The 288358-nt window shown below is 45.1% G+C and overlaps 1 protein-coding gene across 2 annotated transcripts; it reads left to right on the top strand.

Annotated features, from left to right (window-relative positions):
* Positions 1-60034: 60034 nt before the first annotated feature.
* Positions 60035-262601, top strand: LOC135041406 (myosin-binding protein H-like). Of its 2 annotated transcripts, XR_010235039.1 has the most exons (12): positions 60035-60380; positions 157494-157628; positions 168917-169084; positions 201741-201829; positions 220614-220809; positions 225233-225372; positions 251711-251870; positions 254449-254585; positions 256900-257086; positions 259744-259771; positions 261987-262020; positions 262425-262601. XR_010235039.1 is itself a non-coding variant. In XM_063954934.1 (11 exons), the coding sequence occupies exons 1-10, from the start codon at positions 60086-60088 to the stop codon at positions 259752-259754; spliced, it is 1518 nt and encodes a 505-aa protein (XP_063811004.1). In that variant the 5' UTR covers positions 60035-60085; the 3' UTR covers positions 259755-259771; positions 262425-262601. The 2 variants fall into 2 exon arrangements, 1 of the variants encoding a protein (XP_063811004.1); XM_063954934.1 differs by lacking the exon at positions 261987-262020.
* The last annotated feature ends 25757 nt before the right edge of the window (positions 262602-288358 follow it).

Below are 288358 nucleotides of genomic sequence, written 5' to 3'. Positions count from 1 at the left end.
ACTATACTACTATACTACTTGCTGAAGTGATATAGAATTATAGATTAGATAGTGTGACTGTAAGTGTATTGTATTATCTGACTTGTGGGGGAGACACTGACAGTGGGGAGCAGTTAGAGTCTGAGAGCAGGACTCAGGAGTACATATAACGTACAGTGCACACTTTTGCTGCCAGAGTCAGTGCCACACTGCCATTGTTGTGACCACACTGACCACCAGTATAATAATATATTTTGTGATTGTCTGCTTAGGACTCGGAGTACTAGTTGCAAGTTGCAACGTGAGTGACCTGACCACCAGTTTAATAATCAATCACCACCAGTTTAATATATATATATATATAATATTGTATACCACCTGCCCGTGGTTTTTTTTTTTTCATTCTTCTTTATACATACTACTATAGTAGCTTACTGTAGCAGTCTGCGGTGCTGCTGACCTGACAGTGTCCAGCAGGTCCGTCATCAGTCATTACATAATAAATATATATAGTACCTGTCCGGCTGCAGTACTAGTGATATTATATTGATTTCATCTCATTATCAATAATTTATCATCCAGTCTAGACTCTATATTAGCAGCAGACACAGTACGTTAGTCCACGGCTGTAGCTACCTCTGTGTCGGCACTCGGCAGTCCATCCATAATTGTATACCACCTACCCGTGGTTTTTTTTTTTTCTTTCTTCTTTGTACATACTACTATAGTATAGTAGCTTACTGTAGCAGTCTGCGGTGCTGCTGAGCTGACAGTGTCCAGCAGGTCCGTCATCAGTCATCATTACCTAATAAATATATTATCTACCTGTCCGGCTGCAGTACTAGTGATATTATATATACATACATATATATATATTGATTTCATATCATTATCATCCAGTCTATATTAGCAGCAGACACAGTACGTTAGTCCACGGCTGTAGCTACCTCTGTGTCGGCACTCGGCAGTCCATCCATAATTGTATACCACCTACCCGTGGTTTTTTTTTTTCTTTCTTCTTTGTACATACTACTATAGTATAGTAGCTTACTGTAGCAGTCTGCGGTGCTGCTGAGCTGACAGTGTCCAGCAGGTCCATCATCAGTCATCATTACCTAATAAATATATTATCTACCTGTCCGGCTGCAGTACTAGTGATATTATATATACATACATATATATATTGATTTCATATCATTATCATCCAGTCTATATTAGCAGCAGACACAGTACGTTAGTCCACGGCTGTAGCTACCTCTGTGTCGGCACTCGGCAGTCCATCCATAATTGTATACCACCTACCCGTGGTTTTTTTTTTCTTTCTTCTTTGTACATACTACTATAGTATAGTAGCTTACTGTAGCAGTCTGCGGTGCTGCTGAGCTGACAGTGTCCAGCAGGTCCGTCATCAGTCATCATTACCTAATAAATATATTATCTACCTTTCCTCCTGCAGTACTAGTGATATTATATATACATACATATATATATATTGATTTCATATCATTATCATCCAGTCTATATTAGCAGCAGACACAGTACGGTAGTCCACGGCTGTAGCTACCTCTGTGTCGGCACTCGGCAGTCCATCCATAATTGTATACCACCTACCCGTGGTTTTTTTTTTCTTTCTTCTTTGTACATACTACTATAGTATAGTAGCTTACTGTAGCAGTCTGCGGTGCTGCTGAGCTGACAGTGTCCAGCAGGTCCATCATCAGTCATCATTACCTAATAAATATATTATCTACCTGTCCGGCTGCAGTACTAGTGATATTATATATACATACATATATATATTGATTTCATATCATTATCATCCAGTCTATATTAGCAGCAGACACAGTACGTTAGTCCACGGCTGTAGCTACCTCTGTGTCGGCACTCGGCAGTCCATCCATAATTGTATACCACCTACCCGTGTTTTTTTTTTCTTTCTTCTTTGTACATACTACTATAGTATAGTAGCTTACTGTAGCAGTCTGCGGTGCTGCTGAGCTGACAGTGTCCAGCAGGTCTGTCATCAGTCATCATTACCTAATAAATATATTATCTACCTATCCGGCTGCAGTACTAGTGATATTATATATACATACATATATATATTGATTTCATATCATTATCATCCAGTCTATATTAGCAGCAGACACAGTACGTTAGTCCACGGCTGTAGCTACCTCTGTGTCGGCACTCGGCAGTCCATCCATAATTGTATACCACCTACCCGTGGTTTTTTTTTTTCTTTCTTCTTTGTACATACTACTATAGTATAGTAGCTTACTGTAGCAGTCTGCGGTGCTGCTGAGCTGACAGTGTCCAGCAGGTCTGTCATCAGTCATCATTACCTAATAAATATATTATCTACCTTTCCTCCTGCAGTACTAGTGATATTATATATACATACATATATATATTGATTTCATATCATTATCATCCAGTCTATATTAGCAGCAGACACAGTACGTTAGTCCACGGCTGTAGCTACCTCTGTGTCGGCACTCGGCAGTCCATCCATAATTGTATACCACCTACCCGTGGTTTTTTTTTTCTTTCTTCTTTGTACATACTACTATAGTATAGTAGCTTACTGTAGCAGTCTGCGGTGCTGCTGAGCTGACAGTGTCCAGCAGGTCCGTCATCAGTCATCATTACCTAATAAATATATTATCTACCTGTCCGGCTGCAGTACTAGTGATATTATATATACATACATATATATATTGATTTCATATCATTATCATCCAGTCTATATTAGCAGCAGACACAGTACGGTAGTCCACGGCTGTAGCTACCTCTGTGTCGGCACTCGGCAGTCCATCCATAAGTATACTAGTATCCATCCATCTCCATTGTTTACCTGAGGTGCCTTTTAGTTGTGCCTATTAAAATATGGAGAACAAAAATGTTGAGGTTCCAAAATTAGGGAAAGATCAAGATCCACTTCCACCTCGTGCTGAAGCTGCTGCCACTAGTCATGGCCGAGACGATGAAATGCCAGCAACATCGTCTGCCAAGGCCGATGCCCAATGTCATAGTACAGAGCATGTCAAATCCAAAACACCAAATATCAGTAAAAAAAGGACTCCAAAACCTAAAATAAAATTGTCGGAGGAGAAGCGTAACTTGCCAATATGCCATTTACCACACGGAGTGGCAAGGAACGGCTGAGGCCCTGGCCTATGTTCATGGCTAGTGGTTCAGCTTCACATGAGGATGAAAGCACTCAGCCTCTCGCTAGAAAAATGAAAAGACTCAAGCTGGCAAAAGCAGTAGCACCGCAAAGAACTGTGCGTTCTTCGAAATCCCAAATCCACAAGGAGAGTCTGACTCCAATTGTGTCGGTTGCGATGCCTGACCTTCCCAACACTGGACGTGAAGAGCATGCACCTTCCACCATTTGCACGCCCCCTGCAAGTGCTGGAAGGAGCACCCGCAGTCCAGTTCCTGATAGTCAGATTGAAGATGTCAGTGTTGAAGTACACCAGGATGAGGAGGATATGGGTGTTGCTGGCGCTGGGGAGGAAATTGACCAGGAGGATTCTGATGGTGAGGTGGTTTGTTTAAGTCAGGCACCCGGGGAGACACCTGTTGTCCGTGGGAGGAATATGGCCACTGACATGCCTGGTGAAAATACCAAAAAAAAATCAGCTCTTCGGTGTGGAAGTATTTCAACAGAAATGCGGACAACAGGTGTCAAGCCGTGTGTTGCCTTTGTCAAGCTGTAATAAGTAGGGGTAAGGACGTTAACCACCTCGGAACATCCTCCCTTATACGTCACCTGCAGCGCATTCATAATAAGTCAGTGACAAGTTCAAAAACTTTGGGTGACAGCGGAAGCAGTCCACTGACCAGTAAATCCCTTCCTCTTGTAACCAAGCTCACGCAAACCACCCCACCAACTCCCTCAGTGTCAATTTCCTCCTTCCCCAGGAATGCCAATAGTCCTGCAGGCCATGTCACTGGCAATTCTGACGATTCCTCTCCTGCCTGGGATTCCTCCGATGCATCCTTGCGTGTAACGCCTACTGCTGCTGGCGCTGCTGTTGTTGCTGCTGGGAGTCGATGGTCATCCCAGAGGGGAAGTCGTAAGACCACTTTTACTACTTCCACCAAGCAATTGACTGTCCAACAGTCCTTTGCGAGGAAGATGAAATATCACAGCAGTCATCCTACTGCAAAGCGGATAACTGAGGCCTTGGCATCCTGGGTGGTGAGAAACGTGGTTCCGGTATCCATCATTACTGCAGAGCCAACTAGAGACTTGTTGGAGGTACTGTGTCCCCGGTAGCAAATACCATCTAGGTTCCATTTCTCTAGGCAGGCGATACCGAAAATGTACACAGACCTCAGAAAAAGAGTCACCAGTGTCCTAAAAAATGCAGCTGTACCCAATGTCCACTTAACCACGGACATGTGGACAAGTGGAGCAGGGCAGGGTCAGGACTATATGACTGTGACAGCCCACTGGGTAGATGTATGGACTCCCGCCGCAAGAACAGCAGCGGCGGCACCAGTAGCAGCATCTCGCAAACGCCAACTCTTTCCTAGGCAGGCTACGCTTTGTATCACCGGTTTCCAGAATACGCACACAGCTGAAAACCTCTTACGGCAACTGAGGAAGATCATCGCGGAATGGCTTACCCCAATTGGACTCTCCTGTGGATTTGTGGCATCGGACAACGCCAGCAATATTGTGTGTGCATTAAATATGGGCAAATTCCAGCACGTCCCATGTTTTGCACATACCTTGAATTTGGTGGAGCAGAATTATTTAAAAAACGACAGGGGCGTGCAAGAGATGCTGTCGGTGGCCAGAAGAATTGCGGGACACTTTCGGCGTACAGGCACCACGTACAGAAGACTGGAGCACCACCAAAAACTACTGAACCTGCCCTGCCATCATCTGAAGCAAGAAGTGGTAACGAGGTGGAATTCAACCCTCTATATGCTTCAGAGGTTGGAGGAGCAGCAAAAGGCCATTCAAGCCTATACAATTGAGCACGATATAGGAGGTGGAATGCACCTGTCTCAAGCGCAGTGGAGAATGATTTCAACGTTGTGCAAGGTTCTGATGCCCTTTGAACTTGCCACACGTGAAGTCAGTTCAGACACTGCCAGCCTGAGTCAGGTCATTCCCCTCATCAGGCTTTTGCAGAAGAAGCTGGAGACATTGAAGGAGGAGCTAACACGGAGCGATTCCGCTAGGCATGTGGGACTTGTGGATGGAGCCCTTAATTCGCTTAACAAGGATTCACGGGTGGTCAATCTGTTGAAATCAGAGCACTACATTTTGGCCACCGTGCTCGATCCTAGATTTAAAGCCTACCTTGGATCTCTCTTTCCGGCAGACACAAGTTTGCTGGGGTTGAAAGACCTGCTGGTGAGAAAATTGTCAAGTAAAGCGGAACGCGACCTGTCAACATCTCCTCCTTCACATTCTCCCGCAACTGGGGGTGCGAGGAAAAGGCTCAGAATTCCGAGCCCACCCGCTGGCGGTGATGCAGGGCAGTCTGGAGCGACTGCTGATGCTGACATCTGGTCCGGACTGAAGGACCTGACAACGATTACGGACATGTCGTCTACTGTCACTGCATATGATTCTCTCAACATTGAAAGAATGGTGGAGGATTATATGAGTGACCGCATCCAAGTAGGCACGTCACACAGTCCGTACGTATACTGGCAGGAAAAAGAGGCAATTTGGAGGCCCTTGCACAAACTGGCTTTATTCTACCTAAGTTGCCCTCCCACAAGTGTGTACTCCGAAAGAGTGTTTAGTGCCGCCGCTCACCTTGTCAGCAATCGGCGTACGAGGTTACATCCAGAAAATGTGGAGAAGATGATGTTCATTAAAATGAATTATAATCAATTCCTCCGTGGAGACATTGACCAGCAGCAATTGCCTCCACAAAGTACACAGGGAGCTGAGATGGTGGATTCCAGTGGGGACGAATTGATAATCTGTGAGGAGGGGGATGTACACGGTGATATATCGGAGGATGATGATGAGGTGGACATCTTGCCTCTGTAGAGCCAGTTTGTGCAAGGAGAGATTAATTGCTTCTTTTTTGGTGGGGGTCCAAACCAACCCGTCATTTCAGTCACAGTCGTGTGGCAGACCCTGTCACTGAAATGATGGGTTGGTTAAAGTGTGCATGTCCTGTTTATACAACATAAGGGTGGGTGGGAGGGCCCAAGGACAATTCCATCTTGCACCTCTTTTTTTCTTTAATTTTTCTTTGCGTCATGTGCTGTTTGTGGAATGTTTTTTGGAAGGGCCATCCTGCGTGACACTGCAGTGCCACTCCTAGATGGGCCCGGTGTTTGTGTCGGCCACTAGGGTCGCTTATCTTACTCACACAGCTACCTCATTGCGCCTCTTTTTTTCTTTGCGTCATGTGCTGTTTGGGGAGGGTTTTTTGGAAGGGACATCCTGCGTGACACTGCAGTGCCACTCCTAGATGGGCCCGGTGTTTGTGTCGGCCACTAGGGTCGCTTATCTTACTCACACAGCTACCTCATTGCGCCTCTTTTTTTCTTTGCGTCATGTGCTGTTTTGGGAGGGTTTTTTGGAAGGGACATCCTGCGTGACACTGCAGTGCCACTCCTAGATGGGCCCGGTGTTTGTGTCGGCCACTAGGGTCGCTTATCTTACTCACACAGCTACCTCATTGCGCCTCTTTTTTTCTTTGCGTCATGTGCTGTTTGGGGAGGGTTTTTTGGAAGGGACATCCTGCGTGACACTGCAGTGCCACTCCTAGATGGGCCCGGTGTTTGTGTCGGCCACTAGGGTCGCTTATCTTACTCACACAGCTACCTCATTGCGCCTCTTTTTTTCTTTGCGTCATGTGCTGTTTGGGGAGGGTTTTTTGGAAGGGACATCCTGCGTGACACTGCAGTGCCACTCCTAGATGGGCCCGGTGTTTGTGTCGGCCACTAGGGTCGCTTATCTTACTCACACAGCTACCTCATTGCGCCTCTTTTTTTCTTTGCGTCATGTGCTGTTTGGGGAGGGTTTTTTGGAAGGGACATCCTGCGTGACACTGCAGTGCCACTCCTAGATGGGCCCGGTGTTTGTGTCGGCCACTAGGGTCGCTTATCTTACTCACACAGCTACCTCATTGCGCCTCTTTTTTTCTTTGCATCATGTGCTGTTTGGGGAGGGTTTTTTGGAAGGGACATCCTGCGTGACACTGCAGTGCCACTCCTAGATGGGCCCGGTGTTTGTGTCGGCCACTAGGGTCGCTTATCTTACTCACACAGCTACCTCATTGCGCCTCTTTTTTTCTTTGCGTCATGTGCTGTTTGGGGAGGGTTTTTTGGAAGGGACATCCTGCGTGACACTGCAGTGCCACTCCTAGATGGGCCTGGTGTTTGTGTCGGCCACTAGGGTCGCTTATCTTACTCACACAGCTACCTCATTGCGCCTCTTTTTTTCTTTGCGTCATGTGCTGTTTGGGGAGGGTTTTTTGGAAGGGACATCCTGCGTGACACTGCAGTGCCACTCCTAGATGGGCCCGGTGTTTGTGTCGGCCACTAGGGTCGCTTATCTTACTCACACAGCTACCTCATTGCGCCTCTTTTTTTCTTTGCGTCATGTGCTGTTTGGGGAGGGTTTTTTGGAAGGGACATCCTGCGTGACACTGCAGTGCCACTCCTAGATGGGCCCGGTGTTTGTGTCGGCCACTAGGGTCGCTTATCTTACTCACACAGCTACCTCATTGCGCCTCTTTTTTTCTTTGCGTCATGTGCTGTTTGGGGAGGGTTTTTTGGAAGGGACATCCTGCGTGACACTGCAGTGCCACTCCTAGATGGGCCCGGTGTTTGTGTCGGCCACTAGGGTCGCTTATCTTACTCACACAGCTACCTCATTGCGCCTCTTTTTTTCTTTGCGTCATGTGCTGTTTGGGGAGGGTTTTTTGGAAGGGACATCCTGCGTGACACTGCAGTGCCACTCCTAGATGGGCCCGGTGTTTGTGTCGGCCACTAGGGTCGCTTATCTTACTCACACAGCTACCTCATTGCGCCTCTTTTTTTCTTTGCGTCATGTGCTGTTTGGGGAGGGTTTTTTGGAAGGGACATCCTGCGTGACACTGCAGTGCCACTCCTAGATGGGCCCGGTGTTTGTGTCGGCCACTAGGGTCGCTTATCTTACTCACACAGCTACCTCATTGCGCCTCTTTTTTTCTTTGCGTCATGTGCTGTTTGGGGAGGGTTTTTTGGAAGGGACATCCTGCGTGACACTGCAGTGCCACTCCTAGATGGGCCCGGTGTTTGTGTCGGCCACTAGGGTCGCTTATCTTACTCACACAGCTACCTCATTGCGCCTCTTTTTTTCTTTGCGTCATGTGCTGTTTGGGGAGGGTTTTTTGGAAGGGCCATCCTGCGTGACACTGCAGTGCCACTCCTAGATGGGCCCGGTGTTTGTGTCGGCCACTAGGGTCGCTTAGCTTAGTCATCCAGCGACCTAGGTGCAAATTTTAGGACTAAAAATAATATTGTGAGGTGTGAGGTATTCAGAATAGACTGAAAATGAGTGTAAATTATGTTTTTTGAGGTTAATAATACTTTGGGATCAAAATGACCCCCAAATTCTATGATTTAAGCTGTTTTTTAGTGTTTTTAAAAAAAAATACCCGAATCCAAAACACACCCGAATCCGACAAAAAAAATTCGGTGAGGTTTTGCCAAAACGCGGTCGAACCCAAAACACGGCCGCGGAACCGAACCCAAAACCAAAACACAAAACCCGAAAAATTTCAAGTGCACATCTCTAGTACAAAGGCCATACGTCCGCAGTACTACAAATCCCACACTTCTATAAATGTAAGCGATATTTAACTATAATCGCTTACTTAATACTACACACAGTTTCTACTGTATAAACCTTTATTAGGCCAGGCTGCGTGTGCGTCTTACACTTACTCCCTTAAATATTAACTCTATATGTCAACTAAATAGCAACAAATTTTCCAGTACAGGTCAAAATAAATTTAGTAATCGCTAATTCAAATGGTATGATTCAGATTGGATAGCCATCTTGCAGAACATACATTGATATAAACACACACATAATTATAATATTATATATATGTACCATTCACTGGTCTCCTGAGACTCATATACCCATTAAGTGCTTCTAATTTGCATATGAATGCTATGTGCTATTGGCTGCCTGTAAAGGTGGTTTTTTCCACTGCTAGGAAAAAGCAGTTACACGGGTTAATTTGCATTTCAATGGCTATCTTATAGCCAGCAGAGTTAACTGAATCCTAGAGGTAAAGAAAAAAAAAACAAAACTTTGTTTATATCTGTGTGTCGTTCTTACATCAAGTATTCATCTTATTATTAACTTTCATTAAGCCCCATCTGAAACTATTTGTAATTGACTATGGCATGGGTTAAATAAATGCATTGGTAACTCATAAATGGTGATTTCTTTTTGACCAGGGAGGGCTGATTATTCTTGGCAGTGAAAATCAGCCATTTAGAAAAATGACCTTCCCAACATGGCCGCTGCTCCTCCCCCTTCCACATCCTTGAGGGTTACACAAAATGGTGGACAGGCCATGTGGTTAGTCCAAAATGGAGGACAAACCATGCGGCTTCCTTTGTCACAAAGAAATCACACACCATGCAAGCCCCTGAAGTTATTTTAGGCCTGAGTTAAAAAAAAACACTATTTCAAGGCTTTTGCAGCAACTTTTAAATGTACTTTTACCCTACTTAACAGATAAGCAATCCAATCTGAATCAAACACAACACGACTCATTTGAACCTTGTTTTGCAACAATATGATCAGAAATGCAGAGTACAGGTGTATGCTTGTATTGTGTGCGCATTGGCGCCAAACAGAAATTTACAGATTTTAAAATAGCTTTGCGTTCTTACCTTCCGGATCCCACCAGCATCCCAACAAACCTTGCAGAGCAGACACCATCTTATCAGCAATGAAATAGGGTTTACCAGTGTATTCTACAGCCCAAAAAATGCTTACGTAGGATACCTGTCCGCCCTTTTGCTGATAGATAGAGTCTGCTTTAACCTGCTAGGCTGTGGGTATGAGGAAAACCAGGACGTAGCCCCCAATTGATAATGTCGATATTATCTTAAACCATAAAGCTATACCTTTAAACACACCTTTACCATGGAGCTGCTGCGGTCGCTAGCTCACGCTACGTACTTCGTACGCTATTTGCGCACAGAGTCCCGTACCGTGTACGCACTCAGCGTACAAATGCCGCACTGTGGGTACAAAGCACACACAGCGTGCGCACACACAATTAATACACCTTAAAACCTTGTTAATGACACAATGTAACAATATGCTTATACTTAAAACCTTAGCAGCAAAGTACTGCAACGATGTAATACCTTTAAACCTTAAGTAGCGCTGGCGGTATAAAGTATCCGCAGTGCGTACACCTTAACAATGCTTATACACTTTAAACAGGTTAATCTACTTTAAAGCCCAGGCAGGAAAGTGAAAACACAACACCGTTTGTAGTTGAAACCACAGGGTTCTAAGGCCTCCGTGGATTGATTCCAAAATATAAAACAATACAATTTATACACTACAGACTAACAAGTAAATCTAAACAGAATAATGGCTACAGAGAATGTACGTACGTGAGAATATTCGCAAGCGCAACCCAGATCCGGTCCTCCGCCATCTGATAGATAGCGTTGTGAGCCTTCTGTCTGACTAAGCCTGCTGTAGGCTCTCTTTATTCACTTCATCAAAAACATAACACAATGGATACTGTAATCTCTTTGTCCATTGGACACAGGGATGGTCATTTACATTACAGGAGAGGTCATAGGTAGATTTGAATAGGTGGGCGATGTCCCTCCACAACTGCCCCTGTGGGTGGTCTCCTCTGGATTCCCCCCGCATACACAATACACAGTAAACACAGTCAATGTTCATATTCTACTGTTGCACATAACTATACGCAGGAACAAGCGATCTTTCTCAAACCAACACCAGAATGTTTCCCTTAAAATACCCTACAGCTGGACACCAAACACCACCTTGTAACCTTGTTCTGTCCCCTCCTATCCTGTAAAGGTGAATCCCTTTGTTCTGTTACTATTTTAAACAGCTATTTCTTTCTGATGTGGTGCAGGGGGCTATGTGTACAATGTGCACTATAAGGGTTAAATATGTAATGTTCTAATAACCCTCTATGCGTTCACAAACCCTACCGTAAATGCGCATACCACGCGCCAAGGCGCATGGCCGTGGAAAGCTCCGTTACGCAAGTTGCGGATATGCGCAAGCACGGCAGAGCGAGTGCACGCGCAGCGGGCATGTGCATGGGGTTAGAACATTAGGCATGTATTACAATATTTTTCGACTTTGACACTTGACATTTGGAAAGTATATACTATAGAGATATATATATACACACACACACACACACACACACACACACACACACACACACACACACACACACACACACACATAGTACTAATCAACGGCTCTGCCCAGGGGCGGATTGGGATCAAAAACCAGCCCTGCAGTCTGTTGAAGGGGTGGAGTCTGCAAATGGGTGGGATTACTGCTCATAAGGCCTGATTATATGGAGGTATGGAAAGTGCGCGCCTCAGGCGCACAGCAAAATTTTAGGGGCGTAGCTTCGAGGGGAATGGGCATGGCCACATAATAGTGCCAATTCACAACACCACACGGAAGTGCCGCTTATACACATTGCACCAAGTAGAACCTCCTATACACAATGTGCCAGGTAGAGCATGTTATACATATTGCGCCAGATAGAGTATGTCTACACTTTGTGCCAGGTAGGGCACGGTATACACTTTGCGCCAGGCAGAGCACATTATACACATTGCACCAGGTAAAGCACATTATACACTTTGTGCCAGGCAGAGCACATTATACACATTGCACCAGTCAGAGCACATTATACACATTGCACCAAGTAGAGCACGTTATACACTTTGCGCCAGGCAGAGCACATTATACACATTGGACCAGGTAAAGCACATTATACACATTGCACCAGGTAAAGCACATTATACATATTGCACCAGGCAGAGCACGTTATATACTTATACACACATATATATATATATATATATATATATATATATATATATATAAAAATATAACTGCAGCAGAGCCCGGCACTCCTGATAGACGTTATAACGGCCCTGGTGCCATCCTAAAGAAGTTAGACAGGCAATTTGTTAGAGGCAGCACTCACTGGACACATTGTTACCCCGAAACGTCACAAAATAAACGTCACGCCCTGCGGGGCTTTATGCACTAAACCAGCATTTTGTGAGTCTCTGAGTGCCCCCTATGTTTTGGAGAAGCTATCTATTCAGGCTAAATACCTGGGAGGAAGGCACCTGAGCCAGCTATACATAAGACCGGAGTGCCGGGGGTATTGTGTTATATATATATATATATATATATATATATTTACACACACACATCGGGCGACGTACACAAGGTGACAGGGGGACATACACAGGGCGACAAAGGAGCATACACATATGAGTGGGGTGATGGAGGGACATACACAGAGTGACAGAAGGTCATATATGTGGGGTGACAGGGACATACGCAGGGTGACACAGGTGCATATATGTGGGATGACAGAGGGACAAACAGTACACATGGAGATAATGCACCCCCCTCTTAATCCAGTATGGACAGCCCCCATATTATTTTCCCCTCACTCCATTAGCCACTGACCTGGCTGGCCACCACTGTAGTGTGTTTCCTGGCTGCACTGGGTCTTATGTTGTGTGTACCGGCTGGCGAGTTAACTGCCATTGAAAGAAGGCAGCACCTGTTGGGACTCCAGCAAGCCGCTGGGTCCTAGTGCCCGGTAGCTGTTTGACTTCCCTCCAGCAGGGCTGCGGCGAGGAGGGGGAGGGACTGTTGAGGAGAGCCGCATTTCCCAGTTGATGCTGCCGCCACAGGTGTCTCTCAGAGTTTGACAGACGCATCAGTGGCCGTAACACTGCATGTCACTGCAGAGTCGCAGACAGCAGCAGGGTATCAGAGCAGGGAGAGTGCCTCTCCAGGTTGGCGCCTCCCTGCTTTGTATACCCTTGCTGAGCGGGTAGCGCCAGGCCAGCATGGGGGATGACGGCGGCCATGGAGAAGATGTCCGGACCAGCCAAACAGAATCTGGTCTGCCGTCCCAGCGTGCCAATCCGCCGCTGCATATAACTCTAGAACAAGGTACTATTAATGTAGCAGGAGATAACCAATAAACATAATTACTTCTTGTTTACCATCATCTTATTTAAATAAAGGCACGGGATAAATTATTGTAATATTAACACAATATATTATAATAATTTATTCATCCAGTGTCTTCATTTAAATAAGATGATGGAAAACCAAAAAAACTTTGTTGTTCACCTTCTGTTGCATTAATAGTACCCCTTGTTATTATAAAGATAATTTCACTTTTATAATGACCCCCCACCCCCCAAGCACTCACCCAGCAGTTTCTTTAACCAATCCCCCCCACAAACACACGCCCGTTGTCCCACATCCCAAGTGCTCACCCGGAAGCTGCTGCCGCCCCCCAGCCACAGTAAACTCAGTCACCAGCCAAACTCCGTCCTCACTCGAAGGAAGCCCGGCACTCAGCAGCAGCACGGTGAGGAAAAGGACAGAGCGGGAGCTGGGGTGCGGGAGGCAGAGTTAAAAGGAGGACTGCTATGTTTGATGAACGCTTAGTGCGGCCAGCGCAGCTCCAGCTTTAATGAGGGTCTGCTCATGTGCAGAACAAGCTCCGATCGCAGCAGCCAGGAGTGGAGGGAGAACTGCCAATTGGGGCAGCCGGGTACAAATCCAGTGATCCTGCCGTATAATTGCAGTGATCCTGCCGTATAAATCCAGTGATCCTGCCGTATAATTCTAATGATCCTGCCGTATAATTACAGTGGTTCTGGCGTATAAATCCAGTGATCCTGCCGTATAAATCCAGTAATCCTGCCGTATAATAATTACAGTGGTACTGGCGTATAAATCCAGTGATGCTGCCATATATGTTCATTGATACTGCCGTATATATCCAGCTGTACTGCCGTATATGTCCAGTAGTACTGCCGTATAAATCCAGTGATCCTGCCGTATAATTCCAGTGGTACTAGCGTATAAGTCCAGTGATCCTGCCATATATGTCTATTGATACTGCCGTATATGTCCAGCGGTACTGCTGTATAAATCCAGTGATCCTGCTGTATAAATCTAGTGATCCTGCCGTATAATCCCAGTGATCGTGCCGTATAATTCCAGTGGTACTGGTGTGTAAATCCAGTGATCCTGCCGTATATGTCCATTGATACTGCCGTATAAGTCCAGTGATCCTGCCGTATAAATCCAGTGATCCTGCTGTATAAATCCAGTGATCCTGCCGTATAATTCCAGTGATCTTGCTGTATAATTCCAGTGATCCTGCCGTATAATTCCATATAAATCCATATAATTCCGTATAAATCCAGTCCAGTGGTGCTGCCATATAAATTCAGTGGTTCTGTCCTGTGCTGTATATTATTTACTCCAAATAAAGGGATTATTATTATTGAATCCAAATAATTTTCACAGGGTTTGCCCTATGTGGTGTAGAGGTACGCTCTCCTGTACAGCATATTGGGGGTCATTCTGACCCGATCGCACGCTGCAGTTTATCGCATCGGTGCGATCGGGTCAGAACTGCGCATGCGCCGGTGCCGCAGTGCGCTGGCACATGCCAGATGGCTGAAGGTGGTCACTGGGCGGGGTGCCGGACGCCGTTTTGTGGGCGCGGTCCGGCCAACGCAGGAGTGGCCAGATCGTGCGGGGGGTGGGGGGCCGCAGCAGCTGCGTGATGTCACATGCAGCTGCTGCGGGCCGGGGAGTGACTAGTAGCTCCCGGCCAGCACGCTAAAGTTGCGCTGGCTGGGAGCTACTCCTAAAGTGCAGAAGCATCGCCGCTGTGCGATGTTTTTGCACTTCTGCTGGAGGTGGGGGGGGGGGAGGACGGCACTGACATGCGGGGCGGGATAGCCCTGTGCTAATCTTCCCCCCCGCATATGTATGACATGATCGTAGCCCTGCAAAATTTTGCAGGGCTACGATCAACTCGGAATGACCCCCATTGTTATATAACTCCAGAAAAATAATGGGGAGCAAATATTTGGAGGACAAAATAGGGAAAGATCAAGAACCACTTCCTCCTAGTGCTGAAGCTGCTGCCACTAGTCATTACATAGACAATGAAATGCCATCAACGTCGTCTGCCAAGGCTGATGCCCAATGTGATAGATGGCATGTAAAATCCAAAAAGCCAAAGTTCAGTAAAAAGACCCAAAAAAGAAATTTAAATGGTCTGAGGAGAAACGTAAACTTGCCAATATGCCATTTACGACACGGAGTGGCAAGGAACGGCTAAGGCCCTTGCCTATATTCATGATTAGTGGTTCAGCTTCACATGACGATGGTAGCCCTCATCCTCCCACTAGAAAAATGATAAGAGTTAAGCTGGAAAAAGCACAGCAAAGAACTGTGCGTTCTAAGATGGTATCACAAATTCCCAAGGAGAGTCCAAGTTTGTCGGCGGTTGCGATGCCTGACCTTCCCAACACTGGATGGGAAGAGGTGGCTCCTACCACCATTTGCACGCCCCCTGCAAGTGCTGGACGGAGCACCCAGAGTCCAGTTTCTGATATTCAAATTGAAGATGTCACTGTTGAAGTATACCAGGATGAGGATATGGGTGTTGCTGGCGCCGAGGAGGAAGTTGACGATGAGTATTCTGATGGTGATGTGGTTTGTTTAAATCAAGCACCGGGGGAGACACCTGTTGTCTGTGGGATGAATAAGCCCATTGTGATGCCTGGGCAAAATACCAAAAAAGCCACCTCTTCGGTGTGGAATTATTTCTCCACAAATCCGGACAACAGGTGTCAAGCCGTGTGTTGCCTCTGTCAATCTGTAATAAGTAGGGGTAAGGACGTTAACCACCTAGGAACAGCCTCACTTATACGTCACCTGCAGCGCTTTTATCAGAAGTCATTGCCAAGTTGTGAAACTTTGGGTAAGAGCGTAAGCAGTCCACTGACACCTAAATACCTTCTTCCTCTTGTACCCAACCTCACTCAGGAACGTCAGTAGTCCTGCAGGCCATGTCACTGGCAAGACTGAGGAGTCCTCTCCTAACCGGGATTCCTCCAGAGGATCCTTGAGTGGTACGCCTGCTGTTGCTGCCACTGCTGTTGTTGCTGCTGGGAGTCGATCGTCATCCCAGAGGGGAAGTCAGAAGACCACTTGTACTACTTCAACTAAGCAATTGACTGTCCAACAGGCCTTTGTGAGGAAGATGAAATATGACAGCAGTCATCCTATTGCAAAGCGGATAACTGAGGCCTTGACAGCTATGTTGGTGGTAGATGTCCATCCGGTATCCGCCATTAGTTCAGTGGGACTTAGAGAATTGTTTGAGGTTCTGTATCCACGGTATGAAATCCAATCTAGGTTCCACTTCACTAGGCAGGTGATACTGAGAATGTACAGAGACTTCAGCAAAGTCATGTGGACAAGTGGAACAGGGCAGACTAAGGACTATATGACTGTGACAGCCCACTGGGTAGATGTTTGGCCTCCCGCAGAAACAACAGCAGCGGCACCAGTAGCAGCATCTCGCAAACGCAAACTCGTTCCTAGGGAGGCTACGCTATGTATCACCGCTTACCCCAATTGGACTCTTCTGGGGATTTGTGATATCGGACATCGCCACCAATATTGTGCATGCATTACATCTGGGCAAATTCCAGCACGTCCCATGCTTTGCACCTACTATTCATTTTTGGGGTCAGAATTTTTTAAAAAATGACAGGGGCGTGCAGGAAATGCTGTTTGTGGCCTGAAAAATTGCGGGCCACTCTCGGCATTCAGCCACCACGTGCCGAAGACTGGAGCGCCATCAAACACACCTGAACCTGCCCTGCCATCACCTGAAGCAAGAATTGGTAACGAGGTGGAATTCAACGCTCTATGGGGGTCATTCCGATCACTAGCTGCCGTTGTTCGCAGCGCAGCGATCAGGATAAAAATTGGCATTTCTGCCCATGCATATGCACCGCAATGCGCATGCGCGACGTACGGGTACAAAGTCCTTTGTGGTTTTGCACTGGTACTAACAAAGCTTTCAGTCGCACAGCACAACGCAGGAAGATTGACAGGAAGGAGGCATTTCTGGGTGTCAACTGACCGTTTTTTGGGAGTGTTTGGAAAAACGCAGGCATGCCAGGGAAAACGCAGGCGTGGCTGGGCAAACGCTGGGCGCGTGTTTGACGTCAAAAGCCAACCCTCCAACGTTAGAATCAACGCACACGAAGAGTAAGTCCAGGGCTGGTCTTGTTTTGCACAAAATGCTTTTGCATGCGCTCTGCTGCAAAGGAGTTCGCACTTCTGCAAAGCGAAAATACACTCCCCAGTGGGCGGCGACAATGCGTTTGCATGGCTGCAAAAAACTGCTAGCGAGCGATCAACTCGGAATGACCCCCTATGACGGAGGAGCAGTAAAAGGCCATTCAAGCTGGGCTGCGAGGAAAAGGATACGATTTCCTAGCCCACCTGCTGACGGTGATGCAGGGCAGTCAGGAGCGAGTGCTGACATCTGGTCCAGACTGAAGGACCTGCCAACGATTACTGACATGTCTACTGTCACTGCATATGATTCTGTCACCATTGAAAGAATGGTGGACGATTATATGAGTGAAAGCATCCAAGTAGGCATGTCAGACAGTCCGTATACTGGCAGGAAAAATAGACAATTTGGATGCCCTTGCACAAACTGGCTTTATTTTACCTAAGTTGCTTCCCCTCCAGTGTGTACTCCGAAATAGCGTTTAGTGCAGCCGGTAACCTTGTCAGCGATCGGCGTAGGAGGTTACTTCCACAAAATGCGGAGAAGATGATGTTCATCAAAATTAATGATAAATTCCTCTGGGAAGACCTTGACCAGCAATTGCCTCCAAAAAGTACACAGGGACCTGTGATGGTGGATTCCAGTGGGGACGAATTAATACTCTATGAGGAGGATGATGTACACACTGATAGGGGTGAGGAATCAGAGGATGAGGATGAGGTCGACATCTTGCCTCCGTAGAGCTAGTTTGTGCAAGGAGAGATTGATTGCTTCTTTTTTGGTGGGGGCCCAAACAAACCAGTCATTTCAGCCACAGTCGTGTGGCAGACCCTGTCGCTGAAATGATTGGTTTGTTAAAGTGTGCATGTCCTGTTTATACAACATAAGGGTGGGTGGGAGGGCCCAAGGACAATTCCATCTTGCACCTCTTTTTCTTCTTTGCATCATGTGCTGTTTGGGGCCTAGTTTTTTTAAGTGCCATCCTGTCTGCCACTGCATTGCCACTCCTAGATGGGCCAGGTGTTTGTGCCGCACACTTCTGTTGCTTAGCTTAGTCATACAGCCACCTCGGTGCAACCTTTTGGCCTTAAAAACAATGGGGGTAATTCCAAATTGATCGCAGCAGGAATTTTGTTAGCAGTTGGGCAAAACCATGTGCACTGCAGGGGAGGCAGATATGTGCAGAAAGAGTTAGATTTGGGTGGGATATTTTGTTTCTGTGCAGGGGAAATACTGGCTGCTTTATTTTTACACTGCAAATTAGATTGCAGATTGAACACACCACACCCAAATCTAACTCTCTCTGCACATGTTAAATCTGCCTCCCCTGCAGTGCACATGGTTTTGCCCAATTGCTAACAAACTTGCTGCTGCGATCAACTCATTACCCCCAATATTGTGAGATGTGAGGTGTTCAGAATAGACTGGAAATGAGTGGAAATTAATGTTATTGAGGTTAATAATACCGTAGGATCAAAAATACCCCCTAATTCTGTGATTTTAGCTGTTTTTATGTTGTTTATTACAAAAATCATCCAGATCCAAAACCAAAACACGAAAGGGTAGTTTTGGCAAAACCAACCCATAACCAGCGGGGAATTAGAACCAAAACCAAAACACGAATAGTGCCTGCCGCACATCTCTAATTTTTATAGTCAAATCTCTGGAGTAAAAAGTCTATGAGAGGTGAGGCAGTACCTCCCCTGCCTACCTTATCTGCACATCTCTGATCAAAACTAGTGATGAGCGAGGTTCGGTTTTACTCGGTTTTACTCGGTTCTCAAAACGGCATCTTATTGGCTATCCAAAACACGTGACATCCGTGAGCCAATAAGATGCCATTTTGAGAACCGAGTAAAACCGAGTAAAACCGAATCCGCTCATCACTAATCAAAACTCACCAAATTTCCAGCAGTATATACTGCTTCACCTGTGTATAATGCCCACTTGCATCCTTTGGCTCATATACAGTATTGTGTGTAAATCTGGCTCTGGTACTAGCCAGTGCCTCCTCAGCCATTTACCTCACCATACGTCACTGATAAATAGTAGGGTTTTAATTACCTATTGGTAAATCCTTTTCTCGTAGTGCGTAGAGGATGCTGGGGTCCAATTTAGTACCATGGGGTATAGACAGGTCCTTTGGGAGCCACTGGTACTTTAAGAGTTTAATAGTGTGTGCTGGCCCCTCCCTCTATGCCCCTCCTACCAGACTCAGTCTAGAACCTGTGCCCGAGGAGACGGACATACTTAGAGAGAAGGAAATACAGATAGTGGTGAGATTCACACCAGCTCACACAGAACAAAAAGGAAAGCCAAGCTAACCAACTTGGAACAATTCAGCAACGGCTGAAGAAACAACACTGAACCAAGTAACTATGCAGGAATATGAAGCACTGGGCGGGCACCCAGCATCCTCTATGGACTACGAGAAAAGGATTTACCGGTAAATAATTAAAATCCTATTTTCTCTTGTGTCCTAGAGGACGCTGGGGTCCAATTTAGTACCATGGGGATGTACCAAAGCTCCCAGTATGGGAGGGAGAGTGCTGAGGTTCCTGCAGAACAGATTGACCAAACTTTAGGTCCTCAGAGGCCAAAGTATCGAACTTGTAGAACTTAGCAAACGTGTTCACCCTGACCAAGTAGCTGCTCGGAAAAGCTGTAAAGGGTGGGCAGCCGTCCAGGAAGAACCCACTGTACGAGTAGAGTGGGCCTGAACAGATCTTGCACACGGCAAGCCTGCCGTAGAATGAATAAGCATGCTGGATAGTAAACCTGATCCAGCGAGAAATCGTCTGCTTAGAAGCAGGACACCCAACCATGTTGGGATCATAAAGCACAAACAGAGCGTCCGACTTTCTGTGACGAGAAGTTCTCTTCACATATATTTTCAAAGCCCTCACAACATCCAAGGACTTTGAGGTAATTGAGGAGCCAGTAGCCACTGGCACCACAATAGGTTAGTTGATATGAAAAGCCGACACAACTTTGGGAAGAAATTGCTGAGGCGTTCTGAGTTCAGCTCTATCTTCATGGAAAATCAAGTAGGGGCTCTTGCAGGACAACGCCCCCAATTCTGATACACGTCTAGCAGATGCCAATGCCAACAGTGTGGCCGCCTTCCAAGTAAGAAACTTGACGTCCACCTCCTGTAAAGGCTCAAACCAATCCGATTGCAGGAACTGCAGCACCACGTTAAGATCCCAAGGTGCCGTAGGATGCACAAAGGGTGGTTGGATGTGCACAACCCCTTTAAAGAATGCCTGCACCTCAGGGAGAGCAGCCAGTTGTTTCTGGAAGAAAATGGACAAGGCCGAAATCTGGACTTTTATGGAGCCCAGGCGTAGGCCCACATCCACACCTGCTTGCAGATAGAGGAGAAACCGTCCTAGTTGAAACTCCACCATAGGAAACTTCTTGGATTCACACCAAGACACATACCTTCTCAGATCCAATGGTAATGTTTAGTCGTTTCTCCCTTCCTAGCATGGATCAGAGTAGCAATGACCTTGTACGGAATGCCCTTCTGAGCTAAGATCTGGTGTTCAACCTCCATGCCATCAAATGTAGCCGAAGTAAGTCTTGATAGGCAAACGGCCCCTTGTCAGGCCCGGGTGTTTTTGTGAATCCGTTAACCCGGAACCAACCACAGGTGTAGGTGCTGGGGTATGAAGAAAGCAGGGAGGACGAAGAAAGTTCCGCTTCATATATTTATTAAATAACAATTCAGTAAGGAGTTAAATGACTAGTTGTTAATCATCATTATACTGAAATATTGCAAGAATGGCAGAAATAATATGCAAGAGAAAACTCAAAAATAAATAAAAGAAATGTTCATGGAAACATATGCAAAAACAAGCTGAAGAATAAATGTTGAATTGTCCAAATATAAACAAGCTTTGATGCTGAACTGCAGATTGTGTTTAACTGGTTAATGCAGACATGGTGAATTAACTGTAAGAATTTGCAATGGAGTTTTGAGGGTTAACTGAGAAACTGTGATGAATTATCCTTGTAATGACAACATAGTAAATGAAAAGTATTGAATTGGGTTACTTGCGGGTTCCGGAGATCACTGTGAAACTGTAGTAGAAGACAAGGTGATGAATGGGTTAAATGCAGAGTTGAACAAACGAACAGCTGAGAGAAACAGAATCCTCCAGACTTTGAATGATAGGCAGACTGACAAGGTAACCTCATGCAGGACACTGGGAATCCAACTATTTCCAATAGGAGTGCAATTAACTGACAGCACAGCGGAGAGCCGGTGGATCTTTCAGCAGTGAAGGCTGCAGACGGACCTCTGGGAACGGAGGCGATATCTGGACCACGGGAATCACACAGGAATGCACGGAGAGAGCTCAGAGCTAGAGCACAGCTTTGATACAACAAAGCACTGGCCCAGAGTAACATAATCCCAGCCTACTTAAAGGCAGCACAAGCACGGGATTGGCTTACACCTGCCCACAGGTGTTTTCACAAGTGCTCAGTATTAGCTATTTGGTCTCCAACATGGCCACCTCCTATACAGCAGACACACCGCAGTGCCTTAGGCCATTTGGTCCCCGCACTCACAGTTCCCAGACTCTGCATTACCTGTGCCATTGATCACGCCGTGTCCCCACACGGGCGCACAGCACCGCGAGCAACCGCACTGGCAACGGATGAACCCCAGAACCCGCAAAGGTGAGAGACCGGTTCGTGACAGTACCCCCTCTTCTACGGGTGGTCTCCGAACACCTTTGAACCTTGTCAGGATTTTTGGAGAAGTATTTCTGTACCAGTCTTGGAGCATGAACATCTTCAGAGAAAACCCAGGATCTCTCCTCCGGACCGTAACCCTTCCAGTCGACCAGAAACTGTAAACGTCCATATCGGGAACGTGAGTCCACAATCTCTTTAACTTCAAATTCCTCATTCTGCAAAGAGTGAACTTTAGGAGATTTGGACTGGGTAGTACGGAACTTATTGAGAATCAAAGGCTTCAGTAAAGATGTATGAAAGGTGTTAGGAATTCTCAAAGACAGTGGCAACTTGACTTTATATGACACAGGGTTGAGTACCTTTACAATGGGAAATGGACCAATAAACTTGGGAGCAAATTTCTTAGAAGGAACTTTGAACTTGAGATTGCGCGTAGAAATCCAAACTTGGTCTCCCACTTTGTAATTCGGTACAGCTTTACGTTTTCTATCTGCAAAAGATTTATAACGAGCGGAAGTTTTGACCAAGGACTTACGTACACAACTCCAGATGCTAGATAGACGTTGAAGCTCTTGATCTGCCGCTGGGACCTCTAGGGCTGGCAATGGATGAAACTCTGGCACACGAGGATGAAAGCCGAAGTTAATATAAAAGGGCGTAGATTCTGAAGATGAATGGAAGAGATTATTATGAGCAAATTCTGCCAATGGAAGGTAGTCAACCCAGTCATCCTGTGAGGACGATATATATAGCCGGAGAAATGTTTCAAGGTCTTGGTTGACTCTCTCAGTTTGTCCATCTGTCTGAGGATGATATGCAGAAGAAAAGTTCAACTTGACATTTAAAGATGAACAAAGCGACCTCCAAAACTTGGCCACAAACTGTGTTCCCCGATCAGAGATAATTTCTCGAGGAAGGCCATGCAACTTGAAGATTTCAGAGATGAACAATCTGGCTAGTAAAGGGGCTGATGGTAACCCAGTTAATGGAATGAAATGTGCCATTTTCGAAAATCGATCCACTATCACCCAAATGGTATTTCGCCCTTTTGATGGAGGTAGATCGGTCACGAAATCCATTGAAATATGAGTCCATGGTTGTTTGGGTATGGATAGTGGATGTAATAGACCTGGTGGAGAACTTCTTGGACTCTTATGTTGGGCACATTTAGGACATGCTGCTATAAACTCTTGGACATCGGCTTTGAGACGTGGCCACCAATAAGACTGTTGAATAAATTTGAGAGTCTTTAGAACCCCAGGATGACCCATGAAGGAAGAGGAGTGAGCCCAGGTAAGCAGCCGTTTTCGAAGACTTGTGGCGACAAAGGTCTTGCCAAGCGGAGGAACTGGAGAGGTTCGAGTCATTAAAAAGGACATAGGATTCACAATGGCTTGATTCGTGGTAGCATCATTTAATTCAGAAGAAGCAAAGGACCGGGAAAGGGCATCTGCCTTTTTGTTCTGAGACCCTGGACGATAGGTGAGTTTGAAATCAAATCGTGAGAAGAAAAGCGCCCATCGAGCTTGTCGTGGATTCAAACACTGAGCTGACTGCAGATACAGAAGATTCTTATGATCAGTATAAACTGTAATGCGATGTTGTGCTCCTTCTAGAAGGTATCTCCACTCCTCAAATGCCAACTTGATGGCAAGTAACTCTTGCTCACCGATTGCATAATTACGTTCTGCCGGGAGGAACTTACGGGAGAAATATCCACAGGGATGGACCTTTTTATCTTCAAAGACTTGTGACAACACGGCTCCTACTGCTTCTATAGATGCATCCACCTCTAGTAGAAAGGGACGATTCAAATCAGGCTGTCGAAGAATGGGGGCTGACACAAAGGCTTGCTTTAAATCAGAGAAGGCTTTGATTGCTTCAGGAGACCAGTTCATAGGATTTGCTCCCTTGCGAGTTAAGGCTGTGATGGGAGCAGCTAACGTAGAATAATTCTTGATGAATCTCCTATAGAAATTCGCAAAGCCAAGAAATCGCTGAATCCCCTTGAGAGTTGAAGGAGTGGACCAATCTCGGATAGCTTGTACCTTACCCGGATCCATACATAGCTCTGATCTCGAAATGATGTAACCAAGGAACGGTATGGAAGATACTTCAAAAGTGCACTTCTCTAACTTACAATAAAGTTGATTTTTCCTCAGACGTGTCAGTACCTCTTTAACTTGGTGGCGGTGAGACTTTAGATCCTTAGAGAATATTAGGATATCATCCAGGTACACTACTAGACACTTGTAGAGAAGATCACGAAAAAGTTCATTCACATAGCTTTGAAAAACTGCAGGTGCATTACAAAGACCAAAGGGCATTACGAGGTATTCGTAATGCCCATCCCGGGTATTAAAAGCAGTCTTCCACTCGTCCCCTGCACGGATGCGGATTAAATTGTAGGCCCCTCGGAGATCCAGTTTTGTAAACACAGTAGCTCCCTTTACCCGGTCAAATAATTCTGGAATTAAGGGTAATGGATACTTGTTTTTCACAGTGATCTCATTGAGTCCACGGTAATCTATGCATGGTCGTAACCCACCGTCCTTCTTAACGAAAAAGAATCCGGCTCCTGCAGGTGAAGAAGATGGTCTGATAAATCCTTTAATTAGATTTTCCTGTATATAGTCAGACATAGCTTGCGTCTCTGGGATGGATAGCGGATAAATTCGTCCCCTAGGAGGGGTTTTGCCTGGACCCAGGACGATTGGGCAGTCCCATTCGCGGTGAGGAGGTAGAGAGTCTGCTGCTTGTTTACTGAAAACATCTGCAAAAGATTGATACACCGGAGGTAGATCGGGAAGGCTAATTGACCGGAGAGGTACAATAGAGGCTAAACAGTCCTTGGTACAAGATTTACCCCACGAAAGGACTTCCATGGTTTGCCAATTGAGTTGAGGATTATGTTTCTGCAGCCAAGGTAAACCAAGTATCACATCTTGAGAGGCTTTGGGAATCACGTAGAAGGAGAGGTATTCGGAATGGAGCACACCAACTTTCATCTTGAGACATACGGTTCGATGAGTAATTATACCATCTGGAATTCGACTTCCATCCACTGCTGTAACGGCAACTGCTGCTTCTAGAGGCATGGTTTGAACTTTAGACCGCATGACAAAGGCTGAGGAGATGAAGTTCTCGGCTGCCCCGGAATCTAGGAGAGCTGAAACTTTCACTGTAGAACTTGGAACTTCTAATTGAATAGACAAGGTCGGCTCTTTCCCAGAACGTGATTCTAGAGTAACTCCTAGCTTAACCTCTCTTGAATAAGCTAGGAGCGAGAGTTTCCCGGTCGGAGTTTGCAGAATTTAACTAAGTGTTCGGAGGACCCACAGTACATGCAGAGGTTACCCTGTCGACGACGAAGTCGTTCCTCTTCTGTGAGGCGAGAGCGCCCAATCTGCATAGGTTCTTCTGTCGTTACCGGAGACTGTGAAGAAGAGTCTTGTCGAGGCCTAGGATGATAACGTGAACTGGATCGCTCTGCCCTGGATTTCTCTAAACATCGCTCCCTGTAGCGTAGGTCAAGTTTGTTACAGAGAGAAATCAATTCATCCAGTTTAGTTGGCACGTCCCGGATAGTTAAATCATCCTTGATTCTCTCTGAAAGTCCATTCCAAAACGCGGCGATCAGGGCCTCCTCATTCCAGTTTAACTCTGAAGACAACGTGCGAAACTGAATAATATATTGACTGACAGGACGTAAACCTTGACGTAGACGGAGAATCTCCAAGGATGCTGAGGTGGTCCTGCCTGGTTCGTCAAAGATTCTCCGGAAGGAAGATACAAACTCTTTGTAATTAGAGAGGATAGGATCACCTCTCTCCCATAATGGTGATGCCCACTCCAGAGCCTGACCAGAGAGGAGGGCAATAATATATGCGACCTTAGAACGAGCTGATGGGAAACTGGCGGACATCAGTTCGAACTGGATCTCGCATTGATTCAGGAATCCTCTGCAAAGTTTTGGAGTCCCGTCAAACTTACTTGGAGAGGGTAACTGCAAGCGGGACGTAGGCAGCATCACAGGAGAAGCTGTAGTGGTAACTGGGACAACCGGAGTTGGAATCTGAACTTGAGACGTTTTAATAGCTGTATGAAGAGTCTCTAAACGGTCTGCCATAGTTTGCATAAACTGCACTATTTGTGTCTGTATAGACTCCTGGTTTTCCAGACGGGAAAGGAAATCTGACGTAGCACCGCCTCCTGCAAATTGGTCACTTGACGGATCCATGTGGCCAGTGCTTACTGTCAGGCCCGGGTGTTTTTGTGAATCCGTTAACCCGGAACCAACCACAGGTGTAGGTGCTGGGGTATGAAGAAAGCAGGGAGGACGAAGAAAGTTCCGCTTCATATATTTATTAAATAACAATTCAGTAAGGAGTTAAATGACTAGTTGTTAATCATCATTATACTGAAATATTGCAAGAATGGCAGAAATAATATGCAAGAGAAAACTCAAAAATAAATAAAAGAAATGTTCATGGAAACATATGCAAAAACAAGCTGAAGAATAAATGTTGAATTGTCCAAATATAAACAAGCTTTGATGCTGAACTGCAGATTGTGTTTAACTGGTTAATGCAGACATGGTGAATTAACTGTAAGAATTTGCAATGGAGTTTTGAGGGTTAACTGAGAAACTGTGATGAATTATCCTTGTAATGACAACATAGTAAATAAAAAGTACTGAATTGGGTTACTTGCGGGTTCCGGAGATCACTGTGAAACTGTAGTAGAAGACAAGGTGATGAATGGGTTAAATGCAGAGTTGAACAAACGAACAGCTGAGAGAAACAGAATCCTCCAGACTTTGAATGATAGGCAGACTGACAAGGTAACCTCATGCAGGACACTGGGAATCCAACTATTTCCAATAGGAGTGCAATTAACTGACAGCACAGCGGAGAGCCGGTGGATCTTTCAGCAGTGAAGGCTGCAGACGGACCTCTGGGAACGGAGGCGATATCTGGACCACGGGAATCACACAGGAATGCACGGAGAGAGCTCAGAGCTAGAGCACAGCTTTGATACAACAAAGCACTGGCCCAGAGTAACATAATCCCAGCCTACTTAAAGGCAGCACAAGCACGGGATTGGCTTACACCTGCCCACAGGTGTTTTCACAAGTGCTCAGTATTAGCTATTTGGTCTCCAACATGGCCACCTCCTATACAGCAGACACACCGCAGTGCCTTAGGCCATTTGGTCCCCGCACTCACAGTTCCCAGACTCTGCATTACCTGTGCCATTGATCACGCCGTGTCCCCACACGGGCGCACAGCACCGCGAGCAACCGCACTGGCAACGGATGAACCCCAGAACCCGCAAAGGTGAGAGACCGGTTCGTGACACCCCTGTTGTAGAAAGTCCTCGCGAAGAGGAAGAGGCCTCGTATCCTCAAGCTGTAATGCCAGAAGATCTGTGTACCAAGCCCTCCTTGGCCAGTCCGGAGCAATGACGATCACCTGAACTCTTGTTCTTTTTATTAGTTTGAGAATCCTTGGGATGAGTGGAAATCGAGGGAACACATACACTGACTGGAACACCCATGGAGTTACAAGGGCGTCCACCGCCACTGCTTGTGGGTCTCTCGACCTGGAACAGTACCTCCGAAGATTCTTGTTGAGGCGGGAGGCCATCATGTCTATTTGAGGTACACCCTATCGACTTGTTACCTCTGCGAATACCTCCGGGTGGAGGCCCCATTCTCCTGGATGGAGATTGTGTCTGCTTAGGAAGTCTGCTTCCCAGTTGTCCACTCCTGGAATGAAGATTGCTGACAGCACCACTGCATGCTTTTCTGCCCAGAGGAGTATTTTTGTTACCTCTGACATCGCCGCTCTGCTCTTCATTCCGCCCTGTCGGTTTATGTAGGACACTGCCGTTACATTGTCCGACTGAACCTGAATGGCCTGATTTTGCAGAAGATGTGCTGCTTGTAGAAGGCCCTTGTATATTGCCCTTAGTTCCAGAATGTTTATCGGAAGGATGGATTCCAGACTTGACCACTTTCCTTGGAAGTTTTCCCCTTGGGTGACTGCTCCCCAACCTCTGAGACTTGCATCTGAATCCTGAACCTGCGGCCCTCGGGAAGGTGCGAAGCTTGCAGCCACCAGAGGAGTGAAATTCTGGCTTTCGGCGACAGGCGTATCCGCTGGTGCATGTGAAGATCAGATCCCGACCATTTGTCTGGAGATCCAGTTGGAAGGACCTTGCATGAAATTTTCCACTCAGAAGAAATACTGATATCGGAAGAAAACTGTATATCCCGCACAAAACATAAACAATAATAAATGGTAATAAATGGATACAATGTATTTAAACCAGCAATTGCAATAATATTCTTACATTCATTTAGTGTCACAGCTGGAGGTGCTCCACGGAACTGAATATCACATACTCTAATACCGGAAACCCAGAGACGATTTCCCACAGAAAAAAAGTTCCTTTGTGGAGCACTCTTTTATGTAAATAATTGGAAAATGATTATTAATAAAACATAACTTTTAATTGCTCATATTCATAAAAACCTTTCTGGACAAGATCATACAATATAATTATAATGAAAAAATATTGAAAATATATATACGCTCACCAAAATAATATTGGTAGTGGTGGTATTTTAAAACATCAAAAGGTAAAGTACCTATGACACATCTACACACCGGTAATTCCACTAGGATTTTGAAGCTTTAAATGCTATTACATAATCATCTCCAGCTAATGATACCCTTGAAAGTAATCCTCATAATTAGTCATATAATTCTTTCATATGATACCTATTAGTAATTTGGCATAAAATTCTGAATATTGGATAGCATGACAGATTATCCTCTCTCTATGTCCTCTCCCTTATCGACTGTCAGATACAAATTGTGATGGACACACTGGGGATAGAAAGGAACAGCGTAGAGGTATGCCACCCCTTCTACTGCCGCCGTCTTCCGTGAGCGGACGGGGGTGAGAGCGGGACCGGCAAACGCTGTTCACGCAGGGATGGAAACTGAGTACACTCAGAAGAAATACTGATATCAGAAGAAAACTGTATATCCCGCACAAAACATAAACAATAATAAATGGTAATAAATGGATACAATGTATTTAAACCAGCAATTGCAATAATATTCTTACATTCATTTAGTGTCACAGCTGGAGGTGCTCCACGGAACTGAATATCACATACTCTAATACCGGAAACCCAGAGACGATTTCCCACAGAAAAAAAGTTCCTTTGTGGAGCACTCTTTTATGTAAATAATTGGAAAATGATTATTAATAAAACATAACTTTTAATTGCTCATATTCATAAAAACCTTTCTGGACAAGATCATACAATATAATTATAATGAAAAAATATTGAAAATATATATACGCTCACCAAAATAATATTGGTAGTGGTGGTATTTTAAAACATCAAAAGGTAAAGTACCTATGACACATCTACACACCGGTAATTCCACTAGGATTTTGAAGCTTTAAATGCTATTACATAATCATCTCCAGCTAATGATACCCTTGAAAGTAATCCTCATAATTAGTCATATAATTCTTTCATATGATACCTATTAGTAATTTGGCATAAAATTCTGAATATTGGATAGCATGACAGATTATCCTCTCTCTATGTCCTCTCCCTTATCGACTGTCAGATACAAATTGTGATGGACACACTGGGGATAGAAAGGAACAGCGTAGAGGTATGCCACCCCTTCTACTGCCGCCGTCTTCCGTGAGCGGACGGGGGTGAGAGCGGGACCGGCAAACGCTGTTCACGAAATAGAGATACAGTGATGAGCCCTAGATCCTCCGTTTGCGGTGTTAGATGGTCCTGGTTACACTGGGCATAGCAGGAGCCAAATTCGCCACCGGGAGGAGGGCAGACACCGAAAATGGATAGGATAGATACATAAATCACATGTTTGTAACTAGGCTCCTGGATGGATATATTATGGGTTAAGTCAAATAGTTACATTCCTAATCAGCCAAACTATGAGTTTCTGAAATGTATCCCAGAAGTGATGATAAATTAATAGATATCAATATGAGTCGATGGTATATTGTGCCTTTGGATACTTTAGAAAAGTGTGTGACACTGTATCCCTAACGTGTTTATATTCGGTTGTTTAACACATGTTTGAAAATTAGGGACAGCGTGAGAGTCTGCAGCCCTTTCTACTGCCTCCGTCTTCAATGAGCGGACGGAGGTGAGAGCGGAGCTTGCAGGCACGCTGACCGGAGACAGAGATACAGTATACAGCCCTACTCCCGTATGCGGTGTTAGGTGGCCCTGGTTACTAGGAGCATTGCAGGGACCAAAATGCGCCGCCGGGAGAGGAGAAGACACCTGAAAGGACAGGGTACCTGACTCTTTTGGCTGGAGGGTGTGGATGTGTGCAGGCTGTTCCCCCTGCAGCGGGGAATCAGCAGACGGCCAGAACGCGTTTCACCACGAAGGGCTTAATCACCTGTGAGCCTGACCGGAGTCAGGAGGTGTGTCAGTATTTAAAGAGGGTAGAACCAATCCTGAAACGGGGACTAATTGCCCCATCATTGATTGCCTAACTGGCTAGTAGTTTAAACCTGATGATACGAGCAGAGATATTCTTGTTAAGACAATGCCCAATTAGGCATAATCAGAAAAGGGGGCAATGAGTATTTTAATAAGACACATAGACAAAGATCAGTGGGTGTTGTGACAGATAATTTTTCATCAAATTAACACTTATTACAACAACAGCCTGCACACATCCACACCCTCCAGCCAAAAGAGTCAGGTACCCTGTCCTTTCAGGTGTCTTCTCCTCTCCCGGCGGCGCATTTTGGTCCCTGCAATGCTCCTAGTAACCAGGGCCACCTAACACCGCATACGGGAGTAGGGCTGTACACTGTATCTCTGTCTCCGGTCAGCGTGCCTGCAAGCTCCGCTCTCACCTCCGTCCGCTCATTGAAGACGGAGGCAGTAGAAAGGGCTGCAGACTCTCACGCTGTCCCTAATTTTCAAACATGTGTTAAACAACCGAATATAAACACGTTAGGGATACAGTGTCACACACTTTTCTAAAGTATCCAAAGGCACAATATACCATCGACTCATATTGATATCTAGTAATTTATCATCACTTCTGGGATACATTTCAGAAACTCATAGTTTGGCTGATTAGGAATGTAACTATTTGACTTAACCCATAATATATCCATCCAGGAGCCTAGTTACAAACATGTGATTTATGTATCTATCCTATCCATTTTCGGTGTCTGCCCTCCTCCCGGTGGCGAATTTGGCTCCTGCTATGCCCAGTGTAACCAGGACCATCTAACACCGCAAACGGAGGATCTAGGGCTCATCACTGTATCTCTATTTCGTGAACAGCGTTTGCCGGTCCCGCTCTCACCCCCGTCCGCTCACGGAAGACGGCGGCAGTAGAAGGGGTGGCATACCTCTACGCTGTTCCTTTCTATCCCCAGTGTGTCCATCACAATTTGTATCTGACAGTCGATAAGGGAGAGGACATAGAGAGAGGATAATCTGTCATGCTATCCAATATTCAGAATTTTATGCCAAATTACTAATAGGTATCATATGAAAGAATTATATGACTAATTATGAGGATTACTTTCAAGGGTATCATTAGCTGGAGATGATTATGTAATAGCATTTAAAGCTTCAAAATCCTAGTGGAATTACCGGTGTGTAGATGTGTCATAGGTACTTTACCTTTTGATGTTTTAAAATACCACCACTACCAATATTATTTTGGTGAGCGTATATATATTTTCAATATTTTTTCATTATAATTATATTGTATGATCTTGTCCAGAAAGGTTTTTATGAATATGAGCAATTAAAAGTTATGTTTTATTAATAATCATTTTCCAATTATTTACATAAAAGAGTGCTCCACAAAGGAACTTTTTTTCTGTGGGAAATCGTCTCTTGGTTTCCGGTATTAGAGTATGTGATATTCAGTTCCGTGGAGCACCTCCAGCTGTGACACTAAATGAATGTAAGAATATTATTGCAATTGCTGGTTTAAATACATTGTATCCATTTATTACCATTTATTATTGTTTATGTTTTGTGCGGGATATACAGTTTTCTTCTGATATCAGTATTTCTTCTGAGTGTACTCAGTTTCCATCCCTGCGTGAACAGCGTTTGCCGGTCCCGCTCTCACCCCCGTCCGCTCACGGAAGACGGCGGCAGTAGAAGGGGTGGCATACCTCTACGCTGTTCCTTTCTATCCCCAGTGTGTCCATCACAATTTGTATCTGACAGTCGATAAGGGAGAGGACATAGAGAGAGGATAATCTGTCATGCTATCCAATATTCAGAATTTTATGCCAAATTACTAATAGGTATCATATGAAAGAATTATATGACTAATTATGAGGATTACTTTCAAGGGTATCATTAGCTGGAGATGATTATGTAATAGCATTTAAAGCTTCAAAATCCTAGTGGAATTACCGGTGTGTAGATGTGTCATAGGTACTTTACCTTTTGATGTTTTAAAATACCACCACTACCAATATTATTTTGGTGAGCGTATATATATTTTCAATATTTTTTCATTATAATTATATTGTATGATCTTGTCCAGAAAGGTTTTTATGAATATGAGCAATTAAAAGTTATGTTTTATTAATAATCATTTTCCAATTATTTACATAAAAGAGTGCTCCACAAAGGAACTTTTTTTCTGTGGGAAATCGTCTCTGGGTTTCCGGTATTAGAGTATGAAATTTTCCATACTGTAGAGCCTTGTAGGAAGCTACCATCTTCCCCAGAAGGCAAATGCACTGATGAACCGATACCCGGGGTGGTTTCAGGACATCCCGGACCATTGATTGGATCACCAATGCTTTCTCCACCGGTAGAAAGATCCTCTGCACTTCCGTGTTAAGTATCATCCCCAGGAAGGGCAGGCTCCTTGTCGGCTCCAAATGTGACTTTGGAAGGTTCAGGATCCACCCATGATCCTGGAGTAGTCGAGTTGAGAGAGCAATATTCTGTAACAGTCTCTCCCTGGAAGATGCTTTTATCAGCAGATCGTCCAGATATGGGATTATGTTCACTCCCTGCTTGCGGAGGAGTAGCATCATCTCTGCCATGACCTTGGTGAACACCCTCGGTGCTGTGCAGAGGCCAAATAGCAGCGCCTGGAACTGATAGTGACAGTTGAGCAGCGCAAATCTTAGATAAGCGGCTAGAAGGGAGGATCGCGGTCCTCCATTATAGCCTATGATGGGAACTTTGCGGCCTGCGGTTAACCTCAAAGTTAATTGGGGTCACTCTGGTGGGTGACCCCAATTAACTTTGCAGTTAACCACAGAGTTCCCATCATAGGCTATAATGGAGGACCGCGATGATTGACAGGCAAGGAGCACAGAGCCAATCAGGAGAGCGCCATGACAAGGCACTCCCTGATTGGCTGGCGGGACCTTCAGTGACAGTAGTCATGGGGGTCCCGACAGTCAGAAAAAGGGGTTTCATGTGTACACATAGAACCCCTTTAGTGCATGGGTTCGTGTTTTAGCGTTTTTTTTTTTTAACCCCCTGGATGCTACATGGTCTGAAGAGGACCGAACTTCACCGGATAATAGGTGAGTATTTTGGGCATCTTTTCACAGGTCCACGGTGGATTCTACGGGACAAGGGGACCGAGGTGCTCCGTTGGATTAGAGGTATGTATGTGTAAGTGTGCATGTATGTAAAATAAAGCTTTACTGTCACGGTGTGTGTGTTGTGTTTTTTGGGGGAGTATTTTTTTGTAGTAGAACTATAGGTATCAGCGAGACTGTTATTTCCCCGCATGCTGGTACTTGTGGTTCTCCAAGTACCAGCTTGCGGGGGAGACTTGCTGGTAATTGTAGTTCTCCTACAAAAAACAATATTCTATTTTTTACATAAAGGCTATTGCCTCCCATCCACCACCCACGGATGGGGGGGACAGCCTCGGGCTTCACCCCTGGCCCTTGGGTGGCTGGAGGGGGGGACCCCTTGATTTAAGGGGTCCCCACTCTTCCAGGGTACCCCAGCCAGAGGTGACTAGTTGGGGGGGTATATAGGGACCTATATAAAAGTGTCCCCCGGCTGTGGCATTAACTCTCTGGCTAGTGGAGCCCGGTGCTGGATTTAAAAAATATGTGGGACCCATACATCTTTTGTCCCCAGTATTTTTTGAACCAAGACTGGACGCAGAGCTTGGTGCTGGTTGTTTAAATATGGGGGGACCCTACGCAATTTTTCCCCTGTATTTTTACAACCAGGACCGGCTCAAAGAGCCCGAGGATGGTTATGCTTTGGGGGGGGCACGCAATTTTTTTTTTACCTTTTTTACGGAAAAAAAGACCCTTTCCCACAGATAAGCATGACTATCAAAACACGGCTTGAAAAAGCAGGTCCATTTTTTTCCTGTTTTTTTTTACGATTTGTAAAAAATAACGACCGCAATTGACCAATCACTGACAAACACCAAAATACGAATGAATAGTAAATTCTCGTGTTGTATGAACAACCAGTCGCGTTTGACCGATGGTGTATTCATTTGTATTTCTGCCCTCAGCCATGAAAACCATTACGAATAGTCCCAACACTGCCGAGAGTTGTGCTTAGTAAATTCTCGTCTTCACACACAAAATCGGACAAAATCGTGACTATAGTAAATATACCCCATAGTATCTAAGTCTTCTAGTAATGTGCCTGACCACTTTACTATGGCTTTAGAAATCTACGCACAAGCAATAGTTGGTCTTAAAGCTACGCCAGTAGCTGTGTATATTGATTTGAGCGTAGTCTCAATCTTGCGGTCAGCCGAGCTCTTTTAAATCGGTTTGACACCTTCTTTGACAATCTAGAAGCGTCGACTACAGGGGGGGGTTTCACACTTTTTCCTGTCCTCTTCAGGGACAAGGAAAGCAAAGAGAACCCTTTTTGGGATCTGGAATTTTTTCTCTGAGTTTTCCCAGGATTTTTCAAACAAAGAGTTAAACTCCTTAGAAGCCGGGAAGGTAAGCGAGGAATTCTTACTTTCTGTAAAATATGATTCCTCCACCTGCTCAGGTACCTTCTCAGTAATATGTAAAATGTCCCTAATGGCTTCAATCATTAGTTGCACCCCCTTTGCAAGTGATGCATCCCCCCTTGCATATCCCCATCACCGTTCCCTGTATCAGAGTCGGTGTCAGTGTCAGCTTGCATTATCTGGGCAAGTGTATGTTTTTGTGGGTAAGTAGGAGGGTCTTAGACGAAGCAGTGGGGTCTGAGTATCTCAAACCCTCCACAGATTTTCTCAAAAACTGAGTTTCTTTCTCATTATGTGACGTCCTTGTTGAAATCTGGGATATCATTCCCCTTAAAGAATCCACCCATGGGGGTTCTGATTCAGAAGGCTGGGAAAGCACATTGCAGTCCTGAGTACATGGAATAGACTCTACAGGAGAATATAAACACTCTGCAGCACAGGACACAGTCCTTAGACATGGTAATGTGAGATATATACACTTACACACACACAGGACAATGTCAGACACAGTTTCTCCCGGAGTACCTTCAGAGAGTCAGAGTATAAGGAGCCAGCTTCACAGTGCCCCAGTAGGTAGTTATTATGATAAAAGCCCGGCGCTGACCAACTAACCTTAATAGGGTAGTTAGTACTGTTACCACACTCCCCCCCTGTCTATAACACCCTGGTACCGCAGAGGTATAGCTGGAGTTATCTGGAGGGCAGCGCTCCCTGTCAGCGTCTGTGTACTGTGATCTGCAGGGAGAAAATGGTGCTGGTGAGTGCTGGATTCACTCTGAGAGGAAGCCCTGCCCCTTGCAATGGCGCGTGGCTTCCCGCACTAAGTTGTTTATACTGGCCTGAGGTGTTTGTTGCTAACAGCAGGGATTAGCCCCTGTTAGCTAAGTGACCAGTTTAGGGTGAATTGCGCTGGCCCAGGACGCCCCTCGAGTGCCAATCCAGAGTGTTGCTGAGTCTGCCTGAGTGCAGCCTGTCAGAGCTGCGCTCCCACCTTTGTGCCGCCATTCCCACCGATGACCCGCTAACTGGGCCGCCGACCCTGTACTCACCACTCTTCTTTCTTCTGGCTCTGTTAGGGGGTGGCGGCCGTGCTGCGGGAGTGAGCAATCGCCTCATGGGCTTGCGATCAGCACCCCCAGGAGCTCAGTTTCCTGTCAGCAGAGATAGAGAACCTTAACTTCAAGTGTTGATTCCTACTCCCCCCCTAAGTCCCACGAAGCATTTGGGGTGGTGGGCTTGGCGTGGACCTGGTCCTCTATGGCAGATACAGTGAGGCAAAAAAGTATTTGGACAGCAACCGATTGTACAAGTTGACCCACTTAAAAAGATGAGAGAGGTCTGTAATTTCCATTATAGGTACAATTCAACTGCGAGAGACAGAATCTGGAAAAAAAAACTAGGAAATCACATTGTATGATTTTTAAACAATTTATTTGTATATTCTTGCAGAAAATAAATATTTGGACAATCAAAAAGTTTAACTCAATACTTTGTAATATAACCTCGGTTGGCAATTACAGAGGTCAAACGTTTCCTGTAGTTTTTGACCAGGTTTGCACACACTGTAGCAGGTATTTTGGCCCACTCTTCCATGCAGATCTTCTCTAGATTTGTCATGTTTTGTGGCTGTCGACGGGCAACACGGACTTTCAACTCCCTCCACAGATTTTCTATTGGGTTGAGGTCTGGAGACTGGCTAGGCCACTCCAGGACCTTAAAATGCTTCTTACGGAGCCACTCCGTAGTTGCCCGGGCGGTGTGTTTGGGGTCATTGTCATGCTGGAAGACCCAGCCACGTTCCATCTTCAATGCTCTTACTGAGGGAAGGAGTTTTTTGCCCAAAATCTCACCATACATGGCCCCATTCATCCTCTCCTTAATATGGATAAGTCGTCCTGTCCCCTTTGCAGAAAAGCAGCCCCAAAGCATGATGTTTCCACCTCCATGCTTCACAGTGGGTATGGTGTTCTTGGGATGCCATTCATCATTCTTCTTCCTCCAAACACGGCGGGTGGAGTTTATACCAAAAAGTTAGATTTTGCTCTCATCTGACCACATTACATTCTCCCAATCCTCCTCTGGATCATCCAGATGGTTACTGGCAAACTTTAGTTGGGCCTGGACATATGCTGGCTTAAGCAGGGGTACCTTTCGGGCGCTGCAGGATTTCAACCCATGACGACGTAGTGTGTTACTAATGGTAACCTTTGTGACTGTGGTCCCAGCTCTCTTGAGGTCACTGACCAGGTCCCCCCATGTAGTTCTGGGCTGATTCCTCACCGTTCTCAAGATCATTGATACCCCACGAGGTGAGATCTTTCATGGAGCCCCAGGTCGAGGGAGATTGTCAGTGATCTTGTATTTCTTCCATTTTTTTTTATAATTGCGCTAACAGTTGTTCTCTTCTCACCAAGCTGCTTACCTATTGTCGAGTAGCTCATCCCAGCCTTGTGCAGCTCTACAATTTTGTCCATGGTGTCCTTAGACAGCTCTCTGGTCTTGGCCATGGTGGGGAGGTAGCAGTCTGACTGTTTGAGGGTGTGGACAGGTGTCTTTTATACAGATAACCAGTTCAAACAGGTGCCATTAATACAGGTAACGAGTGGAGGATAGAAGAGCTTCTTAAAGAAGAACAGGGCTGTGAGAGCTAGAAATCTTGCTGCTTGGTAGGTGTCTAAATATTTATTTTCCACAAAAATATACAAATAAATTGTTTAAAAAATCATACAATGTGATTTCCTGTTTTTTTCTTCTTCCAGATTCTGTCTCTCACAGTTGAAGTGTACCTATGATGGAAATTACAGACCTCTCTCATCTTTTTAAGTGGGCCAACTTGCACAATCGGTGGCTGTCCAAATACTGGTTGATTCCCTTAATTCTAACACATATAATTTATCTTTTACACATTCTTTTCACCCTAAATGTATGAACTTTCTTGATCTCACCTTAGAGGCACAAAATGGAAAGATCTGGGGCACAAATGCCTATTTACACTATTCCAGTGCACACTATTCCCCTTGGAAAAAAAGTATTCCAAGGGGCCAACTAATAAGATTGAGGAGAAATTGCTCTGATCTGAAATCCTTTGAGGATCAAGCTAATAAGATGATTAATTGCTTTATACAGAGAGGCTACCCTATAGCCCTATTGAATAAGACACTAGATGAGGTTAAGATGATAGATAGGGACACATTATTTTGTAAAAAGAGGAAGAATACTAACAATAAAGAATTTTTTTTTGATAACAATGAACACCAGCTAGCCTTTATTATGGCATATAACGTCTATTGTCCAAAAATAAAAAGCATAATTAAGAAAAATTATATTATATTAAAACAAGATAATCTACTGGTAGACTTACTTCCAGTGGAACCAATATTTGTATACCGAAAAGGTTGATCCCTAAAGAATATACTGGCCCCTAGTTTTCTACCACCTCTAAAGAAACAAACGAATGTAAGAGATCTATGGCTATTACTAAAAATAAAAGGCTTCTATAAATGTGGGGGCAATAGATGTATTACTTGCAGCCACATACTGTAGATAACAAGACACAATATGTTAATACTGATAGAGGAGAAAAACAATATGAAATCCAAAATCCTATTAATTAATTGTAATTCAGTTTATGTAATTTATATTCTTTCCTGTGACTGTGGCCTCAAATATGTTGGTCGCACCTCAGGGAAACTCAAAACTAGATTCCTCGAACATCGGAGGAATATTTTTAAAGAGACTTCTCTTACACAGTGTCTCTCAACATTTTAACGACTTCCATAATGGTGATCCAAAAAGTCTCAAATTAATAGGGGTAGAACATATACCATTAACAACTAGAGGCGGGGATCGTTTTAAAAAGCTAGCCAGCAAGAAGTGTACTGGATGTTTAGGATGGGATCCATATACCCTGAAGGTTTAAATGAAGCTATAGAGTTGAATATAATTATTTGATAACCTCTGTATCCAAATGTAACAACTCTGTCTATATTGATATTAATATAATAATATACTTTTGATGTGATGATTATCACATCCATCATCTCTATATTCCATCTTTTATGGTCCCTTCTTCACTTTCATCTATTTAGGTATTTTACTCCCTTTGCATGATGCATCTGGAATACTAGCCTTGTTACAAAAGAATTATCCACTATTTGTATGTCTAGTTTGAGCAGACTATTTCTTTATATAGTTAGTTACCTATCTTTAATATTATCTACCTACCTATTTACTAGTAAATAAATAAATATATGAACGAAATGCCTTACTGGGCTTAGCTCGAAATGTTCCAACTGCTAATTGTGTAGTATTTATCCATTGTGCCCTTTACGGATTACTACACTGAGTACCTATCCACAGGGCGCATGCGTGGGTCATTGCCGTCTCCTTTACTCCGGGGACGTCCACCCCCTGCATCTCCTGTGACATCAGTCTTGCTGACCTGAGGTGGGCGGGAGTCGCCGGACTTGATGGGACAGCACCATCACGGACACAATATGTGGCCTCACGCTGGGTAACATCTCCGTGAGACACGCGGCGATGCTCATCCTCCTTCCAACTCGTCTGTTCTTCAGCTGCCCAGCGCCACACATACGGGCGCTGGACGCATACTTGCCTACCTAACCCTCTCCATGAGGGAGAAAATGCTCTGTTCCTGGACTCTCCTGGGTTGTGTCTATGTTGCCTTTGTGCAAAGGACCTGGACATGACAAAACGAGTGGGCAGGAGACAACTTCCGCCCTTACAGCTCCTAAATGTTTCCTTCGTTCTCCGTTCGTTTAGGGTATTTTTTTTTCTATGCAGCATTGGACCCCTCGTGGGCTCGCTTCGCTCTCCACGCATCGGGCTCGGTGTCTCGCTCCGCTCCGCTTCGCTCGCCACACTTTTCTATTCCAAATAGATTGTGACATGGACCCAGGGGGTTATGGGAAAGGTCCTTAGCGCGAAGAGAATCTAGACGCAACCCAGCTGTAATGTATGATTGCCATCACCTGTGGTGAGCTAGTTAATTGATAAGAAAGGTGTTTCACCACAGGTAATGACAATCATACATTACTAGGAAAGTCCAGGAACAGAGCATTTTCTCCCTCATGGAGAGGGTCAGGTAGGCAAGTATGGCTGGACGGCGCAGCTGATGAACCACTGCTGTTGGGACAATCACTTTTGTTTATTGTACTAGTGAACTGTGATTGTCTCTATATTATGATGTGCAGTTATGAGCACTATAGATAAACTGATTTGTAATATATAATATAGATTGAACTATTCTCAGTATAAACAACAGTCCGATCATGTGACTTGCCATCACATGACCTATTCATTGCCATGTGATGCCTATCCTGACCTATAGGAGCTTATCAGGAACTGTTTCCTAGGTAATATATGGATAACCAAAAATGCTGATTGGTTGAATACGTATTTCTCTCTCAAAAAAATTCTAAATAAACTATAGAAAACAAATGAAATGTTATTAGAAATATCTTAGGATTAAGGTTGGTCTGTCTCCTTGCTATGTACATGTTGTTGTTATGCATACTACATCTAATTATTGGTAGCAAGCACCCAAGTGCTAATTAAACCTCCATATTGCTTAGGGTATATAAATCCCTAAATGTGACATGAAACAGTATACTTTTGAAAAAGCTGCAGGCTATATGTAGCGAAACGCGTTAGTGGTTGCCAGATTGTCAGGACGTTTTACTGAATTGGAACCGAACCAGCCCCGGAATACCATATTTGAATTACAAGAGATCCAGAGAGTTTTCGGCCTATTACCATACTGCATGAGCAACCTATTCACCAAACAGGACATTGCTAAACCACCATCCCTCTAACGGTAAATTGCATGCACCTTTAAATGGATCCACTCTGCAAAGAGACTCTTGTTGCGTTGGACTAATATTTCTACAGGGGCATTATTGGAATGGACTCCATTACAAAGTTAATTTCAGTCCTGACCAGATATCAATGGTAATATCCACTTTTTAACCATTGTGTATGAATTCATAATTTTTTTTACCCTTTGCTGTATGTATGCATTAATGATGTTTTGTATTAAATTGTTTTGATATTTTATATCATGGTTATGTACTAATATATGAGTGCAGCCTTCACCCCCATTCCATTCCAGGCTGTTGCCAGCAGCCTTCCTGCAACCTAACAAACTCAGAGAACAATAAAACTAGAAAATCTCCTAAGAGCTCCCCTAGCTGTGACCAGCGAGTCTGGTGAGTAGTACTTAAAATTAGAATAGTATTTTACATGGCACATTGTGTAAAAGGGGCTCTACCTGCCATAATGTGTAAAAGAGGATTCTACCTGGAGTAATGTGTAAAAGGTAGAGATGAGCGGGTTCAGATTTACTCGGTTCTTTACACCAGAATTATCGCCCATTTCTTATTTTCTGGATTTTTCTTATTGGCTAATCAAAACACGTGACGTCCGATAGCCAATAAGGAGATTCGGATAAATCAGAATAAAACCGAACCTGCTCATCTCTAGTAAAAGGGGCTATACCTGGCGCATTGTGTAAAAGGGACTCTACCTGGCACATTGTGTAAAAGGGGCTTTACCTGGTGTAATATGGAAAAGGGGCTCTACCTGGTGTAATGTGTGTAAGTGGCGCAAAAAATGGAGACTACTGTGCAATATGATCTGGTATTATTTTGTAGTCACACCCCTTCCCCATGGAGCCCCGCCACAACATTTTGTTGCACACCTATGGTGCACACTTGCCATAATTTAAATATGGCTGTTTCTTGCACATGTCAGGACGTGTGGCCAATATAAAGTGCAATCAGTGACACTTATACTGGAGTTCATGTTTGCTGAGGAATGAGCAGTGTTAGGTTTGTGCCACAAAAAGCTCAATTTTTGACTCATGTAACCACAAACCCTTATCCTACATTTTAACTGAGTCACTCTGATATTTTCTGGCAAACTCCAGACAGCTTTAATGTGTTTTTTCTTCAGTAATGATTTCTTTCTAGCCACCCTCGCTTACAGGACAGTTTTGTACAGAGCTCCTAACACTGGCGTATTTATAATGGGTGCAGGGTGTGCAGTGGGCCTTCGTGGTCAAGGGGGCCCACATTGTACACCATGCACCTGCAATTCTTTTAATACTTACCCTCTGGAGTCCCACATCACAGCAGCAGTGCTGCAGAAATCGCTGGTGTCAAAGTAAAAAATATTACACACACACATGTGCAAACTCCAAACAGAGTGGCCTCTGTTCGTGCGCGTTGCTGCCGTGCGTACGCATACATACATGCTACGTACCCAGGCCTTGCGTATTAACGCATGGCAAGAGTATATACGGTAGCAAACGCATTTGCACAGAAAAGCCACAAAGACATGTTCAATACTTTGTTCACATAGTAGTAGAGAAAGACCACCTTTCTGTCAAAGTGACAGGTACCACGCCCCCTTTATCCTGGGGTACGCCCCCTTTAATATTAAATTATAGTGTTTGATATCGCTTTTATATAAAATGTAATATAACATTTATTGAGTTCGATATTAAACTGTATTAAAAGATAATGGCTTTGAAAAGAGTGTCACGTTACACCAGTCGCAGAATACAACATGAAGCTGTATCACAAAACAGTTTGTGATGAAAAAATTCACTATTTTGACTTTACCAGACTGTACCCTTTTGTTAACAAAACCAAAATTTTACAGCGTGTTATAGTTTTCACATTCCAGCAGATAAAACTTCATGCATGACACATATGGTACTATTTAAAAATTATACTATGTCACACATGGCACTGGTTTAAAAAGCATACTGATTTTAATGACTGTGTCCATTTTCTTAGATGCACGGAAGCATCACACCTGGTACTGATTTAAAAAGCGTATTGATTTTAATGGCCATGCATGATTAATGATGACAGCACAAATTTCAAAATGACATTCTCACACGTTATTTTTTGCAAACATATGTAGAAACAGCGTATTTGGTTTTAAATTGAAGAATATTTAAAAAGCTTAACTGTATATTACAACCTATATATCGTTGCATGCATGACATATGTTACTGTGTGTTAAATAGCACTAAAAAGTTTATCTTTATTGTGGCTGATCGCTGAACTTTGATTGCAAGCAGACATGACCAGACTTGTCGGTATTACAGCGTGACATGTCCAGACCTGTATATTAACGAAAAAAGATTTACACCAAATACCACATATTACTGTGTATTAAACCATTTATATCGATGCATACAGACCACATATTACAGTGTATTACAGAGTGTATAGCACTGTATACAAACCACATATTACAGTGTATTACAATGTGTATAACGCTACTAAGTAAAAGATGAGTCGCACAGACACTTATTTGCATTCAATATTTTTTATGTATATATGTAATGTATGTCCTTTCCCTTATGTTCAATAATCTAGGTATATACCTTTTATCTATTGGGAGGTGCTCCAAGGGATAGCGTAAGTATAGAAATTCAAAAGAAGAAGATTCCCTGTACTGGGCACACGCGGACAAGTATACTTTCTTAAAGTCAAATATCTATTACGATAGATGACCACAGATTCTAAAATATAACTTTTAATGTTATTACTAAAACATGAGCGAAATATAGTGCATGTGAATTGTGAATAATTGTGAATGAATTTAATAAAGTGAATTAAAAAGCCTAGCCACTGTAATGATGTATTTCTTCACTGTCTCCAATGTTTTAAACAGTGTTTCAGTATTAGTAACAACTAAAGTTGCCAAATGTCTTGCAATGATACATTTGTATCTGGGAGTAAACAACTCCTTCATGTATCTTAGTGATACCACCACTATTCTAATTTTGACTTCGTGTTTTCAGTGTGCGCATCACTGACTACAATTTACTGTATTTAAATGGTGGGCCATGATATAATGTTGCCTCCTCTGAATAATGTATTGATTACTTTGCTGCTTGGGGGATAATGTCCCTGTGCTCCTGTCCTAAATAATTATATGGTGCCTTATGTGTTAATTTTCTCCTTGAGCTGCCCTTATTACTGTCTAACAGAAAGTTCTCAGACAGATGGGGCTTGATATCATTCTCTACACATATGTATCGTTGATGATACTCTTTACTATATGGCTGTGAGTCATATTATTGATCCTATATCAACGTCACTTGCACATAATATGTTTTTCATGCATTTACCATACAGCCACTGCTTTTTATCAGGTTCTACTCAACATCTGTTATGCACGTGTGTAGTTTATTGAACAGTTTTTGCCAAATAGTTGATATTTATCCTTAATACTGAAGCAATTGTTTCTTTAATATCACAACCAAAGTGCTCATTAGGCAATCACCCATATATATTGTAATATTTCCTTGTATCACATTTACCAAACAGATTATTTCATAATAGGACAGTTGATTATTCAGTATTGTGTACAGCACATATATTTTCTTTATTTCTAATAGTAGATAGTGCCTGCAAGTTCATCCACACTGTAGCTGGGACCACTATGTATCCCCTCAATATTTTGCCGCTATTACATTAAACGTTACAGGGCCGGCACAATGGGATCTTATACTTTAAACCCCAGTGCAGCAATATCATCAGCTCCCTCCCGCAGCGTGTATCAGCGGGAACAAGCTACAATGTAGCTGGGACCACAACGTGTCCCCTCAATGTTTGGCCGCTATTGTATTAGGTGTTATAGGGTCGGCACACTGGGATCTTAATGGAAAGTCCCAGTGCAGCAGTGCCCTCGGTTCCTTCCCACAGCGTGTGTCAGCAGGAAGCCGCTGACCGCGGCTCTCCCGTATGAGACCACCCGCGTGGCTGGGTATACTATATAGCGGCCGTCTCCCGTGCGATAAGCACACAGGGGGACCCGCGGCAGCAGCAAATACTCTTGAGGCACAAATTATCTTAACAAGCTGGGCAACAAAAATTGTACAGTGGCTATGCTAAATATTTAAAAGGACACATAGTAAGTGCGTCCGATCCCTAACGATCGTTTCGCATTTGCTTAATCATAGGACTGTGTATAACGCTGCAAGCATACCACATATTACGGTGTATTAAACCGTTTATATCGCTGCATACATGCCATATGTTACTGTGTATTAAACAGTGTGTATATTGCTGCATACATGCCATATGTTACTGTGTATTACAAAGAGTATAACGCTGCAAGCATACCACATATTACTGTGTATTAAACCGTTTATATCGCTGCATACAAGTCATATGTTACTGTGTATTAAACAGTGTGTAAATCGCTGCATACAGACCATATATTACTGTGTATTACAGAGTGTATAGCACTGTATACAGACCACATATTACTGGCTATTACAACGTGTATAACGCTGCAAGCATACCACATATTACTGTGTATTAAACCATTTATATAGCTGAGCACCATATATTACTGTATATTACATCGTGACATGTCCAGACCTCATACAGCTCGAGGACTGAGGGCTCACCTCCCCATGTTTTAACAATGATCTAAGAACTAATGACCACAATGAGCCATGAGGTACTACATGCCTCTGTGGCATAACTAGTTAATAAATTGATGGGCGAATTGGAAATGATCTAGGAACTAATGACCACAATGAGCCATGAGGCACTACATGGCTCTGTGGCATAACTAGTTAACAAATTGATGGGCGAATTTTAGAATTCTGCCTTTCCATTATCTAGGAACTAATGACCTCAATGAGCCATGAGGCACTACATGCCTCTGTGGCATAACTAGTTAACAAATTGATGGGTGGCCGAATATTAGTTTCTGTTTATAACGATTAAAACATATCATTTAGAGGATTACTTACCTTTTGGTAAATTAGGCTGAACAGGGTTATCCCTGATTAGTGAATACATACCAAAATGCTTACACAACCAGTGAAGCAAAACTTTTTGGTCAACTGGGTTTGTATAGGGTCATCCCTGCTTAGTGAATACATACCAAGATGCTTACACAAACAATGATGCAAAACTTCTTCAGGGCATAAATAAATATATATACATATATATATATATATATACACATATACTTGACCCTGAGAATCGGGAAAAATAGCAAACTATATAGATATTTTGATTTTATTACGAATTAAACAGCATTTACAAAATTCTCATTTATATTATACAACAGCGGGGTAGCAAATATTTTAGTATACACTGTATCAGAACCCCACAGATTTTTAATTGTCCTTGAATTGACATACCTTGAGCTTTGTTGCTGTAAAATCACAAATGACATGTTTAAAATAAGGTCATTTTCAGGCCTGTTTCCTATATGTATACATATATATTTACAATTTCTTTATTATTAAAATGTACCTTTTGGCTGCGCATGGCAGCTGCCATTATCTCCGCTCTACCAATATAGATAAGAATTCAGCCTTTCCATTATCTAGGAACTAATGTCCTCAATAAGCCATGAGGCACTACTTTGATATAACAAAATGCTTACATCAACAATGAAGCAAAACAGTTGCAGGGCATGCAGGTATGTGTAGTTCAACAACAGCTCGAGGACTGAAGGTTCACCTCCCCATGTTTTAAAGATGATCTAGGAAATAATGACCACAATGAGCCATGAGGCACTACATGCCTCTGTCAGGGACGTGCAGTCAGGGGAGGCAGGGGAGGCAGTGCCTCCCCTGTCATTCATTAAAGATTAAAATAATACAAAAAGATACATATGACACATATTTTGTGTCATATGTATACTGTTTATATTATTCTAATAATTCTAGTCTATTAAACTAGTTTGGGAGGCACTGATAGCAAGTGCCTCCCGTAGACAGTGGGTACACAGTGGGAACGGGGATAAAGCTGGGGGCGGGGCCAATCACTGGGCTGAAAAAGCCCATTACAAATAACAGTGAAAGCGGCACTTATGTAAGTGCCTCGCTGGCAGGGAAAGCACGCCCCTGCTAGCGAGGCACATTTGATTGGACAGCGGATCCAGCACTGGATCCGCTGGCCCAATCACCAATACGTAGCGGCGGGACAAGGAAGGGACTCAGAGCTCCCCTCTCTTCATCTCCCGCTGACTTCTGTCCCACCGGAGGCCGGAGAGAGCCTGCCAGCACCCGCCATGCCATCAGCTGCGATCACCCGCCATCAGCTGAGCTGCCGTCACCCGCCCTCACCCGGTGATTTACAGGTAGAAGAACCGGGGAGGGGGTACAGCCAAGTGCCGCCGTGCAGCGGCGAGAAGCCCAGACCTACGGAAGAAATTGTGCGGCGGCTGGTGATCTCCTCCTCCGCACTACTGCACTCTCCCGACGGTGGCTTCTGCTCGGGACCCAGCGCTGCCAGCTCCAGCCAAGACTGCTCTTCCATGTGAGAGGGCCCGCCGCCACAGATCAGACAAGGTACATCCACTTGTCCCTATACGGATCCCCAGACTTCATCTTTGCTCTGCAGGGACCATGGAGAAGCAGCAGGTAGGGAGGGCTGGGGGCCCCAAATTGGTGGTGGGAGATTAGAGGTGATTGTGCAATATAGCATTTCGCTTTTTTTGTTTGGTCCACTTGTAGTGAGGGATATGGTATAAGAAGCCAGCGCTTGGGATCCCAGCAATCAGAAGACCGACGCCGGGATCCTGAAGTTTACACCCTTCCCACAGCCTAACCCTAATCTCCCCCCATAGTTCCTAACCTTCCCGTGGCGTTACCTAAACCTAACCCTCCCACCCAGCAGCCTAACCCTAACCACCCTGTGGCGGTACCTAACCCTCCCTCCCCCGCACCCTAACCTCCCTGTGGCGGTACCTAATCCTCCCTCCCCCGCACCCTAACCTCCCTGTGATGGTACCTAACCCACCCTCCCTCCCCCGCACCCTAACCTCCCCCGCACCCTAACCTCCCTGTGACGGTACCTAACCCTCCCTCCCCCGCACCCTGACCTCCCTGTGACGGTACCTACCCCTCCCTCCCCCGCACCCTAACCTCCCTGTGACGGTACCTAACCCCCCTGCGGCGGTACCTAACCCTCCCTCCCCCGCACCCTAACCTCTCTGTAACAGTAACTACTCAGTGCTCTCTACCTGGTGCAGCGTCTCAGTGCTCTCTACCTGGTGCAGCGTGTCTCAGTGCTCTCTACCTGGTGCAGCGTGTCTCAGTGCTCTACCTGGTGCAGCGTGTCTCAGTGCTCTCTACCTGGTGCAGCGTGTCTCAGTGCTCTCTACCTGGTGCAGCGTGTCTCAGTGCTCCCTACCTGGTGCAGCGTGTCTCAGTGCTCCCTACCTGGTGCAGCGTGTCTCAGTGCTCTCTATCTGGTGCAGCGTGTCTCAGTGCTCTCTACCTGGTGCAGCGTGTCTCAGTGCTCTCTACCTGGTGCAATGTGTCTCAGTGCTCTCTATCTGGTGCAGCGTGTCTCAGTGCTCTCTACCTGGTGCAATGTGTCTCAGTACTCTCTACCTGGTGCAATGTGTCTCAGTACTCTCTACCTGGTGCAGTGTGTCTCAGTGCTCTCTATCTGGTGCAGCGTGTCTCAGTGCTCTCTACCTGGTGCAGCGTGTCTCAGTGCTCTCTACCTGGTGCAGCGTGTCTCAGTGCTCTCTACCTGGTGCAGCGTGTCTCAGTGCTCTCTACCTGGTGCAGCGTGTCTAAGTGCTCTCTACCTGGTGCAGCGTGTCTCAGTGCTCTCTACCTGGTGCAGCGTGTCTCAGTGCTCTCTACCTGGTGCAATGTGCCTCAGTGCTCTCTACCTGGTGCAATGTGCCTCAGTGCTCTCCACCTGGTGCAATGTGCCTCAGTGCTCTCTACCTGGTGCAATGTGCCTCAGTGATCTCTAACTGGTGCAGTGTGCCTCAGTGCTCTTTACCTGGTGCAGTGTGCCTCAGTGCTCTCTACCTGGTGCAGTGTGCCTCAGTGCTCTCTACCTGGTGCAGTGTGCCTCAGTGCTCTCTACCTGGTGCAGTGTGTCTCAGTGCTCTCTACATGGTGCAGTGTGTCTCAGTGCTCTCTACATGGTGCAGTGTGTCTCAGTGCTCTCTATCTGGTGCAATGTGTATAACGTGCTCTGCCTGGCGCAAAGTGTAGAACGTGCTCTATGTGGCGCAATATGTATAACGTGCTCTGCCTGTCGCAGTGTGTATAGGAGGTTCTATCTGGTGCAATGTGTATTAGCTGCACTACTGTGTGGTGTAATGTGAATTGCCACGATTATGTTGCCACGCCCCTTCCCCATGAAACAACGCCCCTAAATTTTTGCTGCGCGCCTTCGGCGCGCACTGTCCATGCTTTCACGTGTATTAATGGGGGAACCAAGCATTGTAGTATGTACCTAATTTTGCACATCTACAGATGGGTCCATGTTTATCTTGACCTTTAATAGGATTAACTGAGCCAGGGCAGTCGGATTTAATCCCCTGCTGTATTGTTCTCTGTATTGTATTGCAGCTGAGAACAATAGATTAAGGGTTTATGTTAATAAACCATGTTGTGCCTAGGCGCAGCAAACTAGCCAAGATAACCGTGGACCCATCTGTAACTTAAAAATGTGTCCTCCCGAATGAAAAATGTGCCCTACCCGTGATCAGCACCCTGCCCTAAAAAAATCCTAGAGTGAACACTATGGGTACTTTGCGATCTGTCCTGTAATCACAGTATATACACAATTGCTGCAGTACCACACTACCCCCTGTGCACTCTAATGTATTTGCTTTCCCTAAAAAGTGAGCTGAGGTTTGTGTTCTTGTGCGACTGTGGATGTACATGAGAAGCCAGTGCCTCCCCAGCCATTGACTTCACCGCACGTCACTGGCCTCTGTGGCATAACTAGTTAACAAATTCATGGGCGAATTGGATATGATCTAGGAACTAATGACCACAATGAGCCATGAGGCACCACATGGCTCTGTGGCATAACTAGTTAACAAATTGATGGTCGAATATTAGAATTCTGCCTATCCATTATCTAGGAACTAATGACCTCAATAAGCCATGAGGCACTACACGCCTCTGTGGCATAACTAGTTAACACATTGATATAGTAAAATGCTTACATCAACAATGTAGCAAAACTGTTGCAGGGCATGCTGGTATGTGTAGTTCAACAACAGCTCGAGGACTGAAGGTTCACTTCCCCACGTTTTAAGGCTGATCTAGGAACTAATGACCACAATGAGCCATGAGGCACTACATGCCTCTGTGGCATAACTAGTTAACAAATTGATGGGTGAAATCATTCATTTTTGGTCGACGCGGGCTGCGTTTGTTCGGGTTGATACAGCCGTGATGTATTTACATAGCCAACGGACTAACATTCTTCTTTAGGCCGTTATGTCCGATCGAGGGCGTTGCAAATTGTTCGTTCGCCGTTTCAGTGATGGTTGTGCGAATTGTTGTTTTGCCCAATTATGCTAGGACAGTGCATTAGCGCATCTGTAACATTGCAACTTGGTAAGCTAATGGGATTGATATATATGAATGGTATTGAATGTGAATTAAAAAAACAAAACAAATCAACTCTAGGGTACAGACTATATAATAGGTAGCATGTATCACCATCCCAAGTTTGTGATAAACCACAGGGCAATTCCACTGGATATTTATCCTATAATTTTGGTATAATTTTTAAACAAATAATACTATGTGATCATGTGCAATCTGACTATCTGCACCAGTATTATGTGTTCCAGAATCATAATATATATGATAAATATATAGCGTTTAAATAAGATACCGTATTCTCACACTGACATACATATGAAAACCGATAATAAGCAGTTTCGGCTACTGTAATCCTTTACATGATGATTTTGGTATATACACATATACTACAGGTCACTACAAAGATATGAATCATGATATATAAGATCGCTAAACAAAACAAGAGATCTGTAATGATTTCTGACTAACTAGTTAACTCAGTATACAGTAATCATATAGGTCCCTGTGTCATATAGATATGTGCTTGGCATAAATATTTCCAAACGTTCCTAAATCTAAGATGTTTCATGCATGTTCTAACACTAAATATTGTAAATAGAATATCAACACGACAGATGATATAACTGAATTTATCATGATGAATCTTATATATTCCTATATTTTGCTAATGTAATACCCTTATGGGGGTAAAATTTTTAAACATATAATACTATGTGATCATGGGCAATCTTCCTATCTACACCAGTATTATGTGTTCCAGAATCATAATATATTTGATAAATATATATCTTTTAAATAAGACACAGATGCGTTAAATTGAATAGTAACAATACTCGTATGTTATGTTGGTAATAATGTAACAGGCTATTTTAACATAACAGATCCTATTTAGGAAAATGATGACATGATATGCCTAGTGACCCAATAGTTATTAAAACTTTTTACTGTAAATATAATGTTTGTGCATGCATACACCATGAGATATGTACTTCTATTAAGCACAAACAAGCATACTGGCATTCTACTCTAACATTTAGGGTAAAAGATTAGAATGGATCAAGGTAGCATAGCGTAAGGACAGATATAGGTTCAGCGGCCTCTTTGACAATCCATGTTATGGATATGAAGTAAACCCACCATTAATAAGCATTAAAAAGGATACCAAGAATAGGATTTTGACATATGGCCCCAGATTTTCAAATAATGGATGTGTAGCGTATCTCCTTATTTAATCCTAATGAAGTCATAGTATTCAACAGGCATATGTATCTAGATTTTTCTTTAGTGACTACTTAGTAATGTTACCACCACTTATACCTAACTCAAACTGTTCTAGATCATAAATTTTCACCTTTTTGTGATTACTAGTGTGGAATCGTAGAAAGTGTCACGCCAAAACTTGTAATTTTCTTCATGTTGCTTATATCTCTTTGTGTATTTTTAATGATATACACATGATCTAATATTCGTTTTTAAAAAGCATCTTAGTCATGCCGATATATTTATAAATGAATGGGCCTATTAAGCAGTAAATTACACCAAATGTGTGGAGCAGTTAATGAATCTTTTTTATTTCTGTTTTATTGTTATTTCTGTCACAGAACTTCTGAGTGATATGAATATATTGGCATGCTTGACATGGTCCACAGGGATAACAGACAGATAACGATGGATTTTTCCTCTGATGCTTGGAAAAGTGACTTTTAAATAAATTATCCCGTAAATTTGTTGATATCTTCCAGATGATCTGTATGGTCTTATCAAATTCTTTCTTAAGATCATAAACAGTGTTGAGTATATATCGATATTTGTGTAATGACGCATTGATGTGTATCCACTCTTTACAGTATGTAACGATGTATCTTATTTGGCACAAGGTGCGTTCTCTTGTCTTGGATATAAGTAAAGATATACTTGAAGTTTTATTGTTGGCATTATAAGATTTCTGCAGGTTCTGTTTTTCATAGACCATCATAGTGTATATCTTTAACTAATCTTGCTCTTTTTCTATAAATTTCAACATCCGATCAATTTCTTCTGGTTCGGATATATTCTCCTTTTGGAACTGATCTCAGAGTGACGGGATAATGGGAACTGATGTGGTGTAAAATGCTGTTGGCGGACGTGGTCTTACGGAAAACAGCGGCGATAATTTCTCCAACGGCTGTTTTGGAAATCTGCAAGTCATGAATAGTATTATTATTGTGACTTATATCCGATGTAAGTTTAAGTACTAAGTCGCTATTATTAAGAAGTTTAATAATTTTTCTAGACGGGTAGATATTAACACTCTACGGGAACGGGCAGAGGAAGGTGAGGAATCCACCTCAGATGTTATAGATGTTTGGGCAAACAAATTTTGAAACCAGCACATGTGTCGATTCATCAGTGCATCCGCCTGCTGGGGAAGATGGTAGCATCTTACGAGGCTCTACAGTATGGCCGATTCCAGTCGAGGGTGTTCCAGTGTGATCTACTGGACAAATGGTCCGGATCGCATCTACACATGCACCAGAGAATAATCCTGTCAACGAAAGCCAGAATTTCGCTCCTGTGGTGGCTACACAGTTCTCACCTCCTAGAGGGACGTAGGTTCGGGATTCAAGACTGGAGCCTAGTGACCACGGATGCAAGTCTCCGAGGTTGGGGAGCAGTCACGCAAGGGGAAAGCTTCCAAGGAAGATGGTCAAGTCAAGAAACACTTCTTCACATAAACATTCTGGAGTTGAGAGCCATTTACAACGGTCTTCTACAAGCGGCGCATCTTCTTCAAAATCGTCCCATACAGATCCAGTCAGACAATGTAACAGCATTGGCTTACATAAACTGTCAGGGTGGAACGAAAAGCAGAGCTGCAATGGCAGAGGTAACAAGAATACTCCTCTGGACAGAAAGACACGCACAAGCTCTGTCAGCAATCTTCATTCCGGGAGTGGACAACTGGGAAGCGGACTTCCTCAGCAGACACGATCTCCACCCAGGAGAATGGGTCCTCCACCAAGAGGTCTTTGCGAAGGTAGCAAATTGTTGGGGCATTCCTCAAGTAGACATGATGGCATATCATCTCAACAAGAAGCTTCAGAAATATTGTTCCAGGTCGAGAAACCCACAAGCAATAGCAGCGGATGCACTGGTAACCCAGTGGGTGTTCCAGTCGGTGTATGTGTTCCCTCCACTTCCGCTAATACCAAATATTCTCAAGATCATAAGAAGAACAAGGGTTCGGGTGATCCTCATTGCCCCAGACTGGCCAAGGAGAGCTTGGTATCCAGATCTTCAGGAGTTACTGATAAAAGATCCTCGGCCTCTTCCTCTTCGCGAGGACCTGCTTCTTCAGGGGCCGTTTGTTTATCAATACTTACCGTGGCTACGTTTGACGGCATGGCTGTTGAGCGCCAGATCCTAGCCCGAAAGGGCATTCCCAACAAGGTCATTCCCACACTTATTCAGGCCAGGAACCAACGGTGGAGTTTCAATTAGGACGTCTTCTCCTATTTCTACAGGCTGGTGTGGATGAAGGCTTAAGATTGGGGTCTATCAAGGTCCAAATTTCGGCCTTGTCCATTTTCTTTCAGAAACAATTGGCTTCCCTTCCTGAAGTTCAGATGTTCCTGAAGGGGGTTCTGCACATCTAACCACCATTTGTGCCTCCTACGGCACCATGGGACCTTAACGTGGTGTTACAGTTCCTTCAATCAGATTGGTTTGAGCCTCTGCAAGAGGTTGAGTTAAAGTTTCACTTGAAAAGTGGTCATGCTGTTGGCCTTGGCATCCGCGAGGCGGGTGTCTGAGTTGGGGGCCTTGTCTCACAAGAGCCCCTATTTGATCTTTCATGAAGATAGGGCTGAACTGAGAACTCGTCAGCACTTTCTTCCAAAGGTTGTGTCTTCATTCCATATGAACCAGCCTATTGTGGTGCCAGTGGCTACTGACACCTCTGCTCCTTCAGAGTTCTTAGACGTGGTCAGAGCTTTGAAGATTTACGTTACGAGGGCAGCTCGTATTAGGAAAACAGAAGCATTGTTTATCCTGTATGATCCCAACAAGATTGGGTGTCCTGCTTCTAAACAGACAATTGCACGATGGATCAGATGTACGATTCAGCATGCTTATTCCACGGCAGGATTGCCGGTACCGAATTCGGTTAAGGCCCACTCTACTAGTAAAGTGGGTTCTTCCTGTGCGGCTGCCCGGAGTGTCTCGGCTCAACAGTTTTGCCGAGCAGCTACTTGGTCAGGGGCAAACACGTTTGCTAAGTTCTACAAGTTTAACACCTTGGCCGCTGATGACCTTAAATTCGGTCAATCAGTTCTGCAGGAACATCCGCACTCTCCCGCCCGTACTGGGAGCTTTGGTACAACCCCATGGCACTAAATGGACCCCAGCATCCTCTAGGACATTAGAGAAAATAGGATTTTTTTTTTTTAAACACATTTTATTGGATGGATCATAAAATAATTACATTTAACAACATAGCACCCTGACATTTTGGGTGTTTAAATAACAAATGTAATTACAGTAAATTGTTACGATAACAGAATGGATCCTTTTTTTTTTTTTCCCCTCATATTTTAGGAATTAAAGTTAAGGCATATGTAGTGGGAGACTCTCGGCAACGGAGTGGCTTTCCGTCATAGAGAGTCAGCAGAAGAAATAAGAGAAGAAGGGTACTCAAAGAGCGAGTAGAAGGGTACAGAGAAGCGTAGGAAGCTAAGCGCTTCCAGTCGGAGATAGAGAGAGGGGGAATAGATAGGGGGTGGAGGGGTGGCCTTCGGGGGCCGGAGGTGGTTCGGACCGTGGCTTACCGTGTCAGGTTATAAATGGGGAGGAGGCCTGTTGTAGGTTTAGCCACGGGGACCATACTTTGTCAAATTGTTTTGAGGTGTTACGTATGACTGCGGTCATATATTCCATTTTGTGGACATACCATATCCGGGATATTATCACCGGCATTAGTGAGGGGGTCGGGTTCTTCCAGTCCAAGGCTATTTGGCATGTCATTGCTGAGACTACGTGTCGGAGCAGTTTGTTTTGTTGTCTATTGAGGGTTGGGAGGGTCATGGGGAGCAAAAAGTATTGGGGGTCAGGGAGAATGGGGGTGTCAAACAAGCGCGAGAGCAAAGTAATGAGTTCACTCCAGATTTTGGAAATTTTGGGGCATGTCCACCAGATATGTAAGAATGAACCGATGTCCGAACAGCCTCCCCAGCATCCATCTGAGGTGTCTGGGAACATAGTGTGTAGACGAGAGGGGACATAGTACCATCGATAAAGTAACTTGTAGATATTTTCTTTGATTCTCACACATATAGAGCTAGAGGTCGCGTGGCTCTACTCATACCTGGAGGGAAGGCTGGGAATATCACAGGGTTGCAAGCAATTGTAACTAAGTTATAACAGTAATAACAGAGAATAATTACGACTTTGGTGTTTAGACGGGAGTCGGTTCTTCCGTTGCCCTCGTTCATGTCAAGGCGTGGAGGCCTTGCATCAATAGTTCGTGTACTTTTCCACATCAGGAGGTTTCTCCAGATCAGGGAGGGTCTTTGTCCACGTTGCGCTGTCGGGTCACCCGTGTCCAGTCGGGAAGAGGAGATTGAGGGTGTGGCGGTTTGGATGCTGAGGCCGCCATGTCAACTACAGATGATGCTGGGAGGAGATCTAGCTTTGCCAGCAATTCCTGTCCTTGGGTTAAGGTCTTGACAGAGTGAACCGAGTTGTTGACCGAGACGTGTAGTTGGAAGGGGAATCCCCATCTATATCTGATCTGGTGTTGGCGCAGGACCCGGTGACTGGCTGGAGGTCTCGCCGCTTTTGGATTGTGGAGGGTGCCAAGTCCTGGAAGATCTGTATCTGCATGCCTTTGAACAGGATCTCCGATGAGTCTCGAACGGAGGACAAGATCTTCTCCTTTGTGCGGAAGTAGTGGAAGCGGACAATAATATCCCTGGGCGGTTGGGCGGAAGACGGTTTTGCACGGAGTGCTCTATGTGCCCTATCACAGTGACACTCTTTGTCCGTGAGGTCTGATATTAAATGTTTGAAGAATTCTCTCAAGAATGATGACAGCGATGGACCGAGGACCGATTCTGGGACGCCGCGTATGCGTAGGTTATTTCTACGCGAGCGATTTTCTTGGTCCTCTTGTCGCTCTTTGAGGGTCTCCATTTCCTCGTGCAGTCTAGTGAGCTCTCTGTCAAGGCGGTGTTGAGAGCGGCAGAGGTCGTCCGTCTTTGTTTCCAATTCGTCCGTTCGGTTGCCAAGAGCTGTAAGGTCCGATTTAAACTCAGCTATAGCATTCGAAAGTTCCTGTTTGAACGCGGACTGTACTCCCTCTAGTAGGCTCGACATGACCGCCTGTATCTGGGGGTCGATACCCGTTTTCGACGAACACGGGGAGGGGGGGAGCTTGTGGCCATGGTGGGGTTCTGCGGGCCCTTAGACTTTGAGCCAAAGAAGTTGGTCGGGGCTTGCGATGCTTTTTTGTTTTTGGACATAGTGGCATATATCAGAAAAAAAGGGGGAGGATAAAGGTGGGGGTGAAAAAAGGGGAAAGAAAAATTATTGATGCTAGGACACAGGTCAAGGTCCGTATAGTGAGCGGAAAGTCCAGACAGGTCAGATATTCCGACCGCGGAGTTGAGAATAATATGTCAGAGCGTTATATATAGGGTCCGACCGCTTAGCTATGGCACGTGTAGTATTTTATTATTTTGCGTTAAATCATCCTGAAAGCCATTTTGAGAGTGTGTCGGGGACATGTGGGTCCGAGTGTCATAACGCTGAGGCAGTGATTCTCCTAAGCGCCAACTCCGCAGCTGGGGTAGCTCATAGCTTGATCCCCCGTTCAGTGGCCCGGGCGCACATGGTTGGTATTAGAGCACTTTCATGGCCGTCGCCAATGTGGGCAGAAGTGCAAGCAAATTCTGTCTTCCTGCCGGGGTGAGGTATAAGTGATGTAGTGCAGCTTATGCTTATCCTGGCTGGGTGCCAGATAGCAAGATGGCGGTTCTGGGTTGTTGTCGCAGGTCTCTGTGGAACTGGGGTGCATATAGGGGAAGGCCGGTGTGGCAGCAGCAAGTATTCACAGTATTCCAGTTGGGCCGGGTACTGAAGGTAATGCTGCCCTTTTCTGATGTGTTGTAGAGACTTCTAGGGCTGCATGCAGGTGTGCACAGCCCTCACCAGCCTGTATCCCGGAAGACCAAAATGGCCTCCGCAGTTCCCCCAGGGCTGCTTTCCTCACCCCTTTTATCTCCTGTGGGGTTGTCAGTGATTTAGGGGCCCTCTATATGTATTGTGGGGCGTCCAGCTACACATGGGGGAGAGATCCGGGGTCCTGGGAGGCCCGTCACGGCCGCGCTCCGATCCCGGAGCTCACGGCCGGGCTGTCTTCAAACTCCGGTCCCCGGCTGCAGGGTGTGTGTTAGGCCGCGACGGCCGGAGGCTGCAGGGGGCCGCAGGACCGTGTATTTGGCCTCGTTTTTCCGCCGGAGGGGTCACGCGAGGGGGACGAGGTCACCGCCGGTTGCTGTGGGCGGTCCTGAGGGGGAGAGTTGAGGTCCACGGCTCCTGCGAGTAGCTCCCGAGTCCGGCCCCGCGAGGCGCTGAAGTCGAGGCCCCGGCTTCAGCTGGGGGGGAAAGGCCGCAACCCGCAAAGGCAGCCAAGGCTGCCCTCCGATTCCGCGGCTCGCTTCCCCGGTTCAGGCAGGTACAAGCAGAGGTGGTGGGGGAAGTGCAAGGGGCACCAGGGCACTGCAGAGGGGTTATTTAGGTTTTATTTGAGTCCAGATGGCAGGAGCTCAGAGGTAGTGCCGCTTCTCCCATTGCCTGCCAGGCCACCGAATCGAGAAAATAGGATTTTATATACCTACCGGTAAATACTTTTCTCGTAGTCCGTAGAGGATGCTGGGCGCCCTCCTAGGGCTCCTTTTTCCTGCATATTATCTTTTCTTCTTGCACAAGTTATCACGTGTTAAGTTGTTGTTCTGCAGTTGCTGTAAAGTTATTCATGCTTGTTGGCATGTGTTTGAGTTGTATACCATGTTGTGCGGCATGGTTGAGGGTGTGTGAGCTAGTGTGAATCTCGCCACTAGCTTAAAGTAAATCCTTTTCTCGAAGTTTGTCCATCTCCTCTGGCATAGTTCCTATACTGAGGTCTGGAGGAGGGGCATAGAGGGAGGAGCCAGTTCACACTGTAAAAAAGTCTTAAAGTGCCGAAGGCTCCTGCGAACCCATCTATACCCCATGGTTTTAAATGGACCCCAGCATCCTCTACGGACTACGAGAAAAGGATTTACCGGTAGGTATATAAAATCCTATTTTCATATCCATACAATTGATGGTCCAGCAGTGCTAAATGTGTTATGTAGCCTTTTTTTTCTTGGGCATGCCTTTATTTTTTCTTTTCTTAAAATGCTCTTTGGTCTTCATTATCACAGCTAATTTGGAATTCACAATATGACCAACAGTTTATGGAATTAGGGGGGCATTTACTGTAACTCTAAAAGCTGACCTTCTCTTAATGATTACCAGATTGAGGCTACTTGAAAGTCAATTGTTAGGGCAGTAGCTTTCATCTATGTAAACTTGGAACTTACACAGCACATGGTTGTAAAATGTATGCAATTATAGTTTTTACATTTATATTTATTTTTTAAATTATATATATATATATATATATATATATATATATATATATATATATCACAGAGTTACAGGCGGCACTCACGGACTCACTCAGAAAACGACTGGGAACCCCAAGTCTGCTTACAACGTTTCGGAATTTATTTCCTTCGTCAGGTAACAATTGTTACCTGACGAAGGAAATAAATTCCGAAACGTTGTAAGCAGACTTGGGGTTCCCAGTCGTTTTCTGAGTGAGTCCGTGAGTGCCGCCTGTAACTCTGTGATATTCTCCATTAACAAGAGGAGGGCACCCGGCATTGAGCTTTGTTGGTTGATTGGAGTGCCGGATATTGCTTGCTTTATATATATATATATATATATATATGGACAACATTAGCTTTGTGTGTGTGTAATCCTAAAAATCTTGCATGAACAAAGTCTTAAATCTTGAACCTTATATTTCTTGATAGAATGCCACAGGCATCTATCTATCTATCTATCTATCTATCTATCTATCTAGCTAGCTATATATAGACTACCTCTATGACTGTTTATTATTACCCAGTTTTGTCTTCTCATTGTGTCCAGTTGTAAAGCGCAACGGAATTTGCTGCGCTATATAAGAAACTGTTAATAAATAATATCTATCTATCTATCTATCTATCTATCTATCTATCTATCTATCTATCTATCTATCTATCAATCAATCAATCAATCACTCTTTACAAGGTAGACGGTGTTAGATATAAAAGCTGTACACTCTCTTTTAAAACCTGTCATGTTTGTAGTACAGTTATTTTTGTCCTAGGAAGCTGAGTGCCCCAATGCTTTAAATATACAGAGGCACTTCGTAAAAACAGGTGGTATAATGCCTGACAGGAGGCTATATAAATCGGAATGACCAAACGTTTTTACAGCTATAGTACAGGACAGCTTCAGGCTCAGTCATGCCAGCAAAAGTTCCCATTAAAAAATCCCCTGCTCCACCAAAAGCTGCACAAAGTAAGGCTCCAGAAGTAACAATGCCTGTTGCTCCAGCTGTGGAAACTAGTGGTGCAGTTCCAGAGGTTCCTGCACCAGTTGCTGAGACCCCTGTTTCAGTACCAGAGACCTCTGTTCCAGTTCCAGAGACCCCTGCTACTGATACCCCTGTTCCAGAAACCACTGTTCCAGATACTCCTGAAACAAAACCAACAGAAGAAAAAGCTCCTGAGCCGGTGATTCCTGAGGTTCCAAAGGATGGTAAGTAACTAATCATATTAGTAATTAATATTATAACACAAAATAAAAAATATTGTATGAAATCATTATTTTATGAATGTTGTAGATAAACAAATGTTGATTTGCAATATGTTGTGATTTACATGTACAGATTGTTGATACTGGCTATTGGTTTGATTTATGCTTACAGATATTTGATATTGGCTATGTTTACTACTGTGGCAGGAAAAGCAGAATTCATTTTAAGGGGTCCACCTACTGTATGTATTATATGTATCAAAGTCCCATAGACAAATGCGGGGAGTGGGGGGGTGGGGGGTTCAGTTGCCTGGAACCCCCTCCCCCTTTAGCCCACACCATAACCAATGTAGCAATTGTATATATAGCTGCTGTGTTAAAGATCTCCTCAGTATTACATATAAAATAATTAGCAACTTCGGTGGACCTTTTAAAATGTGTCAGCCAGCAATTAACACACATGTGTGCACAAACTGGGAGATCTGTAAAACATGCACTGTTAGGGGTGCTCTGCTACAGACCATAAGCTTAATTATTAATACTGTAATGTCTACATATATGTCCAGGGCAGTTTCTAGGTTCTTCTGCTGCTCTCCCAGACTTGATTCAATGCTATGGATGGAATATATACGATTTCCCCAAAGGATTGGTGCCCACATCTGATATAAAGCATTCAGCTCAGGCAGGATGTCCCTAATGCCACATCTAATGGCTTACTGTTATCGCTGGCCCTACATATGCCAGAATTATGACATATGCCAAATTTTGCGGGACAGTCCTGTTTTATATTTGAAACCCCCCCCCCCCCCCCGCTGTGCGCAGGTTTAAAATGTGCAGACAGTTTTAGATTGGGGAGCAGCAGCATGTCTAAACTCAAATCTAAATCTAAAAAGCAGTGTAAAAATAAAGTTGACCAGCATTTGTTGGCTACATGCAGAAGCAGCCAGTACTGTATTTCCCCAGCATAACATTTTTTTATTTGCATCCCTTGCATTGCAGCATTGCATCATCTTTTGTCCAGATGGAAAGTTACTTGCTTTCTTTCTTTGCTTTATAATCTGAATCTTGTCTTCTACGTTTAGGATAGCAAAAGGGGAAAATCAAACTAGCAAACAACAAACAAAAAATGTATCATTTTTAAGCATTTTTCTTGTTTTGGAAAGGTAAATTAATACAGAACCATAAAGTATCTATATTTTAATTTATCTATCTATCTATCTATCTATCTATCTATCTATCTATCTATCTATCTATCTATCTATCTATCTATCTATCTATCTATCTTATATGCTGTTCTGTCTGTTTTTTTGTGGGTACTACCTAAAAAAAACCATATGTTGTTGAATCACTGGTCACTAGTGCTACAATTGGCAAAACAGTATCAGCACATGGGTGAGAAAACCATCAGCATCAAAGGGTTTAAATATAATTTTTTTCTCCTAAAATAGTAATATTTTAAAAAATATTTTCCATATTTTCTTATCTTTCAATTTATTAGTCGTGAAAGTGAAACTGGAAGCCCAAAGCCAAACTTCCAGTTCCACTGTTCATGTGAAAAAGACCCCAAGACTGGCTGATCAAGCAATTAGTGTCCAGCATTGCTCAGCTACCACAGAAAATTACAGCATGAGAACATTTCTAGCATTGGAGTATGCAGATAGAGAAATTATATACTGTACTATTTTCGCTATCACCACATATTAGTAAGTAGGGCTCCTTAAAATAATAATTCTGAAAGTATTACAGCAATAAATGGTCGGAGACACTAGCTGCATTGGCTACACAGTAATAATAATATTTGGAACACAGTGTATTCACACTGATTTATACATTGTCATTCAGCATGTGCCTGTTTTGTCTGACAACCATAATGGTCTGATGGGTGACATGATATCAGCACTTGAAAATGTTGCTACAGTAGTTTCAGGGCCACTTCTGGAAATCCCAGCTGTCTTTATACATTTGGTGGCACACATCATGTCACACTTCTTTCAGAACACTCCAAGCAATTGATTTGCACAACCAAACCTCCTATATCATATTAATACACGCAACTAGTACAGTTTTTCCAATAATGTATTTAAAATACACAATAATTAGCATGCCATGCGGCAGCCTTGATCGTCCAACCTCATGCGCCACAATCAGACACTTAATACATGAGCTGTTTGCTCCTGTGTTGTAAGCTAAGTAATTCTAACTATATGAAGCTAGCATTAATTGTTTGTTTAAACTATTGCAGCTAAGCAGATCTATATAATGTGCAGTCACTGATGGTTGATGGATTTGCCATTGATGGGGGAGATCTGATATCTATCCCTAGCTTAGCTGCAATGGTTTAACTAACAATTACAACCAGCTTCATATAGGGGGTCATTCCGAGTTGTTCGCTCGTTATTTTTTTGTCGCAACGGAGCGAATAGTCGCTAATGCGCATGCGCATTGTCCGCAGTGCGACTGCGCCAAGTAAATTTGCTATGCAGTTTGGTATTTTACTCACGGCATTACGAGTTTTTTTCTTCGTTCTGGTGATCGTAATGTGATTGAAAGGAAGTGGGTTTCTGGGCGGAAACTGGCCGTTTTATGGGAGTGTGTGAAAAAACACTACCGTTTCTGTGAAAAACGCGGGAGTGGCTGGAGAAACGGAGGAGTGTCTGGGCGAACGCTGGGTGTGTTTGTGACGTCAAACCAGGAACGACAAGCACTGAACTGATCGCAGATGCCGAGTAAGTCTGGAGCTACTCAGAAACTGCTAAGAAGTGTCTATTCACAATTCTGCTAATCTTTCGTTCGCAATTTTGATAAGCTAAGATTCACTCCCAGTAGGCGGCGGCTTAGCGTGTGCAAAGCTGCTAAAAGCAGCTTGCGAGCGAACAACTCGGAATGACCCCCATAGTTAGAATTAGAAGGCTGCCTACTGTATGAAGGAGCTGCATGTGTTAAGTGTATGTCTGTATGTATGCACAGTGCATCTGGAAAGTATTCACAGCGCTTCACTTTTTCCACATTTTATTATGTTACAGCCTTATTACAAAATGGAATAAATTATTTTTTTCAGTCAAAATTCTACACACAATACCCCATAATGACAATGTGAAAAAAGTTTTTTTTAGATTTTTGCAAATTTATTAAAAATAAAAAACTAAGAAATCACAAGTACATAAGTATTCACAGCTTTGCTCAATACTTTGGTGATGCACCTTTGGCAGCAATTACAGCCTCAAGTCTTTTTGAATATGATGCCACAAGCTTGGCACACCTATCTTTGGGCAGTTTCGCCTATTCCTCTTTGCAGCACCTCTCAAGCTTCATTGGGTTGGATGGGAAGCGTCGGTGCACAGCCATTTTCAGATATCTCCAGAGATGTTCAATCGTATTCAAGTCGGGCTCTTGCTGAGCCACTCAAGGACATTCACAGAGTGTCCTGAAGCCACTCCTTTGATATCTTGGCTGTGTGCTTAGGGTCGTTGTCCTGCTGAAAGATGAACCGTCGCCCCAGTCTGAGGTCAAGAGCGCTCATAGAACAGGTTTTCATCCATGATGTCTCTGTACATTGCTGCATTCATCTTTCCATCTATCCTGACTAGTCTCCCAGTTCCTGCCGCTGAAAAACATCCCCACAACATGATGCTGCTACCACCATGCTTTACTGTAGCGCGATGGTATTGGCCTGTTGATGAGCAATGCCTGGTTTCCTCCAAACATGACGCCTGCCATTCACGCCAAAGAGTTAAATCTTTGTCTCATCAGACCAGAGAATTTTGTTTCTCATGGTCTGAGAGTCCTTCAGGTGCATTTTGGCAAATTCCAGGTGGGCTGCCATGTGCTTTTTTTTACTAAGGAGTGGCTTCTGTCTGGCCACTCTACCATACAGGCCTGATTGGTGGATTTCTGCAGAGATGGTTGTCCTTCTGGAAGGTTCTCCTCTCTCCACAGAAGAATGCTGTAGCTCTGATAGAGTGACCACCGGTTTCTTGGTCACCTTCCTGACTAGGGCCCTTCTTTCCCGATTGCTCAGTTTAGACGGCCGGCCAGCTCTAGGAACAGATCTGAATGACCCCCTCTGTATTCTCAGTGGGGACTGTGGTATGGGCTAGTTTAGTAAGCTTCAAAAATCTTAGCTGTTCTATCCCGAAGGGTGAGTATCGCCACAGAGGGATCTTCAGATGCTTCTCTGGAGGCCTATGTGCTTCTCTCTTCTCTTCTATCACACATAGATTATTAGCATGTGCTGCCTGATACCTGTGCAAGCATAGGATCTTAGCTGGCAGTAAATTAAGATGGCAGTAAATTAATAGAAATTGCAGACCTCATCATGGTCACTGCACCGGCAGGACTATTTTGTTAAATACATCTATTAAATAGTTTCTAATCACTGTAATACAGTATGTAAATAGGTAGGCCAATCCTGGGATCCTGGGATTTTCACCCAAAAATGCTGGGATTTGAATCCTAGGATTGGAGTCTCCAATCGCAGGATTTGCGGGATTAGGTTGCACATGCACACATTTGTTTTTTGCCAAGCGGCAGTGAGCACTAGCAGCACTCTGCTCAGACGCTGCCTGGCTGTGTGCGGCGTGACTTCATAGAGGTAACACTTGCCAGCCCAGAGGTAACACTTTCCAGCCCACCTCTTCATCCGTATCCACCCACTTATGCAGAGGACTGCCAGTGCCGAGCAGCCTGAAGAGCAGGAAGACTGGATTATGCACAATACAGCACTCCTATTTCAACAATTACTGTGATATGTGGCCATAGAAAATTATATTTCTACCAAATATAAATCTCTTAGGCTCATGGGTAGATTTACAGGCTCAGTAGCATGGGTGTAGCGAGGGTGGCTCCTATGGAGCCCAAGCTCCAGGTGCCGGAGAAGTTAGAGGGAGCTCCGCCTTCCCCCAACACTGTGTCGCAGACTGGCAGGCAGGCGCAGAGCAGGAGGTGGAGGAGCAGAGGGGCGCACACTGACTTGGACTCTGAGACTAGGTAGGGAACAGGACAGGCCAGAGGCAACAGCAGGAGATACTGAAAACCGTCACATGCTGAAGCTCTGCCCATCCTCTTTATATGGCTCACTGTGTGCATGTGGCTGTGCAGCAGGTTTACTTCTGTCCTGTAGCACCACTCTCTGCCTCCGCTGCTGCAGCACCTCTCTCTGTCTAGCCCAGCTGCTGCAGCACCTATCTCTGCCCCAGTTTCTGCATAATCTCTCTCTGCCCCAGCTTTTGCTCTCTCTTTCCTGAAAGCTGCAGTACATGTCTCTACTTCAGATGCTGCAGCACCTCTATCTGCCCTAACTGCTGCAGCACCTCTTTTTGCCCTAGCTGCTGCAGCACCTCTCACTGCATTGATCATAGTTGCCTATCCTCCCGCATTTTGCAGGAGACTCCCTGAAATAGCAGCAATCTCCCGCACTCCCTGAATAGACCAGCAATCTCCCTGATTGCACCTTACCCCCATTAAGTAGCTGTTACATTATTGGGGGAAAAAGAAATCAGAGGTACATACATTCAAATGAGCTCATCAGTGTCACTTCCCTGCATTTGTTATAAGGCACAATAATCCCTATGGCTACATGCATTTTAAATAAGGTTTCTCGTGGCCACTTACAGTATATGGCAGCTCTTGTAAAACACAATACACAAACAAATCCTGCAAAATATCAGTGTCTTTTCTTCAACAAGTAGATCTTACTAACTTTGGTGCTCATTTACATTTGGATGTAAGTCATTTTCATGACACGCCTCTCAGATGTAGCAGTACACGATGCCTTGCCACAGTTACCGGTAGTGATGTCATTGTCAGCGGTTCCTGCAGGTATGTAGGTTGGACGCCCCTACACACAAGCAGATGAAACTATGGGCGCGAGAAAGGGGACGTGCGCACACTGCAAATGGAGCGTGTCGCGAGTCAGTGGGTGTGGACTCGAAGCACGCCCCCCATATTGCTTAGCATGGGGCACGCCTTACAGTGGCGGCGGCAACTGGAGACAAACCAGAGAGCTGGGAGTATATTTTGTACTGTTTGGTGCACTTTGTTCATGTGCAGCTATATAAGCTGCGAGTTAAAAAAAGAAAAAAAATAGATCTGTTGTTTGTACTTTTCTGTGTACTGTACTGCAGCACACTCTGGCAAGGTTTCATAGATGTGCAATAAACAGCCTTGTGTTTGAGCCACTGCTCTGTCGCTTAGTAACCAGCCAGCTTGCTGCAGCCTTTGGCCAATATTGATGAAAATAATATTGTGAGCTGTGAGGTGGTCAAAATTGATTGGAAATGACTGGAAATTAATGTTATTGAGGTTAATAATACAATTATGTTATTTTAGCTTTTTTGTCAATTTAAAAAAAAAAAAAATCGAAAAAGTCACGGCGGTTTTGCAAATCCAAAACCAGACTATAAATCAGAGCCAAAGCCAATTCCAGCAAAAATGGTCTCTAGTCTATATGGAGAGCCATGGGGGTCCCCACACATAGATACATTACCAGTGTGGCATATGTCAGCTGGGGTTCTGTGTAGCATAATATGAACTGGAGGTACTACAGTGTGTTTAGCACATTTGTGGTACTTTGAGAATTATACTTTTTAATAACATCATCACCAGTATCTCTTATTGACAATATTATTGGTAGGAAACCCCTACAGTAGTTGCCCTTGCACCCCTACAAACCTTAATCTGGCCCTGTCTGTATCTCAGGGCTATGTCTTGGAAAGGCGAGTATGTTTCCACATGTTGGAGTCAAGGTGATCTTTTTTTCACCAAGATACACAGATCATTGTACCTGAAGAGGAAAAATACAATGAAAAATAGGAAGCAAGAGTGTTGTAATGTGTGTGTGCTGCTGTAATGATGAAATCTTCCTTCCATGTATTGCATTCGGAGGATAGTCTTTAGGCACAGTTTAAGGTCTGCGGAAATTATTTTGTTCAATGAGTCTATTCATCAAGGTAAGTTGATCTTAAAAATCATCATCTCAATTTACTTATAAAATGTTGCTACGGCAGATTAATAATACTCCGCTCCTTGGCGATGCTGGCTGGCAGATATGCTGTAGACTGGAAGTGCAAACTGATGGGACTTCCAGCTTTACTTTCATCCCTCCAAAAACAAGTAAGAGAAAAAATTCAATTGAAACAAAATGTTAAGGAGGAGATGTACTAAGCCTTGAAAAGTGATACATTTCACAGTGATAAAGTACCAGCCAATCAGCTCCTAACTGCCATGTTACAGGCTAGGATTGCAAATGACAGGAGCTGGTTGGTTGTTACTTTATCACCATGCAAGTATCACTTTTCAAGGCTTAGTTACATCTCGCTCTAAGAAGGAAAAGGAAAAATGTTTTAATCAGTATAAATGGGGAGATTTATTAAAGCCTGGAGAGAAAGCGGGGAGAGATAAAGTACCAATCAATCAGCTTCTGACATTTTACAGGCTGTGGACGGGATGCATGATGCATTGCATTTTGTATCAGATACATTCCACCACTTATTACGTTATTGGTGTTTAGTAACACCATAATCATGAAGATTTCAGCAAAGGACAGCTCTCCCAATGAGTCCTGGGAGTCCTGATGAGTGACTCGGGAGTCCTATCTGCGCATGTGGGCGCGGGGGGAAGCAGTGGCGGGACCAGGCGCGTGGATCTGGATCCAGAGGCACCAACATGTAAAGCTTTAGCTGTCCCGGGATGCATAGGGGCCTCCTCTATAATCCCGCCTCCAAGCACTGTGAGCTCAGTTTTGAAGTTGTTGCCTGCAGCAGGTCACTAAACAGGAGGGCTGAAAGCTTTTACTTTTTGACAAGAAATCTGACTTTTTTTCTTCTGGGCTAGCAGCACTGTAAGTCAGGGTGACTTCAGTGCGGCAGCTCCATCTCCTCCCAAGCGGCACCGCACACTCCCATTGGCCTGGTTCCCGGGTATCTGCGACGGAGGTGTCCCGACTTAGGCAGGGTCACAGACTGCTCTCCTAGATCGTGTGGCTGCTATGGAGAGGAGGTAAGAGGGTCCCCTAAGTGGGACCAGCCATTAAACCACGATCTGTCCTCAGTCTGGGGAGATGAACGGCGGCGCTGTCATGGACACTGTCATTGGGCAGGGACCCCACTAGATCACAAGGGCATTCGGAGCGCAGGTCAGGTGTACTAACACCAATTTAATGAGGCTCCATAGTACCTGGGGTGGAAGACCAGCATAGGGGAGGCGGCGCTTTACCTGTAGCCCCTCCCCTGGCTCAGGGCGCCATCTCCTGCAGATTTACCGCCCTGGAGCTGCCTCACTCTCCCTCACTTCCTCTCAGAGACTCTGGGCGCCATCTTCCAGAGAGCAGCAGCAGGTCTCCGGGATTGCTGATCAAGGTCTCCCATGTAAAGCCGCCTGTGTTCAGCGCTGTGTCTTTACAGTCACTTGAGTATCCTACATCATGTCTTAGAGACAGCGTTAGTTTAGAAAAGGTGTACATTGCAGAGTATATTGTACGAGTATTCTGCTATATCCACCGGTCTGAGACCGCGCTGTGATATATCTATATCTATATATATCTATATATATATATATGTATATATATATATATACACAGTGGCGGATCCAGGGGGGGTGGTACTCGGGCCCGTGCCCCCCTGTCATTTGTGGCCACAACCCTATGTGTCCCCGGTGCCGCACAGGGAGATGACAGGCGCCCGCTGAGATTGTGTTACCAGCGGGCGCCCGTCTCTCCTCACCGTGAGCCGGAGGCAGGAGCTCAGTACTGAGCTCCGGCTTCCGGCGCTGTCACTGTGCGGCGTGCGCTATGGGAGAGACGTCAGTCATGATGTCTCCCTCATAGTGCTGACTGAGGAGCGGACGCCCAGAGAGGAGGAGGACTGCAGCGGTCTGGAAGCGGGAACGGGGCTCGGTAAGTATGATGTTTTTTTTCTTCCTTAGTGCAGCGGGGGCATCTACTGGGGGCAAACTACAGGGGGACCTTATTACTGGGGGGCATCAACAAGGGGCATTACTACTGGAGGGGACATTACTACTGGGGCAAACTACTGGGGGCATTATTACTGGGGGGCTTCTACTGGGGGCATTACTACTGGGGGGTCATCTATTGGGGGCATTACCACTGGGGGACATTATTACTGGTGGCATCTACTGGGGGTTTTACTACTGGGGGCATTATTACTGGGGGGCATCTACTGTGGGCATTACTACTAGGGAAGTCATCTGTTGGGGGCAAACTCCAGGGGGGCATTACTACTGGGGGCAGCTACTGGGGGACATTTTTACTGGGGGGCATCTACTGGGGGACATTATTACTCTTGGCATCTACTGGGGGCATTACTACTGGGGGCATTATTACTCGGGGGCATCTACTGGGGGCATTACTACTAAGGGGGTCATCTATTGGGGGCAAACTCCTGGGGGGCATTACTACTGGGGGCAAACTACTGGAGGACATAATTACTGGGGGGCATCTACTGGGGGCAAACTACTGGGGGACATTATTACTGGGGGCCAACTGCCCCTCACACACTGCACCCTGCCTCTCACACCCTGTCCCTCACACGCTGCCCCCTTCCCCTCGCACGCTGCCTCCTGCCCCCTGCACCTCACACCCTGCCCCCTGCACCCTCCCCCTCACACACTGCCCCCTATACCCTGCCCCTAACACACTGCCCCCTGCCCCTCACACGCTGCCCCCTGCCCCTCACATGCTGCCCCCTGCCCCTCACAGGCTGCCCCCTGTACCCAGCACCTCACACACTGCCACCTGCCCCTCACACGCTGCCTCCTGCACCTCACACGCTGCCCCCTGCCCCTCACACGCTGCCCCCAGCACCCTGCCTCTCACACACTGCCCCCTATACCCTTCCCCTCACACGCTGCCCCCTGCCCCTCACACGCTGCCCCCTGCCCCTCACATGCTGCCCCCTGCCCCTCAAACGCTGCCCCCTGCACACTGCACCCTGCAACTCACATGTACCGAAGCCGCACGCAGATGTACTTGCCCCTTCCATGGTGCCCCCCCTATCATTTTCTTCTGGATCCGCCCCTGTATATATATATATATATATATATATATATGTCCAGTGCAGCATTATTGTGATAGAATTTCTGCATTGCATATGACTATGTGCCTGTATCTGCTGTGTGGTCTCACTTTCAGTGTTTCCCAGATATAACTGTCACTATATTCTGTACCCTGGGCTAGGTGCGTTTGGGTCAAACAATATGGTTGTTCACAGAGTTTATCTATATACTTATATAAGTATATTACTCCTGTGTTACAGTCACATTATACCCTGTCTTATTCCACAGGTTATTGAATTTGTCTGGCTATATATTCGTACTGTGTAAGTCCAATCGTTTACATTGTCTAACAAAAGGGCAGCAAATCTGCAGAAGCTCCTGCAACATGCAGAGCATGCTTCGTGGATTTATCAGAGGGGGAATTATTGCATGAGTCTCTGCACTGCTTGTCATGCACCTCCCAGTTAGTCCACAGCTCCTGGATGTAGTCAGGAGCCCCCATGGGCAGCATTCACTACCCTCCTGGGTACTCTGGTGGAGTGCCTTGAGCCCCCTATGGGGCCGCCAGTGCCATTACCTCCACAAATTGTCCCTATGGTTAATCCGCCTAGGGCGGAAAATTTGTCTGACCAACTGCAGCAACAAAACCAGTCTCTGGATAGACAGAAATCAACTTCAGGTCACTCCCGTGTCCCTGGTCCATCTAAGTGGGCTGCTTCCTCCTCACAGTCTACAAACTTTTCTGATGTTTCATCTGAAGAGGAGGGGGAGCATACGGTCCTGTCTGACACTGAATCCTGTGGTACTAATGAGGAATCTCCCTTATTAATTGATGCCCCTACCCTGGTAGTTGCCCTTAAGCATATCCTCCAAATCCCAGATGAGGAGGATTCTACTACTGTGTAAAAGAAAACTGATAAGTTTAAACAGCAGAAAGTGGTTAAAACTATATTACCCCATTCTGATCATTTAGAGGACATCAGACGGGAACCCTGGTCTAATCCAGGGAAGAAATTCCCTATACCCAAATGGGCTTTGTCTCTCTCCTTGCAGAGTTGTGTAACAAATGGGAGACTCTGCCATTCTCATGTCATCTACTCCCTCATCACACTGCACCCCCATTACGGCTGCTTCCATAAATTTTCTGGGCTGGTTTTCCATCCCAGTCCATCTCTGTACACTACCCACCCTACCCCCACCCCAAGGGACATGCACTACGTGCCCACCCCCCTTGTCCAAAAGACATAAATCACCACCTTATTACCAGCCCTCGGTTGCAGCCCACAAGGTAGTTAGGTCTGGCCAATTCTTCCTGCAACACCTGTGTTGGTACTGTTAATTTTTTCTTGAGCAATATGTTTCAACTGCACATGCTTCAGATGCTTGGGTACTGGAAGTTGTCTCTCACTGGTACGCTGTCTCATTCAAGAGACGTCCCCCTCACCAGTTCTGCACAATGGCTCTCCCATCGGACCCGTTAAAAGTGCAGGCTCTACAAATGGTTGTAAGTTTCCTCCTGAGTACTGGAGTGGTTGTGCCGATTCCTCAGCCCTAGCGAGGCAGAGGTTATTACTCGACCCTGTTTCTGGTCCTGAAACCCAATAGGTCCTACTTGCCTATACTCAACCTCAAATCTTTGTACAAATTTGTGAGGGTGTTCAAGTTTTGTGTGGAAATGCTGCACTCAATAGTGCTGGCTATGGAACCCGGAGACTATATGATATCCCTGGATATAAAGGATGCATATCTACATATTCCTATTGCCATCTCGCATCAGAAGTTCCTACGGTTTGCTATTGGTGACCTTAACTACTAAGTCCAGGCTCTGCCATTTGGACTGGCTACGGCTCCTCGGATCTTCCCCAAGGTCATGGCCGTTATGACGGGCCACCTCCGTCGCCAGGGAATAAGAATCCTTCCATATTTGGACAACCTACTGATTCTGGCAAGTTCACACGAAGTCCTCCTCAGTCATCTACAACTGATGGTGACTTTCCTGCAAGTCCATGGGTGGCTAATAAATTGGAAAAAGTCCTTGCTGGTCCCAGCTCAGAGCATGGTGCACATAGAGGCACTCTTGGATACACATAGTCAGAGACTGTTACTGTCTCCAGACAAAGTCCTGAAACTTCAGGACAGGATCAAGGGCTTCCTTTATTGCTCCAGAGTGTCGATACACTCAGCGAAGCAAGTACTTGGCCTGATGGTGTCATCCTTCGACATGCTAGAGTACGCTCAATTTCATCTCGTCCCCTGCAATGACTGATCCTATCCAAGTGGGACGGCCTACCTCATTGGATCAGATACCAAATGGTCTCTTTGACTCTGGAGGGTCATCTGTCGTTATCCTGGTGGCTCCAGGACCAGCAATTGTGTAGGGGCCGTCCCTTCTGGATTCCCAAATGGGTCCTACTGACAACGGATGCCAGTCTTTGGGGATGGGGAACGGTGTTGGATCAACACTCGTTTCAAGGTCATTGGACCAAGGATAAATCACTCCTTCAGATCAATATTCTGGAGCTGAGAGCAGAGTTCAATGCACTGTCTTTCACCCTGCCTCTGGTACGGAACAGGCCTGTTCAGGTACAATCAGACAATGCCACCACAGTGAACTGAACTGGGAAGCGGACTTCCTCATTCACCAGGACTTTCACTCTGGAGAGTGAAGCCTTCATCCTGAAGTCTTCCAACTCCTGGTGGACAGATGGGGCCTACCGGACGTAGACCTAATGGCGTCTCGGCACAATCACAATGTTTCGTTCCTCGGATCAAGAATCAGGGATCCTCAGGCAGCATTTGTGGATGCACTGGCAGTTCTGTGGAACTTTCAGCTGCCTTACATATTCCCTCTGGTATCACTCCTGACCAGGGTACTGCAGAAGTTCAAGCAGGAACGAGGAATGCTAATTCTAGTCGCTCCTGTGTAGCCCAGACAGCATTGGTTCTCAGACCTGCAGGGTCTATCAACAAAGCGTCCCCTTCTACTTCATCAGCATCAAGACCTCCTTGTTCAGGGCCCTTGTCTCTACCCAGACCTGGTCAGACTGGCTTTGACAGCATGGCTCTTGAAGCATCACTCCTGAGGCCTAAAGGATTTACTGAGGCAGTTATTCAGACTATGCTGAATGCCAGCAAACCGGCCTCTTCCCGGATTTATTACAGGGTTTGGCATTCTTACTTCACCTGGTGTGCTATTAAGAATTATGATGCTTATAGATTCAGAACTTCCAGGATTCTGGCTTTTCTACAAAGAGGCTAGACTTAGGCCTTCATCTGGTGTCCCTCAAGGTTCACATTTCTGCCTTGTCGGTATGGTTTCAGCGCAAAATTGCCTCTCTACCTGATATTCATACATTCACTCAGGGTGTTTTATATATTCAGCCTCCCTATGTCCCTCCAGTGGCTCCATGGGACCTGTCTATTGTATTGAAAGCCCTTCAAGAGTCTCCCTTTGAACCTCTTGAGTCGGTGGACCTCAAATGGCTCACGGCCAAGGTCCGGTTCTTGCTGGCTATTGCCTCAGCAAGAACGGTCTCGGACTTAGGCGCTTTGTCCTGTCATTTGCCCTTTTTGATTTTCTCCACCGTGACAGGGCGGCTCTCCGAACCTCACCCGGTTATTTATCTAAGGTGGTGTCATCTTTTCACCTGAACCAAGAGATTGTGGTCCCAGCCTTTATCTCTTCGGACTTATCGGCTAAAGAACGGTCTTTAGATGTGGTTAGGGCTCTCCGTGTCTATGTGGACAGGACTGCCTCTATTTGACCGTCTGATGCCCTATTTGCCCTGTTTGGGTTCCACAAACGTGGCTGGCATGCCAATAAGCAAACCTTGGCCAGATGGATTAGAATGGCGATTGCACATGCTTTACGAGCAAGCTGGTCTTCCAGCTCCTGCTTTGATTAAGGCCCATTATACCCGGTCTTTTGGACCTTCTTGGGTGACCCGCTGTGGCGCGTCCAACAATTGTGCAAGGTGGCTACGTGGTCCTCTGTGAACACATTTCTTAGGTTCTATGCCTTTGATACGTTCACCTCCCAGGAGCCTTTCTTTGGATGTCAGATTCACTCATCCGCTAAGGCGCGTCCCCTCCCTTGAGGAACTGCTTTAGGACACTCCTGATATTTCCAATCCTGTGTACCCTGCTGGAGAAAAGGAGTGTTATGGTAGACTTAGTTACCATTGTTAACACTCTTTCTGCAAAGTACACATGGTTCCACAGGGCGCCCGCCCTGACGCACCAAGCTTCTTTGGGTTTGTATGGCATTAGCTACTGGTACCTTCTCCTGTCTTGAGATTGTGTTCTTATGTGACTAACATCTGCTTTCTCTCTTGCCTGCTCCTGCATTGGACTGGTTTACAAAACTGAGCTCTCAGTGCCTGTAGGCGGGATTATAGAGGAGGTCCCTATGCATCCTGGGACAGCTAAAGTTTTACCTGTTGGTGCCTCTGGATCCAGATCCACTCTACACCCCAATGTTTCACTGTGGAACCCTGTGTACTTCGCAGAAAGAGTGTTAACAATGGTAAGTCTACCATACACTCCTTATTTGCTGCAGGAAGCAGAGCAGCTCTCGAAAGAAGACCTGCTTGCCTGCAAAGAGAAAGAGGGCAGTCAGGAGTTAGGAAAAGCCATTGCTCCAGTCCAGTGGTGGTAAATAGTATTACTACTTTTTTTTATATGGCACAAGGGTTCCGCAGCGCCTAACTAAGTACATAAACAAATGAGCATAACAAGAAAAACTATTTATAAGACAATGTAGGACAAGTACATGGTATATAATTGTTGCTGCATCAGCAGACATGACACTAAAATAATCATCAGGGTGGCAGAAACCAAGAGTTAGGCGCCATTGTCGGGAGTATGAACTAGAAGATATTCTAAGTCAAGCCTCTTTCAGACATGATGCCAGGAATTTGCTGGGTCTAAATGCCGGCAAATTCCGAGCTCTCATCCCCAACTCTGGCATTTAGACCCAGCAAATTCCTGGCAGCATGTCTGAAAGAGACTTGACTTAGATTATCTTCTACTCCATACTCTCTACAATGGCAGCTCACCCTGGGTTTTTCCTGCTAAGCAACTGGATCTGAAACAATTGTGTGACATTACCTACTGTATAATTGTAAGCACTGTAATGTGTCATAATCTGATATGCTCACTGGGCACTGCAATGTGGTGCAATATGAAATGGAGGCACTATAATGTGGCTTACTATGACCTGGGATATTGTAGCATGGCATAATATGAACTCTAATGTCTACAGTATGTTATAATGAATTCGGGTACAGTGTGTCATAATGTGTACTGGCAGCCCTACAATGTGACATGAGGTAAACTAGAGAACTACAATGGTTCATAAAATAAACTAGGGCACTACTATAGGGCATAACTTTAACTAGGGCATTACTGTGGTTCAAAAAAGGAACTAGGGGACTAGTATGGGGCATACAATTAACGGGTGGTCTTCAGTATGCCGACTGTCGGGATCCCGGCGCACAGTATACCAGTGCCAGAATCCTGACAGCCGGCATACCGACACTTTTTCTCCCTCGTGGGGGTCCACGACCCCCCTGGAGGGAGAATAAAATAGCCCACCGTGCCCGCAGCGAGCCCACAAGGGGCTCATTTGCGCTCGCCACGCTGTCGGTATGCCGGTGGTCTGGCTCCCGGCGCCGGTATGCTGGTCGCCGGGAGCCCGGCCGCCGACATACCATACTATACCCCAATTAACAATTGCTGTGGAGATGTGTCTCTCAAGAATCACTGGGACAGGGGCCCCTTTGGCCTACATTTTGGAAGTTCTTATACACCCGTGACAGCCAAACGCTTTTCCCCTTTCACAAGTAAAAGTTTAGATTAACTTTGTTATGATTTTAATTCCTTCAGCGATCGCTGTAATTATTTTATTGCTGCATTTTCTGTAATTCTTTATGCAATTACATGATCTGTTTGTTATTTTCTCAGTGTTCTTTCCCCATGCTTGTAAGCCATGTTCCCTACAGTAAATGAATAGTTAAAAATAATAAAAGAAAGTTAAAATAATAATTTAAAAACCTTTACACATCGAAAGTGGTTGCACTGACTTTCCAAACAAAAAAATCAAATAATTTTATAGGAAAATAAATGTATTTTCCTACTCAGACAGATCACTGACACTGATGGCTGTTTTAAATTCCAGACAGTACTTGAAGTATCCACATAATTATATTTTAAGGGGATAGTAATATATATATATATATATATATATATATACAGGTTGAGTATCCCTTATCCAAAATGCTTGGGACCAGAGGTATTTTGGATATCGGATTTTTCCGTATTTTGGAATAATTAGATACCATAATGAGATCTTAAGATGATGGGACCTAAATGTAAGCACAGAATGCATTTATGTTACATATACACCTTAAACACACAGCCTGAAGGTAATTTTAGCCAATATTTTTTATAACTTTGTGCATTAAACAAAGTGTGTGTACATTCACACATTTCATTTATGTTTCATATACACCTTATATACACAGCCTGAAGGTCATTTAATACAATAGTATTAATAACTTTGTGTATTAAACAAAGTTTGTGTACATTGAGCCATCAAAAAACAAAGGTTTCACTATCTCACTCTCACTCACAAAAGTCCGTATTTCGGAATATTCCGTATTTCGGAATATTTGGATATGGGATACTCAACCTGTATATATATATATATATATATATATATATATATAAAATCACCAGGTGAATAATTGTAAGCATATAGTACCAGGTGCAGCGATGAAGTGAGCGGCTGCAGGAGGCCGCCGCTCACTTCATCGCTGCGGCGGGTGAACATCGCTGAGCCGCTTCCACTGCTACAGGAGGCTGTCACTCACTCCTCTGCAATAGCGTGTGTGTTTTACCGGGCAGCATCAACATCTCCTCTCCGCTGTGCAGTACATTGGGCAACGCAGGACTTATTAGCCAGGGAACGCTCGGCTAACTGTAGGGAGACCCGGCTGGGTCTGACGTGTATCCCCAGCATGATTCAGGATACGTAAGATTTATATGACTGATGGAATTGTATCTCCAAGCTGCTATTTTGCACTATAAGTTTGTCACTTTATTCGAATTGGCATAAAACGTACTTTTTGGACATTTAAGGAGTGCTGGTTTTCTTCTACAACATAAGCCCCAATAGGAGCCTTATGGTGTGGTAGTGTTTAATCTGAATGACCCCAAACCGGGCACCCTGCATAAGATGTGGACAGTGTTGTGCGGACCATGATATACAATTATTGATTTCCTGGAACTGGATTTGGACTGCACCGCGATATTAGTTTTTAATTACATGTTGTTAGGTTGTTGTATGTATTGTATTGTTTTGCACTTGGTGCACATGGTGCGAGAGTGCATATTATAGTGCTCAGTTTCCTGCTCTTTGAGTGCACACGTGTAGAACGATGGAGTTTGGTGTCGGCGACATCACTGGGACCAAGAGATTTCAGGATAAAGATATATCTAAAATACTTTTTTCTAACACTGATCAGTTGGCTTTTGATCAGGACAGTCCGCAGGAGGTTCATACTGATCTATTAAGGTTGCGTAAGAGATTAGTGGAACTTGAACTTCATGGGCTGACATTGTCTCAATATCATAAAGAGAATTTAGTCCCGAGAGGTTTTAGAATTAAAAATCAACCTACGTTGGGACGTAATTGTAAGGAATTTTGCAGACAATGGTGTTTGATCCTTAATCAGTGTAGTTTTGATTTAATGCTCTTGGTCATCCAGCAGGTGAACGCCGACATTAAAGCTGTGGAGAAGGATATCAAAGCCTGTGAGATTGCAGGTTTAGATAATATCAAAGCCGATAACAGTGTTGACTGGTTAACTAAATTGGATGAAAACATAGCAACATTTAAATCAGATTTGCTAGCCTTTAAGAAAGGTAAATATAAGAAAGTCAAAGAGGACTATAGGGACTTTCGAGTGTATCCTTGGTTGATACCTCAAACTAATAGACGACAGTGGCAACAGGGTAAGACGTTCAAGAGACGACAACCTAGACAATATACTGACATTGAATCTAACACATCTTTGAGTGACTCAGATAATTCCAGCAAATCTAGACATTTTTTAGGAGACAAAGCGTCCTCACGCAACAAAACTTCGTCAGAAAAAGAGTTAGAAAACCCTGCAGGAGAGGGGGCGTCAGGCATCAAAAATCAAAGAGAAAAATACCCCAGGATGACCCGCAGGTAGCCCTGTTTAACTTATCTTCATATAAATTGACTGATTCAGAGGCTGCAGTGTTAGCCAAGGGTCTGTCGTTTGTCCAAACTCATCGACAGAAACCTTTTGATTTTGAGGTCGAACTCTACAGGTTTCATAGGCAGCTGCGTCTCAAAGACTTCTTCAATAAGCGAACAGCTTCTGAGTATAAATCAAATCCGTTTAAAATTGCTAGCACCTTTGATCCACCCTCGACTAACGCATCAATCGAGACCTTTATGCGTTTAGTGAGGATGGACACGATACCGATCTTACGGAAAAGTAGGATCAAATACTCAAATTTGAATAAGGAGGAGTCATTAGCGATCAAGACTTTAAACAACAATGCCGATATTGTGATACGCCCCGCCGATAAAGGCGGGGGCATTGTTATAATGAATAAATCTAAGTACATTGAGGAGGTAATGAGGCAGCTGTCAGATGAAACCTGCTATAAAAGACTTCAGTTTGACCCCACATTTAACTTCAAGAAGGAAATTGATTCCATCATTCAATTAGGCTGTAACAATAGCTGGATAGATGAGCAGACCGAGAAATTTCTCGTGCAGGACTACCCGAGGATCCCCCTTTTATATATCCTACCGAAGGTGCACAAGAGTTTGGTGGATCCTCCGGGTAGACCCATCATCTCCTCCAGAGGGTCATTGGGACAACCTTTGTCACAATATGTCGATTATTACTTACAACCTGTAGTTCAACATACTCTCTACTTTATTAAAGACACCTCTGACTTTATTAATAAATTGGAGCAATCTGGACCACCGCCAAATGATTGTCTTTTGGTGACGTTGGACGTCTCTAGTTTATATACCAGTATTGACCATTCAGAAGGGATCGAGTCGGTTAGGAGTGCTATCACCACCAGTCCACATTATGAGGGTCCACCAGTTGATTTTCTGCTATTATTGATTGAGATTATTTTACACAAGAATTATTTTTTATTTAATAACTCCTTTTTTCTGCAACTCCATGGGACGGCGATGGGGTCTAATATGGCCCCATCGTACGCCAATTTATTCATGTACAATTTTGAAAAGAACAATATTATGAATGATGTAGATTTTGCAAAATACATCTCATTTTATGTTAGATTTATAGATGACCTTTTCATGCTGTGGACTGGTGGTGAGCAAGCATTGATTCAATTTATTGGAAGGTTGAACAGCAGACCTGGTTCTATTCGATTTACGTATCGATTTAATAAAGTAAAAATGGAGTTTCTGGATGTGTTGGTAGGAATTGATGAAGGAAGGTTTACCACAAGCGTTTTTAGAAAACCTACAGATAAGAATACGCTTCTTCTCGCATCTAGTTTTCACCCACAACCTTTAAAGAATGGACTCCCTTACTCTCAATTAGTAAGGGTGACGCGTATTACTTCGGACCATACCAAACTGCCAGAGGCTTTAGCAAATATGGGGCAAAAATTCATTGAGCGGGGCTATGACCCATTGGAAGTGAAACAAGCAATTACAAAATGTCTGGGGCTCAAACGTGAAGACCTGCTGGTTCCCAAAACGAAAAGTGCGGAAATAGAACGTTTGGTATTTTCAAGCACCTACTCAATCACGTCGGGTCTTGTCAAAAAGTCTATACTGAAACTAGGGATGTGCACTTGAAATTTTTCGGGTTTTGTGTTTTGGTTTTGGGTTCGGTTCCGCGGCCGTGTTTTGGGTTCGACCGCGTTTTGGCAAAACCTCACCGAATTTTTTTTGTCGGATTTGGGTGTGTTTTGGATTCGGGTGTTTTTTTCAAAAAACCCTAAAAAACAGCTTAAATCATAGAATTTGGGGGTCATTTTGATCCCAAAGTATTATTAACCTCAAAAACCATAATTTCCACTCATTTTCAGTCTATTCTGAATACCTCACACCTCACAATATTATTTTTAGTCCTAAAATTTGCACCGAGGTCGCTGGATGACTAAGCTAAGCGACCCTAGTGGCCGACACAAACACCTGGCCCATCTAGGAGTGGCACTGCAGTGTCACGCAGGATGGCCCTTCCAAAAAACACTCCCCAAACAGCACATGACGCAAAGAAAAAAAGAGGCGCAATGAGGTAGCTGTGTGAGTAAGCTAAGCGACCCTAGTGGCCGACACAAACACCTGGCCCATCTAGGAGTGACACTGCAGTGTCACGCAGGATGGCCCTTCCAAAAAACACTCCCCAAACAGCACATGATGCAAAGAAGAAAAAAAGAGGCGCAATGAGGTAGCTGTGTGAGTAAGATAAGCGACCCTAGTGGCCGACACAAACACCTGGCCCATCTAGGAGTGGCACTGCAGTGTCACGCAGGATGGCCCTTCCAAAAAACACTCCCCAAACAGCACATGACGCAAAGAAGAAAAAAAGAGGCGCAATGAGGTAGCTGTGTGAGTAAGCTAAGCGACCCTAGTGGCCGACACAAACACCTGGCCCATCTAGGAGTGGCACTGCAGTGTCACGCAGGATGGCCCTTCCAAAAAACACTCCCCAAACAGCACATGACGCAAAGAAGAAAAAAAGAGGCGCAATGAGGTAGCTGTGTGAGTAAGCTAAGCGACCCTAGTGGCCGACACAAACACCTGGCCCATCTAGGAGTGGCACTGCAGTGTCACGCAGGATGGCCCTTCCAAAAAACACTCCCCAAACAGCACATGACGCAAAGAAGAAAAAAAGAGGCGCAATGAGGTAGCTGTGTGAGTAAGATAAGCGACCCTAGTGGCCGACACAAACCCCTGGCCCATCTAGGAGTGGCACTGCAGTGTCACGCAGGATGGCCCTTCCAAAAAACACTCCCCAAACAGCACATGACGCAAAGAAAAATGAAAGAAAAAAGAGGTGCAAGATGGAATTGTCCTTGGGCCCTCCCACCCACCCTTATGTTGTATAAACAGGACATGCACACTTTAACCAACCCATCATTTCAGTGACAGGGTCTGCCACACGACTGTGACTGAAATGACGGGTTGGTTTGGACCCCCACCGAAAAAGAAGCAATTAATCTCTCCTCGCACAAACTGGCTCTACAAAGGCAAGATGTCCACCTCATCATCATCCTCCGATATATCACCGTGTACATCCCGCTCCTCACAGATTATCAATTCGTCCCCACTGGAATCCACCATCTCAGCTCCCTGTGTACTTTGTGGAGGCAATTGCTGCTGGTCAATGTCTCCACGGAGGAATTGATTATAATTCATTTTAATGAACATCATCTTCTCCACATTTTCTGGAAGTAACCTCGTACGCAGATTGCTGACAAGGTGAGCGGCGGCACTAAACACTCTTTCGGAGTACACACTTGTGGGAGGGCAACTTAGGTAGAATAAAGCCAGTTTGTGCAAGGGCCTCCAAATTGCCTCTTTTTCCTGCCAGTATAAGTACGGACTGTCTGACGTGCCTACTTGGATGCGGTCACTCATATAATCCTCCACCATTCTTTCAATGGTGAGAGAATCATATGCAGTGACAGTAGACGACATGTCCATAATCGTTGTCAGGTCCTTCAGTCCGGACCAGATGTCAGCATCAGCAGTCGCTCCAGACTGCCCTGCATCACCGCCAGCGGGTGGGCTCGGAATTCTGAGCCTTTTCCTCGCACCCCCAGTTGCGGGAGAATGTGAAGGAGGAGATGTTGACAGGTCGCGTTCCGCTTGACTTGACAATTTTGTCACCAGCAGGTCTTTGAACCCCAGCAGACTTGTGTCTGCCGGAAAGAGAGATCCAAGGTAGGTTTTAAATCTAGGATCGAGCACGGTGGCCAAAATGTAGTGCTCTGATTTCAACAGATTGACCACCCGTGAATCCTTGTTAAGCGAATTAAGGGCTCCATCCACAAGTCCCACATGCCTAGCGGAATCGCTCCCTTTTAGCTCCTCCTTCAATGCCTCCAGCTTCTTCTGCAAAAGCCTGATGAGGGGAATGACCTGACTCAGGCTGGCAGTGTCTGAACTGACTTCACGTGTGGCAAGTTCAAAAGGTTGCAGAACCTTGCACAACGTTGAAATCATTCTCCACTGCGCTTGAGACAGGTACATTCCACCTCCTATATTGTGCTCAATTGTATAGGCTTGAATGGCCTTTTGCTGCTCCTCCAACCTCTGAAGCATATAGAGGGTTGAATTCCACCTCGTTACCACTTCTTGCTTCAGATGATGGCAGGGCAGGTTCAGGCGTTTTTGGTGGTGCTCCAGTCTTCTGTACGTGGTGCCTGTACGCCGAAAGTGTCCCGCAATTCTTCTGGCCACCGACAGCATCTCTTACACGCCCCTGTCGTTTTTTAAAAAAAATTCTGCACCACCAAATTCAAGGTATGTGCAAAACATGGGACGTGCTGGAATTTGCCCATATTTAATGCACAGACAATATTGCTGGCGTTGTCCGATGCCACAAATCCACAGGAGAGTCCAATTGGGGTAAGCCATTCCGCGATGATCTTCCTCAGTTGCCGTAAGAGGTTTTCAGCTGTGTGCGTATTCTGGAAACCGGTGATACAAAGCGTAGCCTGCCTAGGAAAGAGTTGGCGTTTGCGAGATGCTGCTACTGGTGCCGCCGCTGCTGTTCTTGCGGCGGGAGTCCATACATCTACCCAGTGGGCTGTCACAGTCATATAGTCCTGACCCTGCCCTGCTCCACTTGTCCACATGTCCGTGGTTAAGTGGACATTGGGTACAACTGCATTTTTTAGGACACTGGTGAGTCTTTTTCTGACGTCCGTGTACATTCTCGGTATCGCCTGCCTAGAGAAATGGAACCTAGATGGTATTTGGTAACGGGGGCACACTACCTCAAGAAATTGTCTAGTTCCCTGTGAACTAACGGCGGATACCGGACGCACGTCTAACACCAACATAGTTGTCAAGGCCTCAGTTATCCGCTTTGCAACAGGATGACTGCTGTGATATTTCATCTTCCTCGCAAAGGACTGTTGGACAGTCAATTGCTTGGTGGAAGTAGTAAAAGTGGGCTTACGACTTCCCCTCTGGGATGACCATCGACTCCCAGCAGCAACAACAGCAGAGCCAGCAGCAGTAGGCGTTACACGCAAGGATGCATCGGAGGAATCCCAGGCAGGAGAGGACTCGTCAGAATTGCCAGTGACATGGCCTGCAGGACTATTGGCATTCCTGGGGAAGGAGGAAATTGACACTGAGGGAGTTGGTGGGGTGGTTTGCGTGAGCTTGGTTACAAGAGGAAGGGATTTACTAGTCAGTGGACTGCTTCCGCTGTCGCCCAAAGTTTTTGAACTTGTCACTGACTTATTATGAATGCGCTGCAGGTGACGTATAAGGGAGGATGTTCCAAGGTGGTTAACGTCCTTACCCCTACTTATTACAGCTTGACAAAGGCAACACACGGCTTGACAAATGTTGTCCGCATTTCTGGTGAAATACTTCCACACCGAAGAGCTGATTTTTTTGGTATTTTCACCAGGCATGTCAACGGCCCTATTCCTCCCACGGACAACAGGTGTCTCCCCGGGTGCCTGACTTAAACAAACCACCTCACCATCAGAATCCTCCTTGTCAATTTCCTCCCCAGCGCCAGCAACACCCATATCCTTCTCATCCTGGTGTACTTCAACACTGACATCTTCAATCTGACTATCAGGAACTGGACTGCGGGTGCTCCTTCCAGCACTTGCAGGGGGCGTGCAAATGGTGGAAGGCGCATGCTCTTCACGTCCAGTGTTGGGAAGGTCAGGCATCGCAACCGACACAATTGGACTCTCCTTGTGGATTTGGGATTTCGAAGAACGCACAGTTCTTTGCGGTGCTTTTGCCAGCTTGAGTCTTTTCAGTTTTCTAGCGAGAGGCTGAGTGCTTCCATCCTCATGTGAAGCTGAACCACTAGCCATGAACATAGGCCAGGGCCTCAGCCGTTCCTTGCCACTCCGTGTGGTAAATGGCATATTGGCAAGTTTACGCTTCTCCTCCGACAATTTTATTTTAGATTTTGGAGTCCTTTTTTTACTGATATTTGGTGTTTTGGATTTTACATGCTCTGTACTATGACATTGGGCATCGGCCTTGGCAGACGACGTTGCTGGCATTTCATCGTCTCGGCCATGACTAGTGGCAGCAGCTTCAGCACGAGGTGGAAGTGGATCTTGATCTTTCCCTAATTTTGGAACCACAACATTTTTGTTCTCCATATTTTAATAGGCACAACTAAAAGACACAGAGGTAGCTACAGCCGTGGACTACCGTACTGTGTCTGCTGCTAATATAGACTGGATGATAATGAGATGAAATCAATATATATTATATCACACTAGTACTGCAGCCGGACAGGTAGATATATTTATTATGTAATGACTGATGACGGACCTGCTGGACACTGTCAGCTCAGCAGCACCGCAGACTGCTACAGTAAGCTACTATAGTAGTATGTATAAAGAAGAAAGAAAAAAAAAAACCACGGGTAGGTGGTATACAATTATGGATGGACGAGCGACTGCCGACACAGAGGTAGCTACAGCCGTGGACTACCGTACTGTGTCTGCTGCTAATATAGACTGGATGATGAGATGAAATCAATATATATATATAATATCACTAGTACTGCAGCCGGACAGGTATATATATTTATTATGTAATGACTGATGACGGACCTGCTGGACACTGTCAGCTCAGCAGCACCGCAGACTGCTACAGTAAGCTACTATAGTAGTATGTATAAAGAAGAAAGAAAAAAAAAAACCACGGGTAGGTGGTATACAATTATGGATGGACGAGCGACTGCCGACACAGAGGTAGCTACAGCCGTGGACTACCGTACTGTGTCTGCTGCTAATATAGACTGTATGATAATGAGATGAAATCAATATATATATATATATATATATAATATCACTAGTACTGCAGCCGGACAGGTATATATATTTATTATGTAATGACTGATGACGGACCTGCTGGACACTGTCAGCTCAGCAGCACCGCAGACTGCTACAGTAAGCTACTATAGTAGTATGTATAAAGAAGAAAGAAAAAGAAAAAACCACGGGTAGGTGGTATACAATTATGTATGGACGAGCGACTGCCGACACAGAGGTAGCTACAGCCATGGACTACCGTACTGTGTCTGCTGCTAATATAGACTGGATGATAATGAGATTAAATCAATATATATTATATCACACTAGTACTGCAGCCGGACAGGTAGATATATTTATTATGTAATGACTGATGACGGACCTGCTGGACACTGTCAGCTCAGCAGCACCGCAGACTGCTACAGTAAGCTACTATAGTAGTATGTATAAAGAAGAAAGAAAAAAAAAAACCACGGGTAGGTGGTATACAATTATGGATGGACGAGCGACTGCCGACACAGAGGTAGCTACAGCCGTGGACTACCGTACTGTGTCTGCTGCTAATATAGACTGGATGATAATGAGATGAAATCAATATATATATATATATATATATATATATATAATATCACTAGTACTGCAGCCGGACAGGTATATATATTTATTATGTAATGACTGATGACGGACCTGCTGGACACTGTCAGCTCAGCAGCACCGCAGACTGCTACAGTAAGCTACTATAGTAGTATGTATAAAGAAGAAAGAAAAAAAAAACCACGGGTAGGTGGTATACAATTATGGATGGACGAGCGACTGCCGACACAGAGGTAGCTACAGCCGTGGACTACCGTACTGTGTCTGCTGCTAATATAGACTGTATGATAATGAGATGAAATCAATATATATATATATATATAATATCACTAGTACTGCAGCCGGACAGGTATATATATTTATTATGTAATGACTGATGACGGACCTGCTGGACACTGTCAGCTCAGCAGCACCGCAGACTGCTACAGTAAGCTACTGTAGTAGTATGTATAAAGAAGAAAGAAAAAGAAAAAACCACGGGTAGGTGGTATACAATATTATATATATATTATATACAATTATATATATATATATATTAAACTCACTGGTGGTGATTATTAAACTGGTGGTCAGGTCACTGGTCACACTATCAGCAACTTGCAAGTAGTACTCCTAAGCAGACAATCACAATATATATTATACTGGTGGTCAGTGTGGTCACAATGGCAGTGTGGCACTCTGGCAGCAAAAGTGTGCACTGTACGTTATATGTACTCCTGAGTCCTGCTCTCAGACTCTAACTGCTCCCCACTGTCAGTGTCTCCCCCACAAGTCAGATAATACAGTCACACTATCTATCACTTCAGCAAGTAACTACTAGTACTCCTCCTAATGCTCCCCAAAATTACTACTGTGTCTCTCTCTACTGTCTCACTCTCTTCTCTATAAACGGAGAGGACGCCAGCCACGTCCTCTCCCTATGAATCTCAATGCACGTGTGAAAATGGCGGCGACGCGCGGCTCCTTATATAGAATCCGAGTCTCGCGATAGAATCCGAGCCTCGCGAGAATCCGACAGCGGGATGATGACGTTCGGGCGCGCTCGGGTTAACCGAGCAAGGCGGGAAGATCCGAGTCGCTCGGCCCCGTGTAAAAAAAACTGAAGTTCGGGCGGGTTCGGATTCCGAGGAACCGAACCCGCTCATCCCTAACTGAAACACTGGCACATTGTCCAGACGGATCCTGCTTTGAGTAGATTCTGTGCCAATACACCCCTCTTTAGCTATAAGAGGAGCAAGAATCTTAAGGAACGGATCACGCAGTCTGACATCAGCCCTGGAGTGATGGGAAACTCAAATTGGCTGAGCCTCCAGAGGGGAGCCTTCAAATGTGGTGGCTGTGCCAACTGTATGTTTATGCTGACAGGCAAAGAATTTGTGCATCCCGAGCTGGGAGTTAAACATACACTAAGATACAGAATGACTTGTGATACCCGGTACGTGACATACATTATCATATGCCCTTGTAAAAAAGTATACGTGGGCAAAACAATTCGGATGCTTAAAGAACGAATATCCATGCACCGTTCATCTATCAAAAAAGCACTACAAATATTGGAACCAAGCACACCACCGGTGGCCAGACACTTTGCGAACTGTGGTCATAAAATAAAGGACTTCAAATTCATGCCTCTTGACCATGTACCACCACTGAGGAGGGGTGGTGATCGAAATAAACAGCTATTAAAGCAGGAAAGTCGATGGATATATTTGCTAAATGCCATGGCCCCAGTTGGGCTTAATGAGGAATTAACTTTATCATGTTTTCTATAGAGGATGTGTGGTTTAGAAACCAGGTTTGCTGTTCTTAGCTTTAATTTCACTACAATTTAATAGCGGATACCTTCTCCACACTGATACTCCCGTTCGTGTTTTAATGTAATGTGTATGTAATGTATTTTTTATGATTTGGTTTAGATTGGTTGAGAGGCATTTACAGTGTACAGAAGACATGTGGATAGATGTTAGTACATTGACATATGGCCAGCCCCAAGATGTGATTATTACGGCAAGGATGATGTTAAGGGTGAGAACGGCCATTTAGATGGGTAGGATTAACATGTCCCCAATTAGAATTGTGCTGTAATATATTTGCCTAGATGACAGTTGCTTGGGGAATAACATTTTCCCAATCTTTTGATTTTTTTTAATTTAGATTTAATAATTTTGATACACGCTGTGTTAGTCCTGATGGTGCCGTTTTGGGTGGGTGGGGTGATGAGGCCGGGTTGCTAGGTGACAAGGAGGCTATGGGCTGTACATCATGTTAGGAGGGCGGCAAGTTAGGACGAGTAGGCCAATGGGCGAACCGATGTGTGCCTGGGGGATGTATGACACGCTCGCGCGTCACGGTCACGTGGCGTGTGGGGGTGGAACAGACATTTCCATGGCAACGGACGGGACACTGGGAGACGCTTGTGCAGAGTGTGGCGCGACCGGATGATGTTACGGACTGCCGTCCAGTTATCCGGGCAGCTCCACGCACACGCCCCCGTACAACACCAGGCGGTACTCAGGATAACGATAAGGACAGGTGAGCACATTAGTTTAATTTAGTGGGTATAAATATAGGGAGCTTGGTACAATAGTTTAAACTGCTCCCCTGAAGACGGCGGTAGCCGAAACAGCTGTAGGGAGACCCGGCTGGGTCTGACGTGTATCCCCAGCATGATTCAGGATACGTAAGATTTATATGACTGATGGAATTGTATCTCCAAGCTGCTATTTTGCACTATAAGTTTGTCACTTTATTCGAATTGGCATAAAACGTACTTTTTGGACATTTAAGGAGTGCTGGTTTTCTTCTACAACATAAGCCCCAATAGGAGCCTTATGGTGTGGTAGTGTTTAATCTATATATATATATATATATATATATATATAAAATCACCAGGTGAATAATTGTAAGCATATAGTACCAGGTGCAGCGATGAAGTGAGCGGCTGCAGGAGGCCGCCGCTCACTTCATCGCTGCGGCGGGTGAACATCGCTGAGCCGCTTCCACTGCTACAGGAGGCTGTCACTCACTCCTCTGCAATAGCGTGTGTGTTTTACCGGGCAGCATCAACATCTCCTCTCCGCTGTGCAGTACATTGGGCAACGCAGGACTTATTAGCCAGGGAACGCTCGGCTAACTATTACCAGCCCATTCGGAGAGGTACTATATGCTTACAATTATTCACCTGGTGATTTCCAGAGTTAACACTGATGTGTCCCATTCCGTTATGAACTGTGGAATATGAACTTTTATATAGCCATTATCATTCTTACGGCTTTATTAGCTAGGTATTACCTGTGACAGATATAGGTGTGTTATATATTTGTTTTATTGCCATTTCATTTTTATATTAAATTACTATTTTTTATTACACGTTTGCTCTCTCTATATATATATAACTACTGATTCATAGTGCAGCCATTGTTGTTGTTTTTTCTGTCTATCATTCCATTCCCACACATAGTGGTTATGGCAAGCGCAATGCCCCAGTAGTTTTCATTTTCTCTTTATCTGTTGATGTTAGGTACATTAGTGAGGCGCTGTTTAAGTAGTATTTTTGTTTTAAGTATACAACGGTGATGCTATAATTTTTTTTTTATTAAGGGGTCTATTTACTAAGCCCTTAGAGAGCTATAAAGTAGTTGGAGATACCTGCCACTCAGCTCCTGTAATGTTATAGGCTTTGTTTGAAAAATGGTAATTAGGAGCTGATTAGATGGTTCTTTATATCCACCCAAAGCTTAGTAAATAGACCCCTACAGTATGTCGTAGAATATTGCTGATGCTGTCCCATGGAAATCAATTGTATTCAAATTTTATTGTTGGAGCGTGCAAAAATAATTCTCAACATTTTAATTGACATCTCACCCTCCTCCTCCACCTTAGACACAGTGCCTCCTTGGGTAATCCTACAATAGAAAGGTAGCACCATGGTCACACCCTTGTCCAGACCCAAAGCCAACACAGTCCACACCACAGTCTGCAAATCTGACTATAAAAAATAGTAACCGTAACATACAGTATAAACTTGTATTAGTATGTAATACTAATCTCTTCGCTATACATTACACTCTGCATAGCCATTTTTAGTTTTTCATTTTTTTTTATGTAAAGCAAATGTTTTTACATCTGTGAAAAAACTGAGCTTGGATTATTTCAGACAGATAGTCACTACTAAGGAGTGTGGTATAGAAGATCTACTATGTCTAGGTTGACAGTCAGTAGGTCGACCCCATATGGTTGACATGCATTAGGTCGACATTTACAAAAGGTCGACATGGACAAAAGGTCCTCTTATGAAAGGTTGACATAGACAAAAGTTCGAAAGGAGCAAAAGGTCGACATAACAATGGTCAACATAAAAATGGTTGACACCCTTTTTTGCATCTAATTTGGGGTTAGTCTGGATAATTCTTCCATCTGGGACCACCATGTGTAGAAGTGCGTCCCCTCGTGGGCTTGCTTCACTTGCCGCACTTCGGGCGCAATGTCTCGCTTCGCTTGCCACAAGGTTGATGACAGTTATGATTAGTGACATGGATAGTCAGGGATGGAAAAAGTCCAAAAACATGACCTTTGCCATGATGGCAATTTGAACCTGTCGACCTTTTGTACATGTCGACCTTTTCCAGTGTTGACTTTTCATAGGTCGACTTTTTGTCCATGTTGACTTTTTTCAATGGTGAACTAATGCAAGTCGACAATATGGTGTCGACCTATTTACAGTCGACCTAGACATTGTAGATCTACTGTATAGTCTGGATCCCCTACTAAGTATCAATTAATGCATATAGTAGTAACACAGGGTAATGTCTACAGTGAGCTGGGGACATGCTTGTTTCATAGTGGGTGTATCAGTGCTTATTATTTTGCCACAAGTTCCGGAGGAGGCACTTGCCTCCACTATGTGGGCAGTGGCAACACCTCCTGCCTTTCCCAATAATCAATACAAACGTGGCAATCATTACTGCCCCACCAAAATCCAGTGTGGAATATAGAAGCAGAACAGTATCTCACATACAGTATGAAAATTGTCAGATCCACATACTGTATTTGTGTACATGCCAATCAGTACAGGAAAGAGAGTGTTATTGACTAGAAGAAGGGAATGTATATAATACACATGGCTTTATGCAGGGCCGGTTCTAGACCTTGTGGCGCCCAAGGCAAAAGTTTCCTTTAGCGCGCCACAGGCGTGCGTAAAAAAATGGGGGCATGGCTTCATAGGGAAGGGGCGTGGCCACAGTTATGCCCCCTGTAGTTATGCCCCCTGTAGACGTGCCCTCAGTAGATTTGCCTCCAGTGGCTTTGTCCCCTGTAACTGTGCCCCCAGTAGTTGTGTCCCAAGTAGTTTTGCCCCCTGTAGTTTTGCCCCCTTTAGTTATGCCCCCTAGTAGCGCCGCTTACAAACACAAAAAAAACACCTCACCAGCCCCGCTCCTGCTTCCCGACCACTGCTGCTGCCTCTGGCCGGCCGCTCCTCGGATAGCGCTGCACAGACACTAGATGTTAATTAGGACCTCTAGCGTCTGCTCCCACTATGCCGTGCGGTGCGCGATGACGTCAGGTGCACTGCATGGCATCATAGGACAGTGGTAGGGTCAGTGCTGATTGCGCTGAGCTGCATTTACTTATTAAACATAATGGCGCCCAGGCGCAGTGTAAGCAGGCAGCGCAGCTGCGGCAGTGCCCTCATGGCTGCGGCGTACTGGGCAAAAGTCCTGCTCTCCTGCGGCAAAAGCTGCTCCTGGCTTTATGTTATGTGCCTGTCAAGACTATGGACTACCTTTTTTGTATTGTGTCTAGTTGCTTTCATCTTTTAGTACATTTCAGGATCTGACTATGCCACAGCTCTCTTCAACTGGATGCATGAAACTTGCAATTAGGCCAGGCTGGATGCTGTCAAACTGTGAGAAGATTATCACATCTCAGTTAAACTGACAGGCGGGTACTAATAAATTAAGAGATTATGGGGAAGAAAACAGACACAATGGCTGAATGCTGATACATGAGCTCTGCAAGCAGACTTCTTAGTCTTCTTGGTGCCCCCATGGTAGTCCATTTGCATCATTTGCAACTCCAACATTTGCAAAACATTTGTAATGAATATAGCAGTTACTAGAAATGTTTAAGTTCTGCTATATGTAGAAGTAATAAATGTGCTTTAAGTAATATTTAAAAAAATGACAATGAATTGTACATAAATATTTTTCACATATTACAACTTATAACCCAATATTCAATTTTAACTATTACAGAGATATCAAATATGTGGACTTTTTTTTAATCTTTACAAGCTTATTATTTTGGATCAATTAGAGACTGGTAAAAACATATTAACAAGTAATATCACTGGCTGATGTCAAAGTCATAAGCTCTGACATTAGGGGGGCGGATTCAAATGACAGTGGGAAATTTCAAAATCCCAGCGGCACAGGGTACTATACAATCAGAGCAGAGAAAATGAGACGCGGTGATCAGTGTCGGACTGTTGCATGTAGGGCCCACCGGGGGAATGCAGTGGTAGGGGCCCATGTTTAGGGTTGTGGCCAGTCTGCCGAGGGGGTGTGGTCTGCCCCCTCATTGATTTGACTAACCATTAGAGAGTGCAACGTCTGGGCCCCTTCGTAAATATATACAGTAAATTCAGCTGCTGCATGCATGATAATGTACCAGATTAATAACAGCAATGCACTGTACAAAATACACCATAGTCCACTATAAGGTAACAAATGTATAATGTATAATGCAAGTGCACAGTCTGGAACCTGATCCTTAGAGCAGGAGGTGGGCCCCCAGGCAGTGAGGCCCACCGGTGGTTTCCCCTCTACTTCTGTGGGCCAGTCCAAGCCTGGCGGTGATTTTACGATTGTTTGTAACTAAAGCAGCCCATTTTTATTGTGGTCGCAGGAATGTTGAATTGTTTTGGAAACAGTGGAATATTGCTCTTTGTTGTACTATGGGGGTCATTCCGACCTGATCGCACGCTGACGATTTTTGCAGCGCGGCGATCAGGTCACTACTGCACATGCGTATGCACTGCAATGCACAGGTGCGTCGTACGGGTACAAAGCGGATTGTTCCTATGCAATGGATTTAACGAAGAATCCATTCGCCCAGCCGATCGCAAGGAGATTGACAGGATGAAGGCATTTCTGGGTGGCAACTGACCGTTTTCTGGGAGTGCCGTGGAAAACGCAGGCGTGTCCAGGCGTTTGCAGGGCGGGTGTCTGACGTCAATTCCGGGACCTGACAGGCTGAAGTGATCGCAGCGGCTGAGTAAGTTCAGAGCTACTCAGAAACTGCACAAAAACGTTTTGCACAGCTCCCCTGCACAAGCGATCGCACACTTGCTATGCTAAAGTACACTCCCCCATAGGCGGCAACTATCTGATCGCACGGCTGCAAAAAACTGCTACCGTGCGATCAACTCGGAATGACCCCTTATACATACTTACCTACTCTCCCGGAATGGCCGGGAGGCTCCCGAAAATCGGGTGACCCTCCCGGCCCCACGGAAGAGCAGGCAAGTCTCCCGGTTTGCGGGGTCCCCCCCTGCCCGTCCGCCCACTTAGTGTGTAAAGTGGGCGGACCGGGCAGTCGATGACGCGATTCTTGCAGAATCGCGTCATCATAGCCACGCCCCCTTCATTGTAATGCCGGTGATCGCGGCATTACAGAGCGGGGGCGTTGCTTAGAGGAGGCGTCGTCGTGACTCCCCCTTGCTCCGCCCCCGTCCGCCCTTGCTCCGCCCCGTCCCGCCTCCGGACCACCCCCTCCTCTTCATCTAGCCTCCCCTGCCCGCCCTGCTCAGCCGGCCTGGCTGCTCTCTCCCGCAGAGAGCAGCCAGAATGTCGGCAACTCTGCCCTTATATCTCCATTTCACCTTACCAGCAACCATTTGAATCAGATAAATAGCTATGGGAAAAGAGTAAAGGACAAAGAGGTTTATGTTTAAAAGAAACACTACTGGGCAGAGATTTGAGTGATGAATCCTAAAATTATTGAAGTATTTAAATTTTTAGAAGCTGAAAATACCTTTTTTACCTTTCTTTTATTATTAAAGTGACAGATCTAGTAGTTTGCTGCTCATGTAAAGATGTAATAGCTCGTATAATTTAGACCAGGTGCAAAACTGCTTCTAGTGTTACCTTGCACATATACACCCATGCACGGAAGATGGCAATCCATACCGGATTAAAAATAGAATTGAGAGTTGTATTTTAAGTGTCTCCTTGTAAGGAAGTTGCTAGGGTTAACAAAATTTACAAGGGCTGCAGAAAATGTACAGTATACTTAAATTATGGGTGACAGCTACATCATTACATTTCTTAATTGTTAAGTACATTATTTTCCATTTCAAAAGGCTAAACATTTGTGGAGATATATATATATATATATATATATACACTGCTCATAAAAATAAAGGGAACAATAAAATAACACATCCTAGATCTGAATGAATAAAATATTCTTATTAAATACTTTGTTCTTTACATAGTTGAATGTGCTGACAACAAAATCACACAAAAATTATCAATGGAAATCAAATTTATTAACCCATGGAGGTCTGGATTTGGAGTCACCCTCAAAATTAAAGTGGAAAAACACACTACAGGCTGATCCAACTTTGATGTAATGTCCTTAAAACAAGTCAAAATGAGGCTCAGTAGTGTGTGTGGCCTCCATGTGCCTGTATGACCTCCCTACAACGCATGGGCATGCTCCTGATGAGGTGGCGGATGGTCTCCTGAGGGATCTCCTCCCAGACCTGGACTAAAGCATCCGCCAACTCCTGGACAGTCTGTGGTGCAACGTAGCGTTGGTGGATGGAGCGAGACATGATGTCCCAGATGTGCTCAATTGGATTCAGGTCTGGGGAATGGGCGGGCCAGTCCATAGCATCAATGCCTTCGTCTTGCAGGAACTGCAGATACACTCCAGCCACATAAGGTCTAGCATTGTCTTGCATTAGGAGAAACCCAGTGCCAACCGCACCAGCATATGGTCTCACAAGGGGTCTGAGGATCTCATCTCGGTACCTAATGGCAGTCAGGCTACCTCTGGCGAGCACATGGAGGGCTGTGCGGCCCCCCAAAGAAATGCCACCCCACACCATTACTGACCCACTGCCAAACCAGTCATGCTGGAGGATGTTGCAGGCAGCAGAACGTTCTCCTTGGCGTCTCCAGACTCTGTCACGTCTGTCACATGTGCTCAGTGAGAACCTGCTTTCATCTGTGAAGAGCACAGGGTGCCAGTGGCGAATTTGCCAATCTTGATGTTCTCTGGCAAATGCCAAACGTCCTGCACGGTGTTGGGCTGTAAGCACAACCCCCACCTGTGGGCGTCGGGCCCTCATACCACCCTCATGGAGTCTGTTTCTGATCGTTTGAGTAGACACATGCACATTTGTGGCTTGCTGGAGGTGATTCTGCAGGGCTCTGGCAGTGCTCCTCCTGTTCCTCCTTGCACAAAGGCGGAGGTAGCGGTCCTGCTGCTGGGTTGTTGCCCTCCTACGGCCTCCTCCACGTCTCCTGATGTACTGGCCTGTCTCCTGGTAGCGCCTCCATGCTCTGGACACTACGCTGACAGACACAGCAAACCTTCTTGCCACAGCTCGCATTGATGTGCCATCCTGGATGAGCTGTACTATCTGAGCCACTTGTGTGGGTTTTAGGGAGGTTATACAGGCACGTGAAGGCCACACACACTACTGAGCCTCATTTTGACTTGTTTTAAGGACATTACATCAAAGTTGGATCAGCCTGTAGTGTGTTTTTCCACTTTAATTTTGAGGGTGACTCCAAATCCAGACCTCCATGGGTTAATACATTTGATTTCCATTGATAATGTTTGTGTGATTTTGTTGTCAGCACATTCAACTATGTAAAGAACAAAGTATTTAATAAGAATATTTCATTCATTCAGATCTAGGATGTGTTATTTTAGTGTTCCCTTTATTTTTTTGAGCAGTGTATATATATACATAATTGCATATACAGAATGTATATGATTGTAGCTTCTCTTCAGCACTCCACTGAAATGACTGTGGGTGTACAGTGCGGTCACATGTACTTTACTTCTATCCAACATATTTATGTCCAAGAAACAAATGCTGTTCAGTAACCAGATCAGTCATTGTATGTTTACAAAAATAAACACAGCAGCTGTTTGCTGTAATTCACAGACTGCACATTTAGGCGTATTTATAATTAGGGGCTTCATTTTACGTGTGCCTTTTTTTTTTTTTTTACGTTTGCCTCTCACTTTCATAGGAGATAAAGCAACATGATAAATAGCAATCTTTTACACTTAACCTATTTCAATAATATAGTATCATATCTATGTTGTTGACTATGGTAAAAAAATATTCCCATATTCCTTTTCCCCTGCCACACTTGAATTATGTCACCTGATGTTTCCTACGCACTGGCAGTTGTAGGAGGTTCTCCCAATAACCTATTAAGATAATTTATGGAACTAAACTGTAATAATAACTATTAGATTAAATAAAATTACAATTAGAAAATAATGAAAACATAAAATAAAAACATCTAGAAGTAAAAGTTAAACTTTTTACAATTAAATGTAGAACTTAAGTTGTGTGCACATCAGAACGATATTGCTTGGATGCGATAACGTCTGTGACGGGACCCGGTATCAGCAAGTGCATACACACTTGCCAATGCCGGGAGCGACGGTGCGATGTGTCAGAATCGGAAACATTAGCCCTCATTCCGAGTTGTTCGCTCGTTATTTTTCTTCGCATCGGTGCGATTTTCCGCTAACTGCGCATGCGCAATATTCGCACTGCGGCTGCGCCAAGTAAATTTGCTAAGAAGTTTGGTATTTTACTCACGGCATTACAAGGTTTTTTCTTCGTTCTGGTGATCGGAGTGTGATTGACAGGAAGTAGGTGTTTCTGGGCGGAAACTGGCCGTTTTATGGGAGTGTGTGAAAAAACTCTGCCGTTTCTAGGAAAAACGCGGGAGTGGCTGGAGAAACGGGGGAGTGTCTGGGTGAACGCTGGGTGTGTTTGTGACGTCAAACCAGGAACGACAAGCACTGAACTGATCGCACTGGAAGAGTAATACCCCTTTCACATCGCACTGAAAACCCGGTACCGACACGGCATATTGCCGTGTCGAAACGGGTCCGTGTGCGATGTGAAAGGTCCAATTGTGAATTAGCGGGTCGCCTGACCCGGTAATTCAACCCGGTAAAAAAGAAGGGTTCTTACCGGGTTGATTACCGGGTCAGGCGCAGTGTGAATGGGAGCCATTCCGATGCGAATCGGCTCCCATTCACAGCATAGGCAGAGGCGGCGCAGGAGATGAGCTCATCTCCCGGCGCCGCCTCCACCCCCGCCCCTGCTGCTCCCTCCGCTGCTATGGCAACCGACCCGGTATATTGCCGGGTCGGAAAGCCAGCAGAGGAGCACAAATGCCGGATCCCACCCGGTAAGTACACGTTTGTCTTACCGCGTAGGATCCGGCATTTACGATGTGAATGCGGTATAAGTCTCGAGCTACTCAGAAACTGCAAAGAAAAATCTTTTCGCAGTATTGCGAATACTTCGTTCGCAATTCTGCTAAGCTAAGATTCACTCCCAGAGGGCGGCGGCTTAGCGTGTGCACTGCTGCGAAAAGCGGCTAGCGAGCGAACAACTCGGAATGAGGGCCATTGTACCGATATAGTTCCTGTGTGTACGCACCTTAAGCAGCATATTTATCACAGGACAATAATACCTTTAACTGAAGAAAATGGGTGGATTCACAGCGTTACACCAGAGATAAACTTCCCCATGCAAAGCACCCTCTATTTGACAACACTGCAGTTGTAAATGTATGGGCACATGGCCTGGTTCAGAGATAAACGTATGCCAATGTTGTCAAACTGCGCATGTGCCACGATGACCTTATGATAGCGGTTGCAGTGAGGATTTATTCACAAAGAGACTGACAGTTATGGAGTGTTGATGGGTGGTAACAGGAGAGTGGCGACTCAATCAAACAGCGGTTCAGAGATGGCGCCAGTGGTCGTCTCAATACAAATCCCGGAGGCTGCAACATTTGTATATTTTTGCACAACTGCTGACTATGAAATCACATGTGCGATGGCATCTGTTTCCATCTCCGAATCAGGCCTTTAATACATATTCATATCAGGACGGTGATAACAGAAGAAAATCAATAAAAACATGCTTCAGTCTTTGACTTTAAGTACCATATATTTGGATTTTTCTATTGCTATGTTTTAGTTCCTTTTTGTATATTTTTAACTTTAACAATTTTATTTTTTTATTAGTGGAACTGAAAACTTAAGTCTGGGTTTTCGGTTTCATTGCGCATGTATGAGCCAGAAAGCCATGTCACATGCTATCCTTAAGGGCCCTACACACTTGAAGATATAACTGAGCGATATGAACATTCTCGTTCATTAATGAATGAGAACTCGTTCATATCGTTCAGTGTGTAGGCACCAACGATGAACGATGCGCGGCCCCGCGCTCGTTCATCGTTGGTGCCGGCTCGTTCATACTGCACCTGCAAGCCAATATGGACAAAATCGTCCAAATTAGTATACAGGGCGATGGAGTCGGGTGACGGATGGAGTGAAGAAACTTCACTTCCCCCCGTCACCTTTACCCCGCCGCCGGGTCGCCCGTCTGCCGTTCCGGCTGCCGGGCAGCTCGGAGGCGGGTCGCCTAATGTGTAGGGGGCATTAGTAGCAGCTGAGAAATAGTAACAACCCCCCCCCCCCCCCCCTAAAAAAAAAACTTTCCTCCCTATGGAGCACTGCAATCTGCTGGTGAGATGGTGGGACAGTTCCTGAAAAGCAGGCGTGTGCTGCCAAAATCAGCATGGTTGGAAGTTATGATATCACTCAGATATTCTTCTATTCTCAGAATTTCTTATTGTTGCATTAAAAAAATGTGACGGTTGTAGTTGCTTGTTAGTAACTAGACCCCTAAATAATAAGTACAGATGTTCTGCATGAATGTTTGTTCAAGCCACCATTACAGGGTATTAATGTATTAACATTTACATGTAACAATGTGCTCTTTGAAGTCACTAATGTTAAGCTGATGCACCATGCTCATATATGTATAGTGCCATGCATTTGCATATTCCATTGCATGCATGCTCAGTTGCTGAGAAATAATAATTACAAGACTTGAACATATCTCACCCTGACATAATTAAGATGACAGAGATTTAAACACAGATTTCAGCTGTTTATATAACATACAGTGCCAAAAGTTTTGGAATACCTTCTGCAGTGCACACCAGTCCAATGTATTTGCTGCTCTAGCTACAGGCTGGGAGGTAGGAATGTGTTAAGCCTGTGTGGATAGGAATTGGCTTTGAATAGGAAGTGGAGTATAATGTTAAAGCATAAAGATTTACTGAGCTTTTGGTTTTGTTTCATTGTTTTTCATTCCTTCCTTCCATTTCACCTTTAGCTTACAATGATTTGTTTGTCATTTTAATAAAATACAGTTGATGACAGTAATTTACATGCAAATATACTGTATGTATAGATGATGGATAACGTTTGGTCAGTGCACAGTGGGCGGGATTCAAATGTTTTATTGCACCCGATCTCCCGTCTAAAGTGACGGGAGATCGCGGTGCGATATTCTAATGACCCCCGTTATCGCGCTGATCGCGCCCATAAGAGACAGGCTTAGCTGCGTAAAGCAGCTAAACCCGACTCAAAACATGGACGCGATGGTGAAAGGGTTGCGTCTAGATTCTCTTCGCGCTAAGGACCTTTCTCATAACCCCCTGGGTCCATGTCACAATCTGTTTGGAATAGAAAAGTGTGGCGAGCGAAGCGAGACACCAAGCCCGATGCGTGGCGAGCGAAGCGAGCCCGCGAGGGGTCCAATGCTGCATAGAAAAAAAAAAATACCCTAAACGAACGGAGAACGAAGGAAACATTTAGGAGCTGTAAGGGCGGAAGTTGTCTCCTGCCCACTCGTTTTGTCACGTCCAGGTCCTTTGCACGAAGGCAACATAGACACAACCATGGTGAAAGGTCCCGTTTGGGCATCTAAACGGGTCACTTTTCGTGCATTTCAGCTCACCACCCCTGGGGATGGTGAGCTGAAATGCTGATATCGCACCCATCGGCAGCAACATTTGAATACTGCCGATGGGCGCGATGGGGACGGGAGGGGGGCACAGAAGATTTGAATCTCGCCCATTATCTTTTTACTGCAAGAAGGTGAGCTGGGGGTTGTCCAGCTACACGGGAACACTGGGCACGCCCACAAAATGAGGAATACTGGGTCATTCAGTGAGGCCACACCCACCCAGCTGTGTCCATGCTCCCTCCCACCATAGACCACACCCCCTTTATGGATCACATGCACCTGGAGTGCCCAAGGGACCCGATCCCAGGGGACCAAAAGTTGGGAGGTATGTCAATGTGAGAGGTTTGTGTATTAATTTATTAATGTCATTGTTTTAAAAAAAGCTTTAGCTATCATATCTATGGCAATTTCTCACTCTGCTGCAGCCGACTGTTTGTTGCAGTGATGTTTAAAGTGACAGGCATTGCTGTGCCCTACAGTAGGGATGGGGAATCTTCGGCCATCCAACTGTTGTTGAACTACACATCCCAGCATATCCTGCAACAGTTTTAGAATGCCCAATTAGCAAAACTGTAGCAAGGCATGCTGGTATGTGTAGTTCAACAACAGCTGGAGGGCTGAAGGTTCCCCATCCCTGCCTTACAGGATGATGTCTGATGTTTTGTTGAAGCTACACACACCTGCACACATTCACAAACTCACTTATTCATTAACTCACTCAGAGGCCTATTTATTATTATTATTTTAGTATCATTTAAATGTATTAAAGGGCTTTTGGAGCAGTTTTCATAAAAAACTGCTCCAAACCCTTTCATTCACTTTATTTTTAGTAACCCACATCGCATTTCCCATACTTATAATGGGAAATGTGATCTGGACCGAATTAATAAAAAATTATTATTTTTTAAATCGCAGTGAGCCCTGTGATAATCTCGCCAGCTCAGGCTTGGGAAATCACAGGGCAGCACTGCGATAAGCTGCCTTCTGCCCAGCTTTCTCTCCCCCCTGGCAGAGAAAGCTGTGCAGGTTACCCGGCAGTGTGATCAGCTCTGTGTGTCTGATGGACACACAAGCTGATCACTTGTAAAAATAAAAAATAAAAGTAAACCCCCCCACAAAAAAACACATACTTACCAGTCTAGGGAGCCGGGAATCGATGCTCCGGTGCGGGCTGCCGGCACCAGGTCCTCCATATGCTGCACTGTGACGCATGCGCAGCAGGACATCGGGGTATTTTCCCAAGAAATACCCCGATGATGCTGCAGACAGGCATCACAGGGACAGAGCATTCCCGCAATCTCTGCCCCTGCATGCGATAAATAGGCCCCTCAGTTACTAAATCGCTTACCAAATAAATATATATATATATATATATATATATACATAGCAATCACAGGTTAGCTAGCAACTAGAGATATGCTCTGTGCCCCCATGCTTTGGTTTTGGATCTGGATTCATCAACGTGTTTTGGCTTTGGTTTTGCAAAACCACCGTCATGTGTTTTGGATTTAGATTTTACAGAAATATCCACCTCATCCTGTTGCATCCCGCATGGCCGCCGGACTCGGACTTCATTAAATCCCGCCTACTGTGCTATTAGTAATGGTGGCACCTATTGAATGTTATTTTTTAAGTACAGTGCCTGTACACTGAAGTAAGCAATGGTGTCACTTGTACTGAACATTATACTTTTAAGTACAATGGCAGACCTGTCCTGAACACACACTTTTTTTATAATGATGATTTTCCAAACACTGCCGCAGTCACAGTGCTTCAGTCCACAGCCCTTCACTGGTGATACTGAGTCTGACACAGTCATAGGGCGAGATGCATCATTGCTTGGAAAGTGATAAAATGGAGAGTGAAAAAGTACCAGCCAATCAGGTCCTAACTGCCATGTCACAGGCTGTGTTTGAAAAATGTCAGTTAGGAGCTGATTGGCTGGTACTTTCTCTCTCTCCATTTTATCACTTCCCAAGCGATGATGCATCTAGCCCATAGACAGTGCGGCAACCCACAGCCCTAGTTCACTGAAGAAGATGATGATGATGATGATGACACTGCAGTGGAAATGCAGGATTTCTAGACACGAGTTTGCAACTGCTTGATTTTAGAGTGCATGTGGCCAGTCCATGAAGACGACATAAAGCAGCTATAACATGCATCATACAGTGCAATGTATCACAGTAAGCCTTTAGATGTGGCAGCAGGGATATCTTGCCTTAGCTCAGTGAATGTGAGCACCAAGATACAATGTCCCAAATATATTAAGCTTAAACAAGAGATAAAGCGGATGGATAAAGAGTGGTAAATGACCAGCCAACCAGCTCTACTGTAAGTGTCATGTCACAGGCTGTGTTTGAAAAATGCCAATTAGGAGCTGGTTGGCTGGTCATTTATCACTCTTTATCTGTCCTATCTCTTGCTAAAGCTTAATACTTTTGGGCCAATGTTCTGCCTTGTTTTCAGATCCGGGCCTGGCTGGAAATACCAGGCTTGGAAGTGCTCGGAAACCGGAAGTTTGGGTGGTTTAGGTTTCCACTGAAACTGGCAACTTTCAACCTGGAGGCATACATTAGCAAGTAGCCTGGCTTTTCTACCATAACACAGCAGCTGAAAAACAGGGATGACAAAACCCTGTAGGTGTGTTTTGTCTAATGAGGGTGTGGTTTTAATAAACAAAGAAATACATGAGAAAGTGTTATGTATAAGAGCTACAAACACATGTGACACCAGTGATCCCTATATAATACAGGGAACATACTAATAGCCAATATAAAATAGAGGAACCATTTTAATTATACAACTCAAGAAGCATTCTAGTGACATATATACAGGGATTTGGAAGTAAGGCTAAAAAAGCAAGTAACTTTGTATCTGGAACAAACCATGTTGCAATGCAAGTGGAGGATATACATTTATATTTTTCTGTACAGGGTAAATACTGACTGCTTTAGCATGTAGCCCACAAATTTTAGACAGCTTTATTTTTACACTTAGATTTCAGTTTGGACGCAACGCACCCAAAACTAAATCTCTCTGCATATGTTACATCTGCAATGCCTCATGGTTCTGCCTAGGTGCACAGTTTCTTGCTTTTTTTGCTTTGCTTCCAAATCCGAATCAGGCCCAGTTAAACACACATATCGCCATCAAATTTAGTATACCAACATGGCCACTGTTGTCTAGATGTGTTCCCAGCATGTGGTGTAAAGTACAATGGAATGTGCTGGCGCTATGGGCCAAATTCATGCTTGTACGCAAATTGCGATTTTCTACAGCATGGAGCTGCTAATGTTAGCAAAAGAAGTTGATGCCCACTGGAGCCATCACAAACTCATTTGCAATTGCGTACATATTTGCCTATAAAAAAATTGAGGAATGTCAGGACTAAGGGTTGGTCTATGGCTACGCAGACTAGACCCAGCAGTAGAGGCACAGGCATCATGGTTTTGCACGTATGAGCTCACAGCTGATGGAAGATATATGCCCCCTAAAACAGCCATGACACACCTGTGTTTTTGTAACCACTTTTCCATGAAATCCCAGTTGTGAGCGGGATTGCAGTGGCACCTTGGCGTATGTACATTGTGATCATAGTACATAAAAACCTGCTTTTTCATCTTGAAAATATTTCCAGGACCTGACCCTTTCTTACCCAGGATGCTACTGACCCTTAACCACTCACAGGTCATCTCCAGACCAGACTACTGTAATCACCATCCCTGACAAATGCCTTTCTCCACTCCAATCTATCCTCAAAGCTGTAGTCATCTTTCTCACCAAACATACTACGTCCAAACCCCCTCTCTGACAAGCCCTTCACTGGCTCCTCTTCCCTTTCAAAATCCAAATCAAGCTTCTCACACTCGCCTACAAAGCCCTCACCCACTCCTCTCCCATTTACATCTCTGACCTTATCTCCCTTTACACTCCCACCCGTCCTCTTCGCTCTGCTAATGCTCGCCGACTCACCTGTCTACTGATTACTTCCTCCCACTCCTACCTCCAAGATGGTTCACTTGCTGCTCACTATCTCTGGAATTTTCTACCTCTCACCTATCAGACTGTCCAGTGTCCACCTCGCTCCAAACTTTAAACAGGCTTTTAAGACCCACTTCTTCACTAAACCCTGCCAACTCTTATCCTAACCCTCTGTTCCATGCTCACTGTCTACCCAATCTGTGTCACCCTTGTCAGCCTACCCCTCCCCTTCAGAATGTATCCTCTAACAAGCAGGTCCCTCTTCCTTTATGTGCCTTTTTTTCTCTTACTTAAACCATCTTTTACTCCATACTCCTTTCGACCGCAGCAAATCCCTTGGTTTTCTGCCACCGTGATACTTATTTCAGTGTTGTCTGCTGATGCAGCTATGTTTGTATACCCTGTTCTGTCTTATATTTTTCTTGCTTTGCATATTTGTTTATGTACTCTGTAACTGGCACTGCTGATTCCTTGTGACGCCATATAAATAATAATAATAATAATAATAATAATAATAATGTGCAGTTTGCCGATAATCGCTCCATTGCATGAACATCTCCCATTGCATAAAAACATAATCAGTGTCAATATTTAGCCATTTGGCGGGGTGGGGTGTGGTCAGTATACCGCCTGTTGGTATCCCGGCATTCAGGATCCCCGACATCGGAATCTCTGCAGGCGAGTAAATCAGGTGACTGGAATTACGACAGAAGCCTGGTATCCTTCTTGGGTGGTGGTCCACGCCACCACCCGAGGGGGAATAAAATAGTGTGGTGAGCACAGCGAGCCCGCGAGGGGACTCGCTGCGCTTGCTGCCAGGATTCTGGATGTCGGGATTCCGGCATCAGTCTCCTGACCCCCGGGAGCCCGACTGCCGGGATCCCATTCTGAATCCGGTGGGGCACATTAGGAATATCCCTTTCAGCATAATTGGAAAGAATTTGGTGATTACACCAGCTGTCATACAAGTTCACATATAAAAATCTATAGCATTTTTGTTTTACACTTCCCAAGAAATTATGCAACTGGCATTTCCCAAGAAATTATGCAACTGGCATTTCCCAAGAAATTATGCTACTGGCATTTTCCAAGAAACTATGCAACTTGACCCATACAGTACAGTAGATCTGAGCAAGTCCTAACAGATTGTTTCCAACACCTGACAAACAGAAGGGTGCTGAAGATTACCTCTGCTGTGTCTTGTTTCAGCAAATCACAGGAAAACTGTTAGGTATTGAGAGACTGGAAATCACATTGAATGCCTCTAAGGGGGTAATTCCGACCTGATCACTAGCAGGCGATTTTTGCACTGCTGTGATCAGGTAGTCGCCGCCTACAGGGGGAGGGGGAATTCTCTGTGTAGGTGTGCGATCGCATGTGCAGGAGAGCTGCACAAACAGAAGTTTGTGCAGTTCCTGCACAGACCAGGACTTACTCTTCCAGTGCGATGATCGGGGCTGGAGCTGACGTCAGAAACCCTCCCACGAAACGCCTGGTCACTCCTGCATTTTCCAGGACACTCCTCTAAAACAGTCAGTTGCCACCCACAAATGGTCTCTTCCTGTCAGTCACCTTGCGAATGCCCATGCGAACGCTTTGTTTGCACCATGCCATCGCTATGCACCGATGCCCGGTGCAGTCGCTAGACGTGCTGGCGCATTGTGGTGCATATGCATGCACAGTACAGACTTGATCGCCCGCTGTTCAAAAACGTACAGCAGCGATCAGGTCTGAATTAGCCCCTAAGACTTGAGGGTAAATGTAATAGGGTGCGATTTCAGAAAACGTGCGATTTTTACCGCAAAATAGTGTGTTTTCCGAAAATTGCAAATGTAAAAGCTTGTGATTTTGTTAAAAATCAAAAGTTTTGAACATATACCGAAAATCACAAGTGAAAAATCTCATCCAGTTTTCCCATTGAAAACTATGAAAATCGCAACTGTAATATGATGCTATTTTTTCACTTGCACACAAAACCTTACCAAAAATCGCCAGAATAATAGACCAGGGGGTATATTTACTAAGGTCCTGATTTTGTCCGATTATTTTTTTCTAAGTGTCATCTCGGGAATTTACTAAACACAAATCTCGGCAGTGTTGGGGCCATTCGCAGAGCCGGCCCTAGGTATAGGCAAACTAGGCAATTGCCTAGGGCATCTGGTATGCCTAGGGGCATCAGCAGCTTCTGCTGATTAAAATGATATGCGGCATGCTTATATTCTGTGTGTAGCATTTCGTACGCAGATACAGCCACAGTCGCACACAGTATATAGGCATGCCACATATCATTTTAATCAGCAGAAGCTGCTTGTGTATCCTAGCTACATAGCAATGCAAATAAGATGCATTTTCATAAAAAATAGGCACCCGACGTTAGCAGAGCTGCCAGTTGACTCACGCTGGGAACTACATGTGTCATTATGTGTATAAGGGCATTAATAATGTGTAACATATGTGTAAGGGGCACTATGTGTGTCATTATGTGTATAAGGGCACTAATAATGTGCGGCATATGTGTAAGGCCAAATGTGCACACTGTTCTTATTTAAATTACAGGGGGTAGGAAAACAAAAAAAAAGGACTGCTATGCTGTGATGGTGCTGGAAAAGGGGTGCAGGGTCAGAGGCGGAACTAGCGGTGGTGCTAGGGGGCACCAGCCAAAATCTTGCCTAGGGCATCATATTGGTTAGGGCCGGCTCTGGCCATTCGTATTTTTTTTCCCAGCTGAGTTCACAAATACGAATGAATAGACCATCGGTCAAACACGGCTGTTATTTGATATATCTCGGTAATTTACTAAGAATTCGTATTCTCAATCACTGCCGACAATAGCCAAACACTGCTGGGAAAGCATAAAAATAGTTTAAAAAAAAGCAGTTTTAAAATAGACCTGCTCTTTGGTGGCGTGTTCAGATAGTCATGCACGGATCAGTGAGATCCGTGTATGCTTATCTGTGGAAAGAGGTCTGAAAGAGCAAAAAAAAAAAAAAATTGCATTGGGTCCCTCCTCCTAAGTATAACCAGCCTCAGGCTCTTTGAGTCGGCCCTGGTTGTTTAAATGACGGGTGCCCCCCGTATTTAGACAACCAGCACCGGGCTCTTGGGATGGCCCTGTTTCCAAAAATACGGGGTACAAAAGACGTAGGGGTCCCCTGTATTTTTAAAACCAGCACCGGGCTCCGCTAGCCAGGGAGATAATGCCACAGCCGGGGGAAACACTTTTATACAGGTCCTTGCGGCCGTGGCATTACCGCCCCCAACTAGTCATCCCTGGCTGGGGTTCCCTGGAGAAGTGGGGACCCCTTAAATCAAGGGGTCCACCCTCCAGGCACCCAAGGACCAGGGGTGAAGCCTGAGGCTGTCCTCCCCATCCCTGGTAGCCTTTGTGTAAAAAAAAGAATATTGTTTTGTGCTGTAGAACTACGAGTCCCAGCAAGCCTCCCCCACAAGCTGGTACTTGGAGAACCACAAGAGTGACCCCAATTAACTTTGCGCTTAACCGCAGACTGCAAAGTTTCCATCATAGGCCAGAATGGAGCTGCGCTAAGCTCCATTCTAGCAGCTGCTCTCCGCCTGATTTACAGGCTAGTAGCACACAGCCAATCAGGAGAGCGCCATGACGTGGCGCTCCCTGATTGGCTGGCGGGATCTCCAGTGACAGCAGTCACGGGGGTCCCGGCATTCGGGAAAAGGGGTTTCATGTGTAAACATGGAACCCCTTTAGTGCGTTGGACTCGGGGTTTTTTTGGTTTGTTTTTTTGTTAACTGTGGATTCTACATGGAACGAAGAGGACTGATCATCACTGGTAAATAGATGAGTATTTTGGGCATTCCCCCCCCCCCCCAGGTTTCCAATTGGATTCTACTTGACAACGGAACCGATGGGCTCCGTGGGACACTAGGTAAGTATTGTGAGTGTATTTGTGAGTGTGTAAGTGTACATGTATGTTAATTCAAGTTTTACTTCCTCGGTGTGTGTGTTCTGTTTTTAGGGGGTAATTCTGAATTGATCGCAGCAGCAAGTTTGTTAGCAATTGGGTGGGTTATTTCGTTTCTGTGCAGGGTAAATACTGGCTGCTTTATTTTTACACTGCAATTTAGATTTCAGTTTGAATACACCCCACCCAAATCTAACTCTCCCTGCACATGTTACATCTGCCCCCCCCTGCAGTGCACATGGTTTTGTCCAACTGCTAACAAATTTGCTGCTGCGATCAACTCAGAATTAGGCCCTTAGTTGGGTATTTTTTGTTGTTGTGGAGCTACAGGTACCTGTGGGCCTGTTATTTCCCCGCATGCTGGTACTTGTGGTTCTCCAAGTACCAGCTTGCGGGGGAGGCTTGCTGGGACTTGTAGTTCTACAACAAAAACAATATTCTTTTTTTACACAAACAAAGACTATCAGCCCCCCATCCACTGTCCAGGGATGGGGGGGACAGCCTCGGGCTTCACCCCTGGTCCTTGGGTGCCTGGACGGGGGGACCCCTTGATTTAAGGGGTTCCCACTTCTCCAAGGAACCCCAGCCAGGGGTGATTAGTTGGGGGGGTAATGCCACGGCCACAGGTACCTATACAAAAGTGTCCCCCGGCTGTGGCATTATCTCTCTGGCTAGTGGAGCCCGATGCTGGTTTTAAAAATACGGGGGACCCCTATGTCTGTTGTCCCCATATTTTTGGAACAAGGGCCGGCCCAAGAGCCCGGTGCTGGTTGTCTAAATACAGGCGGACCCCAGTCATTTCCACCCCAGTATTTAAACAAACAGGGCTGGCTCAAAGAGCCCAAGGCTGGTTATGCTTAGGTGGGGGGACCCCACACAATTTAAAATTTTTTTTTTTAACTGTTTTAAAATGTCTCATACTGTACACAAGGAAGCCCTGCACGGATCGCACTGATCTGGACGGGCTTCATTGTGTTATGTCCGTCAGTGTTTTACTAATCACTCCCGTAAAACACTGCCCGACAATACGAATAACATTGACATCGGAAAATACGAAAAATGAAAACTCTGCACTTTAGTAAATAACTAAAATGAATTTAAAAAGTTGCAGAAAAATACGACCGATAAAATTTGAGTTCAAACTCCCACCAATTAGTCAGAAACACGAATCTTAGTAAATAAACCCCCAGGTTTAGACTGGCGATTTTTGGAGAAGCATGCTCAGATCAGTGTGATCCGTGCATGCTTCTGTATGGAACAGTAAAGAAAGTGTTAAAAAAAAATTGAAAAAAAAAATTACGTGCAGGTCCCCCCCAAAAGCATACCCAGCACTGAGCTCTTTGAGCCAGTCCTGGTTACAAAAATACAGGTGGAAAAATTGACCGGGGCTGTTCCCTCCATCCGTGGGCTGTGGATGTAGGGCTGATAGCTGTGAAAGTGTTAAAAAGAATATTGTTTTTTGCTGTGGAACTACAAGTCCCATCAAGCCTCCTCCGCATGCTGGTACTTGGAGAACCACAAGTACCAGCATGCAGGGAATGAAACAGCTGGTTGGTAGGTACTTTCTCCGCCCACTTTATCTCTCTCCAAGGCTTAGTACATAGGGGGTTATTCAGTACGGATTGCAAATTCTGCTTAAAAGCAGAATTTGAAATCCGTTCTTTCGCATTATGCCGTCCGCCCAGAATGCTAAATGGTGGCCACCAGCTGTAACCGCAATTTATATTGTGGTCGCAGCAATTATAGATGACCCCCTGCAGCCACAGCCAGGCTGTGTATGCAGATGGTCAGCCACCATTTTTCCAGTAGGAGAGGCTGCATGTGACATCACGCAGCCACCCCGAAAACACAGCCGACCCCCGGTTTTCCCTGATCTGCCCCTGCAACGCTCCATCGTTGCCCTGCGAGCGCCTTTGCCTGTCAATCAGGCAGAGGCATTCACAGACACCAAATGCGTTCGGGTCGCAGCGGGTGCAACCGCCTCTGTACAGTGCCGCTGGGGACAGGGTTATTGCGGTACAGTAGTGATGGGACCTGAATAACCCCCAAAGACCCCTAGGTAACAACAGAGTTATATATAATGAGCTGCACTTGAATATGGTGTGATTAATTTAATCTGCTAAAAGATGGTTTGGCAGACAAGGAAATATCTACGGTATATATTATTGACAAGCTTAACAAGCTGTAACAGATGTACTGTACATAAACAGTATGCAGGCAGTCATAATGAATGTGCAAGGACTGGGAATAACAGCAGCAAAAAAGACAGCCAAGTAAAGGCAGGAAAGTAAGGTGGGGGTGGGCTGGAGAGACAGAAAGTTACTTGTGACATTTGTAACACTTGGCAAATTGTTGCACATTGGCCCTCATTCCGAGTTGTTCGCTCGCTAGCTGCTTTTAGCAGCATTGCACACGCTAAGCTGCCGTCTACTGGGAGTGAATCTTAGCTTTGCAGAATTGCGAACGAAAGATTCGCATAATTGCGAATAGAAATTTCTTTGCAGTTTCTGAGTAGCTCGGGACTTACTCTGCCATTGCGATCAGTTCAGTCAGTTTCGTTCCTGGTTTGACGTCACAAACACACCCAGCGTTCGCCCAGAGACTCCCCCGTTTCTCCAGCCACTCCCGCGTTTTTCCCAGAAACGGCAGCGTTTTTCCGCACACACCCATAAAAAGGCCAGTTTCCGCCCAGAAACACCCACTTTCTGTCAATCACACTCCGATCACCAGAACGATGAAAAATCCTTGTTATGCCGTGAGTAAAATACCTAACTTTTGAGTAAAATAACTAAGCGCATGCGCTCTGCGAACCTTGCGCATGCGCAGTAAGCGACTAATCGCAATATAGCGAAACTCGGCAACGAGCGAACAACTCGGAATGAGGGCCATTAGCAGCAGAATCATAGCCGATATAGGGGGTAATTCCAAGTTGATCGCAGCAGGAAATTTTTTAGCAGTTGGGCAAAACCATGTGCACTGCAGGGGGGGGGGGGGGGGGCAGATATAACATGTGCAGAGAGAGTTAGATTTGGGTGGGTTATTTCGTTTCTGTGCAGGGTAAATACTGGCTGCTTCATTTTTACACTGCAATTTAGATTGCAGATTGAACTCACCACACCCAAATCTAACTCTCTCTGCACATGTTATATCTGTCCCCCCTGCAGTGCACATGGTTTTGCCCAGTTGCTAACAGAATTCCTGCTGCGATCAACTTGGAATTGCCCCCATAGTACAACACAACCAATGACAAAAAACTAATTCTATCTCAGTAGTGCACTAGTGGCCTGTACAGAGATTGGCGCAGCAGCGATGTGAAAAAATGCTAATACCGCAGGAGGTGTTTGTATGAAAAAGACACCTCCTGCCATAAACTGCGATCTGAGTGCAGTATACCAAGGCTCAGCAACACTGGCCAGCTCTGTCCATCCCTACCTCCAAATGCCAGCAACCTGTCAATCAGGTAGCAGCTTAGGGGGCACTCAATGCAATCACGAGGGCCCATTCTGCACATGATTTATGCAAATCATTGGTGAATGAGGCCCTAGGAGGGACCACTCATTGTATTAAAATATTATACTTTATTTATAATTCATTAAAAAACAATATATGATTTTGGAACTTTAATAGTTTAATATTAGAGAATATTTTTTTTAAATGAGTTAGTAAATATTTACAAAATAGTAAATGAATTAAAATACTGTCTGCTGCAACTGATTCTTTGTCTCTAAAATTTAATTATATTTGTTATGCCACCTGTTGGGATCCTATTCACAATCGCATGTCAAAGATTCACACTGTAAGTGCAACATTTCTAAAATACTTACAACAGATGTAAATTTAAGTCACTCCAGCTACATACCACCAGCTGCCTCTCTCGCTGCTCTAGTTCCTGCTCTCAACAGCTGCAGCTGACAGTATACCACTACCTGCCTCTCTCACGCTGCTCCTTAGTCTGTCAGTACTATCACTACCCCCTCCTGCTGGCTTCATGGGACCTGTGGTGCCTCGGCCCTCAGACTCCCCTCTACCAAGCCATATCTGGGGCTTGTGATGTAGTTTTCCTTGGGACTTCTCTGCATCCACTGTACCTCTGGCATTCGTGGTGCCTAGGTTCTGGAAATCTGCCATCAGCCTCCACCTTGTGTACTTTACCATTCTCTATGAACCTCAGCCCAGCAATTGTTACCACTCCCCCTATTTTGGCCCCCTGCTTCTGGCCCTCACCAACCTGCCTCCAATTCGTACACCTGTACCCTCCAGGATTGCCCTACTGACATTGCGACCTGTAGTGTCACCCTGTAGTCCTGTCAGGCATTTCCCTAGGAGCTCTCTCTCTACTTGACTCCTTCTCTGCTCCCTTTGTCTATGACCACCCCAGCTTTTGTTTCAGGTCTCTATCATTCCATACCCCGCTTTGATGGCCAAGAACTTATTGATATTTTCCCCTCCCTCCCACCCCTATCTAACATAAGTGGAGTTCCTCAAGTTCCCTTACCCCCTATCCTCTATGATGCCTGAAGGGAAGACATGTGCTGGAGGTGATCTTCCCCCATATCTATTCAAACATAACCACCTGTCTGACCCTAAAGCTGGCGTGCCTGATCCAGTTGCTGATCTCTCCAACTCAGAATCTTAGAAGGATGACCTCACCCCTATTACTCACAGAGACTTCCTTATTTTATTTAAGGAACTTAAGGATGTAAAAAAATCTATTCAAGCCCTCCATTCTATGCAAGTAAATATTATCGAGATTGGAGTTTGAACAGACTAGCTAGAATGCAATGTTGAGGATGTGATCACTTCCCAGGAATTTTCTAATACTTATTATGCAACTATGTCATGACGGGGGTAATTCTGAGTTGATCGCAGCAGGAATTTTGTTAGCAGTTGGGCAAAACCATGTGCACTGCAGGGGAGGCAGATATAACATATGCAGGGAGAGTTAGATTTGGGTGTGGTGTGTTCAATCTGCAATTTAAATTGCAGTGTAAAGATAAAGCAGCCAGTATTTACCCTGCACAGAAACAAAATAACCCACCCAAATCTAACTCTCTCTGCACATGTTATATCTGCCTCCCCTGCAGTGCACATGGTTTTGCCCAACTGCTAACAAAGTTCCTGCTGCGATCAACTCAGAATTACCCCCGACATTGCTCCAGTCCAAGAAGGCTAGGAGGACCAGGATAACAGGTCGCAATGTAATAAGTTATGTATCAGGGGTAACTTTGAAGACATTAAACTCCCACGCTTCGAACTTTACCTCAAACAGCTGTCTATGCAACTTTTTCCTACCACCCCGGAGGATCACCTACTCCTTGATCGCGCTCATTACAAACTGAAACTGCACCCTCAGCAACGTGATGTCAGTCAACACATGCACTACTGCACAGCCAAAGAGGATGTCATGAGAGAGGCCCATAAACTTCTCTTGGTTACCTTACCTTACTATGCTACTCTCCAGATCCTCCAGGATGTCTACACTATAACCCTGGCTAAACACAAAGACCTTAAACCCTTTACTACTCTGCTTCATCAAAACAACATAAGATACTGATAGGACTACCTCTTCCGCATTCTAATTTGACACCAAAATCAGCTACACATGGGGGGTAATTCCAAGTTGATCGCAGCAGGAATTTTTTTTAGCAGTTGGGCAAGACCATGTGCAGTGCAGGGGGGGCAGATATAACATTTGCAGAGATAATTAGATTTGGATGGGTTATTTTGTTTCTGTGCAGGGTAAATACTGGCTGCTTTATTTTTACAATGCAATTTAGATTGCAGATTGAACTCACCACACCCAAATCTATCTCTCTCTGCACATGTTATATCTGCCTCCCCTGCAGTGCACATGGTTTTGCCCAACTGCTAACAAAGTTCCTGCTGCGATCAACTCAGAATTACCCCCATGGCTCGTTCACTCGATGAAGCTCAAGCAGTTCTCCATAAACTGGGCCTCTCCAGTGAGCTTGCCTTTGTGACTCCTGCCTCTCTTCCTGACGTCCACCTCCAACAGAATGGTTTACCATTTAAAAATTCTCCAGGCCATCAACTCCTGTTGCTGACACATGAGACTTTATGAAGGATACTGTTTCATTGTTTCTAGTGAGCCGCAATGGGCCCTCCGATTTCTGAAGTTTACCCCTTTGAGGATATCTTGGATTATGATCTTACTGCTTGCTCCTGGATCATGTTTGAAAATCTCTTTGTCCAGTTTAATCCTTCTCCCTCTCCTTCAATGTAAAGGGCCTTAATAGTCCCTTGAAACACAGTAAGCTTTTTACCACCTTTAATATGTGCAGGGTATACCTGGTCTTTCTCCAAGAGACCCACTTTTTGCAGGATCTCCACCCGGAGCTGCGTTCCAAGACTTTCCCCACTACATATCATGCCTGAACAAACAAACAAGGCATGGTTATTCTTATCACCCAACACCTTACTTTTGATTTGCTTGACTTCCACCAGGATAAGGAAGGCCGTTTCCTCATTCTTGTGTTCACCCTTTGCAATACTCAATGTACTATTGTTAATGTCTATGCTCCCTACTACGGCAAATATGGCTTTTTTTTAGTAGACTAGATGCTCTCCTATCTAGCAAATGCCAGGGGCCTCTCATTCTCTCTTGTGATTTTAATGTTGTTTTGAATCCCATATTGGATAGGTCTACCCCTGGGTCCATCGGTTTTAACAGAGTAGACCTCAACAATTCTAAGGCCCTCCTCGGTCTAATAAAAGTCACAATATCTTAAGGAATGTCACAATATCACTCAGGAACGGGAAATTCCTACTCCCAGATAGACATGATCCTGCTCAGCCACAACCTGGTTCTCTAGATTGTGAATGTTACTGATTTGGTCCGTTCATACTCCCATTTTGGCTGACCTCTCGGGCATCGCTAACTGCCTTTGCCCGCTGACCTGGTAATTGAATGATACTCCTCTCCACAACCTTGATATGGTAACCAGTCTTACTAGCCTTCTTAAGGATTATTTCACGCTGAATGCTTTACCATACACCTGGAAATTATGGGATCCATTAAATTGCAGAAATCCGGCAAATCTCCTGGGCTCAATGGCTATACTGCTGCCTATTATAAACAATTTATGGCTCTCTTGGTCCCCCACCTGCACTCCCTCTTTAATGCTGTCCTTCAAGGCGCCCCTGGCCTCTTTGATCCGATTAAACTCTAATATTCAGGGCGTGCAGTTTGGGAGTATCCCAATTAAATGCTGTCCTTCAAGGTGACTATTACCAAAGGAGGGTAAGGACCTGCACAATTGTGATAGTTATAGGCACATCTCCCTTCTTAACCTAGATTTTAAAATATATGCTATAACTATAGCAAATAAGCTCAACCAGGTTCTTCACTCATTGATACACTATGATCAAGTTGTTTTCATAACAGGGCATCTGGTGTGGGACAATACCCATAGACTTAATCCATAGTATAAATTTTAGTAGGTCCCCAGCTATTATCCACTACCTTAATGTCGAAAGTATGTTTGTAAGGATCTTCTGGAACTTTATGTTGCATCCTCTGCGGCCCTTCAGAATATCAGGGGAGTTCCTGATGTGAGTCATGGTCCTTTAGTCCTTCAGCTAGGGTCTCCATAAAAGCCATTCCCTCCAATTGTTTTTCTGTCTCAAATGGCACCAGGCAGTGATGTGCCCTGGCCCCTTTAATCTTCTCCTCTGTTCTCTTTGACCCAATTAGACCCTATAATTCACGGAGTGCAGTTTGGGAGTGTCATCTCTAAAGTTGAACTCTTTGCCAACAATATTTTGCATACACTCACAGAATTTCTCTACCAAACCTTTATACTCTCTTGGACCGTTACAGTGTTCTGTCTCGCTATAAGATCAACTACTCTAAGTTGGAGACCATGGTGCTTCATATTTCCCACCTTTCATAACTTCCAATGGCAGTGTAAAAAAAATAAAGTACCTTCAGCTTTTCCTAACTTTCCTAAACTCCTAGTGGGCCTGGCTCATTATTTCATGCCCCCCCCCCCCAACATGATATTGAAACCACCCATTTATATTCCACTGGATTTATACTCCTTCACAACTGTCCTCCCTCCTTGACCCTACTTCCTCCTGTTTTTTCTGCGCATTTGAACCCTATATTCTGTTTCCTCCACTGTTTCATCCCTCATTCCCATCTTCCCAATCGTGGACAGGAGTGTCCCTTAAATTCCCTACTGATTTTAGTTCACATGGGGCTTGGCTTCCCTTTTAAACTTTACAGCTGAAATTTCCTTCCCACTCCCTCAACTCCTTTAAATACTTTCAAATGCAACATTTTCTCAACTCCTTACTGCAGTCTTCACTTCTCTGTGACCTCACCCACTTCAACCGTCTTTGTCAGTACTCCTGGGAAGAGAACCTTGGCCTCCCCACTTGATGAAGACGCTTGGGACAACATGAGACAGGCGATTGCTAAATCTTCTATTTCCACTTGCCATAAGGAAACCTCCTACTGTATAAACTATATTACTGCTGGTATTATACCTCTGTCCAGCTCTTCCGAATGTTTTCCTCTGCCTCACCCCTCTACTGCTACCATAGCTCATGTTTGGTGGACCTGTCCCATCATTGAACCCTTTTGGACTTTTGACCAATCTATTTCAGTCCTTCATACCGAAAGATCCATGGAGATTTCTCAATACCTACTCCCCTCATGATTTTCTTAAAGCATCCATGAAACTGCTGTCCCTTGCCCTAATAGCTGCTAAAAGTCTTATAGGCCATAACTTGAAGAGCCCTGACTCTCCATCTCTCTTTGCCTTAAAATTGCAAATTTGGCATGTTGCGTTAATGAAAAGTATTACCTATTATCTCAATGACAAGGACCATTTGTTTACTCAAGTGTGTGCACTGTGGCTCACTTATGAAGGTACTCCCTCACCCTTGTTTTCTGCATCCATTATTACCGTCTGACCTATGCGTGATGGTATGATATGCTCTACTTGCCTGATTCTTTCTAGGTGAATTTCTCTTGCCTACTACTGTTTTTCAGCTTTCTTCTTCCTCTCAGGGCCGGATCTAGGGGGGGGGGGCGCGAAGGGGGCGACCGCCCCCCCTAACAGTCATAACCACGCCCACTTTTGAGCAGAAGAGAGCTCTCCTGGGAGAGCCTGAGGCAGAACGATGTGCTGCAGCTTATACCACAGCAGCACAGAGGAGCCAGGAGAGCAAGGGTTACAGAGCATTTGCCCCTCACTTGCTGGTGTGTGGGTACTAGGGCTAATAAATACAATTACCCCATAGCACAGTCACATGTACATAGAACAATCACAAAGCTCTATCTCAGTCTCACTCAAAAAGTTCAGTCAGAATTGAGAGAGGAGGAGTTAGGATTGCAGATGGGAGGAGTTGGGACTGTAGAGGGAGGAGTCAATATTAAATAGTAAACCGCCCCCCCTAAAGAAAATTCTAGATCCGTCCCTGCTTCCTCTCCTTCTACTACATGTGGTATTCCTTTTCTGGCATTTTCTTCCCAACATTAAAACATATTTATGGTATTTCTCCTCTCTCTGTAGTCCTGTTACCATTATATTCTCTTCCTCCCTTGATTTATGTATAATGTTTATCACTGTATTTATTTTATGTACTGTATGTAACATGGCTCACCTGCAGTGGCGTATCTATAATGGATGCAAAGTGTGCGATGAACACAGGCCCCTGGGTCCAGAGGTTCCCACAACATAACACCCTGCATCCATTTTTTTAACACTTACCCCTCTGGAGTCCTGCGTCGGCAGCAGCAGCATAGCACAGATCACCGGGAAAATTCTGTGGTGTCCATTTTCCCAGAGTTTTGTGCATGCGCAGTAGAAAAATCACCAGGAAAATGACCACCACTCCATTTTCCCAGAGACCAGCGCATACGCACCGGGCTCTGGTACAGCTCTAGGGTCTCTAGTAACCTTAGTGGTCAGAGTTACATTGCGCTGCTGGCTCGTTAGGAGAAAGCCCAGATGGAGGCTGCACACAGACCCCCTCCTCTCTTAAGATGCCCCTGTTCACCTACTGTGCACTTTCTTTCTACTACTTGTCATTTTCTGTGAGCTTAATAAACAAAGATTTAAAAAAAAATAAAACATACTAAAGGACACCCCAATCCAAATTAATAAATAAACCTGTTAGAAAGATGTAATATTTTTCAAGTGATATTAATATGATCTACTGTATATATCTATATCTATCTATCTATCTATCTATCTATCTATTATTATTATTATTATTATTATTATTATTATTATATTTATATAGCACATTTCTCCTAATGGGACTCAAAGTGCTTTACAATTGTCTTTACAGCTCAAAATATAAAAGAAGCTTAACGGTAGATATTAGTGAAATGCTGAAATGTGAGTTGCGGGAGGGGTCACTGGTAGAAGAGGATGATGATCAGGTAGCCAGTTGGGTCACAGTTAGAAGGAAGAAAAAGAGGGGGAGGCACGACATCTCCGAACTATCAAACCCGAACAAATTTGCCCGATTGGACGAGGAATCGGAGGATGATAGTGAAGAAATGACGGTGCCGGAGGAGACTGCTCCCTCTAGCATCCAGAGGTGCGGTCCCTCTGGCGCGGTTGGGATAAAAGATAGAGAGGTACCTAGTCAGATGGTGGTGGTAGGGGATTCTATCATCAGGAAGGCAGATAGGGCAATCTGCTACCGGGACCGTGATCGCCGTACAGTCTGTTGTCTCCCGGGTGCTCGGGTACGGCACATCGCGGACCGGGTAGATAGATTGTTGGGAGGGGCTGGCAAAGACCCGGCGGTCTTGGTGCACGTTGGCACCAGTGACAAAGTTAGCGGAAGGTGGGATGTCCTTAAGAAAGACTATAGGGACTTAGGAAAGAAACTGAAGGCAAGGACATCTAAGGTAATATTCTCGGAATTATTACCCGTGCCACGCGCTAGTCCACGGAGGCAGAGGGAGATTAGGGAGGTAAATGTGTGGCTTAGGGATTGGTGCAGGAAAGATGGGTTTGTGTTCCTGGAACACTGGGCGGACTTCTCAGTCAGGCACCATCTCTTTTGTTGTGACGGATTGCACCTGACTGAGGAGGGGGCAGCGGTGCTGGGGGGAAGGATGGTTAGAAGGTTGGAGGAGATTTTAAACTAGGAGCCTGGGGGGATGGTTTAGCTAGAAACTACGGGTCATGCAGTGAGAATAGTGGGGATGGCGGTAGTAAACGAAATGGGGGAGAAGTTGGGGGGAGGGTAAGAGCAGGCGGTAAGGTTACTAACATGGGTACTAAAAGGGATTTTACCAAAGCACTAACCAATGACGATTACAGGTCATCCTTGCTACATAAGGTGAAAGATGTCCCTAACGCAAGGGAAAATACTTATCTTAGTTGTATGTATGTAAACGCCAGAAGCATTACTGGTAAAAAGGGTGAACTAGAAATACTTGCAGCAAGCAAACAGTATGATATTATAGGCATTACTGAAACTTGGTGGGATGAATCTCATGATTGGACAGTCAATCTAGAGAGCTATACACTGTTTAGGAGAGACAGACTAAATAAAAAGGGTGGAGGGGTGTGTCTTTACGTAAAGCCGTTTTTAAAACCTAATATATGGGAAGATATTCAGGAGGGGACTGTAGACACTGTCGAGACATTATGGGTAGAAATTGCATGCGGGGAAAAAGGAATAAAAAAGTTAGTATTGGGTGTATGCTATAGGCCGCCTGGTATCAACGCATCTGATGATGAATTGTTACTAAAGCAAATTGAAAGAGCAGCAGGAGTAGGAGACATAGTAGTGATGGGAGATTTTAACTATCCAGAGATAAACTGGAAAAACGTCTTATGTGATACTGCTAGGGGCAATATGTTTTTAAACACACTTAATGATAACTACTTAGTCCAACTAATTGAGGAACCAACTAGGTACAATGCAATCTTAGACCTGGTATTAACAAACAATGGGGATTTGGTATCAGGTATTATAGTAGGGGAACCCATAGGAAACAGCGACCACAATATGGTCACATTCAATATCAGTTTCTATAAACAGCCCTATACTGGCTTAACTAGGACTTTAAACTTTAGCAAAGCAAATTTTGAAAAGATGAGAGTATTTTTCAGGGATATTGAATGGGAAGGTTTGTTTTTAGGAAAAAATACTACGGAGAAATGGGAGGTACTAAAATTCCTGCTAGCTAAAAATACACTCAAATGTATTCCTATGAGTAGCAAAAAAAGGAATAAAAATCATAAACCGATGTGGCTTAACAAAAAGATTAAGGAACTTATGGGCAAGAAAAGGCGAGCATTTAAAAAATACAAATCTGACGGGGAAGCAGAGTCATTTCAGCACTATAAGGAATGTAACAAAATTTGCAAAAAGGAAATAAGAGCGGCTAAAGTAGAAACTGAAAAACTAGTAGCAAAGGAAAACAAAGCGAATCCCAAAAAATTCTTTAAATACATTAATAGCAAGAGATTAAAGAAGGAGAGTATAGGCCCTTTAAAAGACAAGTTGGGAGTCTTAAGCAAAAATGATAATGACATAGCGGACACACTAAATGAGTTTTTTTCAACAGTATTCACTAGAGAGGACCCAATTCAGGGACTGACACACAATCTCAATAATGAGAATATGACACTGATAGGTACTTATTTAAGCGAGGAAGTAGTCTGTGACCGATTAAAACATTTAAAGATTAATAAATCACCAGGGCCCGATGGCATTCATCCAAGGGTTCTAATGAAGCTTCACTCTGAACTGGCAAAACCGCTATCTTTGATCTTTAAGGATTCAGTTATATCAGGTATGGTTCCCAAAGACTGGCGTATAGCGGAAGTAGTGCCTATATTCAAAAATGGAAGTAAAGCTGAACCAGGTAATTATAGACCAGTTAGTCTTACATCTATAGTGGGGAAAGTATTGGAAGGTATTCTAAGAGATAGTATTCAGAAGTTCCTTGAAACCAATAAGGTCATTAAAAGGAATCAACATGGGTTTATGAAGGACAGATCCTGTCAAACCAACTTACTTGGCTTTTATGAAACAGTAAGCGCAAACCTAGATCAGGGTAAAGGCGTGGATGTAATCTTTTTAGACTTTGCCAAAGCGTTCGATACTGTACCACACATGAGACTTATCTACAAGCTACAAGAATCAGGGCTAGGAAGCACAATATGCACTTGGGTCAAAAACTGGTTAGATAATAGGGAGCAGCGCGTTGTGGTTAATGGATCTTTTTCAACTTGGACTGAAGTGCTAAGTGGTGTGCCGCAAGGCTCAGTATTAGGACCGCTATTGTTCAATATTTTAATTAACGACCTAACAGAAGGTCTGTACGCTGCCTTGCTTTTTTCATCCAGGATAAATATTATCAATCAGGGTTCCACTCCAATTATATGTATGGATAGTGCTGTGATAGGATTAATTATATCCAATACACACCTTGGGTGTATGGTGTCCAAGGAGGCCACATTTCTACTAGAAAACCAGAGGAGATTATGTCCTGAACAAATTTGGATTAATTACACCCTATCTCCTATCTTTTAGACCTTTATGGATCATATAGTTATGCTTGCCCAGCAGTCTTCTAGCCTCCTGCAATACTAGGTTTCACCTATAGCAGCCGCCTTTCCCAGTTGAATTAGGTCCACCCAGTACTCAGATGCCCCCAGGTCTTATTGAAGGACAAGTCGACTATAGGAGGGCAAAAATAGAAACTAGAGAGAAGCTCACTGAATCAGAAGTAGGACAGATAATACTGGATAAAGCTACACTATGCATAAATGGAAATAAGCATTTGAATGTATGTGAATGCAACAATGCACAAGGTGGTATAAGCAACTAAATATAATCTGTATATGAATGCAACAATGCACAGGGTGATATATGTCAGCAACTGAATATCAATTGATTATAAATGCAACAATGCACAGGGTGGTATAAGCAACTAAATATAATCTGTGTATGAATGCAACAATGCACAGGGTGATATATGTAAGCAATTGAATATCAATTGATTACATATGCAACAATGAATTTGGCAGTATGGATGGTGTAATGGTTAGCATTACTGCCTGACAACACTGAGGTCATGGGTTCAAATCCAACCATGGATCTAACTGTGCGGAGTTTCTATATTCTCCCTGTACTTGTGTGGGTTTCCTCCGGGTTCTCCGTTTTTTTCCCACAATCCAAAAATATACTGGTAGGGTAATTGGTTCCCAACAAAATTAACCCTAGCATGAATGTGTGTGTGTACATGTGGTAAGGAATATAGATTGTAAGCTCCACTTCGGCAGGGACCGATGTGAATGGACAAATATTCTCTGTAAAGCACCACAGAATATGTGTGCACTATATAAATAACTGGTAATAAATAATAAACAATGCACAGGATGAAATAAATAATCAAATACAAGAGGTAACTCAGCCTCAGAAAATAACTAATGCAAAATTCCAGGACTTAGCTTAAACTGTCTGATGTGGATTCTGAAGAAGCCCAGAAACTGGAACTGGAACAGAACCCCCAGAAGGGGAGCAGAGATCCAGAGACACTGATACTGAGATCGGCTTCAGAGCAGGATTTCACTGTGTGCAGCGATAGCAAGCTTGGCAACTGGAGCAGACAGCACTAACTGCACTGACTCAATTCACAACTACAGGACGAGGACCGGGACCAGGTACAAACAGGAACCTATAACTGGCATCAGGTAAAGGGCAAGATGGGTAATAAAGGAAGACACTCCCAATCAGAACAGCCAGAAAAACCAAGCCTCCTGATTAGGAGATACAATGCAGCTGGACAGCTAGAGACACAGAGGCAAACTACTAATTATACAACAGCTGAGGCTGACCACAGGGATACATGCAGGAATTTAGCTGCTGGAGTATAGTAACACAGATGCGCCGCTAGCGGCTTGTAACAGTACCCCCCCTCCCTTGACGAGGGGTTAAGAAACCCCTAAACTCTGTAAAGAAAGCCTTTTTCAGGAATGGAGCATGAGTTGTTGATCAGGGACCGAAGTTCTCTCTTCAGGACCATAACCTTTCCAATGAACAAGAAAAAGTACTTGGTTTTTAACTTGTTTAGAATCTAAGATCTTGTCTACCACAAACTCTTTGTGACCTTGAATGATAACTGCGGCTGGTGTCCTAGGCCGAACACCCTTCAGATGGACCACAGGTATCAAAAGAGAGCAATGGAAAGTATTGTTGATCTTAAGCGAACTAGGCAACTGAAGATGAAAAGCATCAGGGTTAACTTGTTTGATAATTTGGAAAGGCCCAATAAAGCGAGGTCCAAATTTCTGAGAAGGTTGATGTAATTTGATGTTCTTGGTAGATAACCACACCAAATCTCCTCGCTTGAAGTTACATGGTCTCCTACTCCTATCATAAATTTTTTTGAGTGAGCAGAGGCGGAAGCAAGTGCTTGCCGAACCATTTCCCAAATCTTCTGATGATGGGACGTAAACGTAGAGGTACTCGGATCAGATGCTACCGGTTCAAAAGAATTGGCCTTAGGATGATGACCTGAAATACAGAAAAACGGTGACATCTTTGTAGCAGTGTGGCAGGAATTACTGTATGAAAATTCAGATAATGGAAGGTGTTCTACCCAATCATTATAACATTTGGAGACTTAACACTGCAAAAATTGCTCTAATGATTGATTCACTCGCTCTGTCTGTCCATTGGACTGAGGATGCTACCCGAAGGAGAGACTAAGATTAATGTTCAAAGCGCTGCAGAACGCCTTCCAAAATCTAGCTACAAATTGGGAACCTCTGTACAACACGATATCTTGAGGTAACCCATGAAGTCAAAAAACATGTTGAATAAACAAGAAAGCTAACCTCTTAGCTGAAGGAAGCCATTCCAGTGGTATGAAGTGGGCCAGCTTACTAAACCGGTCCACAATGACCCAAATAGTGTTGTTCCCAGAAGATCTAGGGAGATCCAAACCAAAATCCATTGAGACGTGCATCCACGGTTTAGAAGGAATCATCAATGGTAATAACAGACCCAAAGGAGATCCTCGAGGGGTCTTAATTCTAGCGCACACCTCACAGGCTGATACAAAACTCTTTACATCTCTCGAAATCGTAGGCCACCAAACCGCTTGGCAAAGTTCAAGGTCTTAGCAACACCAGGATGACCTGCCGTCTTGCAGTCATGGAACCCAGAAAAAAAAATTCTCTGAAACTTCTAAGGAACAAACAAGGACCTATAAGGAGCATTCAGAGGAGCTTGGTCTTGTACCTTACGTATTTGGGACAGAAGATCCTGAGCAATCCCACCTAAAATTTGAGAGGTGGGTATGATGGGAATCTCCACTTCCCTTGATTCTCGAACTGCAGCAAAACTCCTGGACAAAGCATCTGCCTTGGTATTCTTGGAACCCGGACGATATGTAATGATAAAAATAAAGCGAGCAAAGAACAATGCTCACCGAGCTTGTCTGGCATTTAACTGCTTGGCTGACTCCAGGTATGACAAATTCTTATAATCTGTTAGAATTGTGACTTGAAATCTTGCGTCTTCAAGCCAATGTCTCCAGTCGTCTAGTGCACATTTCATTGCAAATAGCTCCCAATTATCTACATCATAATTCACCTCAGCCGAAACTTTCGGGAATAATAATAGGCGCATGGGTGAAGTTTGACTGTGACGGAATGGCTCCAATGCCAATTTCAGAGGCGTCTACCTCAACAATGAATGGGAGATCTGAATTAGGATGAGACAGAACATGAGCCGATGTGAAAGCTTTCTTAAGTCTCTGAAAAGCCTGCTTAGCTTCAGGAGACCAATGCGTGGTATTCGCTCCTTTCCTGGTCAATGCTACTATGGGAGCCATTACAGAAGAAAAGGAAGAATAAAATAGGATTTTAATTACCTACCAGTAAATCCTTTTCTCGTAGTCCATAGAGGATGCTGGGGTCCATATTAGTACCATGGGGTATAGACGGGTCCACTAGGAGCCATGGGCACTTTAAGAGTTTAATAATGTGGGCTGGCTCCTCCCTCTATGCCCCTCCTACCAGACTCAGTCTAGAAACTGTGCCCGAGGAGATGGACAACTTTGAGAGAAGGACTTAACACAGATAGTGGCGAGATTCACACCAGCTCACACATACAAGGGAAACCAAGCTAACCAGCTTGAAAACTCAGCAACAGCTGAACAATAATACTTAACCAAGTAACAAACAGTACTTAACCAAGAACAAAGCAGTACTGAACCAAGTAACCACTGCAGGATCACGAAGTGCTGGTCGGGCGCCCAGCATCCTCTATGGACTACAAGAAAAGGATTTACCGGTAGGTAATTAAAATCCTATTTTCTCTTACGTCCTAGAGGATGCTGGGGTCCATATTAGTACAATGGGGATGAACCAAAGCTCCCAGAACAGGAGGGAGGGCGCGGAGGCTCCTGCAGAACTGATTGACCAAACTTTAGGTCCTCAGATGCCAAAGTATCGAACCTGTAGAACTTAGGAAACATGTTCGACCCTGACCAAGTAGCCGCTTGGTAAAGCTGTAAAGCCGAGACACCCCGGGCAGCCGCCCAGGAAGAACCCACCTTACGAGTAGAGTGGGCCTTAACAGATTTAGGCCCCGGCAATCCTGCCATAGAATATGCATGCTGGATAGTGACCCTGATCCAGCGAGAGATCATCTGCTTAGAAGCAGGACACCCACATTTCTTGGGATCATACAGGACAAACAGAGAGTCCGATTTTCTGTGACAAGCAGTCCTCTTCACATAGATTTTCAGAGCCCGTACAACATCCAAGGACTTTGACGGAATTGAGGAGTCAGTAGCAACTGGCACCACAATAAGTTGGTTGATATGAAAAGCTGACACAACGTTTGGAAGGAACTGCTGACGTGTCTGGAGCTCAGCTCTATCTTCATGGAAGATTAAGTAGGGGCTTTAACAAGACAAAGCCCCCAACTCTGACACACGTCTAGCAGAAGCTAAGGCCAACAAAGCCTTCCACGTGAGAAACTTGACCTCAACCTCCTGTAGAGGCTCAAACCAATCCGATTGGAGGAACTGTAACACCATGATAAGATCCCAGGGTGCCGTAGGCGGCACAAAGGGAGGCTGGATGTGCAGAACCCCTTTCAAGAAAGTCTGAACCTCAGGGATGGAAGCCAGTTGTTTCTGAAAGAAAATGGATAAGGCCGAAATCTGGACCTTTATGGATCCCAAACTCAGGCCCATATCCACACCTGCTTGCAGGAAGAGGAGAAACCGTCCCAGTTGAAACTCCACCGTAGGAAACTTCTTGGATTCACACCAAGATACATACTTTTTCCAAATGTGATGGTAATGTTTAGACATTACTCCTTTCCTAGCCTGTATCAGGGTAGGAATAACCTTGTTCGGTATGCCCTTCCGAGCTAATATCTGGCGTTCAACCTCCATGCTGTCAAACGTAGCCTTGGTAAGTCTTGATAAGCGAATGGCCCCTGTTGCAGCAGGTCCTCCTGAAGAGAAAGAGGCCTCGGATCTTCCATCAGTAGATCCAGAAGATCCGCATACCAAGCCCTTCTTTTCCGTCTGGAGCAATGAGGATTGCCTGAACTCTTGTTCTCTTTATGAGTTTTAGAATCCTTGGAATGAGTGGAAGTGGAGGAAACAAGTACACTGACTGGAACACCCACGTAGTCACCAGGGCATCCACTGCCACTACTTGCGGGTTTCTTGACCTGGAATAGTACCTCCAAAGCTTCTTGTTGAGACGGGAGGCCATCATGTCTGTTTGAGATACACACCAAAGATGTGTCACCTCCGTGAACACCTCCGGATGGAGGCCCCACTCTCCTGGATGGAGATCGTGTCTGCTGAGGAAGTCCACTACCCACTTGTCCACTCCCGGAATGAAGATTGCTGACAGCACCAACGCGTGCCTTTCTTCCCATAGGATTCTTTTTACCACTGACATTGCAGCTCTGCTCTTCGTTCCACCCTGTCGGTTTATGTAGGCCACCGTCATTACATTGTCCGACTGCATCTGAATGGCCTGATCTTGTAGAAGATGTGCCACTTGAAGAAGACCGTTGTACATGGTTCTTAGTTCCAGAATGTTGATTGGAAGAATGGATTCCAGACTTGACCACCTTCCTTGGAAGGTCTCCCCTTGGGTGACTGTGCCCCAACCTCTGAGACTTGCATCCGTGGTTAGAAGGATCCAGTTCTGAATCCTGAACCTGCGGCCTCTAGAAGGTGAGGCAATTGTAGCCACCACAGGAGTGAAATCCTGGCTTTTGGTGACAGACGTATCCTCTGGTGCATGTGCAGATGAGATCCCGACCACTTGTCCAGAAGATCCAGTTGGAAGGGCCGTGCATGAAATCTTCCGTACTGAAGAGCCTCGTAGGAGGCAACCATCTTCCCCAGAAGGCGAATGCACTGATAAACCGATACCCAGATAGGCTTCAAGACATCCCGGACCATAGCTTGGATCACCAATGCCTTTCCCACCGGTAGAAATACCCTCTGTTTCCGTGTTGAGGATCATCCCCAGGAAAGACAATCTTCTTGTCGGCTCCAAATGTGATTTTGGAAGACTCTGGATCCATCCATGTTCCCTGAGCAGTCGAGTCGTGAGAGCAATGGACTGCAATAACCTGTCCCTGGAAGATGCCTTTATCAGCAGATCATCCAGATAAGGAATTACATTCACCCCCTGCCTGCGGAGGAGAATCATCATCTCTGCCATTACCTTGATGAACACCCTCTGTGCTATGGAGAGGCAGAATGGCAGTGCCTTGAACTGATAGTGACAGTCCAACAGCGCACATCTGAGATAAGCCTGGTGTGGTGGCCAAAAAGGAATGTGGAGGTATGCATCCTTGATGTCCAAGGACACCAGAAACTCTCCCTCCTCCAGACCTGAGATTACCGCTCTCAGAGACTCCATTTTGAACTTGAATTCCCTCAGATAAGGGTTTAGCGACTTCAGGTTCAAAATTGGCCTGTCCGAACCATCCGGTTTCGTTGCCACAAACAGGTTTGAATAGTAACCCTGGTTTACCAGATGAGGTGGAACTGGAACAATGACATCTGACCTTTCCAATTTGTGAATGGCTTCCTGAAGGATACCCCTTTTTGTCAGCAAAGCTGGCAGGCCTGATTTGAAGAACCTGTGGGTGGGAGCTCTTGAAACTCCAGTTTGTACCCCTGGGACACAATATCCTGTACCCAGGGATCCAGACCGGACGACACCCAGACGTGACTGAAACGTCTGAGCCTTGCTCCCACCTGCCCGTTCTCCAGGCAGGGAGGTCCACCGTCATGCTGAGGATTTTGAGAACACAGAGTCAGATTTCTGGTCTTGGGAACCTATCGGTGCCGTTTTTTTTTTATTTTGCAAGCCCACCTCTGAAGAAAGTTGTAGGAGTCTTGGACTTTTTAGCTTTTGCAGACCAAAAGGAATGCACAGAGGATGTAGAAAAAAGGTTTCTTCGCCATCTGAGAGGCTGAGGGAAGAAAGGTTGACTTACCAGCTGTTGCCGTGAAGATCCACGCATCCAATGCTTCCCCAAATAGAGCCTGACCTGTGAAGGGTAGGTTCTCCACACTTCTCCTGGATTCCACATCTGCAGACCATTGGCGTAGCCAGAGTCCCCTGCGTGCTGAGACAGCTATGGACGATGTCCTTACAGTCAGATTACCCAGGTCCTTCATCGCCTCCACCATGAAACCTGCAAAATCCTGTATGTTACGTAAAAACAATTCAATGTCACTTCTATCCATAGAATCTAAGTCCTCTAGTAATGTGCCTGACCACTTTACTATGGCTTTAGAAATCCATGCACAGGCAATAGTGGGTCTTAACGCCACTCCTGAAGCAGTGTATATGGATTTGAGTGTAGTTTCAATCTTGCAGTCTGCCAGTTCCTTCAAAGCGGTAGACCCCGGGACAGGATAAACCACCGTCTTAGACAGTCTAGATACAGAAGCATCTACTATAGGCGGGTTTTCCCACTTTTTTCTATCATCCTCAGGGAAAGGAAAAGCCACAAGAACCCTCTTTGGAATCTGGATTTTTTTCTCTGGATTTTCCCAGGATTTTTCAAATAATGCGTTTAATGCCTTAGACGCAAAATAGGTCAGGGAGGCCTATTTATTGTCTGTAAAGTAAGCCTCCTCTACCTGTTCAGGTGGTTTGTCAGTAATGTGTAACACATCCCTAATAGCTTCAACCATGAGTTGTACCCCTCTTGCCAGGGAAGCCTCAACCCCCCCACATATCCGCATCACCCTCTGCCTTGTCAGAGACGGTGTCCATGTCAACCGGCATAATCTGAGCAAGCGCACGTTTCTTGGATACACCAGGGGTTTTTGAGGTAGTGGGGAAAGAACCAGACAAAACCTCCACAGATTGTTTTAAAATCTGTGATTCAGTCTCATAATGCGCAATCCTAGTAGAAATCTGGGGTATCATTCCCTTAATAGAAGCCACCCACTGAGGCTCGGCTTCGGAAGGCTGAGACAAAATATTACATTCCTGTGTACATGGAATGGATAGCTCTGGAGAAGATACATATTCTGCCACACAAGACACAGAGTCCCTGGACATGGTTATGTGAGAAATTTGCATACACACACACACACACACAAAAATGTCAGACACAGTTTCCCCCAAGTACCTTCAGCGAAACACAGAGCTTGGAGCCAGCACACACAGCACCCCAGTAGGCAGTTATAGAATAACTACCTGGCGCTGACTGTGTACCCTTAATAGAACTACACAGTATTATTAGACAGTCTCCCCCTCCTTCTACAACCCCCTTGGTACCGCACAGGATAGCTGGAGTCGTGGAGGGTCAGCGCTCCCTGTCAGTGTCTCAGAGTGTGGATCTGCAGGGAGAAAATGGTGCTGGTGAGCTGCTGGGTCCGCTCTGAGGAGAAGCTCCGCCCACAAACGGCGCGTCTTCTGGCACTTTGGATGTTTATACTGAGGGAAAAGGGCCCTAATTTGCACACCTTGATGTTTATACTGGCCTGAGGTAATGGCGCTAACAGTAGTACATATGTCCCTGATAGCCTGAGTGAACAGTTTTGTAGGGTATAGCGCTGGCCCAGGGAGCCCCTCACAGCGCCACATCTGTGTACTGCTGAGCCGCTGGAGTGCAGTGTCAGTACTGCGCTCCCACCCTGTTGCCACCATACAAACCAGCTCCCCGCTTGTCGGGTCACTGGTGACACACTCACCACCGCGATCTTCTGGCTCTGTTAGGGGGTGGCGGCATGCTGCGGGAGTGAGCGGTCGCCTCGGGGGCTAACGATCATCACCCTCAGGAGCTCAGTGTCCTCTCAGCGGTGATAGTGGCCATTAACCTCTGAGGGTTGGACACTACTCCCCCCCTAAGTCCCACGAAGCAGGGAGGCTGTTGCCAGCAGCCTCCCTGTGCCTATTACTCTTAAAAAAAAACAAAAAAAACAAAGAAGCTCTAGAAGCTCCCCTAGCTGTAACCAGCTCCTCCGGGCACATTTTCTAAACTGAGTCTGGTAGGAGGGGCATAGAGGGAGGAGCCAGCCCACACTATTAAACTCTTAAAGTGCCCATGGCTCCTGGTGGACCCGTCTATACCCCATGGTACTAATATGGACCCCAGCATCCTCTGGGTCGTAAGATAAATCTCCTATAGTAATTAGCAAAGCCCAGGAACCGCTTAATTGCCTTCAGATTGGTGGGCTGAACCCAATCTAAAACTGCTTAGAACCTTGTTGGATCCATTTGAAATCCATCAGGAGAGATAATATAGCCCAGGAAGGAAACCTTCTGGACATCACATTTGCATTTTTCCAGCTTGGCGAAAAGATGATGTTCCCTGAGTTTTCTCAGAACTGACCTCACATGAATATGATGCTCCTTGACAGATTTAGAGTAGATCAAAATGTTGTCCAGGTACACTATGACAAAACAACCCAGGAACTCTCACAAAACATCATTGATGAGGTCTTGAAACGGGGCGTTGGACAAACCAAATGGCATCACCAGATACTCGTAATGGCCTGAATGGGTATTGAAGGAGGTTTTCCATTCGTCCGGCGTCAGGTAAAGGGCAGGCTGGGTAATAAATGGAGACACTACCAATCAGAACAGCCAGAAAAGCCAAGCCTTCTGATGAGGAGATACAATGCAGCTGGACAGCTAGACACACAGATGCAAACTACTAATTATACAGCAGCTGAGGCTGAACACAGGGATACATGCAGGAATTTAGTTGCTGGAGTGTAGTAATACATACGCAACGCTAGCAGCTGGTAACACATATACCATTTGGCTTTAAATCCTTTTACTGAATCAATAAAATAATTATCAGACAGAATTTATCTGGTACTTACTTTTTGAGTTGTTTATTTGATTTCATTAAATGTATAATTCCTTTATTGGACAAAGTTAGATGGGAAATTATCATTCCTGACAGAAATTATCCAGGATTTACCTTTTAAGTGCCTCCCGTTAAGATACCTACACCTGAAGAGGCCCTTAGGACGAAACACGTAGGGTTTTATCAGCATAGAGTCCATTACCAAATCCGGTGCCTAACCCCAACACTCCCTTCCCACAGCCCTAAACTAACCCATTGGCTATATTTACGGTCAGGATGCCAGCTGTCGGCATTCCGGCATCAGTCTCCTGTCCCTTTCGGAGTTCCGGCATTGGGATTCAAAAGGGTGTCCGGATTCTGGCGTCAATATTTCAACTGCATTCTACCGCATCCCGTTTATTTAGTAAACAATGGTTTTTCAAAGCGACCAATTATCTGCATTTTTGCCTGAAGAATTTAAAAATAGGCTTTATTTGGAACTGCAATCTGTGTACAGTAGCTATAGTTGTAATTCAGTGTGTCCTGTTTTGATTAACACCTATACACATGTCTCTGTCTTGATACATAATATCACAATGGGGGTCATTCCGAGTTGTTCGCTCGCAAGCGGATTTTAGCAGATTTGCTCATGCTAAGCCGCCGCCTACTGGGAGTGAATCTTAGCATCTTAAAATTGCGAACGATGTATTCGCAATATTGCGATTACACACCTTGTAGCAGTTTCTGAGTAGCTCCAGACTTACTCGGCATCTGCGATCAGTTCAGTGCTTGTCGTTCCTGGTTTGACGTCACAAACACACCCAGCGTTCGCCCAGACACTCCCCCGTTTCTCCGGCCACTCCTGCGTTTTTTCCGGAAACGGTAGCGTTTTTCCCCACACGCCCATAAAACGGCCTGTTTCCGCCCAGTAACACCCATTTCCTGTCAATCACATTACGATCGCCAGAACGATGAAAATGCCGTGAGTAAAATTCCTAAGTGCATAGCAAATTTACTTGGCGCAGTCGCAGTGCGGACATTGCGCATGCGCATTAAGCGGAAAATCGCTGCGATGCGAAGATTTTTACCGAGCGACCAACTCGGAATGACCCCCAATGTACGTATAGGTTTATTGTACTATTAATTCAGAATCCTCAGATAAATGTTGTAGTTTCTGCATATCTAACTACTGTATATTCAGAATTATGGAGTCTATTTACTAAGCCCTGGAGAGAGATAAAGTGGATAGAGTTAAAGTATCAACCAATCAGCTCCTAGCTGTCATTTTTCAAACACAGTCTGCAACATAGCAGTTAGAAGCTGATTGGCTGGTACTTCATCTCCATCCACTTTATCTCTCTCCAAGGCTTAGTACATAGACCCCCATGTCACATGGGAACAGAATTGAGGGCCTAATTCAGAAATATATGAAAACCTGAAAATTTCTGTACATCTCTGGTGGTTGTAGATCTGCGCATGCGCATAATCTGTACTGTGCTTGTGCAGATCTATATGTGACAACGGTTGCAGTGCTCCCTAAACTGCAGCTTGATTGACATGCCACAGCTTTTTGGGTGTGGGGAAGGGGTGGCAACGAGGGTGTTGCAAGGCCAGTTGCTGTGTCCCTGGACACAGCTTCACTGGCCCAGGCAGCGTGAAAACACTAGACAACCAGAGTAACCTGGGGGTTACTCAGATGGACCAATGCTCATACAAAGTCTTTGGACACAGCAACGGATCACAGTACCTAGAGGGAGGCATCTATGTACACAAGTCTCCTGCAGCATTTACCTATTTTAGCACAGCCGCTGTGTACAGAGATGCAGCACCTTTGCGACTGCGTCCATCTCTGAATATATCCCTGAGTTGAAACCTCTTACTTAGTTCTAACATTAAGCGTCAATGCAATCAATATTAAGGAATGTTATATCTGAGCATTAATGTGGTCACCATTAACGTCATGGGACATTATCACATTACGCAGACAGATAGGATGACTTTGAATATAGTAAACAGATGTGGAAATACATACTTATATAATTGTCAACAACAAGTTAGCTTAACAGAAAGGATTTCTTCCTAGTATGGGTGAAAGTTGATGAAAGTTACATTGAAACTGAAAATAAGTTGGTAAAAATGTAATTTTGTGGCATCATGAATCTATTTTCTTTGAAGATGACATATATACGTGGCTGAGAATGCGGTGGTCAAGTATTTAGTCATGTGGTGCCAGATTTCAGAATAATTATTTAGCAGTAGTCTTTTCCATACAGTGTGATATGTCAGTTGTCTGTACAGGTATCAGTCTCATGGTGCAAACAACTTCATTATACATTCTGCTGCTGACATGATGACTATCAGCATTACATACCACATAATCAGCCTTGTGTAAGTTTGTTGTTTCGATATTAGTCCATGTGCTTGCTTAGTACACAAGAGACTCAAGATATTTCCTTAATAGTTACGCATAAATTAATTACGATGGTGGTTAAATCATTAAAATTTACCCCACCCGTGGTAATCCCATGTAGTGTGCCACGCCTGGTACCTTTGGTGCGTGGAAAATACAACCCGTAGAAGTTATTATCCAAAAGGTCTGCACCAACCAACTCTAATCTATACTTATTGTGATCTCTAGGTTTTGGTATTTCCATTATTTCTATGTGTGGTTTTCTACTCTCTGTAACTCCAAATCCTTTGTACAATGCAGGGGTGGAACTGCCGATACAATGGAGATATTGAGTCACCAGGCTCTTAGCCCTGAAAGTGGCACCATTGTCCACTGTTTCCATGCCCTTCCTGCTGTAATAGAGTAACTCAGTGCTCTGCTGAGTGCTGTGGTCGTGGTACTGACACTGACCCGGACTGAGGAGGTGGCAGGGAGGGAGACAGTGCAGTCATGCAGAGAGGGGGCACCATCGTGTATTTTGCCTACGGGTGTCTGGTATGTACTTACACCTGTGGCACAATATACCTATATCACTGTAAATCGCTGTAAAGTGACTTTGATTCATGCTGGAGAAAATCGCTATATAAATAAAATAATGATGATGATGATGATTATATGCAGTAAGGCGTAATTCACTTTTGAGGGAACTATTATGTACAGTGTATTCCATTGTTTGAAGATATGTCATTAAAATTTACTTATATCCAACTATACATTTAAAACATACAGCACTGTAATATTTTCTAGCTTCTTAAATGGGGTTCAGTATGATTTAGCGCCGCTCGGGATGCCAAATGTCATTATGCTGATATCGGCATCCAGAGCAGTGGAATGCCGACAGGGGGGCGAGCGCAACTAAGCCCCTTGCGGGTTCCGTGGTGAGCTTAGCTAGGTCTCCCTTCCACCAGGTTCATGCAATTTGTCACACATCCCCTGTAATACAGAAAATATCCACTGTCAGGGACGGATCAAGGCTTGTGTGGTCCCCCACCAATAAAATTGATGCCCCGCCACAGCAACCACCACTACTATGCCCCTTACCTGGTCCTCTCGGGAGAAAGGGAGAAGGTCATAACTTGGACTGACAGAATGTGGGTTCAGTTGCTGGCTATTGACATCTGCATTCTCCCTTTTCCTGTGTGACTGGCAGTCTAACAGTGGAGCAGGGGAGCCAGGGATAGCGCTGCAGGTGAGTACACGGAAGAGTAGCGAGCTCTTGCACATGCACCCTGGAGCCGGCTGGGGGGAGAGACACAACGAATCAGCACTAAGCTAATGCACTGTGCTCTCTAGCTGGGATCGCTGATACTGCTTCTCCCCATGTAAGACTGCGGTGGTGCGCCCCTGTCATTTTCGGCACTGCTATCTTTTTTTAGCAAGCTGATATACAGGGCAATGTAAGAACGGTCAGTGGCACTGACCGTTCTGACACCTGCAGCTATCGATGTCAGAATGATGAGAGTTGTGAAGTATACAGTAGGATTGATGCAGCAGCCTGCTAAATCAAAGTTGGGAGGGAGTGGATGATTTGGGAATAATGGCCTAATACAGAAATATATAGAAACCTGAAATTTGCATACATCGCCAATGGTTGTGTGATACCCAACTACAGTGGTGCTTGGAAGTTCGTGAACCCTTCAGAATTTTCTATATTTCTGCTGAAATTTGGACTAAAACTACCTCTGATTTTCAAATAAGTAAAAGTAGATTGAGAGAACCAAATCAAACAAATAAGGCAAAAAAATTAGACGTGCTTATTTTTTTTCTTGTAGGACAATGATCCAATATCACATATCTGTGAGTGACAAAAGTATTTGAGCCTTTAGCCTTACCAAATATTTTGAAGGTGAAATTAGAGTCAGGTATTTTCAATCTATGAGATGTCAATCAGGTGTGAGTGGACAACTTATCTTAATAAAAGAACAAATGGAGGAAATTCCAGACCATTACTACCCTCTCCAGGAGTGATCGACCAACAAAGATCACACCAAGAGCAAGGCGTCTAATAGTTTGCATGGTCACAAAGGAACCCAAGGTAACCTATAAGCAACTGAAGGCCTTTCTTACATTAGTTAATGTTAATGTTCATGAGTCCACCAACAGGAGGACATTGAACAAGAATAATGTGCATGGCTGGATTGCAAAGAGAAAGCCACTGCTCTCCAAAAAGAACGTTGCTGCCCGTCTGCAGTCTGTTAAAGATCACGTGCAGAGCCGGCCCTAACTAATATGATGCCCTAGGCAAGATTTTGTCTGGTGCCCCCTAGCACCACCGCTGGTTCCGCCTCTGACCTGGAACCTCTTTCCCAGCACCATCACCCCTCACCCATAGCAGTCCTTATTTTGGTGTTTGTACCCCCTATATTTTAAATAGGAACAGTTTGCACATTTGGCGCACAGCCCAAAAAGGGGTGTGTTTTTGCTGGCAAGAGGCATGGCCACATAATAGTAACCCCAATTCCAATTATGTACACAGTACTGCAACTTTATTCACATTTGATCATGTGATAGTGTCCATAATTCATATTACATCCCACAGTAGTATCACTTTACCTTATAAACGTTACTCCTCACAGTAGAGCCCCTTATTCACATTACATCACACTGAATTGCTCCTTATTCACATTACACCACACCCTATTGCTCTTTATTCACATTAGATGACACAGTAGTGCCCTTTCTATACACAACGCCACATAGTAGAGCACCTTATACACATAATGCCACACATTAGTAATGCATTTATACACATAATTCCACACAGTAATGCACCTTACACATACTGTATGAGACACATTATTAATGTCCTTATAAACATAATGCACCTTACGCATTATGACAACCTTTATTAATGCCCTTTTACACATAATAGTAACATAATAACATAGTAACATAGTATCTGAGGTTGAAAAAAGACAATTGTCCATCGAGTTCAACCTATTTGTGGTCTCCTATGCATGATGATTTGACTAAAATTTCTGACTGATGCTGCTGTCAGCCGTTGCATTTTATCCCTATTTATAGTAACTATAATGCATGACTATGCACCATACCCCTGGATATCCTTATCCATTAGGAATTTATCTAACCCATTCTTAAAGGTGTTGACAGATTTCGCCATTACAACTCCCTCAGGCAGGGAATTCCAAACACGTATTGTCCTTACCGTGAAAAAGCCTTTACGCCGTATTGTGCGGAATCTCCTCTCCTCTAACCTGAGCGAGTGTCCACGAGTCCTCTGTGTTGATCTAACCAAAAACAGGTCCCGCGCAAGCTCTGTGTATTGTCCCCTTATATATTTGTAGATGTTGATCATATCCCCTCTTAGTCTCCGCTTTTCCAATGTAAACATGCCTAGTCTTTCAAGCCTTTCCTTGTATTCCATCGTCTCCATGCCCTTAATTAGTTTGGTCGCCCTCCTCTGTACCTTTTCAAGCTCCAGGATATTCTTTTTGTAGTACGGTGCCCAGAATTGTACACAGTATTCAAGGTGTAATCTCTCACTAGTGATTTATATAACGGGAGTATAATACTCTCGTCCCTAGCATCAATACCCCATTTTATGCATGCTAATATCTTATTAGCCTTCTTTGCTGCAGTCCTACTTTGGGTACTACTGCTTAGCTTGCTATCTATGAGGACACCTAAGTCCTTTTCCAGTACAGAATCCCCTAATTTTACCCCATTTAGTAGGTAGGTGTAATTTTTGTTCTTGTTACCACAGTGCATTACCTTACACTTGTCTGTGTTGAAGCGCATTCTCCATTTGGCTGCCCATGCTTCTAATTTAACTAAGTCGTTCTGAAGAGACTCGGCATCCTCCTCTGTATTTATAGCCTTACACAATTTGGTATCATCTGCAAAAATTGACAACATGCTCTCTAGACCTTCTGTTAGGTCGTTAATGAAAATATTGAACAATAGCGGTCCTAATACTGAGCCTTGCGGCACACCACTTAGCACTTCAGTCCAAGTTGAAAAAGATCCATTAACCACAACGCGCTGCTCCCTGTTATCTAACCAGTTTTTGACCCAAGTGCATATTGTGCTTCCTAGCCCTGATTCTTGTAGCTTGTAGATAAGTCTCATGTGTGGTACAGTATCGAACGCTTTGGCAAAGTCTAAAAAGATTACATCCACATCTGTACCCTGATCTAGGTTTGCGCTAACTGTTTCATAAAAGCCAAGTAAGTTGGTTTGACAGGATCTGTCCTTCATAAACCCATGTTGATTCCTTTTAATGACCTTATTGACTTCAAGGAACTTCTGAATACTATCTCTTAGAATACCTTCCAATACTTTCCCCACTATAGATGTAAGACTAACTGGTCTATAATTACCTGGTTCAGCTTTACTTCCCTTTTTGAATATAGGCACTACTTCCGCTATACGCCAGTCTTTGGGAACCATACCTGATATAACTGAATCCTTAAAGATCAAAGATAGCGGTTTTGCCAGTTCAGAGTGAAGCTCCATTAGAACCCTTGGGTGAATACCATCGGGCCCTGGTGATTTATTAATCTTTAAATGTTTTAATCAGTCACAGACTACTTCCTCGCTTAAATAAGTACCTATCAGTGGGATATTCTCATTATTGAGATTGTGTGTCAGTCCCTGAAATGGGTCCTCTCTAGTGAATACTGTTGAAAAAAACTCATTTAGTGTGTCCGCTATGTCATTATCATTTTTGCTTAAGACTCCCAACTTGTCTTTTAAAGGGCCTATACTCTCCTTCTTTAATCTCTTGCTATTAATGTATTTAAAGAATTTTTTGGGATTCGCTTTGCTTTCCTTTGCTACTAGTTTTTCAGTTTCTACTTTAGCCGCTCTTATTTCCTTTTTGCAAATTTTGTTACATTCCTTATAGTGCTGAAATGACTCTGCTTCCCCGTCAGATTTGTATTTTTTAAATGCTCGCCTTTTCTTGCCCATAAGTTCCTTAATCTTTTTGTTAAGCCACATCGGTTTATGATTTTTATTCCTTTTTTTGCTACTCATAGGAATAAATTTGAGTGTATTTTTAGCTAGCAGGAATTTTAGTACCTCCCATTTCTCCGTAGTATTTTTTCCTAAAAACAAACCTTCCCATTCAATATCCCTGAAAAATACCCTCATCTTTTCAAAATTTGCTTTGCTAAAGTTTAGAGTCCTAGTTGAGCCAGTATAGGGCTGTTTATGGAAACTGATATTGAATGTGACCATATTGTGGTCGCTGTTTCCTATGGGTTCCCCTACTATAATACCTGATACCAAATCCCCATTGTTTGTTAATACCAGGTCTAAGATTGCATTGTACCTAGTTGGTTCCTCAATTAGTTGGACTAAGTAGTTATCATTAAGTGTGTTTAAAAACATATTGCCCCTAGCAGTATCACATGAATCTGTCACAACTGAGGGCCTGAGCTGACGGGAGGCAGCCTCAGTTGTAGGGGCTGAGATGTAACGGAACCTGGGAGGTTGTATCAGACCCCTAGACATGTAAGTAACATGTAGAATAACTGCCCGAAGGCGTGACCACGACAACCAGGATAAAAGTCAATGATGTTTATTATGACAAACTCCGTAACACAGCAGCAGTAAAAGGAAACATAAAAGTCAACAGAGGATAAATACAATTCCTGGGTACTACAGGGTGGCAAGGGCCACAGGCACTGGTAGTGTGAGACAGTTCTTATAATCTTCTAGTTGGAAAGTCCTTACCAGGCCTGACTGTAGCAATGGAGAGAACCCAGGATCGTACCAGCTGATGTTCCAGGAACGGCTGGGCTGCTGAAGGTAAAACGGCTGCTGTGGATACTGGCTGGAACCAGACTGTTGTTGGTACAGAGTGAATACTGGCTGGAACCAGTTAAATAATAAACGAACTTGAGAGCGATGAAATAATAATGAAGTTTGGAGTTTGAGAGCGGTGAAATAATAATACCGGTGGAGAGTGGTAAACTGCAGAAAAGGACACCGGCCCTTTAAGAGAAGCTATACACTGCTGGAAGCTGGGCTGGAAGCAGGTGATTGTTTGAGAGCGGTGAAATAATAATACCGGTGGAGAGTGGTAAACTGCAGAAAGGACACCGGCCCTTTAAGAGAAGCTGTACTCTGCTGGAAGCTGGGCTGGAAGCAGGTAATGTTGTAGCTGGAAACAGATGAATCCACAATGGATTGGAGAGTCAGGCTACACCGCAGGTGGAATGCTGGTGCGGGTCTCTATGGTGGAAGTCTTGAGACAGGAGCTGGAACCTGGAAGACAATCACAGGAGAGAGACAAACAGGAACTAGGTTTGACAACCAAAGCACTGACGCCTTCCTTGATCAGGCACAGCATACTTATACCTACAGCAAGGAAGGGGTTGGCTAGGCAATTATGCAAATCAACAATACAGACAGCAGATTGGTGGAAATAATCAGATGACAAAATCCAAGATGGCTGCCCCCATGCAGACACTTGGAGGGAAGTTTGGTTTGTAATCCATGTGAGAATTGAAACAGTAATGGCGACGCCGGCCACAGGAGACAGGAGACGCCAGACTGACAAGCGCACATTTAACCACGCGGGCACAGCGGAGGCCGCGGCTGATGAAATCACCACTCTGACATTCTGCATGTGGAAACTCAGGAACAGCGGGATCCGGTCCTGGAACGCTGAGCCAGCCTTAGGAGGCATCTGAAGGGTAAGTAATGGCGTCCAGATACCCGGATCGTGACAGCACCCCCCCCTTTAGGAGTGGCCCCAGGACACTTCTTAGGCTTTAAAGGAAACTTTGCGTGGAAATTTCGGACCAAGGCAGGAGCATGGACGTCTGAGGCATTGGTCCAAGAGCGTTCTTCAGGACCATAGCCCTTCCAGTCAATGAGGTATTGTAACTGACCGTAACGGAAACGTGAGTCCAAAATCTTGGCCACCTCGTACTCGACTCCCCGTTGAGTCTGAACTTTGGGAGCTGGAGGAAGTGCGGAATGAAACCGATTCAGGATCAGCGGTTTCAACAAAGAAACATGAAATGTCCTGGGTATTTTCAAGAAGGATGGTAACTGTAACCTGTAGGCAACAGGATTGATGACTTGTTCAATCTTGAAGGGTCCGATGTAGCGAGGTGCAAATTTCATGCTGGGAACTCTCAACCTCAAATTCTTCGTGGACAGCCACACACGATCACCCACCTTGAGAGCAGGAACCGCTCTACGCTTCCTATCGGCAAACTTCTTATACCTGAATGAGGCTTTAAGCAGGGCTGCGCGGACGTTCCTCCAGTTATTTGAAAACTGACGCAAGGTGACATCCACTGCTGGAACAGAAGTTGCGGGAAGCAGTTGGAATTCTGGGACTTTAGGGTGGAATCCATAATTAATGAAGAATGGTGTAGAAGAAGATGAGGAATGGTATTGATTGTTGTGGCTGAACTCGGCCCAAGGAAGGAGTTGAACCCAGTCATCTTGAGAGGAAGACACATATATACGCAGGAAGGCCTCCAAGTCCTGATTCACCCTCTCGGTTTGACCATTGGTCTGAGGATGGTAAGCCGTGGAAAACTTTAACTTGACTTGGAGGGCTTGACACAAACTTCGCCAAAATTTGGCTACAAATTGTACTCCACGATCCGAGATGATCTCTTCAGGAAGACCGTGAAGTCGGAAGATCTCTTGTATAAACACTTGAGCCAACTTGGAAGCTGACGGAAGACCGGTGAGAGGGATGAAATGTGCCATCTTGGTGAACCGGTCAACTACCACCCAGATGGTATTAAACTTGTTGCAGATAGGTAGATCGGAAACAAAGTCCATCGACAAATGGGTCCAAGGTCGACGGGGAACAGATAATGGAACCAGTTGCCCCGCAGGCGACTGGCGGGAGACTTTGTGTTGGGCACACTTTGGGCAAGAGGCAATAAATTCCATAACGTCCTTCTTCAGAGTTGGCCACCAGTAGGACCTAGAAATAAATTCAAGGGTTTTCTGAATGCCTGTATGTCCAGCAAAACGGGAAGCATGGGCCCAATGCATGAGCTTCTTCCTTAGAACTGGCTTAACAAAACTTTTCCCTGGTGGAGGCGTAGAGTCCATCCCTACCGTGGAGAATGCCAACGGATTAATAATAGGATGCTTGTCTGCAGACTCGGACTCATTTTCTTGCTCCCATGAGCGGGAAAGGGCATCGGCCTTACGATTCTGAGAACCCGGACAGAACTGGAGTTTAAAGTCAAACCTAGAGAAGAAAAGTGCCCATCTGGCCTGACGAGGATTCAGACATTGTGCGCCTTTGAGATATAAAAGATTTTTGTGGTCGGTAAGTATGGTGATTGAGTGGGAAGCTCCCTCCAACAGGTATCTCCACTCCTCCAGAGCGAGCTTGATGGCTAGCAACTCCTGATCGCCAATGGCATAGTTGCGCTCAGCTGGGGAGAACTTCCGGGAGAAGAAACTGCAAGGATGTAGATGTCCATCTTTGGCCCTCTGGGATAACACTGCTCCTACTCCAACGGAGGAGGCATCTACCTCTAAGATAAAAGGAGAGCCGGTGTCGGGCTGTTTCAGAACTGGTGCAGAGATGAACCGTTGCTTCAGAAGGTGAAAGGCCTGTGTAGCTTCCTCGGACCACTTGGACGGATTAGCACCTTTCTTGGTTAATGCAGTGATAGGCGCCACGATGGTGGAAAAGTCTCGTATAAATTTTCTATAATAATTGGCGAACCCTAAGAACCTCTGGACCCCTTTGAGGCTTAAGGGTATAGGCCAATTCTGGATTGCTTGGAGTTTCTCAGGATCCATCTCTAGTCCGGAACCGGACACAATGTAACCTAGAAACGGAATGATTTTAACTTCAAACACACACTTCTCCAATTTACAATAGAGGTGATTGACACGGAGACGGGAAAGAACCTCTTTTACCCAGAAACGATGATCTTCGAGATTATTAGCAAAGATGAGGATGTCGTCTAGATAAACCACGACATGGCGGTACAAGATGTCCCTGAAAATCTCATTCACGAAGTGCTGGAAGACTGCTGGAGCGTTACTCAATCCGAAGGGCATGACGAGGTACTCATAATGTCCGTCACGGGTGTTAAAGGCGGTCTTCCACTCGTCACCCTCACGGATTCGGATAAGATTGTAGGCACCCCTCAAGTCCAGCTTTGTGAAAATAGTTGCACCACTAACTCTATCAAAGAGCTCGGTAATCAGGGGTAAAGGGTATCGGTTCTTGACGGTAATGTCGTTCAGACCTCTGTAGTCGATGCACGAACGCAGACCACCGTCTTTCTTCTTAACGAAGAAGAAGCCTGCGCCGGCTGGAGAAGAAGATGGTCGGATGAAACCCTTCGCCAGGTTCTCTTTGATGTACTCTTCCATGGAGTGTGTCTCAGGCAGAGACAACGGATAAGTTCGGCCTCGCGGTGGAACCTTCCCTGGAATGAGGTCGATTGGGCAGTCCCATTCTCTATGAGGAGGAAGGATATCAGCAGAGGCTTTACTGAACACGTCCGTGAAGTCTTGATATGGAGGAGGCGGAACATCAGATGACCTGGGGAAGGAAGAACAAACAGGAAGAACTTTGGCTAAACAAGTCTCAGCACAGGAGGGACCCCATGCCAGTATTTGCGTAGTCGTCCAGTCAATTGATGGGTTGTGGAGACGGAGCCATGGAAGGCCTAAAACCACTGGATGTGTGGCTCTTGGAATCACTAAAAAAGAAATATACTCAGAATGAAGAACTCCCACTCTCAGACGAACTGGAAGAGTCCTTAAGGAAATGACTGTGTCAAAAATCTTGCTGCCATCCACGGCAGTCAAAGAGATGGACGAGGACAGTCTCTCGGTGGGTAGGGACCACCGTTTAACATAAGCTTCGGTTATGAAATTCCCAGCTGCTCCGGAATCAAGGAGGGCAATGACGTTCCTGTAACGTTGAGCAATTTGGAGCGACACTGGGAGGTTACAGTCATGAGGAGATGGAGAGGAGATCATTACTCCTAGCCGGCCCTCTCCTTGGCGAGCTAGGATCTGGAGTTTCCCGGACGTTTGGGACAGGCATTGATAGTGTGCGACGGAGCTGCACAGTAGAGACAGAGAGACTCAGAGAGACGTCTTCGGCGCTCAGCGGGAGATAGACGGGAACGACTAATTTGCATAGGCTCATCCTTGGATGGAGATGGTTGACGAGGAGGAGGAGCAGAAGATTTAGGAGTAGATGATCTTCCTCGCTCGGTTGCTCTCTCTCTGAAACGTAGATCAACCTTCGTGCAAAGAGAAATTAGCTCATCCAACTTAGAGGGCAAGTCTCTGGTAGCTAACTCATCCTTGATGCGTTCTGATAAGCCATGCCAGAATGCAGCATACAGGGCCTCGTCGTTCCATGCCAGTTCGGATGCCAGGATTTTAAACTGTATAAGATACTGTCCCACAGTACGTGTTCCCTGGCGTAAACGGAGAATCTCAGATGAAGCAGATGTTATCCGGCCTGGCTCGTCGAAGATGCGCCTGAATGTAGCTACAAAGTCAGTATAGGAGGATAGCAGGGGATCAGACTTCTCCCATAAAGGTGATGCCCAGTCAAGGGCTGAGCCACTGAGAAGGGAGATGATATAGGCAATTTTGGTACGGTCACTGAAGAAATTGCCAGGTAGAAGCTCAAAGTGGATTTCACATTGATTGAGAAATCCCCTGCAGAACCTTGGAGATCCATCAAATTTTGCTGGCGTTGGAAGATGAAGATGTGGACTGGAAATGGGTAAGGTGGGTGGGGTTACAGCTGGTGTCACTGTAGTGGACGCACCGGACGTGCCAGGTCCACGGAGGGTCGTTTGAATCCCATCCAGCCGTGTAGAGAGATCCTGGAGACAGTGGATGATGTGGCCCTGTGCAGCCTCCTGATGTTCAAGTCGGGCTGCCAGTTCTTGCATCGGCCTGGCCGCTTGATCCTGGTCTCCGGCTGGATTCATTAGGTCAGTGCTTACTGTCACAACTGAGGGCCTGAGCTGACGGGAGGCAGCCTCAGTTGTAGGGGCTGAGATGTAACGGAACCTGGGAGGTTGTATCAGACCCCTAGACATGTAAGTAACATGTAGAATAACTGCCCGAAGGCGTGACCACGACAACCAGGATAAAAGTCAATGATGTTTATTATGACAAACTCCGTAACACAGCAGCAGTAAAAGGAAACATAAAAGTCAACAGAGGATAAATACAATTCCTGGGTACTACAGGGTGGCAAGGGCCACAGGCACTGGTAGTGTGAGACAGTTCTTATAATCTTCTAGTTGGAAAGTCCTTACCAGGCCTGACTGTAGCAATGGAGAGAACCCAGGATCGTACCAGCTGATGTTCCAGGAACGGCTGGGCTGCTGAAGGTAAAACGGCTGCTGTGGATACTGGCTGGAACCAGACTGTTGTTGGTACGGAGTGAATACTGGCTGGAACCAGTTAAATAATAAACGAACTTGAGAGCGATTAAATAATAATGAAGTTTGGAGTTTGAGAGCGGTGAAATAATAATACCAGTGGAGAGTGGTAAACTGCAGAAAAGGACACCGGCCCTTTAAGAGAAGCTATACACTGCTGGAAGCTGGGCTGGAAGCAGGTGATTGTTTGAGAGCGGTGAAATAATAATACCGGTGGAGAGTGGTAAACTGCAGAAAGGACACCGGCCCTTTAAGAGAAGCTGTACTCTGCTGGAAGCTGGGCTGGAAGCAGGTAATGTTGTAGCTGGAAACAGATGAATCCACAATGGATTGGAGAGTCAGGCTACACCGCAGGTGGAATGCTGGTGCGGGTCTCTATGGTGGAAGTCTTGAGACAGGAGCTGGAACCTGGAAGACAATCACAGGAGAGAGACAAACAGGAACTAGGTTTGACAACCAAAGCACTGATGCCTTCCTTGCTCAGGCACAGCATACTTATACCTGCAGCAAGGAAGGGGTTGGCTAGGCAATTATGCAAATCAACAATACAGACAGCAGATTGGTGGAAATAATCAGATGACAAAATCCAAGATGGCTGCCCCCATGCAGACACTTGGAGGGAAGCTTGGTTTGTAATCCATGTGAGAATTGAAACAGTAATGGCGACGCCGGCCACAGGAGACAGGAGACGCCAGACTGACACGCGCACATTTAACCACGCGGGCACAGCGGAGGCCGCGGCTGATGAAATCACCACTCTGACATTCTGCATGTGGAAACTCAGGAACAGCGGGATCCGGTCCTGGAACGCTGAGCCAGCCTTAGGAGGCATCTGAAGGGTAAGTAATGGCGTCCAGATACTTGGATCGTGACAGAATCGTTTTTCCAGTTTATCTCTGGATAGTTAAAATCTCCCATCACTACTATGTCTCCTATTCCTGCTGCTCTTTCAATTTGCTTTAGTAACAATTCCTCATCAGATGCGTTGATACCAGGCGGCCTATAGCATACACCCAATACTAACTTTTTTATTCCTTTTTCCCCGGATGCAATTTCTACCCATAATGACTCGACAGTGTCTACAGTCCCCTCCTGAATATCTTCCCGTATATCAGGTTTTAAAAACGGCTTTACGTAAAGATACAACCCCTCCACCCTTTTTATTTAGTCTGTCTCTCCTAAACAGTGTATAGCCCTCTAGATTGACTGTCCAATCATGAGATTCATCCCACCAAGTTTCAGTAATGCCTATAATATCATACTGTTTGCTTGCTGCAAGTATTTCTAGTTCACCCTTTTTACCAGTAATGCTTCTGGCGTTTACATACATACAACTAAGATAAGTATTTTCCTTTGCGTTAGGGACATCTTTCACCTTATGTAGCAATGATGACCTGTAATCGTCATTGGTTAGTGCTTTGGTAAAATCCCTTTTAGTACCCATGTTAGTAACCTTACCGCCTGCTCTTACCCTCCCCCCAACTTCTCCCCCATTTCGTTTACTACCGCCATCCCCACTATTCTCACTGCATGACCCGTAGTTTCTAGCTAAACCCTCCCCCCAGGCTCCTAGTTTAAAATCTCCTCCAACCTTCTAACCATCCTTCCCCCCAGCACCGCTGCCCCCTCCTCAGTCAGATGCAATCCGTCATGACAAAAGAGATGGCGCCTGACTGAGAAGTCCGCCCAGTGTTCCAGGAACACAAACCCCTCTTTTCTGCACCAATCCCTAAGCCACACATTTACCTCACTTACACATTTACCTCCCTTACACATATGCCGTACATTATTAATGCCCTTATACACATATTCTGAACACTACTGCGCAACCAACCCACTCACATGCACACAGCACTCACACTGCCACTAACACTGTGACCTCTGCCTCTGCTTGGATACAGATGTGTCCTCATAAATCTTGCCTCAATGCTAACGTTGGGCACCTTTTTTTTAATAAAAATGCATCTTATTTGCATTGCTATGTGGCTAGGATGCATAAGCAGCTTCTGCTGATTAAAATGATATGCAGCATGCCTATATACTGTGTGAGACTGTGGCTGTATCTGCATATGAAATGCTACATACAGAATATAGGCATGCCGCATATCATTTTAATCAGCAGAAGCTGCTGATGCCCCAAGGCATATCAAATGCCCTAGGCAATTGCCTAGTTTGCCTATGCCTATGGCCGGCTCTGATCACGTGGACAAGCCAGAAAGCTATTTGAACAATGTTTTGTGGACAGATGAGTTCAAAATAGAGCTTTTTGGTTTAAATGAGAAGCATTATGTTTGGAGAAAGGCGAGCAATGCATTCCAGCATAAAAATCTCATACCATCTGTGAAACACAGTGGTGGTCTTGGTATCATGGTTTGGGCCTGTTTTGCTGCATCAGGCCCAGGACAACTTGCCATCATTGATGGGACAATGAATTCTAAATTATAGTATAACAGAATATTCTAAAGGAAAATGTCAGTGTCCATGAGCTACATCTCAAGAGGATATGAGTCATGTAGCAAGACAATGACCCACAGCACACAAGTAATTCGACCAATGAATGGTTAAAGAAGAATACATTTAAAGTTTTGGAATTGCCAAGTCAAAGTCCTCACCTTTTATCCAATCAAAATGTTGTGGAAGGACCTGAAGCGAGCAGTTCATGGGAGGAAACCCACCAACATAACAGAGGTGAAGCTGTTTTGGAGGAATGGGATAAAACTCCTCCAAGCCGATGTTTAGGACTAATCAACAATTATCAGAAACATTTAGATACAGTTATTGTTGCACAAGGGGGTCATACCAGATACTGAGAGCAAAGGTTCACATACTTTTGCCACTCACAGATATGTGATATTGGATCATTTTATTTTCCTCAATAAAAAAAATTAGCAAGTCGAATTTCTTTGCCTCATTTTTTAATTTGGTTCTCTTTTTTTACTTTTAAGCCAAATTTCAGCAGAAATATAGAAAATTCTGAAGGGCTCACAAACTTTCAAGCACCACTGTATGTACAGTGCCATTGTGCCCACATGAACCCCTGTGCTACAATAATACGCTGCCTTGGGTTGATCTAATATGGCTCGTGCTGGCTAGTGTGACAGCAGTCACATGCAATTGCAGAGAGAGGCTGGCTCATGCAGGCTGGTGTGACAGTTGGTGGCAGTTGGAGTTATCTTAAGGTGGGTACACACTATTAGATATATCTGCAGATCAATTGATCTGCAGATATATCTATGTACGGATCGGGCAGTGTGCTGTGCATACACACAGCCCGATCCGTCGGGGGACTGACGTCATGAACTGGGCGGGCGCTCGCGCCCGCCCAGTTCACCTGTCAATCACCGCCGGCTGCCGCAGCATGTGTACGGGCGGTCGGACGACCGCCCCGTACACACACAGCGACGCGCCAATATATCGTTAGATATATTGGCTGTCGGCTGTGCTGCGCGGCCGACGCGATACGTCTGTGAACGACGGAGTTCACAGACGTATCGCCCGTACACACTGGCCGACGGTCCCGCGATGTATCGGCCGTTCAAGAGAACGGCCGATACATCGACCAGTGTGTACGGGCCTTTAGGTGAGGGGGTGGAGAGGGGAGTGATGATGTAGCTCCTCCCTCCCGGAGACGCACATTGAGCAGCCATCTTGGAGGAGAGATGGTTACTGGCAGCGTGTGGGAGTGCTACTCATCGATCCTGTGCAGAGTGACTGTTCCTGAAGACCAGAGACGGCGACCTGGAGGTGACTCTTACTCCAGCTTGGCGGAGTGGAGGTACAGGCAAGAGACAGCAGCTGCTGCACAGGTACAGACAGACAGCCCCTTTGAGACACAGGAGAGGTCTGTAGAAAAGCACCCCTCTCAACCCTGCAAAAAAGTGATCCATTCAAGCTGCAGCATTAAGTAAGCCTGAACTCTAGGTAGTATTGAGCAGTGGGGGTTATTCAGTTTGGGTTGCAAAATTGCACATTCCAAGATCCGCCGATTATGGTCCAACAGCGCATGCACTGTAGCTACAGCGCGCTTGCTTTCACAATGTGATCGCAGCATGGCAGGATACAAATGCATAGTGATTGACAGCTGATGAGCATTCGGAATGGTGCGGGAAACGCAGGCGTGTCATAGACGTTTTCAATTTCTGTGATGCGGTCACTATTGAAATGCAATCGCAATACAGAGTGGTGCTACACATGCTAAGCGGCCTTTCCCTGTGTTGGACGGCTTCCAGCATACGATTTTAAACAGTAGCAGTTTCGCAATTTTAGTAAAACTGCTACTGATGCTGAATAACCCCTGCATACTTAATAAATACAAGAACACTTGCTGACAGCCATACTGTATATTGGGCCTAATTGGGACCTGGTCGTAGCAGCAAATTTGGTAGCAGATGGGCAAAACCATGATGGTCATTCCGAGTTGATTGCTCGCTAGCTGTTTTTAGCAGCCGTGCAAACGCTATGCCGCCTCCCACTGGGAGTGCATTTTAGCTTAGCAGAAGTGCGAACAAAAGGATCGCAGAGCGGCTACAAAATAATTTTGTGCAGTTTCAGAGTAGCTTCAGACCTACTCAGTGCTTGCGATCACTTCAGACTATTCAGTTCCTGTTTTGACGTCACGAACACGCCCTGCGTTCGCCCAGCCACGCCTGCATTTTTCCTGGCACGCCTGCGTTTTTCTGAACACTCCCTAAAAATGGTCAGTTGACACCCAGAAACGCCCTCTTCCTGTCAATCACTCTACGCCCAGCAGTGCGACTGAAATGCTTCGCTAGACCTTGTGTGAAACTACATCGTTCATTGTAATAATACGACGCGCGTGAGCATTGCGCCGCATGCGCAGAAGTACCGATTTTTTGCCTGATTGCTGCACAGCGACCGAAAGCAGCTGGCGACCGAAAGCAGCTAGCGATCAACTCGGACTGACCCCCCATGTGCACTGCAGGGGAAGCACATAGTGGGGTATGTTTAAAGTGAAAACTAAATTGCAGTGTAAAAATAAAGCAGCCAGTATTTACCCTGCACAGAAACAATATAATCAACCCAAATCTAACTCTCTGCACATGTTATATCTGCCACACCTGCAGTGCACGTGGTTTTGCCCATCTGCTAACAAATTTGCAGCTGCGATCAGGTCTGAATTACCTCCAAAGGGGGTCATCCCGAGTTGATCGCTCGCTAGCAACTTTTTGCTGTGCTGCGATCAGATAGTCGCCGCCTATGGGGGAGTGTATTTTCGCTTTGCAAGTGTGCAAACGCTTTTGCAGCCGATAGCACAAAAAAGTTTGTTGCAGATTCTGAGTAGCTCTGGACTTACTCAGCCGCTGCGATCACTTCAGACTTTTTGGTCACGGAATTGACGTCAGACACCCGCCCTGCAAATGCTTGGACACGCCTGCGTTTTTCCAAACACTCCCAGAAAACGGTCAGTTGACACCTATAAATGCCCTTTCTGTCAATCAACTTGCGATCGGCCGTGCAATTGGATTCTTCGTTAAATCCATCGCCTAGCACCAATCCTCTGTGTACCTGTACGACGCGCCTGCGCATTGCGACACATACGCATGCGCAGTTTTGCAGAGTTTTAACCTTATCGCAGCGCTGCCAAAAGTTGCTAGCGAGCGATCAACTCGGAATGACCCCCATAGACTCTTGCATTGCCTGAAAGTTTGGTTGCTGCAGACAGAAGCGACTTAGACACTTTGAGCTACTTAAGGGGGTAATTCCAAGTTGATCACAGCAGGAATTTAGTTAGCAATTGGGCAAAACCATGGCCCTCATTCCGAGTTGATCGCTCGCAAGGCGAATTTAGCAGAGTTGCTCACGCTAAGCCTACGCCTACTGGGAGTGTATCTTAGCTTCTTTAAATTGCGACCGATGTATTCGCAATATTGCGATTACAAACTACTTAGCAGTTTCAGAGTAGCTTCAGACTTACTCGGTATCTGCGATCAGTTCAGTGCTTGTCGTTCCTGGTTTGACGTCATAAACACACCCAGCGTTCGCCCAGACACTCCCCCGTTTCTCCGGCCACTCCTGCGTTTTTTCCAGAAACGGTAGCGTTTTTATCCACACGCCCCTAAAACGCCGTGTTTCCGCCCAGTAACACCCATTTCCTGTCAATCACACTACGATCGCCGGAGCGAAGAAAAAGCCGTGAGTAAAAATACTATCTTCATTGTAAAATTACTTGGCGCAGTCGCAGTGCGATTATTGCGCATGCGTACTAAGCGGAATTTCACTGCGATGCGATGAAAATTACCGAGCGAACGACTCGGAATGAGGGCCATGGTCCCTAAGGGGGTAATTCCAAGTTGATCGCAGCAGGAATTTAGTTAGCAATTGGGCAAAACCATGTGCACTGCAGGGGAGGCAGATTTAACATGTGCAGAGAGAGTTAGATTTGGGTGGGGTGCCTGTGCCTGTGCGATCACTGAAATGATCGCACAGGCAGAGTAAGTCTGGAGCTACTCTGAAACTGCTAAGTAGTTAGTAATCGCAATATTGCGAATACATCGGTCGCAATTTTAAGAAGCTAAGATTCACTCCCAGTAGGCGGCGGCTTAGCGTGTGTAACTCTGCTAAAATCGCCTTGCGACCGATCAACTCGGAATGAGGGCCCATATGCGATTACAACTTGAGGTAGCAGCTCGGCTACTTGAAAAGGACAGTTAATTTAGGAAAATTTAGATTATAATCCTTAATTGACAGCTGCAGCTCAGGGACTAGGGATAAAATATGCAGCCGGATTAAGTGGTTCAATAATACCAGCATAGTACCTAGCAAAGCAACAGATGTCAGTGACAACTTTACCTAAAGGAGTATCTCTACATTGTATCTAATCTAATCACTTGCAGAATGAGAAAGTCTGCACAACTGCTAAATAGACAGATTCAGCTGTATTCAATATTCTTACTTCCTCATCTATTTTGTTCAGTTCACTCTTCACACCGTTCTCAGAAATAGACCTTTTTAGGTGCACTGATATATATATATATATATATATATATATATATATATGTTCCCTCCAACACTAGCTAACTGAAAATATAAGTGAAGGGTGCGTGGTCACGGGTAAAGGGGGCATGGATACTAAGCGGCGCTCCCATTAGCCTTAATAGGAATCGAGAGATGCTGAACACCAGTACAAGGACCCTTTTGGCCGATACAGACCATTGAAAAAATGGTACTGTGCCGGCCAAAAAGGTAAAGTTGAAAGGTATGTATATATATATATATATGGGTTCACTACGGCTGGCCGGCGGTCGGGCTCCCGGCGACCAGCATCCCGGCGCCGGGAGCCCGACCGCCGGCTTACCGACAGCTTGGCGAGCGCAAATGAGCCCCTTGCGGGCTCGCTGCGCTCGCCACGCTACGGGCACGGTGGCGCGCTACGCGCGCCACACTATTTTATTCTCCCTCTATGGGGGTCGTGGACCCCCACGAGGGAAAATAATTGTCGGTATGCCGGCTGTCGGGCTCCCGGCGCCGGTATACTGAGCGCCGGGAGCCCGACCGCCGGCAAACAGAAGACCACCCATATATATATATACTGTATATAAACATACTGTATACAGTATCAAGCTATATAATATATAATTAACTGAGTTTATATGGGGCCTCAATGGTATTAATAATTTGTTTGTAATTGTAACTATTCAGGGCAATGGAAGAACAGTCAGTGGCACTTACCGTTCTGACATCTGCAGCTATGGATTTTGACAGCTGCAGGTGTCGCTGCTCATACACCACAGCCAGGGACAGGCTGTCCCCAGCCGCGGCGGCTGCTGCTGGCTCTGACCTGCATGTGAGATCTTGTGAGAGTAACGAGATCTCGCACATGCGACCTGGAGTACATGTTTCTGGCAACTAATCTCCACTATACATGTGCAGGTCTCCTGAAACAAGGCGCTTGCCATGTTCCCAGAGACTAAGCTCTACTGAGCATGTGCAAATCACCACCGCTGGTCCCTGGGCCCCCCTGGATCCAGTGGCCTATGTGCACTGAACACACTGCACCAATAATAAATACGTCTATGCACCCTCTACTTTGCACAATGTGGTTAGGTCACTTACAGTAGTACTGAAAGCGCACAAATGAGCAGAGTGTGATCCAGTGTGGATGGGTTAATGACATAGTGGGCATCTGGAGGGTTCTGATTACATTAAATACATCTGAAGTAGTATGATGGCATTTAAGGGGCATGTGCAATGTCTCTAATTTTACATTTGTACATGTCTCCAATATGTGTCTATGTCTGTCTGCATCTCTCTGTCCTCTAGATGTGAGTCTATTGATAATGTGGACAGAGGGCACTGGGTGGCATAATGTGTAATAAGGCACTATGGACCCTATTCAGTATGCGATGCATCAGTGATGCGATCGCATACTGACGATCCTGTATATAGTGCGCACGGGGCAGTGATGTGGCGTTGCAGTGGGCATCGACTTGGCATTGGGGGTGGGTGTGGTGACCAAAATGGGGGCGGGTTTGGAACGTCTGCTGCGACTCAAAAAATGGATGCCCTGCACCTGCCATCGCAGCCAGGCTGCGAAGGCAGGGCGGCATCCACAAATCAGCAATGCGATTGCATCTGAATTGCGATTGCATCGCTGCAGGATATTTGCATGCTGGATGCCTTGCCCTGTGCTGGGCGGCCCCCAGCATTTAATCGCAGCCTGTTGCAGTTTTGCTAAATTAGCAATGTGTGCTGAGGACACTGGCATAATGTGGACTGAGGGCACAGTGTGGCACATTTTTAACTAGAGAATTGTGTGGCATAATGTGAAATACAGTATATGTGAAATATATTTTAAATTTTTTTGTTTTTTTATAGTACAAGTCAAATGTTCAGCCCACAAAATTTCTAGAGATGAGCGCCTGAAATTTTTCGGGTTTTGTGTTTTGGTTTTGGGTTCGGTTCCGCGGCCGTGTTTTGGGTTCGACCGCGTTTTGGCAAAACCTCACCGAATTTTTTTTGTCGGATTCGGGTGTGTTTTGGATTCGGGTGTTTTTTTCAAAAAACACTAAAAAACAGCTTAAATCATAGAATTTGGGGGTCATTTTGATCCCAAAGTATTATTAACCTCAAAAACCATAATTTACACTCATTTTCAGTCTATTCTGAATACCTCACACCTCACAATATTATTTTTAGTCCTAAAATTTGCACCGAGGTCGCTGTGTGAGTAAGATAAGCGACCCTAGTGGCCGACACAAACACCGGGCCCATCTAGGAGTGGCACTGCAGTGTCACGCAGGATGTCCCTTCCAAAAAACCCTCCCCAAACAGCACATGACGCAAAGAAAAAAAGAGGCGCAATGAGGTAGCTGTGTGAGTAAGATTAGCGACCCTAGTGGCCGACACAAACACCGGGCCCATCTAGGAGTGGCACTGCAGTGTCACGCAGGATGGCCCTTCCAAAAAACCCTCCCCAAACAGCACATGACGCAAAGAAAAAAAGAGGCTTTTTACTGATATTTGGTGTTTTGGATTTGACATGCTCTGTACTATGACATTGGGCATCGGCCTTGGCAGACGACGTTGCTGGCATTTCATCGTCTCGGCCATGACTAGTGGCAGCAGCTTCAGCACGAGGTGGAAGTGGATCTTGATCTTTCCCTAATTTTGGAACCTCAACATTTTTGTTCTCCATATTTTAATAGGCACAACTAAAAGGCACCTCAGGTAAACAATGGAGATGGATGGATTGGATACTAGTATACAATTATGGACGGGCTGCCGAGTGCCGACACAGAGGTAGCCACAGCCGTGAACTACCGCACTGTACTGTGTCTGCTGCTAATATATAGACTGGTTGATAAAGAGATAGTATACTCGTAACTAGTATGTATGTATAAAGAAAGAAAAAAAAACCACGGTTAGGTGGTATATACAATTATGGACGGGCTGCCGAGTGCCGACACAGAGGTAGCCACAGCCGTGAACTACCGCACTGTACTGTGTCTGCTGCTAATATATAGACTGGTTGATAAAGAGATAGTATACTCGTAACTAGTATGTATGTATAAAGAAAGAAAAAAAAACCACGGTTAGGTGGTATATACAATTATGGACGGGCTGCCGAGTGCCGACACAGAGGTAGCCACAGCCGTGAACTACCGCACTGTACTGTGTCTGCTGCTAATATATAGACTGGTTGATAAAGAGATAGTATACTCGTAACTAGTATGTATGTATAAAGAAAGAAAAAAAAAACACGGTTAGGTGGTATATACAATTATGGACGGGCTGCCGAGTGCCGACACAGAGGTAGCCACAGCCGTGAACTACCGCACTGTACTGTGTCTGCTGCTAATATATAGACTGGTTGATAAAGAGATAGTATACTCGTAACTAGTATGTATGTATAAAGAAAGAAAAAAAAACCACGGTTAGGTGGTATATACAATTATGGACGGGCTGCCGAGTGCCGACACAGAGGTAGCCACAGCCGTGAACTACCGCACTGTACTGTGTCTGTTGCTAATATATAGACTGGTTGATAAAGAGATAGTATACTCGTAACTAGTATGTATGTATAAAGAAAGAAAAAAAAACCACGGTTAGGTCACTGGTATATACAATTATGGACGGGCTGCCGAGTGCCGACACAGAGGTAGCCACGGCCGTGAACTACCGCACTGTACTGTGTCTGCTGCTAATATAGACTGGTTGATAAAGAGATAGTATACTACTAATATTATATACTGGTGGTCAGGTCACTGGTCACTAGTCACACTGGCAGTGGCACTCCTGCAGCAAAAGTGTGCACTGTTTAATTTTAATATAATATTATGTACTCCTGGCTCCTGCTATAACCTATAACTGGCACTGCAGTAGTGCTCCCCAGTCTCCCCCACAATTATAAGCTGTGTGAGCTGAGCAGTCAGACAGATATATAATATATATAGATGATGCAGCACACTGGCCTGAGCCTGAGCAGTGCACACAGATATGGTATGTGACTGACTGAGTCACTGTGTGTATCGCTTTTTTCAGGCAGAGAACGGATATATTAAATAAACTGCACTGTGTGTCTGGTGGTCACTCACTATATAATATATTATGTACTCCTGGCTCCTGCTATAACCTATAACTGGCACTGCAGTAGTGCTCCCCAGTCTCCCCCACAATTATAAGCTGTGTGAGCTGAGCAGTCAGACAGATATATATAATATTATATATAGATAATAGATGATGCAGCACACTGGCCTGAGCCTGAGCAGTGCACACAGATATGGTATGTGACTGAGTCACTGTGTGCTGTGTATCGCTTTTTTCAGGCAGAGAACGGATTATAAATAAAAGTGGTGGTCACTGGTCACTATCAGCAAAACTCTGCACTGTACACTACTGAGTACTCCTAATGCTCCCCAAAATTAGTAAATCAAGTGTCTCTCTAATCTATTCTAATTCTAAACGGAGAGGACGCCAGCCACGTCCTCTCCCTATCAATCTCAATGCACGTGTGAAAATGGCGGCGACGCGCGGCTCCTTATATAGAATCCGAGTCTCGCGATAGAATCCGAGCCTCGCGAGAATCCGACAGCGTCATGATGACGTTCGGGCGCGCTCGGGTTAACCGAGCAAGGCGGGAAGATCCGAGTCGCTCGGACCCGTGAAAAAAAACATGAAGTTCTGGCGGGTTCGGATTCAGAGAAACCGAACCCGCTCATCTCTAAAAATTTCCCTAACTTTTCAAAAGCGCTAACTAGTTTCCTGTCTTATTGGTAAATAAGTCTTTCATATATCCATATATACTGTACTAGTAATGGGACCTGAGTCGGATTCAGTATGTAATACCAATGGCCGGGATGCCGGCCATCAGTATACCGACAGCGGCATCCCGGCCACCAGGATGCTGGCATCGGGGCGAGCGCTAGTAAGCCCCTTGCGGGCTCGCTTCGCTCGCCATGCTCCAGGCTCCGGGCTGGTTTCAGTCTGTTTTATATTATTTTGGTGTGTTTGTTCCAAATAAATGTAATTCCTATAGTGTGCACCAGTCAAGCATTTATTCATGTCTTCTGGTAACAAATGAGTACTAAAAATATGTTGCATGTGGCATGTTATACTTGATTTTGCATTAAAAATCACTGCTGCAAACTTTGACAAAAATAGGTAATTGTAACAATTTATTATTATTATTATTATTATTATTATTATTTCATTATTAATAAACTTCCATTAAGCTTTTGGCAATTTAACATATTTTATGGTAAACTGTCAAATTCAACGGAATATTTCTGTGTTTTTTTCTAGAACCCCCCAGCAAGCCTGAAAACCTGTCAGTAGACGGCGTTGAGGCTACCTCCTTATCACTGCGATGGAAGAGCCCTGAGAAAGAAGGCACTAATGCCATAGATGGATACCTGATTCAGTACAAAAAGGAAGGCAGTAAGTTTATATCTTTTACACATTTTAATAAAATCTTTAGATTTTTTGGTAATATTACAGTAACTTAAATGTGCCTCTTTTACGATCTAACATGTTTAGTGACAATCGGCATTCTGCACATGCATCTAAGTTGCACTGCACATGTAAGGGGTCATTCAGGTGTGGATGCAAATCAGCGATTGCACACATAGCGATCATCGTTTTCACACTGTGCATTTGTGTGGGCCGCAGTGCGCACGCACAGCGATTAATTCCCGAGTGCGGTCTCTGAGGTTTTAGTCGCAAAGTGAGCAAAAGGAAGTCAGCATTTGGGGGTGGTAATGGGAAATGGTCATGCGAATGCAGGCGTGTCATGGCCGTTCGGACGGTGTTTTCTGGGCATGCGTATATTAGCAGCTGCGATCACACTTGCTCTGGAGAGGCCTGTGGGTTCCAGGAGTGCAGCTCAGCCTGTGCGTCTACAAAGGTACTCAGGCTCTGCGTGGTGACCCAACCACAACTGAATGACCGCCGTACCGTGAAGAGGATTTATTTGCAAAGTGATTGACAGGGACCGGGAGGTATAGGGAGTTGGTTGCAAAAAGGGAGACAGGCTGCAACCGTTTTGGTTGCATGTCTAAGCAAGCTACTGTGATCCTGTATGCAGTTACCCTGTTACTTCTGCGGCCATGCTGCGCAAACATAGGGATATTTAGAACATCAGTAGTTGACTGATCTGAAATGGATCCTGCATCTTTGTACGCAGCCGCTGGAATTTGCAAAGCCACCAGTGGGCACCTCAATACAAATCCAGAGAGATAAAGTAGAAATGTATCCCATAGCAACCAATCAGTTTCTCTCATTTTATAGATTGAGCTAACTAAATGGTAGCTAGAAGCTGATTGGTTGCTAAGGGTAGCTTCTCCACTTTACCTTATACCTTCAGGTGACTGGGGAGCCAAAGAGGGAGAGCACAGGGAGTCGGGAGCATGGGCCACATCTGCCATCTTACCATGTGCTTGATTCCCATTCCCTGTGATAAGAGGCCACCATGCACAGCCGTCTTACACCCGCTCCCCCCAGGACCCATCTGATGGCCATCCTGCCCATGCCGGCCGCAGTGGCGTTACAACAGGGGTCTCCAAAGTGCCGACTCCTCTTCAGTGATAGGAACCGGGTGCTGCACTGTGACATTATGTGCAGCACCCGGCTCCTGTCATTGTATAGGAGCCGACTCTGTACTCACACTGGTCCCCGGGGGCAGCCCGCATCTCTGGGACCCCCAGAGTGATTAAACGGGAATTCAGGCATTGCTCACTGTGTTTCCCCCATAAGAGGGGGTAATTCAGAGTTGATTGCAGCAGCAAATTTGTTAGCAGTTGGGCAAAACCATGTACAGTGCATGGAGGGGGGGCAGATGTAACATGTGCAGAGAGAGTTAGATTTGGGTGGGGTGTGTTCAAACTGAAATCTAAATTGCAGTGTAAAATCAAAGCAGGCAGTATTTACCCTGCACAGAAACAATATAACCCGCCCAAATCTAACTCTCTCTGCACATGTTACATCTGCCCCCCCCCCCCCTCCCTGCAGTGCTTATGGTTTTGCCCAACTACTAACAAATTTGCTGCTGCAATCAACTCTGAATTACCCCCTGAGTGACGCCTCTGCCCGGCCGCATCCTTGCACCGGGGCTGCGCTGCTTAGTGCTTACTCAGACATTGCAGGGCTTCACATGGGCAGCACAGGCTGGGTAAGCGCTGTACTGGGATCCAACAACAACAATGGACTGGCAGCTTCTTTTCATGGGGCTACAGCAGGCTGTTTTCCCTTTTTTGCTATACTTCATTTTTGCCTTATTTGATTGATAATATGTTTAATCCCCCTACTAATCCACGTGTCCCCTACTCACCATTGTCTCATCCACCCCTATTTGCTCCCAGTAATTATTCTGGACATTACTTTTATTTATTTATTTATGTATTTACTTTTGAGAACTTTCATTTGGCTGGACTCCCCTTTGTATCGCCCACTTGTGGATTATTCATCCTGCGTTGTGCCATTGCTGAAGCTAACATTTGCAGCATACTCATTTGAAACTATAATTTATTTCTGTTGACATTTCTGTGGGACTTCTGCTTACCTTGTGCTGATCCTGCCACCTACTTTCCCCCCACTGCAAATGTTCTTTTCTTTCTATGCAATATCCCACTGTGCGGCACACTTCTGTTGACTGGCATCCTGCCCACTGTAACCTATGAAGTGCGCCCTAATGGCTGCCTTGCTTGGTAATTTCAAGGGCAGGATGGGCATCCATGGAATTGTTCACTCAGTGGGTACTGTTTGTTCACTGCTCAGTTTATCCATGCACAACCTTCTTCTATGTATTGCTTATTCACACATTGGCCCTCATTCCGAGTTGTTCGCTCGCTAGCCGCTTTTCGCAGCAGTGCACACGCTAAGCCGCCGCCCTCTGGGAGTGAATCTTAGCTTAGCAGAATTGCGAACAAAGTATTCGCAATATTGCGAAAAGATTTTTCTTTGCAGTTTCTGAGTAGCTCGAGACTTACTCTTCCAGTGCGATCAGTTCAGTGCTTGTCGTTCCTGGTTTGACGTCACAAACACACCCAGCGTTCGCCCAGACACTCCTCCGCTTCTCCAGCCACTCCCGCGTTTTTCCCAGAAACGGCAGCGTTTTTTCACACACACCCATAAAACGGCCAGTTTCCGCCCAAATACACCCACTTCCTGTCAATCACACTACGATCACCAGAACGAAGAAAAAACCTCGTAATGCCGTGAATAAAATACCAAACTTCTTAGCAAATTTACTTGGCACAGCCGCAGTGCGAACATTGTGCATGCGCAGTTAGCGGAAAATCGCAGCGATGCGAAGGAAAATAACGAGCGAACAACTCGGAATGAGGGCCATTGTGACTAATGTAGTACACCCAACATGGCTGACTTGCCAGGTGCTCTATGTAGAATGAAAATGCATGGCTCTGATTATCTTGCAGGGACCTTGTCATTTCAGCATATCATCCTATTACTCACTTGTCAGTTTTTCCATATATGCCTTGTGCCCGTGCATGGTTTATCTCCCACAGCACAATCTTTGCAGTGTGCCCGACATGACTGCCTCACCTGGTATGTTTGTGGATAGGATGATAAATTACATGAATCTGATGGTCAGGACATTACCCAGTGGCGTCACAAGGAGGGTGCGGCCTTCACCCAGGTGTCACCCACCGAGGGGTGACACAAAAATGCCGGTTCCTGCTCAGTGACAGGAGCCGGCTGCTGCACTGTAACAATATGTGCAGCATCTGACTCCTGTCATTGAGTAGGAGCCGGCACTGCAGCCATAGCCGGTTCCCTGTGCTCGGCTGATGTTGCAGCTGCTGGCACACAGTGTCCAATCAACAGGTGTCGCATAACGTTCCGGCCTGTGCGCGAGAGACCTGCCGCCACTACACCCGCAGCACAAGAGTCAGAAACCGGCTGTGCTGCGCAGAGCTGGCCCTAGCCAATTTGATACCCTAGGCAAAATTTTGGCTGGTGCCCCCTAGCACCACCGCTAGTTCTGCATCTGACCCAGCAACACGCAGGCAGTGGGGCCCACAGGGGATTTACCCTGTGCCCCTGTGGGCCAGTTCAACCCTTCATAATATCACACAGTAATGCCCATAACACACAAAATGCCACACAGTAATGCACCTTACACATATGCCCCACATTAGTAATGCCCATAATACACATAATGCCACACAGTAATGCACCTTACACATATGCCCCACCATAGTAATGCCCATAAAACACATAATTCCACATAGTAATGCACATTACACATATGCCCCACATTAGTAATGCCCATAATACACATAATGCCACACAGTAATGCACCTTACACTTATGCCTCCCATTAGTAATGCTAGTAGCTTTTTTTAAATAAAACTTACTTTTGCTTGCTGGTGTGCTGGCAGTCAGTGTGTGCTCCCATGCAGCTCCCTGTATCCATGACTGCATTTTGTGAGATGGGGGTGGCAGGATGGGTGAGTGCTTGTGCTTGCACCCATTAAAGGGGCACCTGTACAAGGAATGTGACCTCACAGGGTATGCCGTCCTTTGCATGCCTCACCCTTTATTTTCACTTGCTGGTTGGACACAGATAGCAGCAATGTCCAGATACTGCCATACGTGCTGGTTATACAAAAAGACCAGTATCAAACATGTAGCAACTGTCCATTGTTTTCACTCTTCAGTGTGTTTGCTGGTGTCTGTTACTCCCGGCAACTGCATGCCCTTTATTTTATACTGCAGGAGCGATATGCTCTGCCCTCCAGTCTGATGCATCTGATGTTTCATATAGAAATAGCGCAACGCAACTTACTGACCACGTTACAGTGCTGGGTGGCAGGGTAATTTTACAGCATGGACTGACTGAGAAATAAAGTGTGGGGAGAACACTGCCCCTGTTATATCCCTGCAGACACATGGTGTTTGTACAGGGATAAGGGACACAGGATAGCAGGGTCCCCCTCCCCCATGTGCACAAGCAGTAGGGGTGATGTCAAATTTATGTGGAGCAGTCTTCCAAAATACACATGTGGTATCATAAGGAGCCATCCAGTAATAACCTTACATAGTCAGTAAAAATGTCACAGTTCCAGGAATTGCAGTTACTGGGCTTCTGCTGCCTGAGGTCTCACAAGTCAGGGGCATTGTCAGAGGGAGTTTAAGGGACTGTGCATTTTGTTTGACAAATGTAAACAGCAGGGTATACAAGTACTGATCGAATACATTTGGAAAGTAACAGATAGTTTGCAGACTGTACCTCCCAGCATGAGATACTGCAGGGATATGCTTGGATGCCCCTAGACATGCTTGGATGCTCTGTGCAAATGCTTAGCCTGCCTATAGCTAAGGCCGGCTCTGGCACTGCGCACACACACGCACACCAGGCACAGAGCACCGGTAGGGGCAGACACAGGTGAGACACACAGTGACAGGAGCCCCAAGCGTGACAGGAGCCCCAAGCTGCAGGCTGGGGAGAGGTAACAGCTCGGTATAGTGCAGTTATACGTCGGTGTGAGTATGCATGGGACACATATGTGGGCATGTGTGGGGCACAGTGGGTGGCATGTGGTATGCATGGAGCACTCCCTGTTGGCATCTCCTGAATCCCCTGGAGTGCCTAAAACAGGGGTCCGTCCCGCGAGGCCATGCCGCTTTGTGCAAGGCCACGTCCCCATTTTGCGCCCTCCCACAACGTGTGTCATCAGGGGCAATGATGACCCTGCATTACCCCTAGCGCTAAGACACCCATTTTGTGTCATCTCTTCTACTTGTGACCTATTCCACCCAGAGCAATCCTATGGAGCGCGCACAAGGTTACTGCCTCACCCGGTACCTTTCATGGCTGGAATTTATAGTCCGTACAAGTTATTACCCAACCCTGCATTATGCTTATTGTACTCTCTAGGTTTAGTTGTTCTTAATTATGTATGTTTTTCGACTTGCTGTAATTCTAATATCTTTGTACAATGTACCATATTTTTGATATATGTAAAGCAACTTTGAGTCCTGCGGGAAAAAAGCGGTATTTAAAATTATTATTAATTGTTATCTCTCTCCAAGGTTGATACCTCTTCCCGGTATCCAGACTATAGATCTACACTAAAAAGGTCTACAGTCAACAGGTCTACCACTAATGGAAGACATGCATCAGGCCGACAGGGCCAAAAGGTCGACAGGGTCAAAAGGTCAACATGTAAAGTTAAACAGTTACACAGGTTGACAGGGTCAAAAGGTCAACAGGGTCAAAAGGGCAACATGACAAAGATTGACACACATATGGTAGACACGAGGTTTTTAATTTTTTTTCATTTTTTTTCATACTTTACCATCCATGTGGCCTACGATTGGGAATAGTAACCTTTCCCGAAGCATGGCGAGTGAAGCAAGCCACGTGAGGGGATTCAGTACACTAATGGGGCTTGTATGTGGCAGAAAAGTGAGAAAACACCCCCAAAAATAATAATTTGTGTCTACCTTTTATGTGTCGAACAATTCCATGTTGACCTTTTGACACTGCCGACCTTTTGAACCTCTCAAATTTTTCTACTGTTTATCTATTGTATGTCGACCTTTTGACCTTGGTAACCTTTTGACCCTGTCGACTTAATGCATGTCTACCATTAGTGGTATCCCTATTGACTGTAGACCTTTTTAGTGTAGAGCTAATAATTAATCCACACCCCTCTTCCCTATGTTCAGAGGATTATCACACATTCAGTCAAATAAACAGGAGAGCTCTTGGAGGAAATGAAGGGGCTATAGGTCAGGGACGTGCAGTGAGGTAGATGACTCAGGAGGCACTGGCTAGTACCCAGTGACGTGCGGTGAGGTGAGGCAGGTGAGGCAAAACCTTTCCTGTCATACTAACGGTTGTGCCAGAGTTTTGACTGTATAAAGTATATGAAAAATACAAAGAATATGTAAAAAATATGTTCTTTGTATTATTCTAATAATTTTTATAGACAAAACTCTGGAATAAAAAGTCTATTGCAGGTGTGACAGTGCCTCCCCTGCCTACCTTTTCTGCCCCTCTGATGTGTGGTCAAAATTCTGGCTTATGCATTACTATGACGGGAAAGGCTCTGCCCCACCTGCCTCACCTCACCGCACATCACTGATATAGGCAATAGAAACCAAATAATGTTACTATATTAATGATGACATATGTGTGTAGTCTGACTAGCTCCATCAAATAAATGAGTTATAGCTCTATAACAACAATATTTATATTGTAGGGTAGGATGAGCCAATTGAAACTTATTTTGTCCCCTAAGCAAAAACAAAGGAGACAGACGTAAAATGGTAACATCTACCTTTACTTCAAGATATCTCCTGTCAATCCAGATGATAAGAATGCATCTATGACACAGGGCTGTGAAAATTTGGCTCAATTTAGCCAGGGTAAATTGACCAATTGACTTTTTCATGTTTAAACATGAGCATAAAGAAAAAATAATAATAATAATAATGATAATAATGCCTTTACCTTTTCCAAATAGTTTTTTTTCTTCCTTAAAGGTAACTTTAAACAATATAAATTCAACCAAATAAAGTTTATCATTAAACAATGAAACAATTTTCATTATAACCTGTTCAGCATTTCAACAACTATTCAACATTTTTTCCATCAATGTTGCAGGGAAATATAAAGTATTGCTCCCTCCTTGCCATTCCTGCAGAATTTTGAGGTTGAGGTACGGGATGCCGATGTCGGTATAGTGACATTCGGCAACCCATACGCCGGGATCCCAAACCGATTCCAGTCAACTTACCCCACATACTCATCTTACCCCACTCTCTCTTACCTTATATTTATATTAAACAAGTACAAAATGTAGGTTACAAAATGTTGAATTGGCATTGTCCAAGAAATTTGAACAATGCATAGGGGTAAAACAGAGAACAACAAATTCTTTAAATCATACTTGACAACATTTCACTGGCCCCACCAGGAGATTTGTGAGCACCCAGACATTCTGGGAGAATAAAAAAAAAGAAAAATTTTTCTATTTGCAAGTTCTAAGTAAATTTAAAAAAATTGAGCACATCTGCTGTCTTCCAGTCATCAATAACAAGCAAACCACTTTCTTTTTTTACAGCTTTTTATATAGTTAAGGTGCATTTTACTATGGTCAGAGTAGCATAGTATATTCAAAGGCACTATCAGATATGTCATACAGAATATGGAATTGCTAACCCATACAAATGATGCAAAAAGACCAAATACTTTATCATCACTGACACATCCAAATTATGTAAAAAAATAAATAAATAAAAGAACATTCCTTTATTAAAATATGTATAAAATTATCTACTTATAGTTATCTTGATATTGCTATTACATTTATGGATTTGATATTTGTGGGAGCATTCCATTATTCCATTATTGGTAATATTGTGGGGATTTATAATATATAATTTATTTAAATGACTGATTGTTTTGTATTTATTATTAATTGTTAGATTGTTTTTATGTGATATATCCGAGTAAAACCGAATCCGCTCATCACTAGTTTTAGTAGAGGGAAGTTTATTTATTATGGAAGCAATGTATATGCTCATTTGTGTGAAATCATTGAAATTTAATCAGATAATCAGGCTCGGCACTTACCGGTCAGCAAAGGGATGCAAAGCAGGTAGGCGCCAGGCTCTGCCCGCTCTGCATCCCCACTGCTGAGTTCCCCAGCTGATGCTCCTGTCACACTCTGACAGGCAGCGGCGCCGGTATCATGAAGCCTCCTCTCCCTCTCCCTGTCACAGACTCACCTCAAAGTGCAGTGTGCTGGGGCGATCTAAAAAGGGGCGGATCTACATGGAAATAAGGGGTGGGGCTACATGGGACCAGGCTGCTGCCTGCAACACAGAAGGACGAGTTGCCAGACTTCTTTATGTAAGTGGCTGGAAAGAGTGAGTGAAAGTGTGTGTGAGTGTGTGTGAGTGTGTGTATATGTATACAGTATCTGTGTATATGTATGTGTGATTGTACTGTATGTGTATGTATATATGTATGTATGTATGTGGTGTATGTGTGACTGTGCAGCATAATGTGCGTAAGCGTCACTGCTACAGGGAGCATTACGTGTGCAAGCATCACTGGTACAGGGGGCGTTGCGTGTGTAAGCGTCACTATTACAGGGTGCGTTGCGTGTGTAAGCGTCACTGGTACAGGGGGTCGTTGCGTGTGTAAGTGGCACTGGTACATGGGACGTTGCGTGTGTAAGCGTCACTATTACAGGGTGCATTGCGTGTGTAAGCTTCACTGGTACGGGAGGGCGTTGCGTGTGTAAGCGTCACTGGTACAGGAGGAGTTGTGTGTGTAAGCGTCACTGCTACAGGGTGCGTTACGTGTGTAAGCGTCACTGTTGCAGGGGGCATTACGTGTGTAAGCGTCACTGCGTATTGTATAAGTGTCACTTGTACAGGGGGCGTTACCTGTGTAAGCATCACTCCTGCAGCGGCCCTTACATGTGTAAGTGCCACTACTACAGGAGGCGTTGTGTATAAGCGGCACTACCAAAAGGGGCCTTAAGTGTGTAAGTGCCACTACTACAGGGGGCGTTGTGTATAAGCGGCACTACCAAAAGGGGCCTTACGTGTGTAAGTGCCACTACTACAGGGGGCGTTGTGTAAAAGTGGCACTACCACAGGGGGTGTTACGTGTGTAAGCGGCACTACTACAGGGAGCATTATGTGTAAAAGCATTATGTGCGCTGTCTTTTTGTAAAGTATGGGAGGGCGCAAATTTATAGTTTGCAGGGTGGCGCCGAACACCCTAGCACGGCCCTGCAGATAATTAGTCTTTTTAGATTTAACCTTCAACTCGTGTTCATCCTGGGTATTCCCATTTTATTAGTCATATCATCTAAATGTTTCTGGTAGCACAGGTTATTTATTGTGTTGTAAAAAGATTTTTTTATTTGTTAGAAAGGGGGATTTCATTAGCCACAAGTTGTGACGCCCAATCTCTTCTCTGGGTAAAGTATCCGGGTTTATTCAATTAGAGGCTCAGAACAAACCCACAACTAGCCCATCTTATAATGCCAATTTCTGCTCACACAATTTAAATCTTCCCCCTGAATCATTAGCAAAACAATAAAGTTCAGAAATGTAGCTCTTTCTAAGAAAAACAATCCCTGTTTTTAGTAGCTGATTTACTAATCATCTCAAAGGAAATAAATCATAATATTGTGCCTTCAAAAAACTTTTGAGGACATGTTTGGAAAAAAAAATATTTTATAGAGTTAAAATTAAGAAAGACTTTACTGTGTTAATTGTATCTATATAATAATTCTATAAAGTCTGTCCCATCTTTAACATGCATGTGCAGTGGGAGCCTGGGCACGTGGCATCTGTCCAATGGCTCCCACTGTGAAGGAGGTGGGCAGACGTAGTGCTGCAGAAAAAGAGGAAATGGTCGGCCACAGGAACATAGTAAATATGGAAGCAGTGGGTGGGACTAGAAGAGCAGCAGTCAGATGGGGTGACGTAAGGGGATGAACAAAGCAGGGGGCTGGGTGGAGTGAATGCAGACCCTTTATATATTTAACACAGTGAAGTCTTGCATTTTGACTGTATAAAACTGGCTCCTCAAACACTTCAGGAATTCACAGGCCTGAAAGAAAAGAAGCAAGTAGCAAGGGGTGGTTAGAGTGGCTGTTCCTGAAGATCACCCATCACTGATGCCCAGGAGAGGGAGAAATTGGAGGGTGATGGGGCTGCAGTTAGGCCAGGGTAATCCTGTTATGTTCCCTGGCCCTGAGAAATGACTATGGGGAAGAAGTTTGGGAAGTCGCAGCTGCCCTGAGCCCTTAGAGATTAGGCTGCTTGAAAACTGCATGGGCTATCCTGTGAGGATCAGGTGCATGGGCTTGTTAGGAAGGCCTGAAATAGGCCCAGCTGAGGGGGACAAATTTGTGGCAGTGTGCATCATTTTTTTTTCATTGTGATTTTCTTTATGAGTTCCTGTGACGAGGCCTCCTGTATTTGGCCTTATCATCCAGGCACTGCATGTGTCTCATCAATCCAGGTTTGGATCACCCTTCTCTAACCAGGCCAGAAGGAGGGGACTGGGGGGAGGGAACCATGGAGGTGGCCAGGTGTGTTGAGCTCTCTGGCCACCATCAGTGGATGATCTGACACTGTTCCATCTTATGCAACCATGCCAGGCAAGGGTTAAATAGACGAAATCACAGCAGTAAATTAATAAAAAAATGTATGTATCCCCAAACCATGTTTCATTTGGCAAGCAAAATTGTCGAACTGCCCAACCCAAAATTGTCACACTGTCCAAACTGCTCATGAAAGATTTATATATTTTTAAATTGAATACATTTGTAAATGGAAAAACATGAAAAACTGAGGGCGGTATGTACTAACACCAAAAATAAGCAACATTTTCCAGTGTTAGTAAATACCACTATGCATGTGATAAGGGGTGAAATGTATCATGTAGAATATGCAATACATGATTCATCCCTCCCTTATTTTCAATGTATGAGTTTAGAAGTTAAAAGTTATGTTTTATATTTTACAACACACTTTAACATGCATTAATTTACTAGTAATCTTAATTACTACATGGATTTCTTATTGAACTTCGTTAATGTTATGACAGTGTTACACAAGTTTTTGTCTTATATAAGATACATTTAGACCACTGTATACCAAATAAGATTGACTTTATACAGCAAGTTGACCATTTATCTAACTTTTTGTATATATATATTTTTTTGTAGGTGAAGAATGGATATCTGTGAACATGGAGCCTAGCATTTCTACTCACTACAAGATTACAAATCTGAATACTGGTGATAAAATTTCTGCTCGTGTTATAGCCGTTAGCAAAGCTGGACCTAGTGAACCTACCAGCCTGGAACATTTGGTTCAGATTCGTGAAATAGTCGGTAAGAGCTAAATTTTTTTAACTGTTGCATATTTGGGACATATATTTGGAATACCTGCCTAAATTACATTCCAACAAGGAAAACATTTGTTTTAATATTAAAATGTTTTTGATTATGTATCGCATCTGCTATTGCCATCCTGAGAATGGCATTGCATAGGATGCTGAAAGATTTAGAAATCTTTTCCCTTTGATAAATAAACCCCTTAGTCACATATATAATGGCACATATGCACATTATAACTGCATGTATACATTTTTACAATTACCTACCCATGAAATGACATTTATACCTGCTTTGTAACCTAACTAATCCTCTTCCACTCATAAAGAGAAGAAAAGAAATGAGGAACTGTTAGACTACATAGCATATTGCAAAATGCAGTGTGAAGCCCAGAGCAGTTAGGTCCTATTGTAGTCTCTACCCATATACCTGTGCTTCTGCCATCTCTACATACTGAAGTATAAAATAAAGTACCCGGTAGCTGTCTGTATGTTCAGGCTAACCTTGAAAACCACTGGATGGATTTTGATGCGCAATTCTTTAGGGCATTTGTCAAGGAAGGTTTAGGTGTATGAAACATTAATCTGACAAAAGAGAGCTGTGCATTGGTGATTTTAGTGAAGAAAGTAGTGATCAAAAAGGTTCTATTGCCCCAGAACTTATTTTTCATTTTACATTTTCGTAGTATAGTCCCTGTAATGAAGTGTATCTACCAAACAATGTAAGTCAACAAATAGGGATGTTGCCACAGACCAATTTTGGACAAATCTGACAAAAAGAGAGAAAAGAGTCTGTATCTGGCGCACAAAGAATGGGAAAATATATTTAAAATGTGCTTTTTATTAAATTATCTTAATATAATGTATCCAGTTCAATACAAACAGCGAAATATGGGTCAGCTTAGACTGTCAGGAGGGCACCGGAGCACATTTATATATTTAGCCCATTTACAAGGAGTGCCGGACTTAGATGACATATATACATATATACTAGGTGATTCATCGTGCCCTACGGGAGCTTTTCGCACCGTCGTAAGGGGCTACGCCCCCGTAACCCCCAGAGAAATGTGAAGGTGTAGAATAGTAGTTTTATAGTGTTATTTTTGGTGGAGGTGAAGGTGGGGGGTGGGGAGGGTGTGGGTTGAGGTGTATGTGGTTTACGGTTAGGGGCAGATGTTGTATGTGATAGGGTTTGGGTGGTTTTGTGCTGCATTGTGGAGGGGGTGAAGGGACTGTGGTTGGTGGAGTGTGTTGTGGGAAGGGGTACATGGATTCAGCTGGCTGCCCCGAAGATGCTGTGGTTGGTGGGGGACCAGAGTGAGGCTGGACGGTGGATGTGGTCCAGTGACTGTATACTTTGGGCAAGGGGTGAGGGTTGGGGGAGGGGAGAGGAGGTGTTCCACTTGGTGGAGGTGCAGGGGTTAGGGGGAGGGTGTGCGAAGGTGCCATGGCTGGGGGATGTCAACATGGGGTGGATTGTGTAGGGTATTGGGGTGTGTGGTGTGTGCCTGTGAGGGGGGGGGTTGTGTTGAGGTGCAGGGGGTGGTGTATTTGTGGAAGGTGGGTGTTAGGTATGTGGCTTGGGTGGTTGATGGATATGTTTGTGAGGTGTTGTGGTTGAATTGTAGTGGCGGAGTTTGTTGTGTGTTGGAGTTGCAGGTGTGTGAGGGTTGTGTTAATAGCTGTGAGGGTTAGTGGTTGCTAAGGTGGAGTTGGTGGGTGGTGGTTTTGTGAGTATGGGGAATTGGTTTTGTGGGAGTAGGGGTGTGTGGAGGGTGTGTGCATGTGTGTCTGGGGGAGGGTTGGGTGGATTGTTCCTGCGTGTGTTAAGGAGAAGAGGATGTGGTGTTAGGGCGTTTGCTGGGGGTTGAGGTGTGTTGGTTTGGCAGATGGAGTTGCGATTTGCATCTTTGTGGCTGTAGGATATGCGGGTAGTGTTGTGCGCTAACTGGTGTTTTGATGGTTTGAGATAATGAGTTGGCTGTAGTGGGAGGTGGATGTGTTATAGGTTTAGGGTGGTGTTGGCCTGGATTGTGGAGGGTGTTGACGGGAATGTGCGTGATGGAGTATTGTTTGGGAGGGCAACGTAGTTTGCTGTGGGGGTCACAAAATTGCTGTGGGTAGTGTTTATGGTGCTTGCACAAGTACGTGGAGGGGGGGCGCTGACTGTGTATGTTTTGGGTAGGGGTGAGGGATGGTGGTGGTGACAGGAGGTGTAGCGTGTGATGGAGTTGTGGTTGTGGGTGGCAGGGGGATGGGGAGGGGGTTGGAAGTTTGCATGGGTGGAGGAGGTCCACATGGGATGGATGGATGGATGGGTGGATGGCAGTGACGTGCGGTTACCTAAATGGCTCAGGAGGCACTGGCTAACCCCAGAGCCAGATTTACATGCAATATATGAGCCAAAGGGTACATCTGGGCATTATACACAGGTGCAGTAGTATAAACTCCTGGAAATCTGGTGAGTTCTGATTAGATGTGTGTGGAAAGGATACACAGGTGAGGCACTGCCTCACCTGCCATATACTTTTTAATCCAGAGTTTGGGCTATAAAAATTATTAGAATAATGCAAAGAAGATATTTCAAACAAATTATTAGTATTTTTCCTATATTTTATTCAGTCAAAACTGTGGTTTAAACGTAAGTATGACAGGAAAGGCTCTGCCTCCTCTGCCTCCCCCCACCGCACGTCACTGGTGGATGGTGGAGGGTTTTGTGGGGTTGTGGTGTGTGCATGCAAGGGGGGGGGGGGGGGTGACTGGGTTAGGCAGATAAGGAAGGTTGTGTTTTGGTGGTGGGGGTGTTGGATGGGTGGTGTGTTTGTGGAGGGTGGGTGGCAGGTATGGGGTCATTGTGGTTGTGGGCTGGTTTTGCGGAGGGTGTTGGACAGGTGTTTGTAATTTATAGTGTTGGGTGTGTGAGGGTTGTATTTTTTCATGTGGTGTGAGGGTGATGGGGGCAGGAGGGGTTGTTGTTGGGTGGGGGTGTAGCAAGGATTGGGAAGGTGTGTGTGCAGGGTGAGGGTGCGTGCGTGTTGTTAGGAGTGCGGAGGGTGAGTGTTTGTGTGTGTAAGGGGGAAGAGGTTGCACTGCTTGTGTGCTGATAGGCGATGGTATGTCTCTGGCTGCTGACTGGAGCTAATCAGTAGTGTGGTGGTAGCTGTAAAGTGTTGTGCTGATAGGGCTGTGCTGGGACCATGAGGCTGCACTTGTTCCCCCCTCGTTGTGATGGGGGGCATGCGAGTGTGGAATAGGGCAAAAGGCATTGCTGCACATACGGGGATGGATGATAGTGCAAGGTGGCCGTCTGTGAGTGTCTGGCTGCGTTAGGTGTATAGAATCTGGAATGTGCGCTCGTGTCCCTTGTCCCGCGGTGTGGTTGGTTGGTGCTGGCTTGAAACAGACATGTCTCCCATGGGGCTGGGGGCAGCTGCGGCAATACACCTAACGGAGGTACAGAGTGAGATGCGGCGTGCTTACAGTGTGATGCGGCGTCGCATGTACAGCAATGGGCTGTGTTAACATGGTGTGTGCTGGTCCGTAGTGCGGACAGCGGCTCCCGGCCAGCATGTCCCCTCAGTGGCTGGATTAGGTTGCTGGTGACGGGGTTTTGTGGAGGGAGGGTTCCGTGGTGTGGAGTGCGGGTATCAGTCGGGGTGTGGGTGGGTGTGTGTTGCCAGGAAAGGAGGCTCTTGTTTGCACAGGGCCGCAGTGTGTGTGTGAGCTGGCAGCTGTGTCCGGAGCGGAGCATGGTGCAGTGGGAGTGTTGTATGAGCAGGGATGTGTGGGTGGCGTGGCGTTGTGCAAATGGCGTGTGTTGGTCTGCATGCCCCCCCCTGTGTTAGGTGGTGATGGGGTTGCATAAGTGAGGGGTCCATGGCACGGGGTGTGGCTGTATAATTAAGCCCTCAGGGGGCCCAGGGCGCCCCCCACGATCACCAGCACCCCCTGCTGCTCACCTGCCCCGGTCACACAGGCAATGGGAGCTGTGCTGCAGTAGGGAGAGAAGACACCAGGTTGCCGGGGCAGGAGGGATCCACGCTGCCAAGGGAGGAGTGCGGGCTGTGCATACGGCTCCCCCCCCTCCTCTTGTGCAGCATGGTCAAGCAATCTCCATCCGCCGCCAGCAGCATCTCTCCTGGCGGCAGCAGAGGCTGGAGTTTGCTTGACTCAGTCCCCGACCGTGCTGCCCGAGAGGAGGGGGGAGGAAGTCGCATGCACAGCCTGCACTCCTTCCACGGCAGCGTGGATCCCTCCTGCCCCGACAACCTGAATAATGGGGACAGAGCTCCGGTTGGTGGGCCCCTTAAGACAGGGGGGCCCGGGATACTGTCCCCCCGGCCACCCCCCTTAATCCGGCTCTGGGTGTATATTTTGTGACCGGGCACGGTGGGGTGTCCGTCCATTGGCGAATTTTCCCTTGTGTCCGGAATCTGTGGCTGCTGCTACCACTGTCCACCTCCCTAACTGTAGGTAGTGTTGTGCTTGCACAGGGCAGAGGCTGTTGACTCCGCCCAGCCCTGTGACTCCACCCAGGCACAGAGTCACAGATTTGGCCTAATATATAGGAGATATTCCTGGAGAGGGTCATGTTGGAAGGTATATATATGTATATACCTTCCAACATGACGCTCTCCAGGAGGGACAGAATGCTCTGTTCCTTGACTTCCCCTTTTAATGTATGATTCATCACCTGTTCTGAAACATCTTTTCCGTTAACCTGTTAAACAGGTGCCGGCAATCATATATTAAGAGGAAAGTCCAGGAACAGAGCATTTTGTCCCTCCTGGAGAGGGTCATGTTGGGAGATATGTATATCTATCTATCTATATATATATATATATATATATATATATCTATATATATATATATATACATATATATCTATATATATATATATGCACACACACACACACTAGAGATGAGCGCCTGAAATTTTTCGGGTTTTGTGTTTTGGTTTTGGGTTCGGTTCCGCGGCCGTGTTTTGGGTTCGAACGCGTTTTGGCAAAACCTCACCGAATTTTTTTTGTCGGATTCGGGTGTGTTTTGGATTCGGGTGTTTTTTTCAAAAAACACTAAAAAAACAGCTTAAATCATAGAATTTGGGGGTCATTTTGATCCCAAAGTATTATTAACCTCAAAAACCATAATTTACACTCATTTTCAGTCTATTCTGAATACCTCACACCTCACAATATTATTTTTAGTCCTAAAATTTGCACCGAGGTCGCTGTGTGAGTAAGATAAGCGACCCTAGTGGCCGACACAAACACCGGGCCCATCTAGGAGTGGCACTGCAGTGTCACGCAGGATGTCCCTTCCAAAAAACCCTCCCCAAACAGCACATGACGCAAAGAAAAAAAGAGGCGCAATGAGGTAGCTGTGTGAGTAAGATTAGCGACCCTAGTGGCCGACACAAACACCGGGCCCATCTAGGAGTGGCACTGCAGTGTCACGCAGGATGTCCCTTCCAAAAAACCCTCCCCAAACAGCACATGACGCAAAGAAAAAAAGAGGCGCAATGAGGTAGCTGTGTGAGTAAGATTAGCGACCCTAGTGGCCGACACAAACACCGGGCCCATCTAGGAGTGGCACTGCAGTGTCACGCAGGATGTCCCTTCCAAAAAACCCTCCCCAAACAGCACATGACGCAAAGAAAAAAAGAGGCGCAATGAGGTAGCTGTGTGAGTAAGATTAGCGACCCTAGTGGCCGACACAAACACCGGGCCCATCTAGGAGTGGCACTGCAGTGTCACGCAGGATGTCCCTTCCAAAAAACCCTCCCCAAACAGCACATGACGCAAAGAAAAAAAGAGGCGCAATGAGGTAGCTGACTGTGTGAGTAAGATTAGCGACCCTAGTGGCCGACACAAACACCGGGCCCATCTAGGAGTGGCACTGCAGTGTCACGCAGGATGTCCCTTCCAAAAAACCCTCCCCAATCAGCACATGATGCAAAGAAAAAGAAAAGAAAAAAGAGGTGCAAGATGGAATTGTCCTTGGGCCCTCCCACCCACCCTTATGTTGTATAAACAAAACAGGACATGCACACTTTAACCAACCCATCATTTCAGTGACAGGGTCTGCCACACGACTGTGACTGATATGACGGGTTGGTTTGGACCCCCCCCAAAAAAGAAGCAATTAATCTCTCCTTGCACAAACTGGCTCTACAGAGGCAAGATGTCCACCTCATCTTCACCCTCCGATATATCACCGTGTACATCCCTCTCCTCACAGATTATCAATTCGTCCCCACTGGAATCCACCATCTCAGCTCCCTGTGTACTTTGTGGAGGCAATTGCTGCTGGTCAATGTCTCCGCGGAGGAATTGATTATAATTCATTTTAATGAACATCATCTTCTCCACATTTTCTGGATGTAACCTCGTACGCCGATTGCTGACAAGGTGAGCGGCGGCACTAAACACTCTTTCGGAGTACACACTTGTGGGAGGGCAACTTAGGTAGAATAAAGCCAGTTTGCGCAAGGGCCTCCAAATTGCCTCTTTTTCCTGCCAGTATAAGTACGGACTGTGTGACGTGCCTACTTGGATGCGGTCACTCATATAATCCTCCACCATTCTATCAATGTTGAGAGAATCATATGCAGTGACAGTAGACGACATGTCCGTAATCGTTGTCAGGTCCTTCAGTCCGGACCAGATGTCAGCATCAGCAGTCGCTCCAGACTGCCCTGCATCACCGCCAGCGGGTGGGCTCGGAATTCTGAGCCTTTTCCTCGCACCCCCAGTTGCGGGAGAATGTGAAGGAGGAGATGTTGACAGGTCGCGTTCCGCTTGACTTGACAATTTTGTCACCAGCAGGTCTTTGAACCCCAGCAGACCTGTGTCTGCCGGAAAGAGAGATCCAAGGTAGGCTTTAAATCTAGGATCGAGCACGGTGGCCAAAATGTAGTGCTCTGATTTCAACAGATTGACCACCCGTGAATCCTTGTTAAGCGAATTAAGGGCTGCATCCACAAGTCCCACATGCCTAGCGGAATCGCTCCCTTTTAGCTCCTTCTTCAATGCCTCCAGCTTCTTCTGCAAAAGCCTGATGAGGGGAATGACCTGACTCAGGCTGGCAGTGTCTGAACTGACTTCACGTGTGGCAAGTTCAAAGGGCATCAGAACCTTGCACAACGTTGAAATCATTCTCCACTGCACTTGAGACAGGTGCATTCCACCTACTATATCGTGCTCAATTGTATAGGCTTGAATGGCCTTTTGCTGCTCCTCCAACCTCTGAAGCATATAGAGGGTTGAATTCCACCTCGTTACCACTTCTTGCTTCAGATGATGGCAGGGCAGGTTCAGTAGTTTTTGGTGGTGCTCCAGTCTTCTGTACGTGGTGCCTGTACGCCGAAAGTGTCCCGCAATTTTTCTGGCCACCGACAGCATCTCTTGCACGCCCCTGTCGTTTTTTAAAAAATTCTGCACCACCAAATTCAAGGTATGTGCAAAACATGGGACGTGCTGGAATTTGCCCATATTTAATGCACACACAATATTGCTGGCGTTGTCCGATGCCACAAATCCACAGGAGAGTCCAATTGGGGTAAGCCATTCCGCGATGATCTTCCTCAGTTGCCGTAAGAGGTTTTCAGCTGTGTGCGTATTCTGGAAAGCGGTGATACAAAGCGTAGCCTGCCTAGGAAAGATTTGGCGTTTGCGAGATGCTGCTACTGGTGCCGCCGCTGCTGTTCTTGCGGCGGGAGTCCATACATCTACCCAGTGGGCTGTCACAGTCATATAGTCCTGACCCTGCCCTGCTCCACTTGTCCACATGTCCGTGGTTAAGTGGACATTGGGTACAACTGCATTTTTTAGGACACTGGTGAGTCTTTTTCTGACGTCCGTGTACATTCTCGGTATCGCCTGCCTTGAGAAGTGGAACCTAGATGGTATTTGGTAACGGGGGCACACTGCCTCAATAAATTGTCTAGTTCCCTGTGAACTAACGGCGGATACCGGACGCACGTCTAACACCAACATAGTTGTCAAGGACTCAGTTATCCGCTTTGCAGTAGGATGACTGCTGTGATATTTCATCTTCCTCGCAAAGGACTGTTGAACAGTCAATTGCTTACTGGAAGTAGTACAAGTGGGCTTACGACTTCCCCTCTGGGATGACCATCGACTCCCAGCGGCAACAACAGCAGCGCCAGCAGCAGTAGGCGTTACACGCAAGGATGCATCGGAGGAATCCCAGGCAGGAGAGGACTCGTCAGAATTGCCAGTGACATGGCCTGCAGGACTATTGGCATTCCTGGGGAAGGAGGAAATTGACACTGAGGGAGTTGGTGGGGTGGTTTGCGTGAGCTTGGTTACAAGAGGAAGGGATTTACTGGTCAGTGGACTGCTTCCGCTGTCACCCAAAGTTTTTGAACTTGTCACTGACTTATTATGAATGCGCTGCAGGTGACGTATAAGGGAGGATGTTCCGAGGTGGTTAACGTCCTTACCCCTACTTATTACAGCTTGACAAAGGGAACACACGGCTTGACACCTGTTGTCCGCATTTCTGGTGAAATACCTCCACACCGAAGAGCTGATTTTTTTGGTATTTTCACCTGGCATGTCAACGGCCATATTCCTCCCACGGACAACAGGTGTCTCCCCGGGTGCCTGACTTAAACAAACCACCTCACCATCAGAATCCTCCTGGTCAATTTCCTCCCCAGCGCCAGCAACACCCATATCCTCCTCATCCTGGTGTACTTCAACACTGACATCTTCAATCTGACTATCAGGAACTGGACTGCGGGTGCTCCTTCCAGCACTTGCAGGGGGCGTGCAAATGGTGGAAGGCGCATGCTCTTCACGTCCAGTGTTGGGAAGGTCAGGCATCGCAACCGACACAATTGGACTCTCCTTGTGGATTTGGGATTTCAAAGAACGCACAGTTCTTTGCGGTGCTTTTGCCAGCTTGAGTCTTTTCAGTTTTCTAGCGAGAGGCTGAGTGCTTCCATCCTCATGTGAAGCTGAACCACTAGCCATGAACATAGGCCAGTGCCTCAGCCGTTCCTTGCCACTCCGTGTGGTAAATGGCATATTGGCAAGTTTACGCTTCTCCTCCGACAATTTTATTTTAGGTTTTGGAGTCCTTTTTTTACTGATATTTGGTGTTTTGGTTTTGACATGCTCTGTACTATGCCATTGGGCATCGGCCTTGGCAGACGACGTTGCTGGCATTTCATCGTCTCGGCCATGACTAGTGGCAGCAGCTTCAGCACGAGGTGGAAGTGGATCTTGATCTTTCCCTAATTTTGGAACCTCAACATTTTTGTTCTCCATATTTTAATAGGCACAACTAAAAGGCACCTCAGGTAAACAATGGAGATGGATGGATTGGATACTAGTATACAATTATGGACGGGCTGCCGAGTGCCGACACAGAGGTAGCCACAGCCGTGAACTACCGCACTGTACTGTGTCTGCTGCTAATATATAGACTGGTTGATAAAGAGATAGTATACTCGTAACTAGTATGTATGTATAAAGAAAGAAAAAAAAACCACGGTTAGGTGGTATATACAATTATGGACGGGCTGCCGAGTGCCGACACAGAGGTAGCCACAGCCGTGAACTACCGCACTGTACTGTGTCTGCTGCTAATATAGACTGGTTGATAAAGAGATAGTATACTCGTAACTAGTATGTATGTATAAAGAAAGAAAAAAAAAACACGGTTAGGTGGTATATACAATTATGGACGGGCTGCCGAGTGCCGACACAGAGGTAGCCACAGCCGTGAACTACCACACTGTACTGTGTCTGCTGCTAATATATAGACTGGTTGATAAAGAGATAGTATACTCGTAACTAGTATGTATGTATAAAGAAAGAAAAAAAAACCACGGTTAGGTGGTATATACAATTACGGACGGGCTGCCGAGTGCCGACACAGAGGTAGCCACAGCCGTGAACTACCGCACTGTACTGTGTCTGCTGCTAATATATAGACTGGTTGATAAAGAGATAGTATACTCGTAACTAGTATGTATGTATAAAGAAAGAAAAAAAAACCCACGGTTAGGTGGTATATACAATTATGGACGGGCTGCCGAGTGCCGACACAGAGGTAGCCACAGCCGTGAACTACCGCACTGTACTGTGTCTGCTGCTAATATATAGACTGGTTGATAAAGAGATAGTATACTCGTAACTAGTATGTATGTATAAAGAAAGAAAAAAAAAACACGGTTAGGTGGTATATACAATTATGGACGGGCTGCCGAGTGCCGACACAGAGGTAGCCACAGCCGTGAACTACCGCACTGTACTGTGTCTGCTGCTAATATATAGACTGGTTGATAAAGAGATAGTATACTCGTAACTAGTATGTATGTATAAAGAAAGAAAAAAAAAACCACGGTTAGGTGGTATATACAATTATGGACGGGCTGCCGAGTGCCGACACAGAGGTAGCCACAGCCGTGAACTACCGCACTGTACTGTGTCTGCTGCTAATATATAGACTGGTTGATAAAGAGATAGTATACTCGTAACTAGTATGTATGTATAAAGAAAGAAAAAAAAACCACGGTTAGGTGGTATATACAATTATGGACGGGCTGCCGAGTGCCGACACAGAGGTAGCCACAGCCGTGAACTACCGCACTGTACTGTGTCTGCTGCTAATATATAGACTGGTTGATAAAGAGATAGTATACTCGTAACTAGTATGTATGTATAAAGAAAGAAAAAAAAACCACGGTTAGGTGGTATATACAATTATGGACGGGCTGCCGAGTGCCGACACAGAGGTAGCCACAGCCGTGAACTACCGCACTGTACTGTGTCTGCTGCTAATATAGACTGGTTGATAAAGAGATAGTATACTCGTAACTAGTATGTATGTATAAAGAAAGAAAAAAAAAACACGGTTAGGTGGTATATACAATTATGGACGGGCTGCCGAGTGCCGACACAGAGGTAGCCACAGCCGTGAACTACCGCACTGTACTGTGTCTGCTGCTAATATATAGACTGGTTGATAAAGAGATAGTATACTCGTAACTAGTATGTATGTATAAAGAAAGAAAAAAAAACCACGGTTAGGTGGTATATACAATTATGGACGGGCTGCCGAGTGCCGACACAGAGGTAGCCACAGCCGTGAACTACCGCACTGTACTGTGTCTGCTGCTAATATATAGACTGGTTGATAAAGAGATAGTATACTCGTAACTAGTATGTATGTATAAAGAAAGAAAAAAAAACCACGGTTAGGTGGTATATACAATTATGGACGGGCTGCCGAGTGCCGACACAGAGGTAGCCACAGCCGTGAACTACCGCACTGTACTGTGTCTGCTGCTAATATATAGACTGGTTGATAAAGAGATAGTATACTCGTAACTAGTATGTATGTATAAAGAAAGAAAAAAAAACCACGGTTAGGTGGTATATACAATTATGGACGGGCTGCCGAGTGCCGACACAGAGGTAGCCACAGCCGTGAACTACCGCACTGTACTGTGTCTGCTGCTAATATAGACTGGTTGATAAAGAGATAGTATACTACTAATATTATATATACTGGTGGTCAGGTCACTGGTCACTAGTCACACTGGCAGTGGCACTCCTGCAGCAAAAGTGTGCACTGTTTAATTTTAATATAATATTATGTACTCCTGGCTCCTGCTATAACCTATAACTGGCACTGCAGTAGTGCTCCCCAGTCTCCCCCACAATTATAAGCTGTGTGTTTGCTGAGCAGTCAGACAGATATATAATATATATAGATGATGCAGCACACTGGCCTGAGCCTGAGCAGTGCACACAGATATGGTATGTGACTGACTGAGTCACTGTGTGTATCGCTTTTTTCAGGCAGAGAACGGATATATTAAATAAACTGCACTGTGTGTCTGGTGGTCACTCACTATATAATATATTATGTACTCCTGGCTCCTGCTATAACCTATAACTGGCACTGCAGTAGTGCTCCCCAGTCTCCCCCACAATTATAAGCTGTGTGAGCTGAGCAGTCAGACAGATATATATAATATTATATATAGATAATAGATGATGCAGCACACTGGCCTGAGCCTGAGCAGTGCACACAGATATGGTATGTGACTGAGTCACTGTGTGCTGTGTATCGCTTTTTTCAGGCAGAGAACGGATTATAAATAAAAGTGGTGGTCACTGGTCACTATCAGCAAAACTCTGCACTGTACTGAGTACTCCTAATGCTCCCCAAAATTAGTAAATCAAGTGTCTCTCTAATCTATTCTAAACGGAGAGGACGCCAGCCACGTCCTCTCCCTATCAATCTCAATGCACGTGTGAAAATGGCGGCGACGCGCGGCTCCTTATATAGAATCCGAGTCTCGCGATAGAATCCGAGCCTCGCGAGAATCCGACAGCGTCATGATGACGTTCGGGCGCGCTCGGGTTAACCGAGCAAGGCGGGAAGATCCGAGTCGCTCGGACCCGTGAAAAAAAACATGAAGTTCTGGCGGGTTCGGATTCAGAGAAACCGAACCCGCTCATCTCTAACACACACACGTTTTTATTGGTCTACTGTGACCACTTGATATTAATAATTAGATCTATCAACAAATGAGGATAATTCAATAAACAGACACGGAGATACAAATAAAAAAAAAGAAAACTATATTCGCTATAACCAATCCTGTTACTCATATTGAAAATCAACAGTAATTACTGGTAGTGAGGATGTCTACAAGGGCGTAGCTACCATAGGTGCATGGAGTGCAGCTACTATGGGGCACAGAGCTGAAAGGGGCCACTTTGCCTGTCACAGTTACATGTATTATATACATTTTTCACCAGTGGGTGATACATAGGGGTTCTTCTTACAAACTTTTGCCTTGTGGCCTGCAATACATCCAGGTATGCCGATGTACCTGCTCATTGTAACGTGGTATGATGGCCCTCATTCCGAGATGTTCGCTCGTTAGTTTTTTTCGCAACGGAGCGATTAGTCGCAAACTGCGCATGCGCAATGTTCGCAGTGCGCCTGCGCCAAGTAAATTTGCTAAAAAGTTTGGTATTTTACTCACGGCGTAATAAAGAAATTTCATCGTTCTGGTGATCGGAGTGTGATTGACAGGAAGTGGGTGTTTCTGGGCGGAAACTGGCCGTTTTATGGGTGTGTGTGAAAAAACGCATGCGTTTCTGGGAAAAACGCGGGAGTGTCTGAAGAAACGGGGGAGTGTCTGGGCGAACGCAGGGTGTGTTTGTGACGTCAAACCAGGAACGAAACTGACTGAACTGATCGCAGTGTAGGAGTAAGTCTAGAGCTACTCAGAAACTGCTAAGAAATTTCTAATCGCAATTCTGCTAATCTTTCGTTCGCAATTCTGCTATGCTAAAATACACTCCCAGTAGGCGGCGGCTTAGCGTGAGCAATGCTGCTAAAAGCAGCTAGCGAGCGAACAACTCGGAATGAGGGCCATTATGTAGTGATGTGCACCGGAAATTTTTTGTGTTTTGTGTTTTGGTTTTGGATTTGGTTCCGCGGCCGTGTTTTGGATTCGGACGCGTTTTGGCAAAACCTCCCTGAATTTTTTTTGTCGGATTCGGGTGTGTTTTGGATTCGGGTGGTTTTTTTTACAAAAAAACCCTCAAAAACAGCTTAAATCATAGAATTTGGGGGTCATTTTGATCCCATAGTATTATTAACCTCAATAAACATAAATTACACTCAATTCCAGTCTATTCTGAACACCTCACACCTCACAATATTATTTTTAGTCCTAAAATTTGCACCGAGGTCGCTGGATGACTAAGCTAAGCGACCCAAGTGGCCGACACAAACACCTGGCCCATCTAGGAGTGGCACTGCAGTGTCAGACAGGATGGAACTTCAAAAAATAATCCCCAAACAGCACATGATGCAAAGAAAAAAAGAGGTGCAATGAGGTAGCTGTGTGACTAAGCTAAACGACCCAAGTGGCCGACACAAACACTTGGCCCATCTAGGAGTGGCACTGCAGTGTCAGGCAGGATGGCACTTCAAATAAATAGTCCCCAAACAGCACATGATGCAAAGAAAAAAAAGAGGCGCAATGAGGTAGCTGTGTGACTAAGCTAAGTGACTCAAGTGGCCGACACAAACACCTGGCCCATCTAGGAGTGGCACTGCAGTGTCAGACAGGATGGCACTTCAAAAAATAGTCCCCAAACAGCACATGATGCAAAGAAATAAAAGAGGTGCACCAAGGTCGCTGGATGGCTAAGCTAAGCGACCCAAGTGGCCGACACAAACACCTGGCCCATCTAGGAGTGGCACTGCAGTGTCAGGCAGGATGGCACTTCAAAAAAATAGTCCCCAAACAGCACATGATGCAAAGAAAAAAAGAGATGCAATGAGGTAGCTGTGTGACTAAGCTAAGCGACCCAAGTGGCCGACACAAACACCTGGCCCATCTAGGAGTGGCACTGCAGTGTCAGACAGGATGGCACTTAAAAAAATAGTCCCCAAACAGCACATGATGCAAAGAAAAAAAGAGGCGCAATGAGGTAGCTGTGTGACTAAGCTAAGCGACCCAAGTGGCCGACACAAACACCTGGCCCATCTAGGAGTGGCACTGCAGTGTCAGACAGGATGGCACTTCAAAAAATAGTCCCCAAATAGCACATGATGCAAAGAAAAAAAAGAGGTGCACCAAGGTTGCTGGATGGCTAAGCTAAGCGACCCAAGTGGCCGACACAAACACCTGGCCCATCTAGGAGTGGCACTGCAGTGTCAGGCAGGATGGCACTTCAAAAAAATAGTCCCCAAACAGCACATGATGCAAAGAAAAAAAGAGGCGCAATGAGGTAGCTGTGTGACTAAGCTAAGCGACCCAAGTGGCCGACACAAACACCTGGCCCATCTAGGAGTGGCACTGCAGTGTCAGACAGGATGGCACTTCAAAAAATAGTCCCCAAACAGCACATGATGCAAAGAAAAAAAAGAGGTGCACCAAGGTTGCTGGATGGCTAAGCTAAGCGACCCAAGTGGCCGACACAAACACCTGGCCCATCTAGGAGTGGCACTGCAGTGTCAGGCAGGATGGCACTTCAAAAAAATAGTCCCCAAACAGCACATGATGCAAAGAAAAAAAGAGGCGCAATGAGGTAGCTGTGTGACTAAGCTAAGCGACCCAAGTGGCCGGCACAAACACCTGGCCCATCTAGGAGTGGCACTGCAGTGTCAGACAGGATGGCACTTCCAAAAAATAGTCCCCAAACAGCACATGATGCAAAGAAAAAAGAGGCGCAATGAGGTCGCTGGATGACTAAGCTAAGCGACCCAAGTGGCCGACACAAACACCTGGCCCATCTAGGAGTGGCACTGCAGTGTCAGACAGGATGGCACTTAAAAAAATAGTCCCCAAACAGCACATGATGCAAAGAAAAAAAGAGGTGCAATGAGGTAGCTGTGTGACTAAGCTAAGCGACCCAAGTGGCCGACACAAACACCTGGCCCATCTAGGAGTGGCACTGCAGTGTCAGGCAGGATGGCACTTCAAAAAAATAGTCCCCAAACAGCACATGATGCAAAGAAAAAAAGAGGCGCAATGAGGTAGCTGTGTGACTAAGCTAAGCGACCCAAGTGGCCGACACAAACACCTGGCCCATCTAGGAGTGGCACTGCAGTGTCAGACAGGATGGCACTTCAAAAAATCGTCCCCAAACAGCACATGATGCAAAGAAAAAAAAGAGGTGCACCAAGGTTGCTGGATGGCTAAGCTAAGCGACCCAAGTGGCCGACACAAACACCTGGCCCATCTAGGAGTGGCACTGCAGTGTCAGGCAGGATGGCACTTCATAAAAATAGTCCCCAAACAGCACATGATGCAAAGAAAAAAAGAGGCGCAATGAGGTAGCTGTGTGACTAAGCTAAGCGACCCAAGTGGGCGGCACAAACACCTGGCCCATCTAGGAGTGGCACTGCAGTGTCAGACAGGATGGCACTTCCAAAAAATAGTCCCCAAACAGCACATGATGCAAAGAAAAAAGAGGCGCAATGAGGTCGCTGGATGACTAAGCTAAGCGACCCAAGTGGCCGACACAAACACCTGGCCCATCTAGGAGTGGCACTGCAGTGTCAGACAGGATGGCACTTCCAAAAAATAGTCCCCAAACAGCACATGATGCAAAGAAAAAAAAGAGGTGCACCAAGGTTGCTGGATGGCTAAGCTAAGCGACCCAAGTGGCCGACACAAACACCTGGCCCATCTAGGAGTGGCACTGCAGTGTCAGGCAGGATGGCACTTCAAAAAAATAGTCCCCAAACAGCACATGATGCAAAGAAAAAAAGAGGCGCAATGAGGTAGCTGTGTGACTAAGCTAAGCGACCCAAGTGGCCGACACAAACACCTGGCCCATCTAGGAGTGGCACTGCAGTGTCAGACAGGATGGCACTTCAAAAAATAGTCCCCAAACAGCACATGATGCAAAGAAAAAAAAGAGGTGCACCAAGGTTGCTGGATGGCTAAGCTAAGCGACCCAAGTGGCTGACACAAACACCTAGCCCATCTAGGAGTGGCACTGCAGTGTCAGGCAGGATGGCACTTCAAAAAAATAGTCCCCAAACAGCACATGATGCAAAGAAAAAAAGAGGCGCAATGAGGTAGCTGTGTGACTAAGCTAAGCGACCCAAGTGGGCGGCACAAACACCTGGCCCATCTAGGAGTGGCACTGCAGTGTCAGACAGGATGGCACTTCAAAAAATAGTCCCCAAACAGCACATGATGCAAAGAAAAAAAAAGAGGTGCACCAAGGTCGCTGGATCGCTAAGCTAAGCGACCCAAGTGGCCGACACAAACACCTGGCCCATCTAGGAGTGGCACTGCAGTGTCAGACAGGATGGCAGATTAAAAAATAGTCCCCAAACAGTACATGATGCAAAGAAAAAAAGAGGTGCCTGACTTAAACAAACCACCTCACCATCAGAATCCTCCTTGTCAATTTCCTCCCCAGCGCCAGCAACACCCATATCCTCATCCTGGTGTACTTCAACAGTGACATCTTCAATTTGATTATCAGGAACTGGACTGCGGGTGCTCCTTCCAGCACTTGCAGGGGGCGTGCAAATGGTGGAAGGCGCAACCTCTTCCCGTCCAGTGTTGGGAAGGTCAGGCATCGCAACCGACACAATTGGACTCTCCTTGGGGATTTGTGATTTAGAAGAATGCACAGTTCTTTGCTGTGCTTTTGCCATCTTAACTCTTTTAAGTTTTCTAGCAGGAGGATGAGTGCTTCCATCCTCATGTGAAGCTGAACCACTAGCCATGAACATAGGCCAGGCCCTCAGCCGTTCCTTGCCACTCCGTGTCGTAAATGGCACATTGGCAAGTTTACGCTTCTCCTCAGACAATTTTGATTTAGATTTTTGGGTCATTTTACTGAGCTTTATTTTTTTGGATTTTACATTCTCTCTACTATGACATTGGGCATCGGCCTTGGCAGACGACGTTGATGGCATTTCATCGTCTCGGCCATGACTAGTGGCAGCAGCTTCAGCACGAGGTGGACGTGGATCTTGATCTTTCCCTATTTTACCCTCCACATTTTTGTTCTCCATTTTTTAATGTGTGGAATTATATGCCAGTAATATATCAATAGCAATGGCCTACTACTATATATACTGCGCACAACTGAAATGCACCACAGGTATGGATGGATAGTATACTTGACGACACAGAGGTAGGTAGAGCAGTGGCCTTCTGTACCGTACTGCTATATAGTATATACTGGTGGTCAGCAAACTGTGCAAAACTGAAATGCACCACAGGTATGGATGGATAGTATACTTGACGACACAGAGGTAGGTAGAGCAGTGGCCTTTGTACCGTACTGCTATATAGTATATACTGGTGGTCAGCAAACTGTGCAAAACTGAAATGCACCACAGGTATGGATGAATAGTATACTTGACGACACAGAGGTAGGTAGAGCAGTGGACTACTGTACCGTACTGCTATATATATATAGTTATACTGCTGATCAGCAAACTGTGCAAAACTGAAATGCACCACATGTATGGATGGATAGTATACTTGACGACACAGAGGTAGGTAGAGCAGTGGACTACTGTACCGTACTGCTATATATATATAGTTATACTGGTGATCAGCAAATTGTGCAAAACTGAAATGCACCACAGGTATGGATGGATAGTATACTTGACGACACAGAGGTAGGTAGAGCAGTGGCCTTCTGTACCGTACTGCTATATAGTATATACTGGTGGTCAGCAAACTGTGCAAAACTGAAATGCACCACAGGGATGGATGGATAGTATACTTGACGACACAGAGGTAGGTAGAGCAGTGGACTACTGTACCGTACTGCTATATATATAGTTATACTGGTGGTCAGCAAACTGTGCAAAACTGAAATGCACCACAGGTATAGATGGATAGTATACTTGACGACACAGAGGTAGGTAGAGCAGTGGCCTTCTGTACCGTACTGCTATATAGTATATACTGGTGGTCAGCAAACTGTGCAAAACTGAAATGCACCACAGGTGTGGATGGATAGTATACTTGACGACACAGAGGTAGGTAGAGCAGTGGACTACTGTACCGTACTGCTATATATATAGTTATACTGGTGGTCAGCAAACTGTGCAAAACTGAAATGCACCACAGGTATGGATGGATAGTATACTTGACGACACAGAGGTAGGTAGAGCAGTGGCCTTCTGTATCGTACTGCTATATAGTATATACTGGTGGTCAGCAAACTGTGCAAAACTGAAATGCACCACAGGTATGGATGGATAGTATACTTGACGACACAGAGGTAGGTAGAGCAGTGGCCTTCTGTACCGTACTGCTATATATATAGTTATACTGGTGGTCAGCAAACTGTGCAAAACTGAAATGCACCACAGGTATGGATGGATAGTTTACTTGACGACACAGAGGTAGGTAGAGCAGTGGACTACTGTACCGTACTGCTATATATATAGTTATACTGGTGGTCAGCAAACTGTGCAAAACTGAAATGCACCACAGGTATGGACGGATAGTATACTTGATGACACAGAGGTAGGTAGAGCAGTGGCCTTCTGTACCGTACTGCTATATAGTATATACTGGTGGTCAGCAAACTGTGCAAAACTGAAATGCACCACAGGTATGGATGGATAGTATACTTGACAACACAGAGGTAGGTAGAGCAGTGGACTACTGTACCGTACTGCTATATATATATAGTTATACTGGTGGTCAGCAAACTGTGCAAAACTGAAATGCACCACAGGTATTGATGGATAGTATACTTGATGACACAGAGGTAGGTAGAGCAGTGGCCTTCTGTACCGTACTGCTATATAGTATATACTGGTGGTCAGCAAACTGTGCAAAACTGAAATGCACCACAGGTATGGATGGATAGTATACTTGACGACACAGAAGTAGGTAGAGCAGTGGACTACTGTACCGTACTGCTATATATATATATATAGTTATACTGGTGGTCAGCAAACTGTGCAAAACTGAAATGCACCACAGGTATGGATGGATAGTATACTTGACGACACAGAGGTAGGTAGAGCAGTGGCCTTCTGTACCGTACTGCTATATAGTATATACTGGTGGTCAGCAAACTGTGCAAAACTGAAATGCACCACAGGTATGGATGGATAGTATACTTGACGACACAGAGGTAGGTAGAGCAGTGGCCTTCTGTACCGTACTGCTATATAGTATATACTGGTGGTCAGCAAACTGTGCAAAACTGAAATGCACCACAGGTATGGATGGATAGTATACTTGACAACACAGAGGTAGGTAGAGCAGTGGACTACTGTACCGTACTGCTATATATATATAGTTATACTGCTGGTCAGCAAACTGTGCAAAACTGAAATGCACCACAGGTATGGATGGATAGTATACTTGACGACACAGAGGTAGGTAGAGCAGTGGCCTTCTGTACCGTACTGCTATATAGTATATACTGGTGGTCAGCAAACTGTGCAAAACTGAAATGCACCACAGGTATGGATGGATAGTATACTTGACGACACAGAGGTAGGTAGAGCAGTGGCCTTCTGTACCGTACTGCTATATAGTATATACTGGTGGTCAGCAAACTGTGCAAAACTGAAATGCACCACAGGTATGGATGGATAGTATACTTGACGACACAGAGGTAGGTAGAGCAGTGGCCTTCTGTACCGTACTGCTATATAGTATATACTGGTGGTCAGCAAACTGTGCAAAACTGAAATGCACCACAGGTATGGATGGATAGTATACTTGACGACACAGAGGTAGGTAGAGCAGTGGACTACTGTACCGTACTGCTATATATATAGTTATACTGGTGGTCAGCAAAATGCTGCACTGTCCTTATACTAGTATATATATACTACAATGCAGCACAGATATGGAGCGTTTTTCAGGCAGAGAACGTATAATACTGGTGGTCACTGGTCACTGGTCAGCAAAACTCTGCACTGTCCTCCTACTATATAATACTGCAGGTCCCCAGTCCCCACAATAAAGCAATTAGCACACTGAGCACAGATATTTGCAGCACACTGAGCACAGTCAGATATGGAGCGTTTTTCAGGCAGAGAACGTAGATATTTGCACTTGCAGCACATTGAGCACAGATATTTGCAGCACACTGAGCACAGATATTTGCAGCACAATTTGCAGCCAACTGAACATAGAAACTGAGAGGACGCCAGCCACGTCCTCTCACGATCATCTCCAATGCACGAGTGAAAAATGGCGGCGACGCGCGGCTCCTTATATAGAATATGAATCTCGCGAGAATCCGACCGCAGGATGATGACGTTCGGGCGCGCTCGGGTTAACCGAGCAAGGCAGGAGGATCTGAGTTGCTCGGACCCGTGCAAAAAAAGGTGAAGTTCGGGCGGGTTCGGATCCCGAGGATCCGAACCCGCTCATCACTAATAATATGTAATATGTGTAATATGACACAAAGGGACTAATTCTGAGTTGATCGCAGCAGGAACTTTGTTAGCAGTTGGGCAAAACCATGTGTACTGCAGGGGGGCAAGATGTAACATGTGCAAAGAGAGTTATATTTGGGTGGGGTTTGTTCAAACTGAAATCTAAATTGCAGTGTAAAAATAAACCAGCCAGTATTAACCCTACACAGAAATGAAATAACCCACCCAAATCTTACTCTCTCTGCAAATGTTATATCTGCCCCCCCCCCCCCCCCCCTGCAGTGCACATGGTTTTGCCCAATTGCTAACAAACTTGCTGCTGCGATCAACTCAGAATTACCCCCAATATGAAGTGAAGGCAAACTTGGATTCTGCATTTAGAGCGATGTATAAATAACGCTCATGTTCAACCGTAACATTTACTAAAGAGATCCAAGCATGAAAATCAGTAGCTGTAGAGTGATCCACAACCTGGCAAAACATACCTTTACTATTGTGTACAAATTAACAGCATATTGAGCACTTTATTTATCAAAGCCATAATCTTCCTTAGCGATAAGGCGGTACAATTTAGGTGTGAAAATCAAGAGTGGGGTACTAGGAATTGTTATGGCAGTTTTCACCTGGATCTAGAAGGTTTTAACTAGGGAACATTCCCATGACAGGTGCCAGTACGTCATCAGACATTTAGGGGATAGATCAGACCAATGACTTCCAAATCGCAACACTCGAATAGGGGTCAAATAGGTTCTGTGCACAGTGTGCAGTATAAACAATTGTACAGGTTGAGTCTCCCTTATCCAAAATGCTTGGGACCAGAGGTATTTTGGATATGGGATTTTTCCGTATTTTGGAATAATTGCATACCATAATGAGATATCATGGTGATGGGACCTAAATCTAAGCACAGAATGCATTTATGTTACATATACACCTTATACACACAACCTGAAGGTAATTTTAGCCAATATTTTTTATAACTTTGTGCATTAAACAAAGTGTGTTTACATTCACACAATTCATTTATGTTTCATATACACATTATACACACAGCCTGAAGGTCATTTAATACAATATTTTAATAACTTTGTGTATTAAACAAAGTTTGTGTACATTGAGCCATCAAAAAACAAAGGTTTCACTATCTCACTCTCACTCAAAAAAGTCCGTATTTCGGAATATTCCGTATATCGGAATATTTGGATATGGGATACTCAACCTGTATTTGTTAAAATCAAACAGAAGCAATACCTTTATGGAGCTTTCAAGTGCTGCCTTCCACTCCTTCTCACTGAAAACACCCACCATGGACTCCCAGCTGGATTGCAAAGAGGGAATAGCATTATTGTGATGGGAGGACAATATAAATGAATATATCTAATATATAAGGACATCCTAGAGCAGAGGTTCTCAAACTCGGTCCTCGGGAGCCCACACAGTGCATGTTTTGCAGGTAACCCAGCAGGAGCACAGGTGTATTAATTACTCACTGACACATTTTAAAAGGTCCACAGGTGGAGCTAATTATTTCACTTGCGATTCTGTGAGGAGACCTGCAAAACATGCACTGTGTGGGCCCCCGAGGACCGAGTTTGAGAACCTCTGTCCTAGAGCCTAAAGCAAAAACGAAATTTTTTCATTAGTAATTGAGGGGAACCTATCTGTAAACTGAGTAGTTAGGCATGTCGGAGCTGCAAGAATCTAAAAAAATAATTAGAGGGAAGACTATATTCATCCGATATTTGAATAAATGACTCAAGGTATAACTGCACCCCCCGGGGCTATGCCCCTGTCATCCCAAACCATTCTCACAGACAGAGCAGATGATAACTTGAATGCCATAGGCAAGTATCCAGGTCAATAGCTAAAAATTTTAATACAGGTTGAGTATCCCATATCCAAATATTCCGAAATACGGAATATTCCGAAATACGGACTTTTTTGAGTGAGAGTAAGATAGTGAAGCCTTTGTTTTTTGATGGCTCAATGTACACAAACTTTGTTTAATGCACAAAGTTATTAAACATATTGTATTAAATGACCTTCAGGCTGTGTGTATAAGGTGTATATGTAACATAAATGCATTCTGTGCTTAGATTTAGTTCCCATCACCATGATATCTCATTATGGTATGCAATTATTCCAAAATACGGAAAAATCCTATATCCAAAATACCTCTGGTCCCAAGCATTTTGGATAAGGGATACTCAACCTGTAATTTATGCACTTCATAAATAGTAGAATCTAAAATATGGAATACCCGAGCCACCACTAGTATCATACGATTACATTTTCAGAGGGATCCGGTCTCTAGGTCGGCAGTAGCTAGGTCGACCAGTATTGGTCGACAGTAACTAGGTCGACAGGGTCTCTAGGTCGACATGTTCTAGGTCAACAGGTCAAAAGGTCAACATGAGTTTTTCACAATTTTTGTCTTTTTTTGAACTTTTTCATACTTAACGATCCACACGGACTATGATTGGGAATAGTAACCTGCATGGCGAGCAAAGCGAGCCTTGCGAGGGGACACGGTGTACTAATTGGGGTTCCCGGAGACTGGGGGTCATTCCGACCCGATTGCTCGCTGCAGTTTGTCGCAGCGCAGCGTTTGGGTTGGTAGTGCGCAGCCGTCGTTGCCTAGCAATCGCCTCTGAGACAGAGGCAGTCGCTGTGCGGGAGGGGGCAGGGGGGAGTGGTCCGGCCAATGCAGGCATGGCCGGACCGTTGGGGAGGCGGGCCATGGCGGCTGCGTGACATGTCACGCAGCCGCTGCGGCCAGTGGCAGCGACAATCAACTCCCGGCCAGCAGCAGGAGCTGCGCTGGTTGGGAGTTACTCCACAAATACAAAAGTATCGCCGCTGTGTGATGCTTTTGTATTTGTGCGGAGGTGGGGCCGGACTGACATGCTGGGCGTCCCCCCGCATTTCAGGGAAGATGATCGTAGCTGTGCTAAATTTAGCACAGCTACGATCAACTTGGAATGACCCCCATTGTCGGGAGAAAACGATACCAAAAAAACATCAAAAACTCATGTCAACCTTTTGACCTGTCGACCTAGACCATGTCAACCTAGAGACCCTGTCGACCTAGCGACCCTGTCGACCTAGTTACTGTCGAACAATAGTGGTCGACCTAGACACTGTTGACCTAGTTACTGTCGATCTTCCATACCAAACCCATTTTCAGAATAGAGAGGCATGGAGATCAATTGGGGATTGTTTGAAAATATATAGAAATTTTGGTCGTACCACCATCCTAACCCTTCCTGTGATAGTCTACCCCAAGAGCTAATTTTGTCCTTCAGATAAGAAAATAATGGGAGTATGTTCAAATCAGTATATTGCTTCATCTGATTGCACACCCATATACCTCAGTATTGGAATTTAGGAAACCATCAGAGGGGGAGAGATATCAGTGGGGCACTAGGAAGATTCCTTCTCAATGGAAGAATGGAAGATTTGTCACAATTAATATTGAGGCTGGAAAATCTGTCAAAGTCCCTTATCACCCGAATGACTGCATGCATAGCTGTTATATAGTCCTTCAGGAACAACAGCATATCATTGGCATATAGAGCCACTGTATGTCAATAATACTCCCCAGTTGAGTCTCACAATCTCAGGGTGTGCTAGAAGAATACAAGCTAATGGCTCTATCGCCAAGGCGAAGAAAGTGGGGGACAGAGGGCAGCCCTGTTTGGTGCCTTGAAATAAGGAGAAGGGCTCTTCCTTGTTTTTTAAGAACTGTAATGATTTGGTGTTTGGACAGAGGTGTCATATTGCTATGTACATATAACACTTGCTCACCTGGTTTTATCTATGGGCATTTTTTTAGGTTGACTCTCTTCTTTGCAGGGATTTGCCCTGAGCTATCTACTGTCTTCTGTCTTCCAAGGAAAGGGGGTACACTAGAGGTCAACTGCAGGAAACCCCTATGGTCTATAGTGTAGCTGCAGCAAACTTTTACCTTCTCTCACCTAAGTAAAGTAGCAAAAAGACACTATTTATAAAAATAAATAATACCACAGAGATGAGGGGGTTATTCTATTAAAATGATAAAAAAAAGAAGTTGTAACACTCGCCAATGGGTATGATGGCGTCTTCCAGTAGTCACCCCTTCCCTGACCCCAGATCCAAAAATGAATTCAGTTTTACTATAAAGAACGGGTAATCACAGCACCAAGTACAATCTGTATTAGGCACAATATTAAATACCCTTGGATACATTGGGCCGGATTCAAATGTTAACACACCCCCTATCTCCCGACTAAAGTGATGGGAAATAAGGGGGCGATATTAAAATGTCCCCCGTTTTTGCCCCTATCATGCCCAGTACAGTTGGGATTAGGCGCACAAAGCACCTAAACCTGACCAAACTAATGGGCTTGATTGTAAAAAGACCCGTTTGGGACCCCAAGCAGGTCTCTTTACATGTACACGCATTTCAGCTTGCTACCTCTGGGGTCTTGCTCTTGTCGCGCCCGGCGGCAGTAACATTAGAATACTGCTGGCAGGTGTGATCGCGGCTGGGAGGGGGGAGAGCACATTTGTATCTGGCCCATAGAGTCCTAGAAAATACAAGTATTTATTAATCTCTATGGATGGCATAAACTGTACCGTCAGTGAAGAGTGACAAAGATTGTAGCTTTATTGTCCATTTTCTTTGATATATGAATTGCATCCTATGGAGGCAGTTGTGTAAGTGCTACTTATAATTTATTATGAAGACATCTCTCACTGTATGTGTCCAGGAGTTGATGGTTACAGCTTACTTAGTGGCCCTATGTCAGACGCAGAGCAGAATCTCTCCCTCACAGATCTAGGAATGTCCATTGCTAACTGCAACTAACTGACTATACTGTAGTGGAGAGTCTAGTAAAAAGGGTTGCATCTTACATTTCTTCTCTCTTTGGCTTGATAGGTTATAAGATCATACCCTCATGTATAGTCATTATTAACAGGGTGCCAGTATGTTAATGGCGGGTGTCTGCCCCTATATGCTTAAAGTTATGTAGCCTGTACTGTACACAGGTACATGAGGAGTGTGAAGGGAGTGCGTTTAAAATAGCACACATCGTGATCCCGATGGTCGCGAAATCCTGACGGCGTAATCCCGACTGTGGTACAATCCTGCCGCTGGAATACCGGCGAGGTAGGTAATTCTCCCTCTGTGGGTGTCTACACAGGCAAGGTGAGCACAGCTAGCCCGCAAGAGGCCTCCATGCGCTTGCCCCCCTGCCGGCATTCTTACGGACGGGATGCCGCTGTCGGTATAGTGACAGCCGGCATCCCGAGTGAAGATTAGGAGCTGCTGTACTCACTTCCAAATGCAGCTTTCTATATCAGCACTCTGGGCTTTGCAATAGATCCAGCTGCTTTGAGACAGGCCACTGCTCCTCCTTTCACTCAGTTTAAGACAGACACTTCTGGGTCACCGCCTCTATTCTGGGCTGATTTGACCAAGAAAGGCAGACTTGCTAGACTGAGGGGCAGGGAAGCCGTTTTCTCCTCACCACAAAATGTAGCATGGTCCTGGCAGCTATTCTAATATATTTTCTTTCTCTACTGGCCCTTACTGGCTCATGTGCAGGTGGCTTGCAAAGTCTGAACCCAGAAGCAAAGTGATAGCGATAGCTGGGACGGAGCGTTTTTTGCAATCTCTGTCCCGACGCTCCAACAATATTAAATGCATGAAAAATATAAATTTTTGCTCTGTGAGTTGGTGCATTAAAAATGCACGCAGTGATGAATATGCCCCATAAAGCTGTTATTGCACAAAGCGTGGTTCTATCAAGTACTATTGAATACTTATGTAAGGAGCATTTCCAGTTGCAACTAAGATGCACTTTTGGCAAAAAAGATGTCCAACACTAGCAGAGTCTCATAGGACTTGGAGTGCCAAGAGGGGCTGTTTCGCACGACTGCTGCAAAGATGTATGAGGACACATGTTTATAAGGGGACAATACACATATCTCGCGCAGGACCTGTTTTTGGTTAGATCAACACAGAGAACTTGTGGACACTCGCTCAGGTTAGAGGAGAGGAGATTCCGCACAATACGGCGTAAAGGCTTTTTCACGGTAAGGACGATACGTGTTTGGAATTCCCTGCCCGAGGGAGTTGTAATGGCACCTCAGACAACACCTTTAAGAATGGGTTAGATAAATTCCTACTGGATAAGGATATCCAGGGTTATGGTGCATAGTCACGCACTATAGTTATTATAAAAAAGAGGGGTAAAACGTAACGGCTGACATCAGCATCAGTCAAAATTTTATACCAAATAATCCTGCATAGGAGACCACAAATAGGTTGAACTCGATGGACAATTGTCTTTTTTCAACCTTAGATACTATGTTACTATGTTACATCTGTATCTTCCACACACAAAAAGAAAAAACCTAAAGAAAGATAATGACAAAGGAGTTAGTGATAATCTAGACAAAATGCCAAACAGAAAATTGGACTGTAACGTGACAAAAAGCCATTGGATACCCTAGATCAGCTTGTGAACATGTATACTTGCAAGTGAAAAATTAACTGATGGCCAATGATAATGTTTTATAATATTATTAATGTAACTGCATACAATGCCTTTGTCTTGTGGACTTCAATAAAACGATAAGAAACTTACCAAGAGGAGAATATTTTTATAAGAGCTTGAAAAAAACACTCAATAAGCCCCAAATTTCCTGAAGACAATATACAGAATGTCACAGACAGAAGAGTCATGTAAAATTGTGAAGAATATACAGTACATTCAACTACTGTACTCATGGTCCACAACAGGAACTTCTGCTGGTACAGTTGGAACAATCAAACATGCGAGATCTAAATTTTGTCCATCAAAAAATGATAGCTAACAAATTTGCTGCTGCGATCAGGTCTGAATTAGACCCTCTGTCCAAATTGTACAAATGGTTAAAATATATTTAAATAAATCCCAAATTGCATGGCTCCATGCAGTGAAAGCAAAGACTCTGCAGTCTTTCTGAAATATCACTGGGAAGATGGCACCATAGAGGAGAGGGACCCACTTGCGCCAAGTAGCATTTAGGGGTGGGGGTGCAGCATGGCCATCTTGTCAGAGGAGGATGCCGCGGCATTAATACAAGCCTGACTGCATAAGTAGTATGCAACCTAAGAATTATACTGTATATTGAAACAACGCTAATGTTTATGAGTGATTAACATACACTCCAACTTGACCCCTTCAACCAGATACAAAATGCTCTTCTCCTGCACTTCCCTCTTAATTATTAATTGCTGTCACATGTGTTGAGCTGAATAATTGATGAGAAGAGTGTTTTTAACACAGGTGTCAGCAATTATAAACTAAGAGGGAAGTCCAGGAGCAGTTAATTTTGTATCTGATCGACGGTGTCATATTAGAGGGTCTGGAATAAAAGTTTACACTTATAGCTACCTTACACAAAATGCAAATACAAGGTGGGGTGCTTAGCACTTATAAGTAAGACTTGTCACACCAACTGTAAAAGAGTGTGGCAGCTTTACATGTATGTAAATGGAAGCATCTGTCAAAGGGCTTCTATATGTGGTATATACATTCTGCTGCTGACCTTAAGTGTTTCTGATACTAGAGGCTGTGGTGTTACACAATTTTCCTCTTTATGGAAAGCCCAAGTCTATATGTACATTACTGCTTGAGAGGGTACTGAATTTCACTGCAGTTATGTAGTGTGAATACTTTGGGGGGAATTCAATTGTTTGAAAAGTCAGTTGGGTGTCTGGTTTTTCCTAATAGACAGGAAAATACAGACACTCAACTGACTTTTCAAACATTTGGATTCCCCCCTATATGTGTCCAGTGGTGCAAGTAGAAAAAATGTCTTATAGGTACTGTGTGCGCGTGGCGAATGGAATAAATTCATTTTTTTCCTCGCAATTCTACACACAATAATAACAACATGACAATTTTTTAGATTTTTGCAAATTTATTAAAAATGTAAAAAAATTAGAAATCACATGTACATAAGTATTCACAGCCTTTGCCATGAAGCTCAGTATTGAGCTCAGATGCATCCTATTTCCACTGATCATCCTTGAGACGTTCCTACAGCTTAATTGGAGTCCCCCTGTGAAAATTCAGTTGATTGGACATGATTTGGAAAGGTACACACCTGCTATATAAGCTCCCACACTTGACAGTGCATGTCTGAGCACAAACCAAGCATGAAGTCAAAGGAATTGTCTGTAGACCTCCGAGACAGGATTGTCTCGAGGCACAAATCTGTGGAAGGGTACAGAAAAATATCTGCTGCTTTGAAGGGCCCAATGAGCACAGTGGCCTCTATTATCCATAAATGGAAGAAGTTCGGAACCACCAGGACTCTTCCAAGAGCTGGCCGGCCGTCTAAACTGAGCAATCGGGGGAGAAGGGCCCTAGTCAGGGAGGTGACCAAGAACCCGATGGTCACTCTGTCAGAGCTACAGCATTCCTCTGTGGAGAGAGGAGAACCTTCCAGAAGGACAACCATCTCTGCAGCAATCCACCAATCAGGCCTGTATGGTAGAGTGGCCAGATGGAAGCCACTCCTTAGTAAAAGCACATGGCAGCCCGCCTGGAGTTTGCCAAAATGATGGACTCTCAGACAATGAGAAACAAAATTCTCTGGTCTGATGAGACAAAGATTGAACTCTTTGGCGTGAATGCCAGACGTCATGTTTGGAGGAAACCAGGCCAATAGCATCCCTACAGTGAAGCATGGTGGTGGCAGCATCATGCTGTGGGGATGTTTTTCAGTGTCAGGAACTGGGAGACTGGTCAGGATAGAGGGAAAGGTGAATGCAGCAATGTACAGAGACATCCTGGATGAAAACCTGCTCCAGAGCGCTCTTGACCTCAGACTGGGGCGACGGTTCATCTTTCAGCAGGACGACGACCCTAAGCACACAGCCAAGATATCAAAGAAGTGACCTCAGGACAACTCTGTGAATGTCCTTGAGTGGCCCAGCCAAAGCCCATACTTGAATCCGATTGAACATCTCTGGAGAGATCTGAAAATGGTTGTGCTCCGACGCTTCCCATCCAACCTGATGGAGCATGAAAGGTGCTGCAAAGAAGATTAGGCGAAACTGCCCAAAGATAAGTGTGACAAGCTTGTGGCATCATATTCAAAAAGACTTGAGGCTGTGATTGCTGTTAAAGATGCATAAACAAAGTATTGAGCAAGGCTGTGAATACTTATGTACATGTGAACTCTTAGTTTTTTCTTTTTAATAAATTTGCAAAAATCTCAAAAAAACTTTTTTCACGTTGTCATTATGGGGTATTGTGTGTAGAATTTAGAGGACAAAAATGAGTTTATTCCATTTTGGAATAAGGCTGTGACATAACAAAATGTGGAAAAAGTAAAGCGCTGTGAATACTTTCCGGATGCACTGTATGTGCAGAATTTGGGAAAAAATGTTTGTGTGATTTCTGTAGCACCAACGCTGTAGAGGTAAGATAATGTATGGCTGCAGGATGTGCAGTAGGGGCACCCCATGACTCAGAGGACCATGTGCACTGCACACTCTACATCCATTAGATATGCCTATGTTTGTTTACACCCTGCTGATACTGATTGGTGTTTTCTTTGTTGCGTGGGCTTATACTACGCTTTATGTGTTTTGCATATACATAAATGAGAGTAATTTATGCTGTATGTATTAGAAAAGTTTTTGTACTTTCATTGATGCTTAGAAGCGAATATATTTGTTGTACATATAATAAATGCTTGTCAACTTGGGCACAAGTGTGACATAATGTAAGGGTTTTCAAATCATGCCTGGTGTAAACAAGGTGCATATACTACTGTTGACGACAGGACCGCATCTCGAGCTCTGTATACTGGAAAAAATACACTTTTCTCTTCTTTTTTTTGCATCTATTTAATTTGTGAATTATGTTGTGACCATCTCTGCATTAGATCCCCATCATGAGAATGCTTGTGTGACCCATCATGAGACTACTTGTGTAACCCATCATGAGACTACTTGTGTGACCCATCATGAGAATGCTTGTGTAACCCATCATGAGACTACTTGTGTGACCCATCATGAGAATGCTTGTGTGACCCATCATGAGAATGCTTGTGTGACCCATCATGAGAATGCTTGTGTGACCCATCATGAGAATGCTTGTGTGGCCCATCATGAGACTGTTTGTGTGACCCATCATGAGAATGCTTGTGTGGCCCATCATGAGAATGCTTGTGTGACCCATCATGAGAATGCTTGTGTGGCCCATCATGAGAATGCTTGTGTGACCCATCATGAGAATGCTTGTGTGACCCATCATGAGAATGCTTGTGTGACCCATCATGAGAATGCTTGTGTGGCCCATCATGAGACTGTTTGTGTGACCCATCATGAGAATGCTTGTGTGGCCCATCATGAGAATGCTTGTGTAACCCATCATGAGAATGCTTGTGTGGCCCATCATGAGAATGCTTGTGTGACTCATCATGAGAATGCTTGTGTGACCCATCATGAGACTGCTTGTGTGATCCATCATGAGAATGCTTGTGTGGCTCATCATGAGAATGCTTGTGTGACCCATCATGAGATGCTTGTGTGACCCATCATGAGAATGCTTGTGTGACCCATCATAAGAATGCTTGTGTGACCCATCATGAGACTACTTGTGTGACCCATCATGAGAATGCTTGTGTAACCCATCATGAGACTACTTGTGTGACCCTTCATGAGAATGCTTGTATGACCCATCATAAGAATGCTTGTGTAACCCATCATGAGACTACGTGTGTGACCCATCATGAGAATGCTTGTGTGACCCATCATGAGACTACTTGTGTAACCCATCATGTGACTACTTGTGTGACCCATCATAAGAATGCTTGTGTGACCCATCATGAGACTACTTGTGTGACCCATCATGAGAATGCTTGTGTGACCCATTGTGAGAATGCTTGTGTGACCCATCATAAGAATGCTTGTGTGACCCATCATGAGAATGCTTGTGTGACCCATCATGAGACCCATCATGAGAATGCTTGTGTGACCCATCATGAGAATGCTTGTGTGACCCATCGTGAGAATGCTTGTGTGACCCATCATGAGAATGCCTGTGTGACCCATCATGAGAATGCTTGTGTGACCCATCATGAGACTGCTTGTGTGACCCATCATAAGAATGCTTGTGTGACCCATCATGAGACTACTTGTGTGACCCATCATAAGAATGCTTGTGTGACCCATCATGAGACTACTTGTGTGACCCATCATGAGAATGCTTGTGTGACCCATCATGAGAATGCTTGTGTGACCCATCATAAGAATGCTCGTGTGACCCATCATGAGACTACTTGTGTGACCCATCATGAGAATGCTTGTGTGACCCATCATGAGAATGCTTGTGTGACCCATCATGAGAATGCTTGTTTAACCCATCATGAGAATGCTTGTGTGACCCATCTTGAGAATGCTTGTGTGACCCATCATGAGAATGCTTGTGTGACCCATCATGAGAATGCTTGTGTTACCCATCATGAGAATGCTTGTGTGACCCATCATGAGAATGCTTGTGTGACCCATCATGAGAATGCTTGCTAAAATTGTCCACCCAGGCCTTGGTTATTGGTAACTTAAATGCCCATTCTTGTCTTATTTTTGCTCCTTATAGCAAAGCATGCATGCTGTAGGCGCGATTGCTACCATCTATAAAAATCAAATTTAAGTAGAATATTTACTAATATTTTGTTTTATTATGATTTTGTCATAGAACGCCCAAAAATTCGTCTCCCAAGATATTTACGTCAGACATTCGTGAAACAAGTTGGAGAGGCTGTGAATTTGGTAATTCCATTCCAGGTAATAGTGTTTTTAAAACATTATGCTACATTTGCAGTAATTAAATTGGAATCTGGTCAACCACAAGTAATTGGGCTTCTGATATTAGAATGTCACGTTATTATGATACATTAAAGGATATAATTATCATTCAGCACTGCACAGTATCTGAATTATAAAGTAAGTAACCAATTTCTCCAGGGACTTCTCCAGATCCAGGGTTGTTGGCAGCTTGAGACCATTCATGCACCTTTTATATTGTGCACTCCTGCAAAACTGACATTTTGAGTATGACAATAGCTTTAAATAAAATCAGTGAGTGGAGAAGGAGCATGTGCAGGCATTCTCTAGAAAGGTGCTAACTGCCTGCAGAGCTTCTATCGTGCTGCACTTGTGAATGTTGAGGGGCTTCACGTATTGAGATTCTTCCTTTACTAATACATAGGTTTGGTTTTATACACCATGTAGACAAAAGATCTAATTTTGCTTACTGTATGTACTTGGCTGTACATATTTGTGCACAGATTATTGTGGCAATATAGTATCATTTGCTGACTTAGTAATGGTTATTTTCAGTAAGAGGTATAGAATCATAGGCGTTCTATCATGGGTGCAATGTGTGCGGTGCACACGGGCCCAAGGGTCCAGGGGGGCCACACCGCACACAATGCACCCATATTGTTTAATACTCATCTTTCCGGAGTCCCGTGAAGGGTGCTACAGCCGCAGCAGCCGCAGCAAAACATCACTTCCAAAATGGCTACCATGCATACGCAGTAGATAGTCTCGGGACCATGGCGGATGCCATGCTTTCGGGAGACCTGTGCATGCGCAGAAGACTCTGGCACAGTGCCAGAGCCTATGGCGCAGTGGAGAGGAGGGGTAGTCTGCACGCGGGCCCCCTCTCTTTTAAAATGCCCCTGGATAGAATATGGGTGATTTGGAATTTAATATGTAGTGCAGGTGATATGAAATACACTGAATGGCCTAATAAATATGGCCACCAGGCGATTTTCTGTTAAGTAGATATTCCCCACAAAATGCTGAAGTAGGATGTCTGAATTTGTACTAGAACGGTGAAGGTATGAAAAGATTAATGAAATCAGTCATGAAATAATGGGTACACGATGCAATCTAACAGACTTTGAACATGAAGGTGGGAATGTAATAGGGTGCGAGAATCAGAAAGGGAGAGATTTTGTGAAAGTTCTCCTGGTTATGCCATGTAAATGATTGCCCCCTTAAAAAACAGGAGAACTTGTTCAGTCTCCATGATGGGCAACGCTTCATTAAATTATGGATAATCTGAATCAGGGAGTAATTCAGGTGGCCTGTCTATGAACAGTAAGCCTCACATTACATTGCATAGGCTACAGAAGCAGACGGCCTGTGCATACAGTACATCATAGCTATCTGCTGCAAACAGGGTGAAATGCCTCCAGTTTGCTCAGGAACACAGGAATTGGACAGTAAATGATTGGATACGGGTTATGTGGTCTGACAAATCACCTTTTCTCTGACATCCTAGTGGATGCTAGGTACTCCGTAAGGACCATGGGGTATAGACGGGCTCCGCAGGAGACTGGGCACTCTTAAAAGAAAGATTAGGTACTATATCTGGTGTGCACTGGCTCCTCCCTCTATGCCCCTCCTCCAGACCCCAGTTAGTATCTGTGCCCGGCCAGAGCTGGATGCACCCTAGGGGCTCTCCTGAGCTTCCTAGAAAAGAAAGTATTTGTTAGGTTTTTTATTTTCAGTGAGATCTGCTGGCAACAGACTCACTGCTACGTGGGACTGAGGGGAGAGAAGCGAACCTACCTGCTTGCAGCTAGCTTTGGCTTCTAAGGCTACTGGACACCATTAGCTCCAGAGGGATCGAACACAGGCCCAGTCCTCGGTCGTCCGGTCCCGGAGCCGCGCCGCCGTCCCCCTTGCAGAGCCAGAAGAACGAAGAGAAGTTGAAAATTGGCGGCTAAAGACTCCGGTCTTCATTAAGGTAGCGCACAGCACTGCAGCTGTGCGCCATTGCTCCCTTAGCACACCACACACTCCGGTCACTGATGGGTGCAGGGCGCTGGGGGGGGGGGCGCCCTGGGCAGCAATTAGATTACCTTACTTGGCGAAAAGCACATAATACAGTCTGATAAACTGTATATGTGCATTAACCCCCGCCATTAAAGTACATAAAAGGACAGAAGCCCGCCGCTGAGGGGGCCGGGCCTTCTTCCTCAGCACACCGGCGCCATTTTATCTTCACAGCTCCCCAGGCTCTCCCCTGCAGTATCCTGGTACACAAAGGGTAAAAAAGAGAGGGGGGGCACATAAATTTAGGCGCAAAACTGTGTATATAAGCTGCTATAGGGGAAAAATCACTCAGTATAGTGTACATCCCTGTATTATATAGCGCTGTGGTGTGTGCTGGCATACTCTCTCTCTGTCTCTCCAAAGGGCCTGGTGGGGGAACTGTCTTCAAATAGAGCATCCCCTGTGTGTGTGGTGTATCGGTACGCGTGTGTCGACATGTCTGAGGTAAAAGGCTCCTCTCAGGAGGTGATAGAGCGGATATGTGTGTGGGAGGGTGTCTCCGTCGACAACGCCGACACCTGTTTGGATATGTGTAAGTGCTGAGGTAAAATTATTGCGCAAAAGGTTAGGGAACAGAAAGGAAATCTACCCTGGTCTGTCCCTATGTCACAGAGTCCTTCAGAGTCTCTCTATGTTCACTATCCAAAATAACAAAGTATCGACACAGAGTTTGACTCCACTGTCGACTACGATAATGCAAAGTTACAGCCAAGAACGCTAAAAGATATTCAATATATGATTATTGGAATAAAAGATGATTTGCATATCACTGATGACTCATCTGTCCCTGACACGAGAGTACACATGTTAAGGGGAAGAATGCTGAGGTAAATTTCCCTCCTCTCATGAGGAAAAAGAGCGGGAATCTCCAGACAAGAGACGGCAGCTTCCCACAAGAGAATTCTCAGGCTGTATCCTTTCCCCACTAGGGCCAGGATGTGTTGAGAATCTTCCCCTTGGGTGTCCTGTTTGCACTAGCTATTCTCAGGGATCCTGCAGATAGTGTGCACATTCTAGTATACTACTCAGACCGGCGATTGTGTCGGCATGGGTTTATAGCGCTGTGGCAGCGTGGACAGGTACCTTATCAGCAGAGATTGAGACCCTAGTATGCATATAAATATTTTAAGATGCTGTCTTAAGTGATAGATATATAATTATAAAGCATGCCCAAAGGGACATGAGTATACTGGGTCCTAGAGACAAAAGCTATGTCGATTTCTGCTTGACGTGTCCTGTAGAATATACATTGGACAGATGATGCCGACTTAAGAGGTATATGGAAGGCTGAGGATTGTGTGGAGAAAGGTTCTTGGGCCTGGTCTCCACAGCTATAGCTGGTAATTCTGATATTTTGCCTTATATTCCTGCACAGCCTAGGAAAGCACGACATTATTAAATGCAGCTTTTCGAATAAAGAAACAAGAAAGTCTGAGGTGCGTCCTTTCTTGTCAGAGCCGGGGGCAGAGGAAAGAAGCTGTACAACACAGCTAGTCCCCAGGAACAGAAGTCCTCCCCGGCCTCTACAAAAATCCACCGCATGTCGCTGGAGCTCCACAGGCGGAGCTAGGCCCGGTGGGGACACGCCTTCGTAAGTTCAGCCACAAGTGGGTTCACTCCCTGTTAGATCCTTGGGCAATAGAAATTGTATCGCAGGGATACAGGCTGGACTGTGAGAAGATGCCCCCTCACCGAGGACCCGGCGGGCTTCCCCATAAGAGAGGGAGCCAGTGTTAACTGCAATTCGTAAATTGTATCTTCAACAGGTGGTGGTCAAGGGTCCCCTCCTTCAACAAGAGGGTGTTATTATTCGACCATGTTATAATCCCTAAACCAGACGGTTCGGTTAGACCCATATTGTATTAAAATCCCTGAACATATACCTGAAAAGGTTCAGGTTCAAGATGGAATCGCTAAGAGCGGTCATTGCAAGCCTGAAATGAATCGGGACATAAGGGATGCATACCTTTGTGTCCCCATTTATCCACCTCATCAGGCGTACCTCAGAATTGCGGTACGGGATTGTCATTACCAATTTCACCAAGGTAATGGTGGATATGATGGTGCTCCTGCGGAAGCAAGGTGTCACTATTATCACATACTTGGATGATCTCCTCATAAAAGCGAGATCAAGAGAGCAGTTGCTGGACAGCGTATCACCTTCTCTGGAAGTGAAACGGCAACACGGCTGGATTCTATATATTCCGAAGTCGCAGTTGGTTCCTACAGCTCATCTGCCTCGCCTAGGCATGATCCTAGACACAGACCAGAAGAGGGTTTATCTCCCGATAGAGAGAGCTCAGGAGCTCATGACACTGGTCAGGAATCCATTGAAAACCAAAACAGGTGTCAGTGCATCACTGCACTCGAGTCCTGGGAAGGATGATGGCATCATACGAGGCCATCCCCTTCGGCTGGTTCCATGCAAGGACAATGGAACTTACTGGACAAGTGGTCCGGATCACATCTTCAGATGTATCGGTTAATCACCATATCCCCCAGGGCCAGGGTGTCTCTCCTGTGGTGGCTGCGGAGTGCTCACCTTCTCGAGGGCCGCAGATTCGGCATTCAGGACTGGGTCCTGGTGACCACGGATGCAAGCCTCCGAGGGTGGGGGGCAGTTACACAGGGAAGAAAATTACAAGGTTTGTGGTCAAGCCAACAGACTTGCCTTCACATCAATATCCTGGAACTAAGGGCCATATACAACGCCCTAAGTCAAGCGGAGTTCCTGCTTCGCGACCAACCGGTTCTGATCCAGTCAGACCGCAGGGGCTCATGTAAACCGCCAGGGCGGCACAAGGAGCAGGGTGGCGAGGGTAGAAGCCACCAGAATTCTTCGCTGGGCGGAGAATCAAGTAGGCGCACTGTCAGCAGTGTTTATTCCGGGAGTGGACACGACCTCTACCCGGGAAAGTGGTGACTTCATCAGGAAGTCTTCACGCAGTTTTGCAAATTGATGGAAACTGCCTCAGGTGGACTACATGGCGTCCCACCTCAATAAAAAGATAAAAAAGGTTTTACGCTGGGTCAAGGGACTCTCAGGCGATAGCTGTGGTCGCACTAGTAACACCGTGGGTGTTCCAGTCGGTCTATATATTCCCTACTCTTCCTCTCAGACCCAAGGGCTGAGAATTGTAATAAACGGAGGAGTGTGAACAATATTCTTTGCTCCGGATTGGCCAAGAAGGACTCGGTACCCGGAACTGCAAGAAATGCTCTCAGAGGACCCATGGCATCTGCCTCTCAGTCAGTACATGTTGCAACAGGGACCCTTTCTGATCCAAGACTTACCGCGGCTGCGTTGGACGGCATGGCGGTTGAACGCCGGATCCTAGCGGAAAAGGGCATTCCGGATGCAGTTATTCCTACGCTGATAAAGGCTAGGAAAGACGTGACAGCAAGACTTTTTCACTGTATATGGCGAAAATAGGTTGCTTGGTGTGTGGCCGGAAGGCCCTACAGAGGAATTCCAGGGGGGTCGATTCCTGCACTTCCTACAGTCAGGAGTGACTATGGGCCTAAAAGTAGGAACCATAAAGGCCAAGATTTCGGTCCTATCCCTTTTTCTCTCAAAAAGAACTGGCTTCACTGCCTGAAGTTCGGACGTTGTTACAGGGGTGCTGCATATTCAGCCCCTTTTGTGCCTCCAGTGGCACCTTGGGATCTTAACGTGTGTTGGATTCCTAAAATCCCACTGGTTTGAGCCACTTAAGACCGTGGAGCTAAAATATCTCACGTGGAAAGTGGTCATGCTTTTGGCCTTAGCTTGGACTAGGCGTGTGTCAGAATTGGCGGCTTTGTCATGTAAAAGCCCATATCTGATCTTCCATATGGAAAGGGCAGAATGGAGGACTCGTCCCCAATTTCTCCCTAAGGTGGTATCATCGTTTCATTTGAACCAACCTATTGTGGTGCCTGCGGCTACTAGGGACTTGGAGGATTCCAAGTTGCTGGACGTAGTCCGGGCCCTGAAACTTTATGTTTCCAGGACGGCTAGAGTCAGAAAAACTGACTCGCTATTTATCCTGCATGCACCCAACAAGCTAGGTGCTCCTGCTTCAAAGCAGACTATTGCTCGCTGGATCTGTAGCACGATTCAGCTTGCACATTCTGCGGCTGGACTGCCGCATCCTAAATTAGTAAAAGCCCATTCCACGAGGAAGGTGGGCTCTTCTTGGGCGGCTGCCCGAGGGGTCTCGGCTTTACAACTTTGCAGAGCTGCTACTTGGTCGGGTTCAAACACTTTTGCAAAATTCTACAAGTTTGATACCCTGGCTGAGGAGGACCTTGAGTTTGCTCATTCGGTGCTGCACTCTCCCGCCCGTTTGGGAGCTTTGGTATAATCCCCATGATCCTTACGGAGTACTCAGCATCCACTAGGACGTCAGAGAAAATAAGAATTTACTCACCGGTAATTCTATTTCTCGTAGTCCGTAGTGGATGCTGGGAGCCCGTCCCAAGTGCGGACTCTCTGCAATACATGTATATAGTTATTGCTTAACTAAAGGGTTATTGTATGAGCCATCTGTTGAGAGAGGCTCAGTTATTGTTCATACTGTTAACTGGGTATAGTTATCACGAGTTGTACGGTGTGATTGGTGTGGCTGGTATGAGTCTTACCCTGGATTCCAAATCCTTTCCTAGTAATGTCAGCTCTTCCGGGCACAGTTTCCCTAACTGGGGTCTGGAGGAGGGGCATAGAGGGAGGAGCCAGTGCACACCAGATATAGTACCTAATCTTTCTTTTAAGAGTGCCCAGTCTCCTGCGGAGCTCGTCTATACCCCATGGTCCTTACGGAGTACCCAGCATCCACTACGGACTACGAGAAATAGAATTACCGGTGAGTAAATTCTTATTTTCAATTACATCATGCAGATGGTAGTGTGAGGATATGGAAACAGCAGCATGAAAGCATGGATCCTTCTTGCATACAGTAGTCATGACTCTTCAGGCTTGTGGAGACAACGTTATGGAGATGCAGTTCATCGCATTGGGGGCAATATTCCTTATAAAACATACTTAGGGGGACATTTACTAAGCAGTGATAAGAGCAGATAAGTGATCCAGTGGAGAAGTAGCCCCATCAACCAATCAGCAGCTCTGTATCATTTTATAGTATGCAAATTATAGATGTTACTTCAGTGCTGATTGGTTGCCATCAGCAACTTCTTCACTGGTTCAGTTCTCCGCTCTTATCACTGCTTAGTAAATGTCCCCCTAACAGTTAGTAGAATCTATGCCTAGAGTAATTCACATGGTATTAAGGGCAAAAGTGGCCCAACGAAGTATTAACCATGTGGTCAAAATAATTCAGTCACTCAGTGTATATTATATTGCATATAGTTGTGGAGAGGTGAAATTAATTTCTATAACTGTTCTTCCTTTTCCACTTTCTATCAAAAATTATTATTGTTTTTTGCTGTTCTACCATCATGCAGCTTACATTTTCCTGCTCATCTGTCCTGCCTAGTATGTTTGTGCTGTTATCAAACAAAATCATTGCCATGTTTTGCTATTACTTTTGTATGTATACTATTATATATGTTTCAATCTTGTCTCAGGTCATCTTTCCTAAACTCTCATTTACCTTTGCTGCAGCATCGGATTCATTAGCTTTGATCCCATCCATAAACTCACAGTGCCTGGTGTCAGCAGGAAAAGTCCAAATCTAGCAAACAGCTCCCCCTGCAAAACTAAGTCTTGGAGTAATTTGCCTTTCCTGCAAGTTTTCATCACTTTAGAGTTTTACAGTGGCACACACAGGGGGGATTCCTGAGTAACCAGAACCCCCATGACAGCCCCCCCAACAGACCAATTTTTTTTTTTCAAATACAGAGACAGGCTTATCTCCTACTCTGCACCAGCCTTGAGAAACCCACGATCGTAGCTGGCCAGCCAGTGCCCATTTGCAGCAGGGACGGAACTTCCAATTCTGCATAAGGGCGTTCAGACCTGAGGTACAGCTGGCTGAGTCAGGTACCACACTTAAACGCAATAGTGCTCTGCACAGCTTCCCTGCTTGCCATCCTCTGCCTCTCCTGACTGCAGCAGCAAGACATGCACTGCACATTCCCCTTCTCGTTTTAGTGGTTGTCTGTGATCATGTGATGTCTGGGCTAGTGATGGCAGGAGTAGCTACTGTCTACTGTATCTGCTAGCTGCCGTATGATTTGAGCCAGACATGATCAAGTTTTACTGCAGGAAAGAGGCAGCTTGGGGGAGGCCAGGGGGTGTTCTCAATGGCCGCTTGGGGTGGTAGGGAAGTGTAACAACCCTTTTTCCTTGGCCTTCTGGGTAATGGTGTGTATTTAAAGCTTTATCCTTTGCAATGCTTCTCTTTGCATCAGTGCTTCCACCTGAATCTTGGCATGACGTGTTCATTTGGGCAATGTTCTGGTTCAGGAACACCAGAGGGAGATTCGGATGCTTAGACCACAAACACCACAGGAGTGTATCACACATATCTGTTGCAAAAGCCACCCTGCAAATTTATTAAATGGGTCTTGGATAGCTACTGCTTTTATGAATTTTATATAAAATGTAGCTTAGTAAGATCAAAAGAAGAAAACCATATACAAGATAGGCATAGAGAGATAAGTTGCACATTTATAAAGTGCATAAACATCTAAACGTTTTCCACCTTCTGTGCATTTTCAACCTTGGGGGCACCCCATCTCGCTTATCACAATTTTAATCAACTTCAAAGTAGTTGTTACTATAAACCATACACAGTACTCTAATTATATAGACAGTGTTCTATTATCATAAGCTGCTAACACACTCAAACTTGCTTTCACACTACAATACCATGCAATACAATGGTAATGCAGTTAGAATTGTCCAAGTCATTGATATTCTGTGGTATCAAAGATGCAATTCCTTGTTACTTGCTACCAGCTTCTAATGATATATAAGCAATTCAGATGGGTAAAGATATAGCACAGTTCACTGGAATCACTTGGCTTGGCAGAGAGAAAAAATCAGTTGCAACAAACTAGTTGTATTTCCCCAGCAGGAAAATGTTTTCTGCTTCTCACAAATACAGGTTGAGTATCCCTTATCCAAAATGCTTGGGACCAGAGGTATTTTGGATATGGGATTTTTCCGTATTTTGGAATAATTGCATAGCATAATGAGATATCATGGTGATGGGACCTAAATCTAAGCACAGAATGCATTGCTGTTTCATATACACCTTATACACACAGCCTGAAGGTAATTTTAGCCAATATTTTTTTATAACTTTGTGCATTAAACAAAGTGTGTTTACATTCACACAATTCCTTTATGTTTCATATACACCTTACACACAGCCTGAAGGTCATTTAATACAATATTTTTAATAACTTTGTGTATTAAACAAAGTTTGTGTACATTGAGCCATCAGAAAACAAAGGTTTCAATATCTCACTCTCACTCAAAAAAGTCCGTATTTCGGAATATTCCGTATTTCGGAATATTTGGATATGGGATACTCAACCTGTATATGCAATGCTCCTCCTATAGATGTCAGAACAGAGAGGCAAAGAGATGCCTCTTCCCTCATAAAAAAAATATTTGAAAGTTGCCAGTCAATGTACTGGGTCATAGGGCACAGTGCAGTCACCATCTATGGGTACCATGAGTGGCACTCACTTGATAGTATATATTCAGGCAAATATATATATATATATATATATATAAATAGATAGATAGATAGATAGATATACATAATCAGCAGGGATTGTGTTAGGAAGCAGGTGATTCAGTATAGGGTTGGAGGGATCTGCCCACACAAGGAACAAAAGTGTATGTGACCACACCTAGAGGCTGCCCTGTGGAGACAGAGCCCAGGTGTGACTGACGCAGCCATGACAGGTCTTGAGACCATGTCCCCACCTGCAGGAAGCAGGGAGGACATGAGTCTCTTTACTGTATGGGAGAGACATTTTGTGTTGCAGACTAGCTGCCAATATAGTGAGAAAATGCCCTCCACAGGGATAGTCTCTTTGTTGTTTTCTGTTAATTTATGTTGAAAGTTGACAGCATAGCACCATTTCATTTATTCACCAGAAAAGTTCTGTTTGGAATCTGATTTAAGCACCCAGACAATGCACCACTACACCCCTCTACCAAGATAATTACCCCATAGCACCACAATTGGGGAGAATTGACTTGCAGGTCTACACAGAAAGGTGTAATATAGAAATATGGATGCTTACTGCACCTGCATAATGGAGTGCTCATCAAAGTGGTGAGTGGAGACAAAAGCCTGTTTTGAAGTATTTGAATGGAAAATTGTCTGCATAGGTATAAAAACATCATGCAAATTTTGCTAAAAATGCAGATGTATGGAAAATGCCAGTTATGAGGTATATATTCTGTCATTGAAGATAAATGTGTGAAATCATAAATATACTATGCAAGCAAAAGTGTTTGTGAATTTGTTATAGCAGAGAAAGGGTTAATTAAAAAAGTGTGTTTTATCTTAGTGAAAACACAGCACTTTGGCTCTTCTGCAATATGTAATTCTGAGAAATGCCTTATCAAGTGTTATCTGGGCATTCTTTTTCCAGTTAAAGAGAAAGTGCCATGTTATATGCTGGTCATTGTAGTGCCACATGAAGAAAGATGTTTTTCTGTATTGAAAAAACTTCTGATAACAAAGTGTGTTGTGTTTACTGTACTGAAAATACATTTGAAAGCCAAGTATTACAGGAGAAATTGTTCAAGGTGTATTGTGAGCAAATAATTATGGAACATAAAAAGATTTATGCTAACAGGGAAAGCAGATGGCCTGCTATATTTATTCGCTCTAAAGCTTTTGCTTACAAGCAATAAAGTAATAAAGCAAGACATTGTTGAGTTGTACCAGAGGTGTTTGAGTTTTCAGCTGATTCAAACACATTATACTTTTTAATACTTTATTCTTTGCAAGCAGAAGTAAAAGAATGACGAGTATGTGTAAAGGTACATCAGAGTGAAGCAAAGCACAGACAAGTAAAAATGCTGTATTTAGCTCTGGTGGTAAAATATAAGAAAATAAAAAAATAGACTCTTTAAATGTGTCCACACAAGCAAAACTGAAAGAGTGTGAATTAGGAGAGATTCTTTTGCTAATAAGCTTTGTGGAGAAAAAGAGAAATATCTCCAGATGCTGCAGACTTACTTTCAGTGGGAGAAAGATCATGAGGAAAGTACATGGAGATTGTCTGTCTTGAAGCAAGTCTTAAGGAGCAAATACAGGCACTCCAATCCAACTTAGCTGCAGCCAGAGCAGTTTCAGAGAAGTCTGATGGAAAGAAATATATTTCTGGAGGAACGTCTTTATAAAGCAAAAAAGCAAAGTGAATATTTGGAGGAAGAACTTAACCATACACATGGCATGGCTGGAAAATTGCAAAGACAGAGTGAGAACCTTGATAAATATCTCTTAAGTACACAGAACCAGTTGACAAGTCCCCAAATGGAAATTACTGCCAGAAAACAGGAGCTGCATTGTAAATTAAAAGTGGCAGAGCCTGAAATAGCTAGACAAAAGTTTAGACTTGCTGAATTTGAAGATATGGAGAGCAATCTTCTGCAGACTGAGAACAAGTTGGAGAGTGCTATGGGATAAATTATCCAGCTGGAAGATCAGCTTTCTGCAGCTCAAAAAAAATCCACATGAAAGTGGGAAAAGCAGAGGAGGAAAAGAAGTTGGATGACACTCTGAAGTTGGATTCTGGACCCAAAATGGCATCCAATATACACTGCTCAAAAAAATAAAGGGAACACTAAAATAACACATCCTAGATCTGAATGAATTAAATATTCTTATTAAATACTTTGTTCTTTACATAGTTGAATGTGCTGATAACAAAATCACACAAAAATTATCAATGGAAATCAAATTTATTAACCCATGGAGGTCTGGATTTGGAGTCACAATCAAAATTGAAGTGGAAAGTCACACTACAGTCTGATCCAACTTTGATGTAATGTCCTTAAAACAAGTCAAAATGAGGCTCAGTAGTGTGTGTGGCCTCCACGTGCCTGTATGACCTCCCTACAATGCCTGGGCATGCTCCTGATGAGGTGGCGGATGGTCTCCTGAGGGATCTCCTCCCAGACCTGGACAAAAGCATCCGCCAACTCCTGGACAGTCTGTGGTGCAACGTGGCGTTGCTGGATGGAGCAAGACATGATGTCCCAGATGTGCTCAATTGGATTCAGGTCTGGGGAACGGGCGGGCCAGTCCATAGCATCAATGCCTTCGTCTTGCAGGAACTGCTGACACACTCCAGCCACATGAGGTCTATCATTGTCTTGCATTAGGAGGAACCCAGGGCCAACTGCACCAGCATATGGTCTCACAAGGCGTCTGAGGATCTCATCTCGGTACATAATGGCAGTCAGGCTACCTCTGGCGAGCACGTGGAGGGCTGTGCGGACCCCCAAAGAAATGCCACCCCACACCATTACTGACCCACTGCCAAACCGGTCATGCTGGAGGATGTTGCAGGCAGCAGAACGTTCTCCTTGGCATCTCCAGACTCTGTCACGTCTGTCACATGTGCTCAGTGAGAACCAGGGCGCCAGTGGCGAATTTGCCAATCTTAGTGTTTTCTGGCAAATGCCAAACATCCTGCACGGTGTTGGGCTGTAAGCACAACCCCCACTTGTGGACGTCGGGCCCTCATACCACCCTCATGGAGTCTGTTTCTGATCGTTTGAGTAGACACATGCACATTTGTGGCTTGCTGGAGGTCATTTCGCAGGGCTCTGGCAGTGCTCCTCCTGTTCCTCCTTGCACAAAGGCGGAGGTAGCGGTCCTGCTGCTGGGTTGTTGCCCTCCTACGGCCTCTTCTACGTCTCCTAATGTACTGGCCTGTATCCTGGTAGCGCCTCCATGCTCTGGACACTACGCTGACAGACACAGCAAACCTTCTTGCCACAGCTCGCATTAATGTGCCATCCCGGATGAGCTGCACTACCTGAGCCACTTGTGTGGGTTGTAGACTCCGTCTCATGCTACCACTAGAGTGAAAGCACCGCCAGCTTTCAAAAGTGACCAAAACATCAGCCAGAAAGCATAGGAGCTGAGAAGTGGTCTGTGGTCACCACCTGCAGAACCACTCCTTTATTGGGGGTGTCTTGCTAATTGCCTATAATTTCCACCTGATGTCTATTCCATTTGCACAACAGCATGTGAAATTGATTGTCAATCAGTGTTGCTTCCTAAGTGGACAGTTTGATTTCACAGAAGTGTGATTGTCTTGGAGTTACATTGTGTTGTTTAAGTGTTCCCTTTATTTTTTTGAGCCGTGTATTTACTGAATCTAGTGTGACAGAAATACAAAACTCAAGCAAAAGTTACTACAGGGTGACCCTGAAGAGACTGGGATGAAGAGTGATGCTAGAGATGCAAAGTAACTTGTATAATGACCAGCAGAAAAACAGTAAATTGCTTGAAAAAAGTAAGATGTTCCAGAAGGCAGAGTCGGCCTTGGGCATAGGCAAACTAGGCAAATGCCTAGGGCATTTGGTATGCTTAGGGGCACCAGCAGCTTCTGCTGATTAAAATTATATGCAGCATGCCTATATTCTGTGTGTGACTGCGGCTGTATCTGCATATGAAATGCTACGTTGCAGTGTACTCCTAGAAATCACTGTAATGTAGCATTTCATATGCAGATACAGCCGCAGTCGCACACAGAATATAGGCATACTGCGTATCATTTTAATCAGCAGAAGCTACTTGTGCGTCCTAGCCATATAGTAATGCAAATAAGATGCATTTTCATAAACAAAAGGCGCCCAACGTTAGCAGAGCTGCCAACTGATTCATGCCAGGCATCTCCTGCAGAACTAGCGGCGGTGCTAGGGGGCACCAGCCAAAATCTTGCCTAGGGCATCATATTGGTTAGGGCCAGCTCTGCCAGAAGGATATTATCTGTCAGCAGCAATTTGACAATGGAGCTGTCCTTATTAAATGTGCAAGAAGGGACTGAAGTAACAAAACTTGGAAAAGACTGTGTTGCAAGAGTGGGTATGGTACCGGATAACAAAGCTGTGTCTAAAGTTGGTGATAAAGAACTCACAAATAGAAACGGTGAATGTTTGACCTGTGAGGCAAAAGTACAGAAGACTACTTAGATATTGATGGCTTCCTGGGATGAGACTTTGTTGTCACCATGTAATCAGACTGATGTAAATATGACTCAATCATACCATTTTGCAGTGGAAAGCAGAAACTTACAAAAAGTTAATGTTGACAGTCTTGTGGAGCATAATAGTCCTGCATGTGAAACAATGGCTTTATGCAATTAGGGTGGAACTTGCAATTTGTCTGTAAGGAAGTAAAGGGAATAATTCAGACCTGATCGCTGCTGTGCGTTTTCGCACAGCAGGCGATCAGGTCTGAACTGCGCATGCATATGCACCGCAGCAATGGGGATTGCCAGTAAGCAAAAGGGATGGTGAAAAATTATGAACGCACCAGCGATCTCAAGGTGAATGACAGCAAAAGGCCATTTGTGGGTGGCATCTGACTGTTTCCAGGGAGTGTCTGGAAAAACACAGGCGGGATTCAGCGTTTTGAAGGAGGATTTCAGACGTCAGCTCCAGCCCCGATCATCGCAGTGGCTGACTAAGTCCTGGGCTGTGCAGAGACTGCACAATCTTATGTTTGTGCAGCTCTGCCAAGGAATGCGATTGCACAACTGCAAAAAGGTAATACCCTCCCCCTGTAGGCGGCGACTACCTGATTGCAGGGATGCAAAAAACTCACCCTAGTGGTCAGGTCTGCATTAGGACCAAAGTTATCTCATGATACAAAGCTTGTTGTAAGTAAACCAGCTAACTCGAATCTGAATGTAAAGGGCCTCTGTAGAGAGTAAATTTCAAGTTTCAACCTGTGCTGATGGAACATGTGGAAATTGTTCATCATATTTTCAAGGCCCAAAAAGTGGATGTTCAAGAAGATCGGAGAGATATTAGCCTTATTGAAGTGTCAAATAGCCATCAAACTTATGAGATAACATTTGTGGATCAATGAAATAAACATTTGAGCATGTTATGTGAACAAGAGTCCAGAAACTGAAAGTGGCAGTACCAGTACATCCTGTGACATAAAGACAAGGTCTGAAGATTATGATGCAGGTGGCACTTTGAAAGAAGATGAGTTGCCAGTGAAAAAGGTTAGTAACCAATACAGTGCTTCAGTGCTGAAGATTAGAGATGTTGCAAACAGAAGTTGGCCAATGGATGTGTCTGAAAGGTATAAGCAAGGGGTACTTTTATTCTGTTAAGAAGAAACCGAGGAAAAGCTGTTTAAAGCTTGTGGGGTCCTCAACGTAAGTGTCTTGCTTAATTAATCTTGATCAATTCATTTCATGCATCTAAAAACATATCTAAAATACAACCATACCTTACACAAAATACTGCAAAAACTCTAATCCATGCTCTCATTATCTCCCACATTGATTATTGCTATAGTCTTCTTACTGGTCTTACCAAAAAGAAACTCCCCACTACAATCCATTCTGAATGCAGCTGCAAGGCTAATGGGGGTAATTCCAAGTTGATCGTAGCAGGATTTTTGATAGCAATTGGGCAAAACCATGTGCACTGCAGGGGGGGGGGGGGGGGGGGGGGCAGATATAACATGTGCAGAAAGAGTTAGATTTGGGTGGGTTATTTTATTTCTGTGCAGGGTAAATACTGGCTGCTTTATTTTTACACTGCAAATTAGATTGCAGATTGAACACACCCCACCCAAATCTAACTCTCTCTGCACATGTTATATCTGCCCCCCTGCAGTGCACATGGTTTTGCCCAATTGCTAACAAAAATCCTGCTGCGATCAACTTGGAATTACCCCCAATCTTCCTTGCTAGACTTTCATCATCTGCAGATCCGCTCTGTCAGTCCCTCCATTGGTTACCTGTATCCTATACATATTTTCTCTTTCTTCACTTTCCCTTCTTTTTGACCATGGTTCATCATTGCTGTGATGTGATATCATGCAACCCACCTAGAACCTTTGCACTCCAGTGCACAAATATGCAATAGTGCCTTTCCTTGTGTATCAATGCCTATTTTCCTATAGATTGTAAGCTTGCGAGCAGGGCCTTCCTACCTTTATGACTGTCTGTTTATTACCCAGTTTTGTTTTATCATTGTGTCCAATTGTAAAGTGCAACAGAATTTGCTGTGCTATAAAAGAAACTGTTAATAAATAATTAATTAATCAATGTATAAAAAATAAAAAAAGACAATTTGGAATGTCTCATCCTCCTTGGGACATTTTCTGTCTCTGATGTTGCTTCTGTAATCACAGTCCTCCCAGAAAGTGTTAAAGATGAAGAGTATCACCTCTTGCCATTTGGTGTGGGAAAAGTTTGTGACATTCTTAAACACAACCAAAAAGATATGGATGCGGTTATACAGACTGTCAGGCAACAGGTTCAAAGAAAAGTTTGGAAAGGGAGAAAGGAGAACAAAAAGGCTTTATGTGTTTTTTTGGGTCTAAATTTTCACAAGACCTTAAGTGGGAGCCCAACATTGATGCTTTTGTTAAAAAGGCACATCAAAGGTTGTATTTCTTGCAGCAGCTTGAAAAGTTCAACCTTCCTCAAGAGTTGTTGACTCATTTTTATTCTGCAATAATTGAGTCTGTGTTATGTACCTCGATTACAGTTTGACTTGGCTCAGCTAGAAAATAAGATAGGCGTATGCTTCAAATGGTAGTGAGGACAGCAGAAAGGATTATTGGGACAGATCTCCCGCCCATCCAGGAGTTGTATCTGTCTAGGGTGAAGGAGCCGGCAAGGAACATTGTAGGGGATCAGTCACATCCTTGTTGTGACTTGCTCCAATTACTTCCGTCAGGCAGGCGATACAGTCCATTTCCTGCAAAGACATCTAGATATCGTATAAGTTTCTTCCCACAGGCAGTTCGCTTGTTGAATACATGAAGGGTTGACTTGGTTAGTACTGTATTATTGTTTTAATTTAGGATATCCTTTTAGTAGAAGTTTTTATTGTCTGGTATTATTTATGTTTCATATTACGTATTCTGGCTTGTCTCTGTGATGGGTCCCAGTTGTTGCTAAGCAACTGGGACACCGTGTTATCTGGATACAAGGTCCGAGAGTCCTGCTGATTGCTAGGCAACCGGGACGCTGGACAGCTATGGCGCCTCTGATTGCTTAGTGCTCCGGATGCCAGGAGAACGTGCAGCACTGCAGCTGCAGGAGATTATTAATTATTGTGGGCCTTCTCATTCCTGCCAATCTGGTTCCACTCCCTGTTATAAGGCAATCAGGCCTGCTTCACCCTGCCGGCTATAGCTTATACTTCAGTGTAAGTTGCTGGTCTGTATTCCAGATTCCTGTACTCTGTGGATACTCTGCCCATTCCTGTGGAAACTCTGTCTGTCAGAACTCCTATCTGCCAGTCATGACTGATGAATTTTCCCTGACAGTTTAACCTGCCATTACTCCTTGCTTTGTTTCCTATTGTTCTATCCCATAGCTCAGACCTGCAAGTGTATTTTTCAACTGCACTGTGTTCTGCATTCAGGGCTGTTTCTAGCCAATTTGGCTCCCAGTGCGAGATTTAAAAATGCGCCCCCCCCATGACATAAAAAAATGTCGTCGTCCCCACACACACACACACACCTAGATTTAAAAAAAAACTACTTGCGCGCGCACCCGGCAAGGGGCGTGGCCTCATCTAAATGGGCGTGGCCTCGTTTAAATGGGCATGGCCTCGTATGAAAAGACTACCTCACAATCCCGTTTTTGACCCTGCTCCAACAGATCACGACCACCACAGGAAAAAAAAATCTACCATATTAATCCCCACACAGTAATGCCCCCTGCACCATATTATACCACACACTGCAATGCCCTTGATACATTAAATCCCCACACTACGGCAGGCAGGAGTCCCCCCATTTCACACATTACGGCAGGTGTCCCCATTTTACACATTGAGAGAGAGAGAGAGAATACTAACAGAGGCGATTACCGCTCTTCGGCCGGCCTTTCCCTCTTCCTAACTTGGATCCCCCTCTGTTCTCCGCGCGGGGGGGGTTTCGCGGAGTGACGGGGTTGCGTCGTGACGTAACGACGCAACCGCGTCATTCCGTGAAACTCCGCCCCCCGAGCGGGTTACTCGGGGAGAAATAGGAGGGGGAAGCAGGGAGCCACAGTTAGTGCCGCGGCGGGCGCCCAGTGCGGTTGCACTGCTCGCCTGCCCCAAGAAACTGCCCTGTCTGCATTACCAACTTATGCAATTCCCATCTGCTGCTGCTGCTCCTGAATCTGCCCTGCCTCTGTGCTCAAGATCTTGTCTGTATTGTGTGTTGTACATTGCTCCAGCCAATCATCCTGCGGTCTCCAAGTCAAATGTGTAAGTCTCTACTGCTTGAGGTTTAAGGCCTAGTGCACCCTAAGTACTGGTTTGTGCGTAATGCACTAAGGGAACAATGGGCAGCTGTTGTAAGCAAAAGACCCTATGTGTGGCTCTAGGGTTCTTACACATTTGTGCTGGAGTTCCATAGCAGTATCAGTGCCAACTCCAGCCAAAAAGCTTGCCACATGTTACCATATCGGAATGATAACTGAAAGGATAAGGACCATTATTGCTGCAAATACACCTGTTAATTATGCTAATTGTTAAATCAGACTAAGGACAACTGATGTAAAATTAACTTAACAGTTTCTTAAATTTATGTTTTTCTTACAGGGGAAGCCAAAGCCTCAAATTCAGTGGTCTAAAAATGGGCAACCTCTGGATCCTAAGCATGCCAGTGTTAGGAATGGTGAAAGCGACACAATCCTTTTTATTCGTACAGCTGAGCGGAAAGATTCTGGAACATACCAACTCACAGTGCAAATAGATGACATAGAAGACAAAGCAAATATTGAGATAAAAATTGCAGGTAAATATTGAGAAAAAGAACTTGCACAATGACAGATACTGTAAGGAATGTAATTTCAGCTAAAAATATTGTTCAATACTATCCCGTTAATATTTAATATTTTGGTGAATGAAGAGTAACAATTTCAAGTGGCATGTGATAGAAAGTAATGCAGTGAATGAACTGTAGCCCAGAGCAAATGATTACAAATAACATTTGATCACACCAGTGAAATCTCCAGTAAAAACCTCTCCCAGCAAAGAGCTGGATGCAGAGTGATAGCTTACATTACCACTTTACTTCAGTGGTGTGCGGTGATGTCAGTGGCTGGTGAGGCACTGCAGCCATAATGTCTGCCGTGTCCCGCCGATGCCCGCCACTGCCCCCAAGCCAATGCCTGCTACCATCGCTGTCCCTGGGTCAGTGGGTGACAAAGAAAGGCAGTGGGTGATGCCAGGGAGAGGCAGTGGGTGACTGCAGTGAGTGATGCTAGGGAGAGGGTGTTACCAGTGAGAGAGTGATATCAGTGGGTGACGTCAGGGAAAGGTGGTGCCAGCTGTGGGTCATAGGGAGAGGGTGACAGGAAGAGGTTAATGCCAGGGAGTTGGTGACAGGAAGAGGGGGAGAGGATGACTGCAGTCAGCGCCAGCTGTGGGTGACGGAGAAAGGGTGATGCCAGGTAGAGGGTGACTGGAAGAGGGTGACTGCAGTCGATGCCAGCTGTGGGTGATGGGGAGAGGGTGACAGCAGTCGGTGACAGGGAGAGGTTGACGCCAGGTAGAGGGTGAAAGGAAGCGGGTTACAGTGAGAGGGTAGAGCAGTCTGTGCCAGCTGTTGGTGACGGGGAGAGGGTGACAGGGAGAGGGTGACAGCAGTCAGTGCCAGCTGTGGGTGACGTTGAGAGGGTGATGCCAAGGAGAGGGTGACAGAAGTCAGTGCCAGCTGTGGGTGACTGCAGTCAGTGACAGTGAGAGGGTAACAGGAAGAGGGTGACACCAGGGAGAGCACATTACTGTCCCACTCTACCAACAGTATAGAATACAACATAAGGAGTGCAGCCCTGAGCCTTGGGTCCCTGATAAAGCATGGGTGAGCTCAGCCCATTACAAACTAAAGGAGGTCATTCCGAGTTGTTCGCTCGCAAGGCGATTTTAGCAGTATTGCACACGCTAAGCCGCCGCCTACTGGGAGTGAATCTTAGCATCTTAAAATTGCGAACGAAAGATTCGCAATATTGCGATTACACACCTCGTAGCAGTTTCTGAGTAGCTTCAGACTTACTCGGCATCTGCGATCAGTTCAGTGCTTGTCGTTCCTGGTTTAACGTCACAAACACACCCAGCGTTCGCCCAGACACTCCTCCGTTTCTCCGGCCACTCCTGCGTTTTTTCCGGAAACGGTAGCGTTTTTTCCCACACGCCCATAAAACGGCCTGTTTCCGCCCAGTAACACCCATTTCCTGTCAATCACACTACGATCGCATGAGCGAAGAAAAAGCCGTGAGTAAAAATCCAAACTTCATAGCAAATTTACTTGGCGCAGTCGCAGTGCGGACATTGCGCATGCGCACTAAGCGGAAAATCGCTGCGATGCGAAGATTTTTACCGAGCGAACAACTCGGAATGAGGGCCAAAGTACTCGCTACTCTCCCCCGCCACAGCCCTCGCTGCACATAGGCGTGCGCAGCACATTTTATTAGGGGGTGCACCGTCATAGAGGCGTGTCTAGTACCACCTACTGGGCATGTCTAGCAACACCAATCGGGCGTATCTAGCACCGCCTACTGGGAATGCCTACTGGCATTCTTTTCTATTCAATATGCACCTTACCTATATGGTGGTTTCTCATAACGGGGGACCTCTGAAGAAATGTATCCTTCCTGGGCAGACAGCGTCTACAGTCGGTAATCACTATTCATGTAGGAGATCACATGATCTGGAAGATGTCTGTTTGTGTATGAATATAACCAGTGTGATCATCATACAACAGAGGTTCAACCAGACTCGTGTCACCTCCTACCCCCTGCATCTATCAGCCCCACCATTACCCCTTCCCTGCATCTCTCAGCCACAACATCATCTCCGCCCTCCATCGTCTCTCAGCCACACCATCATCTCCTCCCTGCGTCATCTCTCAGCCACACCATCATCTCCTCACTGCGTCATCTCTCAGCCACACCATCATCTCCCATCTGAATCTCTCGCAATACCCCTCACTTTGTCTCTCATTCTCCCCACTTCACTCTGTGCCTCTGAGCCTCCCACCCTTCTCTCTGTGCCTCTCAGTTGCCCACCCTTCACTGTCTCTCAGCCTCATCAGTGGAGTTGGTGGGTCTAGCAGGAGAACACCGGCAGATGGGCGGCCGTTCGTGTGGTGTGATGTCATCGGGTCACATCGCACAGTACATTGAGGTGGAGGAGTAGTGTGGAGCAGCAGGCAGGATGGGAGTAGTATTGCAGAGCAGGGGGCAGGATAGGAGGTGGAGTAGTGCGGAGCAGGGGGATAAGATTGGAGGAACATTAGTGTGGCGCAAAGGGGCAGGATAGGAGGAGTAGTAGTGCTGAGTAGGAGGAGTAGTGTGGAGCAATGGGGCAGGATAAGAGAAGTAGTGTGGAGCAATGGGGCAGGATAGGAGGAGAAGTAGTGCAGAGAAAGGGGCTGATAGGAGGAATAGTAGTGTGGCTCAGGGAGGTAAGATAGGAGGAGAAGGAGGAGAAGTGTGGGGCCAGGAAGCAGGCTAGTAGGAATAGTAGTGCAGAGCAGGGCGGCAGAATGAGAGCAGTGGTGCAGAGCAGGGAGGGTAGGATGGGAGTAGTGGTGTGGAGCAGGGGGTGCAGTATGGGAGTATTGGTGCAGAGCGGGGGGGGGGCAGGATGGGAGCTGTGGTGCTGAGTGGGGGGGCAGAATGGGAGTAGTGGTGCAGAGCAGGGGGGGCAGGATGGGAGTAGTGGTGCATAGCAAGGGGGGCAGGATGGGAGCAGTGGTGCTGAGCGGGAGCTGAATGGGAGTAGTGGTGCAGAGCAGGGGGCAGGATGGGAGCATTGGTGCAGAGCGGGGGGCAGGATGGGAGCATTTGTGCACAGAGCGGGGGGGCAGGATGGGAGCAGTGGTGCTGAGCGGGGGGCAGGATGGGAGCATAGGTGCAGTGCGGGGGGGGAAGGATGGAAGCAGTGGTGCTGAGCGGGGGGGGGGGACAGGTTGGGAGTGTTGGTGCAGAGCAGGGGGGGCAGGATGGGAGCAATGCTGCTGAGTGGGGGGGGGCAGGATGGGAGCAGTGGTGGGAAGGAGTGGACAGTTAAACATGAATGTCATCTCACCTGCTTCCTGTAGCTCCCAGTCTCGGCCACCGTCTCTCCCTCCTACTCACAAGCAGCTCTCCTCTGCTCCAGCTGCCTCACACCAGGCAGACGAAGAGTTTGTGCGCCGTGCTGGGGCCGGTCAGGGAGCCGCTGGTAGCGTGATTAATGGGAGTCAACTGCCGAGAGGAAAGGGTATCTCGGCTCCCCCTACCCCTCTGGCCGGAATGCAATGCATTACCGGGGGATAGGAGGGCAGGGAGCGAATAGGCGGCTGCACATGTTAATAAGATTAATTATTAAAAACTATATGATGTTTCTCGTGTCCCCCCCCCCATCCCCTCAATCCGCCACTGGCCAATCAAATCAGTGATAGTGACAGGTGCGTGCTTTCATATAGGCTGAAAGCACGCCCCTGTCAAAGAGGCACTTGTAGTAAGTGCCACTTCAGCTGATTTTTTTTATGGTCTTTCACTGCCCAATGCTTAGCCCCGCCCCCACTTCTGGCCATTTCACATTAATAGCGGGAGGCACTGGCAAAGGTGCCTCTGAAACACATTAAAGACCGTTTTTTAAAAAGTAAAAATGATTAAAATAATGTAAAGGCTAAAGCAGATACTTATGACACAGAATATGTGTCATAACTCATAAGTATCTTCTTTGCATTATTTTACTCATTAATGTCCGGGGAGGCACTGCCTCCCCTGACTGCCCGTCCCTGCAGTACTTCCTGTTTCAGGGTCTGAGACAGTGCATATACTGTACATGAGTGAAGATCCCTCTCAGAGAAGAGAAACCTATGGGGGCTGCTTTGCACTTGGAAATGGAGGAGCCGCCGCTATCTGAAATGTTAGCTGGGGTTTCTCCATGTTAAATCCCAGGAGTGCTTAATAGTTGCTACCCACCGAAAATAGGTGTTTTTAAGGGGATATGCCACACACATTGTTTCACAAATATGTCCTTAGTGTTATAATAATCTAATGTCAGTATGCTCTTGTCATTAAAAACTGTGCAGTATAGAATTCTCAACCCCTCTCTTTACCATATTAAACTCTAATAATTTGAAACAAAATTTTTTATTTTATAGAATACGGTATTCAATGATATTGGAAACTATAATAAAGTTGTCTTTCTTTGTTTCTTTTAAGAACGACCTGGACCTCCCAAAAGTATTAAATTGGCGGACTCATGGGGTTTTAATGCAGCTATTGAGTGGATTCCACCACTGGATGACGGTAACTCAGACATTACTGGTTATACGGTGCAGAAATCAGATAAGAAAACTGGGGTACGTATCTGGTAAATGATGGGCAAAACTGTTATTCAGCAGTGCCAATACAGCTTTAAGGGGTCTATTTACTAAGCCTTGGAGAGTGATAAAGTGGACGGAGATAAAGTACCAGCCAAACAGCTCCTAACTGTCATTTTTCAAACACAGCCTGTGACATGACAGTTAGGAGCAGATTGGCTGTTACTTTATCTCCATCAAAGGCTTAGTAAATCGACCTTGGATGGAGATAAAGTGGACAGATATAAAGTACCAGCCAATCAGCTCCTAACTGCCATGTTACAAAAAACCTGCTATGTCAGTGGTTTCCAAACTTTTTTTGAATCACGGCACCCTAGAACATCAGAATTTTTTTCACGGCACCCCTAGGCCAAAAATTTCTTATTGAGAAATTTGGAAATAAAATATTACATTAAGTAGATCGCGTTTATATGTCATCCTTAGGGTCAGTTGTGTGGTGAGGGACAAGATTTGCTTCTGTTTGGCCACATATTTTATGACTGGCAGCCACCAGCACTGGTTTTGTCTATTATATTAACCATGAATAATTTGAATTGGTCCAGGGAGCCACGGCACACAGTTTGGGAACCTCTGTGCTATGTACTCAGAAGAATTAGGGCATTTGTGGAGGAGTAAAGCTACAGTATGCACAGAAAAGAGTGGCAGTGTAGGAGTGAATGTGTTCCCACTGTAATATACAACAGAAGCCCTGTGCCTAGATATTGATAATAATGAGATAAAAGTGTTGATATCACAATTACACTGTGTAATAAAAAACCTAATTTAAAAAAAATGAGCCCATACTAGTCCACCTAAACTATAATCCAACTCAAGTGCAAGGAAGCATGTGTTGGTCTCCACTATACCAGGAATAACAAGAGCAGGATATCTCCCTGCTATAGTGAATATCAGCCCCAGGGCAGACCTGGTGGAGTACACAACACTGGGCCTCCAACCCCTCAGAAGTTTACTGTTCTATACTGAAAAATTCTGGGGCTCTTCCAAACCCCACCAGGCTTAGGGGTCCAGACTTATCAACAAGAGTGGAATACCAGGGTTAGCAGTTTACATACCAGTGGTTCAAGTAAAAATGTCATTAATCCCAAACTCATTATAGAAAAGAGGTCAAACAAAAACATGTATTAAAGATGTAAACTAAACTTTACTTGAACAATAGCACTACACAAATTTTCACCACCTATTAATTAGAAAATATTTTTTTTTCTTGTTCTAATTTAGTCCAAATGGAAATAAATACAGTTTTTTTTCTTCCAATTTGGACTATGCCATTTCCATTTAGACTATAGGGCGTATTAAATACCTATTGGGTCCTTTCCGACAGAAAGGACCCAACAGGTCAGTATTCAATGGGGTGGCCAAATCCAGCTGTCGGATTTGGCCACTCCCGACAACTGTCAGTACCTGGGGAGTCATATGCCACTTAAACCCGGTGCTGTGTCATCCGGCGGCCGGGTCTGCTGAGCGGCGGTGTCTGTCCGTGCTGCTGCTACTGCCGTGCTGCTGGGAGGCGGCCACTACTCACCCATCCCTGCTCCTCTCCTCATATGCTCGCCATCCCCGCACCACCGTCTCATCTCCCCGGTTATGACATTGTCAATCTGACTTTAGAAAAAGTTGGATTGACATTGCCAGAACAGGGGCAAAAACCTGTCGGATTTGACCACAGAATACGTGGATCCGCGGCTAATCTGACAATCCACGTGTTTTCCGAAAGTCGGGAATTACCGACTAGTCGGAAAAAATCAGCTGGCATTGAATAGGTCAGAACCTCTTCTGACCTAAACCTGTCAAAAACTGCCATCTTTCCGACAAGACGGCAGCTATTGAATACACCCCTATGTCAGATCAAGCAAGTAGGCAAGAAGATTGTATGTTTAATGAAATTGAATTGGTGAGTGGTTTTGGACATAGAAACATAGCATTTAACAGCAGATAAGAACCACTTGGCCCATTTAGTCTGCCCATGTACATACACACACTTCCAAGTAGGGATCTTTTTTTTTTGGTCCGGAGCCAATTAACTTACTAGTATATTTTTGTTGGAGAAAACCAGAATACTCGGATAAGCCCACGCAAGACACAGTTAGGGCTGTGGTGGGAAGTGAACCCATGACTTTAGTGCTGTGAGGCAGTAATGCTGACCAGTACAACATCCATACTGTACCTGGTTAAACTTACCACACTGAAAGCAGCTCAGGGTCGATTTTGCAAAGGTGTGACCTGGCATGGCCAGGTTAAACATGCAAAGTGCACCAATTTTGGATTCCATAAAAAATAAACAATAATAATACAAAATAAATTAATATAATTGTAATTTTAAAAAATAAAAATAATTTTATTTGAATAATGATGCCTTTTTCCTCTTGTTTACCACATCTGCTAGGATGACAGTTGTACTTGCAATTACTGTCGATGTACATGGTAAATAAGTGTTAACTATTGAAGCATGGCAAAGCTATCCCATGACAGCACCTGCTATGGCCACTAGAGACGGGATCCAGTCTTTAGGTCGACACTCATTAGGGCAACCACTATTGGTCGACATGCATTAGGTCGACATGGTCACTAGGTTGACATGGATAAGGTCAAAATTGAAAAAGGTCAACATGAGGTTTTCACATTTTTGAACTTTTTCATACTTTACAATCCACATGTACTACAATTGGGAACAGTAACCTGCTTGAAGCGTGGGCATACGGTGCACTAATTGGGGTTCATGGTCACTTTATGAAGAAAATGACCCCAAATCTTTTTTAAAAAAACCCTCATGTCGACCTTTTTCCAAGTCAACATTGTTCATGTCGACACAATGACCATGTTGACCTATTTCAGGTGTCGACCTAGTCACTGTCGACCAATAGTGGTCGACCTAATGACTGTCGACCTAGTTACTGTCGAACCTATGATCCACACCCCTAGAGACAATAACTGGTGATGGCTTTTTTAAATTGGAAGTATACCCAAATCCAGAAAAAGAAAACTTACATTTTTTGCTGGATTTAGTACTTTTCAAGATTTGATAAATAGGCCTCAAAGAAGACTAAACCAAGCAGTATTTTAGGATTAAAATATAACCATTTATATAACCAGAGGCGTAACTCTGGGAGGCAATGGAGTCATCTGCCGCCGGGCTCCTGCTCTGAAGGGGGGCACCTCTCCTCCCATTCTGTGACATCATTTAAATAAATTAATTGATAGCTGCCACTATCTTTTCAGTGGCCGACTTCCTCACTGGTTCTTGAACCTTACATATCACACCCTTTTTATTATACTGTAAATACAAATTTTAAAAAGTGTCATACCCAGGATTAGAACCCACAACCTATTACACTGGAAGCAGACGCCTTACTGATAAAGCTATTTGCTCCTGTACAGGAAATATGAGAATTCTAACTATATGACGTTACTTCTCTGACATTTACAAGTTACTTCATATAGTTAGAATTCTCATGCTTTCTATACAGGAGCAAATAGCTCCATTAGTAAAGTGTCTGCTGTTAGTGTGACAGGTCATGGGTTCTAATCCTGGATATGACTGCTAAGATGTGTGTGATTTAAAATAGAAGACGATGAAATGTATATATACATTTTTTTATATATATATAATATACATACACTTACATGCATATATTTATCTAAGTACGGGGGGGGGGGGCACCATTATTTATCTTGCTTCCGGGCAACTGGGACGAACTTACGCCACTGTATATAACTAATATTAGTGATACTAAAGGAAAAGGGAATGGGACTTTAACATTTGCAGTAAATCTTCTAGTGAACTATTCCATGTCTCTGCACATCCAGGCACATTTTCAGATTGTGGGGTAGATAAGTGGAGGGGCAATGATGTGCGCTGGGTGCACCTCCAAGATGCGTTGAAGCAAAACCCAAGGGATTTGCATTACACTTTGGCTGTACTATGGAAATGAGCTTCAGTATTTGTTTAATTCTTTGTTTCTTTGTGTATGTGCTTACAAAGTTCAAAATTGTGTCTATTGTTTTTTTCTGGGATATTATATAGTATTTGATTGTTTTTATTTCACTTATACCAATGGAATGCCTGTAGGTGTAATTTAGATTTGCAGATTTTGTTGAAACACAGTAGATGTACAGTATATACCTCACATATCTCCAGTTGTTACTTGATAAAAGAGGTTCAGTATGTTTTGTCGATGGTTAAAATGTTAACATGAGAATGTCATCATGTAAAATGTCACATGTTCAGCATGTCAACATTGAGCATGACGACAATGATGAAATGTTAACATGCTAACAAAGTCTACGATTGGTGGTGGGGCGATGCGGCTGTTTTGTCGGTTGTGGATAATATTCCAAAACTGTGGATGTCCCCATCATTAACCCTAATTCTAACCTTAAACCTAATGTTGACATTCACTTGTCAACATTTATGTTTCTAGTCTTGCCTGGCCATGGGTTTGTGTTCTTGTTCTCCTCAGTACCTGCTTTTTAGTTTACCTGTCTCCAGATCTTCCTCCCTACCTTGCCTCCTGCATAATCCGCATCTGCTTTTCCACTTCAGTTCACTCCTTTGCTCACCTAGCCTCATGGTATCTCTTGTACCTGCATCAAGTCATAGTTATAGTAACATAGGGGGTAATTCAGACCTGATCGCAGCAGCAAATTTGTTAGCAGTTGGGCAAAACCATGTGCACTGCAGGAGGAGGCAGATATAACGTGCAGAGAGAATTAGATTTGGGTGTGGTATGTTCAACCTGAAATCTAAATTGCAGTGTAAAAATAAAGCAGTCAGTATTTACTGTTATGCACACCAGTGCCTGCAGGAATGTACTGGTGTCTGAACTGTTATGCACACCAGTGCCTGCAGGAATGTACTGGTGTCTGAACTGTTATGCACACCAGTGCCTGCAGGAATGTACTGGTGTCTGAACTGTTATGCACACCAGTGCCTGCAGGAATGTACTGGTGTCTGAACTGTTATGCACACCAGTGCCTGCAGGAATGTACTGGTGTCTGAACGGATAGGGATGCAAAACAAATGAACTCACAGACAGACTGGGGAATATGACATTACATACACAGAAGGTGATAGGGTAACAAAATAAACACAAAGTGAACAGAGAAGCCCAGAGGCTAAGAAACTGGATGTCTCCCTAGTATTAGGAATGCTCAGATGGAAAAAGCAAGATGTTGTGTTTTAATACGTAGAGAACCCGAAATGCTGTTGCTAAGGGCAACAGCAAAACCCTAAAGGGTTACCAACGGGTGTGGCAGTAAACTCCTTGGTCAGAGATGGAATGATAGACACAAGGAGAGTCTCCACAATCCTAATCCTCACTTGCAGTGCACAGGTTCAGCTTACTGCCACTAAACTGACACCTGAACACATTGCACAGTGAGAAAGGATTTAGGCAGGCAAGTCTGAGAATACAGCCGCAAACTTGCTAAGTTCACAGAGTAGCAAAAGAACCTCAGCAAGTTAAACGACTGACTCCAGTTTTACTGCTAGGTCTGGATTGGCAGAGTGTAGTACCAAACCCCAAGGCCTATTTGCAGTAAGCAACAACAAATACAAAGCTACACAGTACTGGCTAACTTTCAGGAACTGACTAACCAACAAAGATTCAGCAGCATCTGCTTAACCTGAGAAGAGGCCTTATATAGCAGGTGCTGTCCACGCCCCACTCAGACCTCACAGACTGTGAGCACAAAAACCAGCACCGGATCCCCTGCCGTGCACAAAGCCTGTAACCACTGCACAGCAAAAGACCCGAACCGGAGTATCAGCTGCGCTCAGGCCACTCCGCTAGCACTTGTCTCCCGGTTGCCATGACGACGTGGCAGCACAGGGCAGGAGACCCTAACAGTACCCCCCCTCTGACGAGGGGTCAAAGAACCCCTACCACCGGGTTTATCGGGGAACTGCGAGAAGAAAGAGCGTATCAGTCTGGGGGCATGAAGATCACAACTGCGCACCCACGACCGCTCCTCCGGGCCATACCCCTTCCAGTGCACCAAAAATGACAGCCGACCCTGAACCATCTTGGAGTCAAGAATCCTTTCAACAACAAACTCCCTCTGGCCACGTATCAGAAGAGGGGAAGGTCTTCCACTGGAAGAAGGATTACTAATCGCCCGTTTTAAAAGGGAACAATGAAATGTTTTATTGATACCCAAAGAACGGGGCAGATCTAGCCTCCCATCAGAGGTGGTAGAGGCTAAGACTGTAGGGCAATTTAAACATGCTTGGGACAGGCATATGAATATCCTTACAAAGAATCAAGGTTAAAAAAGGGTTGAGATTGCCTAAAGGATAAAATAAAAAAGGGGCAGACTAGATGGGCCAAGTGGTTCTTATCTGCCGTCAAATTCTATGTTTCTATGTTTCTATCTAACTGAAATGCCACCGGATTGATAACCCTGGTGATCTTATAAGGGCCGATGAACCGGGGGCCTAACTTATGAGATGGCTGTCTCAACTTCAAATTCTTGGTAGACAACCAGACGAAGTCTCCTAATTTGAAGCTGCAGGGTCTTTTCCGCTTATCAAAAACCCTTTTGGTCACTAATGACACAGACACAAGGGCTTTCTTCACTTTCCTCCAAATACCTCTAAGGACCGAAACCATAGAGGAACCACCAGGCGTGGAGTCCAGGGGGTCAAAAGAATTGGCCTTAGGATGATGCCCATACACACAAAGGAAGGGAGAGATCCCTGTAGCAGAGTGAGCCGCGTTGTTATAGGCAAACTCCGCCATGGACAGATGAGCAACCCAGTCAGTCTGACACTTGGAGACATAACACCTGAGGAACTGCTCCAAGGACTGGTTCACCCTTTCAGTCTGCCCATTAGACTGCGGATGGTAGCCTGACGACAAGCTGACAGAAATCTGGAGATCGGAACAAAATGCCCTCCAGAATTTGGCCACAAACTGGGATCCGCGGTCAGAGACCACATCAAGTGGCAACCCGTGGAGACGCACAACATGCAGCATAAATAATTCAGACAGGCGTCTGGCCGATGGCAGCCCAACCAGTGGAACGAAGTGCGCCATCTTCGAAAACCTGTTAACGACAACCCAGATGTCTGTCATCCCCGAGGATTTGGGCAAGTCCACCACAAAATCCATTGAAATGTGGGTCCATGGCTTAGATGGAATAGAGAGTGGATGTAATGGGCCAACAGGAACCCCTCTAGGAGTCTTATTTCGGGCACAGATGTCACATGCCCGAACCCACTGATCCACATCCTTAGCCACCGAGGGCCACCACACCGCCCTAGATAGCAACTCCCGAGTTCTGGCAATACCCGGGTGACCTGCCGACTTCTTGGCATGGAATTCCAGGAACACTCGCTGTCTTAACCTAGGAGGCACAAACAAAAGACCTACCGGAAGGTCTGGAGGAGCCTGCTCCTGTGCTCTAAGGACTAATGACAAGAGGTCCTGGGTAATGCCCACTTTAATACATGATGGGGACACAATGGGCAACGGCTCCTCGGTCTCCTGGATTGGAGCAAAACTCCGCGAGAGCGCATCAGCCTTGATGTTTTTTGACCCAGGGCGATATGTTATCAAAAAATTAAAGCGAGCAAAAAACAAAGCCCATCGTGCCTGCCTGGCATTGAGACGCTTCGCTGACTCTAAATATGCCAGATTCTTATGGTCGGTGAGAATTGAGACCACAAACTTAGCCCCCTCAAGCCAGTGTCTCCATTCCTCGAGTGCATCCTTAATAGCCAACAATTCCCGGTTACCCACGTCATAATTCATCTCGGCAGGCGAAAATTTACGGGAAAAGTAAGCACAGGGATGAAGGCGATTATCAGACACTCCCATCTGAGAGAGCACTGCCCCAATACCCATCTCAGAGGCATCCACCTCCACCACAAAAGGACGCTCTGGATCTGGGTGTCGCAGCACCTTGGCCGAGACAAATGCCCTTTTGAGACGGGCAAAAGCCGCTTTAGCCTCACGAGACCAGTGAGCAACATCCGCCCCTTTCTTAGTGAGTGCCACCAAGGGCGCCACTATAGACGAAAATCCAGCGATAAATCGTCTATAAAAATTTGCAAAGCCCAGGAAACGCTGAAGCGCCTTCAAACTAGTGGGCTGCACCCAATCCAGGACTGCCTGTACCTTGGAACCCTCCATTTGGAAACCTTCTGGGGAGATAATATATCCTAGAAATGCGATTTGCTGAACTTCAAATTCGCACTTCCCCAGCTTCGCCCCAAGCCGGTGGTCTCTGAGTTTCTGGAGGACTAAGCGTACATGCTTCCGATGTTCCTCCAGGGAATGGGAGAAGATTAGGATGTCATCTAAGTAAACAACTAAGAATCTATCCAAATATTCCCTGAGTACATCGTTCATGAAATCCTGGAAGACTGCCGGGGCATTACAGAGCCCAAAAGGCATCACCAAATATTCATAATGCCCTGAGTGGGTATTAAAGGCAGTCTTCCATTCATCCCCCTCTCTTATTCGGATTAGATTGTACGCCCCGCGTAGGTCAATCTTAGAAAAAATGGTGGCAGTACGAAGCTGGTCAAACAAGACCGAAATGAGAGGCAGTGGGTATGAGTTTTTAATCGTGATACGGTTCAATTCCCTGAAGTCGATGCAGGGTCGCAACGAACCGTCCTTTTTACCCACGAAGAAGAACCCCGACCCAACTGGAGACTGTGAAGGTGTTATGATTCCAGTACTCCTGACCGGAGGAGATCTTATGACAATGGCCAGAGTACTGGAAGGGAATGCTGGTTACGGGAGCAGGAAAGACTAGTTGCCCCTGGTGCCCTAACTCTATTGTCTCACCCGTGCTATCGGAAATCCCTTGCGAGACTATGGTTTCTTGAGCCCCTGGCAGCCACGTTTGAAAGGCGGATTATGTCTGCCCAACTCCGGTGCCCCCCGGTCTTAGTGAGAGACAAAGGGAAATCCGAGGCAGGATGATGACAAGAGGACCTCTGACTACAACAGGCCAAGGGCAACAAGCTAACTAACCAAACTTGAAGTATGCGCGGAAAAACCGCCAGATAAAAGGACAACCAAAAATCCACTAGTCCATTACTCCTACCCAGCACCGCTGGATACCAGAGTGGATCTGTGGGAGCGGAATCCTCCGCAAAAGCTCTGAAACACAAATAATAAATAATAAGTAATAAAGCGGCCAAGCCGCAACACACGGCTACGCCGCGACTCACGAACACCACTGGATGTTTAACGGTGCTCAGTCAGGACTCTAGGAACAGATGACGACTTCCGAGTGCAGGACAACTGAGGACAGGAACGACCGGATACAGCAGGACTGGAAACTCTCTCAGCAAACAGATACAGCATGCAGGAAGCTATTACCGGCGTCTGTGTGAGGCACTGCAAGAGCATATAAACCGAAGCCCTCCAATCAACTGCTGCCAGTGCTGATTGCATGAATGCCGTGCAGCTGCCTTGCTGCACGGCCAGGAAACAGGTGCCCTTACTAATTTAAATGGACCCAGCAACGGGGAACGCGGTCCGCCAGTGGCGTCCCCGTTGCTAGGGTCCGTGCGCCCGGCGTCTAGCGTTGCCAGGGAGCCAGCGGCTGTACGCGCACGGCGTCCCTGGTTGCTAGGCGCCGGGCCGCACCGACGAGCAGACCCCGGCGCCTAACAGTACCCCCCCCTTGAGGAGGGGTCAAGGAACCCCTAAAGCCAGGTTTCCGAGGAAATTCCCGAAAAAATGCCCTCTTGAGCCTTGGGGCATGGAGATCCTTATCCAGGACCCAAGACCTTTCCTCTGGACCATAGCCTCTCCAGTGCACCAGAAAATAAAGCCGACCCCGGGACAATTTGGAATCGAGAACCTTCTCCACCAAGAACTCCTGTTGTCCCTGTACATCTACTGGTGATTTCCCCTGAGAGATCTTCCGAGGAAATCTACTGGAAGAAACGTATGGTTTCAACAGGGAGCAATGGAACGTATTTCCGATCCGGAGAGCTCTTGGTAAACGTAACCGGAAAGCAACTGGGTTGATTTTTTTAATAATATGAAATGGTCCAATAAATTTGGGGCCCAATCTAGCTGAGGTTTGTCGAAGTCTAATGTTACGAGTCGACAACCATACCCTGTCTCCCACCTTAAAAGTGCAAGGACGTCGGAGCCTGTCCGAAAAAAATTTCTCTCGAAATGCCGCTTTTCTGAGGGCAAGATGCACTTTTTTCCAAATGACTCTGAGATGAGAGGTTAAGGTTAGCGAGGAAACAGAAGAATGTTGAAAAAAAGAATTAGCTCTGGGGTGAAAACCAAAAACTGAAAAGAATGGAGACACATTAGTGGAGGAATGACAAGAATTATTGTAAGCAAACTCCGCCAAAGGAAGAAACTCGGACCAATCATTCTGGAGTTTGGCTGAGTACAAACGCAAATACTGTTTTAATGATTGATTAACTCGCTCGGTCTGCCCGTTGGATTGGGGATGGTAACCGGATGTTAAAGACAATTTCATCTTTAATGAGGCACAAAAGGACTTCCAGAATTGTGCAATGAATTGTGGACCCCGATCAGAAACAATATCAGTGGGCAACCCATGAAGTCTGAAAACATGGCGGAGAAACAAAACAACCAATCCCTGGGCAGATGGCAGTCGGGGAAGAGCAATGAAATGAGCCATCTTGCTAAAACGGTCCACTACCACCCATATGACTCGGAATCCGGCTGACAGAGGGAGGTCTACCACAAAATCCATGGAAATGTGAGACCATGGCCTGAGAGGAACATTTAAGGGCATAAGTTGCCCGATAGGCAAGGAACGGGGAACCTTATGCTGTGCACAGACCTGACAAGAAAAAACAAACTCCTTAATGTCTTTAGAAAGACCAGGCCACCATACTGAGTGGGAGACTAATTCCAAAGTCTTAGAGATCCCCGGATGCCCGGCAACTTTGCTATCATGAAATTCAGTCAAAACAGTAGCTCTCAAAAACTCAGGGACGTAAAGACGACCAGCAGGAGTATTTCCAGGAGCTTGATGTTGAAGCTGCTTTAACTGGGTAAATAAATCTTGTGTGAGGCCTGCCCAAATGACTGAAGACGGAAGTATGGGAGTAACAGGACTGTTATTATGAACTGGAAGAAAACTGCGTGACAGGGCATCCGCCTTGGTATTCTTGGAACCTGGCCTAAAGGTGATAATAAACTTGAAACGAGTAAAAAATAAAGCCCAACGAGCCTGCCGGGCATTCAGCCGCTTAGCTGATTCGATGTACTGAAGATTTTTGTGGTCAGTCAATACTGAAATGGTATGTGTTGCTCCCTCAAGCCAATGTCTCCACTCCTCGAAAGCCCATTTAATAGCCAGTAACTCCCGGTTACCAACATCGTAGTTGGATTCAGCGGATGAGAATTTCCTGGACATGAAGGCACAAGGATGTAGTTCCAGAGACTCCGGATCCTTTTGAGATAGGATAGCCCCCACTCCAACCTCCGAGGCATCAACCTCAACAATGAAGGGCAATTCTGGGTTGGGATGTCTGAGTACTGGAGCTGAGACAAAAGCTTGTTTCAAGGCCTGAAAGGATAACTCAGCTTCACGTGACCAGTTGGTAGGATCCGCTCCCTTCTTAGTCAGTGCCACCATGGGAGCAACCAGGTCGGAAAAAGAATGAATAAATCTTCTATAATAATTCGCAAACCCTAAAAAGCGCTGAATTGCTTTTAAGTTGGTGGGTTGCGCCCAACTAAGGATGGCTTGGAGCTTCTTAGGTTCCATGTAGAATCCCCGAGGGGAAATAATGTACCCTAAAAAGGATACCTCCGTGACATGAAACTCACACTTCTCCAGCTTGGCATATAGATGATTTTCACGTAATTTTTAAAGAACCTGACGCACCTGGGTAACATGTTGTTCAATTGAGTCAGAATAGATCAGGATGTCGTCTAAGTAAACGACCACGAATCTTCCTAGAAAGTCATGGAGCACATCGTTAATGAGATCCTGGAAAACTGCCGGAGCGTTAGACAAGCCGAACGGCATCACCAGATACTCGTAGTGACCCGACTGAGTACTGAAAGCCGTCTTCCACTCATCTCCAGACTTGATTCGGATGAGGTTATATGCTCCCCTCAGGTCAATTTTAGAAAAAATCACAGCCGAACGCAGCTGATCAAAGAGGACAGAAATCAGCGGCAGAGGATAAGTATTTTTAACTGAGATCTTATTCAGGGCTCTAAAGTCAATGCAAGGTCTGAGTGATCCATCTTTTTTCTCCACAAAGAAGAAGCCTGCACTTAAAGGGGATTTAGATGGTCTGATAAATCTTTTCCCTAGACTCTCCTTAACATACTCATTCATGGCCGCAGTTTCTGGCCCGGATAAAGCATATAACCTTCCCTTTGGCAATGTGGCACCGGGAATTAGCTCAATAGCACAATCATAAGGCCGATGGGGAGGCAGAATGTCCGCATTGCCCTTGGAAAACACATCAACCAAGTCCTGGTATTCCACGGGAATGAGTTCGGGAATGGCAGCAGCTATTCTAACGGGAAACGTAATACATTCCTTATTACAGATGGTACCCCATTGTGAAATCTCCCCCGACTGCCAATCAATGGTGGGATTATGAAAGGCCAGCCAAGGGTGACCCAGAACCACTGGAACTGCTGGGCAATGGGTAAGGAAGAACTCGATCTTTTCGGAATGAAGAGCTCCTACCGTAAGTAGTACAGGAGGTGTACAGAGGGAAATAACCCCATTGGACAAGGGACTCCCATCTAAACCATGCATGGTGATACACCTACCCAAGGCTAACTGAGGAATACCTAAGGCCTTGGCCCAAGTTAAGTCCATAAAGTTCCCTGCAGCTCCACTGTCGACAAAAGCCGACACCGAAGAACTGAGGCTGCCAAAGGAAACTTTAGCTGGGACTAAAAGGGAGTTATTCGAGGAGATAAGCTGCAGACCAAAGTGAACCCCCTCACAATTCACTTGGTCGAGGCGTTTCCCGACTTGTTCGGACAATTACGGGCAAAATGTCCCTTACCCCCACAGTACAAACAAAGACCAGAGTTTTGCCTTCTGGCTCTTTCTTCTGGAGACAGTCGGGAGAGACCCATCTGCATGGGCTCCTCTACGTCCTCAGGAATGGAAAATACACATGGAGTTGTCCTGACTGGTGCTCCTTTTTCAGCCCTCCGCTCTCTGAGACGTCGATCAATCTTAATAGAAAGCTCCATGAGTTTATCGAGTGTCTCAGGAGCGGGATACTGAAGGAGACTGTCCTTTATAGACTCAGATAAGCCGAGGCGAAACTGACTGCGCAGGGCTGGGTCATTCCAGCCACAGTCGTTCGACCAACGGCGAAACTCTGTACAATAAACCTCTGCAGGATTTCTACCCTGTCTGAGAGCGCGTAACTGACTCTCAGCGGATGCCTCTCTATCAGGGTCATCATACAAAAGCCCTAAAGACCCCAAAAAGGCGTCGACTGACAACAATGCCGGATCCTCTGCTTTTAAACCAAATGCCCAGGTCTGAGGATCCCCCTGGAGCAAAGAAATAATGATTCCAACCCGCTGAGATTCAGTACCTGAGGAGATCGGTCTTAAACGAAAATAAAGTTTACAGGATTCTTTAAAATTAAAAAACTCCTTCCTATCACCAGAAAAACGGTCAGGCAAGTGCATTTTTGGTTCAGGGACTACCCTCGGGGAAGTTCGTAAAAGATCTTCCTGCGACTTCACCCGCAGGGAAAGATCCTGAACCATCTGAGTAAGTTCTTGAATCTGGCTGACTAGGAGCTGACCAGGATTTGGCCCTAAACCTGTGGGATTCATGAGGCCGATAACTCTTAAAAAACTGAATAAGGAAAAAATCAAACCCTGTTTAATTTTAAGTTTTGGTTTGGCCGGTAATAATGTTATGATTCCAGTACTCCTGACCGGAGGAGATCTTATGACAATGGCCAGAGTACTGGAAGGGAATGCTGGTTACGGGAGCAGGAAAGACTAGTTGCCCCTGGCGCCCTAACTCTATTGTCTCACCCGTGCTATCGGAAATCCCTTGCGAGACTATGGTTTCTTGAGCCCCTGGCAGCCACGTTTGAAATGCGGATTATGTCTGCCCAACTCCGGTGCCCCCCGGTCTTAGTGAGAGACAAAGGGAAATCCGAGGCAGGATGATGACAAGAGGACCTCTGACTACAACAGGCCAAGGGCAACAAGCTAACTAACCAAACTTGAAGTATGCGCGGAAAAGCCGCCAGATAAAAGGACAACCAAAAATCCACTAGTCCATTACTCCTACCCAGCACCGCTGGATACCAGAGTGGATCTGTGGGAGCGGAATCCTCCGCAAAAGCTCCGAAACACAAATAATAAATAATAAGTAATAAAGCGGCCAAGCCGCAACACACGGCTACGCCGCGACTCACGAACACCACTGGATGTTTAACGGTGCTCAGTCAGGACTCTAGGAACAGATGACGACTTCCGAGTGCAGGACAACTGAGGACAGGAACGACCGGATACAGCAGGACTGGAAACACTCTCAGCAAACAGATACAGCATGCAGGAAGCTATTACCGGCGTCTGTGTGAGGCACTGCAAGAGCATATAAACCGAAGCCCTCCAATCAACTGCTGCCAGTGCTGATTGCATGAATGCCGTGCAGCTGCCTTGCTGCACGGCCAGGAAACACGTGCCCTTACTAATTTAAATGGACCCAGCAACGGGGAACGCGGTCCGCCAGTGGCGTCCCCGTTGCTAGGGTCCGTGCGCCCGGCGTCTAGCGTTGCCAGGGAGCCGGCGGCTGTACGCGCATGGCGTCCCTGGTTGCTAGGCGCCGGGCCGCACCGACGAGCGGACCCCGGCGCCTAACAGAAGGTCTGATAAATCCCTTAGCCAAGTTCTCCTGAATGTACTCTGCCATAGCCTGAGTCTCAGGACGTGACAGGGAGTACAACCTGCTCTTGGGAAGCTTAGCATTCGGCAACAAATCAATGGCACAGTCATAGGGGCGATGGGGAGGTAGTACCTCTGCAACTTTTTTGGAGAACACGTCCGCAAAATCTGCATAACACCCTGGCAATCCTGGCAAACTTAGCAGCGAGAGCCTGACTGGAAGGCTCAAGCAACTCCTGAAACAATCAGTACCCCAACTAAGAATCTCCCAGAGACCCAGTCAAATTGAGGATTGTGGGCCCTTAACCAGGGTAACCCCAACACCAATGGGGCAAAAGTACAGACAGTCACATAAAAGGACAATTTTTCAGAGTGTGTGGCTCCAATAAACAAAGAAATCTGGCTAGTGCAAGAGGTAATTTTACCTTGGGATAATGGTTCCCCGTTTAACCCACAAATCTCAATTTCCAATGCCAAGGGTACTAAGGGAACAGAGTGTTTCAGGGCGAATTGGTGGTCCATAAAAACCCCGTCGGCCCCACTGTCCACAAAGGCCTCAGTCTTGACAGTTTGACCGAGGATCTTCAAGGTCACCGGAATGATAAAAGTCTTCTTGGGAAATTCTGACTTCTGGCCTGACAGGATATTTCCCATCACCCTCAGGCCCTGAAGTTTTCTGGCTTTTCTGGGCATGATACTACCACATGACCTTTATTCCCACAGTACAAACACAACCCCTGCTGTCTCCTCCGCGTCTTCTCACGCGAGGAGAGGCGGGTAGCCCCAATCTGCATAGGCTCCTCGGAAAATTCCTCAGAGTCTGAGGTTCCCTTGGGAAAGAAGGAAACCTCGGTCTCCCTTTCAAGCCTACGCTCTCTCAGCCGTCTATCCACCCGGATGGATAACTGCATGAGCTGATCCAAGCTATCAGGCAAGGGATATTGTACCAGTTGGTCTTTTATCTGGTTAGAAAGACCTCTTCGGTACGGGTGTCTCAGGGCTGGGTCATTCCACTGGGTATCATGGGCCAACCTCCAAAACTCCGTACAGTAAACCTCAACTGGCCTTCGGCCTTGCTTAAGGATCGAAATCTGAGCCTCGGCTGAGGCCGTCTTGTCAGGGTCATCATACAACATGCCCAGTGCCTTAAAAAAAGCATCAACACTTTTAAGCGACGGACAGTCAGGCTGCAACCCATATGCCCAGACCTGTGGGTCTCCTTGTAGCAAGGAAATCACTATGCCCACCCGCTGAATCTCCGACCCAGAAGACTGAGGCCTAAGCCGGAAGTATAGCTTGCAGCTCTCCTTGAAACAAAAGAACTGCGAGCGATCTCCAGAAAAACGATCCGGGAGATTTACTTTCGGCTCCTTAACCCCTGAAGGTGCTGCTGCTGCGGGAGCTCTGCCAGCGGCCTGGGAGGTGTGCATTTTAATGGATAAATCATTAAATTGTCGAGTCAGGACCTGCACCTGATCGACCACCTGTTGCAACGTATTTTGAGGGGTATGCTCCATATTCCCACAAAATTTCAACAGGAGTATTGGGCTGCTGAATATGTTATGCACACCAGTGCCTGCAGGAATGTACTGGTGTCTGAACTGTTATGCACACCAGTGCCTGCAGGAATGTACTGGTGTCTGAACTGTTATGCACACCAGTGCCTGCAGGAATGTACTGGTGTCTGAACTGTTATGCACACCAGTGCCTGCAGGAATGTACTAGTGTCTGAACTGTTATGCACACCAGTGCCTGCAGGAATGTACTGGTGTCTGAACGGATAGGGATGCATAACAAATGAACTCACAGACAGACTGGGGAATATGACATTACATACACAGAAGGTGATAGGGTAACAAAATAAACACAAAGTGAACAGAGAAGCCCAGAGGCTAAGAAACTGGGTGTCTCCCTAGTATTAGGAATGCTCAGATGGAAAAAGCAAGATGTTGTGTTTTAATACGTAGAGAACCCGAAATGCTGTTGCTAAGGGCAACAGCAAAACCCTAAAGGGTTACCAACGGGTGTGGCAGTAAACTCCTTGGTCAGAGATGGAATGATAGACACAAGGAGAGTCTCCACAATCCTAATCCTCACTTGCAGTGCACAGGTTCAGCTTACTGCCACTAAACTGACACCTGAACACATTGCACAGTGAGAAAGGATTTAGGCAGGCAAGTCTGAGAATACAGCCGCAAACTTGCTAAGTTCACAGAGTAGCAAAAGAACCTCAGCAAGTTAAACGACTGACTCCAGTTTTACTGCTAGGTCTGGATTGGCAGAGTGTAGTACCAAACCCCAAGGCCTATTTGCAGTAAGCAACAACAAATACAAAGCTACACAGTACTGGCTAACTTTCAGGAACTGACTAACCAACAAAGATTCAGCAGCATCTGCTTAACCTGAGAAGAGGCCTTATATAGCAGGTGCTGTCCACGCCCCACTCAGACCTCACAGACTGTGAGCACAAAAACCAGCACCGGATCCCCTGCCGTGCACAAAGCCTGTAACCACTGCACAGCAAAAGACCCGAATCGGAGTATCAGCTGCGCTCAGGCCACTCCGCTAGCACTTGTCTCCCGGTTGCCATGACGACGTGGCAGCACAGGGCAGGAGACCCTAACATTTACCCTGCACAGAAACAAAATAACCCACCCAAATCTAACTCTCTCTGCACATGTTATATCTGTCACACCTGCAGTGCACATGGTTTTGCCCAACTGCTAACAAATGTGCTGCTGCGATCAACTCTGAATTACCCCCATAGTTAATGAGGTTGAAAAGAGGCAAAATACCCATCGGGTTCAACCTGTATTCTGTATTAAGAAGTGCACATTATAATGCACCAGCTGAAGTAATGGTTTCGTACCAATTATCAACTATATTTCGTATCAGTCCCATATACTTAATGTCAATATATTAAATGCTATAGCCTTGGATGCCTTTTTCAGCTAGAAAACAGTCCAATCCGTTTTTAAATGCATTTAACGAGTCCGCCATTATTATCTTCTCCAGGAGGGAGTTCCAAATCCTTATTGCCCTTACGGTGAAGAACCCTTTCCTACGTTGTGTACGGAATTTTCTCTCCTCTAGCGTCAGTGAGTGCCCACGTGTCCTATACAGAGTTTTATTAATAAACAAAGCCCCTGCTAACTCTTTGTATTGACCCTTTACATATTTGAAGATATTAATAATGTCACCTCTTAGTCTCCTCTTTTCAAGGGAATACATATTTAACTTAGTAAGCCTTTCCTCATACTCCAGTGTCTCTAACCCTTTAATCAGTTTAGTAGCTCACCTTTGAACTCTTTCGAGCTCCCAGATATCTTTTTTATGATATGGTGGCCAAAATTTTACACAGTATTCCAGGTGCGAACGTACCAATGATTTATATCGAGGCAGGATTACATCCTTTTCCCTTGTCTCAATACCCCGTTTTATGCATGCAAGCACTTTACTTGCCTTCTTTGCTGCATTTTGACATTGTGTACTGTTATTAAGCCTATTATCTATGAGCACCTCCAAATCTTTTTCCACTACTGTTACCCCTATATTTTCCTCATTAAGTGAGTAGGATGCAAGTTAGTTTTTAATCCCAAAGTGCATAACTTTGCATTTTTCAATATTGAACCTCTTTCCCCATTTAGACACCCAGGTTTCAAGTTTAAGTAAGTCATTCTGTAGAGAATTCACATCGATTTCTGAATTAATTACCTTACACAGTTTAGTATCATCTGCAAAGATTGACACTGTGCTTCCCAGGCCTATTCATAGATCAATAATAAATATATTGAACAGTAGTGGGCCAAGTACGGACCCTTGTGGTATACCGCTGACCACTGATGCCCAGCTGGAGAACATCCCATTGACCACTAATTGTTGTACCCTGTTATCCAGCCAATTACCTATCCATGTACAAATAGTATTTCCTAGGCCAAGTTCTCTTAATTTGATGATCAGTCTCCTGTGAGGCACTGTATTGAAGGCTTTTGCAAAATCTAAAAAGACCACATCCACTGCTTTGCCCTGGTCAAGATTATCGCTCTCTTCTTTGTAGAAGCTAATTAAGTTAGTTTGTCACGATTTGTCCCTCACAAACCCATGCTGACTCTTGCTAAGAAATTTAGTATTCCGCAGATAATCCTCTATGCTATCCCTCAACATTCCTTCCAATATTTTACCCACTATAGAGGTTATACTAACTGGTTTATAGTTCCCAGGATGATTTTTAGATCCTTTTTAAATAATGGCACTACCTCAGCTATACGCCAGTCCCTCTGTACCATACCTGATCTAATGGAACTATGGAAAATCAAGTATAAGGGTCTTGCTAGCTGTGTCCTAAGCTCCATAATAACCCTCGGGTGAAAACCATCTGAGCCCGGTGATTTGTAACTTTATGTTGCTTAGCCTCTCCAGGACTACTTCCTCACTTAAACAAGCATCTAGCCAAGAATCATTAGCTTCACTGTCGTTATGCACTACTATCACCTTCTGATCCTCCCTGGTGAATACTGATGAAAAAAAATTGTTCAGTATATCCGCTTTTATTTTGTCATCATTTGTTAAGGCTCCCAGTTCATCTTTTAATGGGCCTACATTCTCCTTTTTTAATCTTTTACTGTTTATGTATTTATAAAACTTTTTGGGATTGGCTATACTCTCTATAGCGATTTGCCTTTCGTTTACAATTTTAGCTGCTCTTATTACTTTTTTGCATTTTTTTTATTGCATTCTTTATAATACTGGAATGACTCCTCCCCTCCAATTGATTTAAATGCTTTGAAAGCACGCTTCTTTTTAGCCATTTCTTTTTGACCTCCTTTTTAAGCCACAAGGGTTTGTGTTTAGTATTCCTGTGTTTACTGTCCATGGGAATGAATTTGTGAATATTGCTATCCAGCAACCCTTTTAAAGCATCCCACATTTCCAAAGTGTCCTTACCATGAAACAAAACTTACCAATCAATGTCGTTTAGCGCCTGTCTCAGCATATTGAAGTTAGCTTTTCTAAAGTTTAATGTTTTGATTGATCCCTTATAGCTATGTTTCTTGAAACTGCTGTCGAATGTGATCATATAGTGATAACTGTTTCCCAAAGTCTCCCCAATTGTAATGTTCGATATAATGTCCACATTATTGGTAATAACTAGGTCAAGAATATTATAGTCTCTGGTTGGATCCTCAATTAATTGAGATAAGTATTGATCCTTTAATGTGTTTAGAAACCTGCTGCTCCTAGTTATTACACCTGAATCGTTACTCCAATTTATATCAGGATAGTTAAAATCCCCTAACACTAGGATGTCCCCCATTTCCGCAGCTATTTCAATTTGCTGTAAGAGTTGTTCCTCCTCATGTATTTGCTTCAGTGCCCCCACTTGTGATCACAACCCATAGCGATTCCACGTTATCTCCAGTCCCCTCGTAAAATAACATCTATTAAGTTTGGTTTTAGAGATGGTTTAACATAAAGACATACCCCTCCTCCCCGTTTGGTAGCCCTATCCCTCCTGAAAAGTGTATATTCCCCCCCAAACTTGCAACCCAGTCGTGGGAGTCGTCCCACCATGTTTCCGTAATACGTATAATATCATATTGATTTTTTTATACAATCCATTCCAATTTCCCCATTTTACCTGATAGGTTTCTTGCATTCGCAAGCATACATTTTAGCTTACTATTTCCCTTTCCCGTTTGTTTTAATGGTATCTTATTATTTACAAGTTCCTTTCTAGAATTACTCTTAACAACTGTTATTCTCCTCCCTCCCTTAGATCCTCCATCATACTCAATACAGGCTTTTTTGCTACTATCCCTATTTGACATATTAGGTATTTCTAACCCCCCAACCCCCTCCGATGTAGGTATTTTCCCTTATGCTATGGACAACATTTTCTAAATACCATACTGTTGAACCGTAATCATCGTAAGTTAATAATTTGGGAATACCATGGGCAATACCTTTGCTAGTAATTCCTGTGCCAATACCCCTGCAATTACCCTTGCGGGCTGGTCCCTCCCCCCTTCGCTACCCCCATTTTGTTCACTACTGTTCTCGCTGTTTGACCCATAGCTTCTAGCTAAACCCTGCCCCCAGGCTCCTAGTTTAAAAGCTCCTCCATCCTTCTAACCATCCTGCCCCTCAGCACCGCAGCCCCCTCCTCATTCAGGTGCAATCTATTGTGACAAAAAAGATGGTGCCTGACTGGGAAGTCCACCCAGTGTTCCAAGAACACAAACCCCTCCTTCCTACACCAGTCTCTAAACCACACATTTACCTCCTTAATCTCCCTCTGTCTCCCTGGGCTAGCGTGTGGCACTAGTAATATTTTGGAGAATATTACCCTAGATGTCCTTGCCTCAAGTTTCTTGCCTAATTCCCTATAGTCTTTCTTAAAGACATCCCACCTACCACTAACTTTGTAGTTGGTGCCGACATACACTAAGACCGCCGGGTCTTTACCAGCCCCTCCTAACAATCTGTCTACCCGGTCCACGATGTGCCGTACCCGAGCACCTGGGAGACAACAAATCGTACAGCGATCACGAACCCGGTAGCAGATTTTCCTGTCTGTCTTACTGATAATAGAATCACCTACCACCACATCAGTATCGGAGGGACTGCTCCTCCGGTTGCTCGAGGGAACAGACTCCTCCGGCTCCGTCATTTCCTCACTGCCATCCTCAGAATCCTCGTCCAGTCGGGTAAATTTGTTGGGATTTGGCAGAACGGAGATGTCCTGTCTCCCTCTCCCCCTCTTTTTCTTCCTTCTAACCGTGACCAAGCTGTCTACCTGGTCATCCTCGTCTACCAGTGTTCCCCCCTACAACTCCTCCACCGTTCTATCTAAACTTTGCTCGAGATTGTGAATACTCCTCAGTCGCGTAACAGTCCGCTCTAGATCAGTTATCTGGGCTTCCAGGGCAGCCGTTCGCTCACATCTCGCACAGATGTACCCACACTTGGACTGTTGTTCCAGGTGCGCATACATCATTCACGACATGCACTGCTAGCTCCCTGTTACCTTCAGAAAAACTAAAAATGAAAGAGAAAAAAAAATATATATAGGGGACAATACAATACTATAGCCTAGCTGTGAAGAGAAACCATATTCATCAACAGAACAGTAATTGATAAAACAATACAATCAAGGACAAGGGGAGATACAGAAGGAAAAAGAAAAACAAGAAATCAGTTGGTTAGACAATGTACAATATAAGAATGTGTCAATGCAAAACAGACAATATAGTAACGTCAATGATACTTGCGTGTCCAGGGGAATCTGGACCTGTCTGGACCTCCTGCAGCACGACCCCCAACACACTTCAGCTGTTCCCCAACTCACACTCCCACACTCAGGGTCGGTCGCTCCCAGGTATTCACTCCCTCAGTTTCAGCTCAGGTTCTTCCCCCACACACACCCTGGGCAGTGTACTCCCCTGGCTCAGCGTCACACCACACTCTCACTCAGAGCAGCAGGGCTCACCTGCACCTTTCAGCGGCTCCTACTCATTCCCAATGAGTTGCAGTGCTCACTCCTGCTTACTGCTCTGCTCAGTGGCTTTCACCTCTCAACATGTGCACACAGAGCGGCAGCTCACTCTCCTGCTGCCCTCTCCACTCCCACACCCGAACAGGTGACTCTCCCTTTCTCCCCCTTACACACGGAGCGGCTCTCCCGCTCACTCTCCTACTCCGCTCCTGCACCCAAACAGGCTCCTGCTCCGGCACCCGCAGTCAATCCTGCATACTCCGGCACCCACACTTCTGCTTCCGGTTCAATGCCTCTGCTTCCGGTTTACCACGAGTAGCGTCCTCATAGCATCCTAGTACCAGGTAAACTGACTTCGCCTAGGAACAGCGGCTGTTATAGGCGAAGCCCATTTAGTCTGTGCAGGAGTATTGTGTTTCTAGGCAAGCATAACATTGTGGCTTAGTCAAAGTCCTGACTTCAATCCAATTTAGATGCTGTGACATTACCATAAGCAGACAGTTCAGGCTTAAAAAACCTCCAATGTGGCTGAACTAAAACAATTCTGCATTGGGCCAAAATTCCTCTACGGTGATGTGAAAGGCTAATCTCCATTTATCGGAAGTGTTTGGCTGCAACTGTTGCGCTAAAGGTGGCACATCCAGTTATTAATTTTAGGGGGCAATTCACTTTTCACATAAGTGTTGTAGGTGTTGGAAAACTTTATTTCATTCAATAAATTAAATAATCAAATGAAAACTGCATTTTGTGTTTACTCAGGCTGTCTTTGTCTTATATTCAGTCTTGTTTGAAGATCTGAAATAAGTAATACCCCTTTCACACAGAAAGGCAAATTCCCAGGTGAAGAAGTTCTACCCAGTAATTTGTTGATAAACACGGGTCCTTTTTCTATGTGAAGTGGCCAACCTGGGTTAAAATTCCAGAACTTCGAGCCAGGAATTTACCACTGTTGGAGACCCGGGAATTTTGATCCGGGTTGACCCTTTCACACAGACGAAATACCCGTTATGATACGAAAATGACCGGGTAGAATTTCTCTACCTGGTAATCTGCTTGTCTGTGTGAAAGGGGGATCAGGTAGTGACCGGCAAAACTACCGGGCACTGAAATGCAGAGTACAAGCTGGGATTTTCAGACATTTCTGTCTGAAAAGGGTATGTGTGCCAAATATGCAAAAAAAGAAGTCAATAAGGGGGCAAAAACTTTTTATTCCACTCTATATAAATTTGAGGACATTGATATTTTAGCAGTGAAATATACAATCAATAAGTAAATTGCTATAGGTAACATAAAATTGATCAGAGGGATGTGACTACTAGGAAATGTAGACTGCATTCATGAGATATTAATGGGTCTATTTATTAATTATCAGCGCTAGGTAAAAATCGGTATGATGTTGTTTGCGGAGCAATTTACCAATCCAGTTCACTCTATTAGCATTAGCCCTACAGATTCTCAAGTAAGCATAAGGTAGTAAATCTTCTATGGCTTGCCACACTACAACCACTTTATGTATGACTCGGAATCAGCCCCAGAATCTCTACTCTCATCAGTAAATTGCTTATGTCCATCAGTGTTATTCTGACTTCTTTTACTTACATCACAATTCATGCTCTGTCTAGGGACAGTAAAGTGTAATGGTTAGCATTACAGCCTCGCAGCACTGAGGTCATGGGTTCAATTCCCACCATGGCCCTAACTGTGTTGAGTTTGTATATTCTTCCCGTACTTGTTTGGGCTTCCTCTAGGTACTATGGTTTCCTACCACAGTCCAAAAATATTCTGGTAAATTAATTGGCTACAAAGAAATGTAACCATAGCATGAATGTGTGTGCATGTACATGTAGGAGGGAATATAGATTGTAAACTGAGGTAGGTACTGATGTGAATAATATTCTCTGTAAAGCAGTGCGGATTATGGGGTATATGCAATTGCGGTCGAATTCCGTCTGGAATTCGACCGTTTTTTAATTCAACACAATTCGACAGTCAGACACCCTGCCGCCGGGACCCGAATTCGACATATTCAATAAAAAACGGATTCGACAGTCCCGCTGTCGAAAAACGGACCAATTGACGGATAGTGTGCGTCCTGGATTTGACTTTTTGGACGGCACAAAAGTGTTAAAAAAACCCAGAAAAAAATTGCTGACCGCGAGTAACCTCACCGCTGACCGCAAAGTTCCCACCATTGAAGATAATGGAGCGGCATAGTGCTATGCGCTGTCTGACAGCTCAGACGCGCACAGCCAATCAGGAGAGTGCCACGACGTGGCGCTCCCTGATTGGCTGAAGGGACCCTCTGTGACAGGAGTCACGGGTGTTCCCGGCATTCGGGGAAAGGGGTCCCATGTGTAAACATGGGACCACTTTCAGTGCGTGGTCCAGCTTTTGCGTTTTATTTTTTTGCCAAGTACGTGGATTACAAAAAAGAAGAGGACAGATTTACACAGGATTTTGGTCAGTATAATTTTATTTTCAGGTACCCCATGGATTCTACATGGACAAGTGGACAGAGTCGGCGTGTGAACATAGGTAAGTATGTGTGTGTCGGTGTGCATGTATGTAATAAAGTTTTACTTTCACGGTGTGCGTGTACTGTTTTTATTTGGGTATTTTTTTTGCAGTAGAACTACAGGTACCAGCGGGCCCGTTTCCCCCCCGCATGCTGGTACTTGTGGTTCTCCAAGTACCAGCTTGCGGGGGAGGCTTGCTGGGACTTGTAGTTCTGCTACAAAAAACAATATTCTTTTATTTGACACAAGGCTATCAGCCCCACATCCGCAGCCCTTGGTTGGGGGGATAGCCTTGGGCTTCACCCCTGGCCCTTGGGTGGCTGGAGGGGGGGGACCCCTTGATTTAAGGGGTCCCCACTCCTCCAGGGTACCCCGGCCAGGGGTGACTAGTTGGGGATTTAATGCCACGGCCGCAGGGACCGGTATAAAAGTGTCCCCCGGCTGTGGCATTATCTCTCCAGCTAGTGGAGCGCGGTGCTGGTGTTAAAAATACGGGGGACACCTACGTCTTTTGTCCCCTGTATTTTTTGCACCAGGACCGGACGCAGAGCCCGGTGCTGGTTGTAAAAATACAGGGGATCCCCTGTCAATTTCCCCCCCGTATTTTTACAACCAGGACCGGCTCAAAGAGCCCGAGGCTGGTTATGCTTAGATGGGGGGACCCCACGCATTTTTTTTCTTGATTTTTAACCCATTCCCACCCCTTCCCACTGAAAAAAATGCTCTGATCTCTCCATATTATTTTAGTCAGTAAAAAAATAATAATATTCTTTTAAAAAATATATAAATAATACTTGTGGCTCCTAATAAACAAACCAAGTAGATAATCCCTTCTAATATAAATAGATATGCTATTAGCAACAAAAAAACATGTTTTTAATTTTTTTTATTAGATTCCGACACCAAAATGAGGCGGACTGAAATTGACGAAATGACTGTCGAAAAGCACTGTTGTCGAATCGACATTCTTCAATTGAATATAGTTTTGTCGAAAAGCCGCATTTTTACTATTGCAGACATGTCGAATTTGACAACTGTAGAATTTCAAAAAGTCGAATCTGTTTTTTTTTGTCGAAAAGTACTGTATTGCATTGTCGAATTTTTTTTGTGTCGAAAATGCCCCGTTTTTCGACATTTGCGGCAATTCGACCGCAATTGCATATACCCCAATGTGTGCACTATATAAATAACTGGTAGTAATAATAATAATAATAATAATAATAATAATAATGTGCAATGCAGAAGATAGTTGTGTAATACGGTTCTTTCTCCAGAATAAATGTCTCACACACTTGTGTAGGACAGCAGTAAACAGCTATCAAGTCTAAATCATATAAATACAATAAACATTTTTTAACTGACAATTTCTTTTAGACACACTTAATGAATGTGATAATTTGGTTGTATTCATACAAAATGTAAGTTATATTTTAATGTGTTAACTATTTCAGGAATGGTTTAATGTCCTTGAGAATTATCGCCAAACTAATTGCACTGTTTCAGACTTAATAATTGGAAATTCCTACTACTTCAGAGTGTTCTCTGAAAATGTTTGTGGACTTAGCGAGAAAGCAGCAGTAACTAAAGACTGTGCTGTCATTAAGAAATCAGGTAAATACTTAATTGTTTATTCTTTATTTCATTTGAACAATCCAATTTAAAAGCATTAATTACTGTATGTGGAACTCAATATAATTTAAATATTTTGACCTTAAAAGGTTCTATTTCTGTAAGCTTAAGTTCATTCCAGGCACTTAGAGGAGAAAGAGATGGTGGTTATCTCCCCTGCTTGGTGCAGTAGAACAGCTGTGAGGACAAAGGTGGAAGTAATGTACCAGTAATCCTGCCACTTCCCACCCACTTCTCCCCTGTGTTTGTGTTGCACCAGCTCCCCATTGTCTTACCAGCCCCCTTCTATCTCTCTAGCCGGGCCCCTACTGTCTTACCAGCCAAACCCTCTTCTGTTTGTCCAGCCAACCCCCCTTCTGTCTGTCCAGCCAGCCCCCATTCTGTCTGTTCATCCAGCCCCCATTCTGCCTGTCCAGCCAGCCCCTATTCTGTCTGTCCAGCCAGCCCCCCTTTCTTCCTGTCCAGCCAGCCCCCTTCTGTCTCATCAGCCAGACCTTCTTCTGTTTCTCCAGCCAGCCCCTTCTGTCTCATCAGCCAGACCTTCTTCTGTTTCTCCAGCCAGCCCCCCTTCTGTCTCTCCAGCTGGCACCCCTTCTGTCTTTCCAGTCAGTCTCCTGGTTCTACAGCAAGCCTTTTCGGTCTCTCCAGCCAGCCACCGTTCTGACTCCCTAGCCAACACCATTCTGTCTCTCCAGCACCAGTCCTCGCATCCAGCTCTCTGCTGCCCACAGACACCTACCTTCTTCTGTGTCTTCTGGCTGCTCCTGTTCCTGCTGAGGCCAGCTCCTCTTTGATGGTGTGGCACACATGACATCATGAAGTCACTCATGTCTGTCACAATAAAACATTTTTTTTTTTTATTGTACCAGGAAGCCACGGGCAAGCTACAGCGGCTGTCTGGAAACCACAGATAGATCCATAACCGCATCCTGCACTGCTGCAGTGAACAGCTGGGCGCCGGCAGTGATTATAGAATGATTTACATGTACCCATTACACCTCGCTTCCTGACAGCTCCGCCCTGGAGGCCAATGCTTCCATATCCTCCAGGAGTCCAACCACTGCTTCTTAATATGGAGTTAAATGTGACTCTGGTATCAAAGCTTCTAGATATAGTGGAGAGATATAAAATACCAACAAATCAGAGCTTGTCATTTTTCAAATACAGCCTGTAAATAGACAGTAAGAAGCTGATTGGTTGGTACTTTATCGTTCTCCACTTTATCTCTCCAAGCTTTGATAAAAGTAGTGAAACACTGTTTACAAAAGCTTTTAGGCATATAATCATACAATCATGTTAAGTATGATATTTTTGTTCTGTTGTACTACAACTAACACGGATATGGCTTATTGGGACCGGTATGGGAGGCCGGTATAGGGGATGCGTAATGTCAGTATAACGACATCGGCATCCCGTGTGCCAGAATGCCGGCAGGGGGGTGAGCGCAATGATGCCCCTAGCGGACTTGCTCACCATGCTGCGGGCTCAGTGGCGGGCTTTGCTAGCCACAGGTTTTATTCTCCCTCTATGGGTGTCATGGACACCCACAGAGGGGGAATCACCTACTTCGCTGGTATTCCGGCAACTATTTAGTACTCCTGTCAGGATCCCGGCGTCGGTATTTGAGACAGTTACGATCCCGACGGGTGGTATTTTAACCGCATACCAGATTATTAGATCTACCCTAAAAAGGTCTACAGTCAATAGATCTACCATTAATGGTAGACATGCATTAGGCCAACAGGGTCAAAAGGTTGACATAGAAAAGGTAGACAGTGGAAATGTTGACAGGGTCAAAAGGTCAACATGAAAATGATTGATACAAAAAAGTAGACAACTTTTTTTGATTTATTGGGTGTTTTGTCACTTTTCTACCACAATCAAGCCCCATTAGTGTACGGCGTCCCCTATGCAGCTTGCTTCACTCGCCATGCTTTGGACAAGATGGCTCACTCCGTTACCCAGGTTACTATTCCCAATCATAGTCCATGTGGATGGTAAAGTATGAAAAAGTTGAAAAAAATGGGGGGAAAAATTCTGTCGACCATATGTGTGTCTACCATTGTCATGTTGACCTTTTAAACTGTTTATGTTTTACATGTTGACATTTTGACCCTATCTACCTAATGCATGTCTACCATTAGTGGTCGACCTATTGAGTGTAGACCTTTTTAGTGTGACTCTATAGAGCGGATGCCAACTGACACATGTAGCTCTGTTTCTCATATCAGTTTATTCACTTCATTTTCCCCTGCTAAAACATAAAAGTCCGATAGGAAAGGATAGAGCTGCCTCTCCTCTTCTAACTCTAGGCATAGGACCACCCTATTTATAGCAAAATCCAGCCATTCACAACACAATAACACCATCTCTGGGATTGCTGAGAAGTAAGCAAATTATGACTTTAATCAAATGCTTTACTAACATTATACCCACTGTGATTTGCATGGATGGCTGCAGATTAGCATTTCATATTTTTTCTTTACATTTTATTTAAAAAAAAAACTTTTTGCAAATGGTAAAAGTTAAAAATGTTTCCTTTTTTTTCTCCTATTAATAGAAAATACATACAAAAATGAGGAATATAAGGAATGTAATTTTGCAGAGGCTCCAAAGTTTACACAAGCACTTTCTGATCGGACAACAACCAATGGATACACTACTAAACTGTTTTGCAGTGTACGTGGCACTCCAAAGGTAAGAAATACTACATCCATTGCATTCATTTTACTTATACATTTTCTTTAGTTACCTGGTGATAGTTTTGTGTTATTATAGATGACTAGACTCATTGACAGACCAAAGGCACAATGCTGAATTTGCAAAAGAGCTGTGCCAGTGAGATGGCATCTTTTGGGGCTTTTTGTATACTCTGGTTGATGGGTTATTCTGGTTGGAATGGCACATGCCTTAAAAATAGTTACAACTATGTGCTAGAATTGCTAAATGGAGAAGCCTGTTTGAAGTTCTGTTAAGCTGTGCCATGCAGGAGCAAGTGATCATTCATGCTTAAGTCATAAAATACTGATATTTCTAAGCACAACTCCTTAAGGAAAAAAAAATAAAAGGTGGTATCTATAAATCAAGAACATGCCAGCCTTGGCACATATTTTTATTGACAGGGAATGGGACCATACATAATACTAACACATACACAGTAACGATTTAAATGAACTATTTATTAAAAATGTAACTATTTATCCACGTTCTCTGTCTCTTTAATCCATGATACTGTACAGTTAAACACAGGAGATTGTCTCCTATACATACACTTGTGAGTTTTTGGGTTAAATCAAAATAAGGATACATTTCTGTTTGTGTGTGATTTTACTCACATGTATGAAAATAATTAACAAATATTGGTGTCCACATTTCTGTCTGGATCCAGTACATACATATAATTTAGAATAGTAGTATGAGCAAAATCCTAAAGTAGGCATGTAGAGCTTACCTTGAGGTATAAGTACCCATTATGATAAGATTCAGCTGTGCATCCCTTGTATGTAATAGGAAAATAGGGCCTAATTCAGACCCGATCGCTGCAACGGCAGCGATCACAGTCTGAAGCCCTTTGGGGAGTGTGCTTGCGCACCCTGTGGGCCTAGTGGGATTCAAAAGCATTTCAGGGCTGCGATTGCCTCTGCCTGATTGACAGGCAGAGGCGGTCGCGGGGCAGGAGGGAGCATGTTAACGGTGTTAGAATTCCATTGGTGGGGTGCAGTCCAGACTACGCAGGCGTGTCCGGACCATTGCATGGGTGAGCCGCGACGGCTGCATGACGTGATACGCAGCCGCTGTGACCCGGAATGCAGTGGGTAGCCGCCTGCCAGCGCAGCTTGGCTGCGCAGGTAGGGAGCTTCTTGGCAGGTGCAAAACATTGCTGCGGTGTGATGCTTTTGCACCCGTGCGGGGGGCGGGAGGGACAGGGCCTAACATGCGGACTAGCCCTCTGCTGGGCGTCCCCCACATGTCAGAGAAACTGATTGTAGATGTGCTATTTTTAGGTCTGAATCATCCCCCATAATGCGTAATAGTGTATAACTGAAAGACTGCACTGTTCCTGTTTTCCATAAGCATTTTGTTGTATGCTCAATGCTAGGAGTGCTTCTATTAACAATCTAAAAAGCAGTCTGTCTGTACACAATAAATATAGGCCCTCATTCCGAGTTGATCGCTAGCTGCTGTTGTTCGCAGCACAGCGATCAGGCTAAAAATCGTCACTTCTGCGCATGTGTATGGGCCGCAGTACGCACACGCGAAGTACTTTCACACAAAACTGCAGTTTTACACAAGGGCGAGCGATGCTTTTCTGTTGCTCTGTTGATCGGTGAGGGATTGACATGAATGGGGCGTTTCTGGGAGGTAACTGAGCGTTTTCCGGGAGTGTGCTAAAAAACGCAGGCGTGTCAGGTGAAAACGCAGACGTGCCTGGGGAAACGGGGGAGTGGCTGGCCAAACGCAGGGCGTGTTTGTGACGTCAAAGCAGGAACTAAACTGACTGAAGTGATCGCAAGGTAGGAGTAGGTCTGGAGCTACTCTGAAACTGCTTGAAAATGTTCACGAGCAGTTCTGCTAACCTTTCGTTCGTAGTTCTGCTAAGCTAAGATACACTCCCAGAGGGCGGCGGCTTAGCGTTTGCACTGCTGCTAAAAGCAGCTAGCGAGCGATCAACTCGGAATTAGGGCCCCAGTGTGATGTTACATACAGAGTACCTTATTGAATAAATTATTTGTATTGGTAGATGCATGGTGAGTGCCCTCTGTATATCTCTATATTGGTCAGTCTGGGACTTACTTTTTGATGTGTGTGGTTAGCTGAATACATAAAATTAGTGTGACAACTAAAACATGGTGATTCTTAATTGTCATTAATTACTTCTAACTGCATTATTTAAAAGCTGTCATTTGTAAAATTGCATATTTGGAAAATAAATACTATCTATATTTTATTATTCTATTAACTAAATTGCAGGGTACTATGCCATGTTTTAATATGCATATTTGCATTACAGCCTAAAATAGTATGGATGAAAAATCAAATGGAAATCAGAGAAGACCCAAAATTTAGATACCTTGTAAATGAAGGAGTTTGTTCCCTTGAAATCCGTAAGCCCGGTCCTTTTGATGGTGGTGTGTATACCTGCAAAGCCGTCAATTCTCTGGGGGAAGCAACTGTAGATTGCAAACTTAATGTTAAAGGTAAGATAGGTTGTGCAGAATTTCAAAAATTCATTATAATCAATATGAAGATTACAGTATAATACAATTTGTAGAAGGGGACAACTCCTTTATGGATATTAGGAAAGTAACTTGTGTCAACTTCGAAAAGAGGGGGATAAAGGCCAACAGATACGTGTTGCAATGGCGCAACGAGACTGGGTGCATGTTCTGTCGGTAGCTGGGGTCTGTAAGAGAGAGGGCAGTCCGCAAACATGGAATCCAGACTGAAGAAACATGAAGTCACCATCACAGTGAGTGGGACAATCTGGCTGGGTGGAGAGGCATGCACTAGGGGTCCTCTTCATCTGTTTCAAAACCATTCTAATGGTGCACCTGTGGAGGCGGGGGATGGGAAGGGATACAGACAAATTTCCAAGGGGACACCGTTTTTCTCATTTGCCCTGGGCGCTATTCATAAGGATAATATGACTTTAACTGAAAATATTTCTACAAATATGTATTTACATTAATCTAGGAACTAAATACAGATGTGTCCACTCCTCACACACCTAGCAAATATATACCATATGGTTTGAGATGCCCGGTGCAGCTGAGCTGCTTTGAGAGGAGTAGCATACCATGGGCAGGATGTAATGCCACCCGAGTTCTGAGCCATGCAGGATGTCGGCCGAACCCGGACATTTTTGTAAAGGGGCAATCACTTACAAGGCATGGTTTTGCCTTGTAAGTGAGTGCCCCTTTAAAAAAAATCCTGCACCGCCACCAAACTCGGGTGGCATTACAGCCCACCCCATCTATTTCTTCAAAATGTTTTTCTTATTGGCATTGCAAAAGCAGCAAAACAGCACTCAAAGTGCACTAGAGATGCTGGACTGCAGCTTTAGCACCAAATTAATTTGTCTTAAACAGATACAAAGTCCGCAGAGGTCGCAGAACGGAAATGGTATGAGAAAAAGCTGCAGCAGCTGCACCATGGCACTTTGTATTCAGATTCAGACTCATTCACACTCTGATATACAAATGTTGCACATCAAATTGATTAATGTAGTCTAGCCAAGTAGCTTTGTCGCCCCCATAAGTTTTATTAATGCAAATAAGACACACATTATGGGCGAGAAAGATGCTTGGCACAGCTCATATGAGACCTGGATCGCTGACAAAGGCTGTTTAGCATGACAGTAGACACAGGGTATAAGGACAAATCTGTCGCTTCTCTGTTTACCTGTTAAAGCTCTAAGCTTATCAGGACCCCTATCCACATTTTTTTATCACTCAACATCGACAGGCCAGTAGAAAGTTCTATGATCACTCCCTATTCCTACCTTGTTCCAAATTGATCAGTATAATTTACCGGTGCATGGGATCTTGGCGGTCATATCAAAGTTTGTGAAGCCAACAGTTGTGAGTAAGGGGGTTCCCCTCTCTCCCCAACCCACTAACCCTCCCTACCTGCAGCCCAACCCTAACCTCCCCCCTTGTTGCCTAACCCTAACCATCCCCCGTGGGTGCATGAACCTAACCCCCTGTCCCCGCTGCCTCAACCTAACCCTCACCCCCCGCAAGCCTAACCCTAACCCTCCGAGGGGGGTGCCTAACCCCCCTCCCCCGGAGTCTAACCCTAACCTCTTGGGACACAGCCTAACTCTATCCCCCCCCCCCCCCGCTACAGCCATAACCTAAATTTTATCACCCCCCCTCCCCCCACGGTTTACCTGTGGTGAGCTGCGGTCTGTCCTCAGTCGGGATACCGTCTGCCGGCATTCCTGCGCCAAGTTGGTGCACCCATTCTGGATGCCGGTGTCGGCATTCAGAATAGGGTCGGCATTCCGGCGTCGTTATTCTGACTGCCAGGATACTGACAGCCAGGATCCTGATTGCATCCGTTCCAAATGTTGTCATGTTCTTATTGGGGGCTAATTTGTTTGTGGAGCACCTGCTGTATGAGGTCTCAAGGACCTTGGCTCCACTACACCAAGGACACTATGGGGTATATTTACTAAGATGGGAGTTCTATTTAAGATGGGATGTGGTTCATAGAGTCGACCACACTTAGGTCTACAGTGTCTATGTCGGACACTATTGGTCGACAGTAACTAAGGCGGCACCTAAAATAGGTCGACACAAGCATTAGGTCGGCATGAGCAAGGTCGACATGGCAAAAGGTCGACATGAGTTCTTTACAAAATTTGGGTGTTGTTTTCTTCGTAGAGTGACCGGGAACCCCAATTAGTGCACCGTGTACCCTCACATGGTTCGCTTCGCTCGCCATGCTTCGGTCAAGGTTACCATTCCCATTCCCAATCTAGTCCACATGGATCGTAAAGTATGAAAAAGTTAACAAAAATAAAAAAATTGTGATAAACTCATGTCGACCTTTTGTAATGTCAACCTAGAACATGTCGACCTAGAAACCATGTCGACATAATGCATGTCGACCAATAGTGGTTGACCTAATGCATGTCGACCTAAGTGTGGTCGATCTAGAGACCGGATACCGTCCATTTAATTATGAACTATGTTTTTATTTATAGTGAGGGGCCACCTGCTCTCTTGTTTCTATATCTTTATTTGCATGCTTTATGTGGTAATCAATATAGATTTTAACAACATTTTTTCTTGAAAACAACATATTACATGAGTGCAATGTAATTTAACTGTAATATTATCTTTTTCAGTGCCACAATAAAGGTGAACAAGCACAAAGTAAGTCAAAATAGTGTTTTTGGAAATTATAGAACTACTACTACTAATGATGATGATGATTTTTTTCTTTCTCTTAAAAATGTATAATAATGCCTGAATCCTATGGTCATATAATGGGCAATTCAGTTAGCAGCTCGGTAGCAACGTGCTGTTCTGGAATGGCACTTACTGGCCAAAACAATTGCTAGAATTAATTTACTTGCACCCCATAATAGGTAGACAAATGCACAGTTGAACCTTGCAGGATGAACAAGCGCACACAGCCATTCATTGAATCAAGCCCTTATTACCCGAAGAGCATGGCTGCACTGCGTTTAATACTGTAATTCGATCCCTGATCACAACATGATAGATCTCATTTACAACCATGTAAAAGAGAAAATCTGCAGAGGAAGTGCTTACTTCTATGCAAATGCATTTCATTTGACAGGATTTCAAATGGGTTTATTGACCAAAATAACAGTTTCTACCAGGGCTGTAACTAGGGAGTCACAATTATGGGCCTCATTCAGAGATGTCTGCAAACCCGATAGTTTGCATACATCCATAGGCGTGCGCAGGGGGGGTGCCTGGTGCGCACAGGCACCCCCTAATGTCTGGCACCCCGATCTCACATGCCTGATGCAACGATCGCCGAGCAGGCTGATTACTGTCCCCTCTGTGCTGCACCCTCTCAGGAGTGCATTACTGACCGGACACCTGGGTTAATCAAGGATGCCACTGCCACTGGCTTCCAAACTCCCGGCTCCACCTCCATGTACAAAAACAGCATGATGTGACGTGATGACGTCATGCTGCTCACACGCCCACCCGTCACACGCCCACCTCTCTACTTCTATTCTATGCCAACGCTAGCCACTGAGGAGGAGCAGCATGCAGCCAGCGTTCAATACTGGCAGGCGGTCGACAGCAGCATTGACACGTCACTCGTTTTTCCAGCAGCAGCAGTACTAGTCTGCGACTGTCAGTGTCAGTGAGTTACTGCAGCTTGCAGGGGAAAGAGAGGGGGAGCCAGACCAGGCTGAGGAGGAGCACTGTAATTGCAGTGAGTGCCATCAGGGGTGTTTGTTTGGTGCACACCCACTGGCATATCTGTAATGGGTGCAGTGTGTGCGGTGCACACGGGCCCCTGGGGTCAGAGGTGGCCCACACCGCACACACTGCACCCATTTCTTCTATACTTACCTTTCTGACGTCCATCGGCGACTGTGTGTGGGCCCCCTCCTCTCCTGTAGCCGTCACCGCCGCTGCTAGCGCACTGAGCGCTAGAGACTCTGGCGCAGTGGACATTTTTCAGAGTCCTGCGCATGCGCTGTAGACTCTGGCACTGTGCCGGAGTCTCTAGCGCTCAGTGCGTAGCAGTGGTGGTGATGGCTACGGGAGAGGAGGGGGCGCACACATGGAGTCTGCACAAGGGTCCCCTCCACTCCAGAGACGCTGCTGTGCACACCACAACCTCTGACAATGCATCTGCATTATTAGGATTGGTACAAGGGTGGATATTTTATATTGCATTGACAGTCAATAGATGATGCTAGTCAGGCCCAAAAGGCGGTGCTAGACACACCCCTCCAACAGTGCACCCCCTAATAAAATGTGCTGCGCACGCCTATGCATACATCTCCGATGATGGGTGGACTGCTCATGTGCCGGCCGTGCTCTGCACTTGGGTAGAACGGGTCCTTTGTGATTTCACGCAATGCCCACTGAGATACAGCCTGAGCCTCTATGTGAGTATGCCTAAAGAGGACTTTATATTCAGTAGTATGAATCAAATAATGACTGTGACAACAATGACTGTGATTAACAACTGTTTTTTAACATCATTAACTCTTTCTTAAAAGACTGGACTGCCTAATATTGCATGCATGCTTATTTATTATCATTAAGAATATATTTTTTTACTTGATACTAGCAAGCCATCTAGATAAACATGGACTAAATTTGAACTGCATGATAGCGTGCAGGGACAGTTCAGATTGAATATATCTCTTCTATATTATATTACCTACAATATTGCAGGAGTGACATTTATTAAAGAAGTGTATGTTTTTTTTAATTATTATTATTATTATTATTTCTTACTATTATTATAATAATATAGTTTTTTATATGTTAATAATATCTGGGAAATAAAATATGTTATAAATCTAATTGTTTATACAGCGCTTCCTTTTGGGGTGATGCCATTCCATCCATTTTTTTTGTTTTGTAGTCTATGCAAGAGCTTATACAGTTACCTCTTATTGGTAAGCCGCAGCACAACTGATTTTCATTATCAATCTCCATTGTTACCCCATATGGGTATATTTACTAAAATGGGAGTTCTATTTAAGATGGAATGTTGCCCATAGCAGCCAATCAGATTCCAGGTATAATCTTCTAGAAGGTGCTAGATAAATGAGAAGTAAAATCTGATTGGTTGCTATGGGCAACATCCCATCTTAAATAAAACTCCCATCTTAGTAAATTTACCCCATAAGACCAGTGCCTTATATGTCCTATTTTGTGGTTGTTGTATGAGCTTGATGTGAAATTTACAGTATAATATTTTTTGCCATCTAACAAAGCAAGAAAAGCAAGTATTTCATATGTGACCATAAAATGATTTATCTGTGACATTAATTTTTTTTCTTATTTTTTTTTCTTTTAGGTTGGAAGTCACTATGTGCATTCTCTCACATCTCACAGTCTTTAAGTGTATTTTGTTAGCCATTTTAGTTACATAATAAAAATGCCATGTTGTATATCTCGGTGTGTAACAATGTTAATAACATTGTAGATATGTAGCTTTATGTGGTTGGCTAATAAAATGTATTTGGCAAAGTAATTGTATAATTTAATTTTAAAAGCCAATGTACAAAATCATTCACCATAATATTTATGCAAGTCTTGTTACTTGCTACTGCACTAAATATGTTATATGATTTGTGTATTTTACCTGAGAATGAATGTTACAATTCAACTTTGTTTACATAAATATGTTAACCTACTGTATGCTCTAAAGATGTATATTCCCACTGTATTCATGACTGCATTTACCAACACAATAGAAACGTTTGCAATATGCACAATGATTGCATTATTTCCACTTTTCATCAACCTTTAGTAGCTAAACCCCTTAGTATACAAAGCACTAACTCTGTTCAGGAGCATTTTGTAAAACCACTAGAAAAGAAGATGGAGAAAAGAGATGGTTGGAGCCTTCACAAAGTTTTTTTTCTTCTTCTAATTATGTGTGGCAAAACTTATGCCATATATAAATGGGGCATTATTTATTTATTTATATTAGATGGGGATATTTTAATTTCCTACTGCAATGATGGAGACAGGGCTGGACTGCTCATCTGGCTCTTCTGGCAAATGCCAGAAGGGTCGATGGGGTTGTGGGCCGGTCCTGTCAGGCAGAGAGCCGGGAATGCCGCTTGCAGTGCAGCCTCAGGCTCTGTGCGCTGCTGCTCCCTCGCCTCCCATCCAGTCTCCATAGAAATGGACTCGTGGCACACCCCCGTGTGCTGGTCGTGCGCTCCCCCCCGCCCATCTCCATGGAAACGGGGGGCATGCCGCGAGCCTACGCCCCCTCCTGACTTGCGGCACCTCCCTGACTTTAGTGCCCACACACCTTTGGCATGCGCGCGTGCCCTCAGGGTGCACATGCACGTACATGCCAGGGCCGAATTCAGATCCCAGTCCGTCCCTGGATGGAGACTTTATTAAAGATTTACTTAGAAATGGGGCCACTATGAATTATTCATACTGAGCTTTTTGGCAGCTGATCGGTTGGCACTTTATCTCTCTCCACTTTATCACTCTACAAAGCTTAGTCTATCTTCCCCACAATCTTTTATGACTGGTGCAAGATTGTTATATCTCTCCCTTGCCTCAAAGAAGCCCATAACTTATTTTTCATTCAGGCCTTCAAACAGGTCACACACAGATCCAGGTCACAGCTAGGTCAATAGAATACAATTTTTTTTATTCATACAAAGTTGAAACATAATTTCTGGTTCCTAACCTTCACCTCAATAATGGTGCACAGGGGCTTTGACACACATCACAGCCTCACTATCCAGCAGCTCCAGGGGTGTTGGAGAGCCTCCTCCCTGCTGGCCAAGGTGGTGAGACAGAAGTCTGTCAGAGGTACTGTAGCTGGAGTTTTTCCCTTCCCCTCACGAACCATCTCAGTACTAGGGATGTGCACCGGAAAATTTTCGGGTTTTGTGTTTTGGTTTTGTGTTCGGTTCCGCGGCCGTGTTTTGGGTTCGAACGCGTTTTGGCAAAACCTCACTGAATTTTTTTTGTCGGATTCGGGTGTGTTTTGGATTCGGGTGTTTTTTTCAAAAAACCCTAAAAAACAGCTTAAATCATTGAATTTGGGGGTAATTTTGATCCCATAGTATTATTAACCTCAATAACCATAATTTACACTCATTTACAGTCTATTCTGAACACCTCACACCTCACAATATTATTTTTAGTCCTAAAATTTGCACCGAGGTCGCTGGATGGCTAAGCTAAGCGACCCAAGTGGCCGACACAAACACCTGGCCCATCTAGGAGTGGCACTGCAGTGTCAGGCAGGATGGCCCTTCCAAAAACTACTCCCCAAACAGCACATGACGCAAAGAAGAAAAAAAAGAGGCGCAATGAGGTAGCTGTGTGAGTAAGCTAAGCGACCCTAGTGGCCGACACAAACACCTGGCCCATCTAGGAGTGGCACTGCAGTGTCAGGCAGGATGACCCTTCCAAAAACTACTCCCCAAACAGCACATGACGCAAAGAAGAAAAAAAAGAGGCGCAATGAGGTAGCTGTGTGAGTAAGCTAAGCGACCCTAGTGGCCGACACAAACACCTGGCCAATCTAGGAGTGGCACTGCAGTGTCAGGCAGGATGGCCCTTCCAAAAACTACTCCCCAAACAGCACATGACGCAAAGAAGAAAAAAAAGAGGCGCAATGAGGTAGCTGTGTGAGTAAGCTAAGCGACCCTAGTGGCCGACACAAACACCTGGCCCATCTAGGAGTGGCACTGCAGTGTCAGGCAGGATGGCCCTTCCAAAAAATACTCCCCAAACAGCACATGACGCAAAGAAGAAAAAAAAGAGGCGCAATGAGGTAGCTGTGTGAGTAAGCTAAGCGACCCTAGTGGCCGACACAAACACCTGGCCCATCTAGGAGCGGCACTGCAGTGTCAGGCAGGATGGCCCTTCCAAAAAATACTCCCCAAACAGCACATGACGCAAAGAAGAAAAAAAAGAGGCGCAATGATGTAGCTGTGTGAGTAAGCTAAGCGACCCTAGTGGCCGACACAAACACCTGGCCCATCTAGGAGTGGCACTGCAGTGTCAGGCAGGATGGCCCTTCCAAAATATACTCCCCAAACAGCACATGACACAAAGAAAAAAAAAAAGAGGCGCAATGAGGTAGCTGTGTGAGTAAGCTAAGCGACCCTAGTGGCCGACACAAACACCTGGCCCATCTAGGAGTGGCACTGCAGTGTCAGGCAGGATGGCCCTTCCAAAAACTACTCCCCAAACAGCACATGACGCAAAGAAAAAAAAAAAGAGGCGCAATGAGGTAGCTGTGTGAGTAAGCTAAGCGACCCTAGTGACCGACACAAACACCTGGCCCATCTAGGAGTGGCACTGCAGTGTCAGGCAGGATGGCCCTTCCAAAAACTACTCCCCAAACAGCACATGACGCAAAGAAGAAAAAAAGAGGCGCAGTGAGGTAGCTGTGTGAGTAAGCTAAGCGACCCTAGTGGCCGACACAAACACCTGGCCCATCTAGGAGTGGCACTGCAGTGTCAGGCAGGATGGCCCTTCCAAAAACTACTCCCCAAACAGCACATGACGCAAAGAAAAAAAAAAAGAGGCGCAATGAGGTAGCTGTGTGAGTAAGCTAAGCGACCCTAGTGACCGACACAAACACCTGGCCCATCTAGGAGTGGCACTGCAGTGTCAGGCAGGATGGCCCTTCCAAAAACTACTCCCCAAACAGCACATGACGCAAAGAAAAAAAAAAAGAGGCGCAATGAGGTAGCTGTGTGAGCAAGCTAAGCGACCCTAGTGGCCGACACAAACACCTGGCCCATCTAGGAGTGGCACTGCAGTGTCAGGCAGGATGGCCCTTCCAAAAAATACTCCCCAAACAGCACATGACGCAAAGAAGAAAAAAAAGAGGCGCAATGAGGTAGCTGTGTGAGTAAGCTAAGCGACCCTAGTGGCTGACACAAACACCTGGCCCATCTAGGAGTGGCACTGCAGTGTCAGGCAGGATGGCCCTTCCAAAAAATACTCCCCAAACAGCACATGATGCAAAGAAAAATGAAAGAAAAAAGAGGTGCAAGATGGAATTGTCCTTGGGCCCTCCCACCCACCCTTATGTTGTATAAACAGGACATGCACACTTTAACCAACCCATCATTTCAGCGACAGGGTCTGCCACACGACTGTGACTGAAATGACTGGTTGGTTTGGGCCCCCACCAAAAAAGAAGCAATCAATCTCTCCTTGCACAAACTGGCTCTACAGAGGCAAGATGTCCACCTCATCATCATCGTCCGATTCATCACCCCTTTCACTGTGTACATTCCCCTCCTCACAGATTATTAATTCGTCCCCACTGGAATCCACCATCTCAGATCCCCGTGTACTTTCTGGAGGCAATTGCTGCTGGTGAATGTCTCCATGGAGTAATTGACTATAATTCATTTTAATGAACATCATCTTCTCCACATTTTCTGGAAGTAGCCTCGTACGCCGATTGCTGACAAGGTGAGCGGCGGCACTAAACACTCTTTCGGAGTACATACTGGAGGGAGGGCAACTTAGGTAGAATAAAGCCAGTTTGTGCAAGGGCCTCCAAATTGCCTCTTTTCCCTGCCAGTATACGTACGGACTGTCTGACGTGCCTACTTGGATGCGGTCACTCATATAATCCTCCACCATTCTTTCAATGGTGAGAGAATCATATGCAGTGACAGTAGACGACATGTCAGTAATCGTTGGCAGGTCCTTCAGTCCGGACCAGATGTCAGCATGGTGGGCTCGGAAATTCGTAGCCTTTTCCTCGCACCCCCAGTTGCGGGAGAATGTGAGGAGGAGATGTTGACAGGTCGCGTTCCGCTTGACTTGACAATTTTCTCACCAGCAGTTCTTTGAACCCCTGCAGACTTGTGTCTGCCGTAAAGAGAGATCCAAGGTAGGTTTTAAATCTAGGATCGAGCACGGTGGCCAAAATGTAGTGCTCTGATTTCAACAGATTGACCACACGTGAATCCTGGTTAAGCGAATGAAGGGCTCCATCCACAAGTCCCACATGCCTAGCGGAATCGCTCTGTTTTAGCTCCTCCTTCAATGCCTCCAGCTTCTTCTGCAAAAGCCTGATGAGGGGAATGACCTGACTCAGGCTGGCAGTGTCTGAACTGACTTCACGTGTGGCAAGTTCAAAGGGCAGCAGAACCTTGCACAACGTTGAAATCATTCTCCACTGCGCTTGAGACAGGTGCATTCCACCTCCTTTGCCTATATCGTGGGCAGATGTATAGGCTTGAATGGCCTTTTGCTGCTCCTCCATCCTCTGAAGCATATAGAGGGTTGAATTCCACCTCGTTACCACCTCTTGCTTCAGATGATGGCAGGGCAGGTTCAGGTTTTTTTGGTGGTGCTCCAGTCTTCTGTACGCGGTGCCTGCACGCCAAAAGTGGCCCGCAATTCTTCTGGCCACCGACAGCATCTCTTGCACGCCCCTGTCGTTTTTTAAATAATTCTGCACCACCAAATTCAAGGTATGTGCAAAACATGGGACGTGCTGGAATTTGCCCAGTTGTAATGCACGCACAATATTGCTGGCGTTGTCCGATGCCACAAATCCCCAGGAGAGTCCAATTGGGGTAAGCCATTCTGCGATGATCTTCCTCAGTTGCCGCAAGAGGTTTTCAGCTGTGTGCGTATTCTGGAAAGCGGTGATACAAAGCGTAGCCTGCCTAGGAACGAGTTGGCGTTTGCGAGATGCTGCTACTGGTGCCGCCGCTGCTGTTCTTGCAGCGGGAGGCAATACATCTACCCAGTGGGCTGTCACAGTCATGTAGTCCTGAGTCTGCCCTGCTCCACTTGTCCACATGTCCGTGGTTAAGTGGACATTGGGTACAACTGCATTTTTTAGGACGTCCGTGTACATTCTCGGTATCGCCTGCCTAGAGAAGTGGAACCTAGATGGTATTTGGTAACGGGGGCACACTACCTCAAGAAATTGTCTAGTTCCCTGTGAACTAACGGCGGATACCGGACGCACGTCTAACACCAACATAGTTGTCAAGGCCTCAGTTATCCGCTTTGCAACAGGATGACTGCTGTGATATTTCATCTTCCTCGCAAAGGACTGTTGGACAGTCAATTGCTTACTGGAAGTAGTACAAGTGGTCTTCCGACTTCCCCTCTGGGATGACGATCGACTCCCAGCAGCAACAACAGCAGCGCCAGCAGCAGTAGGCGTTACACTCAAGGATGCATCGGAGGAATCCCAGGCAGGAGAGGACTCGTCAGACTTGCCAGTGACATGGCCTGCAGGACTATAGGCTTTCCTGGGTAAGGAGGAAATTGACACTGAGGGAGTTGGTGGTGTGGTTTGCGCGAGCTTGGTTACAAGAGGAAGGGAATTACTGGTCAGTGGACTGCTTCCGCTGTCGCCCAAAGTTTTTGAACTTGTCACTGACTTATTATGAATGCGCTGCAGGTGACGTATAAGGGAGGATGTTCCGAGGTGGTTAACGTCCTTACCCCTACTTATTACAGCTTGGCAAAGGCAACACACGGCTTGACACCTGTTGTCCGCATTTCTGTTGAAATACTTCCACACTGAAGAGCTGATTTTTTTGGTATTTTCACCAGGCATGTCAATGGCCATATTCCGCCCACGGACAACAGGTGTCTCCCCGGGTGCCTGACTTAAACAAACCACCTCACCATCAGAATCCTCCTTGTCAATTTCCTCCCCAGCGCCAGCAACACCCATATCCTCATCCTGGTGTACTTCAACACTGACATCTTCAATTTGACTATCAGGAACTGGACTGTGGGTGCTCCTTTCAACACTTGCTGGGGGCGTGCAAATGGTGGAAGGCGCAAGCTCTTCCCGTCCAGTGTTGGGAAGGTCAGGCATCGCAACTGACACAATTGGACTCTCCTTTGGGATTTGTGATTTCGAAGAACGCACAGTTCTTTGCTGTGCTTTTGCTGCAAGTCTTTTCTTTTTTCTAGCGAGAGGATGAGTGCTTCCATCCTCATGTGAAGCTGAACCACTAGCCATGAACATAGGCCAGGGCCTCAGCCGTTCCTTGCCACTCCGTGTCGTAAATGGCATATTGGCAAGTTTACGCTTCTCCTCAGACGCTTTTAATTTTGATTTTTGGGTCATTTTTTTACTGATCTTTTGTGTTTTGGATTTTACATGCTCTGTACTATGACATTGGGCATCGGCCTTGGCAGACGACGTTGATGGCATTTCATCGTCTCGGCCATGACTAGTGGCAGCAGCTTCAGCACGAGGTGGAAGTGGATCTTGATTTTTCCCTATTTTTTTAACCTCCACATTTTTGTTCTCCATATTTTGCGCACAACTAAAAGCCACCACAGGTATACAATGTAGATGGATGGATAGTATAGTATTACTTATACTTATGGACGACGAGTGCACTGACAACACAGAGGTAGGTACAGCCGTGGCCTACCGTACTGCTGCTTAGTGCTTATATATAAATATAATATACTGTATAACGGACCTGGTGGACAGTGTCAGCAGACTGCTAAACTAGTATGAAGAAAGAAAAAAAAACCACCACAGGTATACAATGTAGATGGATGGATAGTATAGTATTACTTATACTTATGGACAACGAGTGCACTGACGACACAGAGGTAGGTACAGCCGTGGCCTACCGTACTGCTGCTTAGTGCTTATATATAAATATAATATACTGTATAACGGACCTGGTGGACAGTGTCAGCAGACTGCTAAACAAACTAGTATGAAGAAAGAAAAAAAAAAACACCACAGGTATACAGTGTAGATGGATGGATAGTATAGTATTACTTATACTTATGGACGACGAGTGCACTGACGACACAGAGGTAGGTACAGCCGTGGCCTACCGTACTGCTGCTTAGTGCTTATATATATGATATACTGTATAACGGACCTGGTGGACACTGTCAGCAGACTGCTAAACAAACTAGTATGAAGAAAGAAAAAAAAACACCACAGGTATACAATGTAGATGGATGGATAGTATAGTATTACTTATACTTATGGACGACGAGTGCACTGACGACACAGAGGTAGGTACAGCCGTGGCCTACCGTACTGCTGCTTAGTGCTTATATATAAATATAATATACTGTATAACGGACCTGGTGGACAGTATCAGCAGACTGCTAAACAAACTAGTATGAAGAAAAAAAAACACCACAGGTATACAATGTAGATGGATGGATAGTATAGTATTACTTATACTTATGGACGACGAGTGCACTGACGACACAGAGGTAGGTACAGCCGTGGCCTACCGTACTGCTGCTTAGTGCTTATATATAAATATAATATACTGTATAACGGACTTGGTGGACAGTGTCAGCAGACTGCTAAACAAACTAGTATGAAGAAAGAAAAAAAAAACACCACAGGTATACAATGTAGATGATTGGATAGTATAGTATTACTTATACTTATGGACGACGAGTGCACTGACGACACAGAGGTAGGTACAGCCATGGCCTACCAGACTGCTGCTTAGTGCTTATATATATGATATACTGTATAACGGACCTGGTGGACACTGTCAGCAGACTGCTAAACAAACTAGTATGAAGAAAGAAAAAAAAAACACCACAGGTATACAATGTAGATGGATGGATAGTATAGTATTACTTATACTTATGGACGACGAGTGCACTGACGACGCAGAGGTAGGTACAGCCGTGGCCTACCATACTGCTGCTTAGTGCTTATATATAAATATAATATACTGTATAACGGACCTGGTGGACAGTGTCAGCAGACTGCTAAACAAACTAGTATGAAGTAAGAAAGAAAAAACACCACAGGTATACAATGTAGATGGATGGATAGTATAGTATTACTTATACTTATGGACGACGAGTGCACTGACGACACAGAGGTAGGTACAGCCGTGGCCTACCGTACTGCTGCTTAGTGCTTATATATAAATATAATATACTGTATAACGGACCTGGTGGACAGTGTCAGCAGACTGCTAAACAAACTAGTATGAAGAAAGAAAAAAAAAACACCACAGGTATACAATGTAGATGGATGGATAGTATAGTATTACTTATACTTATGGACGACGAGTACACTGACGACACAGAGGTAGGTACAGCCGTGGCCTACCGTACTGCTGCTTAGTGCTTAATTATATATATAATATACTGTATAACGGTCGGACCTGGTGGACACTGTCAGCAGACTGCTATTAACAAACTAGCATGAAGAAAGAAAAAAAAAAACACCACAGTGTTTTTCAGGCAGACAAACGTATACTGGACTGGTGGTCACTGTCAGCAAAACTGTGCACTGTACTCCTGCTATAACTGCTCCCCAGTCCCCACAATTAGGCAGTGTGAGCAGTGCACTCAGCACAGATATATCATGCAGCAGTGCAGCACACTGAGTGAGCACAGATATGGTGGAGCGTTTTTTTTCAGGCAGAGAAACAACGGATTAAACTCAAAACCCTGCACTGTACTCCCTAACAGCTGCTCCCCGTACCCAATCCTCCCCACAATTAAAACTAAGTCACTCAGTTTTTTTTTTTCTAATACAACGGAGAGGACACCAGCCACGTCCTCTCCCTATCAATCTCAATGCACGTGTGAAAATGGCGGCGACGCGCGGCTCCTTATATAGAATCCGAGTCTCGCGAGAATCCGACAGCGGGATGATGACGTTCGGGCGCGCTCGGGTTAACCGAGCAAGGCGGGAGGATCCGAGTCGCTCGGACCCGTGTAAAAAAAAAGGTGAAGTTCGGGCGGGTTCGGATTCCGAGGAACCAAACCCGCTCATCACTACTCAGTACAGGGGGGCATTTGACAACCTGCTGTTTCTGACCCTATATCTTTGTCCCTATATTTAATCAGCAGTCTACATACACAGAACTGACCATACCAGGCCCCACAATACCCCAGGTAACCAGCCTAACAGGATCTGCTCTGGGGCAGAGAGATGGACATGGTATGCCATTTTCTAACAGACTGGCACCCAACCTGCTGTCTCTCATTAACCCCAATTTTTGGTACATCTGTGGCATTTCTCTCCCTGTATAAGTTATTGTAAATTTCAATATATTCCTTTCATGGCTCAGTCACAAGGAAAGGTTGATGAGTCGTCTCCCTCAGAGATTTGAAGGTATTGTCTGCCTGTCGCACTCCCTGAAAGGCTCCACCCTTCTGATATGGCCAGCTGACCCCATCCTCACTGGTTCTGAGGTAGGTTCAATCAGTTGCACCACATGAAAGGTTTCACCTCTCATCACTTGGTATTTGTGTGTGTATGTGGCTGTGGGAGGGGAGCGGAGCAGCTTTGGGCGTGTTTGTGTAGAATACGGAGGAAGGGGGCCGCTGATGTGGGGACTGCTGCCAGATCACTGCCCCTGACGAAATCTCGAATGTTAGCTGGCCGGCGGAACGGTGAGCGCAATGAAGCCCCTTGTGGGCTCGCTGCACTCACAATGCAGTGGGCTAGGTTCTTTTCACACTCTATGGGTGTTGTGGACACCCACAAGTGGGAATAGTCCCTGTTGGTCAGGCATGCCAACCGGCGGTATTGTCACATGCTGGGATCCCGTTGAAGGTATCGTGATCAGGAGACCGCCGATCACATAAACGCAACCCCTCCCAAACAGCCCTTCAGAGGTTAATGGAGAGGAGTTTATCTGTGCTGCTTTGGCTTGGGTACCATCTGCTATTACCAGAACCCCAATAGGTATACTCATACACCCTTGGTCACTCTCACACCCTGGCATATGTAAATTGGCATGATCACTTTTCATGACATCCATTGAAATTTCATCCTGATTAGACATAATCATACACATTTGTTTCTGATTAGACTCGAAACTGGAATTTCAATGGGTTATTTTCCATGACAGTAACCTTAATATCATAATCATCATCATCATCATCATCATCATCATCAAAACATATATTTGCACATAGATTTCTTTGAGCTGCTGGGGTTACCTGGGGAAAAACCGAGTTAGCAGGTATCATTGCATCAGTAATGACATCACTCTTATTTATGCATGCGGTGCACATCTTCCCCAGATCAGTCCCAAGTACAACATTTGTGGGTAAATAAGGTAGAACTCCCACCTCCCAGATGCCTTTTCCTGAGCCCCAATTTAAATATTCTCCAACCAGTGGTACACTGGTGTACACACCACCTACCCCTTGTACAGAAATAGTTTTTCCTGGGGTAATCTCTTATTTCACTAGGACTGGGTGAACGAGAGTCCGTTCTGATACAGTATCGAGTACCACGTTTAAGAGACCAGTGTTACTTGTCCACCACCTCATGAAAAGATGTCAGTGGATAAAAGGATTTACATTCATTATATACACATTATTATGACCACCCCCTACATTTGATGTCGGCAGCACATAGCCCATGTAGTACGTCACGTGTCGTGCGCTGGTTTGTTGGTTATATAAGGTGTGCGATAGGCCGTCTACACACATATCACTTGTTCCTGTCATGAGTAAAAGGAGCGATTTATCCAAGTTGCAAAAAGGGATTATTATCGGCTTTCGGGCCAAGGATAGCAGTATTTCTGAAACAGCGCAGTTTGTGAACTGTTTGCGAGCTGCTGTGTGGAAGGTGGATTGTGACTAGGTAAATGGCATCACTGCGAATAACCGACATGAAACCTGCGGAGCACCAGGTGCCATTGCTGTAAGAGGTGAACGTCAGCTACAAAGGTGCATGAGGGTCGATCGACACGCTACAGTAGAGTATCTCACTGTCAAAATGAACCTGGGGGCTACAAGACGTTCGTCTGAAATGACAGTTCAGCCCATCTATCTGCTGCCCATGCTGCACACGGCGGTTACTCTGGCTTTTAGCTGGTGGTCGTAATACTGTGACTCGACCGGTGGCTCCAGAGATAGGGCTGCAATGCAGTCTGAAATTCAAATAAGGAAGCCACACCAACTGCCAGTGAGTCTTGGCCACCTATGTTTGTCAGCATTTGGGGTGGCAGTTGGTGTGGCCCTCCAAAAAATGTTTTCCTGTCAACGTTATCACTGCTGTATTAGTGCTTAATACTGGTGTGGGCCCAGAGGTGTATCTTCCTATTGGCCAGGATGGCACTTGCCAGGGGCGCCGGCCAAAGGGGAGCGCCGCCAGGCAGTGCCACCCGCGCCAGGGGGCAGAATTACATAGTAGTTCTCACTGAGTACATCCCTTAGCAGTGCTCATCCACTGCCGGACTCTCAGAAGTGTATTGCACTCTGACACTCTCTGTGACTACGGTCACAATGATAGTAAATATAGCCAGGGAGCGGGGCACTTCCAGGTATGGGGAGGGGTGAGGCACCTCCTCTTCCTCATCCGCTCCCCTTCTCACTGGTCCCAAGTGGTATATCATCAAACAGCAGCCACTACAATCAGCACCAGTCAGCAGTGCAGCATGAGCATACCTGTACATTTTCTGTGGTACCGTAGCTGCACTGCATGGTCTATCCTGGCAGTCTGGATCACAGGTTACAAAGAGCTCTGTATGGAGAGGTATCTATACCAGTGACTGCCTGTCCAGCAGCTGTGTTGAGACTACAAGTCCCAGCACACCTTGTCAACTGGATTTGCTGGGACATGTAGTGCCACCACACCTAGAGAGGGTTTTTTAACTGTATGTATGTGTGCATATATCCCCTCGGTGTCCCTGTCCGCACCCTCCTTGTAATTTCCCCTTAGCGTCCCTGCCCGCACCATCCCTGTAACTGCCGCCTCAGTGACCCTGCCCATACACTCCTGTAATTCCCTCTCAGTGTCCCTGCCTGCACTCTTCCCATAATTCCCCCTCAGTATCCCTGCCCGCACCCTCCCCATAATTCCCTCTCAGTGTCCCTACCCGCACCCTAACCATAATTCCCCCTCAGTGTCCCTGCCTGCACCCCTCCCTGTAATTCTCCCTCAGTGTTCCTAACCTCAGCCTCGCTGTGAGTCCCCCCTCAGTATCCCTGCCCACACACTCTTGTAATTCCCTCTCAGTGTCTCTTCCCGCATCCTCCCCGTAATTACCTCTCAGTGTCCCTGCCCGCACCCTAACCGTAATTCCCCCTCAGTCTCCCTGCCTGCACCCTCCCCGTAATTCCATCTCAGTGTCCCTGCCTGCACCCTTCCCGTAATTCCATCTCAGTGTCCCTGCCCGCACCCTCATCGTAATTCCTCCTCAGTGTCCCTGCCTGCACCCCTCCCAGTAATTCTCCCTCAGTGTTCCTAACCTTAGCCTCCCTGTGACTCCCCCTCAGTGTCCCTGCCCACACACTCCTGTAATTCCCTCTCAGTGTCCCTTCCTGCCCCTTCCCTGTAATTGCCCCTCAGTGTCCTTGACCTCAGCCTCACTGTAGCCCCTCCCTCTCATTTCCACTACCCGAACCCTCCCTGTAATTCCACTCAGTGTCCCTGACCTCAGCCTCCCTGTGACTCCCCCCACAGTGTCCCTGCCCACACCCTCCTGTAATTCAACCTCAGTGTCCCTGCCCACACCCTCCCTGTAATTCCCCCTCAGTGTCCCTGCCCGCACACTCCTGTAATTACCCAGTAGCGGATCTTGCCACGGGCAAGCAGGACTTTTGCCCGGGGCGCCGCCTTCCGGAGGGCACCGGCGCCATCTGGAGGGCACCGCACCATGGCAAGATCCGCTGCTGCTGTGCCCCCCGCTGCCCGCTCTGTCCCGCAGCCGCTCCCCGCTCTGTCCTGCTGCCGCTGCCCCCCGCTGTGAAGGGAACTAGACACGTAGCGTCTAGTTTCCCTTCGTGGAGAGGACCTTTACTGTGCGATGCGTGATGACGTCATCGCGCACCGCACAGCAAAGGTCCTCTCCACGAAGGGACCTAGACACGTAGCGTCTAGTTTCACTTCGTGAAGAGGACCTTTGCTGTGCGGTGCGCGATGACGTCATCACGCACCGCACATAATTTCAGCGGCGCTACTACTGTACAGGGGGCGTAACTGACCATGCCCCCTGTATGAAGCCACGCCTCTATTGGCCGCCCGGGGCGCTAGAAGCCCAAGAACTGGCCCTGTAATTACCCTTCGGTGTCCCTGACCTCAGCCTCCCTGTAAACCCTCTGTTTTGTTCATATGTTTGTAAATCCAGTCATCAGGACACAGAGACATGTGAGTTCACTGCTGTGCTGTTTTTATTCCATCACCAACTCCAGACACACTGCACACTGGACCACCCATTTCCCAGCATCCCCCTGGTCCTAGGTACCATCACTGTAGATTCAGGCTTACACAGATTAGTAAGGGAGTGTCTACAAATATTAAGCATTCTTAAACACTAACATCACATCCTCTTTTCTTTAAAGATAAGCCCTATACGCTTCAATGCAACAATTAACAACGTCATATTAAGAACATCATCTAACACGTTTCAATAAGTCTCTCAGGTCTGCGTATTTCCCTTTTGGGTCTTTCATACACAGTCTGTGTTTCATCGACCATGTTGGACCTTTCTAGAATCATGATTGGTTCACCATTATCAGGATCATCATACATGTCAGATGAAGGGTATTCTTCAGTCATGTTGTCTTCATTATGGTTAGGTTGAGATCTTAAATCCACCCGATTTCTTCTTACTTTCGTTCCACGCTCTGTACGTATAGTATAAGATCTTGGTGCTACTTGTGCTTGCACAAAACCTTTCTGCACCCAAATACCTTTCTCGTGATCTCTGAGACGGACTTGGTCACCCGATTTTAGATGAGATAAGCTTTTTGTTCGTCTGTCATGGGACAGTTTCTGTTTCGCCTGTTGACGTTCCTTACTCAGTCTGACCAACGCTGAGTTATGTGTATTAAGCAGTTCATCATGTATCAGGAGATTTGCTCTAATCCTCCTTCCCATCAGCATTTGTGCAGGAGAAAGTCCATTCTGTAAAGGTGTACTGCAGTAGATTAAAAGACTTTTGTAGAAATCTTCTTTACCTTCTTGAGCTTTTTTCATGAGACTCTTTACAGTTTTTACTGAACTTTCCACCAACCCATTTGAGCGTGGATAGTGGGGACTTGAGGTAGTATGGACAAATTCCCACTCATCAGCAAATTGTCTAAATTCAGCACTGGAAAACTGAGGACCATTGTCAGTGAAAACTTCCATAGGAACACCATGCCTTGCAAAGATTGACTTCATGCAATTGATTATGGCTATACTAGTAGTTGAATGTAGTATCTTCACCTCAGGGTAGTTAGAGTAACAATCAGTCACGACAATGTATGTTTTCCCATTACAATCAAACAAATCTGCGCCAACTTTCTGGTACGGTCTCTCTGGCACTGTGTGAGGACTCAGTGGCTCGACTTGTTGTTTCGGTCTATACGTAAGACATAATTCACATGTAGCTGTAGTCTGTGCTATGTCTTGGTTCATTCTTGGCCAATACATAACTTCACGGGCTCTCCGCTTACATTTTTCTTCTCCTAAGTGGCCTTCATGTATCTTGCACAGCATAGTTTTTCTTAGTCGTGCAGGTATGACAAACTTATTGCCTTTGTAAATAATACCATCGACAACTGTAAGGTCACTGCGGTACATCCAATAATCATGGATAGACAGCGGGCACGCATGTTTTTCTGCTGGCCAACCTTTCAGAATATCTTTCAACACTCATTGTGTCATCTGTCTCATTTTCTTTCCTAATCTGTTCTTGTCTTGCAAGAGACACTGGTAGAGAAGCTACGATCAAATTAACATAGGCTTCTATCTCTTCATCCATCAGACTTTTGGAACCTTCACTTTTGTCCACAGCAAGAGAAAGTGTATCAGCAATGTACATGTATTTGCCGGGACAGTACAGCAAGTGTACATCATATTTCTGTAGTCTGATAAGCATTCGTTGAATTCTCATGGGACAGTCATGTAATGATTTAGTCATGATAGCTACCAATGGCTTGTGGTCAGTTTCCACTGTAAATGTTTGACCATACACAAACTGATGAAATCGCTCACATGCATATGTGATCACTAGAAGTTCTTTTTCTATCTGAGCATACCTTGTTTCAGCACTTGTTAGTGCTCTTGATGCATAGATTACTGGTTGCCATGTATCCTCATGTTCTTGTAACAGCACTGAGCCAAGGCCAAATTGCGAAGCATCTGCTGAAATTCTTATTCTTTTCGCAGGATCAAAGAATTTTAGCACTGGTTGCTTTGTAATGATCTGTTTCAAGTTTTGCCAACTTTCTTCTTGTTCATGTGACCACATCCACTCGTTATCTTTGTCCAACAACCATCTAAGAGAGGCTGTTCGTTCAGAGAGTTGATAAATAAACTTTCCTAAGTAAGTAATCATTCCTAGGAATCTTCTGATGTCGTCTTTGTTGTTAGGACGTTCCATGTTCACTATGGCTGATATTTTCCTTGGGTCTGGTTTTACACCTTGATCCGAGACCACGTCGCCCATAAAGGTAAGTGTATTCACGCCAAATTCACATTTGTCCTTGTTTAGCTTTAGATTCACTTTCTTGACAAGTTCCATTACTTGTCTCTATCTAGAATCATGTTCTTCCTTTGTAGATCCCCAGACAATAATGTCATCCATCATTGTTTCAACACCTGGAATATGTTCAAAAATCATGTGTATCTTTTTGTGATATACTTCTGGAGCAGACAATATTCTATATGGTAGTCGAAGAAATCTGTATCGACCGTCTGGTGTATTAAATGTACAAAGCTTTGAGCTGGCCTCATCTAGCTTCATTTGTCAGAATCCTGAAGATGCGTCCAATTTACTGAACCATTTTGCACCCGCAAATTGCGACATGATTTCATCTCTGGTTGGTAGTTTGAAATGTTCTCGACATATTCTGAGTTGTCCATTTTTCTTTTCAACAATTACTAAGGAGCTTACCCATTCAGTAGGCTCATCAACTTTCTGTATCACACCCAAGGCTTCCATGCGATTTAACTCTTGTTTCAGTTTTTCTCTCAGTGCAAACGGCACTTTTCTACAGGGGTGTATCACTGAAGAAACTTGTGTGTCTATATTTATTTTATGCTCTCCAGGCAAACAACCTAGACCTTCAAACAAGTCTCTGTATTCTGTAAACATCGATTTGCAGTCATCTTCTACTTGTGATGTCACCATAAAAACTTTCTTTAGCAAGCTTAGTTTCTCACAGGAACTTAATCCTAGAATCGGTTGCACATTTTTATCCACAATCAGTAGAGATGTTTTAAACTGTTGTCCCTTATATTTCAGTGTCACTAAGCATGTGCCTTTCACAGGAATTTCCTCCCCAGTGTACCCTGTAACTTTCCCTTTGGCTGGATGAATTTTAGGTTTTACTCTAAAAGTCTTATAGTCTTGAAACAATATTAAATTCACCTGCGCGCCAGTATCAAGATTAAAGGGAATGACAATCTCGTTCACAGTTAAAGGGACAATCCATTCTTTCTTATCTGCACGGCAAAGTTCAATGCAATCCACAAAGAATTCCTCTGTTTGTTTAACAGCATGCACTGTGGTTGTTCCACTTTTAAATTTACAGCATTTGGCAAAGTGATTAAGTCTACCACATTTCATGCAGGTTTTACCATAAGCAGGGCACATTTTAGGATTGTGAGCATTTCCACGTCTACTACACATTTCCTTATTAGACTGTGGCTTAGACTGCTTCATTCTTGAGAATGGAGGTTTGCTTGGCTCTGTTTTCTGAACTACATGGACAGCAGCATCAACTTCCTTGTGTAACTTTTTGGCTTGAAATCTAGTTATTTCTGCAGATCTGCACATAGTCACTGCATTTTCTAGTGTTAGGTCTTGCTCTCTCAGCAATCTCTCTCTGAGTCCATTATCAGGTATTCCACAGACAATACGATCTCTAATCAGTGAATCCTTTAAATCACCAAACTCACAGGTTTTACTGAGTGATTGCAGCTCTGTAACATACTGATCAAATCCATCTCCAGACTTCTGATCACATGTGAAAAACTTATATCTTTCATATGTCACATTTTTCCTTGGCACAAAGTAATCTTCAAACTTTTGCATTATAGAAGATAGCACCATATTCTGCCCCTCAGCAAACTGAAAACTATTATAAATGTCCAGCACATCCTCTCCTATCACATGGAGGAAAATGGATGCCTTCGTTTTGTCAGCCTCTGTATCAGCTCCACGTGCAGCAAGATATATATTAAACCTTTGCTTAAATCTTTTCCAGTTTTCAGACAAGTTACCAGACATCAGCATGCCGGTTGGAGGAGCTAGTTTATCCATGGTTACTCACTGTTTGAAGAGAGGAGCACACGGCAGGCTTTGCAGACACTGAGTATCACAGCCTTACAGACTGCTGCTGGATTCTGTCACACTCTGAGAGCACTAGCAGTCTAAGTTATACTTCTTCTGACACCATGTTTTGTTCATATGCTTGTAAATCCAGTCATCAGGACACAGAGACACGTGAGTTCACTGCTGTGCTGTTTTTATTCCATCACCAACTCCAGACACACTGCACACTGGACCACCCACTTCCCAGCATCCCCTTGGTCCTAGGGACCATCACTGAAGATTCAGGCTTACACAGATTAGTAAGGGGGGGGGGGGGTTCCGGTTGGCAAGTGGTTCAAATTATGAAAACAATAGCAATGGTATATAATACGATATCTAGAGCTATCACCACATAATGCAGTTTAAGGGACAGAGCAGCGTTGCTGCGCATGTCCAGTGGTAGCATCTTCTTCTTCCAAGTTTGTTGTGTGAATCCTCAATCAGTACACTGGACAAGAGAGTATCTACCAGGAAGAAAAGACAGGAGCCTTACCATGAGGTGGGAGAATATGTGCTTTAAAAGTGCAGGACTGGTTCTATTATGTTTGTGTATTTATTTATTATGGTATGTTTAATCTTTTTCCTGACCACTTATTTATATTATTTAAATGTGTGATACAGCCTATACTATAGACCATCTATAGTGTTAAATATTAATACTGTATTCCATACAGTATACATTAATGTCCAGGGTCGTTATTATGTTCTTCTACCGCTCCCCCAGACTCCCACAATTGCTCCAACATTCCGCAGAGTGGGAGATTGTGTACTGCATTTGGAAACCCCCCTCTAGAAATCCTGCGTTTGCCACTGTACCTGCACCCCCTCTGTAATTCTCCCTCAGTGTCCCTGACCTGTAACTCCCCCCACTGTGTCTCTGGGTGGGGGGCGCCAGTTCCTTACTTTGCCAGGGGCGCTCAGACCCCTAGATACACCCCTGTGTGGGCCTATTTCATAGGGGGTTTGTAGCTGCAGATTTATCTGTCCCATTGTTAATACGGCCCTGATCCTTATTATTGCTTACTTAGAGAAGGCTGTATCCATTTTCACAAGATAATTATGCCTGTTACTGGATGCAAACCATAGAAGGTTTCCCATAATGGATTCATGCAATTGGCGTTAAGCACCAATGGCACCATCAATGGTGACAATCAATGCTTAAGTACCAATGGCCAGCCCTAAACCTGTGGCTGTGAGCAAAATGTAATTCTTAAATCATTCAAAATACATTTATTTCAATATAAATTTATTAGTTTTACTGTTTCTTATTATAACATTTATTCAACAAAGAACCCTTACCTAGTTGATGGGAGAAAAAGATCTGAGACTTTTCATCCAAAATATAATATATATATTTTTTTAACATGGCACTACAAGATAAAATGTTTTTCTTGTAGTTTTTTTTCTACAAGATAATATACCATATACACTCCTATATATAGGAGAATAGCGCACAACAAATGGTGGATTGTGTTGTATTTCTTTGAAGCCACTTTGTTACTTGTCTGACCTTTGGCCCCTGGTTACTGTTCGTTATTGGGACCTCTCTCAAGCCAAAAATAGTGTGGTGCAAACAAGCCACCATCTACCTGCTTGGAGTGATCTGGACTCCCAGCAGCTGCTTGCAATACTGTTTAGTGACCGCTGACACTCCACAAGCTGTAGTCAGTTTGCTGCTTATAGACTGTTTTTGGAATGGATCAAACTTTAAAGGCTGCCTGCGAACCCATAATTAGGGTGTAGTATGGCTGACCGGCGGTCTCCTGACCGCCGGTCAGCTTACCGACGCCGGGATCCCGGCAGCATACCGACGCCGGGATCTCGGCGGGGAGAGGCAAATGCAGAAAGCATCTTGCGGGCTCACTGCGCTCGCCACGCTGCGGGCTCGGTGGCGACCTACGGTCGCCACGGGTTCTATTCCCACTCTATGGGTGTCGTGGACACCCACGAGTGGAAATAGTCCCTGTTGGTCGGCATGCCGACCATCGGGATAGTGGGGGTCGGGAAGCTGGAGGAGGTCATGTGACCGTCGGTCTCCCGACCGTCGGTCACATGAATACCACCCCATAATTAGGTATATGTTCCTAATGCTTTAGAAATCACTGCAGTTGTAATTTACTCAAGCTTGCATCCTACTGAACAACCACTAGAGGTCCTCGAAGCCCATAATAGTCTTATACATAGTTTACCTTATATACTACAGTATGAAAATTAGGCGAACAGTCAACACAGATAGGGGGTTTGTATTGTTGTTTTTTCACAAATCATATTTTTCAGATATTGTTTTATACTATATTTGCTACCAAAGAATTATAATAAAAAATATTTCACCCCAGGATTAGGTAGGCTCTAATGGTGTTTTATTTTATGTTTTTATACCATATATGTTGTGAAGTAAATATCGCTATTAATAATATTAGATACATGTTGCCCCGTTACTGTAATTAATAATATGTGCTCCCAATACAATACAAATTAGTGTCATTGTTTTAAAATCTAGCAATCTACCAAGCAACCACTAGAGGTCACCTACTGTCAATAAATCTCCTATATAATAGCCCTATTCTGTGACCTTGTGATTCATTTGCTAACGCTGGGCGGAGTCACAACAGTGGGCGGAGTTATTCTAATGAGTCACAGAGATCTGGCCAAATCTACAGGAGACTAGGAGCAGAAGCAGATAGCATGGGCATTGGGCATGTCACAGGCAGGGGTGCATACCTCCCAGCTTTCTGCAGGAGCTTTCTCCAGGCAGAAGGAGGGAAACACACTCGGCGAAAATGGGGCGTGGCTTCACGGGAGGGCCCCCGTTTTCGTCAGTGAGGGGGCTTGCCCAGCGCTCTGTGAGCTGCTGGCATGCCCCCAGGGCTGATTATGAGTCCGGGGGGCACAGGGCACTTGAGACAGGGGAGCCCTAACTCATTGCTGTGCCTGCTGTGGGTTGGGGGCGTGGCCTAATCGCGGCCGCGCGGCCACGCCCCCTTATGCAAATTCCGATTTTTATTTTTATTTTTATAATGGGATTTTGGCCCCTCAGCTAGGGCTAAATCCAGAGGAGGTGGTCGCTCCCCCTACACACCCGCACAGGGAGAAGAAAGCAGGGAGACTGCTGCCTCCCTGCAACACCACAGACCTGCCAATACGCAGCAGCGTGTGCTGACTGTAGCACAATGCTGCCGCTGTTGCTGGCAGGACGGGGGGAGCTTCTGAGCTGGGACAGAGCTACTCCAGCCGGGGGGCCCCCTAAAACTGTGGGGCCAACGGTACGTATCCCCTGGCCACCCCCCCCCCCCTAATCCGGCTCTGCTGCTGGAACCCCCCCGTAATCCGTACCCCCTGATGCCCCCTCTCCCTCTGTCTCCACTATTCACCGCTGCTCTGCTAAGCAGAACAGCGAGTACAGGAGCTTTCCAACTGCCCCCCCCCCCACCGCCGGACATTGCGACCCGCGGGTGGGACAGCGGGACAGACCCCAAAAAATGGGACTGTCCCGCGAAAATTGGGACATTTGGGCGGTAAGCAGCACCTCTGGACCTCCTTTCCCATCCGCTGCAACACCCGTACCTGCCCCTACCCTACCCATGGTGCCTGCGGTCCCCTACCCAACCCCTGGCACACCCATCCCACAGCACCTCCGGAACCCTTCACCCATCCACAACATCCCCACACCTGCCCCTCTCCCACCCGTGGCACCCCTGCCCCTCCCCCACCTGCAGTGCCTCCGGACCCATCTGCATCCCCCACTCCTCTGCCCCTCCCCCATGCGCAGCACCTCCCGAACCTTCCCCATCCGGGCCCCACCCCCACTTCTGCCTCCCCTCCACCCGCAGCATCTACAGACACCATCCGCAGTCCCCCCCGCACCCGCTACATTCTGTACATCGTGCCCTGCAGGTGCTGTTCACGCCGTCGCAAGGGGCTGCGCCTCCTTCACCATCGCCCTTTCATTGTGCAATATTTAACCACTAACAAAGGAATGCAGGTAATACTCCATATAATACAAATATTAAACCCCAGAAAGGCATGCAAGGGTTAAGGGGGCGTAGCCCCTTGCGACGGTGTGAAGAGCGCCCGTAGGGCGCGATGAAGCACCTAGTAATTAAATAATAGCTATAACACCCCATACATGCGCCCATTTTATGCATATACAGTAGGGGCTGATTCAGGAGGCACACGCTCTTTTGATTAATTTGCAGTTGTAGGATGGTTTTGGATCTGCACATGTGCAGAAACTGTAGTGCGAATGTGCAGGAACCGCACTGAACATGTTCAGATCTTGGAATGCGATGTCCAACGCTAAGCCCCAAATGCTGCAGCATGATTGACACGCTTCTGGTGTTTGGGGGCGGCAACAGGGCAGCAACAGGAAGTGTCTCAGAAAACTGGGGCGTGTCAGCAACATTTTCTGGGCATGTCAAAGCTGCGTCCAGCATTACTGGCCATGGCAGTCTGATAAGGCCGAACATCCTGAGTTACTTATGGGTTACTCATATGTCCAATGTTCACACAGTTGATGCAATGCTGCATCTTTAGACACAGCAGCAGATGAGAGAAGGTGACAGTGGGCATTTTATTACTTAACATGCCTCCTGTGTCTTTAACTCAATTTTGAACAGCCTACGGCCTCCACCTCTGAAACAGCCCTATTGTCAACTACAAAGGTTTTTTTTTTTGTTCCTTATTTTTTATTCTATGTATATGTATTGTATATTTACAGTAAATAATATTCCATATATGGGTATGATATGGGAGCCCGGCAGTCAGGATGGCGGCGCTCATATGACCGACATCGGCATCCTGACAAATAGAATGCTGACAGGACATAGGGCATACTTGCCTACTTTTGAAAACTATTTTAGGGAGATTGTAGGTGTAAGCCAGGCATTCCCAACCACGGTCCTCAAGGCACACCAACAGTGCAGGTCTTAGTGATATCCAGGCTGCAGCACAGATGGTTAAATCAAAATAACTAAGCTACTAATTAAGTCACCTGTGCTGCAGCCTGGATATCCCTAATGCCTGCACTGTTGGTGTGCCTTGAGGACCGTGGTTGGGAATGCTTGGTGTAAGCAGAATGCAGCATGTCATGCTTCACCCAAAGGGCGTGTCTAGCTCCACCCAAAGGGTGTGTCTATTCCCACTATGGGGCATGTCCTTCAGTGGAAGGTGCTCACTCCAGTGACTATAGAAGAATTAATATGTTTTGATCGTTTTGACTGACCCAATATAGCTGCCTCCATATGAGATACAATATCCTCAAAATACAGATTTTCAGTGGTCAGCATTTAAAGTAAATCTAGCTTTTACAACAGACCTGCTAACACATGAGAAGTCTCAACAATACCAAACAAACCCCAAAATGAGCAGCACGGATGGTGTAATGGTTAGCATTACTGCCTCACAAGACTGAGATCAGGGGTTTGATTCCTGCCATGGCCCTATGTGGAGTTTGTATATTCTCCCTGTGATTGCATGGGTTTCCTCAGGGTATTCCAGTTTCCTCCACAGTCCAAAAATATACTGGTAGTATATTTAATTAGGCTCTCAGATAATTGGCTCCCAATAAAATTAACCCAATCATGAATGTGTCTGCATTAGGGATGAGCAGGTTTGGTTCTCAGCGAACCGAACTGTACCGGACTTTACCATTTGAGCCTGGATCCAAATCAGGCTCGGGTTTTCCCGCCTGACTCGGAAACCAGACCGAGGCAAAATGTCATCATCCCGCTGTCGGATTCTCGCGGGGTTTGGATTCCATATAAGGAGCCGCGCGTCCCCGCCATTTTCACTCCGGCATTGGAGAGTGTAGAGAGAGGACGTGTCTGTTTTGTTCATATGTTTGTAAATCCAGTCATCAAGACACAGAGACATGTGAGTTCACTGCTGTGCTGTTTATTCCCTCACCAACTCCAGGCACACTGCACACTGGACCACCCACTTCCCAGCATCCCCCTGGTCCCAAGGACCATCACAAATATATTTGTAATATCTACAAATATAAGCATTCTAATACACTAACATTACATCCTCTTTTCTTTAAAGATAAGCCCTGTACGCTTCAATGCAACAATTAACAACGTCATATTAAGAACATCATCTAACACGTTTCAATGAGTCTCTCAGGTCTGCGTATTTCCTTTTTGGGTCTTTCATACACAGTCTGTGTTTCATCTACCATGTTGGACCTTTATAGAATCGTGGTATGTTCACCATTATGAGGATCATCATACATGTCAGATGAAGGGTATTCTTCAGTCATGTTGTCTTCATTATGGTTAGGTTGAGATCTTAAATCCACCCGATTTCTTCTTACTTCCGTTCCACGCTCTGTACGTATAGTATAAGATCTTGGTGCTACTTGTGCTTGCACAATACCTTTCTGCACCCAAATACCTTTCTCATGATCTCTGAGACGGACTTGGTCACCAGATTTTAGATGAGATAAGCTTTTTGTTCGCCTGTCATGGAACAGTTTCTGTTTCACCGGTTGACGTTCCTTACTCAGTCTGACCAACGCTGAGTTATGTGTATTAAGCAGTTCATCATGTATCAGGAGATTTGCTCTAATCCTCCTTCCCATCAGCATTTGTGCAGGAGAAAGTCCATTCTGTAAAGGTGTACTGCGGTAGATTAAAAGATTTTTGTAGAAATCTTCTTTACCTTCTTGAGCTTTTTCACGAGACTCTTTACAGTTTTTACTGAACTTTCCACCAACCCATTTGAGCGTGGATAGTGGGGACTTGAGGTAGTATGGACAAATTCCCACTCATCAGCAAATTGTCTAAATTCAGCACTGGAAAACTGAGGACCATTGTCAGTGAACACTTCCATAGGAACACCATGCCTTGCAAAGATTGACTTCATGCAATTGATTACGGCTTTACTAGTAGTTGTATGTAGTGTCTTCACCTCAAGGTAGTTAGAGTAATAATCAGTCACGACAATGTATGTTTTCCCATTACAATCAAACAAATCTGCGCCAACTTTCTGGTATGGTCTCTCTGGCACTGCGTGAGGACTCAGTGGCTCGACTTGTTGTTTCGGTCTATACGTAAGACATAATTCACATGTAGCTGTAGTCTGTGCTATGTCTTGGTTCATTCTTGGCCAATACATAACTTCACGGGCTCTCCGCTTACATTTTTCTTCTCCTAAGTGGCCTTCATGTATCTTGCACAGCATAGTTTTTCTTAGTCGTGCAGGTATGACAAACCTATTGCCTTTGTAAATAATACCATCGACAACTGTAAGGTCACTGCGGTACATCCAATAATCATGGATAGACAGCGGGCACGCATGTTTTTCTGCTGGCCAACCTTTCAGAATGATATCTTTCAACACTTTCATTGTGTCATCTGTCTCAGTTTCTTTCCTAATCTGTTCTTGTCTTGCAAGAGACACTGGTAGAGAAGCTACGATCAAATTAACATAGGCTTCTATCTCTTCATCCATCAGACTTTTGGAACCTTCACTTTTGTCCACAGCACGAGAAAGTGTATCAGCAATGTACATGTATTTGCCGGGACAGTACAGCAAGTGTACATCATATTTCTGTAGTCTGATAAGCATTCGTTGAATTCTCATGGGACAGTCATGTAATGATTTAGTCATGATAGCTACCAATGGCTTGTGGTCAGTTTCCACTGTAAATGTTTGACCATACACAAACTGATGAAATCGCTCACATGCATATGTGATCGCTAGAAGTTCTTTTTCTATCTGAGCATACCTTGTTTCAGCACTTGTCAGTGCTCTTGATGCATAGATTACTGGTTGCCATGTATCCTCATGTTCTTGTAACAGCACTGAGCCTAGGCCAAATTGCGAAGCATCTGCTGAAATTCTTATTCTTTTCGCAGGATCAAAGAATTTTAGCACTGGTTGCTCTGTAATGATCTGTTTCAAGTTTTGCCAACTTTCTTCTTGTTCATGTGACCACATCCACTCGTTATCTTTGTCCAACAACCATCTAAGAGAGGCTGTTCATTCAGAGAGTTGAGAAATAAACTTTCCTAAG

Source organism: Pseudophryne corroboree, chromosome 2 (genome assembly GCF_028390025.1).
Source record: "Pseudophryne corroboree isolate aPseCor3 chromosome 2, aPseCor3.hap2, whole genome shotgun sequence".
Lineage (NCBI taxonomy): Eukaryota > Metazoa > Chordata > Amphibia > Anura > Myobatrachidae > Pseudophryne > Pseudophryne corroboree.
The sequence above is the reverse complement of the archived record's forward strand: the minus strand, read 5'-3'. Positions and strand labels throughout refer to the sequence as shown.

What these genes read in the sequence shown, in the direction of transcription:
- LOC135041406 (XM_063954934.1), top strand. Translation starts at nt 60,086, where the DNA reads ATGCCAGCAAAAGTTCCCATTAAAAAATCCCCTGCTCCACCAAAAGCT. An exon ending in TCAGTACAAAAAGGAAGGCA is followed by an intron (nt 157,629 to 168,916) that starts GTAAGTTTATAT and finishes ATTTTTTTGTAG; the next exon opens with GTGAAGAATGGATATCTGTG. An exon ending in AATCAGATAAGAAAACTGGG is followed by an intron (nt 225,373 to 251,710) that starts GTACGTATCTGG and finishes TAACTATTTCAG; the next exon opens with GAATGGTTTAATGTCCTTGA.